The 262,225-nt window shown below is 45.8% G+C and overlaps 4 protein-coding genes, 4 non-coding genes and 2 pseudogenes across 15 annotated transcripts; 6 read left to right on the top strand and 4 right to left on the bottom strand.

Annotated features, from left to right (window-relative positions):
* Positions 1–27,683: 27,683 nt before the first annotated feature.
* DPP8 (dipeptidyl peptidase 8) lies at positions 27,684–90,972 on the top strand. 7 transcript variants are annotated; one of them, XM_036256934.1, is made up of 21 exons: positions 27,684–27,884; positions 30,324–30,460; positions 37,800–38,069; positions 41,711–41,823; positions 44,003–44,176; positions 47,688–47,856; positions 55,235–55,345; positions 56,503–56,631; positions 57,351–57,412; positions 61,597–61,697; positions 62,904–63,081; positions 63,909–64,068; positions 67,330–67,409; positions 72,433–72,585; positions 72,861–72,996; positions 74,700–74,845; positions 81,303–81,449; positions 82,642–82,794; positions 84,955–85,097; positions 85,848–85,959; positions 90,634–90,972. In XM_036256934.1, exons 2-21 carry the CDS (start codon positions 30,424–30,426, stop codon positions 90,754–90,756), a joined length of 2,697 nt encoding a protein of 898 aa, XP_036112827.1. In that variant the 5' UTR covers positions 27,684–27,884; positions 30,324–30,423; the 3' UTR covers positions 90,757–90,972. The 7 variants fall into 7 exon arrangements, 6 of the variants coding, with proteins under 6 accessions (XP_036112827.1, XP_036112840.1, XP_036112857.1 ...); XM_036256940.1 differs by lacking the exons at positions 27,684–27,884; positions 30,324–30,460 and adding an exon at positions 34,139–34,161; XR_004958964.1 differs by lacking the exons at positions 27,684–27,884; positions 84,955–85,097 and having other exon boundaries at positions 90,634–90,730.
* On the bottom strand, positions 52,772–53,126 carry LOC118626936 (annotated as a pseudogene).
* On the top strand, positions 58,106–59,802 carry LOC118640737 (annotated as a pseudogene).
* On the top strand, positions 80,827–80,959 carry LOC118622513. Its single transcript, XR_004958074.1, has one exon. It is a non-coding gene; the product is annotated as a small nucleolar RNA SNORA38 (small nucleolar RNA).
* An 18,711-nt stretch (positions 90,973–109,683) lies between the features above and the next one.
* Positions 109,684–147,617, top strand: IGDCC4 (immunoglobulin superfamily DCC subclass member 4). Its single transcript, XM_036276697.1, has 20 exons — positions 109,684–109,768; positions 119,216–119,566; positions 120,245–120,386; positions 127,372–127,508; positions 128,891–129,031; positions 132,193–132,348; positions 133,093–133,506; positions 134,034–134,198; positions 134,738–134,875; positions 135,748–135,918; positions 136,903–137,139; positions 137,289–137,390; positions 140,074–140,257; positions 140,950–141,077; positions 143,140–143,310; positions 143,557–143,694; positions 144,442–144,547; positions 145,011–145,239; positions 146,006–146,167; positions 146,954–147,617. Exons 1-20 carry the CDS (start codon positions 109,699–109,701, stop codon positions 147,356–147,358), a joined length of 3,747 nt encoding a protein of 1,248 aa, XP_036132590.1. The 5' UTR covers positions 109,684–109,698; the 3' UTR covers positions 147,359–147,617.
* A 4,968-nt stretch (positions 147,618–152,585) lies between these two features.
* Positions 152,586–193,386, top strand: IGDCC3 (immunoglobulin superfamily DCC subclass member 3). Its single transcript, XM_036250742.1, has 14 exons — positions 152,586–152,942; positions 155,167–155,472; positions 185,897–186,041; positions 186,393–186,523; positions 186,922–187,059; positions 188,393–188,551; positions 189,602–189,767; positions 190,249–190,496; positions 190,696–190,860; positions 191,423–191,614; positions 191,774–191,878; positions 192,372–192,510; positions 192,667–192,886; positions 193,162–193,386. Exons 1-14 carry the CDS (start codon positions 152,843–152,845, stop codon positions 193,384–193,386), a joined length of 2,439 nt encoding a protein of 812 aa, XP_036106635.1. The 5' UTR covers positions 152,586–152,842.
* A 6,062-nt stretch (positions 193,387–199,448) lies between these two features.
* On the bottom strand, positions 199,449–199,519 carry LOC118622318. The gene has a single exon (XR_004958046.1). It is a non-coding gene; the product is annotated as a small nucleolar RNA SNORD35 (small nucleolar RNA).
* Positions 199,520–217,302: 17,783 nt separating this feature from the next.
* On the bottom strand, positions 217,303–217,365 carry LOC118622013. Its single transcript, XR_004957862.1, has one exon. It is a non-coding gene; the product is annotated as a U7 small nuclear RNA (small nuclear RNA).
* Positions 217,366–221,019: 3,654 nt separating this feature from the next.
* Positions 221,020–221,134, bottom strand: LOC118621056. The gene has a single exon (XR_004957610.1). It is a non-coding gene; the product is annotated as a U5 spliceosomal RNA (small nuclear RNA).
* Positions 221,135–229,523: 8,389 nt separating this feature from the next.
* PARP16 (poly(ADP-ribose) polymerase family member 16) lies at positions 229,524–258,811 on the top strand. Of its 2 annotated transcripts, none has more exons than XM_036270400.1 (6): positions 229,524–229,697; positions 245,576–245,713; positions 250,193–250,399; positions 254,127–254,298; positions 256,169–256,310; positions 257,643–258,811. In XM_036270400.1, the coding sequence occupies exons 1-6, from the start codon at positions 229,524–229,526 to the stop codon at positions 257,779–257,781; spliced, it is 972 nt and encodes a 323-aa protein (XP_036126293.1). In that variant the 3' UTR covers positions 257,782–258,811. The 2 variants fall into 2 exon arrangements, with proteins under 2 accessions (XP_036126293.1, XP_036126305.1); XM_036270412.1 differs by having other exon boundaries at positions 257,646–258,810.
* The last annotated feature ends 3,414 nt before the right edge of the window (positions 258,812–262,225 follow it).

Here is a 262,225-nt window from a genome sequence, read left to right as displayed (position 1 = left end):
GAAAGGGAATCCTTGAGAGCTGGACAATGAAATGTGAGGAGGAATTTGATAGAGGAAGAAGCAGAAGTAGGGCAGTGAAAGTATAGAGCAGGAGTCCAAAGGTGAAGAGATGTGGCAGGTTTGACTGCTGGCAGTTAAGGATCTGGAAATGCAGGTAGGGAGTAGATTAGAAAAGTCTTTATTTGCTTCAGTGAGGTGTTTGTTCTGTATCCCACAGACACATGGGAACAAAAGAAGTTTGTTAAACTTAGATTAGCAAAATCAGAGATGTGCTCAGCAGGAACTGGTAGTAGGCATATCAGTTGGAGGTGATATAATCTGCCAGATATGAGATAATGAAAGCAGTAACCTTGATAGCCTTGAATTTTAGAAATTAAAACAAACTTTTAAATGATAAAAGTGCCTTGGCCCAGTGGCTTAGTTGGTTGGAGTGTTGTCCTGTACATCAAAAGATTGTGGGTTTGATTCCTGGTCAGGGCACAAACAGGAGGCAACCAATAGCTTCTTCTCTTTCACATCAATGTGTATGTCTCTCTCCCTTCCTCTCTCTTTAAAAACAAAAAACAAAAAAACAAATTAAAAAAACATATCTTAGGGTGAGGATTAGAAAGAAAAACATGATAAAAGTATTTTAACTGTGTTGTCTTTACTATAACGCAGATCAAATATAGGATTCTTTTTAAAATTTGAACTATAACTTGCATATAGGAAATGGGCGACTTTTAAACGTTCAGTTTAAGTTGAATTGTTACATACTTTTATATTTGTGTCATTAATTACCACCCAGATCAAGATCTGGAATATTTCCAACATCCTAGAGGTCCTCTAATGTCAGTATACTTTTGCCTCCCAGCTGTCCCCCAAATAATTGCTAAATAATCACTATCTTGACTCCTTATCACCAGAGTATTTTTGTCTGTTCTTGAGTTTTGTATAAATGGAATCTACATTATGTACATTTTTGTGTGTGGCTTCTTTTGTTGGGGGCAGCAAGAACGGCACCAGGTGTTAGACCAGTGGCGTTAGGACCTGGCTTCAACAACCTTGGTACTTGAGTCCAGCTAGGAAAGAATTCAGAGCCAAGACTCACACTATAAGAGAACACTTTTTTGGAAAATCACAAAGGTAGAAGAAGAAATTTATAGAAGAAATGGGCTTAGGAAACAAGTTATAGAGGTAAAGGAAGGGACCTTGGAGCTTAGGAATGAGGAAGGTAAAGATGAGGCACCTGGCCCTGGCCGGTTTGGCTCAGCGGTTAGAGCGTCGGCCTGCGGTCCTGAGAGACCCGGGTTCGGTTCCCGCGAAGGGCATGTACCTCGGTTGCAGTTTGTCCCCGGCTCTGGTCAGTCGTGCGGGTGGCAGCCACTCGATGTGTCCCTTTCACATCGATGTTTCTCTCTCTCTCTGTTCCTCTCTCTCCCACTCTACCTGAACAACAAAAAAAAAAAAATGGAAAAAAAAAAAAAGATGAGGCACCTGGGTCCAGGGGGTGAGGGAAAATGGCGGCAGAGTGAATGGAAGCTGCACAGACCATCTCCCAGGACCAAATTGGAATTACAACGAAAATAAAGACAAATCGTCAGGAAGGGGCAACCAAAAGGCATCTTGGAGGACCACATAACCAGGGACACTAACTCAATCCTGGTAGGCTTGCGAGGACGCGAGAGGGGGCTGGTAGCCCACGGTCTGCAGCAGCCTCGGCTGGGACCTGCGCCCTCAGCTGGGACCTGTGGCAGCCTCAGCTGGGTCCTGCGGCCTCTGCTGGGAGCTGTGCCCTCGGCTAGGTGCTACACCCTCGACTGGGAGCTGTGCCCTCGGCTAGGTGCTACACCCTCGGCTGGGAGCTGCCGCAGCCTCGGCCGCCCTTAGCTGGGAGCGGCGCCCTCTGGTTAAAGTCCCAGGCGGCTCCACGGCACAGAGCCCCCACAGAGGCTAAATTGGCAGCAGCCACCCACCTTGGGCTCTGGCAGAGGAAAGGCAGACTGGACTGGAACTGTGTGGGGACACTCGGGATTTGGAGGGCGCTCAGAGCTTTTGCTGAATGCAGCCACGCAGAACTGTGGTCATCTTACTCCTTCCCAGGGCCCTGGGGACAGGCGGCCGCCCCTTCCTCGGAGATTCAACCCCAAAAGGTGGCCATTGAAATGCAAATTGAGGTCCATTAACAACCAGCATCTGCCCCAGCCTCCAAAAATCCTCTTACACTGAGCACCTGAGGGACTTTTCAGTCAACTCAGAAACCAAGGTTCTTCAAGTGAACACTACTGATAGCCTCCAAGCAAAAAAGCTAGAGGATAACTACCATTCCCAGGGCGAGCAACTCTAACCAAGAAAGTAAAACTTGACAGTGGTGTTTAAAGTGGGTCTTCTCTGTCTCATCCAACCCTGGAGAGGGAGCCACAAACAGCAGAACACCAACACCCACAGGGAAAATTTGGCAGAATTTTAGCCAAAATGGTGATAGCCAAAATGGTGAAACACAGAAACAAAAGCCAAATGAAAGAACAAGAGACCTCTACTGAAGATGAGATAAATGAACTGCAATTAAGCAAGTTAACAGAACTAGAATTCAGAGCCATGATCTTGAGGAAGCTCAACAGCACGTGTAAGGACATGAGCACCATGAGTAAAGACATTGGAATATTGAAAATCAACCAGTTGGAAATTAAAAACCACCAAGAAGAAATGAAGAATGACATATCAGAAATAAAAAAACACATTGGAGCCATGGCCGGTTAGAACATCGGCCTGCGGTCCGGAGAGACCCTGGTTCAGTTCCCGCTAAGGGCACATACCTCGGTTGCAGTTTGTCCCCGGCCCTGGTTGGTTGTGCGGGTGGCGACCACTCGATGTGTCCCTTTCACATCGATGTTTCTCTCTCTCTCTTCCTCTCTCTCCCTCCCACGCTACCTGAACAAAAAATGGGAAAATGTCCTCGGGTGAGGATGATTAAAAAAAAAAAAACACACATTGGAAAGTCTAAATAGCAGAGTAGAGGAAGCTGAGGACCGGATCAGTGAATTAGAAGGTAGGGTATAAAAAAATCAACCAATCAGAAAACCAAATGGAAAAAATAATTTAAAAACAGGAAAACAGTTGTGTGGGACAACTGGAAAAGTAATAACATTCGCATCATAGGAGTCCCCGAAGAAGAAGAAAATGAGCAAGGGTTAGAGAATATATTTGAAGAAATAATGACAGAAAACTTCCCTAATTTGGTGAAAGAAGAAGGCATTCAATTTCAAGAAGCACAGAGAGTCCCAAGTAAGAAGAACCCAAACAGGCCCACACCAAAACACATAGTAATCAAAGTACCAAAAATTAAAGACAAAGAGACAATCCTTAAAGCAGCAAGAGAGAAACAACAGGTTACCTACAAAGGAAACCCCATAAGACTCTCAGCTGACATCTCAACAGAAACACTACAGGCCAGAAGGGAATGACATGAAGTAATCAAGGTCATGAAAAACAAGGATCTGAATCCAAGACTACTCTACCCAGGCAAGGCTATCATTCAAAATAGAAGGTCAAATAAAGAGCTTCCCAGACAAAAAAAGGCTAAGGCAATACATTAGTACCAATCCACCACTGCAAGAAATGTTAAAAGGATTGCTGTAATTAGCAGGAGAAATAGGAAGAAAAATATAACCACACTAAACAAAAATGGCAATAAATAAGTACATATCAATAATCACCTTAAATGTAAATGGACTGAATGCTCCCATAAAAAGACACAGAGTAGCTGATTGGATAAGAAAGCATGACTCATCTATATGTTGTTTACAAGAGACCCACCTCACAACAAAAGACTCACATAGGTTAAAAGTGAAGGGATGGGAAAAAATCTTCCAAGCAAACAGAAAGGAAAAAGAAGCTGGGGTAGCAATACTCATATCTGATAATATGGATTTCAAAATGAAGGCCATAACTAGAGCAAAGAAGGCCACTACATAATATTGAAAGGATCTATCCAACAGGAAAATATAACCTTGATAAACATATATGCACCCAATATAGGAGCAACAAAATATATTAAAAATCTTCTGGAGGACTACAAAGGAGAAATCGATAGCAATACAATCATAGCAGGGGACTTTAACACCTCACTGACATCACTGGATAGATCCTCTAGACAAAAAATTAGCAAGGAAACAGAGACTCTAAATGAAGCACTAGACCAAATGGATTTAATAGATATCTACATAGAATTACACCCCAAAACTACAGAATTCACATTATTCTCAAGTGCACATGGAACATTCTCAAAGATAGACCACATGTTAGGACACAAACTAAGTCTCTACAAGTTCAAGAAGACTGAAATCATATCAAGCATCTTCTCAGATCACAATGCCATGAAACTAGAAATCAATTGCAACAAGAACATGCAAAGACATTTGAATACAAGGAAGCTAAATAGCATGTTATTAAACAATGAATGGGTTACCATGGAGATCAAGGAAGAAATTAAAAAATTCCTGAAAACCAATGAAAATGAACACACAACAACACAAAATGAATGGGATGCAGCGAAAGCAGTTCTGAGAGGGAAGTTCTTAGCACTACAGGCCTACCTCAAAAAACAAGAAAAATCTCTAATAGACTATCTAACCTCACAACTTAAAGAACTAGAGAGCAAACAAAAGAAAACCCCAGAGCAAGTAGAAGGAAGGAAATAGTAAAGATCAGAGCAGAAATAAATGACATAGAGTTCAAAAAAAAATTCAAAGGATCAATGAAACAAGGAGCTGGTTTTTTTAAAAGATAAACGAGATTGATGGACCCTTAGCTAGACTCACCAAGAAACAAAGAGAGAGAACCCAAATACACAAAATCAGAAATGAAAAAGGAGAAGTAACAACTGACACCACAGAAATACAAAAGATCATTAACAACTACTATGAACAATTATATGGCAACAAATTCGACAATCTAAGCAACATGAACAAATTTCTAGAAACACATAGTCTCCCAAAACTGGACCAAGAAGAGATAGAAAACTCGAAGAAACCAATAACAACAGAAGAAATTGAAGATGTAATCAAGACTCTCCCAGCAAACAAAAGCCCAGGCCCGGATGGCTTCACAGGGGAGTTTTACCGAACATTCAAAAAGAACTAACACCCATTCTCCTCAAACTATTTCAAAAAATTCAAGAAGAAGGAAGACTTCCAAACTCGTTTTATGAAGCCAGCATAATTCTAATTTCAAAACCAGAAAAAGACACTAAAAAGAAAGAAAACTATGGGCCTGTATCCCTGATGAACATAGATGCCAAAATCCTGAACAAAACACTAGCAAATCGGATCCAGCAATACACCAAAAAAATTATTCACCATGACCAAGTGAGATTCATTCCAGGAATACAAGGCTGGTACAATATTCGCAAATCAATAAACGTGATACACCACATAAATAAAATGAAGAATAAAAAACACATGATCATATCAATAGATGCCGAAAAAACCTTCGACAAAATCCAGCATCCATTTCTGATAAAAATGCTCAGCAATGTGGGAATAGGGGGATCATATCTTGACATAATAAAGACCATATATGAAAGACCTACAGCCAACATCATACTCAGTGGGCAAAAACTAAAAGCATTGCCCTTAAGAACAGGAACAAGACAGGGATGCCCATTTTCGCCAGTCATATTTAACATAGTACTGGAAGTCTTAGCCACAGCAATGAGACAGGAAGAAAAAATAAAACAGAACCAAATTGGAAAGGAGGAAGTGAAACTGTCATTATTTGCAGATGACATGATACTATACATAGAAAACCCCAAAGACTCCATCAAAAATTTACTAGACTTAATAAATGAATTTGGAAAAGTAGCAGGATACAAAATTAATGTCAAGAAATCGATGGCATTCTTATACACCAATGATGAACTCACAGAAAGAGAAACTAAGAAAACAATTCCATTTACCATTATGGCAAAAAAATTAAGATACCTAAGAATAAACTTAACCAAAGAAATAAAGGACCTATTTGCAGAAAACTACAGGTCATTGAAAAAAGAAATAGAGGAAGATATAAAAAAGTGGAAGCACATACCCTGTTCATAGATTGGAAGAATTAACATCATTAAAATATCCATACTACCCAAAGCAATCTATAGATTCAATGCAATCCCCGTCAAAATACCAATGGCATACTTCACAGAATTAGAACAAGTACTTCAAAAGTTCATATGGAACCAAAAAAGACCTCGAATAGCCACAGCAATCTTGAAAAAGAAGAACAAAGTTGGAGGGATCACATTACCAGATTTCAGGTTATACTACAAAGCCACTGTAATCAAAACAGCCTGGTAGTGGCACAAGAACAGGCATATAGACCAGAGGAACAGAACAAAGAACCCAGAAATGGACCCAAGTCAATATGCTCAATTAATATTTGACAAAGGTGGCAAGAGCATACAGTGGAGTAAGGACAGCTTCTTTAATAAATGGTGTTGGGAAAATTGGACAGCTACATGCAGAAAAATGAAACTAGACCATCAACTTACACCCTACACAAGAATAAACTCAAAATGGATAAAAGACTTAAATGTGACTTGTGAATCCATAGAAATCCTAGAAGAAACTGTAGGCAACAAAATTTCAGACATCATACGCAGCAGAATTTTCACTGATACATCACCTAAGGCAACAGAAACAAAGGAGAAAATGAACACATGGGACTACATCAAACTAAAAAGCTTCTTCACAGCAAAAGATACAATCATCAAAACAGAAAGGCTACCCACTGTATGGGAGAGCATAACTGCCAATGATATATCAGATAAGGGGTTAATTTCCAATACATAGAGAGAGTGCTCATACAACTCAACAAAAGGAAGACAAAGAACCCAATTAAAAAATAGGCAGAGGAGCTAAATAGACACCTCTCCAAACAGGACATACAAATGGCTAAGAGACTTATGAAGAAATGCTCAACATCACTAATCATCAGAGAGATGCAAATTAAAACAACAATGAGGTATCACCTCACACCTGTCAGAATGGCCACCATCAACAAATCATCAAACAAGTGTTGGCGAGGGTGTGGAGAAAAGGGGACTCTAGTACACTGCTGGTGGGAATGCAGACTGGTGCAGCCACTATGTAAAATAATATAGTGCTACCTCAAAAAATTAAAAATTGAACTTCCATTTGACCCAGTGATCCCACTTCTAGGAATATACCCTAAGAAGCCTGAAACACCAATCAGAAAAAATATATGTACCCCCATGTTTGTAGCAGCACTATTTACAATAGCTAAGATCTGGAAACAGCCCAAGAGTCCATCAGTAGATGAATGGATAAAAAAGCTGTGGTACATATACACAATGGAGTACTACGCAGCTGTAAGAAAGAAAGATCTCTTATTCTTTGAGACTACATGGAGGGACCTGGAAAGTATTATCCTAAGTGAAACAAGCCAAACAGAGAAAGACAAGTATCATATGATCTCACTTATTTGTGGAATATAATGAACATAATAGTCTGAGGAATGGGGTAGTCCCAGAGACGTGGAAGTGGGGTACAGACTGACAATCCCCAGAAGAGAGGGTGGTGGGGGAGAGATAAACCACAGAACTTATATGCATGTATATATGAACAATGGACATGGACAACACAGCTGGGGACAGGGCAGGGAGGGAGGAGAAGGGGGGAATCAGTGTGTGTGGGGGGAGAAACATGTGTAACAAAAATAAATTAATAAAAAAAAAAAGATGAGGCACCTGGGTAGATGGGTGTTGGGAGATAGAAGGGAAAGGTTCAGGTATGCTCCTTAGAGAGAGAGCAAACTGGTTCTTTTGTCCTTAGGGTCTTAAGGGTGAAGATTTTAGGGGAGGTCCTAGGGGAAGATCTTAATAGAATATTCATCAACTTTCCAAGTGTGTCCTTTCCGTGTTGAGGTCTCCATTGATTGATTGGTCAGTGCCAGGGCAGAGGGTCATTATTCAATGCAGCTAGTCCTGAGGTCAGCCATGGAGTGGCATTGCTTTGTCTGGTTTTGCTGCTTTTCTGGGCCTAAAGCTCAATTACAACTGAGGCCCAAGACATTATCTCTAGGGAGGACAGTTCACCCTGGGGATGAGGTCCTACCCTACAATTGTCCTTTACTAGGGTTTCCAAACCACATGATCTGCAATATGCTAGGGGAGAAAAGGTCACCCTGGGGATGAAGTCCCACCCTACAATTGTCCTTTACTAGGCACCCAGGGCTTTCTGCCCTGGTGACCTTCTGTACCTAGCCCATTGTTCTTGCTCTGCTCATATCTGTCTAACTACCTACCACATTTTCATTCAACATAATGTATTTGAGATTTACCTATGTTGTTGTGTGAATCAGTAGTTCATTCTTTTTTTATTTCTGTTTGCTTTTGCAATGTAGTATCTCATGGTATGAATATACTACAAATTATTTACCTATTCTCCTGCTGATGGACATTTGTATAGTTTCCAGTTTTTTAGCTATTATAATAAAGCTACAGTGAACATTTGTGCACCTGTCTTTTGGAGGATATATGTGCTTAATTCTTTTGGGTAAATACCTAGGAGTGGAATTGCTAAGTCATATGGTAGGTGTATATTGAGCTTCAGGAGATATGGCTAAGCAGTTTTACAAAGTGTTTTTGATCAATTTATACTCCCACAAGCAATGTTTGAAAGTCCCATTTGTGCCCTGGCCAGTTTTGCTCAGTGGTTAGATCGTCAGCCCACAAAGCAGAGTCCCAGGTTTCGGTTCCCACTAAGGGCACATACCTCGGTTGCAGTTTGTCCCCAGCCCCAGTTGGGGTCTTATGGGTGGCAAACAGTTGATGTATCTCTCTCACGTCAATGTTTTTCTCTCTCTCTTCCTCCCTCTCTCTGATATTTCTCTCTCTTTTCTTCCCTCTCCCTCCCCCTCAGTCTAAAGATAAATGCAAAAATGTCCTTGGGTGAGGATAAACAAATTTTTTAAAGTCCCATTTGTTCTATAGCCTTGATATTTTCATTCTTTTTCATTTTAGCCATTCTGGTAGATGCATTATTAAATAAATGAAAGAATTTTAATCCAGAATATTGAATCTGAGACTTAACAACTGACCTCAATCCAGAGTGAAAGCTGTTGATAAGCAAGGAGATTGAATCTTGACATTTTTGCCTCAGATGCTCCATAAGAAAGGCGCAGTGGACAGGGGCCTATCCAGCCTGGTTCAACCACCATTACGCTGCTAAATGACTTCTCTAGGCCTGAGTTTCCATGTCTATCAAATGAGACTTAGATTCAGTCCCCTCCAAAGTTCTTACCAGCTATTTCTGAATTTTCCTGTGAAGAGACCAACTGTTGTAGACTCCTCTATTCAGTGGAAATGCGGTCAGAAAAAATAAATTGAAATGGAAAGGGGAAAGAGTAGCATCCAGGTAAACCATAAAATTAAAAGACGGCAGAGGGGATAAAAAAGCAGAACCAAGAGGAACTGCCAAGTTGAAGTAGGTAAGGTTTTATGATAATACTAGTCAAATGAAAATGCAAATTAGGCACTGTCTTTGTGTTCTACCTTGTGGTCCTACCTTGTGTCCTGCCTTCCCAGACCCGTTTGGCACAGGGCCATCCCTCTCTCCTGGGCCACAGGAAGCATTTGCTGAGTGCCTGCTTTGGAGGAAGCACAGGCTCAGCGCTTCAAGCTACTGTCCTGCCTTTGTTAAGTGATCATGCTTATTCTTGGTCACTTTTTTTTAAAGGAATTTTTGTTGTTGTTGTTTTTGTTTTGTATGCGCCCCTAGCGGAAACCAAACCCGGAACTCTCTGGTCCACAGGCCAACGCTCCAACGGCTGAACCAAACCGGCCAGGGTTTCTTGGTCACCTTTTTACATAATCTTCTATTCCTGGGAGAAGTTTTAGAATACGAGCTGGGTCCTGGCCAGGTAGCTCAATTGGTTAGAGCAATGTCCCTAACAACAAGTTAATGTTTCTCTCTCTCTCTCTAAAATCAATCAATAATTTAAAAACAAAAACATCTTTTTCATGGTGCCTCAGAGGTGGTTGGCTGAAGCTGAACACCTCTTTCCTAGCCACTGGCTGCCAGAAACTCATTGACGTGGATGATGAACGCAAACTTCATACCTTTTATGAGAAGCATATGGCCACAGAAGTTGCTGATGACACTAGGTGAAGAATGGAAGAGCCATGTGGTTCAAATAAGTGGTGGGAATGACAAACAAGGTTTCCCCAGGAAGCAGGGTGTCTTGACCCATGGCTGTGTCTGCCTGCTGCTGGGTAAGGGGCATTCCTGTTATAGATGAAGGGGGACTGGAGAGAGAAGCACAAATCTGTTCAGCGTTGCATTGTAGATGCCAATCTCAGTGTTCTCAACTTGGTCATTGTAAGAAAAGGGATAGAAAGATATTCCTGGTCTCACTGATACTGCTGTGCCTAATCGCCTGAGGCCCGAAAGAGCTAACAAAATCTGCAAACATTTCAACCTCTCTAAAGAAGATGATGTCAGCCAACCTGTGAGACAGCCCCTCAACAACGAAAGTAAGAAACCCAGGACTAAAGCACCCAAGATTCAGCGCCTTGTTACTCCACGTGTCCTGCAACACTGAGTCAGTGTATTGCTCTGAAGAAACAACATACTAAGAAAAATAAGGATGAGGCCACAGAATATGCTAAACTTTTGGCTAAGAGAATGAAGGAGGCCAAGGGAAAACACCAGGAAGAGATTACCAAGAGATGTGGGCTATTCTCTGAGAGCTTCTACCTTTAAGTCTGAGTCCAGTAAAAATGAGATTTTCTAAGAGTAACCAATATATAAGAACAAATATAAAATAACAACAAAACATTTAGAAAAGAGAGCTATAGAATTTGACTCTTTTGTGCCTCACCCAGGATCAGCCAGCCAGATACCCTTAACCAAAATCAGGTTTCTCTACCTAGACAGCCCAACACTGAGAGTAGAGAGGGAGACTGACTGGATCAGCCCAGGCATCTACTGCAGAATGGTGTGCACTCAGCTCAGAGCCCTGTCACCCCCTAACTGTGTCAGGAGGGTGGGCTTGAAGCCAGTCACCCACAGCCTGTCAAGCCACAGTTTAGAAGCATGCACAGAGATGTCCCCCACCCTCCCAAGTCCCAACTGTCTGTGGGGATAGAGAATGGTCTTTCACCCCATTCAGTTTGAACTATCTGATCATTCCTGGCTCTCTGGGCTGCCCACATGATTACCAAGTGAAGACAGTGGGTAAGTATGTTACTATTTGTGTAAAAATAGTGGAGTAGTAGGAGGAATAATATGTATCTGTGTGTGTGTGTGTGTGTGTGTGTGTGTGTGTGTGTGTGTGTAGATATGTGTGTGAGTGTTTATATCATAAAATATTACTGGAAAGCATATATATTGAAAGGGTTAGTAACATTTTATTTTATTTTTTTATTATTATTTTTTTTATCCTCACTCGAGGACATTTTTCCATTTTTTGTTCAAATAGAGTGGGGGATAGAGAGAGAAACATCAACGTGAAAGGGACACATCAAGTGGCTGCCTCCTGCACAACCCAACCAGGGCCGGGGACAGACTGCAACCGAGGTACGTGCTCTTAGCGGGAACCGAAGCTGGGTCTCTCTGGACCGCAGGCCAACACCCTAACCGCTGAGCAAAATTGCCCAGGGCAGGGTTAGTAACATTTTAAAGGGTAAAAGTAAAAGCTTGCAAAAGGCAGAAACTGAAAAATGTGTTACTTGCATGACCTTTGCTCAGCGTTCTGTTGGCTACAGATTTTTTGGATTATCCGAAAGACAGCAAATCACCCAGCAGATGCAGAATGAGATACCAGACCAGTCCAACGGCAAAGTGGATAGTGGGCCAGGCAGAGTACTTCAGCAGGAACTGCTGGAAGCTAGAACTAGAGTATATAATCTACACTGTTATTCGAGGCTGACCCCTTTTCGGCTCAGCCCATGTGCACCCAGGCGCATGCAATAAAGCCGTTTTGCTCTACATTGGCCTTGCGTTGTGGATGTGCTGGAGATCACATATAAGGTGAGAAACCAATGACATAAGTTTCTTGTGGAGAAGGAAACTGGGTGACTAGAGGACCAGGACGGGAGAACATTTTTTACTATACACCCTTTTATACTTCTAAATTTCTTTCTAAAGGCCACCAAAAATTTGGTTGCCTCCCCCAAAAAAAATGTGAGAGAGAGAATATATATACGTCTAAATTTTTAAAACATGTGATAGTATTACCTATTTAAAAACTGAGCCCTGGTCGGTTTGGCTCAGCGGTTAGAGTGTCAGCCTGTGGTCCAGAGAGACGGGGTTCAGTGTCCACTAAGGGCATGTACCTCGGTTGCAGTTTGTCCCTGACCCTGGTTGGGTTGTGTGGGAGGCAGCCACTCGATGTGTCCCTTTCAAGTCGATGTTTCTCTCTCTTTCTCTCCTTCCCACTCTATCTGAACAAAAAATGGAAAAATGTCCTCGGGTGAGAATTTTAAAAAATAAATAAATAAAATAAAAACGGAGAGACTTCCAGCCAAGATGGCAGCCTAAGTAAACGAGCTGCTCGCCTCCTCCTACAATCACATCAAAATGACAACTAAACTACAGGACAAATATCCTTCAGAACCACCTGAAATCAAGCTGAATGAAAGTCCTACAACTACGAAATTAAAGAAGAAGCCACATGGAGACTGGTAGGAGGGGCAGAAGCACAGACAGCCTGGTCCTACACCCACGTGTGACAGATAAAAATCAGGAGGACACCTCGGCTGGGAAGGTACTCCCTGAGGAGTAAGGGGTCCCTGTCCCACACCAGGCTCCCAGCTCAGGGTTCCAGTGCCAGGAAGAGAAGTCCCCATCACTGCTGGCTGTAAAAACCAACAGGAACTGAGGCTGAGGGAGGCTGAGGCTGCTGGAACCCCAGGCAGCTCCTCTTTTTTAATTTTTTTTTTATTTCTCACCTGAGGATATTTTTTCATTTATCATTAGATAGAGTGGGAGGGAGGGAGAGGGAGAGACAGAGAGATAGAGAGAAACATAGATGTGACACTACCACATCGATTGGTTGCCTCCTGAAAAACCTGACCAGGGCCAGAGACAAACGACAACCGAGGCACATGCCCTTGGACCAGAATCAAACCCACAACTCATTGGTTTGCGGGCCTACACCCTAACTGCTGAGCCGAACCAGCCAGGGCCAGGTAGCACCCCTTAAGAGGCCTGAGCACAGACTTACTCAGACCCGCTCCTTCTGAAATCCAGCAAGGAGGGGAGGCAGCTTGAAAGGCACCAGAGGCATATGGGGAAGAACTGAGTTGTTTTGCATTGGGGTGAGAGCTGGAGAGGCAACTTTCTCCCAGACAGATGTGATACTGGAGGCAGGTGTTCCTTTGGTGAGCCCTTCCCCCATAGGGCAGACAGCCACCGTATCTGGGACTCCAGCAACCTGGCTCACACTGTTTGCCCCGCCCTGGTGATTCCCTGAGGCCCAGCCCCAACCAACTTTCAGGCCCAACCCAAGCTGTTTCCAGTGGCTTTACAATAGGATTGGCCTGTTTTGGCTCCTGCTTCATGTTTTCCTAAATTCTCTCAAACTAGCAGCATCTGGCTACAGTGAGTCCCATACCTCTCACTAAGTGGCCCCAGATTCGGCACTAGAAGCAGCCAGCCTTGGTTCATAGCTTGGCTTCCCTTGGGCACCTCCAAGTCCAGTACAAGAAGAAGCCATAGGCACACTGCTTTGTAGCTTATGCCTGGTGGCCCCGGGTAGAACACAGGCAGTGGCTGACCTTACCCCAGAGCCAGCACACACAGTGGACAGCTTCAGACCACGTCAAAGCACCACCACCCAACCACCTCCACACGTGACATATTCAAGGAATGGACTCAAGGGGGTACCAGAGCACTGTTGAAGTAAGTTTCGCTCTGTGTGGTGGGCCCCTGTGTGGATAGTCAGCACAGCTAGTCCTTGCATCTCATCAGCCCGAATAAAACCCTCCCATTGAAGTGCCAACAGTAATCAAGACTCAATTACAACAGAAGGGTGTAAAGTCCACACAAGGGGTGTACCTCGAGGGCCTAGCTGGGTGATCAGGGAGGCTGTGCCACTGGACCCTATAGGACACCCACTACAACAGGCCACCCTAGAAAGCCTAGGAGACATAGCAACTCAACAGAATGCATAGAAACAAACACAGGGAAGCAGCCAAAATAAAGAGACAAAGAAATATGTCCCAAATGAAAGAACTGAACAAACTCCAGGAAAATAACTAAACAAAATGGAGATAAGCAATCAATCAGATGCAGAGTTCAAAACACTGCCTATAAGGACACTCAATGAACTTAGTGAAGGTCTCAAGAGCATAATGAAGGACCAGTCAAAAATGATGGAGGCACTAACTGAAATAAAGAATAACTTACAACCCTGGCGGGTTTGGCTCAGCGGTTAGAGCATCGGCCTATGGACCAGAGAGTCCCGGGTTTGGTTCCCACTAAGGGCACATACCTCAGTTGCAAGAGGAGGGTGTAACGACCCCAGCCCCGGTTGGGGTCATGGGGGTGGCAACCACTTTATGTGTCTCTCTCACATCAATGTTTCTCTCTCTTTCTCTCTCTCTCCCTCAAGTTCTATCTGAAGATAAATGAAAAAAAAAAAGAGAAGTCCTCGGGTGAGGATAAAAAATAAAATAAAATAATAACTTACAGGGAATCAATAGTAAAGTAGGTGAAGCCAAGAAACAAACCATTGGTTTGGAATGTAAGGAAGCAGAAAACACCCAATCAGAACAGCAAAAATAAAAAAGAATTTAAAAAATAAGGATAGTATAAGGAGCCTGTGGGACAACTTCAAGCATACCAATATTCACATCATGGGAGTGCCAGAAGGAGAAGAGAGAGGGCAAGAAATTGAAAACCTATCTGAAAAAATAATGACAGAAAACTTTTCTAACTTGGTGAAGGAAACACACACACAAGTCCAGGTAGCACAGAGAGTCCCAAACATGATGAACCCAAAGAGCTCCACACCAAGACATCATCATCAAACTACAGAAGGTTAAAGACAACGAGAGAATCTTAAAAGCACCAAGAGAAAAGCAGTTAGTTACCTACAACAGAGCTCCCATAAGGCTGTCAGCCGATTTCTCAAAAGAATCTTTGCAAGCCAGGAGGGTGTGGCAAGAAATATTTAAACAGATGAAAATCAAGGAACTACAACCAAGATTACCCTATCCTGCAAAGCTATCATTTAGAATCAATAGGCATATCAAGAGTTTCCCAGACAAGAAAAAGCTAAAGGAGTTCATCACCACCACACCAGTATTATATGAAATATTGTCGGGTCTTCTTAAAGTAGAAGATAAAAAAAAATATGAACAATAAAATGGCAATTAATACATATCTATCAACAATTGAATCTACAAACAAAATGAGCAAGCAGAACAGAAATATACTCTAGTTACAGAGAACTTTTTATTGACTGCCAGATGGAAGGGGAGTTGGATGAAAAGGATGAAGGAATTAAAAAGTACAAATTGTTTGTTAGACTGAAGAACGTCAAAGGGAAGTGGGGAGGTGGGGCGGGAAGAGAGAAACCAAAGAACTTCTTGCATATATGCATAACCAATAGACACAGAAAATAGTGTGGGGAAAGCAGGAGGGGGGCGGGATTGGGGAAGAGGGAGTCAAGGGGGTAAGAAAGAGGGACATTTGTAATATATTCAACAATAAAGATAAGTTTTTAAAAAACCAAAACTTGCCCTGGCAGGTTTGGTTCAGCAGTTAGAGCGTCAGCCTGCGGACCAGAGAGACCCGGGTTCGATTCCCGCTAAGGGCATGTACCTCGGTTGCAGTTTGTCCCCGGCCCTGGTTGGTCGTGTGGGTGGCAGCCACTCGAAGTGTCCCTTTCACGTCGATGTTTCTCTCTCTCTCTCTCTCTCTCCTACTCTATCTGAACAAAAAATGGAAAAATGTCCTCAGGTGAAGATTAAAAAAAAGAAAAGAAAAGAAAAACTTAAATATGTGGGAACCACGGGCTTCTTTGCAGATATGGCCAAGTCCAAGAACCACACCAGGCACAGCCAGTCCTGAAAATGGCACAGAAATGGCACCAGGAAACCCCGATCACAAAGATATGAACCTCTTAAGGGGGTAGACCCCAAGTTTCTAAGGAACATGTGCTTTGCCAAAAAGCAGAACAAAAAGGGCCTAAATAAGATGCAGGCCAACAATGCCAAGGCTGTGAGCGCACGTGCTGAGGCTATCAAGGTCCCCCAAAAAAGACCATTCATTAGATTTTTTGGCCCACTGTAATTTAATATGATCTCATCTTAACTAATTATATATGCAAAGACCCTATTTCCAAATAAGATCTCATTAGAGCCTGGCTGGTGTGGCTTTAGTGGTTGAATGTTGAACCATGCACCAAGAGGTCACCAGTTTGATTCCCTGTCAGGGAACATGCCCAGGTTGTGGGCCTGATCCCCAGTGAGGGGCATGCAGGAGGCAACCAATTGATGTTCTCTCTCATCGATGTCTCTATCTCTCTCCTTCTGTTTTCCTCTATCTCTAAAATTTATAAAGAAAAATTATTTTTTTAAAAATATCTCGGAATTGAAGGAAGATGGCAGCGGGCAGTACCGGAGAGAGAGTGAGTGTGTGAGAGAGTAAGCAAGTGTGAGAGAGAGTGTGGGTTGACATGAGTGTGGATGAGCAACCTCAAGCAGTGTAGAAACGTGGGGCAGAAGGTTCCAGTGCTGTGTACGGGGAGCAGCTGGCTACCACAGTGGCTCATCAGGGCGCTTCTCCCTGCACGGCCAGGAGGCCCCACCATTTTGGAAGATCCCTGGTCTTTTCCAGGAGGAGGCAGAGGAAGCAGCTCGGGCCCAGAGACCTGAGCCCACCAGTGCACGTGGCACCATCAGACCAGTGGACCCCGCTGTGTCAACACAGACCAGTGGGCAGTAGTGGAGTTGTCAAGGTGCCTGCTGTGGAAGCTGCAAGTGGCTGAGAGCCCAGCACCATTCCCCACAGCAGCAGCCTGATCAGAGCTGAGCCAGCAACAGAGGTTTGGGAGCAGACATCCATCCCCAGGCAGCAGCTACACAGATCAGCAGCTGAGACCCATCCCCAACAGCATCAGCAGAGGCTGAGCAGGAGCTGAACCCCACCAGGCAGCAGCACTCCCCAGCTGCCAGCTGTGGGACTCAGGGCTCCAGTGGGGGCCAACCAATCCAGTAGCAGTGTCTACCAGGACAAACCAATAGCAGCTGCCAGTAGTCAATCCTCCAGGACCCACAGCAGGCAAGAGACGCCACGCACCAGAACAGTCTACGAGGCACGGCAGACTTATTTGATACACACTGACCTACCTACACATCCCAACATCCTTCACTGGATCTAGAACTACCAGACTGCTAAAATGAGGAGACATAGAAACAACACCCAAGTGAAAGAAAAGAAGGAAACACCAGAAAAAGAACTACATGAAATGGAAGAAAGCAATTTGTCAGATAAAAAATTCAAAGCAATGATTTTAAGGGTGCTCAAACAATTCAGTGAGAACTACAAGCAACTTAATGAGAATTATAGAGAGCTCAGCAGAAACTACATCAGCTTAAAAAAAGAGATAAAGTCCAGCCAGTGTGGCTCAGTGGTTGAGCATTGACCCATGCACTAAGAGGTCACTGGTTTGATTCCTGGTCAAGGCACATGCCCAGGTTGTGGGCCAAATCCCCAGTGGGGGGTGTGCAAGAGGCGACCCATTGATGTTCTCTCTCATCAATGTTTCTATCTCTCTCTCCCTCTCTTTCTAAAATCAATAAAAAAAATATTTAAAAGAGGTAGAAACTATGGATAAAAATCAAGAGGAAATAAAGAACGACATAGCTGCCCTGGTCAGTTTGGCTCCGCAGTTAGAGTGTGGGCTTGTGGACCTGAGGGACCTGGGTTTGGTTCCCACTAAGGGCACATACTTCAGTTGCAGTTTGTCCCCAGCCCCAGTTGGGGTTGTGTGCATGGCAGCCAGTCAATGTGTCTCTCTCACATTGATGTTTCTGTCTTTCCTTCCCTCTCTATCTGAAGATAAATGCAAACATGTCCTCAGGTGAAGATTAAAAAAAGAATGACATAGCTGATATGAAAAATATTTTAGAAGGGTTAAATAGTAGATTAGAAGAAGTTGAAGGCAGAATCAGTGAGTTAGAAGACAACATAAAAAAATACCAAATAGAGCAGCAAATGGGGGAAAAATTAAAAAATAGGAGGAGAGTTTAAGGGAGCTTTGGGATAACACAGAGCATACCAACATTTGCATCACAGGGGTACCAGAAAGAGAAGATTCAGAGAAAGGAATAGAGAACCTGTTTGAAGAAGTCACACAAGTCCAGGAATCACAGAGAGTCCCAAACAAGATGAACCCAAAAAGACCCACAGCTAGACACATCATAATTAAAATGGCAAACATTAAAGACAAAGAAAGAATCTTAAAGGAAGCAAGAGAGAGACAGAAAGTTACCTACAAGGGAGCTCCCATTAGACTGTCAGTTGATTTTTCAATAGAAACACTGCAGGCCAGAAGGAAATGGCATGAAGTATAAAAAGTAATGAAATGCAAGGGTCTGAATCCAAGACTACTCTATCCAGCAAGGCTCTCATTCAAAATTAAAGGTGAAATAAAGAGCTTCGCAGACAAAAAAGAGATAAAGAAATTTACCACCACGAAATCAGCACTTCAAGAAATGCTAAGGGGACTGCTGTAAGAAAAAGAAGAGAGAGGGGGAGGGGGGGGGAACATAGGCATAAAATAAAAATGGCAACTAATAAGTATCTATCAATAATAACCTTAAATGTAAGTGGCTTAAATGCCCCAATCAAAAGACATAGGGTAGCTGCCCTGGCCGGTTTGGCTCAGCGGTTAGAGCGTCGGCCTGCGGTCTGGAGAGTCCCGGGTTCGGTTCCCGCTAAGGGCACGTACTTCGATTGCAGTTTGTCCCCGGCCCTGGTTGGTCGTGCGGGTGGCAGCCACTCGATGTGTCTCTTCATGTCGATGTTTCTCTCTCTCCCTCCCACTCTATCTGTACAAAAAATGGAAAAATATCCTCGGGTGAGGATAAAAAAAAAAAAGACATAGGGTAGCTGATTGGATAACAACACATGACCCATATACATGCTGTCTACAAGAGACCCACCTCACAACAAAAAAGACTCACACAGAATAAAAGTGAAGAAATGGAAAAAAATTTTCCAGGCAAATGAAAATGACAAAAAAAAGCTGGTGTAGCAATACTCATATTTGATAAGATAGACTTCAAATTGAGGGTCATAATAAGAGACAAAGAAGGTCACTACATAATATTAAAAGGTACAATCCAACAAGAGGGTATAACCTTGGTAAACATATATGCACCAAATACAGGAGCACCAAAATATATTTAAAAACTTCTGAAGGTCTGGCTGGTGTGGCTCAGTGGTTGAGCATTGACCCATGCACCAAGGGGTTGCTGGTTCAATTCCTGGTCACATGCCCAGATTATAGGCCCAATACTCGGGGGGGGGGGGCATGCAGGAGGCAGCCAATTGATGTTCTCTCTCATCGATGTTTATCTCTCTCTCTCCCTCTGCCTTCCTCTCTCTAAAAAAAAAAAAAAAAAATCAATAAAGAAAAAAAAAATTAAAAAAAAAACTTTTGGAGGACTTCAAAGGAGAGATCAATAACAATACAATCATAGTGGGTGACTTTAATGCCTCACTAACACTACTGGATACATCTTCTAGACAAAAAATCAACAGGGACACACAGTCCTTAAATGACCAACTAGATCAGCTAGACTTAATTGATATTTACAGAACATTTCACCCCAAAGCTGCAGAATATACATTCTTCTTGAGTGCATACAGGACATTCTCAATGATAGACCACAAGTTAGGACACAAAGTAAATCTCTACAAATTCAAGAAGATTGAAATCATATCAAGCACCTCTCAGAACACAGTGGCAGGAAACTAGAAATCAATTACAACTAAAGCACGCAAAAACATTCAAACACATGGACGCTAAATAGCATGTTATTAAGCAACAAATGGGTTACCAAGGAGATCAAGGAAGAAATGAAAAACTTCCTGGAAACCAATGGATATGAACACAAAACAACATAAAATCTATGGGACACAGCAAAAGCAATCTTGAGAGAGAAGTTCATAGCACTACAGGTCTACCTCAATAAAAAAGAAAAATTCCTAATTGGCTTTCTTTTTTTTTTTAACAATTACTTTAATTTTTTTTTATCCTCACCTGAGGCTATTCTTACATTTATCTTCAGATAGAGCAAGAGGGAGAGAGGGAGGAAATGAGAAAGAGAGAAAAACATCGCTGTGAGAGAGACACATCGATCGGTTGCCATGACGAACCGCAACTGAGGTTTGTGCCCTTGGCCGGAATCGAATCCAGGATTCTGTGGTCTGCAGGCTGACACTCTTAGGCACTGAGCCAAACCAGTCAGGGCTCTAATTGACTTTCTAGCCCTACAACTTAAATAACTAGGAAGTAAACAAAAAGAAAAACCCAGAGCAAGTAGAAGGAAAGAAACAGTAAAGGTCAGAGCAGAAATAAATGACATAGAGACTAAAACACAATTCAAAAGATCAATGAAACAAAGAGCTGGTTCTTTGAAAAGATAAACAAGATTGATAGACCCTTAGCCAGACTCACCAAGAAATAAAAAGAGAAGACCCAAATAAACAAAATCAGAAATGAAAGAGAAGTATCAACTGACACCACAGAAATACAAAGGATCGTTAAAACATACTACGAACAATTATACGCCAACAAATTGGACAATCTAGGCAAAATGGACAAATTTTTAGAAACACAGTCTCCCAAAACTGAACTGGGAAGAGAGAGAAAACTTGAACAGATTAAGAAAATTGAAGATGTAATCAAGAAACTCTCCACAAATAAAAGCCCAGTCCCGGACAGCTTCATGGGGAGTTTTACCGAACATTCAAAGATGTAAAACCCATTCTCCTCAAACTATTCCAAAAATCCAAGAAGACAGAAGACTTCCAAACTCATTTTATGAGGCTACTATAATTCTAATTCCAAAACCAGATAAAAACACTACAAAGAAAGAAAACTACAGGCCAATATCCCTGATGAACACAGATGCCAAAATCCTTAACAAAATATTAGCAAATCAGATCCAGCGATACATCAAAAAAATTACCCATCATGACCAAGTGGAATTCATCCTAGGGATTCAAGGCTGGTATAATATTTTCAAATCAATAAAAATGATAGACCATGTAAACAAAATGAAAGATTAAAAACCCTATGATCATATTAATAGATACTGAAAAAGCATTCAACAAAATCCAGCACCAATTTTTTATAAATATGCTCAGCAATTTGGGAATAGCGGGATCATATCTTGACATAATAAAGGCAACATATGAAAAACCTACAGCCAACATACTCAATGGGCAAAAACTACAAACATTTTTTTTAAGAACAAGAACCAGACAGAGATACCCACTCTATTCACTCATATTTAAGATAGTACTGGGAGTCTTAGCCACAGCTATTAGACATGAAGAAAACATAGAAGGAATCCAAATTGGAAATTAGGAAGTGAAACTGTCATTATTTGCAGATGACATGATACTCTACATAGAAAATCCTAAATACTCCATCAAAAATCTACTAGATTTAATAAATGAATTTGGCAAAGTAGCAGGACACAAAATTAACGTCAAGAAATCGGCAGCGTTTGGCTGGTGTGGCTCAGTGGTTGAGTATCCACCCATGCACCAAGAGATCACCGGTTCGATTCCCAGCCAGGACACATGCCCAGGTTGTGGGCCTGATCCCCAGTGGGGGGTAGGGGAGGGGAATGTGGGGGGTGGCCAATCAATGTTCTCTTTCATCGATGTTTCTATCTCTCTCTCCCTTTCACTTCCTTTCTCTCTAAAACCAATAAAGGGGGGGGGGTTAAACAAACAAACAAACAAAGAAATCGATGGCATTCTTGTACACCAACAACGAACTCAATGAAAGAGAAACTAAAAAAGCAACCCCATTTACCATTGTGGCAAAAAAATTTAAGATACCTAGAAATAAACTTAAAGAACTAAAGGACCCCTTTACAGAAAACTACAGGTCACTGAAAAAAGAACTAGAGGAAGATAGAATAAAGTTGAAGCATATACCTTGTTCATGGATTGGAAGAATTAACATCATTAAAATGTTCATACAACCTAAAGCCATCTGTAGAGTCAATGCAATCCCCATCAAAATATCAATGACATATTTCACAGAACAAGAACAAACACTCCAAAAGTTTATAGAGAACCAAAGAAGACCCCAAATAGCTACAGAAATCTTGAAAAAGAAGAACAAAGCAGGAGAGATCACAATACTGGATATCAGGTTATATTACAAAGCCACAGTAATTAAAACAGCCTGATACTGGCACAAGAACAGGCATATAGATCAATAAAACAAAACAGAGAACCCAGAAATTGACCCAAGTCATTATGGTCAATTAATATTTGACAAAGGTGGCAAGCGCCTACAGGAGAGAAAAGACAGCCTCTTCAATAAATGGTGTTGGAAAAACTGGACAGCTACATGCAAAAAAATGAAGCTAGACGACCAACTTACACCATATACAAGAATGAACTCAAAATGGATAAAAGACTTAAATGTGACCCATGAATCCATAAAAATCCTAGAAGAAAATGTAGGCAACAAAATTTCAGACATCACACGCAGCAGATTTTTCACTGATACAAGTAAGGCAAGAGAAACAAAGGAAAAAATGAACACATGGGACTACATCAAACTAAAAAGCTTCTGCACAGCAAAAGAAACAACCATCAAAATGGAAAGGGAACCCACTATATGGGAGAGCATAATTGCCAATGATATATCAGATAAGGGGTTAATTTCCAAAATATATAGAGTACTCATACAACTCAACAAAAGGAAGATAAAGAACCCAATTAAAAAATGGGCACAAGACCTAAATAAACACTTCTCCAAACAGGACATACAAATGGCCAAGAGACATATGAAAAAATGCTCAACATCACTAATCATCAGAGAGATGCAAATTAAAACAACAGTGAGATATCACCTCACACTTGTCATCAACAAATCATCAAACAACAAGTGCTGGGTGAGGGTGTGGAGTTAAAAGGGGACTCTAGCACACTGCTGGTGGGAATGCAGACTGGTGCAGCCACTATGGAAAATAATGTGGTGTTTCCTCAAAAAATTAAAAATTGAACTGCCATTTGATCCAGTGATGCCACTTCTAGGAATATACCCTAAGAAGCTTGACACACCATCAGAAAGAATATATGTACCTATGTTCATAGCAGCACTATTTACAATGGCTAAGATCTGGAAACAGCCCAAGTGCCCATCAACAGATGAATGGATAAAAAAAGCTGTAGTACATATACACAATGGAATACTATGCAGCTGTAAGAAAGTTAAGATCTCTTATCCTTTGAGACAACATGGAAGGACCTGGAGAGTATTATCCTAAGCAAAACAAGTCAATCAGAGAAAGACAAATATCACACGATCTCACTTATTTGTGGAATATAATAAACAAAATAAACTGAGGAACAAAATAGACTCAGAGATATGGAAGTGGGGTGCAGACTGACAAATCTCAGAAGAGGTGGATGTGGGGGGAGGGAAGAGATAAACCACAGAATTTATATGCATATATGCATAAACAAGGACTTAGACAACAATGCTGTGGGGGAGGGTGGGATTGGGAGGAGGGTGTCAATGGGGGGAAAAAAGGAGAAACATCTGTAACAAAAATAAATAAATAAATGGGAAAAATCTCATTAGAGGTTCTGGGTGGACAGGGATTTTGGGAGGACACTATTCAAACCACTACTGCAGGGAGAAAGGACATCTTAGCAGATCCTGGCGTAGACCAGGACTGGTCATCATCTTTTCCACCAGGGAAGATCCTGAATTGTATGACTGGCTTTGCCTGGAATTAATCAAGATCATACTTTTTACTATTACGTGATGCCAGGAACCAGCCTGGAGAGCAGAGTCCCTGAGTTTGAGCGGTGGGAATGAAGACGACACAGATATGGGATCAGGAGGAGTGTCCTCAGCAGGATCAGCCTCGATATCCTTTATTACATGCCTTTTATACCTCACAGCAAAAGTTTAGTGATATAAGAAAATAGGATCTTTTTTTTTTCCTTTATTGATTTTTAGAGAGAGGAAGGAAGAGGGAGAGAGAGATAGAAACATCAATGAGAGAGAACATCGATTGGCTGCCTCCTGCATGCCCCCCACTAGAGATCAGGCCCACAACCTGGGCATGTGCCCTAACCGGGAATTGAACCGTTGACCTCTTGGTGCATGGGTTGACGCTCAACCACTGAGCCACACCTGCCAGGCAGGATCTTCTTAATATAATGCCCAGGGCTATAACAATGCTATATAGAATTAGTTTGCCTTGCAGATAGCAGGAGCACCCAGGAACACCCAGTGTGTTATCTCAGGTATTTCAAGGTACATTGGGTCACACTTAACCCCGTACTGCACAAACACAATGCAAGCCTAATTCCTTGAGATTGTGGGGGAGGTTGAGTCTCTGACTCAAGACATCAAGACATTGGGTCACACTTAACCCCGTACTGCACAAACACAATGCAAGCCTAATTCCTTGAGATTGTGGGGGAGGTTGAGTCTCTGACTCAAGAACATACGTTCTGTCAGACACGTAGCCAGCTCTTAACAATGTGAAATAGATCATATAAATACAGGTTGGGTTGAACAATAGAAAAACTAAGCATATTAAATGTATGTGCACATCTGTATGTCATTTGAAAATGTGGCCCTGCTGCATATGTAAAACAGGTAAAATTTATGGTAGGATAGTGGGATTATTGGTGGGTATTTCTTTAACGATGTCAAAAACTTGTGTCCGCACTAAATTCAAATGGAAAGAATGATGCTTATTGTTGGGTGGACGTGGTGCAGGCAGTGCTATCCAGCAAGTTATGCCCTTCAGGGAAGCCAGAGTTTTCTCTTCCTTTGATCTGGGTCATGCTCTAAATCCAGGAAGATATTAGTATGTGTTGCTGATTGATTAAGGTCCTCAAAGCCTCCTATCTTCTCCTGTTCTGGAAAGATCACAAGACATTCTGCTAACACTCAGATATGCTTTGGTTCAAGCCTTTCCTTATGAGGCCTATATGGATACATGCAAGGTTGCCAGGGTGCATGGTGGAGATTTTCCCCTTCAGCTTTCTCAGGGTTTGAGGCTTTTTGAGCCTGCCACACAGAAAGATAATAAGACCAAAACCCATGAAATCTGAATTCAGATCTGGTTCAATCCAAAATTAGCCGTGTGACTTAAGCAAGTCCTTTACCTCCTTGGTGTTTGTTTTTTAAAATCCATAAAATTATATATATATATATAAAGATATATATATATATATTTTTTTTTTTTCAGAAGGTCTTTTTCTTCTTATTAGAATGTAAACTAGTCCGGCTGGTGTGGCTCAGTGGTTGAGCATCAACCCATGCACCAAGAGGCCACCGGTTCAATTCCCAGTCAGGACACATGCCCAGGTTGTGGGCCTGATCCCCAGTAGGGGGGCATGCCAATGTTCTCTCTCATCGATGTTTCTATTTCTCGCTCCCTCTCACTTCCTTACTCTCTAAAATCAATAAAGGAAAAGAAAAAAAAGTAAACTGTATAAGACAGGGGGTTTGCCTACTTTGGTCACTATTGTAGCCCCATTTCCTAGAACAATGATAGGCATGTGGCAGAGAGTTAATAAACACTTGTTGGATGAATGAAATAAAGTGTAGGATATTTCACTGTATTTTGTTAGAATGTGCATGGGCATTCAAAGCCTTAAAATCGACTTTTGGATTACATGCAGAAAATTCAAATTTCCAGTGAAAATGGCTGTACCTTTTTTTTTTCAAGAAGCAGCCTGTTTGTTTGTTTTTGTTACAGATGTTTCTTCATTTTCTCCCCAGACACCCTCCTCCCTATCCCCCCACCCAAGCTTTGTTGTCTATGTCCATTGGTTACGCATACATGCATATACGTTATTTGGTTTATCCCATTCCTTTCTCCCATTCTACCCCCCTCTGAAGTTTTTCAGTCTGAACCATACTCCTTTCTATGTCTCTGGGTCTATTTTGTTCATCAGCTTTTCCTGTTCATTATATTCCACAAATAAGTGAGATCATGTGGTATTTGTCTTTCTCTGATTGGCTTATTTTGCTTAGCATAATACTTTCCAGGTCCCTCCAAGTTGTCTCAAAGGATAAGAGATCTTTCTTTCTTACAGCTGAGTAGTGTTTCATTGTGTGTATGTGGCTGTACCTTTCTTTAAGGGGAGCTCAGCTACAAAAAACAAACCTGAGGTAAGACTCATTTAACCAGAGTGAATAATTACATACTGAGGAGTGGAAATGGCACCCAAATAGATCTTTTTACAAATTAATTAATAATTAATTAATTTTTATCCTCACTCGAGGACATTTTTGCATTCATCTTCAGATAGAGCAGAAGGGAAAGAGGGAGGAAGAGAGAGAGAAACATCCACATGAGAGAGAGACACAGCCAGTGGCTGCCACCCACACGACCCCAACAGGGGCCGGACACAAACTGAAACTCTGGTACGCGCTCTTAGCGGGAACTGAACCCAGGTCTCTCTGGTCCATGGGCCAACGCTCTAACCGCTGAGCCAATCCGGCCAGGGCCAAATTGATCTTTTATTAGTGCTATTATAATAAATCCTAATGACACACACCTCTGACACATGGTTTCTTGTCATAACAGAAATAGGCCCAGCTTTTCCACTTCCTCAGTCATCGCCCAGGCTCTTTTTCTTTTTCAGCCAATGTATTGTGTGGACTAGGAAAGAAATTGTGGGTCAAGGGACCTGCCTCTGGTTCTAATTATAATAAGTGTCACTCACTTCTCTACCCCGGGCCCCAGTTTCTCCATCTTTATGTTAGTGTGACACACACAGTTTTCCTTAATTGCAACGAAGTGACATATTATGTCTCTCTCACAGATAAAGAAATCATGGTTCAAAGAGATAGCAAGATCTGTTCTGGCCAGTTTGGCTCATTGGTTGAGCGTCAGCCTGCAGACCAGAGAGTCCTGGGTTCGGTTCCTGCTAGGGGCACATACCACCAAAAAAAAAAAAAAAAAAGAGAGATAGCAAGATCTGCTGTAGACCAGTAATTAGCACTCCAGCCAAGTTTTCTAACTCCAAGTTTCTTTTCACTATAACAATGAGACACTCAGATGATCCTCAGGGCCCTGACTCCTTTTTCTCTCTACATAATCTCCATGAAGGGGTAGGGATTCTGGGCTAGCTTGCTCCTACCTGTAATCTCAGTGCCTACAACTCTGCCAGGCACAGAGCAGGTACTCGATATATATTTGAATGCAAAAACTGGATGAGTAGAGACGAGCCACTATTCGTCCTGTGACGTCCTGCGATATCCTGCTAATCACTCGTCCATTTCTGGATTTCATCTGTCTCCCACCCCACACCAGTCTCCTTCCCACGCCCCATTCGCTCCTCCGGCCACGAGAAGGCACTGTCGTAACGGACCCCACCCAGCAGGGAGCGGCGCCCTTCTTCGCCCGCTACGCCTTCGCTGGTCGAAGGGAGGGTCGCGAGGAACCGGAAGTGCCAAAGCCGCGGGAGCCCTGGGATCCGTCCCCGCCGCCGCCTTTAGGTGCCGCGTTCCGCCTGGGTTCCCACCCGCGCCGTCGCCGAGGAAGCTGCTGCAGCCGGGTCGGGAGAGGAGGCGGCGCGGCATGAAGCGGCGCAGGCCCGCACCGTAACACGCGTCGGGACGGTCCGGGCGGGGCCGTGGGGGAGAAGGTGCTGTATCCGCCCCCTCTCCTTCCTCTTCGCCCGCGAGGCCTGGGCCCCAGCCCACCCGGGCCCTCTCCGCCTCGCCGAGGAGCCGCCCGGCGCGCTCCCCGGTCGGCCCGCTCTGCGCGGGCCAGAGACTGTGGCGGGGCCCCCTTGCCGGAAGAGGAAGCCGAGGCTCCGAAATTCCGAGTCCACCAACGTTCATTAGGCGCCCCCTGAGCGCTGGGTGCTGGCCTTTGCACGTCCACGTCCGTTATCTTAAGTGAACCTCGCCGGGGCTGGAAGCCGGTATTGTCCGGGCTTACAGATGAGAATCGGAAGCCCGCAGAGGCGAAGGGATTTGCCTAAAGCCCAGCAGTGGTAGATCGCATTTGGACTGAGATTTTCTCGTTTCCCAACTGGTGTTCTTTTCTCTCTACTGCCTCACGCTAGGTCGATTCCCCTCCCTTCCCTGCTTACTAGCCCCGTCATTCTATTTCACTTGCCTGGGGCAGGATACTTTCCTTTTTAAAATTCCTCTTATTACACATTTTCCTCCTAAGACTTCTAAGACTTGGACTCTCCCCAGTCCCCCGTCTCGACATTCCTCATTCATAGCTTTCAAAATCCTTGCCCACTGTCTGATAATGAACCTTTCGACTAGCTGTGGACCCTGAAGAGTGAAATAGCTAGATTTCAGTGAGGCTTGGGGTGTTTACGTGGATGACTATTTGGTCCTTGGATTAAAAATTAAGATATGATATTTCAGTGGGTCCAAGTTCAGGAGTCCTGAATGAAGCTATTTTCTAACCCACATGCTATTCTCTGAGGGGCTTATAGTGCATGGGGAGGTGTCTTGACATCTTCCTATATTGTTTCGGTGCTGTCATAATGTCACCGTTTTCCCTTCATTTGCTACTGAACTTTTCTTACCACCTCTCTCTCCAGCACCACCAGCTTGGGCTAGCAGAGCAGAATTAAAACTGATAAAGCAACAGATGTAATCACAAATCCTCCTTTATTTTCCTTTTACTAAGCCATAATTTAAACAACCATACGCTTCTTTTTCTAGAAAAGTTACCTAATTTAGCTCTTTCCATGTGGAAAGGAAAGAAGCATAAGTGGAACACATTTAAAATGGATAGTACATTCTTTATCTTGTGAAAACCTTAAATTATTAAATGCAAGTTAGTTCCCTTTCCACAAAAATGGCCTATTCTTAATTCTTATTGGTTATTCTACTGAGTCTGTTCTGTCTCCAACCAGCTCAAAATGTGCTGTGTAAAATAATACAAATGTATTATGTAAGACAGAGGAACAGTACCATAAAATTAATTTTTTAATCGTTTGTCATTTTTGAGGATTTGCAATAGCCAATGAATAACCTCACATCTGTATGCCTTTTATTGTTTTTAAAGCTTTTCTGTAACTTTTAATGTATGTCTAGGTGTCACATTAATACTATTGTTAGGATATTCTTTTGATTGTATTTCTGAAATAACTTCATAATTTTTTTTTATTTGGGGAGGGAAGGTGGGTGGGGTGGATGGATGGTGGGGTGGATGGATGGGCAGATGGACACACACACAGTTGTTTTTTTTTTTAATCCTCACCTGAGGATCTTTTTTCATTTATTTTTAGAGTGGGAGGGAAAGAGAGAGAGAGAGAAATATCAATGAGAGACACATCAATTAATTGCCTCCTGCACAACCCCGACCAGGGCCAGGGACCGAACTGTGACTGGAATCAAACCCGCAACTGGTCTGTGGGCTGACGTTCTAATCGCTGAGCCAAACCAGCCAGGGCCACCGAGATTTTTTTTTTAATATGTTTTCATTGATTTTTTAGACAGAGATAGAAACATCGATGTGAGAGAGACACATTGATCAGCTGCCTCCTGTATGCCCCCCACAGGGGATCAAGCCCACAACCTGGGCATGTGCCCTTGACCAGGAATCAAATTGGGACCTTGCTCAGTTTGTGGGATGAGGCTCAGTCCACTGAGCCACACCTGCAGGGCAATACTTTCATAATTTTAATAATCTAAAATGCAGATACAAAATAATTCAGCATTATATTTTAACCGAAAAGAATAATTCTGTATTAAAGTACTATTTTGAGACTTTTTTTTTTTTAATCCTCACCTGAGGATATTTTTCCATTTATCTTCAGATAGAGTGGGAGGAGGGAGGGAGGAATAGAGAGAGAAAGAGAAACATTGATGTGAGAGAGACACATATTGGCTGCCACCTGCACGGCCCCTGGGGCTGGAGACAACCGCAACCAAGGTACGGTGCCCTTGGCTGGAATGAAACCCTTGACTCTGGTCCACGGGGCCGATGCTCTGACCGCTGAGCCAAACGGGCCAGGGCAAGAGACTTTTAAAATTTAATCTTTTGGTCACATATGATTCATCTAAATAATTATCAGCAGCCTTATATCTTATTTCACTTTCTTGGTGAATAGGATTGGATGGTGAGAAAAGGAGAGACTCCTATGAGAAGAGAGCAGAATGAGTGGAAGGATCTATGCTTGAAGTTAAGTCACTTCAAAAAGATCTCTTTGAATGTGGAAGAGATCTGAGCAGATGAAAATACAATCAGGTAAGCACCAGGGAAGGGCCTTAAGTGAGGAAGTAGATGGGGATAGTGAAATGTATGCTCTGTGCTGAGAATGTATGCTGACCCTATTTTCTTTCTCTTTTTTTGGTTGTTAATTCTCACCTGAGGATATTTTTCTATTGATTTTTAGATAGAGTGGAGGGTAGAGAGGGTGAGAGAAACATTAATGTGAGAGAGAGACACATTGATGGTGATCTCCCACACGACCCTTACTTGGGCTGGGGATTGAATCTGCAACCAAGGTACATGCCCTTGACCAGGAATTGAACCTAAGACCATTCGGTCCTTGGGCAGACACTCTAACCGCTGAGCCAAACCGGCCAGGGCCTGACCATATTTTCTCATTCTTGAAATTGTAAAATTTGGGTCATGTATTTTGAGAATTTATCTGTATGTATAGGTGTTACAGAAATCTAGAAGTTAAATCACTTAGTTACACATTTGTGTGAATTACTAAAACTTATCTTAGGAAATGCAGGATATACATTTACCATAAACATGGAGTAGTAGTGTCATTTGAACTGTGAAATATGTTTGTGTGTACAAAGACAGAGAAATAGTTCAGGGACTTTACAGTTTAGGAATACTAATAATTTTATTTAAGTACAAGCTAACGCAACTTTTACATAGTAGAGATATCAGTCAAGTTAATGATAACTCAAGAAGCTGGGCAGTAAGACTTCAAACGTCTGTCTGCTTAGCTCCCTGTTCTATTCCCTAGTCCTATTCTTGGAGATGAAGTTCCAAATTTAATCCAAGGGGAGTTGAGAATAATGAGCCATTTTATGTATCTGCTTCTCTTGCTCCATTAAAAATAAAGCTAGATCTGCCCTGACTGGTATTACACAGTGGTTAGAGCATTGGCCTGAGCACTGGGGGGTTGTGGGTTCCATTCCTAGTTTGCAGGTTTGACCCCCAGCCTGGTCAGGGCTTGAGCAGGAGGCATCCAATAGATGTATCTCTCTCACATTGATGTTTCCCTAACCCCCTCCCTCCCTCTCTTCCACACTCTCTAAAAATCAGTGGATAAATATCCTCCGGTGAGGATTAACAAAACAAACAAAAGGCCATATTCATTGACACATTTGACAGTAGGCCTACACTAGCTTTTTTTATTATTATTTATTTATTTATTTTTTATCCTCACCCAAGGACATTTTTCCATTTTTTGTTCAGAGTGGGAGGGAGAGAAAGAAAGAGGGAGAGAGAGAGAGAGAAACATCGATGTGAAAGGGATACATCAAGTGGCTGCCACCCACACGACCAACCAGGGCTGGGGACAAACTGCAACCGGGGTACGCGCCCTTAGCGGACACCGAATCCAGGTCTTTCCGGACCGCAGGCCGACGCTCTAACCGCTGAGCCAAACTGGCCAAACTAGCTTTTAGGTGGACAAATAACCACCTTTGTCATGTACTGCCACTTAATATCAGTGTGCTGAATACCAGTTGAGTTAAATGATTTTTCTCTGCTAAGCTGTTTGGATTTTAATCATTGGTGATAAATGCCCAGTTGTAATAATATTACAAGTTGTATACTAATATAAAGTTATAATAATGTTACACATTGTATACATGATAAAGCTCTTGAATGACTTTTCTGGCCACTTTTGCTACTATTACATTGAAAATAGTAGTACAACTCACTGGAGTATGAAAAAAAGACACAATATTCTGGCCACACAGTTTAGTTTATTTTGCATGCCATGATGCATGCCTGATGAGCTAATTCACAACCTAAACCTAATTACTTTTTCTATGTGCTTGGTAGTTCTTACCATGAACTCTTGGTAACCTGCAAAATTGAACTTTAGGAAAGGCATATTAAATATATACCATGTATTGATTGTTGTTCATTTGCTTACATAAATGCAGTCTCCCAAGTCCACAAGTTTTTGACATTTAATAGTTCAGTAGCGGATTGTACCAGAATTTTTGTTTATGTTGCTTCTGTTTTGGTAATGAATAATGCATGTCAGAATATCACACAATGGCTTATAATAACACTGCTTGTTATTTTCTCTGATACTTTGCTCCTGTTGCATTTTAATATTGAAATAGATAAAGGAAAACTACATCCTCTTCTGGATTTGTAACATGAAAAGAAACATTATTAATAGATGAAATATTAACACTGCTTGGGAATTGAACTGGTAAATTGAACTCAGACTTTTATCAAAACATTGATAATATAGATGTCAATTGCTTTTTTTAAAGTTATTTAAAAAATTTTTTTTTAAATTTTTCTTTATTGATTTTAGAGAGAGAGGAAGGGAGAGGGAGAGAGAGATAGAAACATCTATGAGGAAGAACATCGATTGGCTGCCTCCTGCATGCCCCTCACTGGGGATTTGGCCCACAACCTGGGCATGTGCCCTGACTGGGAACTGAACCAGTGACCTCTTGGTGCATGGGTCGATGCTCAACCACTGAGTCACCCCAGCCAGGCTGTTTTTTTTTTTGTTGTTTTTTTTTTAATGTGTAATGCACTTTAATGTAACTACCTCCCAGCTTCAGCGATTATTTTCATCCTGCCATTCTTTTTTCCTCTAGTCCTACCACTTAAAATGTTATTTTTGTTGGATATATATATATATTTTTTAATCCTCACCCAAGGACATTTTTCCATTTTTTGTTCAGATAGAGTGGGAGGGAGAGAGAGGAAGAGAGAGAGAGAGAAACATCGATGTGAAGGGACACATCGAGTGGCTGCCACCCGCACGACCAACCAGGGCCGGGGACAAACTGCAACCGAGGTATGTGCCCTTAGCAGGAACCGAACCCAGGTCTCTCTGTACCGCAGGCCGACGCTCCAACTGCTGAGCCAAACCGGTCAGGGCTTTGTTGGATATTTTAAAGCACATCCCATGCATTGTATAATTTTATCCAATAGTTCTAATGGAGTGGTTTCCATTGTGTGGTTTGGGAGTCCCTGAGACCTTTTCATGGGGAGGTCATTGAAGTTGAGGATATTCTCATAATAATACTAAGATGTTATTTGCCTCTCTCATCTCACAAATAGTGTAAAGTGGAGTTTTTCAGGGTTTTTAATGTGTTTTTTATTTTTTAACTTACCTTTATTGTTGAATGTATTACAGATGTAACCCCTTTTTTTCCCCATTGACCCCCTCCTCCCCAATCCCGCTCTCCTGCCTTCACCACACTATTGTCTATGTCCATTGGTTATGCATACATGCATAGAAGTTCTTTGGTTTATCTTATCCCCCCCCTTCTCTTTGAGGTTCAGCAGTCTAACAATCAATTTGTACTACTTAATTCCTTCATCTTTTTCACCCATTCCCCCAGCCCCCACCTATCCTGCAAGCAACAAAAAGTTCTCCATATCTATGAGTCCGTTTCTGTTCTGCTTGTTCATTTTGTTTGTATATTCAATTGTTGATAGATATGTATTAATTGCCATTTTATTGTTCGTATTTGTTTTTCTTCTTCAAGACGACCTTTCAACACTTCATATGATACTGGTTTGGTGGTGATGAACTCCTTAATTTTTTCATGTCTGGGAAACTCTGACCATGGATTCTAAATGATAGCTTTGCAGGATAGAGTAATCTTAGTTGTAGGTCATTGCTTTTCATCACCTTGAATATCTCTTGCCACTCCCTTCCAGCCTGCAAAGTTCCTTTTGAGAAATCAGCTGACAGTCTTGTGGGAGCTCCTTTGTAGGTAATGAACTGCTTTTCTCTTGCTGTTTTTAAGATTCTCTTTGTCTTTAACCTTTTGCATTTTGATGATGATGTGTCTTGGTGTGGACCTCTTTGGGTTCATCTTGTTTGGGACTCTGTGCTTCCTGGACTTGTATGTCTGTTTCCTTCACCAAGTTAGGGAAGTTTTCTGTCATTTTTTCAAATAGGTTTTCAATTTCTTGCTCTCTCTCTTCTCCTTCTAGCACCCCCAAGATGCAAATGTTGGTATGCTTGAAGTTGTCCCACAGGCTCCTTATATTATTTTCATTTTTTTGGATTATTTTTTCTTTTTGCTGTTTCTTTTTGCTGGGTGTTTTTTGCTTCCTTATATTCCAAATTGATGGTTTGCTTCTTGGCTTTACCTACTATACTGTGGATTCTCTGTAACTTACTCTTTAGTTAGTGCATCCTTCATTTCTGACTGGTCCTTTTTTATGTTGTTGATGTTCTAAGTTTCTTGGAGTTCTCACTAAGTTCCTTGAGCATCCTTATAACCAGTGTTTTGAACTCTGCACCTGATTGATTGCTTATCTTCATTTCATTTAGTTCTTTTCTGGAGTTTTGGTCTTTTCTTTCATTTGGGACATGTTTCTTTGTCTCCTCATTTTTGGCTGCCTCCCTGTGTTTGTTTCCATGTATTAGGTAGAATTGCTACGTCTCCTAGGTTTCGTAGGGTGGTCTGTTGTTGTAGGCTGTTGCACAGCCTCCCTGATCACCCAAGCTGGGCCCTTGAGGTTCACCCCTCGTGTGGATTATATACCCTTCTGATGTAATTGAGTCTTCATTGCTGTTGGCACATCAGTGGGAGGGATTTACTCAGGCTGATCAGCTGCAAGGACTAACTGTGCCCTCTGACCACTGTCCTCTGACTACCTTGGAGGATCAGCTGTGTAGGGGCCCACACAGAGCAAGACTCACCAGTAGGGCCCTGTTACCCTCTTAGTCTACTCATTGAGTGTGTCACTTGTGGCAGTGGTTGAGTGGTGATGCTTCGATGTGGTCTGAAGCTGTCCACTGGGTGTGTTGGCTCTGGGGCAAGGTCAGCCATTGCCTGTGTTCTATCCAGGGCCACCCGGCATAAGCTACAAAGTGATCTACTGATGGCTGCTGCTTATGCTGTGCTTGGAGGTGCCCAGGAAACGCCAAGTTGTGAACCAAGACTGGCTGCTTCTAGTGCCAGGTCTGGTGCCACTTAACGAGAGGTATGGGGCTTGGTGAGACCAGATGCTGCTTGTTTGAGAGATTTTAGGAAAATCTGAAGCAGGATCCAAGACAGGGTAATCCTGTGGTAAAGCCATTGGAAACAGCTTGGGTGGGTCCAACGTTGGATGGCTCAGGGCCTCAGGGAATCACCAGGTTGGGGCAAACAGTGTAAGCCAGGTTGCTGGAGTCCCAGAAAAGGCTGCTATCTGCTGCCCTCGGGGAAAGGCTCACCAAAGCAACAAAGGCCTCTGCAGGGGCCAACTCCTCTGTGTGTCTGTCAGAGAGAAAGCTGCCTCTCTTGCCCTTGTCCTAAGGCCAAACAGCTTAATTCTACCCTGTGTGTCTCTGGTTCCTTTCAAGCTGTCTCTGCTCTGAGCTCAGAGGAAGCAAGTCTGAATAAGTACCTGCTCCAGTAGCCTCAGCCCCCCTCAGCCTCAGTTACCGCTTGTTTTTATAGCCAGAAGTTATGGGGACTTCTTTTCCTAGTACTGGAACCCTGAGCTGGGAGCCTGGTTTGGGACGGGGTCCCCTCACTCCTCAGGGAGGACCTTCTCAGCTGAGGTATCCTCCAGATTTTTATCTGCCATAGGTGAGTGTGGGACCAGCCTGTCCACACCTCTGCCCCTCCTACCAGTCTTGATGTGGCTTCTTCTTTAATTTCATAATTGTAGGACTTCCATTCAGCTTGATTTCAGGTAGTTCTGAATGATTGTTCTGTAGTTGTAATTTTTTTTTATCCTCACCCAAGAACAATTTTGCATTTCAAATAGAGGGAGAGGGAGGAAGAGAGAGAGAAAATCATCAATGTGAGAGAGACACATCGACTGGTTGCCACCCGCACAACCCCAGCTGGGGCCGGGGACAAACTGCAACGTACATGCCCTTAGTGCAGCGGTTCTCAACCTGTGAGTCGCAACTCTTTCACAGGGGTCGCCTAAGGCCATCGGAAAACACATATTCCCGATGGCGATTCATAACAGTAGCAAAATTACAGTTATGAAGTAGCAATGAAAATAATTTTATGGTTGGGGGTCACCACAACATGAGGAACTGTATTAAAATGTCGCGGCATTAGGAAGGTTGAGAACCACTGTCTTAGTGGGAACCGAACCTGGTCTCTCTGGTCTGCAGGCCTATGCTCTAATCGCTGAGCCATACCAGCCAGGGCTTTAGTTTAATTTCGATGTGGTTGTGGGAGGAGGCAGGTATACCGCCATCTTGACTGGAAGTCTTTAATATGCTTCTTATTGATTTTAGAGAGAGAGAGAAACATCGATCGGTTGCCTCCCATATGCACCCCAACTCAGGACTGAGCCTGAAACCTGGGCATATTCCCTGACTAGGAATGAACCTGCGATCCTTCAGTGCACTGGACAATGCTCAGCCAACTGAGCCACATCTGCCAGGGCGTCAGTTGCTTTTTGTATCAACTACTTCAACTGTTTTTTTTTTTTTTTCTTTATTGATTTTAGAGAGAGAGGAAAGGAGAGAGAGCGAGAGATAGAAACATTGATGGGAGAGAACATTGATTGGCTGCCCCTACTTGTTTCCCACTGGGATCGGGCCCACAACCTGGGCATGTGCCCTGACCAGGAATCAAACTGGTGACCTCTTGGTATGTGGGTGGACGCTCAACCACTGAGCCATACCAGCTGGACAGACTACTTCAACTATTAAAGTCACTTGAAGATAGTAACATTTTTTTTCTCTCATTTAATCAGGAGAGTAAAACATATAATCTGTAATAATAGTCATATAAATTCCTTGTAGTATAGAATCACCAGAGTGATCATAAGATTGTGATGTCTAGGGAGTAGCAGAAGACAGAGAAAAATGTACCAGCTAGTTAAGTCTTTTGTTGCTTAGAATTTCAATGACAAGGAAACAGTATTTATATTATCTGGGGTAAGTGCCCTGGAAAGATTATTGAAAGCACGTTGTTTATGATTATTTCTGTCATGATTATTTCTGTTAACTGAAGAAGTGCACATTAGTAAATGTGTCATTTTTAAAGTGCAGAAGCACTTAACTCCCTTGGCACATTTAGCTTCACTATTGACATGCTCTTGGATGGAGCATAACAGCCAATTGGCATATGGCCTGTTTCCTTCCAGTGTGGGAAAGAAAAAAGGAATTTTGGCAAGAGATACCTAAGGAGAGCCCTTTACAAAGGTTCCCAAAGGGATTTATAGTCACTGTGAAATAGATAAGACCTCAATTTCTACAAAATCTCATTTTAAAACCGAATACAGAGAAGGGGAGCTATTGCTTTTCTTACTAGATTGCATTGTAACTGCTGAAAAGCACTTTTTCTTGCAGTGGGCGGGGCTTGTGAGGGTCCCTATCAGACTGTCATTCTGATTAATATAAGAGAAGACAGGCCTGAGAACAACTTCATGTGCTTTGTTTTTCTAGGAAAATGCAACATGGCAGCAGCAATGGAAACAGAACAGCTGGGTGTTGAGATCTTTGAAACTGCAGAGTGTGAGGAGAATATTGAATCAGGGGATCGGCCTAAATTGGAGCCGTTTTATGTTGAGCGATATTCCTGGAGTCAGCTTAAAAAGCTGCTTGCTGATACCAGAAAATATCATGGCTACATGATGGCTAAGGCACCACATGATTTTATGTTTGTGAAGAGGAATGATCCAGATGGGCCTCATTCAGACAGGATCTATTACCTTGGTGAGTATGAAGTCAGTTTCTGAGAGGAAATGCTTTCTTAATTCAAATTTAAAGGTTAGATACAATTTGTGAATAAATAAATGCATTGGTGATGGTTCCATTAAAGGGGGAAAAAAATAAAAAATTACTTTGAAGTTTTGGTTTGTCCCATTAACTTTATTTTACTTTCAGGTAACAAGTAATGAAATGATCATTATCTTATTTTCAAAGTCAGAGTTAAAGATGCCAGAAATTTATTCTTTCTAAAGCTGGTTCAAAATGCCTTTCCTTAGTAATGGTCAGATTAGGAACACAAACAATAAAACCATTCGTTTGTTCCCACTCTCAATAGCTGCTGCTTTTATTTTTTTAAACCAAGGCTGGTTTGGGGTTTTTCTTCCTGAGTCTATTCACTCCAGATTTGAGGTCTGTCTAAATTAAATATACCACTGATTAACTTTTTATTTATTAAATTTTTAAGCATAGGTTTCCTCCCCTTTTGTGTGTGTATTTTTTTTTTCAGGCAGAGTATGAGGAAAAGAGAGAGAGAGAAACATTGACATGAGAGAGACACATCAATTGGTTGTCTCCTGCACGACCCTTACCAGGGCTGGGAACCAAACCAAACCAAGGTACGTGCCCTTGACAGGAATTGAATCCGCGACTCTGTGGCCCAAGGGTCAGCACTCCAACCGCTGAGCCAAACCGGCCAGGGCTGTGTGTGTGTATTTTAAGAGAGATTCTCTGTGGGAGTCCATATTGGTTATTATAGATTCATTCATTTTTTTTTTTTAAATGACTTTAGAGCATTCCATTAGATAACCATGCCATATTTTACTTAACCAGACCTCTAATAATGGACATTTAGGTTTTTCTGTTTTGCTATTACAAAAGATGAGATGGCAAATATCACTGCGTTAGATCATTTTGTACATGTGTGCATTTACTTATAGGACTAATTTCAAAGAGTGAAATTGCTAGGACAACAGGTACATATATTCTGAATTTTTATTGATAATTGCCCCTGCAATGAGGTTATAGAGTTTATATTCCTATCAGCATTATCTCTGAGTGTCTATTTCTCCATACCTGTACCAATAGTGAATAGTCAAACTTTTTTGTTTTTCCCAATCTGATTAATGAACAGCAATCTCCCTTTGTAGTTTTTGTAATTATTATTTTTTTAAATAGAGGTGTAATTGATGTATAACCTACTAGTTTCAGCCTTGGCCGGTTTGGTTCAATGGTTAGAGTGTCAGCCCATGGACTGAAGGGTCGTAGGTTTGATTCCCAGTCAGGTTTGATCGCTGGCCCTGGTCAGGATCATGCGGGAGGCAACCAGTCGATGTGTCTCTCTCACATTGATATTTCTCTTTCTCTTTCCTCTCTCCCTCCCTCCCACTCTATCTGAAAATCAATGGAAAAATATCCTCAGGTGAGGATTAAAAAAATAATAATTAAAAATGAAAAATTAGCCCTGGTGGGTTTGGCTCTGTGGTTAGAGCGTCAGCCTGCGGACCAATGAGTCACAGGTTCGATTCTGGTCAAGGGCATGTACCTCAGGTGCAATTCGTCCCCAGCCCTGGTCGGGTCATGCAGAAGGCAACCCGTTGATGTGTCTCTCTCACATCGATGTTTCTCTCTCTCTTCCTCTCTCTCTCTCTCACTCTATCAGAAGATAAATGGGGAAAATATCCTTGGGTAAGGATAAAAAATAAATTAATTAAATAAAATCTTGATATATTTTGGACATTGTTTTGTTCCACTGATCTGTCTATTAAGTGCCAGTACTATGCTGCTGCTATTATTATCATAGCTCTGTATGTTTTATTATTTGATAGCACTATCACCCATCATCATTCTCATACTTTTTTTGACTATTTTTGTTTGCTTACTTTTCTGTGAGACCTTAAAATTAGCTTGTATAGCGCCTTCCCCTCAATTCTGCTTAAATAGTTTAGGATTATATTATATTTATCGATAAAGTTAGAGAAAAGTGACAGTCTTTAGAATTTTGAGCTTTCCAAAAAGTTATATGTCTTTTCATTTGTTCAAATCTTATATCCATTTGAGTTTTAATTTTTTTCTCAATATAAATCCATTATTTTAAAATTTTTAATATACACTGTACTTCAAATGCCAGTAATGTCATGAGGAAAGAAACAATGGGGAAAGCTCATTTTATGCTTGCACAGAACTGATGTGTGTCCATAGAATGCCTTGGAAATTAAAATTTTTTTCAATTACAGTTGACATTCAATATTATATTAGTTTCAGGTGTTACATCGTAGTGGTTAGACATTTATATAACGTTTGACGTGATCCCCCTGCAGAAGTCTAGTATCCCCCTGGCACCATGCCTTAGAAATGTGTATGGATGAAGCCAAGGAAAACATTATAGAATAAGCAGTTTCAAGGGGTGCAACTGTAATGATTATGGGGAATGGCTCTTGTTTGAGGATAGCTGAGAACCACTTTTTTTCATATTTGAGGTCTGAAGGCCCTTAGAAGGAGGGTTTAAAGAAGATATGATCACATTTAGTAAAATTATGAATGGTATGGATAGGTGACTGCAATTTTAAGAATTCTATTATAAAGTAACTTTGGAATATAGAAAATAGATTTAAGACAAAAGCAAGTGCTGAAGTAAAGTCAGCTGATATTTAATTTTTTACTCCAAAGGCAACACAAACTAAGCAAGGTTTAAGAAAAGTTTAGGAAAATAAGGGATAAAAGATGATGTGGATATTTGAGGGCTCATCTCCTACCTTTGCAAGGGTCAGTGGGGAAGTTCCTATGCCCTTCCACAAACTATCTTCTCTGCCATTATCAGAAACACTAGGCTGAGACTCTGTTTCACCCAAGTTTCTTGTTCTACCTATGAGTTTTATTTTCTCTTTCCTTCATTCCTAGCTTTTTTGGAAGTGATACCTTTCTAACGCCATTTGGGGTAGAAGGGCTTTGTTTTCCTTTGATTCACAGGTTCAAAACTGAAGTGTATTTCCATTCTCTCTTGTATGTAGCTTATTCTACACAACTATGATCTTCCCATTCAGTTATTGCATTTCCCAGAATATACCTGTTTTCTACTAAATATAGATTTCTTTTCTTCACCCTTCCCCAATAGAGGACAAAGAGATTTTTAGCAAGTCAGATATCAGATGTAATGAGTACACTTTCCTTTGAAACTTATTAATGATTACAGTTATAGAATATTTATAATGAAGAAAAACTAGAATTTAGACCTATAAATAAGTACTTTAATGATTCAGAAAAAGAAGAAATTTAGTAATCTGAAGTTGCCACAAAGCACACTCATTTGGAATCTGATGAGTCTATTGCCAACTTGTAAGAGACTAACAATTTAAAAAAAAAAAAAAGTAAAAAGGACACTTGTCCTTACATTATCTTATACACTTTTGTGGTTGTTCTGAGAAGGACTATCAGAATGAAACCTGAACATTTTTCTGTGAAGCCAGAATTTTATTGAAGCAAATTTTCATGGCATATGGCATATGTATCTGCTATTTGTTAACATTCATTATAGATTCCACAGAGTACAAAAATTTACAGATATAGAAGGCATTATGTACTTACTACTATGATTGCAGTAGATCGTTATTTTAAAAAATGATTTTAAAAAAGATTTTTTTCTCTTATAGCTATGTCTGGTGAGAACAGAGAAAATACACTATTTTATTCTGAAATTCCCAAAACCATCAACAAAGCAGCAATCTTAATGCTCTCTTGGAAGCCTCTTTTGGATCTTTTTCAGGTAGGACTAGACATTGTTAATCCTGTGATTTGGTGTATGTTTTAAGCATTTATTTAGAGGCAGAAATTTAGTTGGGGTTTTATATTTGGAGTAGATGTGAGTCAGAGAACATACTTTGATTATGTGAATCTTTTCCAATTTATTGAGTCTTTTTTTTTATCCTCACCTGAGGACATTTTTCCATTTTTTATTAAGATAGAGTGGGAGGGAGAGAGAGAGAAACATCAACATGAAAGGGTCACATCGAGTGGCTGCCACCCGCACGACCCAACCAGGGCCGAGGACACACTGCAACCGAGGTACATACCCCTTAGCGGGAACCGAACCCGGGTCTCCCCAGACTGCAGGCCAATACTCTGACCGCTGAGCCAAACTGGCCAGGGCTTGAGTCTTGTTTTATGGCCCAGAATATGGTTCGTCTTGGTAAATGTTCTGTGTTCACTTAAAGAAAATATGTGTTCTCTTGTTGGGTCTATAAATGATCAATAGATTAAATTGGTTAATTGTATTAAGTCTTCCATGTTTTTACTGATTTTCTATTTGTTTTATCCATTATTGAAAGAGAATGTTGAACTCTCCAGCCGTAATTGTAGATTTGACGATTTCTCCCTGTAGTTCTATTCATTTTTACTTTTTTTGAAACTGTGTTATTAGGTGCATCAGTGGCTAGGATTGTTATGTCCTCCTGATCAATTAACTCCTTTATCGTTATGAAATGACCTTATTTCTAGCAATATTCTTATTTATTTATTTATTTATTTATTTATGTATTTATTTATGTATTTATTTTTTATCCTCACCAGAGGACATCTCTCCATTTTTTGTTCAGATAGAGTGGGGGAGAGAGAGAGAGAAACATCAATGTGAAAGGGACACATCCAGTAGTTGCCACCCGCATGACCCAACAAGGGCTGGGGACAAACTGCAACCGAGGTACATGCCCTTAGTGGGAACCGAACCCGGGTTTCTCTGGACCACAGGCCGACACTCTAACCGCTGAGCCAAACCGGCCAGGGCTCTAGCAATATTCTTTACTGTGACATTTACTTTACTGCAGCCACTCCAGCTTTCTTTTGATTAGTGTTAGCATGGAATATGTTTTTCCATTCTTTTATTTTATTAACCAGCTTTGTTGAGATATAATTCACATATCATACAATTCACTCAAAATATACAGTTCAGTGGTTTTTAGTATATTCACAGTTGTGCAACTATCATCACAATCTTTGTGATTTTTAATCTTTGACCTACTACCTTCTTCATTCGTTTGCCAGCATCTGGTAACCGTCAAGGCAGTTCAAGTGTAGGGCTTACCTCATTTGTTTTCCATTTCTCAGGGATCACTGTCCTTTGTTGTCTGATGTCCAGTGTCTTGGAAAGATTATTTCATATATTTTGTCCATTTTCTCAGTTGTTTCAGATGGGAGGATATATCTGGGCCCTGTTTCTCCATCTTGGGTAGAAGTGGAAAGTTGGTTTCATTTTAACAACTAAATCTCTAACCCATTTGGAATATGTGAAAAGTAGATCCAGTGTTATCTTTTTGCATATGATTATGCAGTAATTCCAACTGATTTAAAATATCAGTTGTCTGTTTTAGATTTTTATTTTTTATCCTCACTTGAGGACATTTTTCCATTTTTTGTTCAGATAGAATGGGAGGGAGAGAGAGGAAGAGAGAGAAACATCGACATGAAAGGGACACATCGAGTGGCTGCCGCCCACACGACCAACCAGGGTCGGGGACAAACCACAACCAACGTACGTGCCCTTGACCAGAATTGACTCTGAGACCGTTTGGTCCCTGGGCCGATGCTCTAACTGCTGAACCAAACCGGCCAGGACAAAACTAGGTGAGTTTTTATCAGGATTCCAAGGTTGTCTTGTTTTTAACCTCACCTAACATTATTTCAGGTTTGCAAGTATTCATCTGTATTTGTCATCTTTGAAAATAATGTTTACAATCAGTGTTCTCTAACATATATAACAATCATCTAGAGACCCTTTACCAAGAAATATTTCAACAGACTTCCACAAATTACTCTGCTTAAAGTTGCTGGCAAATTTGGGGGTCTCTCAAAATGTAGACCCAGTAATATTGGAGATGCTAGAATTTCAGTGCTAAAAGCAAAAAGCCAGCTTTCAGAAGACTGAAATAAGTAATTTTTCTTTGCATTAGGCAACACTGGACTATGGAATGTACTCTCGGGAAGAAGAACTGTTAAGAGAAAGAAAACGCATTGGAACAGTTGGAATTGCTTCTTATGATTATCACCAAGAAAGTGGAACATTTCTCTTTCAAGCTGGTAGTGGAATATATCATGTAAAAGATGGAGGGCCACAAGGATTTACTGTAAGTTGGTATTACTACTCATTAAATCTGTTTTGGGGTTCTAAGGGTTATTTGTACCCAAATCAGAATGGTAATTAAACCAAAATATTCTGTTTCCTCATCAACTAAGAAATTTAGTAGCAAAGAAAATAAGAAATTTGGGTATTAATTTCCAATTTTAAGAGTTAATAATTTTTCTAGTGACATTAATATACAATTTTTTAAAAGTTTTTATTTAATTTTTTACAGAGAGAGGTAGGCAGAGAGAGATAGAAACATCAATGTAGAGCCCTGGCCGGTTTGGCTCAGCGGTTAGAGCGTTGGCCTGCGGTACAGAGAAACATCAATGTAGAGAGATACATCGATCAGCTGTCTCCTGCATGCCCCCTGCTGAGGATCAAGCCCACAACTTGGGCATGTGCCCTGCCCAGGAATCAAACCGGGACCTCTCAGTCCATGCATGATGCTCAATCCACTGAGCCACACCGACCGGGCAATTTTTTAAATTCTAAAAACACTTGCTATGTAGGAAGATATTACAGTAAAGGGCATCAGTGCTTACTTTCAGAGTAAGTGCTAAGGGGGTTTGGGAGGATAATATTACCACAAGGCAATCTATTTTTGGTTCCCTTAAAAGCTTAATTCATCTTAATAAATCGTTTTAAATGTTTGATTTTATTTTAAGCATTTTTTAAAATTAATTATTTAATTTTTGTTATAGATGTCCCCCCCCCAAGACACCCTCCTCCTGATTCCGCTCCCACTCCCCCCCAGCATTGTTGTCTATGTCCATTGGTTACGAATATAAGTTCTTTGGTTTATCTCATCCTTCCCCCTGCCCCCCTCCTCTGAGGTTTATCAGTCAGAACCGTACTCCTTTCTATGTCTCTGGGTCTGTTTTGTTCATCAGCTTGTTTTATTCATTATATCCCACAAATAAGTGAGATCATGTGATATTTGTCTTTCTCTGATTGGCTTGTTTTGCTTAGGCTAATACTCTCCAGGTCCCTACATGTCGTCTCAAAGGATGAGAGCTTGCTTGCTTGCTTGCTTTCTTTCTTTCTTTCTTTCTTTCTTTATTTATTTATTTTTATCCTCACCCAAGGACATTTTTCTATTTTTTGTTCAGGTAGAGTGGGAGGGAGAGAGAGGAACAGAGAGAGAGAAACATCAATGTGAAAGGAACACATCGAGTGGCTGCCACCCGCACAACCGACCAGGGCCGGGGACAAACTGCAACCAAGGTATGCGCCCTTAGCGGGAACCGAACCCGGGTCTCTCAGGACCGCAGGCCGACGCTCTAACCGCTGAACCAAACCGGCCAGGGCGAGAGCTTGCTTTCTTAAGGCTGCATAGTACTCCATTGTGTACATGTACCACTTTTTTTATCCTCACCTGAGGACATTTCTCCATTTTGTTATTGTTGTTCAGATAGAGTGGGAGGGAGAGAGAGGAAGAGAAAGAGAGAGAGAAACATTGACGTGAAAGGGACACATCGAGTGGCTGCCACCCGCATAACCCAACCAGGTTTGGGGACAAACCGCAGCCGAGGTACGTGCCCTTCGTGGGAACCTAACTTGGGTCTCTCTGGACCACAGGCCAACGCTGTAATCACTGCACCAAACTGGCCAGGGCTACCACAGCTTTTTTTATCCACTCATCTTTTGATGGACACTTGGGCTGTTTCCAGATCTTAGAAGTTGTAAATAGTGCTGCTGTGAACCTAGAGGTACATAAATTCTTTCTGATTGGTGTTTCAGGCTTCTTAGGGTATATTCCTAGACATGGGATCACTGGGTCAAATGGCAGTTCAATTTTTAGAGTCCCACTTGGTCATGATGAATAATTTTTTTGATGTGTTATTGGATCCAATTTGCTAATATTTTGTTAAGGATTTTGGCATTTGTGTTCATCAGGGATATTGGCCTGTACTTTTCTTTCTTTGTAGTGTCTTTATCCAGTTTTGGAATTAGGATTACGCTAGCTACATAAAATTAGTTTGGAAGTCTTCCATCTTCTTGGATGTTTTGGAATAGTTTGAGGAGAATGGGTGTTACATCTTCTTTGAATGTTTGGTAAAACTCCCCGTGAAGCCGTCCAGGCCTGGGCTTTTATTTGTGGGGAGTTTCTTCATTACATCTTCAATTTCCTCAGTTGTTATTGGTCTGTTCAAGTTTTCTAACTCTTCCCGGTTAGTTTTGGGAGACCGTGTTTGTAGAAATTTGCCCATTTTGCCTAGATTGCCCAATTTGTTGGCGTATAATTGTATTAATGATCCTTTGTGTTTCTGTGGTGTCAGTTGTTACTTCTCTCCCCTTTTGTTTCTGATTTTGTTTATTTGGGTCCTTTCTCTTTGTTTCTTGGTAAGTCTAGCTAAGGGTCCATCAATCTTGTTTATCTTTTCAGAAAATCAGCTCTTTGTTTCATTGATCTTTTGAATTTTTTTTTTTTTTTTTGTCTTTATGTCGTTTATTTCTGCTCTGATCAATACTAGTTCTTTCCTTGTACTTGCTCTGGGTTTTTCTTTTTGTTTGCTTTCTAGTTCTTTAAGCTCTGAGGTTAGATCGTCAACTAGAAATTATTCTTGTTTCTTGAAGTAGGTCTTGGCAAATTTTTATGTGCTGTTAGAACTATTCTTTTGATAGAATTGTGATGATCCTGGCTTTCATTACATTTTTATGAGCAAACTTTTATATTATTAAGATTAATTTGAAATGTATAATAAATAAGAATAGGTTATTTAAACTCTGGGCGGTTCGGCTCAGCAGTTACAGTGTCAGCCCTCGGACTAGAGTCATGGGTTTGATTCAGGTCAATAGCACAAACCTCAGTTGCAGTTTGGTTCCTGGCTCTGGTTGGGGTCGTGTGGGAGGCAACCAGTCAATGTGTCTCTTTCACATTGATGTTTCTCTCTCTCTACCTCCCACGCTATCTGAAAAATAAATGGAAAATATCCTCAGGTGAGGGTTTAAAAAACAAAAAGGTTATTTAATAAATAATAACTATTCTATTAAACCTGTTTGGGCCCTGGTCTGTTTGACACAGTGATTAGGGCATTGGCCTGTTGACCAAAGGGTCTCGGGTTTGATTGTGGTCAAGGGCAAGTACCTGGGTTGCAGGTTTGATTCCCAGTCCTGGTTGGGGTCATTCAGGAGGCAACCAATCAATGTTTCTCTCTCTCCCTCCCTCCCTTCCACTCTTTCTTAAAATTCAACTGAAAAATCTCCTTGGGTGAGGATTAACAAACAACAACAACAAAATAACAGTTTTGGGCAATAAAATGTATGTATGAAGTGCTGTTATATTGTATTTATTTCCTCTTCTGTTACCCGTAGCTTTCTAATTCATAGTTTATTTTTAAAAAAAGTCTTTCCTAATAAGTTAAGGCATATGAAAGTATATTTTTCTTGGGAACCAATTGTCATAGTTGACATTACTTGAAATTATTGTTCATTTTATAGGAAAGGTGCTGGCAAATGAGTATGTATGTATCAACCTGATACTTTCCTTAAAATGTTGTTTAATTTTCTAGCAACAACCCTTACGGCCCAATTTGGTGGAGACTAGTTGTCCCAACATTAGAATGGATCCAAAATTATGCCCAGCTGATCCAGACTGGATTGCTTTTATACATAGCAATGATATTTGGATATCCAACATTGTAACCAGAGAAGAAAGGAGGCTCACCTATGTGCACAATGGTAATGATAGTTCTTCAAATTCACTTTTCTGAATATTTTTTTAATATAATTTGCTTTTCTTACGTTTTGAAAATGAAGCAAACTGGATGATCTTTATATTTTAAATTCAAATCTTTAAAATTAAAAAAGAAAACCTTGCAGAGGATAAGTGATATGTATCACCTGTGTGACACTGCCTTGTTTTAATGTTCGTTTCCAGACAGCACAACAGTAGCTCTGATGTGATTGTTCTTTTAGCCAAATGAGACTGTCGGAATTTCCCCAAACTGGTCTCTTTAAAATAAATTTTTATTTTTTTTAATATTTTTTTATTGATTTGAGAGAGAGGAAGGGAAAGGGAGATAGAAACATCGATGAGAAAGAACATTGATTGGCAACCTCCTACATGTCCCCCACTGGGGATTGGGCCCACAACCTGGGCAAGTTCCCTGACCGGGAGTCGAACTGGCGACCTGTTGGTGTATGGGTCAACATTCAACCACTGAGTCACACCTGCTGGGCTCATTAAAATAAATTTTAATTTAAAAAATTAATCTTGTTTTTTGAAAACAAATATTAATACTGTAAGAACTATCTGAAAATTTATCTCTCCATTTTAGAGAGCCTACTTAGTTATTTTGTCGTAATAGGGAAAACAGAACTTTGTGAAACTGTGTACTGTGGAAATACTTAATTTTTATTAACGTAACTATAGTAATACTAAGCACTACTCAAAGCACAGAAAAGATGTGGATGTTTTCTTCTAAAGCTTTCATACAAATGGAAGATGGGAAATACTGCTTTTTCTTTGAATATATGAAACAGAGCTTAAAAATCAGCTCCATAATGAAGAGTGGTCACTCTGCTTAATCTAGTTGTTTACGAAGTTGATTTATTAGGCATCTTCCCTAATAAGTTAACGTAGAATATAATAGTGTATTGACAGCAAACATTTTTTCTTCATTAGGATAATCACCATTGTAAAAGAAGCCTTTTCCTGAACAATTTACATTTATAGAAAGACCACTGAATTAGGAGTCCAAAAATCTGTTCTCTTAGTTAATCAACAAAAATACACTAAGTTCCTGTGTACCAATGTGGCAAGAACTAATGATGCAGAATTGAATAAGACATAGTTCTGGCCCTCCAGGAAACCACATAAACAAATGACAAAACAGCCCTGGCCGGTTTGGCTCAGCGGTTGGAGCGTCAGCCTGCGGTACAGAGAGACCCAGGTTCGGTTCCCTCTAAGGGCACGTACCTCGGTTACAGTTTGTCCCTGGCCCTGGTTGGTCGTGCGGATGGCAGCCACTCGATGTGTCCCTTCACATCAATGTTTCTCTCTCTCTCTCTCTCCCTCCCGCTCTATCTGAACAAAAAATGGAAAAATGTCCTCAGGTGAGGATTAAAAAAACAAAAAACAATTGACAAAACAGAATATAAGAGGCAAACATAGGGTGTTATGAGAGCACCATAGAAAGGTAGCATGGCCCTAGCTGGTTTGGCTCAGCGGTTAGAGAGTCGGCCTGTGGTCCAGAGAGACCCGGGTTCAGTTCCCGCTAGGGGCGCATACCTCAGTTGCAGTTTGTCCCTGGCCCTGGTTGGGTTGTGCGGGTGGCAACCACTCGATGTGTCCCTTTCCCGTCAATGTTTCTCTCTTTCTCTGTCTCTCTCCCTCCCATTCTACCAAAAGAAAAGAAAAGAAAGAAACGAAAGGTAGCATGATCAGGAAAGGCTTCCCAGAAGAGGTGACAGTTAAATTGATCTTAAATAATGACTATGTAGTAGCCAATACTCCAAATGAGGAGACTGTGAGAAAGGTCTTGATGTAGAAGGTACCGTGGTGTGTGCGAGGAGTGGAAGTAGTAGTGTGATGATCCTGAAGCATAGTAGGGTGAGTCAAGAAATGGAGATAGATAAAACTGGCAGATAAGAAAAGTCAGGACAAAGATAGGACAAATGTTCATATAAATGAACATGGTCTTTATTATGATGTGGGGGTCCATTGAAAAGTTCTAGCAGTTGCCCTGTCCAGTTTGGCTCAGTGGTTGGAGCATTGGCCTGAGGACTGAAGAGTCGCAGCTTCGATTCTGGTCAGGGGTGTGTACCTTGATTGCGGTTCAATCCTGGCCCTGGTTGGGGTCCTGTGGGAGGCAACCACTCGATGTGTCTCTCTCACATCGATGTCTGTCTGTCTGTCTCTCTCTCTCTCTCTCTCTTCCTCCCTTTCTCCTTCTCCCTCCTTCCTTGCTCTCTCTCTCTTTGACTGAAGATCAATGGAAGAGTATCTTCTGGTGAGGATTTAAAAAAAGAAAAAGGAAAGAAAAGTTCTAGCTGTCAAATGGTATGGTGAGAACCACATTGTAGGTACACTGTTCTGGGTACTTTGTGAAAATTATATTTGAGAAGCAGAAGACGAAACAGGGACACCAAAGCTTGGCTGTTGCAATTATTCAGGTTTTATGGCCTAAAACTGGAGCATAGGATAGAGAAATGAGGGTGGAGTAGGGAAAATTTAAGTAAAAAGTACATTTTTGGTGCTTAATGGGTCTCCATGTAGAGTCAGAGAATCAGAACAGCTACCAATGGCGGTAGAAAGAGTAGATTGGTAGTTACTAAATGTAGGTTGGAAATCCTGGCAATTTTATGTTTTAGCCTGTTAACCGGGGAATTCCCTTTTTAATTAGGCAGCATATAATGGGCGCGAACTTGTGTAAATACGTCCCACTCGGTTAACAGGTTAACAAACTTTGAACCCTCACTATGTACTAGTTTTTGCACTTGAGGCTGGGACTGCAAAGTTCTGACAATAACAGATTAATTAGAAGTTAAGAAATCTAACTATTCAGTCAATCAACAAAAATACATTAAGTACCTATGTGCCAGGTGATGTGGCAGGAACTAAGGATACAGAATTGAATAAGATATAGTTATGGCCCTCAGAGAAACTATAGAATTAAGGCATTCTTTAGTCTAATTTTTTCTTCTGTAGAATTGTTTTCCACACAGGATTATTGTGAAGATTGGCAGAATTTAAAGTAGAAAGCAATGAAACTGCAAAATTCTGTAGTAGTGTTGTTGTTTTTTCTCTTCTTTTGTGTACATGTAGGCAATGTAGTATATTTTTATTTTCAGAATTAGTTAAAAGTACAATCTAGAACCAGACTATCTGGGTTTGAATCCCAGATCTACCATTTTTTAACTCTGTGATTTTAAGTTATTTAATCTATCTCTTTGTTTCTGTATCTGTAAAAAGGTTATAGCATGTCATCATAGGGTTTTTATGAGGTTTTAATAATGAGTTAATATTTGTGAAGTTTTTAGGACGGTGTCTGAAACATAATAAGTGCTATGTGTTTGTTTAGATAGAAAAGTAAGTAGAGAAGTGAGCATCAGCACTCATTCCTCTTATTCACAACAGCTTTTCAAGGAAAGTTTGCTTTTAGATGGGTTTAGTCAGTCAGCATATGCATATATTTGTGTTTATTTCTGCCTGCTATGATAGAGGAATTTAAAAATAATATGAATACCAGCCTCTACTCTGAAATGCTATGTCTTACTGAGAGAACAGGATGATACCATTTATTCATTTAATAAATAACTCCTAATAATTAATGTCTGTACTAAGTAATAGGGAGATACAAATGAGTGGTACCTATTTTCATATCTAAAAGAGAACAAAATATAAAACAGTTTGGGGGCTATAACTTTGGGGTAGTTGAAAAATCTAAGAAAAATGAGCACTGGTTTGGGCTATATCATTAATTCCAGAATTCAAAATAACTTTGAAGACTCAGATTAGATTTTTTTTTTTTTAATCCTCACCCGAGGACATTTTTGTTCAGACAGAGTGGGAGGGAGGGAGAGGAAGAGAGAGAGAAACATTGACGCGAAGGGACACATCGAGTGGCTGCCTCCTGCACGATCCAGCCAGGACCAGGGACAAACTACAACTGAGGAACGTGCCCTTAGCGGGAACCGAACCCAGGTCTCTGGACCACAAGCCAACGTTCTAACCACAGAGCCAAACCGGCCAGGACCAGATTAGTTTTCATTAGCTTGGTGCTAAAACTCATTTGGTGGCGAAACCTGACCTGAACTGACCTGAGGATATTTATAATCTTAATCCTACTTTGTGTGCCTATTCCTGTGTTTGCTGCAGGAATATTGGTGTATTTAATTACAGGGTATTTGATTACTCTGTTGGAGATATGACATAATTATATGATAGATGTATAATATATGAAAAATCCCCCAAATTGTGAGTTCCAAACACTTCTGAACTCAAAAATTTTGGATAAGGGATTATTGGTTCATACTGCACATTCATTTCAGACAATATATAGAAAATACAGACAATGAAAAATAATACAGAAAGCACTGGCCTGTTTGGCTTAGCAGTTAGAGCATCGGCCCATGGCCTAGAGAGTCCTGGGTTCGGTTCCCGCTAAGGGTACATACCTCGGTTGCAGTTTGTCCCCAGCCCTGGTTGGGGTCATGTCGGTGGCAACCACTTGATGTGTCTCTCTCACATCTGTGTTTCACTCTCTTCCTCCCTCTCTCCCTCCCGCTCTATCTGAGGATAAATGCAAAAAAAGTCCTCAGGTAAGGTTTAAAAAAAGTAATAATAATAATACATAAAATTTAAATGACTATGAAATATTATTCTACATACCCATTAGACTAAAGTGAAAAAGATAAAGAACAGCAAAAGCTGGAGAGACTCAGCATACATTTCTGCTATGTCTATAACATAATACAAATACTTGGGAAAACTATGCGGCAGTTTTTTAAAAGTTAAACATATACTTACCATACTACCCAGCCATTCCATTCCTCGATCTTTATTTAAGAGAAATAAAAACATATATCCTCAGAGATTCTTTTTTATTCATAACACCTGATAGTCAGTTTATTAAAAAAAAAAAAAGTTGATTTAAGCTTTGGTAATGGTGACTTCAACTTCTGGCTCAATACTGATGGAAGTGGCCTGTTTAACTATCTCAGAAGGACTGTGCAAGTCATTGAGTCACTTGTGGATCCGCATCTGAAAACAATCCTAAGTCTAAAAACCTTCTCCACAGGGAGTTTTTCTAGTAATGATTCTCAGAGTCTTGGTAGACATCCAAACTGGTTCTTTCATTTTGTGATTATTTTCCTTTGCACCTCTCATCAAGTCATCACACCTGTTCTCCAGAGATTTTTACATTGTGGCTAGTTAGAGTAATTCTAATTCAGTGAACCACCACCTCTTGTTCCCCGGGTGTCTTTCTGGTATCTTCAAAAGCCATAACTGTGGTGTTGCTTGCTAACTGACTTATTTTCTGTGAGAATGAACAGCAGTGAAGCAGAAGCAGGAGCGGGCGAAATGGAGTTCTGCTATAGCTGCGATCACATCTTCCTCAAAGAGCCACAAAGAATCTTATACAAGAATGATCATAGTGCCCTGGCCACTTTGGCTCAGTAATTAGAGTGTTGGCCTGCGGACCAGAGAGACCTGGGTTCGGTTCCCACTAAGGGCATGTACCTCGGTTGCAGTTTGTCCCCCGCCCCAGTTGGGGTCATGTGGGTGGCAACCAGTCAATGTGTCTCTCTCACATTGATGTTTCTCTCTCTTTCTTCCCTCCTCTCTCTCCTGCTCTATCTGAAGATAAATGCAAAAATGTCCTCAGGTGAGGATAAAAATAAAAGAGAATGATCATAGCCTCTTTCTTCATAATAGCCAAAAATTGGAAGCAGCCAGATGTGTCCATTAACAGATAAATAGATAAAAGAACTATAGTATACAATGGAATACCATTCAGCAGTAAACAGGAAGGACTTACTGATACATTGATACAGCATGAGGTTGATGCAACGTTGATGAATCTTAAAAAGACAGACACAAATAGAACTGTATGATTTCATTTATATGGTATTCTAGAATATGGAAAACTAACCTATGGTGATAGAAATCAGATCAACAGTTACTTTGGGCAAGAATGGACATTGACTGGGAAGGGGCATGAAAAAACATTCTGAAATGTTGGAAGTATTCTATCTTGATAGGGTGTGGTTACATTTTCCAAAAATAAAATGTATACTTAAGATTTCATAAATTATGTTGTTTTTTTTTTAAAGCTTGTCTATAGTTTCACTATTTGGAGAAAACCACATTTGTTTTACATCCAAATACATTTTAAAATATATATTTGTGGCCCAGCCAGTGTGGCTCAGTGGTTGAGTGTTGACCCATGCACCAAGATGTTGCTGGTTCGATTCCCGGTCAGGGCATATGCCCAGGTTGTGGGACAAATCCCCATTGGGGGGTATGTAGGAGGCGACCAGTTGATGTTCTTTCTCATCGATGTTTCTATCTCTCCCTTTCCCTTTCTCTCTCTCTAAAATCAATAAAGGGAGAAAATTTTTTAAAAATAAAATATATATTTGTGTAGCATTATTATAAATGGAATCACAGTGTACATGCTATTTAGTAATATGCTTTTTTAAAATTCAAGGATATTATAAACATTTTCCCATGTCATGGAATCTTATATAATATGGCTTTGTGCTTTGATTTCTCTTGTTTTTGTTTGTTTTGTTTTGTTTTTTTATCCTCACCCGAGGACATTTTTCCATTTTTTGTTCAGGTAGAGTGGGAGGGAGAGAGAGGAATAGAGAGAGAGAGAGAAACATCGATGTGAAAGGAACACATCGAGTGGCTGCCACCCGCACAACCGACCAGGGCCGGGGACAAACTGCAGCCGAGGCACGCGCCCTTAGCGGGAACCGAACCCGGGTCTCTCAGGACCGCAGGCCGACTCTCTAACCGCTGAGCCAAACTGGCCAGGGCTGATTTCTCTTGTTTTTAAAGCACAAGTTCCCTTCTAACTATTTGCTGGAAACTTTTAAGTATAAAACAGTTCAAAGCTGAGCTGCTCTGTTTGAAAGGAAGGAAGGGGAGGAAGGAGGAATCATGAATGACACAATCTGTAAGACCCATTCTAGGTATAAAGATACACTTCTCTACATAGGAGAGTTATGAGTTAACGTGACTCTTTATGTGTGTTCTTTTTTCCATGATTCTAGCTAAATTGGAAAATAACATTTATGTAGCACATACGGTTCAGGCTTTGTTCTAAGTGCTTTATGTGAATTAATTAATTTAATTCTCATAACAACCGTAAAAGGTAGGTTCTTATTCCCATTTACAAATGGAACACTTCATTGGAATGAAATTGAGTGATTTGCCCAAAGTTAGTCAATATATGATGGAGCTCAAATTTGAATTCAGTTCGTTTGGCTTCAGAGTTTACCACTATATTTACTACAACTGCCTCTCAAACTGAATCATTCTGCTTTGTACCCATGAAAAGTTGGAGAACTTCCTGTGATAATTTTGCCTTTTATGTTTGTCTAGAGCTAGCCAACATGGAAGAGGATCCCAGATCAGCCGGAGTTGCTACCTTTGTTCTTCAAGAAGAATTTGATAGATATTCTGGCTATTGGTGGTGTCCAGAAGCTGAAACAAGTAAGGGGTTCAAAATAATATAGTTCAATTAAAGTATGATTTTCAACTACCAATTACTGAAGTGTACAGATTTTAAATCCTGATTAGTAGATTCTAGAGTGATGAAGATTAGATCCTACTACTAGTTATTTAGAATGTATAGTCTGAATTCTAATAAAAAACAATTGTATTGTGGTTCACTGGTTTAGGTCCTTCAGCCCCCCCTTGCCAATGTTTCATCTAGAAGCTGGTCTTGGTAATACTGGTCGCAAAATACAAAATACCATACCTTAATTAGTTATAGGATTGACTACGGAGTCTGTATGAACAGATTCCCCAATTAGTGTATGAATGGATCAGAAAAAAGGGCACAGATTCTCTTTTTTCTTGGTGAATTTACAACTGTTTTACTGCCTGAGAAACAGTTCTCTAAAGCAGTGGCTGACCATGACCCAGTGAGAAATGTACTTTACATTGTAGCCTAGTACATCGTATAATATACTATAGATATAAAACTAGAAAATACATTTTATGATTCAATACTCATTTGTAACATACTCATGTATATTTTTTCTGTTGGTTGTATTTTTTAAAATGCTGGTTATGACTTATTAATAGATTTTATGAGTCACTAATAGATTACAGCTAGCATTTGAACACTTCTCTAAAGGACCATGAAAAAATATTTATTTTTAAGCCATGACTTAGATTTGGACATTTTAAGATGTAAAATGATCTCATAATTGTATGTTAGAGCAAGATTTTGACATGAATTAGAGAAACCATTAAAAAAACTGGACTCTATTTAAATAGCATTTATTTCTTATAGGAAGTATTACAAATGTAATTAAATAATTCATTTTTCAATAAGGAATGCATGTTAATGTATGCAAGGACAAAGTCCTTCACATGTATTTTCCTGTTTAATTATATACATATACATAATTATCTTCAGTTTTTGCCCTCCAAAAGGAATTAATAGTTGTCAAGCAGTAAAAATGGCTTAACAGTACCTCACCTTGCTGCTACAAAGACTAGTGTAATTTTCATACACAAAAGGTAGTATATTTTATATAAAACTTAGTTTTCACTTGGGAAATACAATACTAGAGGGAACAGTCAGTTATGATTACTTTCTGGAATAATTCTAAATTTTCAATATTTAAATTCCTTTTAAGCTCCCAGTGGCAGCAAAATTCTTAGAATTTTGTATGAAGAAAATGATGAATCTGAGGTGGAAATTATTCATGTTACATCTCCTATGTTGGAAACAAGAAGGGCAGATTCATTTCGTTATCCTAAAACAGGTAACTAGATTCCATTGGCATTTATATTCACTCATTTCTACTTTCCAAACAAAAATCTCTGCAATCATCCAAAGTTATGGTCAACATTGGTTATTCACAACCTTAGTTAGTAAAGATGGGTCGTTAACTGTCACTGAAGTAGATTATTTAATTACAGGATGATCCTTTTTATTTATTTTCAAAAGTGAACTGCACAAAACTGGTTATTTCAAGGAATGAATAAAAAGGTGTCTTTGCTAGAAAATAAAATTTTAAGGGATTAAGTTCTTAATAAATTGGTAATTTTCCTCCCATTTTTCTCTCTACAGCATTTCGAAATGATACAAAATTTCCTGTTATTTTATACTAATTTTTATTTTTCAGCCTTTTAAATTTATTTATTTTTAATTGATTTTAGGGAGAGAAACATTAATTTGTTCTTCCACTTATTTATTCATTGGTTGATTCTTGTATGTGCCCTGAATGCAGATGGAACCCGAAACCTTGGTGTATCAGGATGACGCTCTAACCAACTGAGCCACCCGGCCAGGCAGCCTCTTTTTTAATACCTGTATTCAAAACTGTGAATTTGCGATGGAGTTCTGAGATTCTTGTGCACTAAAGCTCTGACTCTAATATTCTGACTGAACTAAAGTATAAAGAGGATTGATCTAGCAGAATTTCAGTAATTTTGGGTATACATTACTATATGTATGTCTTGTTTATGTCTCTTTCTAAAGGTACAGCAAACCCAAAAGTCACTTTTAAGATGTCAGAAATAATGATTGATGCTGAAGGAAGGGTAAGTATAAAAAGTTGACTTGATTTTTTGTGTGTAATTTGACTAGTCTAGTTAGTCCAGTGGAGATCTTAAGCACACTTTTTTTTTTAATCTTCACCTGAGGTTATTTTTCCTTTTTTTTTTTTAGATAGAGTGGAAGGGAGGGAGAGGGAGAGAGAGAAAGACATCACTGTGAGAGAGACACATCAATTGGTTGCCTCCTGCACGACCCCAACCTGGGCCAGGGATCAAACCACAGCTGAGGTACGTGCCCTTGACCAGAATCGAACCCGCAACTCTTTGGTCTGCAGACTGACACTATGTTTAACCTTTTGAGGAACTACCAAACTGTTTTCCAATGTAGCCATAGTACCTTATATCCCCCCAGCAGTGTGTAAGTTTTCCAATTTCTCCACATCCTTATCAACACTTGTTATTGTTCATCTTATTTATTATAGCCATCCTAGTGGGTTCGAAGTTGTATCTCATTGTGATTTTGATTTACATTTTCCTGATGGCTAATGATGTTGAGCTTATTTTCATCTGTTTATTGACCATTAATAAATCTTCTATAGAGAACTGTTTATTCAGATCCTTTACCCATTAAAAAATTTTTTTAATTGCATTGGCTAGACTTTTAAAGGAAAAAAGTTTACTTACCCAGGACTGTTTCACTAACATAAAAATAATATTTTAGGCTAAAATATAGGGAACTAGGGATGGGTTTCAGCTGCTGGGTGACCACATGGTGCTCCAGACCACTTCCAAACATGTCTACAAGTCAAAATGTTGCTCCCATCCCCCCAAGCTAAGTCCTCCAACCCCATTAGCCCCCAAGTTTTCTTTGACATGGACATCAGAGGTGAGTGAGTAGGTCGAGTTGTCTTAGAATTGTTTGCAGATATTGTACCTGAAACTGCAGAAAATTTTTGTGTGTTGTATACAGGAGAAAAAGGCATTGGACCCACTGCTGGGAAACCTCTCCATTTCAAAGGATGTCTATTCAGTCGAATTATTAAGAAATTTATGATTCAGCCCTGGCCGGTTTGGCTCAGCGGTTAGAGCGTTGACCTGCGGTCTGGAGAGATCCAGGTTTGGTTCCCACTAGGGACACGTACCTCGGTTGCAGTTTGTCCCCGGCCCTGGTTGGGTTGTGCGGGTGGCAACCACTCGATGTGTCCCTTTCACGTCGATGTTTTTCTCTCTCCCTCTCTCTCCCTCCCACTCTATCTGAACAAAATATCGAAAAATGTCCTCGGGTGAGGATAAATAAAAAAAATAAAATAAAATAAATTTTAAAAAATACTAAAAAAAAAAAAGAAAGAAATTTATGATTCAGGGTGGAGACTTTTTTTTAACCCAAGGACATTTTTCCATTTTTTGTTCAGATAGAGTGGGAAGGAGAAAGAGAGAGAGAACCATCGATGTGAAAGGGACACATTGAGTGGTTGCCACCTGCACGACCCAACCAGGGCCAGGGACAAACTGCAACCGAGGTACGTGCCCTTAATGGGAACCGAACCCAGGTCTCTCTGGACCGTAGTCCGATGCTCTAACCACTGAGCCAAACCGGCCAGGGCAGGGTGGAGATTTCTTAAATCAGAATGGGACAGGTGAAGAAAGTAATTACAGTGAAAAGTTTAAAGATGAACATTTCTGTTATAAGCACAACCAGAAGGGTTTATTGAGCATGGCAGATGCAGGCAGCAATACAAATGGTTCTCAGTTCTTCATCACAACAGTTCCAACTCATTTGGATGGGAAACATGGTATTTGGCCAAGTAATTAAAGGAATGGCTTGTGGCAAGAATTCTGGAAAATGTAGAAGTGAAAGGTGAAAAACCTGCCAAATTGTGTGTTACTACAGAATGCGGAGAATTGAAAGAAGGACGTGATTGGGGAGTATTCACAAAAGATAGTTTTGGCGACAGTCATCCAGATTTCCCCAAGGATGCAGATGGAGTTTTTAAAATGTAGATAAAATAATAATAACAGAAGACTTAAAGCATTGCAAATACTTTTTTCAAATCCCAGAACTGTGAGATGGTCCTTAAAAGTATATTCAGAGGTTTTAAGATATGTGGAAGGTTCAGAGGCTTTTAGTGAGAAAGCAGATAGATCATGGCTACAACCTGTAGCTTTAAGCTGCATGCTAACTATTGGTGCTTGTAAACTGAAGATGTCAAACTGGCAGGGAGCAATTGACAGTTGTTTGGAGGCTCTTGGAATAGACCCATCAAATACCAAAGCGCTGTACCATAGAGCTCAAGGATAGCAAGGATTAGAAGAATACAACTGATAAGAAAGCTCAGGTGATAGCACCAGAAGATAAAGCTATCCAGGTGGAATTTCTGAAATTCAAACAAAAGATAAAGGCACAGAAAGATAAAGAGAAGGCAGCTTTTGCATGATAAGGAATTCAATTATGCTTAAATATTACACACTGATGTATAAAGACAAAAAGAAAATTTAAGGGGTTTTTGTCTATTATGTATGATCCTAATATGTTTCCTTTGATATTTCAGTTCCCCGTTGTTTACAGTTTAGGAATACTGATATTAGTTAACTCTTTTTTTTTATTCTTTTAATCCTCACCTGAGGATATTTTTTCATTTATCTTCAGATAGAATGGGAAGGGGAGGGAAGGAGGGAGGGAGAGAAGGAGAGAGAAACATCCACACAAGAGAGACACATTGACTGCACAGTGCTGGCCAGGGCCAGGGCCGAACTGCAACCAAGGCTTGTGCCCTTGACCAGAATCAAACCCTCGACACTTTGCTCTGCAGGCCAACACTAACCGCTGAGCCAAACCAGCCAGGGCTATTGGTTCACTCTTTTTTTTTTCCTGTATTGATTTTAGAGAGAGAGGAAGTGAGAGGCAGAGAGAGAGAGAAACATTGATGAGAGAGAACATTGATTGGCCGTCTCCTGCATGCCCCCTGCCGGGGATTGGGCCCACAACCTGGGCATGTGTCCTGACCGGGAATCGAACCGGCGACCTCTTGGGGCATTGGTCAATGCTCAGCCACTGAGCCACACTAGCCAGGCTTGGATCACTCTTAATAAAAGTGTTACAAAGTGAAAAAATAAATAAATAAAAATAAAAATATAGGGAACTAGGAACTGCTATTTTTCATAGATACTAGAGTGACTAAAACATTTTTAGCAATAATTATCAATGGTCCTTTTAGTAAAAACTCATGGGAAAAGACTTAGTGCTAATTCCCTTTTTAAACTTTTATTTATTTACTTAAATTTTTTTTTTCTTTATTGATTTTATAGAGGAAGGGGGAGAGAGAGAGAGAAACGTCAATAAGAGAACATCGATTGGCTGCCTCCTGCATGCCCCCCACTGGGGATTGGACCCACAACCTGGGCATGTGCCCTGACTGGGAATTGAACCGGCGACCTCTTGGTACATGGGTCAATGCTCAATCACTGAGCCACACCAGCTAGGCTAATTTTATTTTTTAATTACAGTTTACATTTAATATTATTTTGTATTAGTTTCAGGTAAGACAGTCATATACTTTACAAAGTGGTTTCCCCAATATTTCAAGTACCCACCTGGCACTGTATACAGTTATTACAATATTATTTCATGTGCTGTACTGTACATCTCCATGACCACTTTGTGACTACCAATTCTTCTTCTTCTTTTTTTTTTTTTTATCCTCATCCGAGGACATTTTTCCATTTTTTGTACAGACAGAGTAGGAGGGAGAGAGAGGAAGAGAGAGAGAGAGAGAGGGAAACATCGATGTGAAAGGGACACATCGAGTGGCTGCCACCCGCACAACCAACCAGGGCCGGGGACAAACTGCAACCGAGGTACATGCCCTTAGCGGGAACCGAACCCGGGTCTCTCGGGACCGCAGGCAGACGCTCTAACCGCTGAGCCAAACCGTCCAGGGCCCAATTCTTCTTAATACCTTTACCTTTTTTACCCTGTCCCCAGCTTTATCTCCCGTCTCTGGCAACCATCATAGACTGTGCTAATTCTTGTAGTTAGAACTTTTTTAGGCATAAAGAGCCACCAGCATAAATTACCCACAACTGCTGGTTTTGCTATATCCTGTGTGCCTTTTTAAATGCCTGGGTCTGAAAAAGTATCATGTTACTAAAGAGAGTGATTTAAATAGACTAGTAAGCTAGTTATTTATGTAAGTCTTTTATAACTAGATTTCTTTTTTCTTTTTTAATAGATTATAGATGTCATAGATAAGGAACTAATTCAGCCTTTTGAGATTCTGTTTGAAGGAGTTGAATATATTGCCAGAGCTGGATGGACTCCAGAGGGAAAATAGTATGTATATTAAATTGTTACTTCTTTACAAACAATTTAGGATCCAGAACTTTAGAAATGTCTATGCTATTAGGTTGTCTTTCAGTTGGAGCTGCCTTCACATGTACATTTGCAGTGTTGTTATTTATTTGTTTATTTATTTTGTTAATCCTTACCTGAGGATATTTTTCCATTTCTAGATAGAGTTGAAGGGAGGGAGGGTGGGAAGAAGAGAGAGAGAGAGAGAGAGAAACATCAATTGATTGCCTCCTGCAGAACCTGACCAGGGCCGGGAATTGAACTTGTAACCCATGTACGTGTCCTTGACCAGGAATTGAATCCATGACTCTTCAGTCCGTGGGCCGATGCTCTAACCTCTGAGCCAGATCGGCCAGGGCTGCAGTGTTGTTCTTCATACACAAAGAATTTTTTTTTTAAGTGGACATTTGGATTTGTAATCCTATAAGCATAAGTACATAATGTTTTTTGTTTGTTTGTTTGTTTTTTGTTTTTTTTTATCCTCACCCGAGGATAAATTTTTCCATTTTTTGTTCAGATAGAGTGGGAAGGAGAGAGAGAGAGAAACATCAATGTGAAAGGGACACATTGAGTGGCTGCCACCCACACAACCCAACCAGGGCCGGGGACAAACTGCATCTGAGGTACGTGCCCTTAGCGGGAACTGAACCTGGGTCTCTCTGGACCACAGGCCGACGCTCTAACCACTGAACCAAACCGGCCAGGGCGGTAATGTTTTAATTGTCTCTTACTTAACCACTCACAGTTTCAGTTATTTGTGGTTAAAATAGTATGACTTTAAGGCTCACATGTAAGTGCATATTTTTTTATTGCATAATTTAAGCAAAAATATTTGTAGAGCCTTATGTGAAGAAAATTACATATGGTTCTGTCTAATGTAGACAACAGTTTTACAAGGCTGGCATTTGTTAACACTAGAGGGAGAAAACAATTTCAAAGGCCATCTGTGATTTTGGAAATATAAAGAAAAGCTCTTTAAAAAACTCTTTTCAAGTTTAACTTTAAAAAATAAAAGTAGAATAAGGTAATACTTTTAATTAGCATTTGTAAGGAACAATGTAATGTATACTAAAGCAATTTTTAAAATTATTAATACAGAAATATCGTGCTAGGGGAGAGAGTAGGGAAATATTCATTTTCTAAGAGCTTGCTTTATTTTTGGTGCTTTTCTCTTGTGTGTTTAAATAGTGCTTGGTCCATCCTGCTAGATCGCTCTCAGACTCGCCTACAGATAGTGTTGATCTCCCCTGAATTATTTATCCCAGTAGAAGATGATGCCATGGAAAGACAGAGACTCATTGAGTCAGTGCCTGACTCTGTGACGCCACTGATTATCTATGAGGAAACAACAGACATCTGGATAAATGTATGCCTGTTCTCCTGTACTTGGTTAAATATCTTAGCATGCTAAAGCATATAAAGTTTTATAGCAGACTATCAAAATGAATTTATAAACTCAAAGTAACCACAGATATTATTTGCTTAGTTTTAACATTTCAAATTGGAATGATGGTTCTAGAATAATGAAATGGTTGTAGATAGAAAGTAGATGCCATTGAAATGACATCTCCTTTGTTCCAGGACACATCAGATATGGAAAAACACAGCCTCATCAGTACCTCTAAGGGGGTCATAAGAGTCCTGTCTAGAAAAGGCTTTCTCTGTTGGTTGGCAGACTATACCAAAATATACCAATTTGGGTTGAATTTTGTCTTTTCCAATTTAGTGGGAAAAACTTAAGATACAAAATAAATAAGACCCATTCACTCCCTTGCTGAATATAAGCTTTATAAGACTCACTTAAAACAAACATCTGTTTTCTCTTCAACTGTTAGAATGTTTTCCTTTGGGAAAAAAAAGTTAAAATTTTTTCCTCATCATTTCTGTAATAAGATTTATATCCTTAAGCTTTGTGCCATGTATCAAAGGATTAGAGAAATGGTGAGTAAAAAAAGCATTTGGCATTTTATCTCCATTTGGAAACATTTATTTCTCAATGGATGGAGTCTTTGACTAAATTAAGATAAACCTGAAAGGCCCAGGCAGAATCATAATTGTAAATATACTATAGCCCGTAGCACCAACAGTTATTTATACTTCATAGTATGTTCATGAAATCTCTCTGTAGCTTAATTGAATTGTTTATGTATATTTTATTAATGTGTATAGTAAATTAAGCTGTTCATTTTACAGATCCATGACATCTTTCATGTTTTTCCCCAAAGTCATGAAGATGAAATTGAATTTATTTTTGCCTCTGAATGCAAAACAGGTTTTCGTCATTTATATAAAATTACATCCATTTTAAAGGAGAGCAGATATAAACGATCCAGTGGTGGGCTACCTGCCCCAAGTAAGAAATCCTTTTTTATTTGAAAAAGAAAAAATGTTGGGGGCAGAAGGTGGGAGGGACAGGATAATGTATTGTCTCTCTTATATACTTTATAAACATCAGTGCTGCTTTATTAAACTCAATACGTAAACTAAAATAAATATGTGCATGTATAAAGACATAGGACAAAGATGTTTTGCTTTGTTTCTGCGAGTATATTTATTTTAATACTTGCAATCCCTAATTGGAAAATTACATTCCAGGAGTTGAGTTGGCATCTACTCTACCATCTTGCCTGTACCCAGTAGGACAAAGTTCTTGATAGATGTATCATAAACTATTAATAGTGGGTAATCTCTGGGTAGTGGGTTACTTATTTTTACTTTCTACTTTTGCCTTGACTGTAATTTTTAATTGGTTCAAGTGAACCCATATCATTTTTAGATTTAAAAAGCTATTTTTTAAATATCATATAGTTATTAGATATTTTTACATACAAGGTTTTTTAATACTGTTGCCATCTACACTGAAGTTTATTTATAGTGAAATTAATTTTTGTGTCAGCTGAAGTTAATTTCTCTTGAAAAGGTGATGGCTTTTTTCTGGGAAATATAATACAGAATGGATAGAGAAGCCTAGAAAAAGTGAAAATGGTACATTAAATCCTGGGTTTTTTAAAAAACTGAGTTGAGTTTTCTACTTTAATAATACAGAATTCATTTTGAAATACTAAGCACTTAATGATGTTATGTTATGTACTTGTAATTTGTAATTTAACAGACTCAACATAGCCATTTTTAAAAATTATAAAATATACATAACAAAATTTACTATTTTAACTATTTTTAACTGTTTAATGGCATTAAATATATTAATATTGTTATGCAACCATCACCACCATCTGTCTATCTCTAGAACTTGTTTCATCTTCCAAAATTGAAACTATCCAATAAATATCCAATTTAGTGGAAAATAAATAACTCCTCATTCCTTCATTCTCCTCAGGCCCTGGCATCTACTTTTTGTATCTGTGAATTTGACAATTCTAGATAACCCCATTCAAGTGGAATCATACAATATTTATCCTTCTCTGATTGGCTTATTTCATTTAGCATAATGTTCTTAAGGTTTGTCTACATAGCATGTGTCAGAAAGTCTTTTTTTTAAGGCTGAGTAATATTCTGTTGTGTGTATATACCACATTTTATTTATCCATTCATCTGTCCATGGACTCTTGGATTGCTTCCTCATTTTGGCTATTATGAATAACGTTGCTATAAACATGAATGTGCAAATATCTGTTTGAGACTTTGCTTTCAACTCTTTTGGGTGTATACCCAGCAATGAAATTGCTGGATCTTATGGTGATTCTAATTTTAACTTTTGAAGAACTGTCATATTCTTTTCCATAGTGGCTGCACCATTTTCTATTCCCATTAGCAGTGCGTGAGTGTTCCAGTTTCTCCTTGCCAACACTTGATATTTTCTGCTTTTTTGGTGTTTGTTTTTTTAATAGCCATCCTAGTAGATATGAAGTGGTATGTCTTTATGGTTTTGATTTGTATTTCCCTAATGACTAGTGACATTGTGCATCTTTTTATGTGCTTATTGGCCATTTGAATATCTTTGGAGAAGTGTCTGTTTGAATCCTTTGCTGAGTGTTTAATTTGGTTGGTTGTTTTTTCAACATGGCCTTTTGAATATTCTTATTTGGGAAACAGCTACATCTTAGGACTAGCAAAATAAATACTACCTATGATTATTCCTTTCCTTAGACTAATTTAAAAAAAAACAGGCAAGATCTTATATATCTAAGATGAAGAATTTCTTCCCTGAGAGCCTTAGTTTAATGTGTCCCTTAGTGTGAAATTGTGCTACCAATTCCTCTATTATTTAGAAATTAAATCCAATTATAGAATTCCAGAAAGTTTAGAAGTGTAGTGAGGAAGACTGGTCAGAGAGCTGTGAATAGTAGTTAATTAACTAAAATACTTTGGGGACAATAATAAACAGACAGGAACTTAAAAGAGCTGTTGTTACTTCATTTAATATTTGTCTCAGAACACCTAGACCCTGTTCCCTCTCAGTGTCTATTTCTGGGCCCCTCAATTTGTGTACCTCTTCCTTTCCCTCCTTTTTTCTTAGTCTTTCTTGCTCTAAGTCTTCCTACTTTTCCTTAATGTCCACTTTATTTTTCTCCTTCTTTCTCTTTTCTTCCTTAAGTGGCTATAATGTAAAACAATTAGGACTTGTATATATATTTAAAGTACTAGGTTGAGTTTTTATATCTAAGAAAAAGAAAGTAAGTCCATTTTTAAAACTTGAGTGGGACTAGTTAAGATCCTCTACCATCTTACCATCTCCACCTGTCCTCGGCTGTCACTTCCACAGCCATAGTTAGCACAGCTAGGCAAAGAGAAATAGTTTACCTTTTTAACCTCCTCCTTAAACCCGTGAGAGAACCTCATCTACCAAGACAGAATCTCATCAAGACAAATAGGACATGTTGGCCTTTAATATGGTAATGCCAATTTATTTTTTGGCAAATGAAGAACAATTATATTAAAATTTCCCCCTTATGGTATTTTTTTTTTTACAAATTAAAAAAAAAAATTTTTTTTTCTTTATTGATTTTTAGAGAGAGAGGAAGGGAGAGGGAGAGAGATAGAAACATCGATGAGAAAACATTGACTGGCTACCTCCTGCATGCCCCCCAACTGGGGATTGGGCCCACAACCTGGGCATGTGCCTGACCAGGAATTGAACTGGTGACCTCTTGGTGCATGGGTCGATGCTCAACCACTGAGCCACTCCAGCAGGGCTATGGTTTTTTGTTTTGTTTTATTTTTAGTAGTATGTTGCATTTCTAGAAGAAATGTCTTGTTGACTATTAGACTTCTTTGTCTAACCTAAGGTCTGCGAACACCAGTGTTTTTAGTTCCTTTCTGGCTTTGCCATGAGAGTCTATTTTGCTTTTTCACTTTATTTACATAGATCATTCCATATTATTCCAGGATATTATGAAGACTCATAACTTGGATATTTTATAACAGTAGATCTTTTTTTTTAATTAAGGTATAATTTACATAACATTAAAATTAACCATTTTTAAATGAATGGTGGCATTTAGTATATTCACAGTGTTGTGCAACCAACCACCTCTAACTTGAAATTTTTAATGTACCTTTTTGGAAAAAAAAGATTTTAGAATGCTATTCTTTATTTTTTCATTTCCTTATAGTCTGGTGTAAATTACTGAATTATAACTATATTTATCTTTAGGTGATTTCAAGTGTCCTGTCAAAGAGGAAATAGCAATTACCAGTGGTGAATGGGAAGTTCTTGGCCGGCATGGATCTAATGTATGTTCTTTTATTCTGCTGATATGTTTGGTCAATGTCTGCTTTTTGTATACAGTACTAAAAATCAATAGTACAACTTCATATGACTCTAGCATTTTGAAAATACTGTGTTTGGGCCTAAAAGAATTCAAATTGTTGGAAAAGAAGTATCTTTAAAAATCTCACCCATTTGCCCTGGCCAGTTTGGCTCAGCAGAAGAGTGTCGGCCCACGGACCAGAGAGTCCCGGGTTTGGTTCCCGATAAGGGCACGTACCTCAGTTGCAGTTTGTCCCCGGCCCTGGTTGGGGTTGTGTGGGCGGCAGCCACTCGATGTCTCTCTCTCACATCGATGTTTCTCTCTCTTCCCCCCTCTCTCCCTCCTGCTCTATCTGAAGATAAATGCAAAAATGTCCTCAGGTGAGGATAAAAAAATTTTTAAAAATCTCACCCATTTTATAGTCCTGGTATTAGGTGTGTGCTGGTTACTACAGGTCACCGTTTTCAAATATTGTCTTGCTACTTAATAAGGAAAGGGCTACTCCATACTTCTCAAGTCTAGCAAAAATTGTAAATTAAGGTACAATTTGAAAACTACTTTTAAATCTCTTACAAACTATTTGTGTCATTTCTGCATTAGAAATTACACTTACTGTTTCTGAGGTAGTAATTCTTTTTCATTCACCTATTCATCTTATCTCACAAATTTAAAATTTCATCCACCATCTGCAACGAGTGATAGATACTTATACAGAGTGTGGACTGATAGGAAAAGGAGAGAAATCCACCCTGTTTCACTCTCAGCATGTAGCTTTCTGTGGTTATTCAGTGAATTCTAAATATTTTCTTTTGTCTTTCATAGTACCTTATTTTGTTTCAACTTTCAGTTAGGTGGTCAGTTTCATGAGATCTCTAAGCACTCCATCCTTTATACTTGTGATACATACAGTTAAGTTGATGTATACTACCAAGATTTAGTGAAGGCTTATGATTTCCTCAAATTGATTTGGAGATTTATTGAAGGATTGTGTATACTGGCTACTAAGAGAAGTCACTCATAGTCCAAATAAAGATCCAGGTCTCAGGTTTGTTTTTGTTGGTAAAAACTATAGAATATCATAGGCAACCTTTAAAGTCTAATTTTCACTGAGAGACTCACATGGCCTTCTGATTATATGTCCAAATAAAAGTTTTTTCTGTTTAGAGACCTTGGATATTATTGTCAACTGAGAACAATCTTATTGTGGAATTCTAAGTTTTGATAACAAAAATTACACTAATATAAACTTCATGCAGTGTAATGGTTGGATAATACCTAGGGAACCCCCAAAATTGTATTTATGTAGCGCTGAACTTTATTTGGGCAACCTAAATGTCTTTATTACTTGCCAATATGTGCATCAACTTTCTTCTTTGTTTATGTCATGCTTATTTAGGTCATGTGTTTATATCTCTCTTACTCTTTTATTTTTCCTCTATCCTTGCTTTTTTACTTTGTTAATCCTTACCCGAGGCTATTTTTGCTATTGATTTTGTTTTTTGGTTTTTTTTGGGTTTTTTTTAGAGTGTAAGGAGGGAGGGAGGAGGAGACAGAGAAAGAAACATTGATGTGACAGAGACACATCACTTGGTTGCCTCCCACACAAGCCCCAACCAGGCCGTGGATCAAACCTGCAACTCAGATGTGTGCCCTTCACCAGGAATTGTACCTGTGACCCTTAGGTGCAAGGGCTGATGCTCTTAACCATTGAGTCACACTGTCCAGGGTTTTTTATTTTTCGTATGTTTTTATTGATTTTTTTGAGAGGGAAAGGGGGAAAGAGAGATAGAAACAGTGATGTGAGAAACATCAATCAGCTGCCTCCTGCATGCTCCTCACCAGGAATCAAGCCCACAACCCTTGCATGTGCCCTGATTAGGAATCGAACCCAGACCTCTCAGTCTGGGACGACGCTCAATCCATTGAGCCACACTGGCCGGACAGAGCTATTTCTTTTTAAGTGACTTTTTTCCTACCTTTGCTCCCACCCAAAGATTCCTAGTGGCAATAATTGAGTAAGGATATAAGACTTTTAAGTCCATGTGCCCCTTACTTTTGAGGAGTGAGTCTCAAAGTATGGTCCTTGGACCAGCAGCATTGCATCAGCATCACCTGGGGACTTTTTAGAAATGCAAATTCTTGGGCCCACCCCAGACCTCCTAAACCAGATCTGTGGTGGTGGGACTCTGCATAATAGCCCCTCATGTGATTCTAATACTTTTGTTAAATAAAGTAGTTACTTGAAATAAAGAAAAGAACCATCAAAGTAGGGGGTGAGGAATTAACCAGTTGCTTTTTCAAATTTGAAAGGCCTGATTTTCAACTACTAGGTCAAGAGCAGAACCAGTCCCAACCTTTTGCACAGATTAACACATACCTGTGAAGTTTCATAAATGTTTGTTCTGCTATTGCCTATCACTCGTACCCTTTTCGTGTATGTCATATATAGAATCTAAAGTGGCTTTATTTTTGTATCCATGTGTGCTTAAAAATGTTTAATGATGAAGAAGAAGCTTCCTGAAGAAAACGTGGCATTTAGAAATACTTGCTTTTAACCTGGCTGGTGTGGCTTAGTGGTTGAGCGTAGACCCATGCACCAAGAGGTCACTGGTTTGATTCCTGGTCAGGGCATATGCCTGGGTTGTGGGCTCTATCCCCAGTTGGGGGCGGGAGGGAGCATGCAGGAGGCAACCGATCAGTGTTTCTCTCTCCCTCTCTCTCTCTCTAAAAATCAATAAATAACATATAATTTTTTTTTTATCCTCATCCGAGGACATTTTTCCATCTTTTCTTCAGATAGAATGGGAGGGAGAGAGAGAGAAGAGAGAAACATCGACGTGAAAAGGACACATCGAGTGGCTGCCACCCGCACGACCAACAAGGACCAGGGACAAACTGAACCGAGGTACGTGCCCTTAGAGGGAACTGAACCCGGGTCTCTCTGGACCTCAGGCTGATGCTCTAACCGCTGAGCCGAACCAGCCAGGGCCATACAATTTTTTATTTTAATTTGCTTTTAGAAATGTATCTGTTTTCTTTGGTCTATGAAAAATTATGAATTTTACTAAACTTGTTTGAGTAGGCTAGTAAAAGATTTTTTAAAGAAAAAAATAAAAGCCATTTATTTAAAATCTTGTGAGTTGAGGAGAATATTAAATAAATTAATCTGTGAATTTACTTGCAAATTTTTTGAGTTCTGAATGAAGACTTAAAAGATCTTATCCAGCCCTGGCTGATGTGACTCATTTGGTTATGTGTCATTCTTCTGTGTACCGAAAGGTCACCAGTTCAATTCCTGGTCAGGGCACATTGCCCAGGTCTTGGGCTCCATCCCTGGTAGCAGTTTGTGCAGGAGGCAGCCGATCTATATTTCTGCCTCACATTGATGTTTCTCTCTCTCTTCTTATCTCTAAAAAACAATAAAAACATATTTTTATCATTTTTGTTTTAATCCTCACCAGAGGGTATTTTTCCATTGATTTTCAGATAGAGTGGTGGGGGGAGAGAAACAACAATACAAGAGAGACTCATCGATTGGCTGCCTCCTGCATAAACCCAACCAGGGCCAGGGATCTAATAGAAACTGAGGCACTGCTCCTGACCAGAATTGAACCCACGACTCTTTGGTTCTCAGGCCATCACTAACTGCTGAGCCAAACCAGCCGGGATAAAAACATATTTTTTTTAAAAGATCTTATACATACTTATTTATAAATTATACCAGTATTGTAACTAGTATTGAGTTTAATTATTCCCAACCCAATAGATAAAACACTTTTATAGATTTCTACAAAAGATCAAAAAGTACTAAGATAATACTGCACTAAGAAATATATACGATGGTAAAATTAGACTCTGTTAATTGTACATGAATGGTTGACCTAAGCTGCAATATAGCTGTTATTTTTCTTGTAGAGAGTTGTCGTTTTCATGGACTAATTCTTGTGTTTTAAGAAAAGCACATATTCTGACCATATAGGAAACTCTCTACCAATACTGTGCAACTCTTACATCCTTTTTTCTTCTGTGCATAATCTATTCTTAGCTATAAGTCGTAAACAAAATGGACAGGTTTATTAACATTTGTGGAAATTTTTTTTTATTTATTTTATTTTTTTATTTTTATTTTTTATCCTCACCCGAGGACATTTTTTGTTCAGGTAGAGTGGGAGGGGGAGAGAGAGAGAGAGAGAGAGAGAAACATCGATGTGAAAGGGACACATTGAGTGGCTGCCACCCGCACGACCGGGGACAAACTGCAACCAAGGTACATGCCCTTAGCGGGAACCGAACCCGGGTCTCTGGGGACCGCAGGCTGATGCTCTAACAGCTGAGCCAAACCGGCCAGGGCGGAAATTTTTTTTTTTAAAAGAGGCATAAGCCCTGGCCGGTTTTGCTCAGCAGTTAGAGCGTTGGCCTGCTGTCCTGAGAGACCTGGGTTCTGTTCCCGCTAAGGGCACGTACCTCGGTTGCAATTTGTCCCTAGCCCTGGTTGGGTCGTGCAGGTGGCAGCCACTCGATGTGTCCCTTTCACGTCGATGTTTCTCTCTCTCTCTCCCTCCCACTCTACCTGAACAAAAAAATGGAAAAATATCCTCGGGTGAGGAAAATAAATAAATAAATAAATATTTTAAAAGAGGCATAAGTCGCCCTGGCTGGTTTGGCTCAGTAGTTAAAGCATTGGTTGCAGACCAAAGGGTTGCGAGTTTGATTCCTGGTCAGGGGCACATACCTGGATTTGATCCTCATCCCCATTTGGGGTTGTGTGGGAGGCAACTGATCGATGTGTCTTTCTTACATCAATATTTCTCTCTCTCCCCGCCCCCCTTCCTTCTAGTCTATCTAAAAATAAATGGAAAAAATAACAATTAAAAATAAATAAATAAAAAGGCACAAGTCAAAGGGTGACTCACGTGATTCTGAAGAAAACTGGGAATTGTTGGGTGAATTACTGACCTTGCCATGGTCATGCTAACACTGATTTTATGTTGTTGTTATTTTGTCAGATCCAAGTTGATGAAGTCAGAAAGCTGGTATATTTTGAAGGCACCAAAGATTCTCCTTTAGAACATCATCTGTACGTGGTCAGTTATGTAAATCCTGGAGAAGTGACAAGGCTGACCGACCGTGGCTTTTCCCACTCTTGCTGCATGAGCCGGGTATTAAGTCCCTGTTTGAAAAGGGTTTTCTGTCATGTAAAAAACCTCTACTCTTGTGATACTTCTTTGAGTAAGATGAAAATTAGTGAAATTGGCTTGCAGAAGCCTGATTCTCTTAGGAAAAACTTTCAAAAGTTTAGCCTTAACTTCAGCATTGTGTATGTACATTAAATGGTCAGACTCATACTTCTTCAGTGGCATCACTGCAGATGTAGGAGCAGATAACCTTTGTTACTGTTCCCTGGGAAAAAATTAACTGTTTCTTTTTTCTTTAGCATTGTGACTTCTTTATAAGTAAGTACAGTAACCAGAAGAATCCACACTCTGTGTCCCTTTACAAGCTATCAAGTCCTGAAGATGACCCAACTTGCAAAACAAAGGAATTTTGGGCCACCATTTTGGATTCAGCAGGTACTCATTTTCTTGAACCTGATCTTAAGTAATATAATACATTGGTATTCTAAAACTTATGTAATATGTCTACATTCCCATCTCTCACTACCACCTGTTCCTAAGCTGCTGGGTTTCTGATTGATCCCACCCCTCCTATTCTGTCAACTACTGAGTAATATGGGTTACCTTCCACTCTAGGCAGGAGCAAGTCTGGAAGGCCTTTTTGAAAACAGGACTAAAATAGCCACTATTCAGTTTATCAACCAGGAAGCTATTTACTATGGATGCATTCCCTGATAAACAAATGAACTTGAAGATAATGTGCCCTGAACTAGTAATAATCTTTGAGCATTGAAGCTGAAGCTTTAGGGAATTAACCAGCTTGTAGCTTTCTTAAACTTTTACTTATTTATTTATTTAATGTTTTTTTATTTATTGATTTTAGAGAGAGAGGAAGGCAGAGGGAGAGAGAGATAGAAACACTGATGAGAGAACATCTATTGGCCACCTCCTGCATGCCCCCACTGGGGATTTGGGCATGTGTCCTGTCCGGGAATCAAACTGGCAACCTCTTGGTGCATGGGTCAAGCCTCAACCACTGAACCACACCGGCCGGGCAACTTTCTTAAACCTTTAAAAATCACTTGCAATGGCCATCTTAATAAAATAATTCTTCTTCTGTATGGGAGTGAAGAGTGCTGTGAATGGTCTGTTTTTAAAATGTTTGATTTCCTAAACATAAAAAAAAAAAAAATGGACTCATTTTATCTACCTTTTAATCCACTATATCCCCTAATTTTTTTTTTTTTTTTTTTTTAAATCCTCACCCGAGGACATTTTTCCATTTTTTGTTCAGGTAGAGTGGGAGGGAGAGAGAGGAACAGAGAGAGAGAGAGAGAGAAACATCGATGTGAAAGGGACACATCGAGTGGCTGCCACCCGCACAACCGCCAGGGCCGGGGACAAACTGCAACCGAGATACGCGCCCTTAGCGGGAACCGAACCCGGGTCTCTCAGGACCGCAGGCCGACGCTCTAACCGCTGAGCCAAACCGGCCAGGGCCCTAATTTTTTTTTTTTTTTTTTTTTTTTTAAGTATTTCCATGCATAGTATGTGCTAAGGGATTAAGAATTAGTACAAAACCACAGGGTACAGATATATTCTAATGTGCACAAGCAGAATTTGTAATATGGTGATGGTTTCTATTTAAACCGTAATGTCGAGTACACACAGACTTAGGATAGATCTGTATAACTTTGGTAAACCAAAGACTGATCATGACTTTCTTTATTCTGGCTTCTAGTTAGGTTTATTCTCTAATAGTCAGAAATAAATGTTTATTGAGCACCTGCCTTGATCAAGTTAAATTGATGAGGTTAAATTTGTGCTTTCAGTTTCTAATCAGATACATGTATTAACCTTTAATAAGTTACACCTAACCAAGCACAAAGTATTTGTATAGTTCTGCACATAAATACCTCCTAGGCTGTAAGGATTATTCAGAATACTGTATGTTTATTTCTGAAATAGGTAATTTGATATGTTCATTATGTTTTCTTTTTTAAAGATAAATATTGTTACTTAAGTTTTTGCTTATCACCTGAAAGGGGAATGGTCAATTATTTGTGTGTGAGCCTGTGGGTTTATCTTTTCCTTGCTCTCAGGTTGTAGAGCTCCTACAACAACTTCTCGTACAGACTCTGTATGTTATTTCCTTGCAGGTCCTCTTCCTGACTATACCCCTCCAGAAATTTTTTCTTTTGAAAGTACTACTGGGTTTACATTGTATGGGATGCTTTACAAACCTCATAATTTACAACCTGGAAAGAAATACCCCACTGTGCTGTTCATATATGGTGGTCCTCAGGTGGGTGTATTTTATTACATATATATACTTTTTTATGTGATTTGTTTTTTAAATGTCTAGTCAATTGTTTTAAGTTAAAATTTGAGCATTATATTCTAATTATGCAGTTTAGGAGTTCAGAAAGCTGGGTTTTGTTAAGATGGCTAATTTGTAAATCTATCAATTTCTTAGTTTACAATAAGGACTATAACTGTCATGGAGAATGGAATATTCATGTCAGTAGGTAACTGTGTTGTTTTCTATCTAAAGAAATTTGGGGGGGATGAAATTAAATAATTTAATTTCTTGGTAAATAAAAAGACTTTCAACTGCTATTTTTAGAAAGCCATGGTAACCTGATGAATTCCCCCTCTTCATTCTAAGGCTGTATCTCCTAAGCAAACTAGAATACTTTTATTAGCTAGCTAAGGCAACTGCTGTACATACTATTCAGCACTGTAAAGGTTTAATCTTGATTTTTCTTTTTCTGTATTAAATATTAGAATGTGAGTATTAAGTAGATTCTATTGTCTATCAGAGTAAAGTATTTTGGTCTGGTGAATTACGTAATTGGAATATTTTTAAAATGTTTATTCTTTTTTTTTTATCTTTACCCAGGGACACTTTTCCATTTTTTGTTCAGATAGAGTGGGAGGGAGAGAGAGGAAGAGAGAGAGAGAAACATCGACGTGAAAGGAACACATCGAGTGGTTGTCACCCGCACAATCCAACCAGGGCCAGGGCCAAACTGCAACCGAGATACGTGCCCTTAGCGGGAATCGAATCCAGGTCTCTCTGGACCGCAGGCCAACGCTCTAACCACTGAGCCAAACCGGCCAGGGCAAAATATTTATTCTTGATTATATATCTTACATTCAGCTGATGAAGAAGTTAGAATATATATATCTAGATTCTGAAAATATATCTAGATTCCAAGTCATCCAAAAAAAATAAAAGTAAAGTAACTACATGAGCCATATAAACTCATTGATGCTCTATATCAGGTTAAATCACTTTGCCATTGTTAAGTATATTTTACAAACAAATATCATTCACATTTGTATTATGGTTATCTACACATAAATTATGAAAATGTTAAATTAGACTTTTGTTAAAAACTTGAAGCCAAATCTTTGTAAACTTTTAAAAAGGCTTGATATGGCCCTGGCAGGTTTGGCTCAGCGGTTAGAGCGTCGGCCTTCAGTCCAGAGAGACCTGGGTTCGGTTCCCGCTAAGGGCGCGTACCTTGGTTGCAGTTTGTCTCCAGGCTTGGTTGGTCATGCGGGTGGCAGCCACTCGATGTGTCCCTTTCACATTGATGTTTCTCTCTCTCTCTCTCTTCCTCTCTCCCTCTCCCTCTCTGAACAAAAAATGGAAAAATGTCCTCAGGTGAGGATTAAAAAAAAAAAAGGCTTGATACAAAGAAAGAAACCCAAAAGAGAAATTACTGTACACTCTCAGAAGCTTTGTATTTTTTGTTATATTATTTTCATATTAAGGTTAAGTAAGAAGGGTGTTTTTCCTTTCCAATGAAGAAATGATACATGAAATATGTGAAAAACACTATAAAAACTATCTGGTTATCTAAATTTTAAGACTAACAGACACCTTATATTAGTAATTAAGTTTTAAAAGTCTAAGCCAAATGAAAAGATACTCAATATCACTAGTCATTATGGAAATGCAAATCAAAACCATAGTGAGATACCACATTATAACCATTAGGAGAGCTATGGTCCAGTCGCTATGGAAAACAATATAGCAGTTCTTTAAAAAGTTAAAGAGGCCCTGGCCAGTTTGGCTCAGCAGTTAGCGCATTGGCCTGTGGACCAGAGAAACCCGGGTTCAGTTCCTGCTAAGGGCACGCACAGACTCTGCAGTTTGTCCCTGGCCCTAGTTGGGGTCATGGGTGGCAATTAGTCGATGTGTCTCTCTCACATCAATTTTCTTTCCCTCTCTCCCTCCCACTCTATCTGAAGATAAATGCAAAAATGTCCTTGGGTGAGGATTTAAAAAAAAAGTTAAATATAATTACAATCTGATCCAACAATTTTATTTCTGGGTGTATACCCAAAGCAGAGACTTGGACAGACACTTGCACTCCGGTGTCCATTGCAGTATTACTCATAGTAGCCAAAAAGTAGAAGCAACCTAAGTGTCATTGACAGATGAATGGATAAATAAATATGGTATATGGTAGAATATTATGTAGCCTTAAAAAATATAACATGGGTGAACCTTGAGGACATCGTGCTAAGTGAAAAAAGCCATACACGAAAGGACAAATATTGTATTATTTCACTTGTATGAGGTACCTAGAATAAGCAAATTCATAGAAACAGAAAGTAGAATAGAAGTTGCCAGGGACTGAGGGAGAAATAGGAAGTTACTATTTAATAGGTGTGGAGTTTCTGTTTGGGGTGATAAAAAGTTCTGGGAATGGATAGTGGTAATGATTGCACAACAGTGTGAATGTACTTAATGCCCCTGAACTATATACTTAAAATGGTTGAAATGATAAATTTTATGTTATAGATATTTTACCATAATAAAAAAATATCTTAGTGCAATTAAAACAACATTTTTTAATTTTTTGGAGTACTTTATAAACACAACTGTACTTTCTTGCACTTAAAGAAATAATTCCTGTCTCAAAGTGTTCTTTGAAAACATTCGAATTTGGTGAGCCATAGGAGAATCTGGCTTTGCAGGGAAATCTCCCTAGGACACTCTGCATGGTAGAATGCCTCTGACACTTCATCCCACCAGAGTCTCGGGTTCGATTTCATCAGGGGTGTGTACCTTGGTTACAGTTCAATCCCTGCCCTGGTCAGGGTCCTGCCTGTGGGAGACAACTAGTGGATGTGTCTCTCTCACCTGGTGTTTCTCCCTCTCTTTCTCTCCCTCCCACTTTATCTGAAAATCAATGGGAAAATATCTTTAGGTGAGAATAAAAAAATTTTAAAAAAGAATTGATTCTGAAGGAACTTTTGAATTCTCAGTGCCAAAGGGCATTATGTTTAAGTACTTCTTTCTAGAAGTAGTAGGCCTCCAGACTGCAAAGGCAGAAACACAGCTCTGGGAGAAATCTTTCATATCAGACATTTTAGGCCATCATCTGTATATAACAGCAGGCAAGGAAGTGAGGTCATTTTTTTAAATGCTCATATTTGTGTTCTTTTATATCTAGTACTTCTTTTCTCAACTCCCTTCCTTTAAAAAAACACACCTCTGCCATCAAACTCCTCTTATGGTAGGAAGAGAAAACATCATTCTATTTTTGTTTTTCATTCAGCAAATAGTTTATTAAGTTCCTGTTATGCACCAGGTACTATTCTAGGCATTGAGGATACCACAGTGCACAATAAGTAGACAAAAAATATATATAACTTTATAAATGGAAGTGCTGTGAATAATTTTTCGGAAAGAGGATGGCAAAATAACTAAAATGGAAGTTGTGATAGGAAGGTCATGGATGATCTCTACAGAGGATGAAAAGGAATGAGCCACATTAAAGATCTGAGGGAAGAGTATTCCAGACAGAGAAAACAGTATATGTCAAGGTCAAGGTCCTGGGGTTATAATCAATAGTTGATAACAGTGCATAAGAAAGGAGATGGTGCCCTGGCCGGTTTGGCTCAGCGGTTAGAGCATTGGCCTGCGGTCCTGAGAGACCTGGGTTCGGTTCCCGCTAAAGGGCATGTACCTCGGTTGCAGTTTGTTCCCAGCCCTGGTTGGTTGTGCGGATGGCGGCCACTCGACGTGTCCCTTTCATGTCCATGTTTCTCTCTCTCTCTCCCTTCCACTCTGTCTGAACAATAAAATGGAAAAAAAAGAGAGAAAGGAGATGGTATGCGATATCGATGTTGATGTCCTCAGAGAAATTGCCAAGGCCAGATAATGAAGGGTCTCAAAAGCAGTGGTAAGGAGTTCAAATTCCTTACGTTAAGCTACAAAATCATATCTGATATTTCCCTTTTTTTTAGTCCTCACCAGAGGATATTTTTCCATTGCTCTTTAATTTTTTTTTTTTTTTATATCCTCACCCGAGGACATTTTTTCATTTTTTGTTCAGGTAGAGTGGGAGGGAGAGTGAGGAACAGAGAGAGAGAGAGAGAGAAACATCGACGTGAAAGGAACACATCGAGTGGCTGCCACCCGCACGACCGACCAGGGCCGGGGACAAACTGCAACCGAGGCACATGCCCTTAGCGGGAACCGAACCCGGGTCTCTCTGGACCGCAGGCCGACGCTCTAACCGCTGAGCCAAACCGGCCAGGGCCCATTGCTCTTTAGATAGAGTGGAAAGGAGGGAGAGAAATATCCATGTGACAGACACATCAGTTGGTTGCCTCCCACATGACCCCCACCAGGGCCGGGGATCAAACCTGTAACCCAGTACATGCCCTTGACTGGGAATTGAACCTATGACCCTTCAGTACTTGGGCAGGGGCTCTGACTGCTGAGTCAAACCACCCAGGGCTCTAATTTACATTTTGAAAACATTCCTCTGCTACTGTGTGAACAGACTAGATAGGATAAGAATAGAAATAGAAAGACCAGTTTGACAGTTGTTAGTGATACTAACATCCAAATGTTCAAAAAGAAGAGATTCTCTACACCTCCACCTCAGTCTAGCCCATTAAATGCTCAGTAGCTATTTATTGAGTGAAGATAGTGTTGATTCTCACTTACTTATTTTTATTAATTCTCACTGGAGGGTATTTTTTCAATTAATTTTTAGAAAATAAATTGGTTTTTTTTTTTTGTTTTTTTTTTAATCCTCACCCGAGGACATTTTTTCATTTTTTTGTTCAGGTAGAGTGGGGGGAAGAGAGAGGAACAGAGAGAGAGAGAGAAACATCGACGTGAAAGGGACACATCGAGTGGCTGCCACCCGCACAACCGACCAGGGCCGGGGACAAACTGCAACCGAGGTACGTGCCCTTAGCGGGAACCGAACCCAGGTCTCTCAGGACCGCAGGCCAACGCTCTAACCACTGAGCCAAACCGGCCAGGGCGAAAATAAATTGATTTTTAAAAAGAGTGGAAGGGAGGGAAAGAGAGAGAAAGAGAAACATTGATTGGTTGCCTTTCGCATGGGGCCCCTGCTGGGGGTGGGGATCAAAAATGCAACTAAGGTACATGCCCTTGATCAGGAATCCAACCCAAGACTGATGCTCTAACCACTGAACCACAACAGCCAGAGCTTGATTGACTTGTGAGAGAGAGAGAGAGAAAGAGAGAGAAGAGGAGAGAAGAAAAAAGAAAAAGAAAGAAACATTGATTTATTTTTCCACTTATGTTTGCATTCATTGTTTGATTCTTGTATGTGCCCTGACATATCAAACCCACAGCCTTGGGATATTGGGATGATGCTCTAACCAGCTGAGCTACTTGGCCAGGGCCAATGTTGATTCTTGTTTAATTCCTGGCTGACTTAGTTTTCCCATTGGCTTCAGCCAGAGAAAATTTTTTTTCTCATTTACCAGTATGGTTTTTGTTGTTGTTGTTTAATATCTTATCTCAGTGTCACCAAACCTTGAACTTTGATAACTTTCTGCCCACTAATTAAAATCCTCTTTTGACTAGATAGTTTATTTCTCGTGAAACACTAAACTACATTTAATTTTCTAGTCATTTTGAAGTACAGTTTCTAGGGTGATAAAGGTATATAATAATTATTCCGCCTTTTGCACTAATTTGTATTAACAGGAAAAAGCAGTTGGACTGGTCACAGTGTTTTATTAAAATACTGAATTTTCCTGCTACTGGTCAGAGACAATTCCAGAAGAGATGGATAGGGACGAAAATGATCTATTTATCCTTGTCTTTACCATTTGAATGACACAGGGTAGAAGTAATAATCATTTTGCTAACTTTTTTCTGTAGAGTGTGTTAAATCTCTTGTCTTGAATGTAATTAATATCTAGGTTATAGTTTTAAAGTCATTAGTTGCTCAGTAATTGCCCTGAATTAAGTGTGAAGTTAAGAAAGAAGTACCCTCCTACCTAAAGATGTGTTGGTGGTTCCCTGTCTTTGGACATGAAAGAATTGGAGGCAAAGAATTGTGGACTTGGAGAAATCTGGGGCCAGATTGCTCCTTGCAGGTTCAAGAGCAACCATCCCACATAGGGAAAAGAAGCAACATAAACATCAAAAGATTTAAGTTAATTTAAAAATAGATCGGGTGGTTACTGATCAATGGGCATAAGTCCCAGTTATGCAAGATGAGTACATTCTAGAGATCTGTACGACATTGGCCTGTAATTAATGATGCCATATTGTACACTTACAATTTTGTTAAAAGGGTAGATCTCATGTTAAGTGTTCTTGCCCACAAGAAAATAAAATGTCATTTAAAAGGCAAAGTAATATTTAAAATTTAAGCTTTCTACTTTTCACAGTGTCCTGCCTGTCTTATGCTTTTGTATGCTACTGTATAATAAATTTTACTGAAGTTGTATTTCTTCCTCAGGTGCAGTTGGTGAATAATCGCTTTAAAGGAGTCAAGTATTTCCGTTTGAATACTCTAGCCTCTCTGGGTTATGTGGTTGTAGTGATAGACAACAGGGGATCCTGTCATCGAGGGCTTAAATTTGAAGGCGCCTTTAAATATAAAATGGTGTGTGAACATACAAACATTTTTCTTTTAAAGACACATTTTCTGGTGCATTGTTTGGTGTGAAATTTCAGAGAGAGAGTTGGGGACGGGGCTGTGGATGAATGAGAGTGTGTATGTTATAGTGTTAGAGTTTGGGAGTGGGAGGGAAGATGCAACTTGATACTCACTAGGCTAGCTCATGTCTACTTGTGTGTAATGATGGGGAGCTGAGATAGAACCACTTTTACATAGAAATAGCCTCTCTTTCTTTTTTGTATGTCCAGCTTAGCCAGAAGACAGCACCATTTAGCTTTCAGCATCCTGTATACTATTGAGAGGAATAATTGAGATTTGTTCTGTCCTCTGTGAAGAGAGAAACCACTGGTTAGTGCCTTCCTTGTGACAAGCCTCTTTCTCTCTACAGGAAGCTTTAAATGCTACCTTTTAGAGATGCCCCATGTCCTTTCTGCTGCTTTGGGAAATGATGAGAATCCGATGTTCCTTTTGCACAGTAAGGCAATTACTGTGTTTGCCAGTGTATTGGACATGCTGAGTAAGACATGGGGATTTTCTCCCACAGCCAGTTCTTTGACCTTATGTTGTATTCTCATGTAAGTTTTTTGTTTTTATTTTTGTTTTTCGCTCAGTGAAGTGAGATTGTGGTCACTGGCAGGCCTAGTAATACAGATAGGGTGGTGGTGGTAGGAATTAGGACTTAATAGGACTTTAAAGAAATAGTATGTTCAGTTCCTAGAGGTAGACTGGGGAGATAGGAGGATGAGGCCTCAAGAATGATTCCTTAAAAAAGAGAAGTGAAATTAGTCAACCACTTAAGGGGGCTAATTTCTTGTCTTTGGGTATGGGAAGGCTTGTTACAAGGAAGATGCTGACTCTTAGCAGACAACAGAACAAATGGAAGTGGGAAATACCCATAAGGCACGGGACCATTTGGGTTGCAGTAGGAAAGAACTTTATGACTAAGGGTTAACTAAATGCTAAGGCAGGCTAGCAACAGAAGTTATAGGCTCTTATCTCTAAATACAGTTTAAAAAAAAAGTTTCTCGGGCAATAGAATCTCAACTGATAATGAGCTCTAATAATAAAAAAAAAAACTACTCGTATTTTAGTGAAACCATTTATTAGCTTCAAAAACACTCTTATGGTGAGACTTTTATTCATTAGTATCAGTAAAATGTTCTCCCTTTTTTGACAGGGACAAATAGAAATTGATGACCAGGTGGAAGGACTCCAGTATCTCGCTTCTCAATATGATTTCATTGACTTAGATCGTGTGGGCATCCATGGTTGGTCCTATGGAGGTTATCTCTCCCTCATGGCATTAATCCAGAGATCAGATATCTTCAGGGTATGTGACTTTCTAATGTACTTATTTTGGTAATAAGGATAGAATTTTCTGTAAATTGAGGATATGAGAAAGTGCTGATTTTTCTGAAGGTTTACAGAATTGGTAGTATTAAGGAATGTTAGGGTTTCTGTGTTTAATAGCAAATGTGAGATAATAGAAACATCTGTCCACTTGTGATATCCATGTGAGCTATATATATACAAGTTATCTATTTTAAAAAACTTGTCGCCCTGGCCGGATTGGCTCAGCGGTTAGAGCGTCGGCTTGTGGTCCAGAGAGACCCGGGTTTGGTTCCCGCTAAGGGCATGTACCTCAGTTGCAGTTTGTCCCCGGCCTTGGTTGGTTGTGTGGGTGGCGACCACTCGATGTGTCCCTTTCACATCGATGTTTCTCTCTTTCTCTGTTCCTCTCTCTCTCCCTCCCACTCTACCTGAACAAAAAATGGGAAAATGTCCTCGGGTGAGGAAGATAAAAAACAAAACTTATCAACCTGCTGACCAGTTATTGGCAATTTGTAGACATATGCCAAAGATTATGAGAGTTAGTCATGATTAGTAAAACACACACATATATACTGAATTGTAGTTACTTTTTCAATTGTTGACTGTAGGCTCTGAGGGCAGGGACCTGTCTGCCCTGTATATCACTGTATCCTCAGCAGCTAAGCACGATGCTTGGCACATAATAGGGCTGAAGTAAATCTGTATTCAGTGAACAGATTATTAAATATATAAATGATAGTTAAAGTTCTATAAACTTCTTAGAAAAATGTTCTAGAAGAAAATATATAGTCACTAACAGTTGTTAAGGGAGTAAGAATTATAAGTAGTTGCTTTCTTTTTTATATGGGGTGGGGCAAAAGTAGGTTTACAGTTATCCGTATGGAAAATAATACAGTACTTAATAAATAATAATATAAGAATAAACTCTGTATTTTATGTACTCACAACTATAAACCTACTTTTGCTCCACCCTGTATTTCAATAACATGATTTCATTTTATAGTGAAAAATATTTTTTATTTTTAAGAATAATAATGTTTTTGTGCTTTCATATATATTCAGATAATCTTTATAATAACCACAAAATGAACTCCGAAAACTGTCATAATTTCTCCAGACTTACAGCTGTCAAGAATGTAATTATAATATTTAAATATAAAACTGTGTGGGAACCTTACCCTGGCCGGTTTGGCTCAGCAGTTAGAGCATCGGCCTGCGGTCCAGAGAGACCCGGGTTCGGTTCCCGCTAAGGGCACGTACCTCGATTGCTGTTTGTTTCTGGCCCTGATTGGGGTTGTGTGGGTGGCAACCACTCGATGTGTCCCTTTCATGCCGATGTTTGTCTCTCTCTCTCCCTCCCACTCTATCTGAACAAATATCAAAAAAGAAAACAAAAACAAAAACCTGTGTGGGAACCTTAAAATGAGGTAACTCTTATGTTTGTGGATTTTTTTGTTGTTTTTTTTATCCTTACCCAAGGACATTTTTCCATTTTTTGTTCAGATAGAGTGGGAGGGAGAGAGAGGAAGAGAGAGAGAGAGAAACATCAATGTGAGAGAGACACATCGAGTGGTTGCCACCCACACGACTCCAACCAGGGCCCGGGACAAACTGCAACCGAGGTACATGCCCTTAGTGGGAACTGAACCTGGGTCTTTCAGGACCGCAGGCCAACGCTCTAACCACTGAGCAAAATCGGCCAGGGCAAAATGAGGTAAATCTTTAGTGCCTAAATATATTTCATTTATTATTTTAAATTTTGTACTGCCAATAGAAGCTTTAGAAAAAGAGACTGCTTTTCCTATATATAACACTGACACTTCTCGCACATTTTTTCATAGCAAGAATGAGCTTACACTGAGGCATTCATATGTTCTAGTTCAGTCTGCCCTTTTAACAAACATGTTTATATTTCAGTTGACCCAGGTTAAGGGTTTGGTACAATGCCCGTGGAACAGAATGTTAACTGACTCACAAAGTATCAAGTTCTTGACCTTGGCACTCCACTTTGATTTTTTGAATGGCTTGAGACCATGTAGCTCCACTGGTGGGACTAAAGCCTAAGGATAATTTTAGCCTGTAAATTTGTAGTTACAAATTCTCTTTGCTAGCCATTCCTTTCTGGATCACACTTAACTATCACTGTTGTTGGATGCAGGTTGCTATCGCTGGGGCCCCAGTCACTCTGTGGATTTTCTATGATACAGGCTACACGGAACGTTATATGGGTCACCCTGACCAGAATGAACAGGGCTATTACTTAGGATCTGTGGCCATGCAAGCAGAAAAGTTCCCCTCTGAGTAAGTTCAAGCTTTTAAATTAAGATTATAAATTTAGCCGTGGCTGATGTGACTCGGTTGGAGCATCATCCTATGCACCAAAGGGTCACCGGTTGAATTCTGGTCAAGGCACATGCCTAGGTTGCAGGCTTGATCCCCTGTTGGGGGACATGCAGGAGGTAGCCGATGTTTGTCTCTCACATTGATGTTTCTATCTCTCTCTCTCCCTTCCTTTCTTTCTAAAATATCAACAAAAACATATTTTAAAAATAATAATGAAAACTACAAATAATATAACCAAGACTAATATTTTATAGAAGACTAGAATGGCATGGGTGTTTCTCAAAGCTGAATTATAGGCCAATTCATATCGTTTGTGGGTGTTGGGGTTTTTTTACAAGTTATATTTGAAGCAAATTGCTCGTGCTAAAAAAGTTTAAATGCACTTTTTAAGGTGGAAAAAATTTTACTTCATTATTTTACAAATAATGTTTATGATTTTTCTTTTTCTGGGGACATGCCATCATTATTGATGTGTGCTAATATCTTAATAGGAATTGTACACATGATCTTTTTATTTTTTAAAATCTTTCACACATGTAGAATCTGATTAATTTATTACAAATATATTAATATTGAACTGTTGAATCCTCATTCTAACATTACAGTATAAGGAAGTTAACATAGTTAAATGTGATTAGTTTAAAGGAGTTAAGTGGTTTTCCCAAATGCTCTATTTTGCCTAATCCTCTGGTATTTCCATTTCTCCAGACCAAATCGTTTACTGCTCTTACATGGATTCTTGGATGAGAATGTCCATTTTGCACACACCAGTATATTACTGAGTTTTTTAGTGAGGGCTGGAAAGCCATATGATTTACAGGTGAGTTTTTTACATTTTAAAAATAAATAGTGATTAGTGATTGATTACTTTAAAATACAATAAATTATGGAATAAGGCTGAATTTTCAGCTGTGGCCGTTCTTTGCTTATGGAGAACTAAACTAATAGGTATAGTAAGTAGTGCCGCTCGTTGGATAAAAATTAAGATTTTGTTGAAGTCAGGCTGAAAACTGGCCTATTAGATTCTGTGATGTGTGTATCTGTATCTGTTTTCAGTTTATAATCAGAGAAAAGATGACAGGAATCCATTTACTGTCCTCCTTTGCTTTTCTTCTTCCCCTTGGAAGGGTGAGGAATTGTTACTTGATTTTATTGTTGTGAAAAGGAGTTTCAGAACCTGATTACATGGTCCTTTTAATTTTGTTTTATATTGCTATCAGAGCAGAAACCAGAAAGTCACCCACCTTCATTGCTCTATTACTCAAATAAAAAGGTTCTAATAGAAATTCTTCCTCCTTTCTACTTCTTACATAGATTGTATGCTCTTAAGAAATGGAATATATTATTTTTCCTCTTTTATGTTTCAGTTGACATTTATGAACAGCTTTTGTTTATGTGGTTTATGTCCATCAGTATTTCTCATATACGATATTAAAACTATTGACTGCCTCTCTTCATCTTGGCTATCAACTCAAAGAGGCCACAGCCTCTGCTAGTAGGGGGCTTCAGACTTCAGATGGATTCATTGAGCCTCTTCAGGGCTCTGACCTCTGTTCTCCTAAATATTGGGCCACAATAGAGGCTAAACGTCTTGCCCATGAAGCCAGAAGGCAACAGAGATGGTTGGGTCTGGTTCCCAAGTCCAAAGTTCACAATCTTTCTACTGCAGGACACAGCCGCTCTCCCAGCAGAGGCCCCAGTTTCTGCGATTCACGAGGCCAGGGCTTGTATGCAAGTTGTATGGCTGAGGCAGCAGGAGCAGTGCTGCCGAGGGGCCGCACACAGGCTGTCTTCCGAGCAATGTCAGTTGCCGATCCTTGCATATAACCAAACAAATCTCATCAGCACACATGCTCACTCTCTGAGACCTTCAGAGGTCATGGAGAGGTCAGGAAGAGATGAGAACCAGGCAGCCAAAGCCTGCGTCTCTCCTGGACCCGTGGGGCTTGTTTGAACCCATGCCAGAGCCCCTCTTAGCCCGCTCATTTCTTGATTTAATAAAGGTGAGGAAAACCTACAATCTTATTATTCTTAAAGAGAATGAAAAAAATATATATATATTAAAAATTTTAAGCCCTGATTGTAGCGTCGTCCCCTCACTAATTTGATTCCCAGTAATGGTGTGTATGGGAGGCTGCCAGTTGATGTTGCCCTTTCACATCGATAATTCTCTCTCTCTCCCTTCCTCTTTCTCTCTAAAGTCAAATAAAAATTTATTTTATTTAAAATATTTACTTAAAGCTATTATATGTTTTAAAAAATCACATTTTTATGGGTGGGAGAGACTATTTTTCAAAATAAAACAAAAAGATTTATTCAGAAAAGTAGCATTGCTTTATATTTTTGTAAATCCTCTTAATGTCTGGTTTAATAAGGAAGACACCTGGATTTTCATAGCTGCTTACAAATGCATTGTGTGTTGTACAATGTTTTGGCAAAAGTATGTGAAGAAAGTACAGCCTTACAGAATATGTATTTAAGAAATGGGAGGTTTAGCCTTTTCAGATAATTGTGGATATTCTTTGATACTACAAAACTAGACAAATGGTATTTTCTTAAAGGTTAACTTTTGTGTGGAATCTGAGCCCTATCTATAAACTTTGCATATTCTGTTACATTATAATCTGTTGAATCTTATACTTCAAGTGGATCTTTTACCCATGCATTGGTCATCTGGAAAATATTGGTTCACTGTGTTATGCCAGTCTTCTAAATGTTGACTCTTTTCATTATATAGTATTTTAAAACTCACATGAAAATTTCACTGATCTCATCAGAAAAGTCTCTTAAGTTCATATGGGGAAGTTCATGAGCTAGTAGTGGTAGATGCAAATTTTCCAGAAAACTGATTTTTCTCTTAAAGGCTCAAAATTTATCATTGGCAACAAATACTGTCAGTGTCATTCTTTAGCCTGCTCACTTCATCCATTTTTAAGAAAGTTTTTGCCAAATACCCAAGTCTGAATCACCATAATTGTCAGCCATTCTTTCAAGTTAAAAATGAGCCCTGGCCGGTTTGGCTCAACAGTTAGAGCCAAATAAAGTTCCATTTAGAAAGTGGCAGTTCAGCTCACAACTCAGTTGTACAAGTTGTTTTTCTTCAGACATCCTATAGCAGAAGTACTTTATGCATTCTTTCCATTTCATCACCACAGAATATTAAAAAGACATCTACTCAAGAGTTGCAATTTAATAAAATTTAATTTTTATTTTTATTGAGACAAGTGAAATTGTCATTTTCCTTTTTTATTACAAGCATGTGGTGGTGAAGAATACTGTGACTTCTAGTACAATTTAATGTCATTGCCTTGATTCATGTTAAGGCACCAGCACTATTACTCACCATTGCTTTTGACTATCAATGCAAATGCCAACCCAGAGAATAAAGACAAATAATGTTTTAGTATTGTTCTGAAAGTAGCTTGACCTTGTGTATTCCCCACCCCCCTTTTTTTTTTGGTTAATCCTCACCTGAGGATATTTTTTCCATTAATTTTTAGAGAGAGTGGAAGGGAAGAGAAGAGAGAGGGGGGGGGGGCATCAATGGGAGAGAGACACATAGATTGGTTGTCCCTGCATGCATGCACCCTGACTGAGACTGGGGATCAAAACCTTGACCCTTTGTCTTTGGGCCAGCGCTCTAACCACTGAGTCAGACTGGCAAGGTTTGGATATTCTTCTTTGATTTTACAAAACTAGACCCCAGAAGCCTGCAGACCACACTTGAAGAACCATTGGTCTACACAAAAATCCTTCTGTAAGTTTAGTGGTGTGTAGGGAACTACAGAAAGAAGAGAGGGTCTTACATTTAAGTCTTTAATCCATTTTGAGTTTATTTGTATATGGTGTAAGAAGGTCGTCTAGTTTGTTTTTTTGCATGTACTTGTCCAATTTTACCAACATTATTTATTGTACAGACTTTTTTGTTTGTTGGTTTTTTGTTGTTGTTATATCCTCACCCGAGGACATTTTTCCATTTTTTGTTCAGATAGAGTGGGAGGGAGGGAGAGAGAAACATCGACGTGAAAGGGACACATCAAGTGGTTGCCTCCCGCATGACCCAACCAGGGCCGGGGACAAAGTGCAACCGAGGCATGTGCCCTTAGCGGGAACCGAACTCGAGTCTCTCTGGACTGCAGGCTGATGCTCTAACCGCTGAGCCAAACTGGCCAGGGCTAGACTGTCTTTTCCCCACTTACGGGTATATGTTCAAAGAAACCCAAACACTAATGCAAAAGAATATATGTACCCCAGTGTTCATTGCAGTGTTATTTACAATAGCTAAGCTATGGAAGCAACCCAGGCACCCATCAATAGACAAGTGGATAAAAAAGCTGTGGTACATATGTATATAATAAAATATTTCTTGGTCATAAAAAAGAGTGAAATCTTAACATTTGCAACAGCAGATGTGGACCTGGAGGGTATTATGATGAGTAAAATTTCAGACAGATAAATACAAAATACCATATGAGCCCAGCCGGTGTGGCTCAGTGGTTGAGCATTGACCCATGCACCAAGAGGTCACCAGTTTGATTCCTGGTCAGGGCACATGCCCAGGTTATGGCACAAATTCCCAGTAAGGGGCATGCAGGAGGCGGCCGATTGATGTTCTCTCATCGATGTTTCTCTCTCTCCCTTTCCCTTCCTCTCTCTCTAAAATCAATAAAGAAAAAAATTCTTTTTTAAAAATACCATATGATTTTACTTATATGTGAACTCTAAAGAGCAAAATAAACAAACACAAAATAGAAGCACACTCATAGGCACAAAGATCAGACTGGTGGTTGCCAGAGGGGCGGAGGGTTGAGGGGCTGGGTGAAAAAGGTGAAGAGCCTTGGCTGGTTTGGCTCAGCGGTTAGAGCATCGGCCTGCGGTCCAGAGAGACCCGGGTTTGGTTCCCGCTAAGGGCGTGTACCTCCGTTGCAGTTTGTCCCCAGCCCTGGTTGGGTCGTGCGGGTGGCAGCCATTTGATGTGTCCCTTTCACATGGATGTTTCTCTCTCTCTCTCTCTCTCTCTCTTCCTCTCTCTCCCTCCCACTCTGTCTGAACAAAACATGGAAAAAAATATCTTCAAGTGAGGATAAAAAAAAGAAAACTAAAAAGGTGAAGGGATAAAGAAGTACAAATTGGTAGTCACAAACTAGTCATGGGGATATAAAGTACTACATGGGGAATAGTCAATAACGTTGTGATGACTATGTAAGGTGCCAGGTGGGTTCTCAAAATACCAAGGTGGGGGACCTCTGTAAAGTATATGATTGTCTAACCACTGTGCTGTACATATGAAACTAATACAAAATAACATTGACTATAAACTGTAATTGAAAATTTAAAAAAAAGAAAGGGGCCGTTAGATAGAATGTATGTGTGTAATGTCTTGGAGAGGTATGCTCCATTTCACTAATCCTGTTGAAAATCTCTGGAAAGCTTTGGAAGAAGATGTATTAATATATTCTTATTTTTTGTTTTTTGATTTTTTGTTGTTGTTAAGATCTATCCTCAGGAGAGACACAGCATAAGAGTTCCTGAATCTGGAGAACATTATGAACTGCATCTTTTGCACTACCTTCAAGAAAACCTTGGGTCACATATTGCTGCTCTGAAAGTGATGTAATTCTGACTTGTGTAGAACTCTGGTATACACTGGCTGTTTACCAAATGAGGAGGGTTAATCAAGAGAGAGCATAGAACTGATCATCACATTTTGATACCTGCCGCATTGCCATGCAGGCATCTACAGCTTGTGGATAGTAATCTAATACTTTATCCACACACTCAGAAAATTGAAGAACACACTTCTAAGGGACCCAGCAATACCTTGAGAATTACTGAAAGAAATAAGACATTAGCACTATGTATCCATATTACCTTATTTTCACTTTTAATAGCATTATAAACCTCATGGACTTAATTAGTGTATTTTTACAGTATACGTCTGAGTTTGTTAAAATATGATGATATTAGTGATTGGTTGGTTCAATTCCAGAATCTCTGACTAGTTACAGATCTGATAGCACTTAAATGTAATTGAATAGCTTATGCTTCATTGCTTGGGGTGTATCCGGCATGTTATGAACTAATCACTATTAAACCTATGACTTAACCAGTCATTAATGATTTTTCAAGGAATACTTAGTGGCCTCCTAAAGACACATATTTTGTTTCATTCAAGCTCTGATCGGTTTTTAGCCAATTTTAACTGTACCTAATATAAATAGTTCTCTTTGACGATATGGCAGAGTGAGTTCCTTTTTCATAAAGGCTAGTAACTATATGTAGCATGGATTTAATTAGTCTTATAATAATTGATATTTACAGGCAAAAATGTTTAACCAAATGATTAGAGCTTAAATATTTACTGGCAATTTCTTTTCCTTTAGGAAAAGGAAGAAGTGCACATTCACTCGTATTCTTCAGAAAATGCAGTGGTGCCATTTTCCACTGGGCATTTCCTATTAAAATGCTCCAGGGTTTTAGAGATGGAAGGGAACCGAGGTGCAGTGGGGGAGACCGGGCTATGGAGAATGACAGGGAGCAGAAGGCAAGGGTCTGCTTAACAACTAAGCAGAAGTATAATTTGACCGAAAGTCCTTATGAAAATGTTTGGACAGTGAAATTTAAACCCCTAGAATGTTAAGGAAACCAGAATTCAAAAATTCCTCTCTTGCCAACAGTTGTAGACTAAATTATTCAGGAAAGGAAAAGTACCTTAAGAAAGTTACTTTTATAATTCTAAATTCTAATTTTTTGTTATTTTCTTTTAGTTTTGGAAACCTTACAAATTTAAACTGTCTTTATCCTTTTTAAAAATTATTTGAGCATAATTTAAATATTGTGAGCATAAAATAAAGAGGTTTCCACAACAACCTCTCTACCATAAACTGATCCCTGACAAGCCATGTCTCTTTTTCAGTATTCAAAGCCTATAAGCAGTCCCTTGAATGGCCATGACATTTCCTGGGCTAGCTCTAGCACATTACTGTTAAGGGAGCCCATAGGCTTCAGGTGCTGATTGGGATCTGTCCCCTTAGAGTCAGGGTGCTAGATGGGTCACAGAGCTAGCGGCAGAGAAGGTACCTATGAGTTTCATCCTGTTTATCACAAGCCTCAGTGTTTGGAAAGTTGTTAAACAACACTCCAAGAAAAATTGCCCTTTTTTTCCCCTCACCACTACACAGAGTAGACTCCTCCCTCAGAGGGCACAGCCTTTGTTAGTAAGAACGGTGACTGTGCGTCAGAGGGACCTTACCAAGGGCCAGTTGGGAAGTTGGAGGGAGTCCAGAAGCGGCAGGGTGACCTGGTGGTCCTGTCCATGGGAAGGGGAGGGCTTTGCTGTTTGTGTATTTACACTGTATAATAGGTGCCACACTTTTCCCTTTTGTCTGTATATGTATTTACTTTCGTTTATCATATTTTCCCATGCCAAGATTTGTTTATATTTTTTCAGTGTTAAATTAAATTGATTTGGGTAACTTTTCTTCCCCATGAAAGTATTTTCCCACTTGACTTAAGTATATATCTGACAGTTGAAGGTGGTGTTTGTGGACTGGTTGGCATCCAGATGATATAATGTGCAAAGCAGAGACGGCATGGGCAGTGGCTTTCACACAGCTACTCACTTGAAGCCTCTTATCCATTAAGGCTGTTTCTTCAAAATAGCGTCTTTTATTTCACCAAAACAAACCTTTGAAAACCTCATGAGCTTCTGAATTCGCAGGTTTACTTTTGTATCTTGCTTTCTTCTTTCCTCATATCACAAGAAATGCTTCTGTTGTAGTTCCCAGTCACTTAAATGCCAGTCTCCTTCTGTAGGGGAAAATACCTGACTGAATTCACTTGCAGAAAGAGAGCTTGACTGAATTTGATTTTTTTAAATTGATGTGAAAAGCATGATAGTCAGTTCAAGCAATCAGTCGAAATATCACTAAAACTGTTAGTCCCCTGTCTACAGGTAACAACTTAAAAGGCAAGAGTATATCAAAGTAGCAGCAGTTTTGATGAGAGCCAAAAAGCACTAGGTTAAACATCGAGCAGGGTTTTTGTAGGCTTGATAAATGGGAGCACTCGACCAACCATTGGCAGGTATGGTACCCTGTGCATTGCTGAGCCAGTGGGACTCGAAATCTAAAATTCATCTGGGATACGTACCTAAAGGAATGCAGTCTTGAACCCCAATTTTAGAAATTTGGATTCCATTTATTTGGGTAGAGATCAGGAATCTGTGTTTCTAAGAAGCTCTCCAGGTGGCTCTAAAGCAAGTCATCCGCGGGCTGCTTTAAGAGACTTCTGTAGATAAAAGGGTTGGATTAAGAGTATAATAGGCAATTTTTACACTGGACTTGTTTACAAGAACCTAAAACAATAGTCAGAACAGCTGCTCTGTGATAACTATTGGTCCCTTCTCACTCTAAAAGAGGCACAAGGTATCGTTAACTTGTGTCCCCTTTGTCTGGAGAGTCCTTTTGGAATGAAGGCTTTTCCCTCTGCCGTTCCTGGCTCGTTTCCAAAGCCTCGTACAAGAGGATGAAGTCACAATGCATGCGCTACTTTTTCAAAGACTGAGCTCTAGATAATGATGCTTTTTTTTACTGCTTGTTTTATTCCTTACAGACGGTGTATCCCGCCTTTCTGTAACATCGTTCTCTCTCTAGGTGGAATGATTCCTATAAGATCTCTCATTATAAAATCATACATTTTTCAAGCTATTATATCTTTGATATAATCTAATATTCTTTGCTAGATGAGGAACCTACATAAATAGAAGAATATATATACATTGGCCAGTTAGTGTTCAGTTGGTACTAGATTCCATCCAGATGTCCTGACTCATGGTAGTTAAGTATGTAGAAAAGGCAAATTTTAAAAGAAGTATTTATTAATATATTCCTATGAAGCATTTTAAAGATAACATAAAATGGTTAATTTTTCCATTCTAAAGTAAATGCTAAGCATGCTTATTAATGAAGCAGTACTTCTCATTAGTATATGACATTCTGAAGTTAATTAAAATTGTTATACTAAATGTATCTTCCTTGGTGTAGTGGGGGGGACTTGGGGGTTGGGATATAGAGCGCTTGCTTAAGCCTGGAAGCCCGATTTATAGCTATTTGAAGTAAGAAAAGAGACATGGCCCCATCTAAACTAAGATGTTCATTCCAGCAGACGTAGGGAGTAAGGAAGCTTCCCTAACTTCCACCTTCCCAGCTCCTCCCAATCTCACTGATCCATCATGAAGCCTAAAATATGGAGACATAATATAGTGCAAGGTGCTGGCTCCTGATTTTCTTACTTTGTCAAGAGACAGCTCTAGGTAATCATTTCAGAAGGCCCTTACTGACAGAGAAAAAGTAGTGTTCATATGTTTGTTTTTAAATAACCCCAGTACAAATTTATGTTGTATTTAGCACAATTGGAGTTCAGGTCTTTAATTTTAGAACATAAAGTGCCTGCTGTTTTAAGCATTGACTTGTATAAAAAGAATTGCATGTCTCACACCAGTGAGTTTATGGGTTTTCTCATTTTCAGCTACATAGCTTTTAATCATGTAAAGCAAAACATTAGTTTTGTTGCATTTTATTACAGGTTATTTGTTGCAATAAAGATGCTGCTAAAATTAATTAATGTAAATGTTCCTTTTTTCCCCTGTTCCCCATTTATACAATCTTGTCTTGATTAGTGACAAGTGTGGAGTGATGAATACACACGAACAAGGTCGTGTGCTTGCAAAGAGAAGGGCGACTGTAAGGTGATTACATGGGGCTTCCAGGACTATTAACACTAACCAGAAATGCATCCAAACCCAGGGGAGGTGTGCAGAGACTGCTTTGGACCTGCAAGTGCTTCCCAACACTCAGCAGTTGGTACTGCAAGGGGAGGTGGTGCTTGGAGCCAGTGGTTAGCATTACTCTCCCTCAGCAGCTGGGAGTTTCTGAGGAATGCCACTCGGAGTAGATAGTGATGTCTGCACATTCCCCGGGAAGTTTTAAGGGAGTTCAGTATAAGGCTTTTTTCAGATTTTTCTTTGACAATCCTCTGGTCTTCTGAAGCTGTAGTAGAGAAAGGGTGGGGAAAAGAAGCAGATGAACTCCTCTAAAATTAGTAAATTTGGGCTTGTCTGACAATCCTTCCAGAACAGATGCTTAATCTGGATTCTATAATCCTCTGAAGTTGTACACAAAATATTGCATGAAGGATTAGAGGTGCATTCTGGGAAGAAGAACTTTGGCTTTGTCAGATTCTCAAAACAAGAGTGATCTTAACCACTGCTGTATTATTCAGGTCTTAAATTTTTTTTTTTTTTGGTATGTGCCCTTAGTGGCAACCGAACCCTGGACTCTGGTCCACAGGCCGACGCTCCAACCACTGAGCCAAACTGGCCAGGGCTCAGGTCTTAAATTTTAAATTTGTATACAAAAATTATTAGGAATAAAGATGATCTTTATTTTTTTCTTTCAATTTTTTGTTCAGATAGAGTGTGGAGGGAGAAAGAGAGAGAGAAACATCGACGTGGAAGGGACACGTCGAATGGTTGCCACCCACACGACCCAACCAGGAGCGGGGACAAACTGCAACAGAGGTACGAGCGCTTAGTGGGAACCGAACCTGGGTCTCTCAGGACCGCCGGCCAATGCTTTAACCGCTGAGCCAAACTGGCCAGGGCTAAAGATGACCTTTAAACAGTAATGCTGTAGAACAATGCTTCCTAACCTTTTCACCTTAGGACTTAAAAAGAGAGAGACATTTGTGTGACACTGAGGGATAAACAGTTACACTGGATTAGACTGTTGAGACTGCTTGCAGCTGGAAGTGACCAGCCAGACACACCCAAGCTCTAAAGAGATTGCCCTGGCCGGTTTGGCTCAGCGGTTAGAGCGTCGGTTGGAGCGTCGGCCTGCGGTCCAGAGAGACCCCGGTTCAGTTCCCCCTAAGGGCATGTACCTTGGTTGCAGTTTGTCCCCGGCCCTGGTTGGTCGTGCGGGTGGCAGCCACTCGATGTGTCCCTTTCACATCAATGTTTCTCTCTCTCTCTCTCTCTCCCTCTCTCTCCCTCCCACTCTCTCTGAACAAAAAATGGAAAAATGTCCTCGGGTGAGGATAAAAAAAGAGATTAATAACTCAGCACCCTCATAATCCATTTATGGCATTCTGAGAAATGTAAAGATTACCTTGGTTTCTCATTCAGCCTGGATTTGATGCTAATAAAAAATCAGCTTGCAACCTGGCCATAAGCATTCTTCAGTCTTCCCAGTGGCTCTGGGGCTTCAATGCTTCAGTCAGATCAGAGCAAGAGCTGTGGCCTTCAAGCCTTTGGACTGCCCTTTGGCCTAACCTCCCCACTCAGTCATTATGAGGAAACAATGTTTGATCCTGTACTATTAGGGTGAGCAGAGCTGAAACAGCTGCCATGTGAGACTCATAACCATAATTTTATTTGGGGCTTTGAGTGGTTTGGGGAATTACCAGGATTTAAATGTTCATCAGCCTAGTTTTGTCCATAGATCTGTGCCCTGGTCCTGCCACCCTGGAAGAAGTTGAGCTCCCATTGAAATGGGTGGGATGGGATTCCACTTCGACACAAGCAATGAGATTGTGGAGTTTGCTTACTGACAGATGCTCTCTAAATTGGCTCCCAGTCTTGAGTTCTTGAAATAGAAGTTTGGGGAAACAATTATCGAAGATATTAGTCCTTAGCCTTAGCCAATTCCAGGAATTTCCCCACCCCCTCCAACTGTCACTGGAAAAGCACCCTACAGAATTGGCATAGTTTAATATTCTCACAGGTGACACTTCTGGCCAGGTAGTTTCTGGAAACCACACTGCCTTTCTATAAAATGAACTCTGCTGGCTTGGTTGCTGGCCATATATATGGTCATAGTTGCAGCCCTAAGCATGAATGTGAATGCTACTCTACTGTCTAGTCCAGTTGGTTACATAATGATGTGTTGCCATGCCAGTCAGTTGCTTGCATTGTCTCCACCATCCATCCCTCATTTCTCTTGCTGCTCTGCCTCCGTCCAGGGCTGCAGTGTCATGCAGTGTAATTGCAGCAGCTCTTACACTAGCCTGAGTTGGAGGTGAAGATTAAGAATTCCAGGTGAGCCCGTCCAGTGTGGCTCAGTGGTTGAGCGTCCACCTGTGCACCAAGAGGTCGCTGGTTCAATTCTCAGCCAGGGCACATGCCCAGGTTGTGTGCCCGATCCCCAGTGGGGGGCATGCAAGAGGCGGCCAACCAATTCTCTCATCGATGATTTTCTCTCTCCTCCTTTCCTCTCTCTCTAAAAATCAATAGAGAAAAAATATATAAAAAAAGATTTCCAAGTGACTTCAAAGAAGCAGTTCTCAACTTTTCACTCAACAAATATTTAGTAACAACCTTGTGCCAGGCCTGTGTTAGGCTCTGAGAAAAAGATGTAGAGGACCCAGCCCTTGTTCTCAGGACCAACTTCACCTCCTACCTCCCTAGCACACCCAGCAGGACACAACCACTTTCTCTAAGACATGATAAATTCTCTTTCCTGCCCTGGCCGGTTTTGCGCTCAGTGGTTAGAGCGTTGGCCTGCGGTCCTGAGAGACCCGAGTTTGGTTCCCACTAAGGGCGTGTACCTTGGTTGCAGTTTGTCCCCGGCCCTGGTTGGTCATGCGGGTGGCAGCCACTCGATGTGTCCCTTTCACGTCAATGTTTCTCTCTCTCTTCCTCTCTCTCCCTCCCACTCTGTCTGAACAAAAAATGGAAAAATGTCCTCGAGTGAGGATTAAAAAAAAATTCTCTTTCCTGCTGCAGTCTAAGTTGTGCCTAAGATTCAAGGCCCTGTGTCATGTGACCTACCCTCACTTTCCCTCACCTCCAAGCATCCTAAGGGTTTCCTCTTTTCATGAGTAGAGCACATGCTTTGAAGCCAGACCCAGGTTCCTCTAGGCATCCTATGCAGCTTATATGGGGATCTCCCCACCCGAGATTGGAGGCATGGCAAATGGTACCAGCTTTGGCTTTGGACAAGCCTGGCTTCAACCCTCGCCTCTGATTCTTGCTGGCTTTATGGGCTTAGGCATATTTACATAACATTCTGACCCTCAGTTTCCTTAGGTGTGAAATAGGAATAATAACCAAACTCCCCTTAACAGTTGTCGTGAGGATTAAGTTCATTTACTATACTATAAAGCCTTTGGTGCCTGGCATGCAATAAAAGTACCCAATAAATGTTATCTGAGGTTTAGCACTTCACTTTATACCGTACTGTTTGCCCCTGGTTTTGCTTCTCCAGTTAGATTCCAGACTCAGAGGAGGCCCCGTATTACACTTGGTTACTTCTCCCATCATACCTACGGCAGAGGCGGATGCTTAGGAATCACTTGCTAGATACTTGAGTACCAAAAACTTTTTAGAAAGAAAAATCTTTTGACCTCCCTCAGGGTTGTTTGATTGATAGATTATAGGTTCCTAAGCACCCATCTACCAATTTATTTGTAAAACTTAAAAAAAAAAAAAAAATTCTCCCTAATTTAAGCTTTTAAGCCTCCTTCTTTGAACTGTCATTGGAATTTTTTTCTTTGAAACTTCAGGTCTGGAGGAGGTGCTTCTCAGCCCTGGTTGCCAGCATAGTTGCCAGAGGAGCTTTAAAAAATGTTGATGTCTGTGTCCCTCCTGGGATCCATTAATCAACATGGTGCAGGGGTTGGGGTTGGGTTAGGGGGGAGTAGGTCTGCCATCTTTTAATTTTTTTATTTTATTAGCTCCCTAAGTGACCCTAATGTGCAACCAGAGGGAAGAGCCTGGGAGGTAGAGCGGGGGAGGCTTGTATTTACAGAATGTTAGCGCCAGAAGAGATTCGTAGAAATCATCTCATCTGCTGCTTCGCTTTACAGAGGAGAAGCTGAGGCCCGCCACCGGGAAGTGATCATACTGTAGACACCCCGGCGGTTGAAAGAGAGTCCATGCTTGAGCGCAGGTCTTCCAGCTCTGTCTTTGCCTCCCAGAGCAATGCTCTCCCAAACCGCAGCTCAGCAGAGGACTTGTGAGGGAGCCAAGGCTGCTGCCCGGAGACCAGAGTGCCGGACCCTCCGGCCCTGACTTCACCCAGAGCAGCTCAGCTTTTCACTTCTGTATGATTGGGGACACAAGTTCTGCAGCTTCAAAGAAGAGGTGACCCCTCAAAAAATCAGTGACCCTTCCTGTCATTTGGGGACACTGAGGCCCAGAGAAGACTGCAAAGCCACACAACTGTCAAGTGGCAGGGCCGGTCCCAACAGGCAGGCTGACGAAACTCCCCAAGGTACAGTCAGGTAAAGTGACTTCCCCAAAGACACAAAGCTAGTTGGTAGCTGAACAGAGACACTTAAATGCAGTCTCTAGGACGCCTACTAAATTTCCTAAAATCTAAGATGTTACTGTTTGTAAGATCCTGATAATCAGAAACATAAAAGTGAGAATAAGAATGAAACTTAGAATCAAGGAAATATGGTATTTGCCTGAAATCTGAGTTCCTCCGGACCGCAGGCCGACGCTCTAACCGCTGAGCCAAACTGGCCAGGGCTGAAATCTGAGTTCCTTTGGGGACTGAGCTCATGCTGAGAAAGCATGTCCTGGGTGGGTCTTGGATACGACTCTCCCTGAACTTGCCCGGAGAACGAAGGGGGAGCATGGGAAAGACTAGAGAATCTGGAATCTGATAGATGGGTTCAAGTCCAGCACTTGTGAAGCCCTTTGCTTTTCTAACCTTGGACCCTAAAGCGGGTTCTAATACTTCCTTCAGAGTTGCAGTGAGGCCCAAGCACAGGCCTAGCGTGGGATAGGGGCTTGAAAGTGACTTAGGAAGTTCAAGCTGCACTCCCACCGCTGATCTGACCCCACCCCCTCGAAGGAGTCAAGGCTGCCAGCGGAAGCAGTCTGCTCCCCAGGACCTGAACTGTCAGGCCCCAGCCCTGGGGAAGATAGATGCCGGGTGGGAAGAGGAACACGACTCAGCCTGGGGATCTTGGGAGAACAGCAGGTTCTGGGACATGAGCAAGAAGGGTGGGTATGGACCTGGCTGGTTTGGCCCAGCGGCTAGAAAACCCAAAGGTTGTGTGTTTGATTCCCAGTCAAGGACACATACCTGGGTTGCAGGTTCAACCCTTGGCTCTGGTCAGGGTCATGCAGAAGGCAATCAATCTATGTTTCTGTCCCACATCTATCTCTCTCTCTTCCTCTCTTCCACTCTATCTAACAGTCAATGAAAAAATATCCTCAGGTGAGGATTTACAACAATAGCAACAAAAGGAAGGGTGGGTACAGAAGCCCAAGGGCTGATCTTCTGGTATTGCATATTATTAGAATTAAGGTGTCATCAACTGGAAGTTTCTTGTTAAGGATAACATGTTTTACCTTTGAGCAGGTGACACATTTCCCTCTGAATACCAACTGCTAACATTTGAATGGTGAGTGTCCCACCACCTACAGAATATTTTCTTAGGACAGCATCATGTTCAGTTTGATCTTCACAATAAGCTAGGAGACATTAGTTAGGTAATATTATAATTGCTCCTAGGTCTCCCATACCAGGAAGAAACTAGAGCTCGAAGAGGTCACAGAGCAGAAGGGGAATGCCAATCCTGGTGCACCCATCCCTTAACAAGCAACATGAACTGAGCAGCTGCCATGGACTTGGCTCGTGCTGAGGGATCCGGGGGTCTGAGGATGCTCAGAGGAGTCAGACCATTCTCTACTCTCAAAGGATTCTCAATCCAGAAGCAGAGATGGACATGTAAATGCTCTCAGTGCAGAGATGTGTGTTGAGTGCTGTGTGAGCCCCCGGGGGCAGAGCAGGACAGCGGTTAGAAGGAGTGTGGCTTTGACCCAGAGAGCCTGCCATCCTGCCTCCCACTGAACCCCTTCCTACTCTGTGACCTTGGGCAAGTTATTTAACCTCTCTGTCCTTCAACTTTCTTTTCTATAACTTAGAGCTGATGATTATAATTCTTCACGGAGTTGCTGTGAGCTTTTTTTTTTTTTTTTTTTTTTTTGGTGGTACGTGCCCCTAGCGGGAACTGAACTCTCTGGTCCACAGGCCCACGCTCAACCCCTGAGCCAAACTGGCCAGGGCAGCTGTGAGCTTTGATATGAGAAAACACTTGCAAAGCTCCTAGCATCTGGCACACAACATTCAACAAACATGAGCTATTATTTTCTCTGGGCAGCGAAAAGAGGATGGTCAGGGAAGGTGGCACAAAGGAGGTGGCATTTGAATTAGGCGTTAAGGAGTGAGTTTTCCCAGGTGAGAGAATACTTTACACATAGACACCAAGGAATAAGGTGGGGGGGGGGGACTTGCCCTGGTTCAACAGTTAGAGCGTCGGCCTGTGATCCAGAGAGACCCCGGTTTGGTTCCAGCTAAGGGCACGTACCTTGGTTGCAGTTTGTCCCCGGCCCTGGTTGGGTCGTGCGGGTGGCAGCCACTCGATGTGTCCCTTTCATGTCCATGTTTCTCTCTCTCTCTCCCTCCCACTCTATCTGAACAAAAAATGGAAAAATGTCCTCGGGTGAGGGTAAAAAAAAAAAAGGAGGGGGGAACTGGCACAGGAACCCGAGTAGGGTTGGGGGATAATCGGGGAAGGTGGGAGTGCTGGGGATGAGTGTGGAGGGCCTTGAATAAGGAGCCCAGAGTTATGGTCTGTCCCCGGCTCTGCCACTTCACCCCAATTGGCTAGTTTGCCTGAGAGGCCAGAGGAGGGGGGCCATGGACTAGACACACTTTGATGGAGAAACAGGAGGAAGAAGGCTGTTGGGTAGGACAGGCCTAAGGGGAGGACGCTGGCCTCCAGCAGAGAGGTTGCAGCTTCCACAGGGGCAGGCCATGTGCACTGCACTGCCTGCCTTGGAGCTGTGCTGAAGGCGGTGCGCCCATCCTCGTCCGTGTGTGCAGCGGCAGGCGGAGCAGTCAGAAACCTCAGGAGAGGACGCTCAGCCCAGGGCCCATGTGTGTGCAGGGGCCTCATAAATGGGGACCAGGAAGGAGCCATCTGGATCCCAGGCTTGCTGGGCAGGCTGGCCTGGATCAGAGGTGGGTGCTAAGGAGCCATGGTTCCAGGCAGGAGCTAGCTGCTGGGAGCAGCAAGGCAGTGATGGGAATGGAGCAAATGGGACAGTGTCTGCCGGGAGAGCTGATGAGGAAGGATGCTCAGGGCAGGAGGGTGTCTGTGTGAACAATATAGAGACCTGCATCACTTTTTTTATTTTTATAATTTTTTCTTTCTTGATTTTAAAGAGAGGAAAGGAGAGGGAGAGAAATATCGATGAGAGAGAACATCGACTGGCCGCCTCCTGCTTGTCCCCCACCAGGGATTGTGCCCACAACCAGGGCATGTGCCCTGACCGAGAATCGAACCAGCGACCTCTTGGTGCATGGGTCAATGCTCAACCACTGAGCCACACCGGTCGGGCATTTTTTTTTTTTTTTTTTAGTTTTAATTATTTCATGGTTACACAGGCACACAGCTTGAGTCAAGTTCTAAAACAAATCTCTAAATAACATGTTTGCAATATTACTCTGTGATTTTTTTTGTTTTTATGCATTATCTAGCGGATCCCCACTTTGTTGTTATTTTTAAAATATATTTTTATTGATTTTTTTTAGAGAGAGAGGAAGGGAGAGAGGGATAGAAACATTAATGTGAGAGAGAAACATCGATGGGCTGCCTCCTGCACGGCCCCTATTGGGGATAAAGCCTGAAAATCAGGGCTTGTGCCTGACCAGGAATCTAACTGGGACCTCTCAGTCCATGGGACAACGCTCAATCCACTGAGCCACACCAGCCAGGCCGGATCCCCACTTTGAAAAATTCAAATTTGGCTGTTTTTCTCCCATTTCCTCCAAATACACACACATCTATCTCATCTCCCTCATCTTTTCAATATAGTTCTATTGTAATGTCACTTAGATCAATATTCAGTGTTGACATCATTGTGACTATGTAAATTTATTCAGAGATGAGTCATGTAATAAACTGAATCATTTTTATTTATGCAGAACTTTGTTTTACCTAGTTAATAATTATCTTTTTTCCAGTGTATTTATTGCTAATTCAATCCCAAATTTGTCAACCTTTCCATTGCTTTTTTTTTCTGTTTTAATTGCTACTATTTTCAATGTTTTTCTGCAATATATTTTCATTGCCAATATACAACATTTCAAATATTTGATGAGTGGAGTTGGTTTTGATTGGGTAGTCTGAGAACATAGCCACCATTGTAGTTGTCAATTCTTTAGGGAAATGTGTTTTCTTTCCAGGCAATTGCTTTTTTAAAAATCCTCACCTGAGGATATTTTTCTGTTTATCTTCAGATAAAGTGGGAGAGAGGGAGAGGAAGGGAGAGATAGAGAAACATCTACTGGTTGCCTCCCGTAGGACCCTGACCAGGGTCGGGGACAAACCGCAACCAAGATATGTGCCCTTAACTGGAATTGAACCCTCAGTTCATTGGTCCACTGGCTGGAGCTCTAACCACTGAACAAACTGGCCAGGGCCAGGCAATTTCTTTTTTTCTTTATTGAATTTTTTTTTTTTTAGAGAGAGGAAGGGAGAGGGAGAGAGAAATAGAAACATCGATAAGAGAGAACATGGATTGGCTGCCTCCTGCATGCCCCCTACTGGATATCCGGCCCATAACCTGGGCATGTGTCCTGACTAGGAATCGAACTGGTGACCTCTTGGTGCATGGGCTGATGCTCAACCACTAAGCCACAGCAACCGGACACCACATGATCCTTTAGAAACGCGTCACCAGCCTGTGTTCAAAGGGAGGGGAAATAGACTTTACTTGTTGAAGGGAGACATGTCAAAGAACTTGTACGCATATTTTTAAGCCACCATTGTGGTGGATTTGATTATCTATCCTAGAATGATGTGAGTGCTACAGGTGCCCACTGCTGGTCCTACAGAGCAAGTGGTCTATAAATTCCTGATTTAGAGTCACAGAGCCTACTGAGGACTTAGAGAGTACTCAGGCATGTGCTTCCCAACATTTCCCCCTCCCCCCTTTATTGATTTTAGAAAGAGAGGAAGTGAGAGGGAGAGAGAGATAGAAACACCAATAAGTGAGAACGATTGGCCGCCTCCTGCACGCCCCCCACTGGGGATCAAGCCCACAAACTGGGCACGTGCCCTGACCGGGAATCAAACTGGCAACCTCTTGGTGCCTGGGTTGATGCTCTACCACTGAGCCACACCAGCCAGACATCCCCAACATTTTTTGATGCCTAAACTCTTTTCATAGTAATAGGCTCTCTTGACAACTCCCTTAGTGATTTAAACCTTTCATCATTTTTGCATGGCATATGATAGAGTAACTTTTTTATTTTTATTTTTTATCCTCGCCCAAGGACATTTTTGCATTTATCTTCAGATAGAGTGGGAGGGAGAGAGGGGGGAAGAGAAAGAGAGAACCATCAACATGAGAGAGACACATCAACTGGTCGCCACCCACACGACCCTAATGGGTGGGGACAAACTGCAACTGAGGTGCTTGCTCTTAGCGGGAACCAAACCCGGGACTCTCTGGTCTGTGGGCCGAAGTTCTAACCACTCAGCCAAACTGGCCAGGGTGACTAACTTTTTTAAACAAGATTTTTAAAACTGATTTTTAGAGAGAGAGGAAAAGAAAGGAGAAAGAAAGAGAAACATCGATGTGAAAGAGAAACATTGTTCAGCTGCCTCCTGCACACCCCCCTACTGGGGCTCCAGCCCTCAACCTGAGCATGTGCCCTGACCAAGAATAGAACTGGCAACCTTTCGGTGCATGGGATGACACCCAACTGACTGAGCCACGATAGCCAGGCTAAAGGAGTAACTTTTTAAAAAAACATTAATTGGGATTGTACTATATACTGTGCACTGTGCTAGATGCCAGGAAAACAAGAGTTAGCAATGTCCACATGGTCCCTACCACAGGGAGCTTACTGTCTAGCAGTAGAACCAGAAAATTTAATAAATAATATTATAGTACAGTGTATTAGATGTTCTGATAGGAGAAGTACCAGATCACTAAGTAATTTCTCTGGTTCTGATCTCTCTGCTCAAATCAAAACAGCATTTCCAGTCTTTTTTTAAAAAAATTTTTATTAGCAAGAGGGAAAGAGGGAGGAAGAGAGAGAGAGAAACATCAATGTGAGAGACACATATCCACTGGCTGCCATCCACATGACCCCAACCGGGGCCGGGGACAAACTGCAACGGAGGTACGTGCCCTTAGAAGGAATCAAACCCGGTCTCTCTGGACTGCAGGCCGACGCTCTAGCTGCTGAGCCAAACCGGCCAGGGCTGTTTCCAGTCTTTTTAACATGTTCACTTGGATGCCATGAGGGTACCTCATACTCAACATGTTAAAAAAGCAAATTATCTTCCTCTCCCCTGTCTCACTCTCCCCCATGTTTAATAATATCTCATCCACCTGATCAAACCAATGAAAACTATAATCCTTTCCAGGTCTCTCAATCCCTACATTGAGCAGTCCCCAAGATGTTACTTCTGTCTTAGAATTGTCTCAAAGAAAAAAAATGTATAACAGTATATTATTAATTGAAAGAAATTTAAACATGTTTAATTAAATTGATGAGTTAAAAAACCCTTTGCGCCCAGCCTGTGTGGTTCGGTGGATTGAGCCACGCCCCATGGACTGAGAAGTCCGGTTAGATTAGATTCCAGGTCAGGGGGTCAGGGTGCATGCCAGGGTTGCAGGCTTGATTCCCAGTAGGGGGTGTGCAGGAGGCAGCCTATCGATATTTGTCTCTCACATCGATGTTTCTGTCTCTCTCCCCCTTCTTCTCTCTCTTTAAAAGATCAATAAAAACATAACAAAACAAAAACCAGTTGCCCATTTAAGAAGTGATGCATGCTGATTTTAAATTAATTGCCAAAAAAAAAAAAAAAAAAGCATGATTAATCAACAAACAAAACTGTAGATTCAATTTGGGGACCAAATATACATTGACATTTAACCACAGATCAAAAAATAGACAAAAATTCTTTTAGTTTTATTTCTGAAATGTGAAATCAAAGATTTTCTGTCTGTTGGGAAGTACTCCATAAATAACATGTAGCTACAATAGGTCTGCATTTCTGGTAGACAAAAAGCCAAAAATTAGATTGAAAATTAAATTTGCAAATTTGCAAAATTATCATTTTCTCCTCAGCATCAGAGTTTTGTAGTTTAGTCATCAGTGCTCCTTATACTTCCTGTCATATATTTTTCATGGTCCAACCAGGCTATAAATTAAACAATATATACATAACTAAGCAGTTTAATGGTAAAAAGCCATGACAGTGGCTAATAGTGTTCACTAAGCATGCTCACTGGCTCCCACTGCCCTCTATAGGTGAACACCCCATACACACTGGAAGGTGTTCCATGGTACCATTTGAAGGGGGAAAATAATAGAATATTTTACAGACTGATTTAAAAAGAAAGACATTAAGATGAGTGCCATACCCACTTTTAATGGTGTGAACTCTCTGGAACTTCTGGTTAGAAATGTGTGTCATACGCCAGCCCTCTTGTTTTTCTCAGTGACCAAGCTTCGGCCCAGGAAGAAGATTGAAGTTACCCAAAGTCACATAGCAAATCGGTAACAGGCAGGACAAAAACCATGGCTCGTATTCCTCATGCTAGATTTGTCTAGCCTGAACCTGTCACACCTCGTACCTACTCCACACCTGTGTGCTGAGATATGAAGGCAGAAATGAATTGGATTTTTATGTGGCTTGTGGAATTAGCAACACTCTTTATATGGCAACACTTTATCCGTTTTTATACATTTATTCACTCAATTGAGAGCCAACTCATCAACTGCTTTCTAGGTAACATACAAGGCCTTCCCCATCTGGTTCCAGCTTCCTCTCCCACCCCTTTCTTTCCTGCCCAGTTCTCACTTCTTACATTTTGCTTACGCTGGGTTCACGTATCTGTTTTCTCCAGAAGCTTTCCCTGCCTCCCTCCAAGTCTGGCCAGGACACCTCTCCTCCTTGTGCCCCAATCACAGCCTATATCGTACAGCATTATAGTTGCCTTTTTACTTGTCTGTTTCCCTCACTAGACCAAGTGCCATGCAGGCAAGAATCACGTTCACCACTGTGTTCCCAGTGCTCAGAGCAGGCCTGACCCACAGCAGGTGGCCCATGAATATCTGTGCAGTTAATTATTGGCTCTGCCATTTCCAGAATGCTTGCTGTGCTCCCATACCACAGGGCCTCTGCAGAGGTTTCTTCCCTTCACCCACTTCGGTTATACTCTTCTTAAATTGTCAAGACCCAGATCAAACATCCACAACAATCAACAGTTCTGTGAAGACTTCTTCCTCAACACCACCACTACACCCTCCTTCTCTTGCTCCCATCATCCCAGCTGCCCCATGCCACTTAGGACACTATTGTGCCTGTGGGTAAGGACTTGTATCTTTTATCCTGGCCATTGGCACCTACACAGTGCCAGATACTGGTCTAGCTGCTTAGAATTCAGCAGTGAACCTAACAGACAAAAATCCTAGTCCTCATGAACCCCACATTCTGGTTGGGGGGACAGACTATAAATAAAATAAGTAAAATGTAGAGCATGTTAGAAAGAAGCAGGATAGAGAGAGTGGGGAAAGTTGTGAGGACAGGAGGTGGGGGGACAGAGTTTCAGACTTGAACTAGCTGGGCAAAGGTCTAGAGGTAGGAGGGAGGAGGCTGGCCATGATCAAGTTACAGCCAGGAGGCTAGTGTGGCTGGAGAGGTGATGAGGAAAGGGGATGGTGTGGGAGGTGAGATCTGAGAGGTAAAACAGGCCTCCAGATCAGACTTTGACTTTTGCTCTGAGCTAGGAGGCCCTGGCAGGTTTTGAGCAGAGAAGTGACACAATCTCATTCACATTTTAATAGTATCACTTCTGATGTTGTATTGAGAAAAGACTGAAGGGGGACAAGGAGAACTGTGAGGAGGCTATTGCAACAATCCAGGTAAGAGGTGCTTGGATCAAGGTGGTAGTGGGAGACAGAGTGTGAAGGATGTGAAAGTGAAGGGTTAAGGATGACTCCCATGTTTTAGACCTGAGCAACAGGAAGGATAAGGCTGCTAGGAACTGAGATAGGGGAAACTGTGGGAGGGGCAGGTTTAATAAGGAAGATCAGAGCTCAATTTTGGACATGTTAAGTTTGAGATGCCTATTAGACAGCTAGTGAAAATGTTGAGCAGACAGCTGGATAAGTTTGGGGTCCGGCCTGGAGGAAATTTAGGCATCTACAGTATGAAGATGTCACGTAAAGACTTGATGACCAGATAACATCACTAAGAGAAGCAAGTGGGAGTGATTGGCTAAGTCAAATGCTGCTGATGGGCCTGGCAATGAATGAATAAATGTCAGATCCTGTTAGATCTGCAAAGTACAGGTCATTATTAAAGGTTAACTCGAAACAGATGGGTAAGGCACCTACTGGGTACAGAGACAAAATGGCTCTAAGTCATGGGACACTGTAAACACAGGGAATAAGGAACCACAGTATCTTGGTCTCAGAAGGGACCTTAAATAGGCCATTTAATCTGTACTCCTCTCCCCACCCTAGCCTGAAGATTGTGTCCCTGGCTTTAGAACAAGAAATATTTGTGAGATACTGAGGCAACCAGTCTGGCTAGGACAGAGAAGGCACAGTTGAAGAATGAGTGGGAAATGGCCTGAACTCAGAAAACCAGGGTTCTGGTCCTGCATCTGCTGTTCCCTGACCTTATGTCCTTAGGCAAGTCTTCACTTCCTCCAGCCTCAGTTTCCCTATGTGTTAAAATAAAGCAGTCAAACCTTTCTTGTTCCTTTCAGGCTTGCAGAGATGTCTGAATGTGACAGGGCTCCGGGTTGAATAAATGCCCTGCCTGGGTTGGTTGTTGCAAGAGCAAGAGAAGGCGGCCAAGAGAAGCGCTCAGCTTGGAATGGCAATGGAAATGTGGGTGAGGAGGGAACTGTCATGTCCTCAGCGTGTGGAGAGGCTAACCAGGATGCAGGACAGGACCTGGGCTGGAATGAACTGGGCTCTAAATGCAAGACGGGCCTCAGGACAGAGACAGAGGCCTTGAAATCTGCCTCCAATTTAGCCTGGAACCCAGATGGAGGAGACCCTGGACAACGACAGGGAAAAGAAACAGAGACACTAAGGCAGAGAGATCGTGGACCCAGAGACAGACTAAGAGACCCAGAAACAAGCGGCCCAACGGGGGCCCAAGGCGACCCAGGCACTGGGACGCAGACCCCAGCAGGGCAGAGCTCGGCGCGGGGCAGGGTCACAGTGCCCGGGCCCGGGTCCCCGGCGGGGCCTGAGCGGCCACGCTCGCTAGACCCCCACCCCTCGGCAGCTCGCCCAAGATGGCGATGGAGGGGCGGGCGAGGCGGCCGCAGCCCCGGCCCCCGCTCCGGCCCCCGCTCGGGCCCGGGCCCCCGAGGCCGCGCCCCCGCCCGCGGCGCCGCGCCTCCCCGGGCCACTGACGCCCGGCGCGCCCTCCCCCGGCGGCGGGCGGCGGCGGCCGAGGCGCGGGGCGGCGGCGGCGGCGGCCCGGGCCGGGCCCCATGGCGCTGGGGGACGCTGGCCGCGGCGGCGGGCTCATCGCGCTGACCTTCTGCCTGCTGGCCGCGCGCGGTAAGGGCGGGCGCCGCGGCGGAGCGGCTGCGGCGTGTCGGTGCACCCGGGACTAGGGCTGCGCGGGGCTGTGGGGCTGGCGGGTGTCCTGGGTCCCGAGCGAGTGCGGGTCGGTGGAGTGCAGCCTGCGCGCCCAGGTCCCCGTGATGCCTGCGCTCGGAGGTCTGCGAACAGCGACCCGGGGTGTTTGCGGCTCTTACTTGTCCGCAGGGGGTGTGTGTCCTTGGTGTTTGGAGTCCGAAGTAAGTGAGTGAGCGAGTGTGTGTGTGCGCGCGCGCGCGTGCTTGCAGGGGTGGGGAGGAGGCTCTGCGGGCATACGTGTCCGCAGTGCGTGCCACGGTCTCCGCGTGGCATCGCGGGCTGCGGGTGCGGTGCTGGTGACTTGAGCGGGGCGGGTTCTGCCTTGCCCGAGCGTGTCTCCGGGTTGAGCGTGTGCGTGTGAGAGAGGAGGGCTGTGGGGGTGTGTGTCTGCACCTCCATTTGTGTCGAGATCGTGTGTAATTGTGTTTATGGGGCTGAGCTAATATTTGGCCTTGGGTTTTGGGAGTGTCCTTGCCAGTGGTGGGGGACAGAGCAGGAGATTTCTGATTGACTAGGGTTAGTGGTGGTAAAACACTCAACTTTGCCCAGTGGGTGTGGTTCCTGGGGCTGGTGTATGTGTAGGGGGAGTGTTGCTCCCCTAAACCCGTGGCCTGGAGTGGGCTGAGGAAGAGGGCAGGAAACCAGTTGTTTTTGTGAACGTATCCAACACTCACTCTCTGGATGGGACGCGTGTCACTCCTGCCCCACCCCCAGGAGCAGATCTGGGAAGCGCGGACGAGGTCAGCAAGGCTTCCTCCAACCTCCCACCTCAGTTCCGGGTGGAGGTAGGAGTCGAGTTGTCCATGCTGAAGAAAGGGCTGGGGATAAGGTGCCGGAGTCCCGAGTCTATATGTCTAAGGCTCCTTCTTGCGACCCTGGCGATCACGGTTTCTGTCCTATATGCGTTTGGGGGAGGCCGACGGGGAAAGTAGGTAGTAGGGCTGGGGAGGGGGATGGGCTGCCCGCTTTGTTCGCCCAATTCTGGCCTTCCCTGTGGAGGGGAGAGCTGAGGATGTGTCCGGGGAGAGTCGGGGAGGGAGTTGGAGGTGGGGGTGGGGAGGGGGATTTCTCTCCACAGCTGCTGCGGCTTTCCAGAGAGACTCAGCCAGGCCACGTGGGAGGGAGCAGGGATGGCGGAGGGAGAAGGAACCTTAGCCTGACCGGCCCCAGGCCCATCACCAGGAAACCCAGACAGCGGTGGGAAAAGTGCCGGGAACCGCTGGGACCCTTTCTCTCCCTACAAAGACACGCCCCTTTCTAAGCCGACTGCACAGCGGGGGAGCAGGGTCCCGAGGCTGGACCAGGGGAGTGGGGGCTCGGGGTTGTCAAGTGCAGAGGGCAGCGCACATCCCCGGGAACCCAGGAGACTAAGGAATAGTTGTGCCCACTGTCTTTGGCTTTTCCTAGAGCTCCAAACACCACGGGCTCAGCGTCACCCAACAAAGCGGACCAGCGCTGGGAAGTGCACTAGAACATTATGAATACTGGTGGGGCCTCTGGCAAGGGACTCAGTTTGCCTCGGAGATCTGGCCTCTGTCTGCTCCAGCGTGCACGAGGCAGTGGCAAGGACAGATCTGGAGCTCCCTTGACAGGAGTGTGTGTGGCTGAAGCAACTACTCTACCAGCCTTCAGTCCCAAACCCTTTGTTGTGCGAAGCTCAGCAGGCCTGGGACACTCCTATAGAGTTCTGACTAGCCACAGTGATCTGGACCAAGGCCACTCATTCATTCATTCAACTAATATTTACTGAGCATTTATTATTATTGTTATTATTATCATCATCATCATTATTATTATTTTGGGCTAGGATGTTCCTGGTTCGTAGAATCTAGTAATAAGGAGGCAGACCTGGTCCCTGGTGCAAAGCTTCCAGCCTGGTGCGGGAAGACTGATAGGTACTCTGGAAAGGTTTCCTTCAGGAAGCAATGAATAATGGAGCTCTCTGCAGAGCCTGAGTTAGCCCCGTAGGAGAGTGATGATGGAGAAAGTTTTCCAGAGAAAACAGCATGTGCTAACGCTCAGAGGTGACTTAGATTAGACCACTGAATGAAGCTCAATCTGCCTGGAGCACAAGGGGTGAGAGTGGAGCATTTAGGGAAGGACGGGACAGGGTCCATGGAGCGTCAAGGGAGAAGGGGGTTGGGCCTGGATCCAGTTCATGAAGGGCCTTGTAAGTCCCACCAAGGTTTCTGAGGCCCTAGGAGCCCTTGGTGGGTTTTCAGATCAGCTTTGCATCAGCTCACTCCAGCCAGTGTGGAGAATCGATTGGGCAGGGCTGAGGCAGGAAGCTCCAGCTTCTTGGGAGGCTGTCACAGTAATCAGAAGAGGATGGTGGCAACTAGTGTAGTGGCATTTGGGGTGGCCAGAGTAGCTGGATCCTAGAGATATGTAGGAAGTAGAATCAGTAAGGACTTGAAAATAAATTGAGTTTGTAGGAGGTGAAGAAAAAGGAAGTAAAAAATAATCAACACTTCAGCAACCTCAAATGGCAGAACGAAGGGCTGGTGTTGGGGTTAGGAGAATGACTGCCCGTCTCCTCTAACACTTCCCTCGAGTCAGGGATTGGGAACTGGGGCGACGTTTTGTAGGGGTGGGGGTGGTGCCAGAATGCTTAGTGTGCTGTTTTCATGGTATGCAAGAATTGGGGCTCTCACTTTTATCCAGTCAGAATTTGAGGGGGTGGGGAAGCCAGAAGTCAGTAATAGAAGGCCTCTAAGAACATGAAAACTGCTTTCTTCCCACCCAGAAATTGCCCCCTCCCATCCCCTTCTCGGTCTGGAGGATTAAGGGCCAGCCTCAGTCAGTTGAAGTGTTGGGGTGGCCTTCTCTGACCCTATGTTGGAATTTAGGAACCAGGTGAAACATACTTTCTCTTAATAGTTAATCTTTTTTAATCCTTACCTTTACCTTCCATTGATTTTTGAGAGACAGAGAGAGAACTGGGCATCGAACCCGAAACCTAGGTATGTGCTCTGACCCGAAATCAAACCCAAAACCTTTTGGTATATGGGATGATGCTCCAACCAACTGTGCCACCCGACCAGGGCTTAATAGTGAATTTTATCCAGAAGTTTTCTAAACCTTCATTGATCCTGTATGTACTTTCATTGCCCAATTAATCAGACATAATGTATAAATTAGCATTTCCTTTCTTTTCTCCTCAAGATATCTCTTTTAAGATAAGTGATCTCACAATTAAAGCACCATCAAATGTCAGCACTAAAGGAAACTTAGAAATAATTTCAGCTAGAACCCATTTTACAGATGAGAAAACTGAGTGATTTTCCAAAGTTACATGAATAGGGACTGAGCTGGGGCTGGAACCAGTCTCCTGGCTCTTGGAGCAGCCAAACTTTCCTAGGATTTGGTATACACACACCCAAGTTTGATCTCTGTGCACCCCTCCCCTTCACATGAAAAGTTTCCAACTTTGGGCTTGGCCCCCCTCAGTTGGTGTGTCTAGGCTCTGGAATCCATCCTTCTCCCCCCATCTTCTCCCCCTACTGTCTCCTGTTCAGCCTCCACTGTTTCTGAGGTACCAGCAACCAGACTTGACACAGAATTCCAGATGCAGAACAGATGTCATTGCTAGGCCTGCCTGGGGGCTCCCAGCTCCCTGGCATGTGGGAGAGAGAGGAGTAAGAGCAGCTCTGATGGGGGCAGACCCCAGCCCCATTCTGGGCAGAGGAAGGTGATGGGAGCTGCAGGGGAAGGAAAACCAGAGACAGGATGTTTTAGGCCTGACATGCAGAGAAATGGAATCCTTGTCTTCTGAGCTAGCTGTGCTGCCAGCTAATACTGCCTCACTGCTGAGGCTGAAGCATCCTTTGAATTTGAGGGGCTGGGGGCTCACTGGGATCAGGGAAGCAGAGGCTCAGTAAGCTCTCTCTCAGGTGCAAGCTGGTGCAGAGACAAGACTTCTGGATGGTTCGATGAGGGGCTCATTACTTTGTCATGGAGTTTGAATGACAGAGTTCTGGCAAGTGAATGGAGCATGCAGAGAGGAAAAGGTGGGTACAGGAGGAAGATATTTTTAATCATACAAGCCATACAGCAGAACAAGTGAGGCAGTGAGCTCCCTGGTCCTTGTAATGTAAGTATAGAGTTTCTTTCATGGGAGTTTGCTTTTCAGTCTCTGTGCTTTTTAAGCATTTTGTTAGGGGTCTACTAGGTGCCACATAGTATACAAGGCAGTTTCCACGTATATCAGTCATGTCATCTCCAGTGCTGAGGAGAATTCCTATAATTTTTACAGATAAGGAAATCAAGGCTTGGAAAAGCATGATGGGCTCTGTGTCGTATCTTTATGAGCATGTTCCGTGTGTGCACTCATGTGTTCAAGGAATGTGTACTGGGGGTTTAGAAAGCTGATGAGGACATACCCTTGAGCTTGTGGCCTAGTTGGGGAGAAAGGCAGATCAAAAATTTAGAATGATAACTGTAATGATCAAGGTGCCCAGGGTCCTATAGGGCAGAAAAAGGAGAGGCATTTAAATCAGACTCCAGATGGCACAGCCATGGTGGGGAGAGGGAGCAGCAAGGACAACGGGTGGAACAGCAGTGTGCTTCCAGAGAGCTGGAAGTGGTCTGGTCTGGTGGGGATCAGGGAACAGGAGGTAGAAAGTTGAGTGGCTTTGCTGTCAAGTGGGCTGAAGGGAGTGCTCAGGCTTTCGCTGTGTCCCAGGCAACCATCCCAAGCTCTCCTTCCAGCTGTTAGTGGGCGGGGCTTCGTATGTGGTTAGGGAGGTGGCCAAGGTGGGGGCCAGGGAGGGAGATTTCTGGAAAAAACTGACTGGTGTCTCTTGGGAAAGGAGAATGAGGATGGTGTCATGGAGAATTGCCCTAGATCAAAAACAAGTTGTAAATCTGTTGGGCCCTGAAGTTCAGAAGTGACAAGGCATTGATGTTTGTGGCAACTTCTTGGCTTAATTAAGGAGGCATCTGGCTACGTTCCCTTCCCCCCACCCCTCTCTTTCCTGAGAGTTCACTGAAAAATGGAACCGTGGCTCATGCCAGGCCCCTACAAATCCTCCAAAACAGTACTGAGCTGAACCTGGGGCTCAACAGTGTATCTCCTTTTTGTCTGAGTTCTAATTGGCCTCATATAATCTAATTTATCCTGTAAATGTGTAAAATAATCTGTCAGAAAAAGGAGATTGAGAGAAGGCCTTGGGGCTCCCAAGCACAGAAGCTCTGTGTCTCTGGCAGGGTCTCACTGAGGAGCTGGAGGAGGACTGGGAGAGGGGGCCCCTCAAGGCAGAAAGCTGGTAGGCAGCAAGTGTCCACTGTGTCCACCCCAGTCCTGAGAGGGACAGCTGACAGTGCTTGGGGGAGGAGGGGCTCTGGGGGTCAGCCATGGCTTTGGGGGGGGCGTGGCAGGAAAGGGCTGGCCGCAAAGCCACTGGACAAACAAGGCCCCATCCCAGAGCGTCACTTGTACATAAAGATTTGGTGGAGTAGGAGCCATATATATGGTTAAAACAAACATTGCTTGTAATGGAGCAGAATGCAAAATGTGCCAGAGGTTTAAAGTAAAACCATTTCGGGCGCTGAGCAAGCCTCCTGAGTATGCTTCTCTCTGCTGCTGGAAGAATTTTGGTGAAAATGAGAAACGTGGAGATTCTTCATTTTTAAAACTGTGGAAATGGAGGCTGAAAGTAGTGGACCCAAGGTCGTACAACAGTGTTGGACCCACGACTCTGACTCTAGGGCAAGGCCTGTTCTGCTAAGTCCCGTTGTCCATCTAGGCAAGAGGAAGGACGGATTTCTAAGTGGTTGTGTGATGTGGAAGAACTTCACGGGGAAGACAGGGCAGCTTCATGCAGGGCTGGTGCCTGAGCTGAGCCCTTAAGGATTCATGTCCTGGCCACAGAAGTTGGGTTGGGCACTGAGGCAGAGAGAAACCGCTTATTCAGGAGCAACTGCCTCCAAGTGAGATGAGACCCTCCTCCTGGACCTCAGTTTCCCCATCTATAAGGTGAGAAATCTCAGGCTTCCCAAGATGGGCCAGTGTGAGTTCCCAGCACAGCCCTGTCCTACCCTCCATTCTCTCTGCGCGGACATCCCTGTTGGTTTCCCTGCTCTGCCTTGTTAGGTGCTGCTGGACTCCTCAGAGGTGGGGAAGCCAGACATCTGCTGACCTATGAATATTCAGGAAGGGAATCGGAGCCTCCTCTGGGCTCCCCAGCCAGCCGCCAGGCCCCTCTGGCCGCCGTCCTGCCCGCCAGAGCCCAGGCTGCTGACATACCCAGCAGCTGCTCGGGCCCCAACTGTTCACATTGTTTGTTCAGCGCGGCAGGGGATTTTCCAAGCCCCGGACGTGCTTTGGGGGGCGGGGAGGCAGTCGAAGGGTCCAGGGATTCATGTCATGTGGGGCTTTTCTCCCCTGAAACTCAAACCGACTGCTCAGCGGCTGGAACTGGGCAATTGGAAGCCGCTCGGCTGAGAGCCCAGACTTGCCTGCGTTTGAATCCTAGAATCTAGGGCTTGAGAGACAGAAGGGACTGGGTGTTAGGAACAGAGATTAGCATTCCTGCAGCCCCTTTCAGTTTCTTTAAAGAATGAGCTCTCGTTCCTTGATTGGTGCTTACTAGGCTCTGAGCTAGAGGCCTGATTTACATCATCTTGCTTAATCCTCCCAGGCCTGGTGATATCATCTTCATTTTACAGATGTGGAAACTAAGGCCCAGAAAGGTTGAGTGGCTTGGACAAGATTGGAACCTTGACCTTCTATGCCAAGGTCAAATGCTCTTTCCATCACAGCAAATGGCCTGCGTTGATGTGAATGCCAATTTGGTTTCCCCAGTTCGAATGGAAACTGGTTGAGGGCAAGGGCTTCCTTCTCCTCCCTGCACCCACTGGTAATGCTGAGCCTGGCTGTGTAGCTGGAGGTGCCAGCAGAGCCTTTCTGATAGATTAAGGCCGAGACCTGGTTCAGGCCCTGTCTGTTTGTCCTTCACACTGCAGCGCCAAGCCCTTGCCTCCTTATCTTAGCCAGTCAGGACTTCTCCCCTTAGTCTTGTTCTTCTTTGAGGGTAGTGGAAAGGAAGCCTGGAGACAGGGGTTCTAATTGCGGGTATGTGTGTTCAGGTTTTGATGAGTATGGCAGAGACTAGGGTGCATGTGTTCAGGTGTGGAAGGTTGTATCTACAGTTTGTGTCTATGTCTATATGATGCTTCGTGCTTCTTCAGAAATAGATATGTCTAGTTCCTTAATAATCCTGAAGTCACAGAATCTCAGGCATCACCTGTTACATTTGAGTGAACTAAGGCAAGAAGGAGAAGTGACTGGCTCAGAGCTACACGGCTAGGCTGTGACAGAGCTGGGTCTAGAGCTGAGGGTCCCTGTTTCCTTAGCCATTGTGCTTTCCGTATGCCCCACAAAGCGCCATCAGCCCAGACCTGCCTGTGATGAGTACGGGCCATTGTCCCTGGCTCACTCTCGGATACTCCATCCTGCCCTGAAGGTAGACGTTAGGTCAAAGGATGAGAAGCAGCCTTGGGCCCTGGCCAGTTTTGCTTAGTGGTTAGAGGACCAAAGAGTCACGGAGTCGTGGGTTCGATTCTGGTCAAGGGCATGTACCTCAGTTGCAGTTCTGTCCCCAGCCTGGTCGGGGTCGTGCAGGAGGCAACCAATCCATGTGTCGGTCTCACATAGATCTCTTTCCCTCTCTCTTTCTCTCTCTCTTTCTCTCTCCCCCACTCTATCTGAAGAGGAGGGGGGGAAAAAGTATCCTGGGGTGAGGATTAAAAAAAAAAAGAAGAAGAAGTGGCCTTGGGCCATTGAGCTTTTATGGGACAGGGAGGCAGCAGATCAACCTTCTGGGAGACACAACTGGGAGAACCAACCATTTCTCTGTGAATGATGGTTCCTGGGCGCTGCTGAAATGTTGGTTAAAATAATATATATTGGTCTTCGTGTGTTTTCGTATTGACCCTGGGATGGCGCTTCCTTCGCCATTGTTCCCTTACTCTTCCCTTTGTGGCAAGGGCAGTGCTGGAGTTGCAAGCTCTCTTGGGGCCTCTGGAGAGAAAAGACCCCTGGCTTGGTCAAGAGACGGGGTTCTGGCGCTGGCTTGTGGCATGGCCTTGGGGAAATGAGTGGCAGCCGCTGGGACGGAAGTGGGTAGGGTGTAGGGTCAAGATGATCTGTATGGTTTCAGAGCAGGGAGTGTCATCACACAGCCCTGGTTCTGTGCAGGCCGGGCTCTGTGCCGGCTCCTTCCACACATCAGCTCCTTCAGTACTCACAGCAGCCCTATCAGGAAGCCATCACTGTGTCTATTTTTTTTTTTATTGAGATACAATTTGCATATCACAAAATTCACCACTTCAAGTGTACAAATCAGTGGTGTTTAGTATATTCACAAGGTTGTGCAACCATCACCACTATCTAATTCTAGAAATTTCCATCACTCCAAAAAGAAACCTTATATCCCTTAACCACCACTCCTCATTCTCCTTTCTCCGCAGTCCCTGGCAACCATTAATCTGCTTTCTGGCTCTCTGATTTGCCTATTCTGGACATTTCATAGAAATGAGATCATACAATACGTGGCATTCTGTGACTGGCTTTTTTTACTTAACATAAAGTTTTTAAGGTTCGTCCACATTGTAGCACTTACCAATACTTCATTTCGTTTGGTGACTCAGTAATGTATTTATCCATTCATCAGGTGACGGGCACTTGGGTTGTTTCCACTTTTTGCCTATTATGAATAATGATGCCCAAAACTGTGTATTTTATTTATTTGTCATTAGGTTTTTTTAATCCTCGCCCAAGAATGTTTTTTCATTGATTTTTTTTCAGATAGAGTGGAAAGGAGGGAAAGAGAGAAAGAAATATCGATGCGAGAGAGACACATCGATTAGTTGCCTCCTGCATGACCCCAACCGGGGCTGGGGATCAAACCCAGGTATGTGCCCCTGACCGGGAATCGAACCCTGCAGTCCATGGGCAGATGCTCTATCCGATAAGCCAAACCAGCCAATGCTGACTCAGATCTTTCTTTTTTTTAAAAAAATTTTTTTTTCTTTATTGATATTTAGAGAGGAAAGAAGGAAGAGGGAGAGAGATAGAAGCATTGATGAGAGAGAACATCAATTGGCCGCCTCCTGCATGCCCCCCCCAGGGAATGGGCCCACAACTTGGGCATGTGCCCTGACCAGGAATCAAACCGGTGACCTCTTGGTGCATGGGTCAATGCTCAACCACTGAACCACACCAGCCAGACCTGACTCAGATCTTTCTATGAGACCTCTTTCTCCTTGATTTGCCCCAGGCCCTGGGTGGGTGACTCAGGAGCTGGGGGCAGTGGGAGGTGGGAGGACACACACTGATGGCCCTGGTGCCCCTCCTCTGTGCAGGAGAACTGCCGTTGCCCCAGGAGACAACCGTGGAGCTGAGCTGTGGAACGGGGCCAGTGCAAGTGATTCTGGGCCCAGAGCAGGTGGCGGTGCTGGACTGTAGTCTGGGGCCTGCTGCTGCTGGACCCCCCACCAGCATCACATGGAGCAAAGATGGAGGTGCCCTGCTGGAGCACAACCACCTGCGCCTGCTACCCAATGGCTCCCTGAGGCTGTCCCAGCCGCTAGCACCCAATGGCAATGATGAGGCGGCCCCTGGGACCTCAGATGTCATCGAGGGCAGCTATTCCTGCCTGGCCCATGGTCCCCTCGGAGTAGTGGCCAGCCAGGCTGCAGTGGTCAAGCTTGCCAGTAAGTACTTGTATCTAGGGTCTGAGCTAAGACCCAGGAGGCCTCGGGTGTGGGAAGTGGGATCCTGATTCATTACCTGCACAAAGACCTCTCTGCAGCCCAGGCCCCTTTCCCTGGCCCCTGTCCTGTTCAGTGGGTCCCTCCCTGGTATTGTCTGCCTCACTGTTCATTAGCCCCATTTCTCCACTCCTCTGTTCTTTCTCCTTTTCTTTTCTGTGGAGTTTGAGAGTCTAAAGTTGTGCTCTCCTCCAGGAAGCCTGCCAGAGAGGCTGGTAAGAGTGTGGGAGCTCCCCCCACCATAGTAGGTGGAGTGTGTGGAGTCAAGCCCCATTGTCTAGCCCACCGTTTGGGGGGGTCTCAGGAGGCACAGATCACCATGAAATAATTTTCAGGCCAGAAAAAATGTGCATCTTAACTGTAGTCTGACCATGATGCTGAGGTTAAGCCTGGGACTTTGGAATTCACAGCACTTCTTATCATCTGGTGGCCTCTCTCCAACTGTGTCTCTGTTGGTCAGAATTTGCTCTGTTTGTGTTTCTGTCACCGTGTTTCTCATGTGTGCGTGTGTGCGTGTGCCTGTGTGCATGTGTGTGCATGTCCATGTCACTCTGTGCTCACTGGGGCCTCCCTCCCCCTGTCTCTCTCCTGTCCCTGCCTGTGGGTCACTGTCCTCCTCAGCACTCGCAGGCTTCTCTCTGCACCCGGAGTCTCAGACGGTGGAGGAGAATGGGACAGCTCGCTTCGAGTGCCACATTGAAGGGCTGCCAGCACCCATCATTACTTGGCAGAAGGACCAGGTGACAGTGCCTAAGGAACCTCGGTGAGTGCCCTGCAGGGGAGTGGAGGGTGGGTTCCAATGGGCAGGCCAGGGAGGGCTCAGGGAAGGCCAGGGAGGGCTCAGGGATTTTTAGAGTCAGGGTGCCTCACATTGCTCCAACTGACAGGAACCAACCATTGCCTGACTCTCGGCTCATTTCTGGTCCCAAAGAGAAGTTAGGCAAGACATTTTTGCTCCCTGGGAGGAAAGTCACCTATGGAGCTTGGTACAGAGTAGTGATAGAGTCCTTCAGAGCATCTCTAGTCCAACCACTTGCTTTACTGAGGCGCCTGAGGGCCAGAGACAGCTGTGGTTTGTCCAAGGCTACACCATGAGTCATTGGCAGAATGTTTGTTGTTCGTTCGAGGCCCCAAGGCTACTGGAAAGGTGTTCTCTTTGCAAGGTTCTTCTGGAGTTTCTACCTCTCTTTCTCTCTCAGTTCCATCCAGTAGGGTACAGCATCTGATAAGGTTGGGGAGGTCCTTCCTGTTTCACCCTCTTCTCTCCCCATAAGGTCAATGGGCAGATGGAGCTGTGCCAGGGGAGAGATTCTAAGAGGACAAGAAGCGGAGGCTAGACCCTGCTGTGGCCTCCTGGGAAGGCCCAGAAGTACCTGCCACACGACCAGAAAGCACAAGGCCCATTCGCATCCGTGGCCTCTAAGTCGCTCCCATGACTCGGTTGTCACCCCATGGCTTCTTACATCTTTGGAAATGTGGCTCCGCGGGTCTTTCCCAGCCACCTTGCAGTCCTCTTGCGACAGCTCTCTAGCTGGGTTATCACCTCACTCTCTCCTGGTGGAGGTGGGATTCCTTAGGCTCAGAAACACTGGTTTTCAGATCTCCCTGCCCTGGGACTGACCTGTCTTGGGTGTGTCAGCTCTTCTGACTTTTGCCCACATCTAGGTGGGGGTGAAAGTGTAGGAGAAACTTCTAGGTAGAAAGCCACAGGACACATCTCTGTAATAGTTGTAGAGGAGGAAGAAGGGTGAGAGGTCAAGATATAAGCGACCCTATTGACTTTGGTGATGGGTTAGCCCCACTGGTCCTCAGCAAGTTACTTCTCACTCAGCTTCATTCTCCCCATCTATAAAATTCAATGAAAAAAAGAAAGGTTTGGATTAGATCATAGTTTCCCAAAGTGTGTTCTTTATAGAACAGTAGTACCTAAAGAGGCTTTTTGAAAAAAACCTATTCTGTAGTCAAGATCAGGAAACTGCCTATAAATCTCCCTCTTGGAGTTGACAAGGCACTGAGAAGTCCTGTACAGAAAACTTGTTCAACTTGTTTAACCAGACACTTCCTAGACTCATCTGCCCAGAGCCCCTCTTGCAGCATTCCAGGGAGTGGACCATGGGAATTCCAAACGTGGGGCTTCTCACTGCTGTTTGGTGGGTGCTTCCTGGGAGATGCTGGGCAAGAACCAAGTGAGAGCCTACTCCTGGCAGCCCCCCAAGAGAATGGGGGAGAGAGCAGAAAAATATCCCCGTATTGAAAGTCACAAAAGGCCTTACTTAGCCCTGGCCGGTTTTGCTCAGTGGTTAGAACGTCGGCCTGCGGTCCAGAGAGACCTGGGTTCAGTTCCCGCTAAGGGCACGTACCTTGGTTGCAGTTTGTCTCCGGCCCTGGTTGGTCATGCAGGTAGCAGCCACTCGATGTGTCCCTTTCGCATCGATGTTTCTCTCTCTCCCTCCTCCTCCCACTCTGTCTGAACAAAAATGGAAAAATGTCCTCTGGTGAGGATAAAAAAAAAAAAAAAAAAAAAAAAGGCCCCACTTAATGAGAACTGTTTTCTTACTCAGTCACTCCCATCATCCTTCAAGGTAGGTATTTCTTATTTTTCATGCTGTCCCTTTTAGTTTATGCTCCTAGAGAATGCATTTTCAAATTCATATAAATAAAAAAGAAGAAAAATTACTCATCATCCTTCCACCCATAGAAAGCCACTGTTAGTTTTGATGTCTGTCCTCTGGACTTTTCCCCTATACATTTATAAATGTTCTCTTTAAAAGTCTGAATTATATTGTACATACTGTTTTTTTGTTGTTGTTCATCTTATTTTAAACAAAAATGGGATATTTCAACTTTTACTTTTTTTCACTTAACAAGTGATAAACATCCTTCCAGGTCTGTATGTATATGGCTAAGGCAGATGTTATTATCCAGATTGTTAAATGAGGTAACCGAGGATCAGAGACAGAAATACCGTGGCCCAGGTCACACAGCCAGTGCCCAGAGTGTTGGACGCCAGAGCACTGGCATGAATGACATCCAAGTCTCTTGTGATTTGGTGGTTGGGTGGGGTAGCTGCTGTGTCTGAGGAAGTCGCTGCTGCAGGTGGGCTTAGAGATCAGGTGGTCCAACTGTGGCTCAGAGCAGAGAAGTTACTTCCCCAAAGTTTCTCAGCAAACAGTGGGATTCAGACCTTGCCTCCCAACATCTAATTCAGGCATCATTCCGTGAAGCCACAGGCCTCTCCCAGGAGCCTGGAGCTGCCAGTTCCTGAGCTCTGGGAGTGTTTGCCCCCAAGTCCTCTGAAAAGTGATCCTCATCTATAAATAAGCTGGGCTCACATGTCCCAGCACATTGTGTGGGGGGAATAAAGAAATGTCTAAAACAGCAACTTGATTATGCCCAAGGTATGTATTTTTACACATGCCCAGATATAGTGCATGTACAAGTATGCTATTCATAAACTCAGCCCAGTGGTTTGAAGGAGACCATATGCCTTGGTGTAGGGTGTGCACATGTGCAGTTAATAAACGCACTCTGTCAGGGTCTGTGTGCATATTTTTTAAACTGATGGTGAAGACTAGACCCTAAGGCAATTCCCTGGTACTTATACTAATTTCTAATGATAGGGGATAATTTTTCTTCCATGGGAACCAGTCATCAATGAGAGCAATGTTTCCCCAAATCCAGGCATTCATAACCCCCCTTTATAATTTTGGCCATCCCTAAACCATTTATACAATCATTTACTTAATACATTTCTTTAAGTCAACTCTCTTTTGTAACTTAACACATACTAAAAAGAAACATTATCTCACTGCAGTAAAATGGAAAACCAGCAACACTTACCATAAATAGAAGGTGGCCATAAAAATAAATACAACCACTGGAATAAAAATATGTGTCTGGATCCATTTGGAATCATTTTGTTATCGCCATTCACTTACACTTTAAAAACATGGCACTAATGGACTTAAATGCCATGGGCTCCCTAGTCCAGTGTTCGGCCCTACCCATCTCCCAGTGTCCATCAAGTCTGTCAACATGGTGTGACCCTCAGCTAGTGTCCTTTTCCCCAGGGGGATCTCTGAAGGGTTGAGACTGTTCGGCCTCAGGAAATTCAGAGCAGCTGTGTCATTTTTTCTGTGTCTTTTGTTGTTGTTGTTAATCTTCAGCTGAGAATATTTTTTTCATTGATTTTTAGAGAGAGTGGAAGGGAAGGAGAGAGGGAGAGGGAGAGGGAGAGGGAGAGAGACAGAGACATCAATTGGGCCAGGGATCGAACCTGCAACCCAGGTATGTGCCCTTGCCTGGGAATTGAACCTGTGACCCTTTGACGTGCAGGCTGATGCTCCAACCACGGAGCCACACTGGCCAGGGCTCTTTCGTGTTCTTGAATTCCTGGGTCCAAGTGGCTTTTGAGGGAGTGGAGCAGCGGCTCATTCTCGGGCTTGGAAAGAGAAGGATTCTGCCCCTTTGGATAGAGGTTGCTTTTCATTCTATAAGTAGCTATTTTGTTTAATTTGAAATTTGAATTAATTTTTAAATGATTAAATATACTAACTTAAAGGGGAAATAAATCACCTACCACCTGAACAGACAGCTATTATCATTTTCAGTATCCCTTCCAGCCTTTTTAAATATGTGTGCGGTTTATACCATTGTAAAGATGTGTTTAGAGTTTGTGATTCATAGATAGTGTTTCTGTCCATTATCTGATGTGAGCTCATAACACATTAAAAGGGTCAGGGTTGTGAAATAGGCAGGACAGAAATTATTTAACCCATTTTTCAGATGAGAAGCTGAGGTGCAGACATATATGTCACTTGCTAAAATCACACATATAAGAGCCAGGTCTCGCCACTATGCCTCAGAGCCCAGAGTGACAAAACACAGTGTACAAGAGCACATGCTCTTTCCATTTCAAATTTTCTAAAGTTTTATGTTGACAAACTAATAAATATTCACCACAAAATTGTTTAAAAAAACACACACACAACAAATAAGTCCCCATAATCCCACTTGCAGAGAAAACCTCCATGAGTGACGGGAGCTTTACCGCCCTTGACTGTTTTGGTGTATATTCTAACATATTATTTACTTATGTTCCAAAAATAGAGTTGCTTCATCAACTCTATTTGTTTTGTGACAGTTTTCCCCACTAAACAATATATCTTGGACATCTTCCCAAGGACAGAGCTTCTAAACAGAAACAAAACAGAAAATATTTTATTATTTTTTAAAATATGTTTTTATTGATATTTTAGAGAGAGAGAAAGGGAAACAGGCAGAAACATTGATGTGAGAGAGAAACATTGATCAGCTGCCTCCTGCACGCCCCCTACTGGAGATCAAGCCTGCAACCCGGGCATGTGCCCTGACTGGGAATCGAACCAGGCGCTCTCAGTCCATGGGATGATGCTCAATCCACTGAGCCACACTGGCCGGGCAGAAAACAGAAAAGATTTTAGATGAGCATAAGTGTGGTTCTATTTTTCTCTGTTGATTGTAGCAATAGCATTTCTGAGGAGAGGGGTGTCCATTCATTCATTCAACACAATAATTAAGGAAATGTTACTTGTGAAAGGAGGTAATAGCTCTTGGATACCTGAAGCACATTTTCCCTGGAAAGGCCAAGGAACGTAGGGGTTAAAAAGTGTGGGCAGCTCCTGGCAGGAACCTGCAGGCAGTCAGCTAGCTAGACTGAGGAGGCCCAAGGGTCTTGGAGGCAGAGAATAGTAAATGGAGGAGACCTGGATGGAGGTGGGGGCTTTGTTTCCCAGGTAAGTCCTGCTTGTCCTGCCCCACTTGGCCTTTTCCACTACATTTCCTGTGGCTGCAGGTTGGGTCCTGGCCCAGGATTTTACCTCCAACCACCCTTTGCCTCCTTGTCCCTTCTCTCCCACTGACTCAACAAGGATGTGGGCAGCTATCAGAGCTGAGGGAAGATGCTGGGGCAGAGGTGGGTTGCCTTTAGGGTGAGGCAGGGAGTGATACAGGTTGCTGTTTTTTTCTCTAAGTCTTTGGGCCACAGTATGTTTCTAGGCCCATGGCCAGAATTCTCTCCCATTACCCTCGAGCTAGTTTTCATCTCCTGTACTTATATTTTCTTATACCCCGTTTCCCCACAAGCTAAGGGGTCTTCTTCACCAAGTGCACAGCTGCCCTATTTCCTCTCTGACCTTGGCCTAACCTACATCCAGGGGCCAGCACTCTGCTCTCTTGAGAGATTAGAACTCTCAGCCTGGAGCCGACCCTGCAGGGATCACAGTTGGAGGATTCAGGAGGACCTACTCATTCCCTGCTTGGGCCAGAGCCTACCACCCTGGGCCCCACAGACACTTCCCTGCCCTGGATTGCTTTGTCTCTCAAGCAAGGTCTCTGGGCCTTCCTAGCCTGAGCCAATTCCAACCCTCTAACCCGGAGGGCAGAGGACACCGCCCTCACCCATCCTGCTCCTCCTTGGTAATGTCATGTTGCTTGGGCCTTGCTGGGGACCACGTCTCTTCCATTGGCATCCTCAGCCATCTAAGGGCTGCCAAGACAGGCAGGTAGGAAGAACATGGGATTTGGTATCAGAAGACCTGGATTCAAGTTTTAATTCTGCTCCAGCTGTGAGACCCTTGGAAAATACCCTATTCTCTCTAACCCTTAGTTTTATCACCTATAAAATGACAGGTGTGAGCCCCTCTATTTCTTGGGCTTGTTTTGAGGGTCAGATAAGATAGTGTGAATAACAGGGACTTTGCCAGGAGAGTAAGGAGGCATAGAAGGTTATATAATAAAAGTAAGTCCTTTCCCAGGATCCCAGGGCTCCTCCCCAAAGACAATCACCATTGCCAGGAACATTCAGTGCCGGCATATACGTGTACATGCCGTCCCCCCCCCCCCCCCACACACACACACAGTGTTCTGCACCATACACATTCTGGAGATTTTCCTGTATCAGCACACATAGAGCTGCCTCTTTTGTAGCAGGTGCTTAGCGCCCCATTGTATGAATGTACCCAAACCAATGTAGCTAGTTCCCACACTACAGATGGACACTGGATTGTTGCCAGCCTTACGCTATTAAAGACAATGCTGGAGTGAATATTGTTAAACCTACATTTTTGTGTACATGTATGAGACCATCTGTGGGACAGAGTGAGCCCTTGAAGTAGTGCTGCTGGGTCAAAGGCATGTGCAGGTTTGTCTAAGATATGACCAGCTTGCCCTTGAAAGAGTGTGTATTGATTTGCACGGCCACCGACAAAACAGAGTGTCTTTCCCCTATTTCTTCATCCTTGTAGGGTGTTGCTAAATCTTTTGACCTTTGCCCATTTGATAGGTAAAATGGTATCTTATAGTTCTTTTTTTCTTTCTTTCTACATATTATCAGATAGAGTTGGAGGGAGGAAGAGAGAGAGACAGAGAGAAATGTCGATGTGATAGAGCCACCTCAACTGGCTGCCTCCCGCATGACCCGACCAGGGGACGAGCTGCAACCGAGGTACGTGCCCTTGACCAGAATCGAACCTGAGACTCATTGGTCCAAGGGCTGACACTCTAACCACTGAGCCAAACTGGCCAGGGCTTTTTTTTTTTTTTTTTTTAGGATCTTATAGTTCTAATTTGCATTTTAAAAATTATGAGTGAGGCTTGAAAGTGAGACACTGTAAGTATTTTGGGTCGGAGTGGGGAGGCCCACTTTGGGCCTGCCACCCTCCCTGCAGAGCTTCTGCCCACCTCATGGGTGCCATCTTCCCCTTCCCAAGGCTCATCACTCTTCCCAACGGGGTTCTCCAGATCCTGGATGCTCAGGAGAGTGACACAGGCTCCTACCGCTGTGTGGCCACCAACTCAGCCCACCAGCGCTTCAGCCAGGAGGCCTTGCTCAGTGTGGCCCGAAGAGGTAAGGGGGCTGGCTGTTGGGGGAAATCAGGGTGTTTCTGGAATCAGCCACCTCAGAGCCTGGAGAGGCCTCACGAGGTCCAAGCCCTGCCTTCACAGAGGTGATGGGGTATCACTCCCATCAGACAGGTGAGGTGATGAAGCCCAGGGAAGGCAGTGCCACCCAGCAAGTCAGAGAGAGACCTGGGGCTGGATTCCCAATGGCGGGCTCCCTTCCTGTGGAGACCCTGTGTTCCTTGAGCTGGTTGGAGCATCTAGGGTTGGAGACAGGTGGGGAGGTAAGGCATCTGAGGGAGGGAGGGTGTCAGTGCCCTGCAGCCCTGGCCCCTGCCCCTCTGTGTGCCCTTGGGGCTCTGGGAACTAGGGGATTTGCCCCTCGCTGCCTGCTATGCCCTACAAATCTGGCTCCCTGCAGTCTGGTGTTTTTGTATTCCCCATTTCTCTGAAAAGCTCCTGTCCCAGGGTGATGCAGTAGGAAGGTCACAAGCTTTGGGGTCAGAAAGACCTGATTTAAATCCTGGCTTCTTTACTCACCATCTGTGTGACCATGGGCTGGTTATGGAACGTCCAGCTCTGGGAGGTTGTGAGAATAGCTAAGAGAAGAGTGCAAAGTGCCTGGCACCTGGCAGGTGCTCCTTGGATATTATTTCAGGCCTCCCCCAAGGGTCCAAGGGTCTCTCTCTTGCCTCCTTTTGCCATGGGCATCTCCCCCAATTCCCGCCCTCTGCACATCTCCTCCCATCCCTCTACTCAACCCCCGCACCCCTCCCCACCTCCAATTCCACCCGACTTCCTAGGGGCTTAGCTAGTGAGCTGCTCTGAGTCTGGTTTGCTCTCCCTCCAGTGCCTGGGGTCTCTGCCTCCACCTGCTGGACAAACCAGGTATTCACCATGCTGACCCAGGGGACAAAGTCACACTGAGAACTTGGCAGGAATCAGTGCTCAGGGAGCTGCGAATCCGGCAGAAACTCGAGCTCCACTACCCCCTTTTGCACATGGGAACTGGAGACCCTTTGGAGAAGGGACTTGTCTAAAGTCACACAGCAGGCTTATGATGATGATAATAAGTGTTGAAACTAGATACTGTGACGTTGACTCCAAGTCTACTCATGAACCTGACTGTCCCCTACCTGGAGGGTGGGTTCGATTTGGCAGGGAAGAATGGGGGTGGTGTGTTGGAGACCAGGTTATTCCTCTCCTGGCTCCAAGAGAAAGAGCTCTGAGTCCCAGCCCAGCTCTGCGGAGCTGTGTGGCTACTCTCCCCATCTGTCGGATGGAACCCTGACTGTTCTCTGCCCCACCTGCCTCACTGGGGCATCAGGGGAGGTGCACAAGTGAAGATGCCTAATGGTGAGACCGCCTGCTGGTCTGCCTTCTTTCCAGGGTCCCTGGCGTCTACCAGGGGGCAGGATGTGGTCATTGTGGCAGCTCCGGAGAACACCACAGTGGTGTCTGGACAGAGTGTGGTGATGGAATGTGTAGCCTCTGCTGACCCCACCCCTTTTGTGTCCTGGGTCCGACAGGGTAAGTGAAGGGAGGGAACTGGAAGGGCATGGGAAAGGGGGTGTGTGGCATTCCATGTGTCCACAAGTCACAGAGTTATAAGGGCGACCATTTCGTAGTCACCAATCTTTGGTGTGGCAGGAACTCTCCCAGGGCTGGGTGTGGGTGGGGGACCTGGGCAAATAATCATCCATCTGTGGAACATGATTTCTTCACAAAGCATTTTGAATTTGCTGCTCATAAAATCACCTTACTAATGTGGGCACTGGGCTAGCTCCTCCGCCTTACTTAGTTCACTCCTCACACAGTGTTGCGAGTGGGAGAGAGCGGGAAAGGCGCCACGCAGCCAGTGAGTCGGGCGAAACCAGGCCCCACCGCTGCTGTTTCATTACAAAGCTGCCTCTTGGTCCACCCAGTGTGCCTCTGCCTTTGTGTGCCTGGCTTCACGCTGGGCACAGTGAATAGAATACCCAGATGAGAGACACAGGGGCCCTGTGACCTCATAGTCTGGGTGAGGGAGATAAGACACACAGCCATGAAGAGAAGCTCGAGAGCATGACAGTATCAGGCAGCAAGTGATAAGTGCCAAGTGGGACTGCATTACAGGAGATGCTATCAGGGTAATGAGAGCTCTGGGCCAACCGGGACCTTGCAATCTACTGAACACTCACACCTGCTGTTCTGCCTGAGCTTCCAAGAAGCCCTGGAGGAGGGGAGGGGCCTGGACTGTTATTCCCAGCAGGCAGATGAGGAAGCTGAGGCTGAGAGGCAGGTGGAAAGCTAGTACCCAAACTGTAGAGCTAGTCCTCTTTTTGCTATACCACTCCCTACAGCCCTGTATGGGAGAAAGCCAGGATTATTTTTGTTTCCATTTGTCAATAAGAAGTGATTTGTCCCAAGTCGATGGCAGAAGTAGTCTTAAAACTAGCCCTCTTTATCCTTCTTCCCTGGCTCAGTCTGTTACCCTACACTACCTCCTTTTTGTAAGTTTGTATCTCACATCCAAGAGCACATAATGAATACACAGAGTTTAAAGGAAAATAATAATTCAACTAAGTATATACCTCCTCCCACTGATCTGAAGAGAGAGAACAGTTCTGGAATCTTTGTACCTCCCTTACCTGCATGGCCTCATTGGACTTATGACACTTGCCTAGTTAGGGGGATCCCAGGGCCAGCCGGGACCTTTATTATTATTCAGGTAAGTTGGTGATGTTGTCCAGAAATTCTAATATCAATGTTTCTCAAATACTGACCATGCACTAGAATAACTCAGGGAGCTTGTTGACACTGCAGACTCCCTCCCTGCACACCTGGAGAGTTCTAGCCCAGGATCAAGTGCCCTAGATCCTTGCTACTGTAAGTGTGGTCTTTGGATCTACCACCTGAGCCTACTTAGAAATGTAGAATCTGGGGCTGCCCTAAGCCTCTGCATCTTAGGGTTCCCTGCAATTCCACGATTTGTGTGCACAAAAAGGATTTGTTCCCAGAGGATCCTGAAGCCTAGAGTTTGGAGAACTCACTTGGAGAAACTCTGCTAATAACACTCCTGGACAGACACTGGGAAGAGAAAGGCCCCAGAAGGACTTCATTCTTGACCCTGGCACAGTTCCTTTTACAGGAATTTACTCCACTAAGTCAGGGAAGGGACTTTTGTTTTATTTTCTTCTGATTGCAAAATTTATATGTGTTCATTGTAGAAAACTGGGGAATAGCAGAAACAGAAAACATCTCACCATTCAGAGATAAGAATTGTTAACATATGTGTGTATTTTCTTCCAGATTTTTTCTATGCACATGTACATTTTCCCCCAGAAATTGAGAGCATGTTGAACTTACAGTTCCGAGTCCTATTTTCATTCAACAGTATCTCATAAACATTTCTCCATCTTTAAAACTTTTTCAAAAAATATTTTGACTATATGATGTTCCATTATTTGAATATAGGTGTAATGTAATTTTCCAGTTCCTACTGTTGAATTGTTAAGTCTTTTTCAGTTGTCTACTATTGCAGTTAACACTACAGTGATCAGCTCTGTTCCTATCTCCGCAGGGCAGGTGCCCATAAGTGGAATCCCTGGCTTTAAGGTTAAGGTGGAGCCCGTGTATAGCCCTATCAGCATTTACCCTTTTCTCCAGCATTGCAGCTTACTGTTTTTAAACATGGTCCCGATATGATAGGTGGGAATGAACATCTGTATTTTTTTTATTTAATCCTCACCTGAGGATATTTTCCCATAGATTTTCAGACAGAGTGGGAGAGAAGAAGGGAGGAGAGAGAGAGAGAGAGAGAGAGAGAGAGAGAGAGAGAGAGAGAGAGAGACATTGATGTGAGAAAAACACATCCATTGGTTGCCTCCTGCACGACCCCAACCAGGGCCAGGGATCCGATCGCAACAGAGGTACATGCCCTTGACTGAAATAGAACCCTTGACTCACTCGTCTGTCCAAGGGCCTACACTCTAACTGCTGAGCCAAATCCGCCAGGGCTGAAGATCTGTATTTTGATATGTATTTCTTTGATTATGTGACGTTGAACACTATTTTTGTGTTTCCTGAGTATTTGTGTTTTTCCTTCTGAATTTTCTGTTCATGTCCATAAGACAAGGACTTTTTTTTTTTTTGGTACGTGCCCCTAGAGGAACCGAACCCAGGACTCTCTGGTCCGCAGGCCAAGGCTCCAACTGCTGAGCCAAACCGGCCAGGGCAAGGCAAGGACTTTTAAGATGGTTTTCATTTCACATCAAGATGAAAGCCTCCGCACATATTCAACTCTTTGGTTTTGATCAGACCTTTCCAGCCATATTTCATCACAGGTACTGGGCTAAGGCCATACAAGAGTGTGTCCTTGGGAGAAATCAATTTTAACAACAATGGTAATAGTAATAACTGACTAGTGTACTGAGCACCTATTATGTGCCTGTATTGTGTCAGGGGTTCTCACAAACCTTATTCATTCCACCCCCACAGCAGTTCTTCCAGCTAGAGACTACCTCCTTATTTTACAGAGGGAGACACTAAGATTCAGAGACGGTCACTAGGCTAACAAGTGGGGGAACTGGGATTCAAACTGGGGACTGTTATGGTCTCATAACCCGGGTGTAGAGAGGCCCCGAGGTCCAGGGAGTGGATGAAGGGACAGTCCTCACCTCCCTCCTCCAACGCTCTCCCTTCTCCCCCAGACGGGAAGCCCATCTCCACTGATGTCATTGTCCTGGGCCGCACCAACCTACTGATCACCAGCGCGCAGCCCCGGCACTCGGGCGTCTACGTGTGCCGCGCGAACAAGCCCCGCACGCGCGACTTTGCCACCGCCGCCGCCGAGCTTCGTGTACTGGGTGAGGCAGGATGAAGGCTGGGGGAGCAGGTGTGCGGGGAAACCAGACTGGGGCAGGTTAGCTTGGATCCAGAGAAGAACAGGGAGGGGGGAAGTGGGTAATTGGGTGTGTTGGAGGGATTGAGAGACATCTTGGAGGATGCAAAAGTGGTAGACCTGGGAGGTGGGGATGTCGAGTTGGTGGGGAGGATTCTTCGCGGGCGGGAGCTCGGAGGAGACAGGCTAGATAATTGGAGGAGGGGAAGAAGTAGAGAGAGATTGGAGGATGGAGCGGGAAGAGTTGAGTCAGGGAAAGAAGGGGGGAGTGATTAGGGCTTGGGTGATTGGAGGATGGGGATGGGTTATCTGGGTGGGATTTAGGTAATGGGGGAAGAGTGAGACTGAGGTTACCAGCGGGGAGCTAGTGGAACTTAAAGTGGGACCAAGAAAACCGGGGGACGGGTTTGCTCAGAACAGGGCCAACTGGTCGGTATGGGAGATCCTGGTAGGGGAGAAGGAGATGATAAATACAGTAGTGGGTTAGACCCAGGCGGAGAAGAGGCTGCGGAGGCCCGGTCAGCGTGGGACTGGGGTAGATGGGAAGAAGAGGTAGAGCCGCGCTGCACTGGAATATTTAGGGGAAGGGGTGAATCAGAGAGGTTAGAGAGATTGAAGGAGACTTGGGAGCCGGTTGGGGTACTTGGGGAAGGGGGCAGAGCCCCTAGTGGCCAGAGCGCGCGGTCAGCGTCCTTCTTCTCGCCCCCAGCGGCCCCTGCCATCTCGCAGGCGCCCGAGGCACTGTCCAGGACGCGGGCCAGCACCGCGCGCTTCGTGTGTCGCGCGTCCGGAGAGCCAAGGCCCGCGCTGCGCTGGCTGCATGACGGGGTGCCGCTGCGGCCCAACGGGCGCGTCAAGGTGCAGGGCGGCGGCGGCAGCCTGGTCATCACGCAGATCGGCCTGCAGGACGCCGGCTACTACCAGTGCGTGGCCGAGAACGGCGCGGGCACAGCGTGCGCCGCCGCGCCGCTGGCAGTAGTTGTGCGCGAGGGGCTGCCTAGCGCCCCCACGCGGGTCACGGCCACACCGCTGAGCAGCTCGGCGGTGCTGGTGGCCTGGGAGCGGCCGGAGCTGCACAGCGAGCAGATCATTGGCTTCTCCCTCCACTACCAGAAGGCTCGGGGTACGTCTGCAGGGGCGGAGGGTAGGGATGGGGAGTGAAGGGAGACACCCCAATGAGGGCCCAAGCGGATGCGATGAGGGTGGGGACAAGTTGGGTGACTGAAGGGTTGCCTGTCCGCTACTTTTGGAGCTAGGATGGGATGGCGTGGGAGCGTAGAGGTGCGTGCGTGAGGCCTGGCGCTCCAGGGATCAATATGTGTGGCACATTGTTTTATGAGAGAGAAGGGAGATGATGCTTCTCCTCCCAGAGAAAATGCCTTGGCATCTCCTGGAGCCAAATATTAAATGCAACAGGAGTCACTTTAGTTGGATGATAGAAAGAGCTTCCTAACCAGTGGAGGAATTAATGCAGTAGGACTAGAAACTAGGGGAGTTTATAATCTCCAGTGCAGATTATCTGGGATGATTTGGCTATAAATAGACTATTCCAGAAATTGGGACAATACAAGGACCCTTAGATAGCCTCCAGCTGATGGGCCCCTGATGGTGTTCCTCTGACAGTCCCTTTATCCTGTGTCACCGCCCCAGGCATGGACAATGTGGAATACCAGTTTGCAGTGAACAATGACACAACAGAGCTGCAAGTTCGGGACCTGGAACCCAACACGGATTATGAATTCTACGTAGTGGCCTACTCTCAGCTGGGGGCCAGCCGCACCTCCACCCCAGCGCTGGTCCACACACTGGATGATGGTAGGGCCTCTGTACCTGCAACGGGCACCTTGGGGTCCAGAGAATTCCCTGGGAATGGTAGCTTGGCTTCTCTTTACTAGTGAATGCCAAGACACTTTTACCTGCCTTGTGTCATCTCTTGTACACCAAAAGGGGCAGGCAAGGGTTCTTTTTCCCCAATCTACAGTTGGGGAAACCGAGGCCCAGAAAATGAGAGTGACTTGCCCAGGGTCAGTAGGACAACTAGGACTTGAGATCTCAGCTTGTGATTCCCTGTATCATGTGGCCCTTGACTCCCACATACCATCCAGCCAGGCAGGGACCAGTGAATTTAACCCACTGGATGTGGAAGATTGTGTCCCAAACCTTTTTCAGGGTGGGAAGGATGTCCCCTCCTCTCCAGCTTGGGGCTCTCCTGAGAGGCTCCCTTTCCTCCCTCAGATCCTGGTCCTGGGCCTACTTCTGACTTGCTGTGTGACCTGGGCAAGTCTCTGACCGCTCCTGGGCCTCACCTTCCACGGCGGTGGAGCAGAGCTCATGCTGATGTTCTTCTGTCTCAGTCCCCAGTGCAGCGCCCCAGGTCTCCCTGTCCAGCCCCAACCCCTCGGACATCAGGGTGGCGTGGCTGCCCCTGCCTCCCAGCCTGAGCAATGGGCAGGTGGTGAAGTACAAGATAGAGTACAGTTTGGGAAAGGAAGGTGAGTGGAGGCAGGGTGCGGGCTCCACCTGGCTGGGAATTGTCTGTGAAGAGTGGGTCAGCGCCTCTGAGGACCTGAGCAGAGTCAGGTGTCTGAGGAAAGTAGGCAGTGCAGGGGAGTAGAGAATGGTGAACCTGGAAAAGAGCAGTGTGGGCTGGGATAGAGGGGAAAAGGGCTAGCTCAAGGCAGAGGGAGGCCTGGGTTCTTGCCTCACCTCCTCTACAGCTGCCGTGTGTCATCTGCTGAGTCCCCTTCTCCGTTTTCTTATCTGTGAAATGAGGCAGGTGGCCTAGGTGATCCCTGGGCTCCCTTCCAGCTCAAAGAGCAGATAAGGGATAGGGAGGTGGGGTGGGGGTGCTTGGGGGATGAGGGAATGGAGCATTGGGAGCGTTATTAGGGCAGGTGTCAGTAATTCACGGTGGGAGTTTGAAAGGGATAAAGAATTAGGAGAAGGCAAGTGGTTGGAGGGCCAGGGTGAGGGTGAAGAGGGAGGGAAGGGTGAGGCAGGGGGCTTGGGGTGGTTGTCAGGGTTCTGAAAGACAGATGGTGCCTGATGGCTCTCACAGTCAACCCCTGTGCTTGTGCCCCGGTGTGTGTGTTGGGGCAGGGGGTTATTGACTGCTTATGGGGAAGTGGGGACCACATATTATGATTCTCCCCACTCAGAGCTGAAGCTAATGACTATGTCAGCTAGGGTGGGGGACCCAGAAGTGGGCTCTGGAGCCATGCACCAAGGGGCCAGTGCTGAGAGCGCCTCAGGCTCTGAGGGGCACTGAGGCACCGGAATCTGAGGTGGAAGAATCTGGGTAGGGGACTTAAGGGTCATTGTCTTCAGGTGGCCTCCCAGCAGCTAGTCTTTTCTGTCCCAGCAGATCAGATTTTCTCCACCGAGGTGCCAGGGAATGAGACACAGCTTACACTGAACTCACTTCTGCCCAACAAGGTGTATCGAGTCCGGATTTCGGCCGGCACGGGGGCTGGCTATGGGGCACCCTCCCAGTGGGTGCAGCACAGGACGCCCAGTGTGCACAACCAGAGCCATGGTACGGGTTCAGCGGGGACAGGACCAGGAGGCGTGTGTGACTGTGTGGGTGCATGTGTGACCTTGGAACCCAGACCCAACCAACCCCTCCATCAGAGACCTTCCATGGCTCCCCCTGTTGGACGGGTCAGGGAGGATGGGTGTAGAGGTTAAGGGCTGGCCTTTGCAGACACATCTGGGCTCAAGTGCTCCTTTTTCTGCTGTGTGACCTCCCACAAACCCTTCACAGCTCTAAGGCTTCATTCGCTTGCAAGCCCAGGCATGAGGATTGATAATGAATGTATTGCAAACAGAGTGTTTAGTACACAATATCTGTTAAATAGGAGCTGCTTCTATGATTATGATTGTCCTTGGTTTTGTTGAAAGGCTCAATAGTAGAGTGATTAAATGCAGACAAAACCTGGTGCATATACTTTCTGTGTGACCTTGGGCAAGTTACTTAATTTCTCTGAGCCTCAGTTTCTTACTTGTAAAATGAGGATACTAATATTTTTATTATTTTACAGTGTTGTGAGAATGAAGTTAAAATGTATGCACAAAGTGCTTAGAACAGTGTCTAATACATAGTAAGTCCCCCACATTTAGGCTTCAAGTAGGGTCCCCCCTCCAGAGGCTCTACCCTTCCTTCCTGGCCTCAGCAACCCCCTTGCCTTGCCAGTATCCATGCATTACTTCCTTCAGAAAAGGTATAGATCCCACACTGTGCCAGGACTGTCAGCCCCGCCACAGAGGTGCTCCCTGGTAACCTCTGTGCAGATGCTCAGGAGACGTCCCTCCCATCCCAGCACTCTGGGCTTGCGGAATAGTGAGTTCACCTCTAGACCGGCGGGCTGGTGCTCAGAGTGGTGGCTGAGTGCTGCTCCCCGGAGAAGGCTGGCAAGCTCTCACTCAGTGCCCTCTTCCTGCTTTTTGCTTCCTCTTGCCTTTACCTTCTCTCCTCATTCCCCATTCACTTTCTCCTCCTCCTTCTCATCCTGCTCCCCAGTCCCTTTTGCCCCTGCAGAGTTGAAGGTACGGGCAAGGATGGAGTCCCTGGTTGTATCGTGGCAGCCGCCCCCTCACCCCGTCCAGATTTCTGGCTACAAACTGTACTGGCGGGAGGTGGAGGCTGAGGAGGAGGCTGATGGTGAGAGCCCCCCAGGGGGCCGTGGAGACCAGGTTTGGGATGTGGGGCCTGTCCGGCTCAAGAAGAAAGTGAAGCAGTATGAGCTGACCCAGCTAGGTGAGGAGGGCTTGGGGGAGGGAAGGAGACAGATGTCGCCTCAGTGGGGGACTGGATAAGCTGGGTGCAGGCATTGGAGATGGAAGCCTTTCTGGGGAGGAACCTGTGGGGTTCCTCTAGCTAGTGAGTGACCCCTTGACCTTCCCCAGTCCCCGGCCGGCTGTACGAGGTGAAGCTGGTGGCATTCAACAAACATGAGGACGGCTACGCAGCAGTGTGGAAGGGCAAGACAGAGAAGGCTCCCACTCCAGGTGAGGGGGCTCAGGTGAGGGGTCTGTACAAGGCTTCCTTTCCCGTCCCTCTGGGCCAGCCTCGGTGGTCAGGCTGTCTGGTAGGCTCAGGCACCCCCAAACATGCTCCTAGGCTCGGGAGTCTTCTTCTAGGTCCAGACAGCCTCTGTCATAGGAAGAAGCTCCGATTTGTGCCCCGTCTTCCAGGTCTGCTACCGTATTTCCATTGTCTGTGAGCAGTGCCAGTTTGGAAGGTTTAGACAAAGAAAACCATGGTTGATCAGTGACTCCTGACCCCAAGTTTGACCTTTAGACAGTTTTTAAAACCCACCTACATCACACTGTCAGATTCTCTCTCCACTCTAGGCAGAGGCACTATCCCTATGTGGCCCAACAGGAAACTGAGGCTCAGAGAGGTAAAGGGATTTGTTCAAGTTTGCACAGAGCCTAGACCCCTGGAACCAGGACCCCTGGCTCTCAGGCAGAAGTCTTTCCACTGCAGTGCCTGTGGCCCTGTGCTGGACACCTCTGTTGCCCATCGTGACATTCCCTCACCCCTAACTTCCCAGGCTGATTTTCAACCATGTGGTTTAGTGGAAGGATCGCTCAACCAGAGCCAAGAGACTTGGCTTCTAATTCCAAATCTTTTACTGAGTGTCTACTGTATGCCAGCTCTGTTCTGGGAATTTCGTGGTAAACAACACAAGTAAGGCACCTGCTGATGAAGTTCATTTTATTTTATATTTATGTAATGAACACATCATCCATATCCTCATAATATAGTGCTTGCTATGTATGTCTTAGTTTAGGCTGCTGTAACAAAAATTCTATAGACTTGAACAACCAACATTTATTTCTCACAGTTCTGGAGGCTGGGAAATCTAAGACCAAGGCACTGGCATGGTCAGTTTCTGGTCAGAGCCTACTTCCTGGCTCAGACCATAGGTGTCTTCTCACTGTGGCTGGAGGGCTCTCTGGGGTCTCTCTCTCTCTCCTTTTTTTAAAAATTGATCTTTAGAGAGAGAGAAAGGGAGAAGGAGAGAGAGATAGAAACATTGATGAGCGAGAACATTGATTTGTCGCCTTCAGCATGCCCCCCACTGGGGATTTGGCCCACAACCTAGGCATGTGCCCTGACTGGGAATCGAACCAGTGACCTTTTGGTACATAGGTCGATGCTCAACCACTGAGCCACACCGGCCGGCCTGGGGTCTCTTTGATAAGGGCCCTGCTAGGGACTGAAAGTTTGTGTCATCCCCCAGATTCACATGTTGCAACCCTACCTTCAGGTGTGCTGTGTTAGGAGGTAATGAGGACTTAGATTTGATCATGAGTGTGGAGCCCTCACGCATGGGATTGGTGCCCTTAGACGAGTCGCAGGAGAGCTCGAGTCCTCTCACTGCCCCTCACTTGTGACTACACATGGAGAAGGGGCCGGTCCGCAACCCCGAGAGAGTCTCACTAGAGCGTTACCACGCCCGCGCCCTGACCTCGGACTCCAGCCTCCAGCACTGTGAGAAGTAAATGTCTGTTGTTTATAAGGCCCCCAGTCTGTGGCACTCAGTTATGGCACTTAGCCGGAATGGATAAGACCAGCACTGATGCCCTTAATGAGGGCTCTGCCGTATGTTCAGATCTTAACATATGCATTTGGGGGGGACACAGGCACTCAGTCCATGACAATATGCCAGATACCACAGAAGGAGTGGAATGCTGATACATCATACAACAGCGAGGAACCTTAGAAACATTATGCTAAGTGAAAGAAGCCAGACACCAAGAAAACCCACATACTGTGGGATTTTGTTGACATGAAATGTCCAGAGTAGGCAGATCCATAGAGATAGAAAGTAGATTTGTGGTTGCCAGGGGCTGGAGGACAGAGGATTCATGTAGCAGGAACAGGGTTTCTTTTCAGGGTGATAAAAATTTTATGGAATTAGATAGTGTGGATGGCTGTACAACCTTGTGAATGTACCAAAAACCAGTGCATTGTGAGAAGGGGAGAAGAGAGAGAGAAACATCGATGTGAGAGAGACACATTGACTGGTTGCCACCCACACGACCCCAACCGGGGCCAGGGGCAAACTGCAACTAAGATATGTGCCCCTAGCGGGAACCGAACCCAGGACTCTCTGGTCCATGGGCCGACGCTCTAACCACTGAGCAGAACTGACCAGGGTGCATTGCACATTTTTAAAACTGAATTTGAGGTATGTGAATTATACCACAAAAACAATATGCTAGGTACTTTTCTAGATACTTTGCAAATATTAACTTAATTAATCTTCATAAAAATATCATGAGGTATGTACTATTATAAGCCCCACTGACAGAATAGGGAATGGAGACATAGAGAGGTTAAGTAACTTCTCCAAGGTCACACAGCAAATAAGTGGCAAAGCTGGAATTTGAACCAGGGCAACCTGGCTCTAGAATCTGTTCTCTTAATTGCCATGATTTGCTGCCTCTCTCTTTACAGTTTGCTACACATATGACCTCGGCCAAAAAAAAAAAATATTACTTAAATTCTTGAGCGCCTCAGTTTCCTCATCTGTGAAGTGGGAATGATGCTACCCAACTCACAGGATCAAAGGAGAAAGGGTAGAAAAAAATGACTGTAAACTGGGGACTGTAAAGCACCACACATTTTTAGGGTTAGTGTCCTTCCGCCCTTCTCCACACCCTAATTTTCACCTTCCAGACTTGCCCATCCAGAGGGGTCCACCCTTACCCCCCGCTCATGTCCATGCGGAATCAAACAGCTCCACATCCATTTGGCTTCGATGGAAAAAGCCAGACTTCACCACAGTCAAGATTGTCAATTACACTGTGCGCTTCAGCCCCTGGGGGCTCAGGAACGCCTCCTTGGTCACCTATTATACCAGGTGGGAAAGAGGGTCTGATGCTGTAAAGGAGAGGAGGGGGGAGGCAGCAGGTGGTGATGAGGAGAGGGACCCTGGAGGGTTCAGAAACCTTTCAGGCTCATGTGTTACCCTGGGGAAGCCCCAGGTTCTGACAACCTGATGGTGGAAAAGGAGAGTCCCTGCTACCCCATCCCTTTGCAACAGAGCCTTGTACTGAACCCTTGAGAACATGATGCAGACAGACCTATTTCTTCAACCTCAAAGGGCTCCCAACAGGATGGCGAAGAGACAGCCCAGCCACTGTCTTGAGAGGGCCCCCAATCAGACGGGGCGACAGCCCCTACCCTCAGGAGCTGCTGGTGTGGCAAAGGAAACATTGCATAAAAAGCAATAGGTGCATACAGTTGCAGCTAAAGAAAAGTTATATCAAGGAAAAGGGGCATCACAGATGGTTCCTTGGGTGAAGTACGACTTGGATTAATCCAGGAAGGTTTCCTGGAGGAGGAGACCTGGCTTGGAGATTGGGCATGGAGCATGATACCCTGGGAGCAGTGTACGTTCTCATCTAGCTGTAGGTTCTCTGGCTAGTGTTAGTGGCCCACTTCCCAGGGTAGGGCCTGGGCTGGGGCTGGGGGCAGGGGAGTAGATTTGGAGGAGCTTCTCTGCTATGAGGGCGAGCCTGAGGTCTCTAGTCACATTTCTTGCCTTGGCAGCTCTGGAGAAGACATCCTCATCGGTGGGCTGAAGCCCTTCACCAAATACGAGTTTGCGGTACAGTCCCATGGCGTGGACATGGACGGGCCTTTCGGCTCCGTGGTGGAGCGCTCCACCCTGCCTGACCGTGAGTGGCCCCTCAGCCCTCTTGCCACCAATTCATCTCTTACCCAACTCCTTGCCCAGAAGCCCTCTTTTCCAAAATATCCCTCAGGCCCTGGCCGGTTTGGCTCAGCGGTTAGAGCGTCGGCCTGTGGTCCGGAGAGACCCGGGTTCAGTTCCCGCTAAGGGCACGAACTTCGGTTGCAGTTTGTCCCCGGCCCTGGTTGGTCGTGCGGGTGGCAGCCACTCGATGTGTCCCTTCACGTCGATGTTTCTCTCTCTCTCCCTTCCTCTCTCTCTCTCCCACTCTATCTGTACAAAAAATGGAAAAATATCCTCGGGTGAGGATAAAAACAAAACAAAACAAAACATCCCTCAGAACCCCTTAAGGGTGTATTATTTGTTTGCATTTACATAGGCCAGTCCTGTGCTGTTCTTAACCATTTATCCATAAAAATGATAACACAGGATTGAGAGGAAGGGCTTCTTTTAAGAGGCTGTGCCCAGACCTGGGCTGGGGAAGAGGGCGCAGGGCAGGGGGCAGGCAGGTGTCCTGGATTCTGCATCTGGGTCCCCATCCTGCGTCTGACACACAGGGAGACTTGGGTGGGTTCCTTCCCCCCGAGGGCCTCTGTAAAGTAAAAAGAGAGGCTGGGACCATTCACTTTACAAGTCTGTGACTCTGGAACCCTCTGGAAATGGATTTCAAGACAAAGGACTTTTGTTCTCACAGCAGAGGCTCTTCCGTCCTGCTGGCCCTGAGATTCTTCACCTGCCCATCCACAGAAGACCTTTGTCCCAGGACCTGAAATAGGAAGATGTGTGGGATGGGTGTGGAGGCCCTCCATTCTCATGAATTTGCTTTTTAAAAAATTGCTTTCAGCCCTGGCTGGTTTGGCTCAGTGGTTGGAACGTTGGCTCACAGACCAAAGGGTTTTGGGCTTGATTCCTGGTCTAGGGCACATGCCTGGGTTGTGGGTTTGATACTCGGCTTCAATTGGGGCCGCGTGGGAGGCAATCAATCAATCAATGTGTCTCTCTCACTTTGATGTTTCTCTGTCTCTCTCTCTTTCTCTCCCTCTCCCCTTCTCCCTCTTTTCCTCCCTTCCACTCTGTCTGAAAATCAATGGAAATATATCCTCGGGTGAGGATTAACAACAACAACAAAACTGCTTTCCAATAGTTTCTCACTCCCCGAGGGCCTCAGTTCCTATGGTCTTAAATTGCATACAGAATTTAGGGAGACCCTTGAAGTTGACTTTATGACATTGGATCCCCAGCACAAGTGTCCGAGCTACAGAGGAGGATGGTTTCCCCTTCTTCAGATGGGGAAACTGAGCCTGAGAATCGAAGAGTTCTGTTACACCTTAGTGCCCTTGGCCCCCATACCACCCTCTGTCAAGCCTTGAAGACCTGAACTCCCAAATCTCTGTCCTTCCCAACTCACCAGTCACTCTGTGTCCCTCCCCTCCCCCTTCCTCATTCACCCCCACGTCCCAGGATCAGCTTCTTCTCTAACCACAGAACACAAAGTCTGCCAAGGTGGAACTTCTCACACTGGGGTGCCCATGACCCTGGAGGACCTGCTGGCATAGGCGCAGGCTACACAGAGCATCAACCCATTTTACTTAAAGGTTTGGTGTTAGGAAGGGGAGTTAGAAACTTTAAATGATGATAGTAAACACATTTTAAATTAAACTTTACCATGGAATAGATTGTAAACTTAGTTTGAGAGTTTAAAATAAAATATAAACCTTTCAAAAAATTTTGAGCTCTGCCTCCTGGTCCCTAGAATACCAGACAGTCTCCTCAACCCTTGGAAATATCTGGGTGTGGAAGGTTAGGGAGCTTGGCTCCAAGGAGTGGAGAAGAGTTTCAGGGAGTGGAGGGGAGGCAGTGAAGCCCCCTCTCCAACTGTTTTCCAGAAATCCCCCAGTTAGAGACCAGACTTCATTTTGCTTTGTGGTTTGTGGTTTGTTCCAGCTCAGGGAAGAAGAGAGTCCATGTCCTCACGCCGTCTCATGACTGCCCCCAGAGCTGGGGCTCCCAGTCATCCTGCCTCTCCCCTTCTCCTCCCCTGCACCCAGGGCCCTCGACGCCCCCCTCGGACCTGCGCCTGAGCTCCCTGACACCGTCCACTGTTCTGCTGCACTGGTGCCCCCCCACAGAGCCCAATGGGGAGATCGTGGAGTATCTGATCCTGTACAGCAACAACCACACCCAGCCCGAGCACCAGTGGACCCTGCTCACCACGGAGGGTGAGGGCTCCTGTCCAAGGATATTGGAGCAAGAGCTTCCCCACCCGCTTCACCCTTTCCAACCTCTCCAGTGGCCGGATTGGTGGCGAGAGTGCCACTGAGGTTCTAGGGGTTCTAGGAGGGACAGGCGGAAGCTACCCCCTGAGTGGGAGGAGCAGACTTTCTCAGTCCTGCCTCCCAGCCTGTCCCGCATCCCACCCCCACTCAACCGACCAGCCCTGCTCTCCCTGCTCCCCCGCCTCCCAGGAAACATCTTCAGTGCTGAGGTACGTGGCCTTGAGAGCGACACCAGGTACTTCTTCAAGATGGGGGCACGCACAGAGGTGGGGCCTGGGCCCTTCTCCGGCCTGCAGGATGTGATCACTCTCCAGGAGAAGCTCTCAGGTAAGAGGGCGGGAAGGGAGGAGGGGTCCATCCTGAGGCAGCCCGAGGCCCCAGAGGCCCCTGGAGTTACCTTCTAACCTTCAAGTCATCTCTTCCAAGGCCTGCCGCCAGGCACCAGTACACTTGTATTGTTTGGACAGCTGCCCTCCTACTTCGGTGCAGAGAGGACAGGGGAAATAGGGGAAATAGGTGTGGTTTGGTTCAGTGGTAATTCAGCTGAGAGGTTAGATTTTTGGGAGACTGGCATGGTTTTTTGGGGAGGTTGCTTTGATGGGAGGGTTGGCTTGCAGAGGTGATGAGCTTTATGGGGTGGTGGTGGGCAGCAGGACTGGCCGAGTAATTTGCAGGGTCCGATGTGAAATGAAAATGAAGGGTTCCTTATTTTATAATTGGGAATAATTTCAAGATGGTGACAGCAGAGCATTAAACCAAGCGCAGAGCCCTCTGAGTGGGGGCCGGTGCGCCGCGCTTCCTGCCCACCCAGGAGACCTCCCGGTGGACAGACAGGCAGGGTGGTGGGAGGGACCACAGCTTGCAGATGTCCAGTGGGGAGGACAGTCGCAGAGAGAGGAAGCTGTAGTCTCTGTGAGTCTGTGGGGCCTTCCCATCCTTGCATCAGGAGGTTCTGAGTGTCCAGTGTGAGATTCAAGCCAGTGGTCCCCTGAGGAAACCACAAGAAGTCCTGATCTATGCATCTGAGCCTTCTGTCCTTGACCTGTCCTGTCCCCTCTCTTTTTCTCCAACCAGACTCCTTGGATGTGCACTCAGTCACGGGCATCATCGTGGGTGTCTGCCTGGGCCTCCTCTGCCTCCTGGCCTGCATGTGTGCTGGCCTGCGCCGTGGCCCCCACAGGTGGGCGGAGTCAGTCTGACCACGGAGATTTCCAGAGGGGCTGCAGAGATGAGGGAGCCGGGACAGTGCCCATGACTTTTTCCAGGCATCCCCAGAAGCCCCACTGAAGTTGGGATTCTGGGATGAAGGAAGCGGGGGTGATGTTTTCATGAGAGTGGGGGTGGCTTTGGGGGCCCCCCCGCGTACCCCTCCACAAGGGCGTCCGTAGGCAGAGCTGCCCTTCTCCCACTTCCTCTGTAGCTGCCAGCATCTTGGGAAGAACCCAAATCTCCAGATGCCTGGATCCAAGGGAAGAAGGGTCCCATTTGCAGCGTCACAACTGTTTTTGAACAGAGTTTCTGACTCATTGCACAGACTAGAAACCAGGTCCTAGAGAGGGACAGGAACCTGCCCAGCGGTATAAGCGGGAATAGATCCCAGTCCTGCCTCCACCCCTCATTGTCTGACCACTGTGCCCTTCCAGGGAAGCCCTCCCAGGCCTGTCCTCCACAGCCACCGCTGGGAACCCCGCACTGTACTCCCGAGCCTGCCTGGGACCCCCCAGTCTCCCAGCTACCCATGAACTGGAGTCCCTTGTGCACCCTCGTCCCCAGGACTGGTCCCCACCACCCTCAGACATCGAGGACAGGGCTGAAGTGCACAGCCTTATGGGTGGCGGAGTTTCCAACTGCCGGGGTCATTCCAAGAGAAAGGTGAGCCTGGAGCCGAGGTAGGTTAGTCCCACACTGTGGCGCACTCCCAAATAGGTCACCAGGGGGCGCGAGTGCTCAACGGGGGACCCTGTGGGAGAACCTCCCTCCCCCAACCCCCTTCCTCTTGGCCAGCTGCAGAAGAAAAGGCACTGTCTCTCCCTCCGCGAAAAGGTTGGCAGGCTGGGAAGCGGATTGACATCCATCCCCGGCAGAATAGGTCAGCCTGGCTCCCAGGGAAGAAGGGGAGGGCCCCTGATGGGCTGTTTGCAGGTGACTCAGGGTAGCCAGAACATCCAGACCCCTCCTCATCCTGGGAGCTGGGGACACCGCTAAGATCCAGCCCTCTACAATATGGGGAAAGAGTCATCAGCTTGGCTGTAGCCAAGTGGGACTGGGACCTGGTTGAGGTGGGCTATGTAGGGCAGGTGTGTCGTCACACACACACACACACACACACACTCATGCTGGCAGATCCCACCTGCTTGAGCCCCTGAGTCCTGCCCCATCTTTTCCCTGCGTCTCCGCTGAAGGAGGCCGTGCCTATCTGGGAAACCTCTGGGCTTTACCAAAACAATGGTATTAGGCTTTTCTGCAGGAGGACTTCTTCACCCTCAGTGCCTCCCCCTCCCCCCTCCCCCAGACTCTCTGCCTATTTTGGGCTCCTCCCCACAGCTTTGGGGAGAGAGAAGACAGAGGTGCCAAAGACCATGGAGGGGCTCCATCCACTTCCCCTCCTAGCCAGCTCCCTCTTCTCTCTCCCTTGCAGATCTCCTGGGCTCAGCAAGGTGGACCACACTGGGCAGGTTCCTGGGCAGGCTGTGAGTTGCCTCAGGCAGGCCCTGTGCCTTCTCTGACCCGGGCCCTGCTGCCCCCTGCTGGAACTGGGCAGACGCTGCTGCTGCAGGCTCTGGTGTATGATGCCATAAAGGTCAGTTTCCAGGAAGGAAGGGAGAGGAAAGGAGAGAGGGTCCCTATGCTTGTGAAGAGCAAGTAGTGAGTTCCCTGGAGATCCCTGATGGTAACTTCCCAGGGGATAGAAGTCTAGCCAGGAGACCACTGGAGTCTCTAAAGGTGAGTAGGTAGAGGGCTGCTACTTTGCAAGAATCTGTGTTTCACCCCTACATAGACCTAAGGGGACCAGAGCAGTTACCATGGGCCTGAGTGCCTTCTGCCCCTCCTTCCATTCACTGAGGCTGTGACTGAATCCTGTACTTGTGGCTCTCCTGGGCAAGGGCAAATGGTAGTACTCTGTTTTTCCCTGCCTTCTCATGGGTCCGAGCACCATCTCTCTCTCTTTAATTTTTCCTCACCTGAGGGCATTTTTCCATTTTTTGTTCAGATAGAGTGAGAGGGAGAGAGAGGAAGAGAGAGAGAAACGACGTGAAAGGGACACATTGAGTGGTTGCCACCCACACGACCCAACCAGGGCAGAGGACAAACTGCAACCGAGGTACGTGCCCTTAGCGGGAACCGAACCCAGGTCTCTCTGGACCACTGGCCGACGCTCTAACCGCTGAGCCAAACTGGCCAGGGCCAAGCACCATCTCTCACAAGACAGTCAGCATGTTCCTTTACCAACTCCCATGTGATATATGCTCTGGGGCGCTGGGGACAGGTGCCTGTCAGTCTCTCTCCACCCCAACTATGTTGGTCATTCTTCTCATGATCTCTCTCAGTGATGGTCACCTGTCTTTGTGTTCTCTGCTCTGACCAGGGCAACGGGAGGAAGAAGCCACCCCCGGTCTGCAGGAACCAGGTGGAGGCTGACGTTATTGTTCACTCTGACTTTAGTGCCTCCAAAGGGAACCCTGACCTTCACCTCCAAGACCTGGAACCTGAGGATCTCCTGCCTTCGGAGGCTCCCGACCTCACTTCGGGTGTTGTGGCTCTAGAGCAAGGGGTAGACTGGCTGGAGAGGGAGCTGGGCGGGTGTGAGCAGGCAGCTACTGGGCCAGACAGACTTACCTGCCTGCCAGAGGCACCTTCCTGCCCCTACCTGGACCTCCAGCCCAGTGAGGCTCTAGAGGAGGCCCCTGGGAACAGCTGCCAGTCGAAGGCCCCCTGCCCACTAGGAGCCAGCCCGGGCTTGCCCAGAGCCCCAGTCTCCTCCTCTGCTTAGCTCCCCTAGAGGGTGCAGTTTGGGACAGGCTGTTATGGATCATGGGATATGACACCTGTGTAACTGCAGATACTGAACATCATCAAGCCATTTGGAGCCTCCATTTGGCCAGAGAGAGAGGAAAAAATGGGTTATTCACTCCCCCCATACTCTGTGACACCTGTGATATGTGAGAGACATGTGAGGCATGGCTATATGTGATGTACATATATGTGAAGCACATGTGTGTGTGCTGGTTGGTGAACTGGGAAACCGTGGTCTAGGCAGTGGTCACTACAGCCTAATGATCCTCCAGGTCAGGACAGTGCCCCAGAGTGGTCAGTCCCCAGCCCTGTTGGTCACACACCTCTGTCACCCAGCCTTTTATTACACACTCTGAGAGTGTCTCCAATGCCCTGTCTGACAAAGACAGCCCCAGCCCATTTTCTGTCTGGCTGGGCTGAGTGCAAGTAGGCTCCGAATGCCTAACACTTTAGTTTTGCTGCCCATCTCCCACCTCCCTTTGCCCAAATAGAGAGGACGACTTTGGTCCCCTCAGAGCAACTCTGCATTTAATTTTGTAATTTGGGAAGTGCCTGGTTTTGAACATCTGCTTTCTCTTGCTCTCCCCTCCTTCCTTCCTCTTCACTACTCCAGTGGCCTATCCCCCACCAACTTGTTCTCCCAATTCTAGTGCCCTTCGCTTCCTCCCCGATACTCTTGCCTTTCCTCTCTGCTGTTCCAGTGTCTCCTCTTTCTGCCGGCCTCTCTTGTCTCTCACGCCTCTCCCAGACTGTCATGTGCGTCTCCCACCTTCCTTCCCTAACAACATGACTACCTCATGTCTGCTTTGAGGCCATAGCGTGACTCCTGTGTCTGCCCTTCACTTTACCGGGTACCTCCTGCCCCCTCTTCTCTCTGCCTCTGTATACTTCTCCCCCGGGTGGACTGCCCACCCCCAGTGCAGGTTTGCAGGAGACCTTCCAGCTTTTCTTGTATCTTTCTCCCTGGGATCGAGATGGGAGGTTCTCCTTGGAGGTGATGAATCCAACTTATACAAGGGGACTTTGGAGATGGAGAACACAAGCCAGAGGCTCAGGATAAAATTCTTCCCTCCCTTCTATGCAGGGAGGCAGGTTTGCTGGATGGAGGGGGTTTGGAACCTTCCCTCCCACTAAAGCTAAAAGGGGGTGGGGAGTGGGAATTAGGGACTTTGCAGCCCAGCAACTTCCCACTCTGAGGACCTTGAACATGGGCTGGTGAGATAGGAGTGAGAGGAATCTCATTCCCCTGGGGTGCTGGAGAAAGGTGTTTGCACAGGACAAGGGCAATTGGCTCATTTTGTTTTGTTTTGTTTTGAATTCAATCCTGAAGTCATTTTCTGTTGACCTGCCAGACAAGGACAAGCTTGACTTCTATTTCCTGTGTGGAGAAAACAATGCAATTTATTTGATTTTGCACCTCAGCCTCTCATAGGAGCATGGAACATAAAGTCTTTTCTCCCTAAATGCATCTTTTTAACGGATTGGCATATCAAGGGTTAACTGGCTTGTGGGCTAAATTAGAAATAACCAGTTTATCTCCACCCCCTCACCCCACCCCCTTTTAATGGTGAAATGTCTCTCAGCAGAGTTGCAGCTTCCTCAGACCCTTTCAGCATCTGTGTTTATTACACTCGGGTGTCACTCACGTTTGACATCGCACCTACATTTCCTCCCCCTCCCCCTCCTTCAACCAGCCTATGATAACACTAAAGATTATTAATGTTGGTTTTGTATCTTGTTAAGGAGAGAGTTGTCACTTGTACTATTCATCGTTGCATTGTAGCATTCATCGTTGCTGTGGCTAACACCACTCTATATGTTTTATCATTGCTGTGAAGGTCAAAAGCCTCGTTTTATTTTGCTGGTTTGATTTTTTTTCCAAAGGAAAAAAACAAAACTGCCCTGAATTAAATGGCTGTTTTAACAGTAGGCTCTTAGCATTACACCACATAGTCATTTTTCATGTTCTTGTTTAACAGGCACTGAGGTTCTGGTTTAAATTAAATAGCTGCAAATGAGACAATTTATAACCCATTAGGTTGGGTGGAAAATTGTTTCTCAAAAGCAAATAAGTAATAAATCTGGTATCTGCCTATAACTCACAGTTGATAAGAAAGTGGCCATTACTCACTAGTATTATATATGATTTGGGCTCTGGGTAATTTGGAAGTGTTAGGTTTGTGTCTTTGTATTTTTATTAGAAAAGAGTCTATTGGCCTTTTACAGGGTATTAATCCCTTTGTCACCTACCATTGATGCCTTACATTTTTGAGTCTCATTTTAAAACCTTCCTTTTTTTGATGCATGACAAGTGTAATCATACCTGCTCGTTTATTTGTCTGTACTTAGTTTATGCTATTTTATTTAATTATTTTTCCAGCATTTTTTTCTCTTTACAAATATGACATTTTTTTAGTGTTAAGCCAAGGCATTGATCATGAATCTGTCCTTATAATGAATTAATAAACTATTTTCCAAAAATGTGGAATTCTCTTTTGGAACTAATAGCTAGAATTTCCTTGGCCTTTCTGGAGAGGGACTCTATTTCCTACCAGATGGGAAATGTTGGGGTTTTTTTATCCTCACCCAAGGACACTTTTCCATTTTTTGTTCAGACATAGTGGGAGGGAGAGAGAGGAGAGAGAGAGAGAGAGAGAGAGAGAGAGAGAGAGAGAGAGAGAGAAACATCAACGTGAAAGGGACACATCAAGTGGCTGCCACCCGCATGACCCATCAAGGGCCGGGCACAAACCACAACCGAGTTACGCGCCCCTAGCGGGAACCGAACCGGGTCTCTCTGGACCGCAGGCCGACACTCTAACCGCTGAGCCAAACCGGCCAGGGCTAAATGTGTTTTTTTTTAGGGTAGAGAGCAGGTGGTCATGGGAAAGAACTGAATCATCTTCCTCCCTCAACAGGCACTTAGAAAAAAGACTTAAACTTAGGAAAGATGTGTTATTGGTGGCACTCTTTTAGGCTCTCTGGGGATCCCTTTCCATCTAGATATGCATTTCTTTGAACTTTCTTGAGTGTACGAGAGGAGTAAACAAACAACTTCAGAGATTTGGGGCTCCACTCTTCTGTATAACTCTGGTCTCCAGAATTGCTCATAGCTACACATTCACACATATAGACAAGCACAGAGAACCACATGTGCACACTCACTTTCACACACCTCTCTGTCCATTAACTCAGATGTGGGCACACAGTCACACACAAAACTCCACACTCATCTCAGGATCATAGTTGACAGCTGCTCTGCTAAGATCTTTACAGAGCCTGGAATGTAAATGCTTTTCTTTCTAAAATTTTTATTTATTGATTTGAGAGAGAAACATCTATTTTTTCACTTATTTATGCATTCATTGGTTGATTCTTATATGTATCCTGACCAGAAATTGAACCCAAAACCTTGGTGTATCAGGACAACGCTCTAACCAACTGAGCTATCCACCCACGGCCACGGGCATGCTTTTCTGTTGGAGGGAACCAAAAGCCAGAGGCTACCTTGCCCAGGACCACCCCCAAAGTGGCTGGTGGGCCAGACCCCGGTTAATTGACAGATCATACAGAGAGATACTGCTCATTTTGCATGTGGCAGAATAGCCATTATTTGCATATCACTCTCAGACCAAGTGTTGTGATAAAGAAGAATTAAACACTTGTCAAAATGAATTTAAAATGACAGCAGCTCAGGACACCAATTTGACCTCTGGAGTCCAGGACAAGCCAAGAAGGGGTGGTTGAGAATTCAAGCCCTGTGGGAGGGAGTTCCAGGACTTTGGGCCCAGGGTGCCCCCCTCTTCCCTCCCTTTCCTATGGCCAGTAGAAGTCCATCAATCCTGCTCTTCCTTACAATAAAATCAATTTGGGGCTTTGGTGTGCTGCTGTCCCCTGACCCTGAGTTTCTCCGCTGCCTCCCACTGCTCACATGCCTCAAGTGCTCGCCTCTCAAACTGATCTTCCAATTGCTACTACAGAGTTGTGAGTCACATCATTAATAAACTTGTCTGGTTTCTCGAGGACCACACTTCTTCACTTATCTGACCGAGGTTAGTTCAAATATGGGTAACATTCCTGATCTCAAGATTCCAGAGTTGGTATCCAAAGGGAGACTTGGTCATTCCTCTGCCATCCCAGTCCAATGCTAGGAGCAAATAGCTGAGTGAGGCAGAGACTACTCCCTTTAAATCTCCTGCTCCTAGAACTAAGTAGGTGCTCAATAATTTTGTTGGACTAGCCCATCAGGCTGGATTCACCAGAAGATCATGTAATAGTGTCAAAGATTCAAGATCTCTGAGGGTTAGAGCATGCCCATGTACCTCCTAGGAGGCATGCCTACCTTCTATACCATTCTCACGCAGGACCTATGTTGTCTCCTTATTTGTTCTCTGATGTGAAACACTGAACCTTCTTTGGGCGTAGAAACGTTGCTGGGAATTTTAACCTACAATTTGCTTTTCCAGTTCCTAGGTCATTTGCCAGGACCTCTGTGGTTTAAAGGTCTGTAGGGGTGAGTAGGAGAGATATTATCATCTTTATTTTCCAGGTGAGCTCAGAGAGTGACTGCGTGGGTTGGCTGGACTACACAGCAGGCAGAACGGGGGTGGGAAGCCCGGTTACTTTTGCGTTCTCATTGTCCTATTGGGTCGGCTCTTCCACTGCACCTACTTGGGGTCCACCCAAGCGCCCGAACGCTTCAGTCTAGAGAGGCCAGTCTTGCAGCTCAACGTCCTACTCTTTGGGTGGAAGTACCAGAAACCCATGGAAAACTGGATCTTTGACAACTTTATGCAGTTTTGAGGGAATTATCTCGAAAATATAGACTTGGACACGATGGAGGAGGGCGCAGATCAAAGAGGTGGTCAGAGCAAATCCCGCAGCTTTGCGTGTTTCTCCGCATCCCGGACCCACTCCACAATCGGTTGGGTCTCCATTTTCCAGCCCCCAAATCCGGGGCTGGCCCAAGGGGAGGGAAGGTACCGGGCTGCAGCCTGGGACGGCGCCGGCCGCTCCAGCCACAGTTCAAAGCGCAGGGGGCGCGTCCGCCGAGCAGCCGGGAATGTCCGGCCGCTTAAAGCGCTAGCCGGCTCTTTTGTTCCCCAGACCGGGCCTCCGGGGAGAGGGGCTGGGGGAGGGGACCGGAGGGTAGGGAAGGGGGGCAGCAGTCGGCGGGCGGAGGGAGGAGGGCGGGGCAGGCGCGGGCGGTGCGAGTGCGGAGCGCGCACCCCGGGCGAGGCTGACAGATCGCCGGGGTAGGTGCAAGATGGCGCAAGCGGCGCTCCCCCGGCGCCCCCGGCGCTCCTAGGCAGGCATGTGGCCCCAACCCCCCGCCGCCCGGGCTCGGCCCCGGCCGGTGTCCCGGCCCCGGCCCCGGCCTCGGCGCCGACCCCGCGGGACATTGTGAGCCGCAAGAGGCCCCGGAGCCGCGCGTCGCCGAGTCGAGCGGACTGAGAGCCCCATGGCTGCTCCGCGCACCGCGCCCCCGCGCCGCCCGACCTCGCCGCGCTGGCCCTGGCTCCTGCTGTCGCTGCTGCTGCTGCTGCCCGCGCCCAGCGATGGTGAGCGAGGGCGCCGGCCGCTGTGCGGCTGCGGACCGAGCCCCGGGAAGAGCGAGAAGGGAATAAGCGGGCGCGAGGGGCGGACCTGCGGGCGGACTCCAGGCAGGAGCGACTGGCCCGAGAAGGGGAGCCGAGCCGGACGGGGCGGAGTCCGGGGAGGGGACACCGCAGCCGGGCTGCTGGGGACAGCAGGGGGTTGCTGAGGACACGGCCCCCGGAGAGAAAGCGGGCTTAGTCCGAAGCGGCTCCAGGACTCAGGGCAGAACCCGAGCCTGGACCGAGGGGCAAGGAGCACGGCAAAGCGGGAGCTGGACGGGCGGACTGGAGTTGGGGAGCAGAGGAAACCAGCCAGGGAGAACCGCAGGGCTGAGTCTCGTCCAGAGGGCGAGCTGGGGTGCGCGGAGCCCGGCGGCGGGCACTGAGTAGCCCGAGGTGGCCCAGGCAGGAGACAGCAGACTGGGGGGTGGGGTGCGGAGGCCGGGACCCAGCGGCCGCCGGGGGCAGAAAGGACGCGTCCAAGATTTCGAGGTAGGACCGGGACGCAGAGTGCGCGGGAGGAGCCGAGGGAGAGAGGGAGGAAGATTCCCGGCGGGGGAGACCGGAGAGACACCCTGCGAGCTGAGCAAGGGGAAGAGAAACCGACTCAGAGCGAGCGAGCGAGCGAGGGGATGCCCACGTGCCCGCCCTTCCCCGGAGTGTGCGCACGCACAGCGGTCCTGTCCCCAGGCTCCGGAGTCCGCCGACTTTGCTGCCCAGAGCGCCGTCTCACCACCCAGTTCTCTCAGTGGCTGTAATGGTGCAAATCTAAGCCTTTCCCCTCCCACCCCAAGTTCTCAGCAGGCACTCATCTGGGCATCTAGGCGGTGTTCTCTCTCCGCTCGGAGAAGCTGGCTATCGCGTGCGCATCTAGGAGAAACTTTATCCCCCCGTTACTATACCCGGGTTGGGTTGGGGGCTGAGGCAACTGAAACGCAGGTCATGGGAAAGATGGGGAGGGGCTTAATCCTCAAATGTCTTAAAATATTACATATACCCTGAGGGTGGGAGTCCTGCCAATAACTCCAGCCCTCCTCCTCCTTTCTTCTCCACCTACTTCCCCATCTACCCCCCCCCCCCCAGCCCGGCCGCACGCTGGTCTGTTGGGGAGAGGCAGCTCCGGGATCGCTAGTTTTCTGGAAATGTGAGGAGGGGTCTGTGGCCGCTTCAGCCTAGGTGGGTTCCTATCTCCTGGAGTGAAGTTATAACTGGTCTGGTGAGTCGCTTGTTGGAGAACTTGGTGACTTGGCATCATGCCTGGGACTGGAGCGCTGTCTTTCCCTTAAGGCTCTCCCTGATTTCCCCATCATTCTCTTCCCCTTCACTTCTTCCCCCTCTTCCAGTTCTCTCTGCCGCAGTGGATCTGTTGCTGGGAGTAAAGTTCTAGGAACCTCCTCTTCCCGGATTTTGGGAAATTTAAGTTGATATTTGGCATCCTTCATCTCTCATGACAAAAGCATAACAACCAAGAAAACAAAAACAAAAACAAAAAACCCCAGCACATCCTAGAGGAGGGGCAATGGAGTTGGGCCATAGCCTAGCTTGTACCTGGTACTGGGCTCACACACCCTGCTCCCTGCCAGGCATCCACCAGGCCTCAGATGGTTTTGCTAGCAAAAAGAAGCAATGATTTATTTCTGTCTCACTTTATGTTTGTCTAGAAGTTTTAACTTTTCATAGTGCCTAATCATATTCAGCAACTCTATGACTCAAGCTGTATTGTTGTCCCCAATTTAACCAGATGAGTAATGAATGGGAAGCCAGGACTGGTTGAATACTTTACCTAAGGTCACACTCTGAGAGTCTGTCAGTGCTTAACCACAGTGACCACAGAAGTGGCAGCAGCTGTGTTGGAATCAGTCTGGCTTTGGGATCTCAGATTTGCAACTATTAACTGTGAGACCCTGGACAAGTTGCTTAATATCTCTGGGCTTCAGTTTCCTTCTAAAAGAGGAAATAGAATAAATATTATCTGAGATGGTGTGTTGATCAAGTAAATACTGATGAGATAACACTTCACAATGCATAAAGTTCTACATATTAGTAGAGATTCTTGTTAACATTACAGAAAGATGGAGATGGGATGTACAGATCCAGAGAACGTAAAACTCCAGTGTATGGAGTTCTTTCTGCCAGCTCATTCCACACTAACCTTTCCTTTTCCTCTCATCTCCCCTGCCCGATGCAGGTCTTGGCCACTCTGCCGAACTGGCATTTGCTGTGGAGCCAAGTGACGATGTTGCAGTCCCTGGGCAGCCTGTAGTGCTGGGCTGCAGGGTGGATGGGACCCCTCCAGTGCGAATCACCTGGAGGAAGAATGGGGTGGAGGTGTCAGACAGTCCTCACTCCACCTTGCTGGCCAATGGGTCCTTGATGATCCATCACTTCCAGCTGGATCAAGGAGGCAGCCTTTCAGACGAAGGTGACTATGAGTGTGTGGCTCAGAACCGCTTTGGGCTGGTGGTTAGCCGGAAGGCTCGAATCCAGGCTGCAAGTAAGTGGGCACCCTTTACTTTTTTTTCCAGACTGGGGGTTGAGGGCATGGGGAGCAGGAGGAGCAGTTCCATCTTACACAGCCTTCTGGAGGACTAATTTCTCAGCATGGGTCATTCGAGAGGAGCATGGCAGTAATTTACGGTGGTGGAATTATATCATGTACTCATTTAACTGATTAGACTGTGATTTGACAAGAATATAGCCAAACACTGGAGTGGGGAAAGGGAGAGATAGTGAGCACTTTATCCAACTTTGTGTGTCTTAGTTTCCATATACTTTGTGTGTTGTGAGCTTCCTGGTCCATTGAATATGAGCCTTATGTTTCAAGATAAACAATTGTCATGTCTTTGGGTGATTAAAGAAATTTTTGAAAGGGAATTTTGGCTACATGGAATTTTTAATTATGTCTGACTTTCTTTTTTTTTTTTTTTTTATCCTCACCCGATGACATTGTTTGTTCAGATAGAGTGGGAGTGAGAGAGAGGAAGAGAGAGAGAGAGAAACATCGACATGAAAGGGACAAATCGAGTGGCTGCCTCCTGCAGGACCCAACCAGGGCTGGGGACAAACTGCAACCACAGTACATGCCCTTAGCGGGAACCGAACCCGGGTCTCTCTGGACCTCAGGCTGATGCTCTAACCGCCGAGCCAAACCAGCCAGGACTATGTCTGACTTTCAACCTTTTGGTGAGGATAAAATCTCGCTATACCAGTAATGACATTCTGAAGCTTGTCAACAATTTGCTTTACAAAAAATATGGTAGAGTGATTTTGGAGTTATCACAGTCATGACATTAATATAACTCCCACTCACCTTCATGCTGATGTGCTTGTTAAAAAATTCACTTTTATCGAGGCATAATTGACAATAAAATCATAAGATACTTAAAGTGTACATTGTGGTGAATTGATATCTGCGGTGCCTTTTTGAACGGGAGAGAAAATGCCAGGCAAGGTGTTTCAGCTCTAGAATTGTGCTTTGCTCGGGCTGGTGGTGTGGTGATGGAAGGATGGCTGTTCTACAGCCCTGTCCTGCAAAATGCTATTGTTGTTGAATGTAATCTGTGAACACTTGTTGGGGGGTGTTGCATAAAACAAAATTATCTATGTATCTTGGGGAGATGGCAGGCTGTCGGTTGGGGGGGGGCATGGTTGAGAACCACTGCTCTTGGGAAACAACAAAAGTTTTGGCAGGTGTATATATTTTCCATCCCATAGCTTCCTACTTCTTGGGGAGAGGGTTCCATCAAAGAGGCTGCTTTAACTTTGGCTGACAATAATTCTAGCTGATTCTTATTAAGCACTTGCAGTATATCTCATTTAGTCATCACAAGGACCCAGGAAGATAGGCAGTTATCATCCCCTTTTAGAGTTAAGACAACTGACAACTAGGGGGATTCGGGGACATTCTGGTAAGCAGAGGAGCTGGGACTGCAGTCTAGGCAGTCTGAACCCTACACCCTCCCGCTTAACTCCTATGGCACGCTGCCTCTTTCCTGTCTGATCACTGACAAGTTTCTTCCTGGCTCTGAGGGCATTTGCACAGTTGCTCTGAATGGCTGGTGAGTGATGAATCGTTCTGAGGCAGGAGCCCTCTTGTTGAGTTTAAGATGCCCCTTTGTTCTAAGGAAGGCTGATCCAGGCCCCCATATGGAGCTCTCTGGGAGGCAGCTCTGGACCTTGAGACTGAATCACTTCTGGCTCAGCGACCCTCATGCCCTGGCCCTCCTGGCAGGGTAGGGGAAGGCTGGTGCAGCCTCTGAGCAGATGGCTGGGTGTGAGGAAGAGAAGCATGGACAGAGGGCAGGGATTTGAGGAAGCTTTTGGATGGGAGAAATGAGACTTCTCAGGCCACACTCCCTGCATAGATGACCTCTGCATCGCCAGCCTAGAATTCTGGGAGATAAATCCCCAGGTGTTTCTATATAGTTAATTGTAAATGTGTTTTTCTATAAATGGTAATAGTTTCAAGATGTTTGGTTTCCTTAAACTCCTCACAGTATAAAAAACTGCACTGTGGGCTCTGGCTGAGGGAAGTGGCAGTGGGTGAGGTCAGCTTGGTTAAGCCTTTGGGGTCCCGGGTACAGCTGGGGCTGTTGCCCCAAACATTGGCAGTCTGATATGGCCTCTTTCTCCCCACAAGGCTGGTGGCCCCAGCGGGGGGACGCTTGGATATCAAGCGAGTGGCTGGATCCCCATTTTTCACTTCACAGGCTGATGTCCCTAGAAACCTCCAAAGCTGCTTAGCTGCCTAGGTTTCCTCCTTTGGTAGTAACTCCCTGCCCGTGTACCTGCAGGCACTACAGATGTTGTGTGACGTGGGCGTGTGCTTTGCTCAAAAGGTGTGAGGAGCCCTCTGAGCCCTGTGCTTCTCCTGCCTACTCCACAGGGGCTGATGGGGATGGGGCACACTAAGCACCCCTCACAGTCACACAGTCCGCCCAGAGGATTAACCCAGTGAGGCAGATGGGGTCCAGGTCTGTGTAGGTCTGCTGGGACATCGAGGCTGACCCCTGGGAATACCCCCCTTCCATCACTATGGGCTCAGATGCTGCCTTTGAAAATTGGCGTGACCAGGGTGGGCTAAATTATGGGCTGATTTCTTGGGGGCTTCAGTTCCAAGTATCTGCCTTTTAGGATAGAAAGGGTCAGGGTCCTAAGAGTACTCAGGCTTCTGCATGTCTGGTTTCTCCACCTTGCTCTTCCATGTGCTTATTGTTTGGGGGCTAACAATTGAGACACTTGTTAAGGGGGAGACCCTGGACAAGTTAAGCTTTTCATGGCCCAGTTTTCTCACCTGTGAAATGTACATCCTGCTTTGTGAGATGGTTATGGGCACTAGCATACCCCACACTTTGCCTGGCACATGGGAGGCGCTCAGTAGTGAGAGCCAGTACTTTATTCTTCATTTAAAGGCAGCTTCACCAACATGGCTGACAAAAGCAAACTGCCCAAGTCTGCCCCCAGCCTCCAGCTTTCTCCCTCACTGGGATTCAGTTAGGGAGCACCCCAGGGAAATCTGTCAGGGAGTGGAATTGTTGGAGCCCGAGTGCGACTTCTTCTGTCTTAACCCTTTCCTGAGAGGGCCTGGGGATTCGCCCAAGCCTTTGGGTACTGGCTGAGTTGGGCTGTGAGACCCTCTGCCATCCCTCTGGAGGGGCTCTAGGGAGGCCACCTGACCCAGGGGAACATGTGCATTGACTCATACCTGTTGAGGTCTGTGTGCCTGGATGATTCCAGGGAAGGATGGGCCAGCTACAGGAGGGGTAATAATTGGGGGACCCACCCCTAGCTCCCCTCAGGCAGAAGTCCTCAGTTCCTGGCCTTCACTAGAACTGTTCTCAGTTCTTGGTGTCAGGTCCCTTGGGGAGTGAAGAGCCATGTGATCTAGAGAGGGATTTCCTCATACTTAACTGTGCCTGTGAATTACCTGGGGATCTTGGTAAAATCCAGATTTTGAATCAGTAGGTCTAAACCAAGGCGGGTTCTGCATGTCTAACAGGAACCCAGGTGATGCTGATACTGCTGGTCCACAGGTGCTAGAGGAGAGCCCACTCCCATGTCACAATCACCGGGATGGGGTCTCTAGGCAGCATAGTGAAGTCTGAAGTACACGGGCTTTGGGGCCAGACCTCGGTGGGTTTGAACCCCATCTCTGCCACTCCTTGATCATGTGTCCTTAGCACAAGTTACTTAACCCTCTTGACCTCTGTGCCTTCATCTTTATTTTTTATTTATTTATTTATTTTTATCCTCACCCGAGGACATTTCTCCATTTTTTTGTACAGATAGAGTGGGAGGGAGAGAGAGGAAGAGAGAGAGAGGGAAACATCGATGTGAAAGGGACACATCGAGTGGCTGCCACCCACACGACCCAACCAGGGCTGGGGACAAACCGCAACTGAGGTACGTGCCCTTAGCAGGAGCTGAACCCGGGTCTCTCCGGACCACAGGCCGACACTCCAACCGCTGAGCCACACCGGCCAGGGCTGCCTTCATCTTTAAAAATGGGCATAATCCCATCAGCCTGTCAGGGCTTTTGGAGGATTAAATGTGATGGATATAAAGCACCTGGCACAGGCTTGGCATCTAGGAGATGCTCATTAAGTATTATTGTTAGTGCTAGGAATTAACCACTAGTTTAGGATGAGGTCCAGCCTGTTCAATGCTGGCTGAGTTCTCAAAAAGCCAGGATTACCTCCCTCCCGGCCTGGAGCCATAGTGACTGGCAGGCCCAACGGTGGTTATGAGGGTATGGCGAGAGGGGAGAGTCCAGTACTAGTCCCCTGCTGTCTCTACCTCAATAAGTCACTACTTCTCAGGCGCTCAGTTACCCACTTCTAAAGCCCAAATCATTCTTAACCTGTGAGCAGGGCCAGTTTAAGCAACTTACTCTGAAACCCTCTTTCAGCAGCAAGATCCGTGGTCATGTGGATCTGCGGGCAGAGTCTGGGCATAGGTGTTTGGGACCAGGTCTGGGTGGAGGGTCAGGAAAACTACGGGCTGGAGCTGCTGGGGCATATGGCTTGGGGGGGTGCCCATTGGAGTTAGGGGGCTTCTGACCAGGGCAGTGAGTTGTAGAGGGCAGTGGTTCCTGGAGCAGGGGCCGGTAACCCTGGACGTCTTTGTCACCTGGAGGTTGTATGCTCAGACATGGCATGTAGAACCCAGGCTTTTCTCTCCTGCTGGAAGAGCAGCTCAGCTGAGGTGGCCCTGAGGAGGTCTCCCCTCAAACACACGTCTGCCTACCCACCAGGACAGTAGTCAGGTGCTGCAGCTCCAATGTCACTGGTGTGATGAGTGAGTGGCTGCGCCTAGGCCTGCTCTCATGCCAGGCAGCTCACCCGTACGTACGCCGTGGCACAGAGGTAGGTGCAAAGGGGTGAGGTTCAGGCCCTTTTACCTGCTAGTTAGCTCGCCACAGACCAACCCCTTCTGACACTCTTGAAAGCTCTGTGATGTAAAGACCCTTGCCTGGACACCAAGCGTCCTGTGTGGCTCTGAGCAAATCAGCCACCCGCTCTGGGCTTTACTTTTCTTACTGCAAAGTTGGTTGGACTGAGGTTCATCTCTGCCCTAAGGTATTAAGGCTTCCTTGTCATCCAGCCAGTCCTCAGGATACATCTACTTTCTTTGGGCCTTTCCCCGGTCTGCTTTCCCCCTGCTTCTCCTTCCCCAGTTCTTCCCTGAAGACCATGTAGCTCACAGTCATTTCTTCTGCCCCCGCTAAGGCAGGCTGTATTTGTGGCCTGTGGCTCACCCTTCCTCTTAGTGAAGTCTGCTTGCATTGTTAAGTAACTGTTTTGTGGCTAGATATTCCATCTGTCTCCTTAACTAAATTTTTAAGCTCCTAAAGGGCTTCTCTTTCTTTCGTATTTCTCACTTCTCTTTCTTTTTTATTTCTCACATCCCCTGCCTGTGGAGCCTGGTAAAAACTGAATGAACATGTGGCTTTCCGGGTGCAAAGCTCTGTCTCTCTTGTTTCTCTCTGCTTCGCTTTTGCTTTCTCTCTCTCCCTGTCTCGTAATTGATAGCATAGCTCAAAGGAACAGAAGCTTGTGAACGGGAGGATCGGCAGGGGAATATAGCACACTCGGGGCACACACACGATCGCAGGGTGGCTACTGCTGTGTGTTTATCTCTAGAGGAACTGAGACTCTCTTTTTCGCCAGATGGGGTGTGAATCAGAACCAAATTGCTTGGTATCCCTCATGGCTGGGTCTTGGGGTCTCCTGCCTTGGACTTTATTCCCTGGCTGGATGAGTCCTGTATCCCCAGGCCCATTGGCTCCAACTGCTGGGGGAGGGCCCCTCTCACTTCCACCCGCAGGACTTGAGTGTGGAAGTCGAATGCTTCTGGTTCCCACACCTTGGCTGCACTGTTGCAGGCAGCCAGCTGGCCCCTTGAACACAATGTGCAAATCTTCTCTGTTCCTGTTCCCGGCATTGTCCCTGGCCAGGCGCCTTGGCTGGGAATGTGGGCCGGTGAATAGGAGAGGCATTTGCAGCTTGCAAATGAAACAGGCTCCCAACCCCCCTTAACCCCTGTCCCCTCCCCACCCCCAGAGAGAAAGGACTTTTTCACTCCTGGCCTTCTTGTATTGCCTTTCTCTCTCCTCTGCAGAGTCCCTGCAGGCCTGTGTGTGTGTGTGTGTGTGTGTGTGTGTGTGTGTGTGTGTGAGAGAGAGAGAGAGAGAGAGACTTTTCACAGCAGCTTGTAGGCTGTTGTACACAGCCTTCAATAAAAGTAGGATGGAACAGAAGGGCACCCAGGATGGAAAACCAAACAGCTCACTGCTGTCTTTGTTTAAACTGGACTGAGTGATTCCAAAAATGTCTGCCTTGTGTAATTAACCTATGGCCCCCTAAGATTCTCTGGCCATAGTCTTGATGCAGCAAGGAACGCAGTGGCCTTGTTGTGTACGTGTGTGTGTACCTGTGTATATTGCCATGTGTACCTGTGTGGGTACCTGAGCATATAGGTACATGCCTGAAGCCTGTGCATGGGGCCCAAGATTAGGGTCCAGCTCTCCTTGAAGGATCTTCTTGTGGGAATCCCATTCCCTTGAGCTCTGTGGCCAGGCTAGAGAGCTAGAGTGGACAGAACTGGTGCCAGGCAAGAGGCAGTGGTAGATCATTTTATTCAGTCCAGCAGGGGACTGATACTTACCCAGCCAGCTGAAGTGAGAGAGCAGGAGGGAGGCAAGTCCTAGGTCATTGGTGGAGGATGGAGGGTGGGGGCTTATATGATGGGCATGTGGGCATGGCCACGGTACCTCCAGGAGTATAGCCATAATTTACATATTCATTAGGTGGGTGCCAACAATCTGGCTATAGTCCGAGCCTGCTGCCCTGTGCTGCTGCGTCCTCCCTAAAGGAGCACTCTGATTTCTGAGCTTGCCTCTCCCTACCCCCAACTTTGTTCACCCTGTTCCAAGAAGTGCTAACCCTTTGTGACTGCCCTCAAATGGAAGGGAAGGGCAGGGAGCGAGTCATCCCCATGGACGGGAGCAGTCCAGTGGCTTCCTGAGGGGAGTGCCTGGACCAGTGACATTGAAACCCAGTGACGGTGGGAAGGGCAGGAGTGGAACAAAGTTGGGAAGAGGGGCAAGCAGGAGAGGCTCCTGGCCAGACCACAGGGAAATGACGGGAGTGGGGAGTGTGGGCTTAATACAGGCCAGCCAGCCACCTTTTTCAGGCAGAGGGAGAAAATGTTGATGCAAAGGGCTCACACCGCAGCTTCTCCCATTTACCCTTCTCCATCTCTTCTGTGGATCTGGTCTCTATGCTCTTTGATACTCCCACATACACTGCCCCTCACCTCTGCCTCCTGTGAGAACACGATTAGGGTCTTTGTCGTTATCATTATCATTCCTCATCCCTAGTTTCTCCTGCCTTGTCCTACCTACTGTCTTCCTTTCTCCAGCTCCCCTCTCTCTATTGCCCTGTCCTTTCTCCTGCCTCTTTCTCCATTTGTGATGATTTCTGTGTCCACCATCCTCTGCTGTGCTTGGAGGGAGATCCTTCTGTTTCAGGAGCAAAGTAGGTGAGCTCAGGCCTCAGCACAGAGCAAAGAAATAGAAAGAAGCCAGAATATGAGGGTCGGATTCAAAGAGGACCCCAAAGGAAAGGGTCCCTGGCTTCCCCAGCAAGTCGAAGCCTCCCCAGGGGCAGACCTTCACTGAAAGGAATCTGAGAACACTGGCCCCTGCTTGGGGCCTGTCTCTGAGCCTGGACACTGACCACAGTGGGTGGTGGGGGCAGCTCTCTGGAATGCTGGTGTTGGGTTGCAGTGCAGATGTGAGCAGTGATAATGGGCAGGAACTGGACTTTCTGGTCTGGCTGCTGCCCCCAAGGCCATTGGAATGTGAGGGGGGACAAGCAAGAGGCCCTAGGGACTTGGGGTGGGCAGATGGAGACCAGACCACCTAAATGGAGAGGAGGGGGCAGGCCACCGGGAAAGAGAAAGAGAACGAAGTTCTAGTCCTGTCACTGAGTTGCAGGCTGCAGCCAAAAGCATCCTAAAACTCCCAGACCTTGTAGGACCTTGGAGGTCCTCTCAGCCTCCAGGTCGGATCCCAGGCATCCAGAGCTTCGGGAGAAACTTTGGAGCTCTTCTGGTCCAATCTTCTAATTTTACAGACTCAGAAACTAAAGACCTGCCCAAGCATGGCTGGTCCTTCAGCCTGGGCAAGTAAGCCAGCTGCTTGGGTCCCTTGTGCCTCTGCCTTCCCCAGTGCCTCACTTCTCTCTGATTGAGAAAGGGGGGATCTTCTTCTATCTTCCCGTGGCAAACTGGCAGGCATATTGCTGTTTTTCTTGGGTCCTGCCCCAGGCTTTGCTGGTGGTTATAGTTCTGGATGTGAATGTTAACCAGCAAATCTTGGGTGGGGGCTCCTGAGTTTCCCAAGCACACTGGATGCTGAGCTGAGTGGTCTGAGAACTACCTGTGTGCTGGTGGTTAACTGACTAGTAGTCTGAGAAGCAGTCCTAGTATTATGGAGCTGCACTGTCTTAAGCCCTTTATGTATTAATTTACTTAATTCCCACAACAACTCCACTAATAGGTATTACTAGTCCTATTTTAGGGATGAGTAAACAGAAGCCCAGAATGGTTCATTAACTTGCACAAGGGCACACAGTATGTAGGTAAGCTGAGACTTTTTTTTTTTTATCCTTACTGGAGAACATTTTTCCAGTTTTTGTTCAGATAGAGTGGGAGGGAGAGAGAGGAAGAGAGAAACATCGACATAAAAGGGACACATCAAGTGGCTGCCACCCGCACCACCAACCAGGGCTGGGGACAAACTGCAATCTAGGTACATGTCCTTAGAGGGAACTGAACCTGGGTCTCTCTGGACTGCAGGCCGACGTTCTAACCGCTGAGCCAAACCGGCCAGGGCAGGTAAAGCTGAGATTTAAACCCAGATCTGCCTCACCCAAAACTCAATGGCCTGGGTGTCCTTAGAGGGGGTTAGCGTCTCTTGAGAACATAATCAGTATTGATGCCTCAGAAGTAGAGGCAGGTACATGGGCATGAGCAGGGTTGGAGTGGGGAATGTTGGGAGTAGAGGACAGCTTAGAAGGCTTGCCAGAGTGGGAGCCACTTCTGGGTGGGCCAGGAAGAACTACACCCCCGCCCCCCACCATCCCTAGGCACTGCTGGAGGCCCTTGGAGAGTCTGGAGGGCCAGATAGGGTGGGATGTTCTGTTCTGCATAGAGTCTCACCCTACCTGTGAGGTTGGGCAGGGCCGGCTGGGTCAGAGCTGGCTGGCTGGAAAGGAAATTGGGAGAGTGCTGGGGCTGCTGGAGGTGGAGGTGGGAGTTGCTTCTTCCCCTGGAGGGTAGACAAGTTACCCTCCCCCTTGGGCCTCCTCAGCTCCCTTTCTCTTTCTTGTTTTCCTGAATAATGATGCTGATTGCTCCACATCTGTCATAATTACTCTTTGTTTGAAAATTCAGAACAAATCACAGGAGAGGAACTGGTGTGGCTTGAGAGATCCTTCTCCCCAGGGGTCCTGTTGGGGGGTGGGGGTGGAGTGGAGTTGTAGGGAAAAGCCATAATCAGGCTGCTGATTGTCCTTGTGCTATCCCTTTGCCTAGGCAAGATGGCCTAAGGCCTCCTGGAGTTACATGCCCCCACCCCCAACCCCAGGCCACAGTCCCCACCTGCTGTGGTGGCTGGGAGATTCTGTCCCCACCCCAACCTAAGGGTTTTCTTCTCTCTTGGTCCCACTGAACAGTGACTAGGGCAAAGGCTGCAGTCACCTGAGCAGCACAGCTGGGAGGGGCGGCCCCAAGCATGGCACTGGGGTCCTTATTGGCAAGAGAGGGGCAGTTGTGGGCAGGCACTGGGTTTCTGAGGTTTGAACCAGGAAAGGGGCTATTACTTCTAGGGAGCACCAAACCAGACCCTCCTGGGAGCCTGCAGCAGCCCTGGGTACTCAGTGCGTTCACACTCACTTCTCCGCAACGTAACTTCTGGTGAGAGTCCTCCCATCCCCGACCTGAAGGGCCTTGGTTTAGGGGCTAATAATTCCTGGAGCATGAGCCCCAGCCTGCGGCCCTGCCTGCCAAGGGCACCCCTCCATGTCCCCCTCCCAAACTAGCTCCTTCCCACCTGAGATTGTGTCTGCAAAGACTCTATATACTTTTGTGGGGAGAAATCAAGGACAACTTAGAATTCATCCCCAAGCTACCTGTAATGAAACCGCAGTGCTCTTGCTGGGGCCATGGGGGACTACAGACACCCTCAGGCTGGAGCCCGTGCCGGATGCACGAGATGCACACACTTGCACTGAGGACTGGTTCTGGGTTTAAGCTTCCTCCCTCCCTTAAAGTTTGTCTTTGTGGGAAGTGGGTGGGAGTACTATCCTGCCTGCCTTCTGACGGGGAGAGGACGGTAGGGTCCTGCTGCCCACCTACCAGTGGAAGCACCCTTAGTTTATGTTTCAGCATAAACAGAGAAACAGAGAAGCTGGGGAAAGGGCCCAGTCCTAGAGACAGGACCTCTCAGGAGGTGCCAGGCTTGGAGGTGACACCTCCTCTAGTCCCACCATTATTGATTGTGGGTCATAAGAGGAGCTTGGACTTGACTCTGACACCATGGTGCTTATTTCTGTGCCCTCCCCGGCTCCTACATCAGCCAGAGGCTGCTTTTTAAATGTAAATATTCAACTCATCCCCTTGTGACTCTGGACCCATCAGTTCACCTTCCTGAGCCTCAGTCTCCTCATTGGTGGCAGGGGGTGTGGAGAGGGAAGAATTAAAAGATTCCTAAAGTCCCTTCGCACTTCTAAAATTCTGAGTTTATTTTGTGCGCCGTTATTCCTCTCGTCTCTTCCCCTCTCTGCCTCCCTCCAGGCTCGCTCCGGCTCTCTCCTCCATCTCCCTCTATCCCTCTCATCTCGAGCTCTCCTGGGGAGCTGAGCAGGGCCTCCTCCTTTTTAAATGTTAAGATCAAAGTTTCGTAGAAAAAGCTCTCTTGTCATTCTCACCCTCTGTCGCTGCCCCCACTTGGTGGCCGCTCTCCTCGGTCCCGCCAGCGCACGTGTCCGAAGCGGCTGGCGGGCCCCTGGGCCGCGTCCCCTCTCGCCGGTACCGCGTGCGTCCCGGAGAAGCGTTGCCTGCGAAGCCCGATCGGGGACCCCCCCCCCCCGCCCGGGGACCGAGCGCGGCGGAAAGAGAGTGGCCCGTGAGGAGCCGGGCTCTGAAAACGACCCCTGTCCCTCGCCGCGGGCTGGAGGGTCGCCCTTCTCCCTGCAGCACAAAGCGGCTGGGACTCTCCCCGAGCTGGGCGGACGGACGCGCAGCCGAATCAATGTGGGTTCAATTAACCCCGCGCCGCGCTGTCGCAGGGCTGACGAGTAACCGCGCTCCTGTGTGTCTGTGGGTGTGAGGACGTGTGGAAGTGTGTGTGAGGATGCGCCGTGTTCTTGCTTCCTGGAGCCCTCGGCTCGGTATCCCCGGGTCACTGCTTACCTGGCTGCCCTGGTCAGGGTGGGAAGAGACTTTTTCACTTGGTAGCCCGGGAACTCGCCCCCACCAACTGGGGGCCTGAAAGTGGTCCTAGTGGGTAAAAGAAGCAGGAGAGTCCAGGTCTCAGGTTCCCAGCCCCCTTTCTCCTAATTGGCTTGGGGTGTGGGCCAGGGATTTCTGACAAGGGGCTAAAGCTAGACTAAAGTTTGTGGGGAGACCTTTCAGCGGACCGCTCAAGGAGGGGAAAGAAGCAGGGAGGTCCCAGAGCCTTTATAGAATAGCAGACTTGAGCACAGGGATGGGTGCTTATTGCTTTAACAGTACTTGGAAGGGCTCTCACTCCCTGGGGCAGACAGTACTGTGGAGGGGAAAAGCTTTCCAGGTTTTGGTGACCATACTCTCCCCTTCCCCCCAGCCTCCTGCCCATGTTTTTCATATCACTGCTGTGGAAACAGGCCCAGAGAGAGGGCGCTGCCCAAGTCCCGATGTACAGAGCTGGGACAGAAAGGTCCAGATGCCCTTTCCAACATGCTGATTGGCCAAATGAGATCTGGGCTCTAACTTCAGAGCCAGAATCTTAGAGAATTGAAACCCAGTATTTGGCTTGTGATAAATAATTCTTGGATCTTTTTCTGCCATCTTCATCTCCTTTGGGGTTATTTTTGTTTTGCCTCTTATATCCTGGCTTATATGGAATGTCACCCTCTTTCTGCAATAATTCCCTTCACCCTAATTTTTGGACGTCTCTTAAAATTGTAGTTCAAACATTTAGTACCTTAGAGAAGCCCTGTCTAATTTTGTCTCACTTGCAGATTGGATTAGAATATTCTTCCTTCTATTATGTCAGATTACCAATAATGATAATACACAGAACAAGTCTCAAGATTGAGCCTGTTTGATATTCCTGCCCTCCTGTGTTTCTGATTTTGCTTCTCAAATCAGTCATTTTCTCATCAAACCGCGACAAAATCAAGATAATTACAAGCAAGCTGCTAATGGTGATATTGATAGGATCAAGGCTTTCCTGAAATAAAATGATATAGCTTTTACTATATCAATTCAAGAAAGATGTGTTGGGCTGTGTGCCCAGCTTTGCTTTTTGGGGGTGGAGGGAGTCAGGAGAATTTGTCTGTTCTGAGACAGTGAGCATATAACTTGTCCCTCCTACCGGTCTGCAAACTTCTTGAAGGGAGGGGCTAACTCCTCTGCATCCTCAGTGCTGACAGTGGGGCTTGGCCTGGGGTAGGTACCTGGAGAGGGTGAGAGAATGAGCTGTGAGTGTGTGAAATGGGAGGGTAGGAACACTTTCCGCCTGCTGTGAGTCCCTCAGCCTCTGGACCTCAACACCCTGGGGTTGGGGGGTGAGTATAAAGCTAAGTAGGATATTACTCCCCAAGGGCCTACAGGGATGGTTTCACCTAAGCCATTTTCCTAGGCTTTTGAGTCCCTATATCAGGAGCTGAGAGTGGCCATGTCAGCTTCTAACTGTGTCTTAAGTCTCCTATCCCACCCTATTCTGGTCTTAAAAGGCATCCCTATCTCCCTATTCTGTTCCCTTGAAATGCCCTTCTTCCAAGGTCCCACCACTGACCACCTGTGGGAGGAAAGAGATTAGACTGAGCCTAATGTGCCATGACTTAGTGCTGAGTGGGATGGACTTGGCCTGGTGAGTTCAGACCTCGGTCTTGCCACCCCAGGAGAAGTAGCTACTGGTACTAGTCACCTCAGGGTGGGATACCTTCCCAGGCAAGCTGGAGAAAGTCTCAGGATGCCAGAGCACTGGCTTCATCCCCAAAAGATCTACCAGGCCAGGTTCCATGCTATGAAGCATCCCTCTGCCCTCCAGCTTCTCCTGCATCTTCTTTGGAAGGACTAGCCCTGCATGTACATGCCTACCTTCCTGTTATCTTGAAAAGTCATAACTGTGATAATGAAGCATTCTGTGAATGCAGGTTGCTGTGGAAATGGATAAGGGGAGGGAAAAAAAACACTTTCATTGTTATATTCATTATCTTCCTATCAGAATACTCACCCGTGGAGCATTATTTTTAAAGTTACTTTTGGTCTTGGCTTTGGAGAAAGAAGAGATGTGAGGGGAAATAGGCTTCCTTTGAAGGCATTTTTTCAGTTAAAAATATTGAGTCTCTAATTTGGGCCTGAAGGCAACTCTTGCTTTTTGAATAGTGGATCATTTTCCAAAGTATAATTTATCTGGGGATTAGACATTCAGGTACTTTTGCTGAAATCTGGGCAAACCATAAAGACACACATATAGTAATATATAGTAACAGTTATATTTGTAGTTCCTGTTTGAATGGTCATTTTAGTCTTGTGAAATGAAACTACTGGTAAGTGTAGCATTAGAATGACCTTTGATCTGCTAACTAGATATATCTTTGAATAAATCTTTTCTCTCTCTCTCCATTCTTTACTTTTATTCTCAATACATAGTTGGATGGCTGGGTAGATGGGTGGTCCTGTTTATGAGTATGGCTATGGGCAGCCCAGAAACAGTTTATAATCTAGCTGTAGTGATATGGGCATTAGAAGAGATTGTAGCTTCATAAAGAGCTCTGTCATTTTCATCAAATGTGTTGTGAAACTAAGGGTTACTGGTTCAGCCCAATGGCCTACTGTTGATCTGAGCAACATACCAGAACTTAGCCCAATAGAACATTGGACCCTAGGTTTTATATTCTTCCTTGAGGCAGAAATAGTCTGAGGGCCCATCAGAAGGGATTAGAAAGTACATGCTTCCAGGAAAAGGATTTACGGAATTGAGGGATACTGAAGCAGGTCAGTTCTCAGATCCACAGATCTCCAAGAGCATCCATCTTGAACCTACCTTCCTCTGAGCTATGTACTCTTAGGAATAGACAAACAAGACACTTTCTGATCTTGAAGGATGTAATCTCCTTCTCCTCCCCCGCCCCCAAAGAAAAACCAACCTTGTTTGGTGGTGATAGTGAAGAGAAGGCAGCCTGAGAGAGCACCAAAAAATCAGCTTGTCCATCTGCACTGTGGTTTCCTTTAGGTCTGATTTCTAAGCTGAAAGATGAAATGCCTCAGACTGGTTCCCTTTCTGATAATGAGTCAGTTTCTGTGAACATGTGGTTGGATCTCCAGTCTTACCTATCAGCCCACCACTCTTTTCAGGCCCTTCCTTGGGCATGACATCCAAATTCCAACCTGGCTTTGCAGTCCCTCTATAACCTGAATCCTCTTTCCAGCCAGTGCCCACTTCCTTTCTGAGTACTCCAGTCCCTTCCTCAGTCCAGGCTTCCCACGGTCCCCCATCTTCCTTCCCCTTCTTTTCCAGAGTCTTTCTCTCCTGCCTTCTCCACTCAGATCTCTCCCAGCCATTCTTTGAACTTGTCCAGCCTTTCAGTTGGTGGCCCACAGTTGGGCACTGAGGTATATAAATGTCCAACGCCACCGATTGTTTCATGTGTTCCGAATGAAATCTAATTAGTCTGTTGAATGCAGGGCCATGCCTGTTTTTCTGAGTCAAGAACACAACTGGGCAACCACAGTAGTTGCCACTAAGAATCTGCTGGTGGAGCAAGCTTGGTGAGGAGCCCCGTGGTGGGGACGGAGAGGGGCTCCGGGCACTTGTGCGTCTGCCTGCCCGTCTTCCACGGACAGAGACGGGAACTGCTTCCTCGGTTTCCCGGGGCCGCCGAGTCGGACGGTCCGGCCCAGCTGGGGAATTTGCACCGCTGGGGGAGGGGGTGGCGGGAAATGGTGCCTCGCTCGCCCCAGCGACATCAAACCCTCGTTTGGCGTGCGAGGACAATGGCTGTCTTATTTTCTCCATTCGCCGCGCACAATGCCGGATTCTCTCATTCACCCGCGGCGGTGCGAGCGAGGTAATTAGCCAGCGCCATTCAGCGCGGACACTATTGCTATGCGGGGGGGCGGACGCCCGCGTCGGCCGGGATTAGCCGGCGGCCGGGTGTGCAGCTGCGGCCACTTCAAAGGGGCCCGGCCGGCTGTGGGAACCGGCGCTGCCCCCTCCGGGAGCCGCCCCGCCGCTCGGTCCTGGGCCGCTGCGGACGGCCCCGCCGCGCTCTCCGCTCTCCCCGGGCCGCTCGGCCCGAGCTCCCGCGGCCGCCGTCGCCCCCCATCACACTGCCACTTTCATCAGGACCTCGAGTGCTTTTTCCTTTGAGTCCCGGGAGTCAAAGGGCAAGGAGGGGAAGGAGGGGGAGGAGCCAGGGGGATGGGAGCTTGACACAAAGCGCTGACCTCGGAGGAGTGGAGCAGATGGTCCCACTTACTCCTGCCGCCGAGCGAGCGGCTCTCAGGGCCTCGGGCTCGGGGCCCTGACCCTGCCCGCCATCCGAATGCCTGCACTGGGGCCCCGCGGGGAATGGGCTCCCACACGCTCCTCCACCCGCCCGCTGCCCACTCTGCGCCTCCTGCACCGGAGTCAGACTGCCTGGCCCAGCTTCCTCCAGCAAGGCTTGAGGGGGGCCAAGAGCGTGCCCGGTCTGATGCTGGAGCCTTGGGGAAGTTAAGGAATCTCAAGAACCTGCCAGACCAGGAGTTCCCAGTCCGGGCTGTGCATATGACACACCCCCTGAGCTTTCATGGAGATAGGATTCCTGAGCACCACACCGACCAAGGGATCTGCCTGCCTCTCTGGCAGTGGAGTCCAGAAGTCTGAACTACTACCCAGCCCCCTAGGTTGTTCTGATGCACAGCCAAGTTTGCTGATGGGGGAGCTTAGTGCAACTCCTTTATTGAAGAAGTTGAGACCCAGGTAGAGGAAGTAACTTATCCAAGGGTAGACATTGAATTGTGGCAGGGTAGGGTGGAAGAGAAGATGATGGGGAGTGAGCCCCACCCATCCCCTACCCCCTCATACCAGACCATGTGACTCTTAAGGTCAGCATTCAGGAAATCGTTTATGAGGGCTTATTATTTACCTTATTGTTTATTTGTTCTAGGTGCTGGAGGGTAGAAAGGTAAATTGGACTCTTCTCTGCCCCTAGGGGACTCATAGACTAGTAGGAGGATTACGTAATGGATGAACAACTGACTCTAATACAGTCTGATAAGGGTTAGGAGAGAAGCACAAGACAACACATTGGAGGCAGGATTTAATTCTGCCGCCTTTGGGGGATGTGGAGGATGAAGGTGCGTGTAGAGAAGGAAGCAAAAAGAGTTCCAGGCAGCAGGAACAGCAGAAGAAATATAAGTGTGAACATCTATGATATGTCCAGGGAAGGCAAACTTATTTCACATGGTCAGAATACAGATCACACGAAGACAGAATTAGCTGGCCCTGGCTGGTATGGCTCAGTTGGTTGAGTGTCGTCCATGCATCAAGGAGATTCTGGTCAGGGCACATGACCAAATTTTGGGTTTGTCTCCAGTCAGGGTGTATGCAGGAGGTGGCCCATCAATGTTTCTCTCTCATATCAATGCTTCTCTTTCCTTCTCCCTTCCTCTCTCTCTAAAAGTCAATAAAAAATATATATATATTAAAAGACAGAATTAGTCCTGCCAGTATGACTCAATGGATTGAGCAAAGTCCCATGGATTGAAAGGTCCTGGTTCATTCCTGGTTGGGGCACATGCCAGGGTTGTGGGCTCGTTCTCCAGTAGGGTGCATGCAGGAGGCGGCTCATTGATGTTCTCTCTCCCTTCCTCTTTCTCTAAAAAAAATAATAAATTAAAAAAAAACACACATTAAAATAAAAAGAATTAGCTGACATTTGAGGCTGGGAAGATGAAACAGACCTTGAATGCCATCCCAAGGAGAGTACCTTGATTCAAGGCAATGGAGAACCACCAAAGGTGTTTAATGATCATATTGGATATTCAGGAAGATAATTGTGTATTCAGATGGAGGAAAAAGGACGGGAAGAGGACTTGAAGTGGGGAGGCTGGAAGGTGGAAGCTATTACAGAAACTGTTAAGAATTATAAGAGCCTAAGCCAAGGCAATGGGATGGAAAAGGGAGGATAGACTAGGGTTTAGTTACCAGTTAGCTGCTGTGGAACAGAGGGAAAGGATGGGGCAGTGACCCCTTGAGACTCTATGATCCTCCCATGGAATGTAGGCTTCCCCAAAACAGACAAGGCTTATTCTGGAGTGTTGTTGGGGTAGAGGACCTGCAGGCCTTCATGTATCATGGTTTGGTGTTGAGCCACCAGAGATTCTGTAGAGCCGCGAGACAAAAGTACAGCATCAGATCAACATTCAAGAATAGGAGAGGGTCCTTTTTTTTTTATCCTCACCTGAGGACTTTTTTTTTCTTTTTTGATATTTTGTTCAGATAGAGTGGGAGGGAGAGAGAGAGAGAGAAACATCGACGTGAAAGGGACACATCGAGTGGCTGCCACCCACACGACCCAACCAGGGCTGGGGACAAACCGCAACTGAGGTACGTGCCCTTAGCAGGAACTGAACCCGGGTCTCTCCGGACCACAGGCCGACGCTCCAACCGCTGAGCCAAACCGGCCAGGGTTAGAGGGTCCTTTCATGGATGGAGAGGAACCATTTTACCCAGTATTATCTTATACTATTTTTTGACTTAGTGATTTTAGAGATAGAGGAAGGGAGAGAGAGAGAAACATCAGTTTGTTGCTCCACTTATTTATGCATTCATTGATTGATTCTTGTATGTGCCCTGACCGGGGATCGAACCTGCAAACTTGGCATATCAAGAGGATGCTGTAACCAACTGAGCTACCCGACCAGGGCCAGAATCTTAATATTGGTACAGACCTTAAAGATTATTTTGTCTATTCTGCCCCACTCCCATTTTACAGATGAGAAAACCAAGATTGGAATTGAAAGGTCACATTGGAGTCTGTGACAGAACCAGGCATGATCTCAGATTGCCTCTCCACTAGTATATTAGTCCCTACAAATCCTAATATATGGCTCTGGAAATTTGGGGGAAGTATCTGTTTTTGTTGAGTAGACCTCATGGTCATGTGAAAGCAATTTACTTAATAGCTCCAGCCTGGGCCCCCTAACCAGATGCCCTTCCGGGAGGTGAGGGAGATCCGGTGTCTTGACCAGAATGACGGAAGTTAAGGATGTTGTGGGCCTGGGCAGGTTTACATAAGGAAGATTGGTGACCCTGACACGGGCGGAGAAATGCAGTCTGTGGAGAGGGGCTCTGCTGGGCCTGGACATTTTCAAGTCTAAGGCAAAGAGTGCTTCCCAAGTCAACTCCCAGCCCCCGACTCTGTACCCTTAGCTGGCGCTTGGAAGCAAATGTGCCTCAAACGCTGCAACTGGATGAGACTTTATAACTTGTCCAACTCAACTCCCCCATTTCACAGAGGAGGAAACGAAGGCCCAGAAAGGGGCTTTGGCTATATCAAAATCACACATCCAGATTTGCAACAACATGAATGACCTTGAGAGTATTATGCTAGAGAAATAAGTTAGAGAAAGACAAATTCTGTTCACTTATATGAGGAATCTAAAAACAAAAACCAGCTCATAGAGTCCTGAGGATGTAATACACAGCATGGCAACTATACTATAATGCTTTTTATATTTTAATCCAAGGATATGTTTTTATTGATTTTGTTTTGGGGTTTTTATTTTATTTATTTATTTTTATCCTCACCTGAGGACATTTTCCATTTTTTGTTCAGATAGAGTGGGAGGGAGAGAGAGGAAGAGAGAGAGAGAGAAACATCGACGTGAAAGGGACACATCAAGTGGCTGCCACCTGCACGACCAACCAGGGTCAGGGACAAACTGCAACTGAGGTACTTGCCCTTAGCGGGAACCGAACCCGGGTCTCTCTGGTCCACAGGCCAACGCTCTAACCATTGAGCCAAACCGGCCAGGGCATGTTTTTGGGTTTTTGTTTGTTTGTTTGTTTGTTTTAGAGAGAGAGGAAGGGAGAGAGAGAGCGAGAAACTTTGATCGGTTGCTTCACATACTTGCCCCGATTGGGGATCAAACCCAAAACCAAGGTATGTGCCCTGACCGGGAATCAAACATGAAACCTTTCATTGTGTGCAACAATACTGCAACCAGCTGAGCCACCTGGCCAGAGCTGTAATACATTTTTGAAAGTTGCTAAGAGAATAGGTCTTAAAAGTTCTCATTACAAGAAAAACAATTCAGTGTCTGTGTATATGGTAATGGGCATTGTGGTGATTATTGCACAATATATACAAGTATCGAATCATTATGTTGTACACCTGAAACTAACATAATGTATGACAATTATACCTCAATTTAAAAAATAAAAATAAGTCACACATCCACTTATTAAAAGGACTAAATCAGTCTCACTGTTTACCCCTCCCTTTAGCATTTTGACTGCCTCCTCCCTCTATTCACCCCACAGAACCACTAGCATTTCACAAATCTTTAACCCCACTGCCAAAACCAGGAAAATAAATTGTTCCTTTATTCTATGAGGCCCCAACAGGCGACAGGAGTAGCCCTGCAGCTCGGACTTCCTGGATTGCCAAATTGGAAGTGCTCAGGGAAGAGCTACCCTGGGATAATTATCTTAGTTATTTATTCACCTGTGTTAATAGAACTCAGGAAACATGTGTGGCTCAGTTAGTGGGGTGATAACACCACCTTATCATGGTGTTTATCTGCATTAGTTACACTCTATGAAACCTACCCCAAACCCTGGGGGAGTTCAATTAAAGTGAAACCTTCTGTGTCATGGGTGCTGGAATGTGAGTAGGTATGGTGCTTATAAGAGTCCAAGATGTTCTGTGCCTCTGTGTTTTTCAGTATGAATGTCCTTAGGTATCATCAGTGATGTTTGAGCAGTATTTGAATGTGTGTCTTCCCCACTCCCCAGGGCAGCTGTGATGCAGGAAAAAAACACTGGATTTGGAGTTAGACCACTCTAAATTCAAATGCCTGCCTTAATACCATTAACTAGCTGTGTGACCTTGGGCAAGTTACTTAACCTCTCTGAGCCTCAGAAGGGCTAGTGATCCTGACTTTTCAGAATTATACTGAGTAAGTAATATCTGATCTTTGACCATCAATGGCTTCTGCAGGTCTCTGGTTTTTAGGGCCATATTACTGTGATAGGACCTAAGATCCTGACCTTGATGCTTTCACTCTTCTGCCATTTCTTAGGAACTTGGGTGGGAACATCTAAGGACAGGCTTGTGGGATGGAGAGAATTTGTTCCTGGGGTGCGAGAACATCCTTTCTGACACATTAGCAGTCAGTGAGTATCTGTCAAATGAATGCTTACAGTCAGCTCAGTGAGTGTGCTGTGTAAATGGGACAGGTGACTATATTTCCCAAATCCCAAACCAGGACATACTTCTGACTCATTGTCTGGTACGTGGGATGAAAACGAATATTTGCAATTGGGACTGCTTTTGCAAACCTGTCAGTGGGATAGGGGGGAGTAGTCACATGGGGTAGGTGTGCCTCTCTCCCTTTCCCCTTCCCAGAATGTGTAAGAGGCCACCACTGGAAGCAGTGGGGCACACCCACCCACTGGCACACCCATCTAATCTGTCGCTTAGGGCAGGCTCCCAAGCCTGTGTCCCACGGCACACACTCCCCCAGACACACTTCACACACTCCACTGAAGGCTGGAGGGCACAGGAGGAGGAGCTGAAGGAAGAACTGGAGCCTCCAAATTATGGGCTGAGTAATTAAAAGTAGGGCTTTGAGAGGTTTTATTTTACTTGGGCTGTAAAAGCCCAACACAGGCTGTGGCTGCAGAGAGCCCCAGATTGCCTTCCCTGCAGCCGTGCATTGGGCCTTACAGTCCACTGGAATCAGAGATCAGGCCATAAAGGTTCGAGGCTCATCAGTTCTACAGTGGGCCAACAGCTGGATACAGGGACTTTCCCAAGCTGAGGCCAGCCCCCCACTGCCTCCCACCTCTCCCCCATCCAGGCCCCCATTTGTCAGAGGTGGCTGCTGGGAGGGAGGGTAGAGATGTGGATTTATGGCTGCTGACTTGAAAGACAAAGTTGCCTTTTGTGTTAGAATTGGGGCCGGGGGGACTGGTGAGCTGGTGGTGGAGTGGGAGAGTGGCAGGGAGGGGCTGGGGTTCAGGGGCCCAAGGCAGGGGGTGAGGGGCTTGAGAAGGCTGCGGAGGCAGACAAAGGGATCCAGAGGCTTCTCAGAGCAGGGTCACCAGGCAAAGGCCCAGATGAATCAATCACCCCCCAATGAAGCTGAGCAGGGCCCCTGAGCCATCCAAGTCCTCTGGGGATGTTTGTAAGTGCTAGACACTGTCCACCCATCCATACAACAACCAAACCCTGCACACACCCCTCCCCTCCTCCTCAAAACATACTCTGGATTCAGAACCTTAATTCAGCTCTCAGACTTCCCTTTGGAAGCCTAGGTACAGGTCTTCTAAGTTCATACTTTCCCTCTCCCGAATGAGTATAGCCAATCAGTGTGGAGGTTCTTTCCTTACAGATCCAAACTCAGGGCAAGGTGATGGGGAGACAGGGACAGAGTTTTGGGGAGGGCGATCCTGGGCTAGAGAACCCTAAGAACAAGATCAATACCCCACTAGGGACTGTGGGCAAGTTGCCAGCCTCCTCAGGACTTGGGTTCTCTGCCCTTGTCCCCCTCCTTTCCATACACATTTGGAGATAGGACATTTACAAGTGCTTTGGGGAGTTTAAAGAACATGTGAGGTGTGCCTTGGCTGGCCTCCTTGCCCTCTAAGGGCCACTTTGCCTCAGCTTTACCCCACCAGTGGCTCTGCCTGGTGGGTCTGGGTCGAGGCCAGAGTAGTCGTCGGGTGCCTGAGTTCAGCAGGTGCTTTAACTACACCTCAGAGAGCCACATCCATCCCCCGGAATGAGCCTGGCCAATAAAGGCATGAGTTTATGGGCTTCATAAACATTTTACTAGAGAAATCAAGGCCTCAATTACCCAATGGCCTCTTCCAACTGACAGCTCGGTCTATTGGGGCCCCTATGAAGCCCCAGGCAGACGTGAGATAGAAGAAGCCAAGCTCTGGTTTATACCCAGCTGCCCCCCTCTGCCTCCCACTGACCCCCTCACCATTCAAATCTCGCAAATTTTGACTTGACCCACGTCTCCAGAGGGCTGGAGGCTCTACCATTCACTCTCTCTGAGGGAACACAGCTAGCTGCCCCCTTGGAGAAGATAGTTGCTACCCCTTCATCCCCCTACCCCCAGTCATACCCTCTCATAACCTCTCAGCTCCCTTTTAACTCAGGTCCTACTATTTTCCCTCAATAATAGTTAGCAAGTATTTACTATTTGCCAAGGACTGTGCTAAGCACTTTACAAATATATCTCATTAAATCTCCCTAGTGCTGCAGCTCTGGCAACATGAGCTGTTAACATCCCTACTTTATAAGGAAGAAAACAGTTTCTGAGAGGTTAACTTGCCCAAGGTCACACAGCTGAAGAGTGGCAGTGTTTTGAACGCAGCTCCGTATGATTCCACAGCCTGTACCGTTAACCTCTTCCTGTAATACTGCTTCAAAAGCTCTTAGCAGGTGTTTCTCTACTAGGAGCAGAAATCTTGCCCTGTGAGTCCTTCTCTGCCACACAGGGTGACAGATCAGATGGGGGCCTTGTCAGCAGTCTCTGAGTCCATGTGGAGGGAGCTGCCAGGGCAAGGCTCGGCTAGTGATGAAATGGAGGTAAAGGAGGGCTCTCTGGTGGCAGCAAGAGAGAAGGCAGCGGGGGTCTGAGGCCTTGCCTGGGGTCTGGACCAGCACTGTCCGTTCACGTTTTCTGTGCTGGTGCCAGTAGCCCCTTGTGGCTATTGAGCCCTTGAAATGTGGCTAGTGAGCCAGATGAAATGAATTTTTAATTTTTATTTAATTTTCATTTAAATCGCCACATGCGGCCTGGCCGGTGTGGCTCAGTGGTTGAGCATCATCCCATGCACCAAGAGTTCACTGGTTTGATTCCTGGTCAGGGCACATGCCTGGGTTTCCGGCTCAATCCCCACTAGGGGGCATGCAGGAGGTGGCCGATCCAAGTTCTCTCATCAATGTTTCTGTGTCTCCCTCTCCCCATCTGTCTCTTAAAAAACGTATTTTAAAAAATAAATAGCCCTGGCCGCCGGTTTGGCTCAGCAGTTAGAGCATCGGCCTGTGGACCAGTGAGTCACGGGTTTGATTCCGGCCAAGGGCACATACCTCGGTTGCGATTCATCCCTGGCCCTGGATGGGCCGTGCGGGAGGCACCCACTTGATGTGTCCCCTTCCGTTGATATCTCTCTCTCTCTCTCTCTTCCCCACCCCCTCCCTTTTTCTCTGAACAAAAATGGAAAAATGCCCTCAGGTGAGGATAAAAAATAAAATAAAATAAATAAATAAATGGCCACATGTGGCTAGTGGCTACCATATTGGACAGCACACAGATGCTCACCACAGCTGATGGCTGAAATCTACTCCAAGTCCTCTGGTGCCATAGGTCCTGTGCACACATCCCCAAAGGGCTCTGGCCACTTCCAGATGCCACAGTCCTTGTAAGGGGGCCTCGCCCACACAGAGCTTGGCTAGAGGCCCTAGAGCTTACCTGGCTGAAGGCATCTAAACATCATTTCACGGCACAAGGATTTAGGATTTAAGGCTGTTTTACCTCAGAAAATGTTTCTCAGGGAACAAAATGTTTTAATACTGTTCTAAAAGACAGTATTGTTTAGTGGAAATATAATATGAACCGCCATACTTAAGTTAAAATTTTCTAGTAAAAAAATGTTAAAAAAAAACAGATGATGTTAATTTTAATAGTAAATTTTATTTTTCTTAATATATACAAAATATTATCATTCCAGCTGTAATCATTTTTAATTATTAATAATATTTTTATACTTTGGGACGGTCTTTAAAATTTTAAATATTTCAATTTGTAATCAGTATTTTATTATTGTTATTTTTTTATCCTCACCCGAGGACATTTTTCCATTTTTTGTTCAGGTAGAGTGGGAGGGAGAGAGAGGAACAGAGAGAGAGAGAGAAACATCAACATGAAAGGAACACATCGAGTGGCTGCCACCCGCACGACCAACCAGGGCCGGGGACAAACTGCAACCGAAGTACATGCCCTTAGCGGGAACTGAACCCAGGTCTCTCGGGACTGCAGGCTGATGCTCTAACCGCTGAGCCAAACCGGCCAGGGCTGTAATCAGTATTTTAAATTGTTAATTACTATCAATTAAAGTTGTTATTTTCCCCCAAGTTTTTTATTCTGATAAAATACACATACTATAAAATTTACTATCTTAACCATTTTTAAGTATACAGTTCAGTGGCCTTAGTACATTCATATTATTGTGAAAACCATGATCACTGTCCATCTCCAGAACAATTAAACAAGAACTCCCTTTTTTCTTCTCCCCAGCCCCTGGCAATCATCATTCTACTTTCTGTCTCTTTGAATTTGACTACTCTAGGTACCTCACATAAATGGAATCATACAATATTTATCTTTGGGGGACTGGCTTATTTCACTTAGAAAAATGTCCCCAAAGTTCATTCATGTTGTAAGCATTTGTCAGAATTTCCTTCCTTCTTAAGACCGAACAATATTCCATTGTATGTATATACCACATTGTTTATTCATCCATTCGTTCATTGAACAACATTTGGGTTGCTTCCACTCATGCATTAGCTATTGTGAATAATTCTGCTATGAACATGGGTGTAAAAATATCTATTTGAGACCCTGCTTTCAATTTGGGGGGGATATATGTCCAGAAGTGAAATTGCAGGGCTGTGTGGTAATTCTATGGTTGTTTTGTTTGTTTTTTGAGGAACCACCCTACTGTTGCCCATAATGGCTACACCATTTTGCATTTCCACCAACAGTACACAAGGGTTCTAGTTTTTCTACATACTTGCCAACACTTATCTTCTGTTGTGTTTTGTTTTTTGATAGTATCCATCCTAATAAGTGTGAGGTGGCATCTCATTATGGTTTGACTTGCTTTTCCCTAATCTTTAGTGTTTTTTATTTTATACTAAGTCTTTGAAATCCACTGTGTATTTTACACTTACAACTGTCTCAGTTTGGACTGGCCACATTTCAAATAGCTGGCTACTATATTAGAAAATGGGATTCTAGAGGGGAAAGTTGAGGGTAGTGGGTAGAAACGTGGGATTCAGGCACGTTCCTAGTATAAAGAGAGACGTTACAATCTCCCAAGCTGCCTGAGAAGGGGCTGCGCATCCTTGGTTCTTGGCAGGGATAGATACAAGCAGGGGACTGGCCTCAATGGCCTTTGGACGAGGCTGTAGTTTGTGGTTGTTCCTCTCCGATGGCTGTGTTAGTGGAGACAGTCTGTGCTTCAGACCCCCAGTGGCATTGGCTTTTGCAAAGCCTGTTTTGAACTTTCCATCCCAACATGCCCATTGATCTTTTTGTCATCACACACCGGATACGAGTCTGGCTCTAGCCAAAGGGTGGGAAGCTGGGCTTGGGGGAGCTACCAGCTTCCTTTCCAGCACTCTGCCTCGACCCTTCGCTGCCCTCCAGCATCCCCCTGGAGCCTGTCTAATCAGATCCAGGCCTGACCTCTCCAGAGGTCCTGGACCAGGAAGAAAGCCTCCCTTCCCCTCCCCCTCCCTGCTCTAGATCTGACTCTCAGGAGACCCCTCCCCTTGGGGTGATTTATAGGGGTGTCCTAGAGTCGTTTCCTGCCTATTTCTGCTCTCTTCCAGCTCGGTGGGTTGCTAGACTCACTCTCTGCCCTTGCCTTTCCCGATGGCCTAGCTGTACCCAAGGTCAGGGGAGAGGCTAGGAGATTCCTTCCCAGATTGCTTGGGGACAGAGATGTTTCTTCTTCCTTTCTCCACAGCTGCGCGCAGGCAGGCCTTTGTTGACCCTGGCCCTCACCCTCGGAGGGCCTCCCAACCACTGCCTATTACTTCCTCCCATCACCCAGCTTGAGTGAGGGACCCAAGACCGTCCCTGCCTGACTGAGATGTCAGCAGGAGTATAAAGAAAGCATCAACAGCCACAAGCCACAGCACCTCCTTCACGTCCACCAGCCACAAATAGTGCCTGTAACCTGTGTGTACCATTACCAACCGCACAGTGGCCTCCAGGATGACCTGTTCAGGGCTCAGGGTGTTCAGAGGCCTGGCCCTCAACCTCACATACCCATGCTTGCCCAGGGACCCTCTCCCCTGAGATACGATGAGGCATGGCTTCCCTCCGGCTCTGTGTCCTGCTAGCACAAGGCAGGGCAAAAAACATATGTATAGACCAAACATGTCCCACTCTGAGAGACTGCAGAAGGCCTAAATGGCCCCAAGAAACTTTCTCTCCTGACTTCCTAAAGAAAAAAAATGCTGTTATCTCTGAATTAGAATTCCAAGAGACCCCAGCTAGGCTGAGCATGGACCAAGGCTTGCTTATGAAGGCGGCAGGAATCAGAGCTGAAAAGTCCCTAAAAAGAACCTGGTCACCGCTTCATTTGCAGACAAGAGGACTGGCACTCTGACATGGCCTGCCCGGGCTCTCACGGAATGCCCTGGACATCCGAGGGATGTGCAGGGCTGATCAAAGGTGTGGGTACGAATGTGAGGAAGGAGAGGGAAGAAGGAGCTTCTAATATGGAGAATCATGCCTTCCTATTGCACCCACCTCCCCTGGACCACCTCTCTGTAGCCAGCTGGGCTACAAGGGATGGGACTGAGGGACCATCTCTGGGGCTCTGAATCCTCCGGCAACCTGCAACATGGTGCCAACTCGCAACCAGTGAGAAGAAGCTGGTCTGACCTGCAGTCCACTCTGGAGTTATTTGCCCTTGGAGAGTGAAAAACTTGCTGGAGACCCTGGCTGATTGATCAGTGGTTAGAGCGTCAGCCTACGGACCAATGGGTCTCAGGTTTGATTCCAGCCAAGGGCACATACCTGGGTTGCAGGTTTGATCCCCAGCCCCAGTCGGGGTAGCCAACCGATGTGTCTCTCCCACATCGACGTTTCTCTCTGTCTTTCGCTCTCCCCTTTCCTCCCTCCTTTCCACTCTCTAAAAAAAATCAATGGAGCCCAGCTAGTGTGGCTTAGTGGATTGAACGTTGTCCTATGGACTGAGAGGTCCTGGTTTGATTCCCTGTCAGGGCACATGCCCAGGTTGCCGGCCTGATCCCCAGTAGGGGGTGTGCAGGAGGCAGCTGATTGAGTTTCTCACATTGATGTTTCTTTCTCTCTTTCCCTTCATTTCTCTCTAAAAAATCAATTTAAAAACTGTTTTTAAAAATCAATGGAAAAATATTCTCAGGTGAGGATTAACAACAATAAAAACTTGCTGGAGAATTAAGGGACACCCCAGTAAAGGGCCTGGGCATGAAACTTCTGATTCCGGTCTGGTGGAACGACCAATGGGGTCTGGGCCTCAGTTTTTGCTTTGTAAATGAAGGGGTTGGCTTTAGATGAGTGATTTTCAAGCACTTTTTGTTGTTGTTGTTCAGATAGAGTGAGAGAGAAATGTCGACGTGAAAGGGACACATCGAGTGGTTGCCACCCACACGACCCAACCTGGGCTGGAGACAAACTGCAACCGAGGTACATGCCCTTAGCGGGAACCGAACCCGGGTCTCTCTGGACCGCAGACCGACGCTCTAACCACTGAGCCGAACCAGCCAGGGCTGATTTTCAAGCACTTTTAAAGGCAAAGCTACCCTTCAATGAAATGTCTGGCAGAACTGCAGTTGAGTCAGGTTGATAGAGAGGCAGCGCAAGGTGCTGCTGTCTGATGTGGGGCCCGGAGCTGGGAGGGGCTCAGCTGCAGCCAAGGGCCCAGGGGACCCCAGGAGTCCTGTGGCACCTGCGTGAGGAGGAGCGGACTGGCCGCGCACCTCCCACCATCCAGCTCCAGCATCCCTCTCCAGCATCCTGTTCAATCCATGCCACTGTCATTGTTTAGTTTGGGGGACCAGGAGGGGCTATACAGTAGAGGCTAGACTTTCTCCATCCCCAGCGCCCTGATAAAGCAGCAGCTCTATCCCTTGTTTCTCTCCTCAGGCCAGTTCCTAGCACTAGGCGCCTCCAGGGAGGCCGGAATAGGGGCTAGAAACACAAAAGGATTCAATTCCTTAATGAGGAGGCATCTGTAGTCAGCAGAGCCATTAGTCCCCACCCCTGGACCCTGGGGGTCTGTGAGCTCCTCTCCAGCTGGAGCGAGGAGCGAGGTGGGGGGGCAGGCAGCTCCCCAGCTCCTGAATGGGCAGGGCCTTGGGGGCAGAGACCCCTGACACAGGAGCCAGGGTGCCCCCTCCGCCCCCCCACCCCCACCCAGGCCCGCTTCCAGCCCTGCCCTCCTGGATGGAGGTTGAGAGGCAGAGAGACCTGGAGGCAGCAGAGGGGCCCCAGCAGTGCCTTGGCCCCCACCCCCAAACCCCTGGGCTGACCTGCAGGCCCCTGGCCGAACACAGCCTTTGGCCTGAGACAGGACTGGCTGACCTCCCGGTGCTCCTTGGGGAATCCTCTCAAAAGCCTGATGGGGACACCAGCTGGGGCACTTGCCCCCCCTCCTGCTCTGCGGACCCCAAGGTGCTGTTTGTACAGACTATACCTACAAGGGGATGTGTATGATTGATTACCAGAATCACACACCGGCCACAGGAGCCAAGGGCTACAAACCCTGTTCACATCCAGCCCGAGACACTCAGACCACTACACAGGGATAGCCACATCCTCCTGGCAAACACATGTGCGAGGAGGCGCTCACACCCATCAGCCGTGTTCCCTGGAGGCCCTGAAAGAGGAGGAGGCAGGGCAGGGGATTTTTATGCATGTTTATATTTAATGAACCACATGCAAATGAGATGGAGAACACGCCACAAAAGAATCAGCCCCCAGAGGCTCCGGGAGAAGGGCACAAAGGATACGCCTTTCTGGGCTGCCTCGGAGTCCAGAACAGGCCTGTGGATGGAGGGGCCTGAGACAGGGCGTGCCCACCCACACCAGGGAGCCAGGAGCAGGAGCCGGCACCAGCTCCGACACCCCTGCTGCTGTGGGGGGAGGGGTCCTTCTGGGAGGGGACAACTGTCCCAGTTGATGGAGTGCTGGAGGGGAGGTGCTGCCTGCCTGGACAGATGGTGAGCTGCCTTCCCGCACTTGAAGCAAAGTGGATTTTAATGAAATCACAGCCCTGGTGCTGAAGCTGGGAACCGGAGAGGGGGGCGCCTTTTCCCTGGGCTTTATACGGTGAAGTTCGGGGATGGGTGGGAATGAGGGTGTGTAGGAACAGTTAACCAGCCTAAAATGGGGTGGGGGGCATGCCACAGCCCATCTGTACCAGCCTCTGCAGACCAGAGTTCAAGCAGTTAGCTCAGATTCTCAAAAGGTAGGGAAAGGGTCCCTGAATATTTATGATGCATTGAAATGTGGATTGGTAGATCTGACAGTCTTCTGAGAGGCTTGTCACCTTGGATGAATATACCACCCCCTTGGGGTACATCTAGAAGCTGCAGAAGAACCAGTGATGGAGGGTGATGAAGAAGGGCAAAGAATACCCCTGGGAGCTGGTAACCAGGGTTTAACGACAGGTGTCCCTGCTGGGCAGCACTGGACTACCTGCTTCCCCTCTCTGGGCCTCAGTTTCCTCTTCTGTGACACATGTAGCATAACACTTAGACCTTGCTAACGGGGAGTTTATAAATAGGCAGCAGGACTCGGGAGCAGGGTTTTCTCTGACTGGTCTGTGTGTGTCAATAGCCCATGATGTCCTGGTTAGAGGCTTGTCACCCAAGAACTTGTCCAGACCTTTCTCTCAATGTGCCAGCCCAGCCTGTAAGACCCCGTAGGGGAAGATGTTCCCCACAGTGGGCGGCAGGGCGAGTGCTGATGTGTCCCCAAGCTGATGCCCTGAGTCTGCCAGTTCCAGGAGAACCCCTGCCCCTGGGTGGGATGAGCTCCAGGGTTCCAGGACGCCAGCCTGTGACCACCCACCCCCACCCCTCTGCTCCTCAGCAGTGTGCCTCTCCCACACACATCTCCCTTTCTTTCACCAGCCATGTCAGACTTCCACGTGCATCCCCAGGCCATCGTGGGCGAGGAGGGTGGCGTGGCCCGTTTCCAGTGCCAAATCCACGGGCTTCCCAAACCCCTGATCATGTGGGAGAAGAACAGAGTCCCCGTTGATACAGACAACGAGAGGTGAGCCACGTGCAAGAACACTGGAGGGAAGACAGAGAGCCGGGCCGGGGTCTGGGCCTTGAAGGACCGCCCACTCGCTCCAGGGTGGGGTTTTGGCAACTGTGTTGAGACTGAGTATCCCTGTGGCTTTCGGAACCAGATGTGATGCTCATGGATGTATCCACGAGAAGGACTGTGTGTGACTGTTGTCAAGGCTGGAATTGCAGGTGCACTGACCTGTGTGTGTCTGTGATGATGACTGACCTTGGGACAGTATTTGGGTGCTGGGCTGTGTCTGTGATGCTTAGTGTCCCTGTGGCCGATGGTGCCAGTGGCTGTGCTGGTGGTCAGCTGTATCTCCCTCCCCAACAGGTACACATTGCTGCCCAAGGGCGTCCTGCAGATTACAGGACTTCGGGCTGAGGACAGTGGCGTCTTCCACTGCGTGGCCTCGAACATTGCCAGTGTCCGTGTCAGCCACGGCGCCAGGCTCACTGTGTCAGGTGAGGGTTCTTTGCCCTGCCTAGTTCTTCTCTCAACCAGCCTCCTGACTTCTCCCCGCTCTCAAATCAGCCCCCCTTCAGCTGGCCCCCAGAGACTTGTCAGCCTTCTAAGCCCAAAGCTCTGTGCTCCACGCAGTGAGGGTTCCGAGGGAATCCGAGGCCTGCTCCCCGGCTCAGTCCCACCTGGGGAAGCTCAGCCTCTGCTCTCCCATTGCCAGAGGCCTGCAGGGCCAGGAGCAGAGAGATGGGTGTGAGCAATGCCCTGGAGCCTTTCCGCCTCCAGGACCTGACTTTGGGCTGGAGCTTGCTTTCCAGCCCCCAAGTCCGGGATTGTGGGTGGGATGAGGAGGTAGGAAGGATCCCAGATGAAGTGAAGAAACGTGGCATCTTCTCCCCAGGCTCGGGCTCCGGGGCCTACAAGGAGCCTATGATCCTCGTGGGGCCTGAGAACCTCACCCTGACAGTGCACCAGACTGCGGTGCTGGAGTGTGTCGCCACGGGCAACCCGCGCCCCATTGTGTCCTGGAGCCGCCTGGGTGAGCCTCATCCCCAAACCCCTGCCTCTCCCACCCTGGTCCCACCCCCTGGGAGGGTCAATCTCATCACCCAGCTCTGGGGGGACTTTGAATCCTGTTTGTTCTCCATGGGGGTCTGGCCCCTGCAAGGCCTGGGAGGGGGTTAGTTCCCTCTCCTTGGCTGTACCAGGGAGGTCTGCCTGCCCACTGCATTCTCCCTCCCCCTGCGCAGATGGCTTAGTTCCCTGGGTTACCCCGTCCCGTCCTGTGCCAGTCCCTCCTCCCTGCTCCCCTCACCCTTAGCACTAGGCCCTCCAGAACCGCTCTGCAGCTCTCAGCACACTGGTCTGTCTCCCATCCTGCTCACCTCTGCCCTCTGCCCCTTGGCCATAAGCCCCAGCTATGCAATCCCAGACCCCTCAAAATCTGTTGGCTGTCCCACCCTCACTCTGGGCCCCCCAGGCTCCAGCCTGGCCCCCTAAATCCCTGGCCTAAATCCCTAGGCAGCTGAAGGAGAGCAATGAAAGGGTGCAGATGGGTCCATATTGTCTGAGCAGAAAGGTCACTGGGGGAAGGAGAGTCTGGAGGGACAGGCTGGGGTGGGCATTCACAAGGAGACTGCGCCACATTGTAGCAGCTGAGTGATCAGGGAAGGAGGGGCAGCAGGCTGGATAATGGAGTAGATTTCACCACTTCAGGGACTGAATGGGGAGCTGTCTCCTTGCATTCTGACTGTGCTAATCTGATCCTGGGGTGGGGGGAGGGCCTGGTCCCTGGGAGAGACTAGAAAGAGTGGCCTCACCATTAGGAGGAGCCCATAGGCACTGCAAGGACCATCTGGTCCAACATTTCCCAAAGCATGATCTGCAGAGGGAAAAAATGGCTTGGTGGTCTGACAAGTTTAGGAAACAGAGTTAACCAGGTCCTTCTGCTGCAGGACTTCTCAGAGCCTTTATATTAATGAGCACTGTGACAGTCCAGGAATAGAATGGATATTTGACCATGGAACTTTTTTCAAGAGAGAGAAACCAGGCTGGGAAAGGTCCAGTTAATTCAAATGCCTTAATTTCCTGGTTGAGAAATTGAGAGGAAGGGACTTGAAGGTCACCTTTGAGGGAGTGAGAGTGCTCGAATTAGGACCCAGGTCTCTACTGCTAAAGGAGAGTTTTCTTTGCTTCTCCTGCTGCCTCCATTGTGCCCTGGTGTGCCGCTCAGGAGGGAAGGTGCTGAGTCAAAGATTGGGGCCCCTTGAGGACTGGTAGATCTGTGTACAGTCTGGAATGTTCCTATACTTTCCCTTTTTCCACACCCATCTCCCTGACCCTCCCACGTCTCCAATCCCCTTCCTCCCTAGACGGCCGCCCCATTGGGGTAGAGGGCATCCAGGTGCTGGGCACAGGGAACCTGATCATCTCAGATGTGACCGTCCAGCACTCGGGCGTCTATGTCTGTGCGGCCAACAGGCCTGGTACCCGGGTGAGAAGAACAGCACAGGGCCGGTTGGTGGTGCAAGGTACCTACCTCCCCACCCCTGGGAGAGGGGGAAACCGGCTTCCACATGGCCCCTCCTCCTGCCCTATTCCTTCCCTCATCGACATCCCTGTCCCTGCCCCTCCCCAGGTCCCCAGGCCAGGCCAATGGGGCAGGTCTCCTCTCTCCTCCAGGAATGTTCGTGTTGGGAATGGGAGGACTTTCTTGTCATGGGCCCCTGCGTGCCCCTCTCGGCACCCCCCAGTCATTTCCACTTTATAATCTCAGCTGGTTTCCCCGTGTCGCTTACACGTGTTCCTCGCACCACATGCTGTTTTCATTCACACGTGCGGCCCTTCCACACTCACACCTGCCTGTGCGCTCTCGTGCTTGTCATTTTCACACTCACCCCAGCTCCCGCCTCGCACGCAGACTGGCCTGCGCTCCCCGTCAGGGCCTCTGCACCTGACTGGGCCACTCTGTCCATCCTCTGCCCGGGGCCCAGCTGTCCCCATGGACTGGGCTTGGACTTCCCTCCTGGGGAGCTGGGGAAGGGTGGCAGAGCGGGGTATTAGGGACTTAAATGCCCATTTGTTTAGTATTCCATGTGCTGTTAATCTGTCCAAATGAAAGTGATGGAGCATTTCATTTCTCGGGTGTTAATGGAGGCTTGAGGCCCGGGATTGGAGGAGAGCAGGATTGAGTGTAGGGGCGAGGGGGGGCTGGCACTGAGGGCTCATCCATCTCCCCGTCATTACCGCCTTCCTTCGAGGTGCAGCCAAACCTATTAGCACATTTATTTATTTAACAATTTCCTGAACAGGGAGCTCAGTTTGATTGCTTTCGGATACAAATGTCAGTCTTTTAAATAGTCATTAAAATGGAGCCCTCTCTTGGGTCTGCCTCTGAGGTGGATGGAGGTGGGGCCTGCCACCATCTCCTGGAGCCTGGGCCCCACCTGGAGGATTCTCCACGGGGTTGTGCGGGAGCCCACCCTTTCCCTCCTCCCCTTCCTCATCCCTTCCCTCACAGTGGTTCCGTTCCTCTCCACCTGGCCCTCACTGCCCCGCATGCTTCTCTGCCCCCCATCCAGCCCCGGCAGAGTTTGTCCAGCACCCCCAGTCCATTTCCAGACCGGCTGGGACCACAGCCATGTTCACCTGCCAAGCCCAGGGTGAGCCGCCCCCTCATGTCACATGGCTGAAGAATGGACAGGTGCTGGGGCCAGGAGGCCACGTCAGGCTCAAGAATAACAACAGGCACGTGCGGTGTGTGCTGGGTTGGGCCCACAGTCGGTGGCCCCAGGCGGACTGTGCACCTCCCGCCAGGGAAGAAGGCTAAACTGGGAGTTGGGGATGGGTTTGCATCTCAGGTCTGCCACTAACCTGCTGGGAGACCTCAGATGAGTCTTTTGTTTTCTGGAGGAGCTCAGTTTCTTCATCTCTTAAATGGGGAGGTTTGGCCCTGGCCGGTTTGGCTCAGCAGTTGGACTGTCAGCCTGTGGACCGGAGAGGCCCGGGTTCAGTTCCTGCTAAGGGCATGTTCCTCGGTTGCAGTTTGTCCCCAGCCCCAGTTGGGGTTGTATGGTGGCAACCAGTCGATGTGTCTCACATCTCTTTAAAAAATGTGTGTGTGTGTCTCTCTCTCTTAAAAAAATAAAAAAATAAATGGGGAGATGTGGCCACCTGCTGGGGTACTCTGGGAGGAGGACGGGACCTGAGGCTCTCCATCCGCCTGCAGCACCCTGACCATTTCTGGAATTGGCCCTGAGGATGAGGCCATCTACCAATGTGTGGCCGAGAACAGTGCTGGCTCCTCACAGGCCAGTGCCAGACTGACCGTGCTGTGGGCCGAGGGGCTACCTGGGCCCCCCATCAATGTGCAAGCGGTCTCCATATCGTCCACTGAGGTCCGCGTGTCCTGGAGTGAGCCCCTGGTCAACACCAAGGAGATCATTGGCTATGTCCTGCACATCAAGAAGGCCGTTGGTGCGTGGGGACCGTGTGGGCAAGGCTGGCTCTGAGCCCCTTCCTCTTACTCGCTGTTTGTAATCCCTTTTAATCTGCATGTCCTGACCACACCTTCCATTCTTTCTACCCCCTGCACCCTGGCTGCCCTCGTTTCATCAGTGCTGGGAGGACTCCCTCTGCCCCTTTCACTCCCCTGCCTTACCCTCTGCCTCCCCAGACCCACCAGAGCTAGAGTACCAGGAAGCAGTCAGCAAGAGCACCTTTCAGCACCTGGTGAGCGACCTGGAGCCCTCCACTGCCTACAGTTTCTACATCAAGGCCTACACACCACGGGGGGCCAGCTCGGCCTCTGCCCCGGCGCTGGCCAGCACCCTGGGTGAAGGTGAGGCCGGTGTGGAGCACAAAACTGCAGATACTTGGGTGTCAGAGCAGAACCACCGCGCACACTTGCTCAGGTTGTGTGCTGCACAGGGCGCTCGGCTCTGAGGCCCTTTGAGGGCTGGTTCTATCTGAAGAAAGGGGTATCCTAGTCTTTTCTGTTGTTGTTAATCCTCACCCAAGGATATTTTTTCATTCTTTTTTAGATGGAGTGGAAGGGAGGGAGGGAGGTGGGAGAGAGAGAGCGCGAAACATTGATATGAGAGAGACACATTGACTGGTTGCCTCCTGCATGACCTTGACCAGGACCAGGGATCAAACCTGCAACCCAGGTACATGCCTTTGGCCAGGAATTGAACCTGAGACCCTTCAGTCCACCGGCCAATGCTCTAACCACTGAGAAAAACTGCCCAGGGCAGGGGTGTCTTTTTCTAAATAATGTAAAGGTACTGTTTGAGCAAGCTTCTCTAGCAAGAAGCCAGAGAGCTGTCAAGTACTTGGGGGTCTGGGTCACGGGAGGAAGGTAGAAAAAGGTCTCCCATCTTGGCCTCCTTCTCTGCCCACAGCCCCGGCCCCACCCCCACTGTCAGTTCGAGTCCTGGGCAGCTCCACCCTGCAGCTGCTGTGGGAGCCCTGGCCCAGGCTAGCCCAGCATGAGGGTGGCTTCAAGCTGTTTTACCGCCCAGCAAGCAAGGCCTCCTTCATTGGCCCCATCCTGCTGCCTGGAACTGTCTCTTCCTACAACCTCAGCCAGCTCGGTGAGGCGGACACAGCCTGGGCTTTTGGGGAGACTAGCAGGGATGCAGCGCCTGGGGCCAGGAGTGGGGGAGCAGGAGTCATCTCTATTACCCTGCTGGGATAGAGCCACCACTGGTAGCTGACCAGTCACTCAGCAGCCCTCTCTGCCTTTCCCCCAGACCCCATTGCAGTGTACGAGGTGAAGCTGCTCGCCTACAACCAGCATGGGGATGGCAATGCCACAGTGCGCTTTGTGTCTTTGCGGGGAGCATCTGAGAGGACAGGTGAGGGTTGGCTTTGGGATGTGGGGCTAAAGACTGGCACTCAGGAAGGGAGGCCAGGGGCTGAGGGAAGAGGGGAGCAAGGACCCAGGGAAGGTAAGAGGGTAGAAGAATGCATGCAACCCTTGAGGACATATGCTTAGATTTGAGTTTGAAGTTTGGCTGTGCAACATTCTCGCTGTGTGACCTTGGGCAAGTTACTTAACCTCTCCAAGCCCCAGTTTTCTTCTCTATAAAAGAGGGATAATAATACCCACTTTGTAGAGTTATGTTGAGGATGTAGAGTGTTATTCCCAGTATCTGGCACATAGTGCTCAATAACTGGTAAAAAAAAAGAACTGAAAAATTTGGTTGGGGGTCCCCTAGGCAAGGGCAAAGGATCTGTGGACTTGGGGGTCGGAGTAGCTCAGGGATAAGGAACCTCCAGAGATTGGGTGTCTGGGGGTACTTCAGACCAGGAGAGCAGCAGCCCTCAACCTGACCTGACCCCCCCCAGCCCTGAGCCCTCCATGTGACTGCCGGAAGGAAGAAGCCACCAACCAGATGTCAACCACAGGCATTGTCATTGGCATCCACATTGGAGTCACCTGCATCATCTTCTGTGTCCTCTTCCTCCTGTTTGGCCAAAGGGGCAGGTGGGTGCTGGGCCAGGGGGAGGGGCTGGGCTGACCTGGGGTGGGAAGGCCGGAGGGAGGGGCTGCCGGGCAGAAGAGAGCTGGGCGGGCGCGTCTCCAGCCTCTGTTCTCCCTCCCTCCCACCCCCCTCGCCCTAACTCTTGGCTCACCCCTCAGGGTCCTCTTGTGTAAGGATGTAGAAAACCAGCTGTCCCCTCCTCAGGGCCCCCGGAGCCAGAGGGACCCTGGTGTCCTGGCGCTGACTGGGGCCAGACTGGGAGATCGGGACCAAGCGGCCCGAGAGGAGAAACGTGTGGACATGAAGGAACTGGAGCAGCTGTTCCCCACCGCTGGGGCAGTGGGCCAGCCAGACCCCAGACCCAACCCCAGACCCACGGTGAGTGCCCCACTTTGAGCAAACCTGCTCCTTCAGGCTCTGACGCCCCTGGCCCTGCCCGCCCTGTGCCTTGGCCGTCGGCCTTCACCAAGCTCCGGGCCTTCTCCAGACACAAACATGGCCGGGGCGTCTCTCTGCGCCCGAGTCAGGCAGGGAGGCCTGGAGACCCTAAGCCCCGAGTGGGACTGGATCCAGACCTGATCCACTGGCCAGAGGGCTTGTGGGCCGCTGGCCCTCATGTTGACTGACACCTGTGTGACCTGCCCATTCCTCAGCAGGATCCTGCGGCCCCCTCCCCGTGTGAGGAGACCCAGCTCTCCATGCTGCCACTTCAGGGGTTCAGCCTTCGGGAGGAGAGGATGATGTCGGAGGCCAGGGCTCCCTGCGCAGGCCCTGCAGCTGCCCCACCGCCTCAGGACTCAGGCTCCGGCCTCCTCAGTGAAGGACAAGCTACCCAGCCTTCTGCACCGGCTGCCCAGCCGGCTGTCTCGGGACAGTAGCCAGTGTCTGGCCAGCTCCAGAGGGGGCAACCCCCATTCTCAGGTCAAAGGCAAGATTTCTCCTGTCATGTGGGATTCGGATGGGGGCTTCCCAGCACTTCTGACTGCCCTCAGGGTGTCAACCTAAAGAAGCCTCGTGGCAGGGAACCCCCCAAGGACCTGGAGGGGGGGTCCCTGCAGGAGCCCCTCCCTTGGGCTAATACCCTCTCACCTCTGCCTGGTACCCATATGACTCGGAACTGAACTAATGTTTTCCTTTAAAAAAAAAACAAAAACTTAAAATGAAAAAAAAACACAGAGAAGAGAGAGGAAGGTGAATCAGATTCCAAAAATATGCCCCTGCTGTGGCTGGGCCCCTGACACTGAACCCTCACCGACCTTGTTTGCTCAGGATGGATTTTTGCTGTTTTGGTTCTCAGCACCTACCTCAGCCGGAATGAATGTCCTTGGGGGAGGGGCTGCAGCCTCAGCGCCCTCCCCCACAGAGCCCCAGTGCACTCCTACCTCAAGCCCCTTTATGGGCAACCCCCCCCTCCCCACATTGTTGTCCAGAGTTTAAAAAAAAAAAAAGGCAAAAAAAAAAAAAAAAAAAAGCACTTCCCTATTTCCAGGTGTGAAAGAAACTGTCTACCTCAAGGCTCACTGGCTCTTGGGCCTGTGTTGTTATCACTGGACCCTCTCCTGGCTCCTCCGGCCCACAGCCCCGTCTCTCCCCAGAGAGGAGGCCAGAGGCTGAGTCACCAAGGGCAGGCCTCTCGGGCCTGCAGAAGTAAAGATGGAATTGGTCAAAGAAAATGTGAAAAAAAAAAAGCCAAAAATGAGAGGAATATTTGTTCCTTGAAATATAAATTGTTGTTCCAAACTAAGCCACCTCCCAGAACACACCAGTGCTCTGTTTCGTCTCGTCTTGTCTGTCCACTCCCCCTCTGACCCTCTCAGCCAACTCGTCCTTGACTGGGATCCCCACAACCCTCTCTCCTCCTGGGCCTTGGGAGGGGGGGATGTCACTCTGAAGCCTGCCTCCTGTCTCGCCCAGACACAGAGCCCCGGAGCAGGCTGGCCCCTGGAATGTACTGTGTGTGTGATGGGTGTGTGTGCATGTGTGTGGGGAGGGGTCCCCAGCAGAGGCGCTCCAGACCTCTGTCCTGTGGGACACAGCCAGCTTGACCCACCCCTGGACAGTGGAAAGACCGCTGTCAGCAAATATGGCCGGAAGCTATTTTTATACAAGGTGTGTTTAAGGGTTTTATGTTTTTGTGACTTCTCGTTTCTCTTTTCTGTTGTGTTGTTCTTTGAAATACTTAAAGAAGAAAAAAGAAAACCAAGGAAACAAATACCTATTTTGGTTACACTCAGAAACAATTTTTTAAATAGCAGAAAGAAAACTTTTTTTTAAAGGAAAAAAAGATGTGTATTCCTTAAGTGTGAGATTAGACTATAAATTCCCTGACCCCTAGCCCTCTAGTAACCCCCCTCACCCTGAACTTGAATTAGCTGAAGAAGGTAGACTTTGTGATGTTTTCCTAGAAGACTGGGTCGTGTCCGTGTGGACTCAGAAGGGCAGTCTGTCCCTTCTCCCAAATGCTGGGCCCATGCTGAGGGCTCCTCAAAGCTCCCAGACAGTGACCCCTTGGTCCCTACAGTGGCTTCTCCACCCCCCCCCATCCTGTGATCCCCTCTCCTGTGGGAAGGGTGGGTCTGGGGGAGGAAGAGGATGAGGGCCACCTGGCCTGACAGGGCCTGATTTGTCACACTCTACTCGTTTTGACTGAATAAAAGTCCTGTTGCCAAAGTAAAGCTGGAGTTTCTTGGTGGCTATGTCCAGTCCTGGAGGAGTGGGTGGGAGCGGGCCAGGCAGGGACAGCAGCCGACTGCTATGTACCACTTCCAGGCTCCATGCGCACTGTCTTGTCCGTGGGTGCGAGGTAGATATTCTAGTTGTCATCTCAGTAAACACAAAGGATAAGCCAATTATGGCAGGATCAGTGTTGAGTCCAGGCCAGGCCGCCCGGTTTCAGGGTCTGCATTCTAACCACTGCTCCGTGGCTCCTTAGCTGGCAGTGAAGAGCCCTAGACCAGTCCCTCAGCCCTGCGGTGACAGCCCCCCAGCCTTGAGCCAGATGCTGGGCGGGGCGAGCTATATGCTTTCCGTGCACTGTCTGCAAGGAAGGACTGTTTTTCTTCCCCATAGTCAAGGAAGCTGGGGCTCTGACTGAGTGACTCTTTCCAGGGCACACAATCAGAACCCCTGGCTAGGCCTCTCCCTTCTTCCCTGTCCCCTCCTCAGTCCAGGCTCCTGAAGCCAAGTGTCTGGGGCTGCTGAGGCTTAGGATAGCCCAAGAGAGACTTGGCTTTTATAAAGGTGGTTGTGCTGACAAAGATCTGGAGGTCTCAGTGGGCCTCAAGCTTACTGAGAGGCAATGGTGTAATGCAATGGCTTCGACTGTCAGTGTCCCCTCTGCGCTGAATGGAAAGCCAGGGCTCTGCTGAAGGTGCTGCAGGGCTGCGGGGCTGGGTCCCACACCCAGAGGACTTTTTGAAAGGAACAAACCAGGACAGTGGTTTGCAAGCTGGGTTCCCTGGCTGTGGCCAGGCGGAGCTTCTCCAGGGCTCCACGTGCCCTGCCCACCCTCATCCAGAGCAGCTCCACTTTATCTGCCTTACATGTTGGACTCTTCATGAGATTTCATTTGAAAACAGGGTTCTGCTCCTGAAAGAATGTTTGAAAGCCACTGGTGTGGCCCTTCTGGAAGGGGCCCGCTGGGGAGGTTGGAGCCGAGGTCAGGCCAGAAACAGTGACAGTGCCATGGGTGCCTAAGGCCACAATAGTACTTGTCCTGCATTTGGGGGTGAAGTAGCTGACTTGCCCTGATTTTCCCAGAGGAAAGAACTAAGCCTAAATGTAGACAGACTACCTCACCTTCCTCTACACAGAACTTGGCAAACACAGGACCTCTTCACCAACTCCAGAGCTGCCTGGGGAGGTGGGCTTGTCAACCATTCAAGCAGACCCTGTAAGCATGGGAGAACAGACCAGGTCATGTCCAGTGCCCCTGTCCCCTCCAAGACTCCAAGGTGCTAATACCTCCCCAGTGGAGGCATCAGGTAAACATTTAGAAACCATCTAATATGACTCATGTCAATTATGCAAATTACACTCAAATTACACCAAATACAGCCAGGACCTGTTCTAACAAGGCCCTGAACTGGGCCGAGGTAGAGGGAGAAGCAGGTTCCACTGAGGAGTCTAACAGAAATAGATGTCAGAGCTGAGTGGCCCAGCTGGAGTCTGGGTCCTGAGATCTCAAATAGTCTAGAGGCCTCAGGCCAAAGACACCCACCCTCCAGCACATATGCATACATGCACACGCACACGCTCGCACACACACACACACACACACACACACACACACACACACACACTACCTTTGGGCAGAAAGCAGCAGCAGCCAGGGCTTGCAACCTGCTGCAATTAGCTACTGCTCTGTAACGAACCACCCACAAGTTCATTATTCATCCTAACATTTATTTTGCTCCCAACTCCGCAGTTTGGGCAGGGCTCAGCAAGGCAGCTGTCTGCTCTGCTCGGCATCACGGGGGCAGCTTGAATCCTGGGGCAGCTTGAATCCATCTGAAGGCTCCTGGCTCGCTGATCTGGGGGCTGATGCTGGCTTCCGGCCCCAGCACCCCCATGTGGCCTGGGCTTCCTCACAGCATGGTGGCTGGGATCCAAGGACAAGCATCCTGAGAGAGCCAGGCAGAGACGGTGTCATAATTTCGAACCTAGATGTCACACACGGTCACCTGTGCCATGTTCTATTCATTAGAAGCAAGCCACCAAAGAGGCCATATTCCAGGGGAGGGATTTAGATTACCCTTCTTAATGGAAGTAAAGTAAGAGAAGAGTGGACATGTTTGACCACAGGACCATTTCAGAGGGACAGGTGGAGAACGGTGTCAGCGGGGAGGCTGGGCTGGGCTCCCCGCAGAGGCCGGGCAGGGGCAGGAGAGGCAGAGGACACAGCCCGGAGGGCCCAGTGCTGGCGCCGCAGGAGGACAGAGTGCTCCCTACTCCCACACTAAACCCTCTGTGGGTCTCATCCTGATTATTAGCGAAGATCTGTCTAGGGATCCAGTCCTGAGGCCACAGGGAGGGGGACCGGACTCCTGTGAACACCTGGAAAGGGGCTTCTCTGTTCCCTGCTTGCTCTTCTCCAGCAGTGAGGGGCGAGGGGGGCAAAGGGAGCAGGTGCAAGCCTGAGATCCCCACCCTTCTGAAGATGGTAGATGCCAGAGAGACAGTGCTAGAAGGGACCACTGACCCCTCATGAGACAGATGAGGCAACTGAGGGTCCCTGAGGGACAGGGGCTGCTCCAGGTCACAAGGAAATTAGGGGTAGAGCCAGGCAGGGCTGGGACCAGGACAACCACACCCCACCTGGGCCCTTTCCACTCAACCCAGCCCGGCCACAGCCAGAGCCCAGGAGAAAAACATGGAGGGCAGATGGGTTACTACCTGGAGACTAGGGGTGAGCAGTGAGGGGAGTCACTCTGCTCAGGGTGAGGGGAAACCTGGTTAGAAACAGGAATGCAGGAGTGGGAGCAACCAAGGAGAGGAAGGGTTGTCCTGAACTCTGGATTCAGGCCAGAGTCAGGGAGAGAGACATCTAGACCCATACCCCTCCCACAAGAGGTATTATAAGGCTGATCTGGGAGTTCCCTTGCTCCCCTGGGCCCTCATGGAGCCACCTGGGGCCGGGGGTGGGGGAGCACAGGCTGAGGGGAGGGCTAAGGAGGAGCCAGGCTGGGAAGGGCCTTGTTTCTCCAGCTCAGGAGGGATGTTCCCTGGACTTGATGCTCACAAGCACACGAACGGCCTGCTGGTCACCCTGTGCTGTGTGTCCACTGCCACAGTGCAGGGTCTGGCCCTGGTCATCGCTCCTGGCCTCACTCTGGATTAGGCAATAGTTCATTATGATGCCAAAAGCACAATTTAAAAAAAAAAGGATAAAATTAGACCCATTGAAGACATTTGCGCTTCAAATGACACCATCAAGAAAATGCAATGACAACCCCAGAATGGGAGAAAATAATTGCCAGTATGTCTCTGATAAGGAATTTTTATCTAGAAAATATCAAGAACCCTTATAATTTGATAATAGCAACTCAATAATAAAAATACAAGTAATCTAATTTAAAAATGGGCAAAGGGTCTGAAAAGACATGTCTCTAAAGAATATACACAAAATGGCCAATAAGCACATGAAAAAAAGAAAATGTGAAACCACAATGAGATAACAGCTCACTCCCACTAGGATGGCTAGAATGAAAAAGTCAGATAATATCAAGTGTTGACAAAGATGTGGAGAAATCAGACCCTCATACGCTGCTGGTGGGAATGAAAAAGGGTACAGCTGCTGTGGAAAATAACCTGTCAGTTCCTCAAAAGGCTGAACATATAGTCTCTATATGACCCCGCAGTTTCATTCCTGGATGTATATTCAAGAAAAATGAAAACATGTTTGTTTGGTTTTTGAAGAATTAACAATCAATTTTATTGAGCTTAGACCAGTATTCCAGGAGTCTTGAGGACCTCTGTGTATCTGTCAGTTTTCTTATTTATATTCTTTTTGTTGTTGTTGTTAATCCTCCCCTGAGGATATCTTTTTCCATTGATTTTTAGAGAGTGGAAGTGAGAGAGGGGGAGAGAGAGAGAAAAACATCGATGTGAGAGAGACACATTAATTGGTTGCCTCCCACATGACCTGGACCAGGTCAGGGATCAAACCTGCAACCCAGGTACGTGCCTTTAACCAGAATCGAACCTGAGACCCTTTGGTCCACGGGCCAACACTGTCATCTCTGAGTCAAATTGACCAGGACTCTTGTTCACATTCTTTGCGGCCTGTTTCTATAGCCTCCTGAGCTGCTTTTGTTTTGGGTAATGAGTTTGGGTCTTCCCCTTCCTCTTCTTTTCTAGAGGGGCTATGACTCCCTGGTGCTTCCAAACAACCTCCCGAGCCAGGCGTAGACAGGCAAACCCCTGTCAGGGCTCCAGGCTCCTCCCAGCATCAGCTAAGCCGTTGGCATTATCGGTGCTGCTCACAGTGCCATCCACAGACCATCATTTGCCAGTCTTGGGGACCTCAAGTTCACCCCACTAGTGGGCTCGGGATCCTCAAGTTAGCCCAGTCAGTGTAACCTGGAACTCAGAACATCTCATACACCACTATTTACAGAAAAACTCTTACACCACTATTCTTAACTGCATTATTCATAGTAATGGATAAAAAGTGTAAACAACTTAAATGTCCACCTGCTGATGAATGAAGAAATGAAATGTAGTATATCCATACAACAGGATGAGGGTTTTTGTGTGTTTGTGTGTGTTTTTAATTAATTAATTAATTTTTGTTACAGATGTTTCTCCTTTTTTTCCCCAGACATCCTGTTCCCTATCCCGCCCCCGACTCCCACCCCACAAGCATTGTTGTCTATGTCCATTGGTTTCGAATACATGCATATAAGTTCTTTGGTTTATCTCAGCCCTCCCTCCCGCTTCCCTCCCCTGAGGTTTGTCAGTTTGAACCATACTTCTTTCTATGTATCTGGGTCTATTTTCTTCATTTATAGGAAATGTCCAGAATAGGCAACTATTTAGACCGTAGGAGGTTAGTGGTTGCCTAGAACTGGGGATTGGGGTTTGGGGAGAAATGAGGGGTGCCTGTTAATGGGCACAGGGTTTCTTCTGGGGGTGATTAAATTGTTCTAAAATTGTGGTGATGGTTACACAACTATATGAATAGACTAAAAACCATTGACTTGCACACTTTAATGGGTGAATTGTATGGTTTGTGAATTATATCTTGATAAAGCTATAAAAAAACTTGAAGAGGACTCATTGAGTTCATAATAAGTAAAGTGTTCAGTTCAAGTGTTCAAACAATCCACTGTTACAAGTAAAGAAACTAGGGTGGGCAGGGCAAAGTCGCCCAAGTGGAGAGCGGGGGCCAGATAAAGGAGAAAGTAAGCCTGAAGGGACCTCTGCACCTGGCCCGGCCTCTCTAGAGCAGAGGGAGCCTGGAGGCTCTGTGCTCCTGGAGGGCTGTGACTAGAGGGTTTTGCTGCCACCATGTGGAATTGTCAAAGATTACATCCATGCGGACTAAGGTCTGATCTGTCTTCCCCATCTGATTGAAGTTAGCAGTTAACATGTGCTCTGCCCCATACAAGGGAAAGACAGACTCAGCTAGCTGACAGTATAGGCTTGAAAAAAGTAAGTGCAATCTATCTCTATGTTGACTTGCCTGGGTACCAGCAACAAGCTATAGAAACAGAAAAAAACATGATTCTTTGAAGTCCAGAATTAAGGAAGACCCCGAAAAGGAGCGGAGCAAGGGGAAAGGGCATCCTAGGCTAAAGACACGGCGCGAGCAAAAGCTTGGAGGGGTGAAGTGCGTGGTAAGGTCCCTGAGCAGCCAGGAGGCCATCCGTGGCTACATGGGGCCTGGCACTCAGTAGATGCTCATAAAATGTATAAATGAATGATTCCTAGATTTCCAGAGCATATGCTTTTTGCACAATTGATGTAACTGAGGAAGGTCTTATGTGGCTTACCAGGTGGAAGGGGAACCCAGCAAGAGGGTCAAATAGCCTAGAGTTTCCTCAGGGAAGAGAAAGAGCTTTGTGGTGTTTGACAGAACAACTCCACATTACCTCATCTGAGTCTTCTCACAGCCCTGTACTGGGCGGGCTGGATTTATTCATCCTCCCATTTAACAGATGAGAAAACTGAGGCTAAGAGGAGTGAGGTGGTAGAGCTGAGGCTTGAACCTGGGCCTCCTTGTTCTAAGCCCATTCTCTCTGATGCCTTGTTATCTGTGTACCGAGGAGAAGGGTGCAGGGGAACTTGGGGGCAAGGGGAAAAGGAATGATCTATATTGGCTGAGATAGAGATTTCCTTTTTGAATATTGAGGAGAAACCCAGGAATGTCAGACCCTGAAGAAGAAGGGTTGGGCATGTCCTAAAATGCAGGTTGGGTTAGGAACCTACCATAGCTCCCCATTGCTCTCAGAGCAGTCTAACACCTTTGGCCTGGTATTTAAAGTCCCTTCATGCCTGGCTGCTGTGGCTCAGTGGTTGAGCATTGACCCATGCACCAAGAGGTCGCGGGTTTAATTCCCAGTCAGGGCACACGCCCAGGTCGAGGCCCAATCCCCAGTGGGGGGCATGCAGGAGGCGGTCTGCCCTCTCATCGATGTTTCTGTCTCTCTCCATCTCCCTCCTCTCTCTCTAAAATCAATAAACAAAAAAACTATTTTAAAGTCCCTTCATGAGCAGCAGTGTAGCTCATTGGTTAAGAGCACCGGCTAGGCCCCTGGCTGGGCAGCTCAGCTGGTTGGAGCACTGTCCTGATACACCAAGGTTTCGGGTTCCATCCTCCGTCAGAACACATGCAAGAATCAACCAATGATTGCATAAATAAGTGGAATAACAAATTAATCTCTCTCAAATCAATAAATTAAAATTTTATTTTTAATTTAAAAGTCCACCCGCTTGGGTTTGTCATCTCCATGCAGCCACTGTCTGGCTGTGTGACCAGTGGACATTGCTTAACCTCTGACGCCATTTTCTTCTCTATAAATTACGGACAAAGATAGCACCCACCTCATAGGTTGTTGTGAGCAATAAACAAGTCAGTTATGTAAGACCATGCTTGTTATAATAATAATTATTATTATTATTAACAGCAGACCCTAATTTATGGCTCCTATCATTGACTCCAATTCTCCAAGTTGGGATCCTGACTTCTCTGGAATATGCTGTCATAGTGTTGCCTTCAGGCCTTTCTGCAAGATGTTCCTTCAGCCTGGAATGACACCGCTCCACTGTCCCTTCTTTCCAGATCCTTCCAAACATCGCCTCCTCCCAATCCTTCCTGGTCCTCCCCAGCTAAAACCACTTCTCCTCCCTTTGCCCTTCCTCTGCACCTGGCTTAACCTGCACTCTCCTTCTGCAGCATAATACTCTCAAGATGTACGTCTGGCCCTGGCCGGTTTGGCTCAGCGGTTAGAGCGTCAGCCTGTGGTCCAGAGAGGCCCGGGTTCGGTTCCCGCTAAGGGCATGTACCTCGGTTGCAGTTTGTCCCCGGCCCTGGTTGGTCATGTGGGTGGCAGCCACTCGATGTGTCCCTTTCACGCTGATGTTTCTTTCTCTCTCCGAACAAAAAATAGAAAAATGTCCTTGGGTTAGGATTTTAAAAAATTAAAATAGCTTACATTAAAAATAAAAAAAAAAGATGTACGTTTGTCATTCCTGCTCTGAGAACTTTGGGTGTGAGTTTCCTAAGGACAGGTACAGTGTCTTATCTCTTTATGACCCAACCAATGCTGACATGGAGCACACTCATCACCCAAGCAATGCTTGTGATAAGAAAACAAGAAAAGGGGAAAGCAAATAGGGAGGGAGGGAAGGAGTGAGGAAGAAAGATGAAGAAAAAAGAGAGAGAGAGAGAGATGAAAGGTGAATTAAGAGATGATGATAAGAGAGACTCTAAGAGAAACCAGCCCTGACTTCGTTGCCCTTCTAACAACTCCAGGGGAAAGAACGCAGAGACTGAAGACTCGGGGTAATTGCAACTCTTCAGTGCGTCTTATTTCCATCCCTTGAGCCACTGCATTGAAACCGACTATGAAAACCTCACAGTGGCTCTGGACTTGCTCTGTGGCCTCTCTCAAGCTCAATTTCCTCATCTGTAATAGAGATAATAAAGGTACTTATCTAATTGAGTTGTTATGAGGATCAAATGAGAAAATAACTGGAAAATCCTTGGCACCTGGTCCAAAGTAAGAACTCGGTAAACGCTGTGGTGATGGTTTGTTGATTCTCGGAATCCCAGACATCTTCGAAGAAAGGACTGAGCGCTGCTGGGGAGGGGAGGTGCTCCCTAACCTCGGAGAGGGGCCTATTGTCCAAGTGCCTGGCCCACTGGTCACACAGAGGTCACACAGTGTTTTCTCCTGGGCCTCCTCCACCCCAACAAGATGCACAATAAAGACTTCTGATTGCTTAATTAAAGGAAGCGGATACACAATTAATTTCAATTTGAGGCTCACCCCCCCACCCACCTTTCAAAAAGAATTGAACACCCTATTCCAATGTACACACTGAACCAACATGGAATTTTCCAGCAGGTTCTGAAGCCTTTGAAGTGACCAGACCAGACTATTGATTTATTTCCAACTAACCTCTCTCTTTGAACCCAGAAGGGTCAAGGTTAATTATATAATAAAACACACTGTGCCCAGCTGCCCCCTCTGAGGGCGCAGGGAGCCCCCAGACCTTGGCCAGCAGACTAGCTGTAGATCGTATTTCTGATCCCTTCTCTGCATTCATTTCCTTCATCAGGGCCCATTAAGAAGAAGAAGGAAAAAAACAACGACCCCTCATTTCCTCCCTGAGAGATAAATTTTAATTTGCTGGAAACCAACAAAGGGGATCTAAGCCTCGTTTCCAGGCTGCATCCTGCAGTTGAGAAATCTTGGTGGGAGCACCCATGGGGCCGGCTGGGAAATGGAGGGGGGGAGGAAGGGATGCAACCCCCAGGTCTGCCTGGGGAGCAAACCCCCAACGGGACTGGCTCTGTGGGCGGGCGGGAGCTCCCCGCACGGCCAGTCTGTTAAGCCTTCCTTGCTGCCTAAAGTGAGATAACCCGCTCCTGGGGTCGCTCAGTCAGCTCTCAACAGTACACGAGGTGGACACCATCTCCCTCTTTCTCGGATGATGAAGCAGACTCTGCGTGGTAACAGAATGGTCCCGTTACCCCAGGTAGGAAGTGTTGGGCCAGGAGTGGAACCTACACTTCTGTTTTCCTTGTTAGACAATGGATTTTCCTCCCTGCCTCCTCTCACCCCAGGGGAAACATCGTAAATATTCTTTTTATCTCCATCATCAAAAGCCAAAAGAAGGTTCAAAATTATTATCTAATATGTAGTTCATAATCTAATGTCCCCAGTTGTCCCAACAATGTTCACCTCAGCTTTTTTTTTTTTTTTATCCTCACCTGAGGATATTTCTTTGCATTCATCTTCAGACAGAGCGGGAGGGAGAAAGGGAGGAAGAGAGAGAAACATTGATGTGAGAGAGACACATCGACTGGTCGCCACCCACACGACTCCAACCGGGCTGGGGACAGACTGCAACCCAGATATGTGCCCTTAGCGGCAATCGAACCCCAGACTCTCTGGCCCGCGGGCCAACGCTCTAACTGCTTAGCCCAACTGGCCAGGGCTACCTCAGCTTTGTTTTCCCAATCCAGGATCCAAGACTTACCCACTCCATTGTCCTGTCCCTGAAGCTGTTCAGCCTTCCCTGCTTTTCCTGATTTTGACATTTCTAAAGGGACAAGGTCAGTTGTCCTGCAGTGACCCGCAGTGTGGATTTGTCTCATGTTTCCTCCTGACTAGAGGGTCAGATAATATTTTTGCCATAAACAATTTTCATGTTAGGGCATCACATCTGGCGGCCCATGATGGGGGCCAAGGATTTTCAGCTCAGAGGCCAGGGCTTGTCCTCCTGCCCCAGGAGGCTTCTCAGTGTGGAGGGCGGGCGTGCAAAGGGTCTGCTGGGTGCATTAGCCACAGGGGGCGCTGCTCTCTGGGCTCTTCCAACCCTGCAGATCAACCTAAGACCCTGGGAGGAAATCCACCCAACACAGCCTGAGATGCGTTTTCCCTTTCTTCCCACTATGTTTGTGTCAAGGGCAATACCCACCTCTGCCTCCATGAGTCACCTGTGTGACTCTCAGGCAGAATCAATTTCCTTTATTCCCTCCTCTCTGCTTCCTTCCACAACCCTTAGTCTCTGTCTCATCGCGGGTTTGTCTCAGTGGACTGGAGGTCCTTGTGAAGCTCTTACTGCCCCCTTGCGGCCAGGGCCCAGCCCAGTGCCCTCCAGAGAAGGTGCTCCATAAATATTTGCCAGAAAAGTTGTCACCCAAAGAAAACCAGCCTGGCCCTGGCCGGTTTGGCTCAGCGGTTAGAGCGTCAGCCTGCGGTCCAGAGAGTCCCGGGTTCGGTTCTCGCTAAGGGCATGTATCTCGGTTGCAGTTTGTCCCCGGCCCAGGGCCGTGTGGGTGGCAGCCACTCGATGTGTCCCTTTCATGTCGATGTTTCTCTCTCTCTCTTCGTCTCTCTCCCTCCCACTCTTATCTGAACAAAAAATAGAAAAATGTCCTCGGGTGAGGATAAAAAGAAAACCAACCTGCCTTGCGATCAACCTGAGTTTTACGTTTGAAAGAAAATCCAATATCCAAAAACTATTGAAAAGCTGTTTAAGTCTTTGCTGACTAGCCTGGAAGTGCAGGACGATGAATTACATACACCAGAGTCCTGAGTAGTCTCTTTGCCCATCTTTCTCCTGTTGGCTCATGGCTCCGTCAGCTCCAAACCTCTCTTCTTTCCCTCCCCAGCTCCAGTCTATTCTAGATGTTCTCTCATTCTTGCTCAATCCCTCTTCCCTCTGGATGAATTTGGTACTTTTTCAAGTAGCTCTATGTCTTAAAAAAATTTTTTTTAATTAATTTAAGTTAAACAAGCAATTACACAAAAACATTCTCCTTGTTAAAAAATAAATAAAGTGTTATACTATTTCCCCTCGCAATCACTCCAAGCCCACTCCCTGCTCGGGGTAATTGTTGTTATCAGCTTATAGTGTCTTTCTGGGCCTTTTTCTATGTAATTATAGACTTCCATACACACCGTCAATACATGATATACTAAATAATGCCATTTATATTTCCAAAATGTTTCTAATTCCCATTGCGACAATGGACATCCTTGCCTGGCTCCTCGTGCTCATCAGGGTGTGTCTCTGTGGAGTAGAAACAAGAGGATTTGCTGGCCCCGGGCATGTGCTTTGTGGATCTCACCAGCCCCCGAATGATCCCGGTAAGTGACACGCACGCTTGCTCTCCGCCAGCGTGAGAGACCAGGCCTGGCTCACACAGGCAGCTTCTGTTTCTCCCAAGGCTGCTCTGAGGACCAAGGAGAGAATCCAGGAGCTTTGCCCATCAGTAAACAGCTAGTTCATTCCCAACCAACTTAGCTGATTTAGAAATGATTTAATAGCTTCCCTTATACAGCACAGACTAGGTGCCAAGCACCCGTGTTAACATACTTAACATTAAACCCATGAGGCAGATACTGTTATCATTATGTCTGCTTCACAGATTAAGTAATTGAAATACCACTAGAGAATTGAAGTCCAAATAAGAGCCGTTTATTAGCCGGCTGGCGTCTGATTTCCAAACACCCCTGTGACAGAGTCTTGGGAGATCAGCCTCAATATGCTTTATTACATGCCTTTTATACCTTACAGCAAACGTTTAATGATATAAGAAAATAGGATCTTCTTGATATAATGCCCAGGGCTACAACAATGATGCATAGAATTAGTTTGCCTGCCCTGGCCGGTTTGGCTCTGTGGTTAGAGCGTCGGCCTGTGGTCCAGAGAGATCCGGGGTCGGTTTCCACTAAGGGCACGTACCTCGGTTGCAGTTTGTCCCTGGCCCTGGTTGGGTCATGCAGGTGGAAACCACTCGATGTGTCCCTTTCACATCGATGTTTCTCTCTCTCTCTCTCCCTCCCACTCTATCTGAACAAAAAACAAAAAAAATGTCCTCGGGTGAGGATAAAAAAAAAAAGAATTAGTTTGCCTTTTGGATAACAGGAACACCCAGGTCCACCCAGGCACACCCAGGCACACCCTGGTATTTCAAGGTACATTGGGTCACACTGAGCCCCGAGCTGCACAAACACAATGTAAGCCCAATTCCTTGAGATTGTGGGGGAGGTTGAGTCTCTGACTCAAGACCTCCAGGCTCTGTGGATTCTGTCAGACATGTAGCCGGCTCCCAACAATTTCTTGGTTCAGGGAGTATTCCAATTTACTGAGGTTATTTTGATCTCTATCCCGTTGATTAAATTCTTTACAAAACAGTTTCAGCTAGAAGGCACACAGTGACTTTCCCAATCATCAATTATGGAGCTATAAACAAGTCAGCACATTGAGGCACAGAGAAGTTAAGTAACTTGCTCAAGGTCATACAGCTAGGAAGTGGGAAAATGAGGATCAAAAGAACCCAGGTCGCCCTGACCGGATTTGCTCAGTGGTTAGAGCGTCGGCCTGCGGCCCAGAGAGACCCGGGTTCGGTTCCCGCTAAGGGCATGTACCTCAGTTGCAGTTTGTCCCCGGCCCTGGTTGGGTTGTGCAGGAGGCAGCCACTTGATATGTCCCTTTCACGTCAATGTTTCTCTCTCTCTCTCCCTCCTACTCTATCTGAACAAAAAATGGAAAAATGTCCTTAGGTGAGGATTAAAAAAAAAAGAATTTCTTTTTTTAATTTTTTTGGTACGTGCCCCTAGCGGAAACCGAACCTGGGACTCTCTGGTCCTCAGGCCGGCGCTCCAACCGCTGAGCCAAACCAGCCAGGGCTCAAGAAACATTTCTTGAACCCAGGAGGTGCCAGGCTTTGTGGTCAATGCCAGGGATACAGATGTGAATATCGGAATTCTCCGCTGGGAGGGATAGTACCTGAGTCAGCTCCTGTCATCTGCCTGCTATCTGTCCATCCACCTTCTCACTCTCACTCTCCCTTCCCCCACCCCAATCATCCAGAAGAGCCCCTTTTTTGCCTGCCTCCGTCACCCTGTGGCAGACACTGGAGAAGGGTTAAGACTCATGAAACATGAGCGAAGTGGTACCAGCAGCGGAGACCCAGAGCGGCACATTTGCAGAGGAAGCCTGCATCCCGTGCCTGCTGTCTGCTCTGGGAAACCAGGCTGCAGTCCTGTGGGTTCAGCCCACCCGGAGAAGCTGATTCATCTGGACTAACAGGGTGCCCCGTACCCAGCCTCAGAGATCCCGAGGAATGGTAGCTGTGACTTAGGAAAGACAAGTGGGCAGGTCCTCCAACTCGGTGATGGTGCGGCGAAGCATGCAGTGTCTGGGATAAATTTTGTGCATGTGTGAGTGCGCATGTGAGCGTGCATGCATACATGTTTGTGTGTGTGATCAGGCACCTGTGTATGCATGTGCACAGTGTGTATGTGTGTGTGTGAGTACATGTGTGATGTACGTGTGGGCTTGTGTATGTGTGGGAGTGTGCGTGGGTGTGTACCAATGTGTCCAGCCTGGCCATCGTGTGTGACTTCGCAGCCCTACTTTGCCCTGCTGAGGCCTTCATCCCCACAGGGAGCAGTGTCTCAGGCCTGACGGACCAGCTGTGTAACTGAGGGCGGGACATTCTGATCACAGGCAGTGCTATTTGTCTTCTTCCCTCTCTTATCTTCACTCCCCTGGAGCCCAGAGTTTAGCATCATAAAATGTCAGAGCCTCAAGGGAAATTGAACATTATCTAACTCAGGCTCTCCCCTGATGCGGGAAATCAAGCACCAGAGAGGGTACTGACTCCTGGAAGAGGTCACCCCGCCAGTTAGAGACAGAGCTGGGATGAGAATCCACATTCCCCCACCCAGTTTCACACTCTTGCCACAACCCCACTGTCCGGACTTGTGTCTACCCCACAGGCTGCAAATGACAGACCAGTGATTCCAGGCTGGGGATGAGGACACCCAGCTCTAGAGAGGTGTCTGGGAGTCGGGAGCTGCTTCCATATGTCCACACTGGGCCCGTCCCCACCACTCCCTCCTCCTTGGGCCAACCTGATACCCACTCTGGGAGAGTATTCTGGTCTCTTTATTCTCATCAGAACTTTAGTTGGTGATCAGATGTGCTTTTTTTTTTTTAATCCTCACCTGAAGATATTTTTTCATTTATCTTCAGATAAAATGAGAGGGAGGGAAAGAGACAGAATTATCAATGTGAGAGAGATACTTCGACTGGTTGCCTCCTGCACCACCCTGACCAGGGCCGGGATGAACTGCAACCAAGGTACGTGCCCTTGACTGGAATCGAACCTGCAACTCATTGGTCGGAGGGCCGACGCTCTAACCGCTGACCCAAACCAGCCAGGGCCAGATGCGCTTTTGATTAATTACAAATAGGATATGAATACATTCTTACTTGAGAAATGCAGTGGACAAAACTCTTTCAATAGGTGGGGTTCTTGAAAAAAAATAATATGGTGTCTTTGATGAAAGGCTGGGAATGTCTTTGGAACGAGTGAATGAAGGCTGACATTCTAACAGAAGCCTGGGAGAAACTGATTGGACTTGAGTGGTTTTGGTCTCTTCAGCAAAACAAAAAGGGTCAGAGAGTCCTCTCTGTTACCTCAGGGGGTAAATTATCTTTGAGGAAATGAAGAGGCTTTTTATTTTATCTTTTGTATTTTTAATCCTCACCCCAGTATATTTTTTCCTTTTATCTTTAGATGAAGTGGGAAGGAGAGAGAGAGAGAGAAACACCCACGTGAAAGGGACACATCAACTGGTTGCCTCCTGCACGATCCCGACCACCTGACCAGGGCCGGGAACCAACAGCAACCCAGGTACACGCCCTTGATGGAATAGAACCCGCGACTCGTTGGTCCCCTGGCAGACGCTCTGCCGCTGAGCCAAACCGGCCAGGGCGGGAAAGGCCCCTTTGAGGGGTAGCTCTGAAAGGAGAGGCAGCTGGCACTTGCAGGGGTGGGATCCCAGAGAGGGCTGGGGGCAGTGGCCCTGGGCTGTGAGGTGACCTCCCACCCCTAACAGTGCTGATTTGGGGCCCTGAGGAAACAAAATCATTGCCTGGGGCTCCCTTCTTCGCTCTGCAGCAGGCTGAGAATGAGGGAGAGATCTCTTCACCCCCTGAAGACACCCAAAGTGAGGTGCCATCACTAAGTGAGGTCCCCGGCCTTAGTAGCATCCTTTGAGTGGTGTTGAAAGGCGGCATGGTGTGGCCAGAGCAACCTCCAGTGCTGACTGCAGGAAGTAGCTGGACAGTGGAGCTTAAGTGTGAAAGGCACACGTCACCTCAAGCTTCCAGAGTTTAAAACAAATGCAGCATGCGTGTGTGTGTCTGAGCTGGGTTCTTGTCTTATTTGCCTCCGCCTTTCTGGAGCAGGTCACACCTGTAATTAAAGATTAAGGAAGGGGCCTGGCCAGTGTGTCTCAGTGGTTGAGCATGGACCCATGCACCAAGAGGTCACGGGTTCAATTCCCAGTCAGGGCACATGCCCAGGTTGTGGGCCCAATATCCAGTGTGGGGCATGCAGGAGGCGGCCAATCGATGTTCTTTCTCTCTCTCATCGATGTCTCTCTCTCTCTCTCCCTCTCCCTTCCTCTCTCACTAAAAATCAATAAAGAAAAAAAGAATTAAAAAAAAAAAAAAAAAAGAGCCCTGGCCAGTTTGGCTCAGCGGTTAGAGCGTCGGCCTGCGGTCTGGAGAGACCCGGGTTCGGTTCCCGCTAAGGGCACGTACTTCGGTTGCAGTTTGTCCCCAGCCCTGGTTGGTCGTGCGGGTGGCAGCCACTCGATGTGTCCCTTCACGTCGATGTTTCTCTCTCTCTCTCCCTTCCTCTCTCTACCTCCCACTCTATCTGTACAAAAAATGGAAAAATATCCTCAGGTGAGGATAAAAAAAAAAAAAAAAAAAAAAAGATATAGGAAGGGGCTCTGCAGGAAGCCTCTGTGTTACTACCTAGTTTGGGAAGATTAGAACAATGTGTTATGTTACATATCACTTTTAAACACTTTTAAACAACTATCCATCCTCTTCTCTTGTCACCACACCCTGTGATGCATGCAGGGAGAAACTTACCTCCAGTGCCACACAGAGAGGATTGGTTCCTCTTGAGATCACTTAATGAGAGGTTGTCTTTCTCCTGCTGCTCCCTTCTACATTTCCTGGGACCTGCTACTACTATATTCATGGCCCAGAAAAGATGAGACTGAGGCTGTTGGGAGGAGCTTCTATAGTCTGGCAGGAAAGCCTCTAATATTTAAAGCTGTAGAATATATATATATATATATTCATATATACACACACACACACTCTCTCCAGCTTATTTTATGATTTTCATATCCTTGATAATAAAACAAGGACAGTACAGTAAAGTAATATTTTTATAGGCCAATCCCACTAGAGAATTTAAATATAAAAGTTTAATCACAATATTAACCAGCTGAGTCCAAAAATGTTTAAAAATATAACATGATCGCACTGGCTAGTGTGACTCAGTTGATTACAGTCTCATCCCATGCATTGAAGAGTTGTGGGTTCAATTACCCCATCAGGGCACATACCCAGGTTACGGCTTTTTTATTTATTTATTTATTTATTTATATCCTCACCCGAGGACATTTTTCCATTTTTTATTCAGTCAGAGCTGGAGAGAGAGAGAGGAAGAGAGAGAGAGAAACATCGACGTGAAAGGGACACATCGAGTGGCTGCCACCTGCACGACCCAACCAGGGCCAGAGAGAAACTGCAACCGAAGTACGTGCCCTTAGCGGGAACAGAACACAGGTCTCTCTGGACCGCAGGCCGACATTCTAACCGCTGAGCCAAACAGGCCTGGGCGGTTTCGGCTTTTGATCCCCAGTCAGGGAGCGTACACATTGATGTTTCTCTCTCTCCCTCTTCCTTCCTCTTTCTCTAGAATCAATGAAAAACATATCCTCAGGTGAGGATTAAAATATATATATGTAGCCCTGGCCGGTTTGGCTCAGCGGTTAGAGTGGTCCAGAGAGACCTGGGTTTGGTTACTACTAAGGGCGCGTACCTCAGTTGTAGTTTGTCCCCGGCCCTGGTTGGGTTGTACAGGTGGCAGCCACTCAATGTGTCCCTTTCACGTCGACCTTTCTCTCTTTCTCTCTTCCTCCCACTCTATCTGAACAAAAAATGGAAAAATGTCCACGGGTGAGGATTAAAAAATATATATATATGTAAAATATGATCAAGTTGAGTTTTGCAATGGAACAAATGTTTGTATCCCCCCAGACTGGGAGAAGGGACATATAACCAACAAAGAATTATCATTTCATTTAAAGTCTGGAGTCTAGAGCGTCGGCCTGCAGACCAAAGAGTCCCGGGTTCAATTCTGGCCAAGGGCATGGACCTCAGTTGTGGTTCGTGCCCAGCCAGGTTGGAGTTGTGTGGGAGGCAATCAATCGATGTGTCTCTCTAACATTGATGTTTTTCTCTTTCTCTCCCTCCCACTCTGTCTGAAGATAAATGTAAAAAAAAAAAAAAAAGCCTCAGGTGAGGATTTAAAAAAAAAAGTAAATAGAGTCTGGAGTCTAGAGGCTGTGAAAATAACTCATAATCACTAAAAAAAGGATTCACAATCTAAGAAAAATTGGCAAGGCACGTACAGACATTTCACAAAAGAGAAACCAGGAATGGCCAAAAAACTTTGAAAAGATGAATCTCAGTAATAATTAGAAAAATGTACATTAAAACCACTGTAGTCCTGGCTTGTGTGTCTCAATTGGTTGGGTGTCATTCAGTGCACCCAGGTGTTGCTGGTTCTGTTCTGGTCAGGGCACCTGCTGCGATTGAGGGCTAGAGCCCCCTTCCCTGTGTGTGTGTGTGTGTGTGTGTGTGTGTGTGTGTGAAGGAGGTAACCAATCGATGTTCTGCTCTCATACTGATGTTTCTTTCTCTCTCTCTCTCCCTCCCTTTCTCTCTCTCTCAAAATCAATTTAAAATATTTTTACAAAGAAAAACACTGTAAAATACCATTTCGTGCCTCCCAGGTGGACAAACATTAAAGTCAGCATACCAAGGACCAGAAAGGATGAGAAACAGTGAGAGTACACAGAGGCCTTTGGTGAACGTGTAAATGAGTACACTCACTTTCTGGAAAAATCATTATACCTACCGGTCCTAGATAACAGTCATTCCATTCCACACTTTAGAAAAAGAGTATCTTGCATTTGCTCACCATGAGTAATAACATATATATATATATTTTTTATCCTCACCTGAGGACATTTTTCCATTTTTTGTTCAGGTAGAGTGGGAGGAAGAGAGAGAGAGAGAAACATCGATGTGAAAGGAACACATCGAGTGGCTGCCACCCACACAACCGACCAGGGCCGGGGACAAACTGCAACCGAGGTACATGCCCTTAGCGGGAACCGAACCCGGGTCTCTCAGGACCGCAGGCTGACGCTCTAACCGCTGAGCCAAACCGGCCAGGGCTAATAACATATTTTTTAAACTTATCTTTATTGTTGAATGTATTACAGATGTCCCTATTTCCCTCCTTGACCCTCTCCTCCCCAATCCTGCCCTCCTACTGCTTTCATAACTTTTTTTTTTTCCAGATTTTTTTTTTTTTTTTTTTTTTTTTTTTAAAAGAGAGAGGAAGGGAGAGAGAAACAGGGAGAAACATCTTTGGGAGAGCACAACATGGATGGGCTGACTCCTGCAGGTCCCCTACAGGAATCGAGTTTGCAACCCCGGCATGTGCCCTGACTGGAATCGAACCAGCAACCCCTTGGTCACCCACTGGTCGACACCCAACCCCCTGGCTACACTGGCCAGGGAACATCATTCCAATAACCATAAACAAGGTGGGGCCCTGGCAGGTTTGGCTCAGCGGGCACGTACAAAAAAAACCAAAAACCAAAAAAAAACAAACAAACAAAAAAACGAGGTGGGTTGGGGTGACTCCTCCATGAAGAGAGAATAGATCTATAAACTGTAGTCTGTCCATACATTGTAATAATACTACATTGTGCTAATGCTGTCATTAGGCACAATGACAGCACCTGTCGAGCGCTTGAAATGTGCTAAGTGTGAAATAAACACTGGATTTGGAAGATTTTAGTACGAAAAATTATATCGATTCCATGTTGAAATAATACTTTGGATCTACTAGATTAAATAAAATATGCTAAAATTAACTTCACTTGCTTTTTCCTTAATTGGCTTTCTAAGTTTAAAATTCCATGTTTCGCCCCGCCAGTGTGGGTCAGTGGTTGAGCATCAACCCATGCACCAAGAGGTGGCAGGTTAGATTCCAGGTGAGGGCAAGGTTGTAGGCCCAACCTCTCTCCCCTTTATCAACGTTCTTCCTCTTATCCATAGATGTTTCTTTCTATCTCCCACTCTAATAAAAAAAAAAAGAAATTTCACGTCTTTGACAGTTAAGCATAAAAATAAAAAATTTTTCTATATGAACATAGACGAAGTATGGAACCTTAAAAACACGTAAGGAAAAACACCCTGAAGAAAACCCAGAAACACTTGAAAACCAGATGACTATATCTACCACGCATAAACCTATAAAATGTCTCCAGAAAAATAATTACCCTCAATACCCATTAAATAATAACGTTAATATACAAAAGCTCTCCACAAACAGCAAAAAAAAAAAAACTACTAAAATTAGTGCATAAAACGCAAATGCATAAGCTTGTCTTTTATTCTACCATTTCCAAACAATACGAACCAGCCTTGCCGAAACAAGGCCTGCAAAAATTAGGTTGCCTCCCAAAAAAAAATGGGAGAGAGAGAGTATGTTTTACTCTGTTGTAATTCGTGCCTCGAGTAAAAGCAACTTTTATTACACTGACGGTGACTAGTTAACGACAAGATTAAGTACCTGAATAAAAATTTACAGATTACTCTAAAAATTAAAATATAATATTTGAGAAATATGATAGAATAAAAGTTTAAGCATTTTTAATTTTAAACTTAAATTTGGTGCAATGCACTGTGGGTATGTAAATAAGGCGGGGTAAACGTTACTCCGATTCAGAAAATATCTTAGCATTTACAACGGTGCCTCGCGTCACCGTTAGGGGGCGAAGCGGAGAATTGGCTGGCTGGGATCTAAACGCTGTTTTGATCAGACTGGAGTTTTATGTATTTATAGATCTGAGTTAAATAAAGGCTTTGCTGTTAAATTGAAAATGAAAAAAAATTAGCAAGTAAGTTACTGACACAAAATTCAGGCCGCGCCCGGCTGGTGTGGCTCAATGGTTGAGCGTGGACCCCTGCACCAAGAGGTCGCGGGTTTGACTCCCGGTCAGGGCACATGCCCAGGTTGTGGGCCCCATCCCGAGTGGGGGGCGTGCAGGAAGCGGCCAATCGATGTTCTCTCTCATCGATATCTCTATCTCTCTGCCTCTCACATCCTCTCTTTAAAATCAATAAAGAAAATTTTTAAAAAATTCAGGACAGTGGTTCCTCCCTTCAGTGGGGAGTTAGGGGTGTGTGACTGGGAAAGGACACACAGAGGTTTTAAAATTTGACAATTTCCTTTTTCTTCAGCTGTAGGGTGGGCACACGGGTGTTTAGTTTGCTTTTTTTTTAACCGTGCACTTCCACGGTATATACTCTTGAATATTTTGCATCGTTGTGTTCCGTTTGAGAAAAATTCCTGGCAGTGTCGTGTTTAAAATTGGAGCTTGCGCCCTGGCCAGTTTGGCTCAGCGGTTAGAGCATCGGCCCGCGGTCCCGAGAGACCCGGGTTCGGTTCCCGCTAAGGGCACGTACTTCGATTGCACTTTGTCCCCGGCCCTGGTTGGTCGTGCGGGTGGCAGCCACTCGATGTGTCCCTTCACGTCGATGTTTCTCTCTCTCTCTCCCTTCCTCTCTCCCCCTCACTCTATCTGTACAAAAAGTGGAAAAATATCCTCGGGTGAGGATAAAATAAATAAATAAATAAATAAAATTGGAGCTTGCAGGCTCGGTTTCAGGTTTCCTGACCCTCCTGACGCTACTGTCGCGGATGAAATCTTGTATTCCAGTTTCAGACCTCCCATCTTCTTATCCTGTGCTTTTAAAATGTGCTGTTCTCGCCTCTGTGCGCTCAGCTGCCAAACCCCACCAGCCTCCTCGGACTCCTCCCTCACTGTCCATGGACTCAGATCCATCGCGGTAACGGAACAACCTTGGGAAAGGAAACCGCAGCTCTTTTTGTGTTTTGTTGTTGTTTTTTCTAGCTGCTTCTACAAACATTCCGCTTCCCAACTTTGAAACCTTCCCCAAGCTGGCACATTTGTTTTTCATTTTGCTGGTTCTTTTGCTAACAAATCGATCATATTGGACATATAATTGATTTGAAATTTTCTAATACTATACATTTAGAAAACATCTTTATGGGATACGATCCACTTGCCATACAATTCACCCATTTAAAGTGCATAGTTTAGTGGTTTTTAACATATCTACAGAGTTGTGCAATCATTACCACAATGCAATTTTAGAACCTTTTCTTTTTTTTCCTTTTATTGATTTTAGGAGAGATAGAAACATCAATGACAGAGAACATCAATTGACTGCCTCCTTCATGCCCCCACTGGGCCCACAACCTGGGCATGTGTCCTGACCAGGAAGCGAACCAGCGACCTCTTGTTGCATGGGTCAACGCTCAACCACGGAGCCACACCGGCTAGGCTGTCCCCTCAAAAAGAAACTCTGAACCCATTCATAGATATTCCCCACACCCCACACCCCACACCCCACACTGGCAACTACTTATTCTAGTTTTTGTCTCTGAAGTGTCTGTTCTGGACGTATCACATTGCTTGTTTCTCAGTATGTGCAGAAAATTGGTTCCAGGTCCCCCACTGAAACCAAAGTCCAAGGATGCTCAAGTCCCTTATATAAAACAACAGTTTTTGCATATAAACTATGAACATCTTCCTGTATACCTTAAATAATATCTAGATTACTTATAGCACCTAATACAATGTAAATATATGTAAATAATTGTTATACTGATTGTTTAGGGAATAATGACAAGGAAAAATTCTGTGCAGTACATGTTCAGTATAGATGCAACCTTGTAAGCCTAACTACATTGTACACATCTGCAACAATGTTTTCCAAATATTTTCCGTCAGTGGTTGATTGGCCAACTTAAATGGGAGCAGACTTTTTGTCACTGGCCTCTTGCTTAGCATAGTGTTTGTGAGGTTCATCCATGCAAACATTTGTGGGTTTTTTGTGTGGGGGGGGGGCTTCCGGTGAAAAACGGAAGGCCTACTAGACAAATTCAAAAAGAGCTGTAAGCACTCAAACATTTGTTTTAATATTCTTTGCATACTTGCTACATTTCACAAGTAATGAGAAGTTAGAGACCCATGGAGAAACAAAGTTCCTGCCCTATGATAATAGCTACATCTCACAGGGCTTGGCCAGGGGCTAAGCACTGACACCATACATTGTGCATTGTAAAGATTGATACTCTAAGCTATTACATCACTTTTAAATGTAAACAATCAAGGTAAATACCCAAGAGAGTTGATACTTACCATCATAATTTTTTTATTTTAATTTTTTGTTTTGTTTTATTTTTTCAAGCTACATGTTTTATTTTTTATTTATTTTTTTATTATTTTATTTATTTATTTTTGTTCAGAGTGGGCGAGAGAGAGGAGCATGGACATGAAAGGGATACATCAAGTGGCTGCCACCCACACAACCCAACCAGGGCCAGGGACCAACTGCAACCGAGGTACATGCCCTTAGAGGGAACTGAACCTGGGTCTCTCTGAACCGCAGACTGACGCTCTAACTGCTGAGCAAAACCGGCCAGGGCTATTTTAATTTTTTATATGATTGTTTTTTGTTCTTGAAGTTGTTTGCCACTTCCATTTATCCAAGAATTGAATATAAATATATCTGCATACCTGAAAGTGTTTTATTGATTACTCAATCATATTTTTTATTATAAAGTATCTACATTAATTGGATTTTTAACTTTTTCTACATTTCTTGAACTGAAAATTCTATGCATTAATGTTTTTCTTCTAGACTGGCTTATCATAATTATTTGTAGTACAACCTTTATCAATCCACTATATTACAAATTTTGATCATTATGAACCATAAATGTGTCATTTTATTGGAACTGCATTTAAAATTAGATGGATACATATTATATATTGCTAGAGGAGACTGGGTTTAGTCCCAATGCTATTTTTTAAAATATATTTTTATTAATTTTTAGAGAAGAAGGGAGAGGGAGAAATAGAAAGAAATATCAATGTGAGGGAACCATCTATGGGCTGCCTCTTGCATGCCCCCTACTGGGGATGGAGCTCACAACCTGGGCAAGTGCCCTGATGGGGAATCCAACTGGTGACTTCTTGGTGCATGGGATGATGCTCAACCAACTGGGCCACACTGGCTGGGCCCCAAAGCTTTTTTTTTTTTTAATGTTCATAGTTGACCTAAGAAAAACACCGTTCCCATAAATCAATAGCTAGAGTTTCAGCAAGGTCATTCACTACCATATAATGAATGGCCAGGTGACAACTAACTGGATTAAGTCCTCTTTAAATTCTGTTGAAAGAAAAAATTTGGATTTTTTTTTTATCCTCACTCGAGGACATTTTTCCATTCTTTTGTTCAGATAGAGTGGGAGAGAGAGAGAGGAAGAGAGAGAGAGAGAGAGAGAAACATCGACGTGAAAGGGACACATCGAGTGGCTGCCACCCGCACGACCAACCAGGGCCGGGGACAAACTGCAAAAAGGCATATGCCCTTAGCGGGAACCGAACCCGGGTCTCTCTGGACCGCAGGCCGACTCTCTAACCGCCGAGCCAAACCGGCCAGGGCAAGATTTGAAAATATTTTAAATTACAAAAGAATTTGTTGTCCAGACTTATTCACTTCCTCAAAATGGCTGCAAATATTTTTAATTGACATTTATTGGGAACCCTGAACATTTTTAGATCCTTCAGCATTGTGCCTGGGAAAGGTTTAGGGTGGATGATAAAAGAACCTTTATTTTGTGAAGTGGAAGAAGGGCAATCAGTGAAAGGGAGGCAGAAAAGGAGTCCTTCCCTGGCTGGTTTGGCTCAGCGGTTGGAGCATCAGCCTGTGGACCAGAGAGTCCGGGGTTCGGTTCCTGCTAGGGGCATGTACAGGAAGGAAGGAAGGAAGGAAGGAAGGAAGGAAGGAAGGAAGGAAGGAAGGAAGGAAGGAAGGAAGGAAGGAAGGAAGGAAGTCCTCCATTGACCTCCCAATGTCGAACACTCACCCAGCCACCTTTCCTTTATGACCAGGCCAAGCCCAGCGTCCCATGAAAGTGAGGTTGTTCAGTGGTTCCCGCCTTGGGTGTGGATGCTGGGAGCTTCTTGGCCTAGGGTAGTAATGATGGAAATGACTGTGTTCTGTGCTGTCCAAAATGGCAGCCACCACTCTCATGTGACTATTGAGCACTTGAAATGTGACTAGTGCATCTGAGGAACTAAATTTTTAATTTTTAAAAATTGTAACCAATGAAATGTAAATAGCCAACATGGCTAGTGGCTACCATATTGGACAGTGTAGAGCCACAGAATCCCCGCAATGTCCTGGGCTGGGTTTTCCCCGTGATCAAAGGACTGGACTATTGCATTTTCTCTCAAGGGAAAGAGGACATAAGTCTCTAGTCCTTTCTCTTCTGAAGTTAGGTCAAAGTATCTCTCATCCCTAGCCCCCATTCTCATCCTATTACAAAGGACCCCAAAGAAAAATCTTGAGATATCCAAGAGCAAAATCTTAAAGCAATGGGAAGAATTCCTGGAGCTGGGTGTCAATGGGGGGAAAAGGAGAAACATCTGTAACAAAAATAAATTAATAAAAAAAGAAAATATTCTTTATTTTTTTATCCTCACCCAAGGACATTTTTCCATTTTTTGTTCAGATAGAGTGGGAGGGAGAGAGAGAGAAACATCAACGTGAAAGGGACACATCAAGTGGCTGCCTTCTGTTCTCTCTCATCGATGTTTCCTTCTCTCTCTCTTCCTTCCTCTTTCTCTAAAATCAATATAAAAAAAATAAAAATAAACAAAAAGAAGGGTGAGCTAGAGAGCTTAAGCAGGGCTGGTGAACAAGGAAAGTAAAAGAACTTGAGTGGATACTTCTATTAAGAGAATGGTTGCCCTGGCTGGTTTGGCTCAGCGGTTGGAGTGTCGGCCTGTGGACCAGAGAGTCCCAAGTTCGGTTCCCGCTAGGGGCATGTACCAAAAAAATAAAAAAATAAAGTTAACAATATTTTTTAAAAAAGGGAGAGAGAATGGTAAACCCAGCCGGTGTGACTCAGTGGTTGAGTATCAACCCATGCACCAAGAAGTCACGGATTCGATTTCCGGTTAGGGCACATGCCCAGGTTGTGAGCCTGATCCCCAGTGGGGGGCATGCAGAAGACAGCCAATTGATGTTCTCTCTCATCAATGTTTCTATCTCTCTCCCTCTCTCTCTGAAATCAATAAAGAGAAAAAAAATTTTTTTTAAAAAGAATGGTAAAAAGGGTCCTACAAGTAGCTAAGATAAGTGTCATCCTGCCCTGTCCAGTTTGGCTCAGCGGTTGAGCATCAGCCTGCAAACCAAGAAGTCCCAGATTCGGTTCCCGTTAGGGGTACGTGCGAGCGCGCGGGCACACACGCACACACACACACAAGATGCTTGATCTCCCCCACAAACTTCCCCATACTTGATCTTTTAGTCAGGATACATGCAAGAATCAACCAATGGATACACAAATAAGTGAAAAAATAAATGATACTTTTTTATTTCTCTTTGTCAATCAGTAAAAAGTTAGGATACTTCTACCTCAAATAAAAAAACCACAAAGCTATACTTTTATTGCATTGATATAGACAAATGCAGAAACTTAAACACAAGTAGTATTGTACTAACATACTTTTAGAACCTGTCTTTTTTTCCCACACAGTATAATTGCCTTGTTAAAACAAGGACTCAAAAAATTGAGAAATGATTCAGATTGGTTTCTCTCCACGGAAATCTTTAGTAAAAGGCGAAAGATTTGTACGTTTTGAAGAAAAACCCTGAAATATGAAGCTTAGTTTGTTACTCACTTTTCATGAAACTGTAACTCCTAGTGAAGTGATGGTGGCTATTTATCTCAAGAGTTGCTGCCTCCAGAAGTTTATTCTAAAATAACATTTTCATACTTGGAAAAGTAGAGTAAGAAAAAAATGTATAACTTGAAAATTGTTAATATTGTTTGTAGTGTGCTATAAATATGCAAATAAGATCTGAATAATCACCCGTTAGACTCCAGGAAATGTTTTAGTATTCAAAATTTGCTCTGGGGTGGGGGAGGAGGTTGGGTAGAGGGAGGCAAAGCGGGGAGGGGTCGGCAGCGGGGAGAACATCTGTAATAGTGTCAACAACAAAAAAGTTATCACTCACACACAAAATATTTGCTCTGGGACCACTTTTTTTTTTTTTTTTTTTTTTAATGTTTTTTCATTATTGATTTGAGAGAGAGAGGAAGTGAGAGGGAGAAACAGAAACATTGATGCAAGAGAACATGAATTGGCAGCTTCCTGCACAACCCCCACTGAGGATCAGACCCACAACCTGGGCATGTGCCCTGGTCAGTAATCAAACTGGCAACCTTTGGAGCATGGGTTGATGCTCAACCAGTGAGCCACACCAGCTGGGCTGGGGCCACTTTTAAGGGGCAAAATGGAGGCTTGGTTTCCTGGGATCTAAACTCTGACCTGGTCAACTAGAGACAGTCTGCTTTTTTCTATTCATACATTGGGACTTTGAGGATGACTTGTTTTATTTTATTTTATTATTTTTATTTATTTTATTTATTTTTTCTTTATTGATTTTAGAGAAAGAGGAAGAGAGAGGGATAGAAACACTGTTGAGAGAGAACATCGATTGGCCGCCTCCTGCATGCCCTGCACTGGGGATTGGGCCCACAACCTGGGCATGTACCCTGACCGGGAATTGAACTGGTGACCTCTTGGTGCATGGGTCGATGCTCAATCACTGAGCCACACTGGCCAGGCCAGCTGAATTTTATTTATTGCTCTTGCGTTCAACAATCTTACACTCTACACCACCACTACCACCACCACCTCCCAAAAATGAAGAAACAAACACAATCTTACACAGTAGTTCTAATAGATTGTAGATTCTATTGTATGTTATATGTATACAGCAAATCATCTGAAAGTGACATCGTTTTTTTCTTATAAGTCCTATACTTTTCATTATTGTTCTTGTTTTACTCAACACATTGAACTGAAGTGATGATAGTATCTTTTTCTTATTCTAGTCATAGCTTTCATTGGACCACCATTAAATGCCAAGTTTGCTGTAGACCGGTGGGCTTCACCTGCAAGTAGTTTGTGCAGTTGCATATTCAGACCTCTTTAGGTGCGTGAAAGTTACAAACCTAGTTGCATAAGATCCTGTGCCAATAGTGCCCAGTTCTGCCATTGCCTTCATGACATTCTTTTTTTAGAGAGAGGAGAAGAGAGAGATAGAAACATGGATGAGAGAGAAACATCCATCCACTGCCTCCCGCATGTCCCCTACTGGAGATCAAGCCTGAAACCCAAGCCTGTACCCTGACTGGTAATTGTTCAGTCCATTGAGCAACATGTTCTGGGCTGGGCTTTCAGGAAAATTTGTTGTTGTTGCCTCCTGCATGCCCCCTACTGAGGATCCAGCCTGCAACCCTGGCATGTGCCCTGACTGGGGATGAAACCCAGACCTCTCAGTCCACTGAGACCGATTCTCAATCCACTGAGGCACACTGGCCGGGCCAGCTGAGTTGTTGTTTTTTTTATCATCACCCAAGGACATTTTTTCCATTTTTTGTTCAGATAGAGTGGGAGGGAGAGAGAGAGAGAGAGAGAGAGAGAGAGAGAGAGAGAGAGAGAGAGATCGACGCGAAAGGGACACATTGAGTGGTTGCCACCCGCAGGGCCCAACCAGGCCGGGGACAAACTGCAACCGAGGTACATGCCCTTAGCGGGAACCGAACCCGGGTCTCTCCAGACCCCAGGCCGAAGCTCTAACCGCTGAGCCAAACCGGCCAGGGCTTTTTTAAAAATATTTTTTCCACACTTGCCAGGGACAAAATTTTTAATAATTCTTGAACAAAGATCCTATGTATTCATTTTGTCCTGAGTCTCAGGAGGTTTCTGGTAGAAACTGTTTCGATTAATCTAGTTCCATTCTATTACTAGTTTGAGCTTTTTAAAAATTGAATTTATTGGGGTGACATTGGTTAATAAAATTATACAGATTTCTGGTGTAGAATTCAGTAATATATCATCTGTATATTGTAGTGTGTGTTCACCACCCCAAGTCGACTTCTAGTTTGCTTTGAGATATATATATATATATATATATATATATATATATATATTTCATAGTATAGGAGGGATAGTATTGAAAGAATCATGTTTTCCCTTTTAATCTATTAATGTTATTAAAAGACAAAATTCAGCTGAGTAAGTTTGAAGGTCTAATTGGGTTTATTAAGCGATTCATGAATTTGAAGAATCCCGTCTAGCAACAAACTAGATTGGTGCTCTCAAGGGGTTGTACAAAATAGGTTTTTATAGGCAGAAAGAGGGTATAACTAAGAAGAGTGGATTATTCCAGGCAGGGATACCTTCCTTCCAGGAAGGCAGGAGTCTTAGCAGGCAGATTACCTCATTAATGTGGATCAGGAAATTCCCAACTGATTGGTTTAAAATTCCACTTTTGGGAGAAGCTGAAGCTGCATTCAGTTTAGAAGTCAAATCTGGGCTTGGTATCATAGGGTTTTAGCAGAAGTGATGCCATATTAGGTCTGTGGTTTTCTCTTTGACAATGTGGAAAATTACATTAATAGATTTTTTGTGATAAATCATTCCTGCATTTTTAGCCTAAACTCATTTGGCAATAATGTATTTAAAATATATTTTATGCCCTGGCCAGTTTGGCTCAGCAGTTAGAGCGTTGGCCCTTGGACCAATGAATTGCGGGTTTGATTCTGGTCAAGGGCACGTACCTCAGTTGCAGTTCGTCCCCCACTCTGGTCAGGTTGTGTGACATGGAGGCAACCAGCTGATGTGGCTCTATCCTCAGGTGAGGAATAAAAAAAAAAAAAAAAAAAAAAATATATATATATATATATATTTTTTTTTATCCTCACCCGAGGACATTTTTCCATTTTTTGTTCAGATAGAGTGGGAGGGAGAGAGAGGAAGAGAGAGAGAGAGAGAGATACATCGATGTGAAGGGACACATCGAGTGGCTGCCACCCGCACGACCAGCCAGGGCCGGGGATAAACTGTAACCGAGGTACGTGCCCTTAGCGGGAACCGAACCCGGGTCTCTCAGGACCGCAGGCCAACCACTGAGCCAAACCGGCCAGGGCAATAAATAAAATATATTTTATTTTATTTTTTTAATCCTCACCCGAGGACATTTTTCCATTTTTTGTAGAGTGGGAGGGAGAGAGAGGAAGAGAGAGAGAGAGAAACATCGACGTGAAAGGGACACATCGAGTGGCTGCCACCTGCACGACCCAACCAGGGCCAGGGACAAACTGCAACCGAAGTATGTGCCCTTAGCGGGAACCAAACCTGGGTCTCTCTGGACCACAGACCGATGCTCTAACCACTGAGCAAAACTGGCCAGGGCAAAATATATTTTATTTTTTAGAAAAGTTTTAAATTTACAGAAAAATTGTGAAGCTAGTACAGAGTTCCTGTATATCACGTACCCAGTTGCTCCTATCATTCACATGTTACTATTAGTATGCTTCAGAGAAGCAACTTTCATGCATTCATCCACTAATCAATCCTTGAGACCAAGAGTAAGGCTTTGTCTAAGGGCCCACAGTTGTTACTGAACAGCGACTGGGTTGGAGCAGGTCTTCAGGCCAGCCTGAAGGAAAGATTTCACATGAGTCCAGGTGATTTTGAGAGTATATTTATTAAAGCTGGGGGCCAGTGAAACAAGGAAGGCCTAGGATAGAAGCAACAGGAGACAGACTAGGCAGGGATGATTTGGCTCTCTAGAAACATTACGGGAAAGACATTAGCCAAGGGGGGCACCGCTGTCAGCTCATTGAGATGTAAGAGAAAATGGGGCCTTGGGGAGAGGTTCAGGGATTCAGCCCAGGACCAGCTGCCACTGCCTATTGCTCTTCTGGTTGTAAGTTTTGTGGGACACTTAGAGTTTAGGAGATTTATGCCTATGGGGAAAGAAGGGGAAGAAAAAGGCATGGGCATAGTCCTGGGTGGGAGAGCACATGTTGGGTCCTTCGTCTTGAGGGTTTTATTTATTATTATTATTATTATTATTATTTATTGATTTTAGAGAGAGAAGGGAAAGAGAGAGAAACATGGATTTGTTGTTCCACTTATTTATGCATTTATGGTTGCTTCTTGTATGTGCCCTGACCAGGGAATGAACCTGCCTGCAACCTTGGCATATTGGGACAACACTATCAGGGCTGTCTTGAGGGTTTTAAAGGCTGAGAGTTTAAAGGAGATCTCAACAGAATATTCATCAGCTTTTGCAAGTGTATCCTTTCAGGGTCGTAGTCTTGTCGGTGGAAGTGGGGTTCTTGAAATGTCTCAAGGAAAAGCAATTCCAGGGACCCACAAGAGAAGATGAGGTCTGATGGCAAAATCTATCCAGCAAGCAAAATTAAAGAAGTTCCCCAATATCCCATCTCTGTCTCATAATGGAAAATCAGGGCCAGAAATAGAGTCAATGTCCAGAGATCCCATGCCATATTAAAGCTTAGTCCAGTCCAACATTTGGCAAGCTTAGCTTATGTTCCTGGCTGCAATCCGTGGCTTTGCTGCTGTACCCAGGCTCTGGCCTGGTGTGTGGAGTCCATGCAGCCATCAGCCATGTGGCTACTAAGGCCACAGGGCTGTGGAGAAAGAATGAGAGAACGCAGGGGTAAAGTTCCCAAGAGCAAGAGTTTCTTTGTTCACCTGGAAGGGTGTATTCTCTGGCTTGGGAGGAACCAGAAACATTCAAAAGAACTAATCAGCTTCCCAAACTTTCCCGGGCTTGCATTGGCTCCACTCCTCTAGCCAATGATTTTATCTTCAGGTTAGATGGACAGGTCTCTATGGTCCAGCACCTCCCCCTGCACCATTTTGACTTTATTGCACATGTTTGTATCGTCCCCTGCTCTCCTCCCACCCTCTTCTGGATAATCCAGTACTGTACTGAAGGGGGAAGGGAGGGGTGTTAATCCCCTTGGAGGGGTGTGAACTGTAGCTTCCTGGTGAAACAGACCTCTGCTTCCCAGCTGAATATGCTCAACAGTCTCCCCCTTTGCTTCCTTTCCCATCAATTAGCTAACTATGGTAACAGTCTCCACTGATTGGTCAAGGGCTCCTTAGTGGTGGCAGCCCATTCTGTCGCTGCCCATCTGGTTTTGCTGCTTTTCTGGGCCTGGAACTGAAATACAAATGAGGCCTAGATGTTATCTCTAGTGAGGTGACCTTCTATATCTGGCTGTAAATTGCTCGGCCAGCTGTCTCAGTTTCCCCATTCCACTTACCGTGGAATTTTCCTAGCTTCTTTCTATCCTGTCTCACAGTGAATAAGAGGTGGAATGAGGGATGGTTTCCAGACCTCCTGCCCCACTGCTGTAGGCTCTGCCTTTCTGGGCCTGACCTTCAGCAGCCATGTTCGAGTTCCTGGGTCCCATGAGGCCCCCCAGAACTTTGTGTATACTAGGACCTTTTTAGTGCTTCTGGACCAGTCCAGGCTTCAGAGCAACCAGAGGTCTGACTAGAACTCCTGGAGCAGCCAGCATTCAACTGCCTGGCCTACGAAGCCTTGTGGTGTCTGTGGGTCCAGTCTTGTTCTTCCTCCCAAAGTCATATGATCCAATGGCATAGACCACCTTTCCTCTGAGCTGGGGCCCGGCTCAGCCAGGATGCAGAAGGAGGGGAAGTTCCTCCCTCAGAAGATGCTGGGGGGTGTGGGTGTCGGCGAGGTATTGAGGGGTGTCAACGTAAGAAAGGTTCAAACCTGTGAAGAATTTTGTGAACTTATTTGAGCCAAACTGTCGACAAATGCTTGGAAGCAAAACCACAACTAACTGAGCTAATGCTCCAGAAAATGGCAGTTTCACACCTTAATTTATACATTACAATCAAAAGAGAAGATGTGCCCTGGCCGGTTTGGCTCAGCTGTTGGAGCATTGGTCTGCGGTCCAGAGAGACCCAGGTTCGGTTCCGCTAAGGGCACGTGCCTCGGTTGCAGTTTGTCCCCTGCCCTGGTTGGGTCGTGTGGGTGGCAACCACTAGATGTGTCCCTTTCATGTTGATGTTTCTCTCTTTCTCTCTCCCTCCCACTCTATCTGAATAAAATATCAGGAAAAAAAAAAGTCCTTGGGTGAGGATTAAAAAAAAAAAGAGAGAAGATGTAAGTGGGTTACATGAAATCCACTGATGACAGATTAGGGAGGTGGGAGAAAGCAAAGTGGGGAGGGGGTGGGTTCTCTGGGGCTGGATAAAAAGTAAAATGATAGCTACATCTTTCTTTTACATAGATGGGTACAGGATAGTTAACAGTCAACAATTAACACGACAATAATAACAATGAGGGGATTTGTGGTTTCTGCCCTGGTGCATAGGTTGTGCCCTAAGGAGCCTGGAAAAGGAAGTTACCCCACATTCTAAAGGTACATTATCTTAGATGCGAAGAAAAACAAAGAAAGAAAGAAAGAAAGAAAGAAAGAAAGAAGGCAATAGATCTTTGTCAGGGAATACATCAGCCTAGGACATGACTACTTGGCCATAAACTGCTTTTAGTTAAAAAGTTTAAATTTCTGAGGGGCTGATGTGGCTCAGTGGTTGAGTATACACCCATGCACCGAGAGGTTGCTGGTTTGATTGCTGGCCAGGGTACATGCCAGGGTTTTTGGGCTCGATCCCCAGTGGGGGGTGTTCAGGAGGCAACCAATTGATGTTTGTCTCTCCCTCTCCCTTCCTCTCTCCTAAAAATCAATAAAAAAATACATAAAATCATTTTTAAAGTTTATTTCAGACCATCCTTTGTGGTTACTTTAGGTCTTTTAGTTTGCAAGGCTGTCACACAAGCCTTTCCTGAGCTTGTCAGTTTAGCGTAGGATCCCTTTCCCTACACAGGGGCTTCTTAGTCTAGGGATTAGCAACGGCTTTGTGCTTAGATTTCCATGTGACCACCAGGCCAAACTTTGTTTTTTCTCTCTCTCTAATATCCTTATGAGTTGGGTGAGGGGATGGGAGTCTAGTTCCTTCCCTCCTGCAGTTAGGTCAAGCTCCCCAGGCTCCCTTCGGAGAGCGCTCCAAAGGAGGATCTTGGCATGCCTTGTCTGAGAGTCCAGAAACTTAAGCAATGCAGAGAATTCTGGAGGCTGAAAGGCAGAAGGAAGGTCTTTTGGTTTTCAGATCTGGGTATGAATCCGAGTCACCCGGTCTGGCTGTGGGACCTTGGGCAGGCACTCTGAGACTCATTTTCCCTGAGTGATAAACGACTCCTGCGCAGCCAGTTCTGGAGGGAAATGAAGAAGGCAGTAGGTGTAGTAATTCCCAGGGAGAGACTAGTCACAGCCCGTGAAGCTGGGACAAGTGGGTCCAAAAGGCGCCTGGGTCGGTGTCTACTCCGGGCTTCTGTGAGAATGGCACCCGGAGGCGTGGGCGACTCCGCCCGCCCGGGCCGCACAGCTAGCAACCTGGGACCATTCTGGTCTCGATGGGCGGGCACACCCAGCACCTGGGCAGGCGCGGGAGGGTAGTGCGGGCCCTCCGCGGGGCTGGGAGCAGCGCCGGGCAGCCTGGGGACACGCGCCCGGAGTGGGGGGAGGTAGGCCGGGCGCGCGGGCCCGGAGCCCCCCAGCGGACAGGACTGGGCGAGGGGACCTGACCGGCCGGCGGAATGCAGGCGGCGCCGAGGGCAGCCGGGCGAGCGCTGGGGCTTCGGCGGCGCCCGGATGCAGGCCAGGAAGGCAGGGGTGGCGCCGCAGCCTCGCGCCGCGTGGGAAGACGTCTCTGCCCGCGGTACCCCCTGGGTGTGCCCCCAGCCCCAGGCCCCCGCCGAGGTCACGTGTCAGCACGTTCCCGCCGTTGTCGTCTCATCCCGTGTCATAGCCCCTCCCCCAGGCCCGGGACCCCCCCCATCCCAGGCCCTATCCCCCCCACCGCGCTGACCGCGCCGGTCCCTTCCAGTCCCTCCTCCACCGGCCCGTCTGCCCGCGGGGAGCGCCCAGGCCAAGACCCCGGTGGAAGACACTCGTCGGCACGTTCTCACCCCAGTCATCTCATCCTTCAGCCTAGCTCCACCCCAGGCCTGGCAACCCGGTCCCCTCTGAGTCTGTCCACGGGCCCAGCCCCGCGCTAACCCGGGCTCAGGCCTCATTCCTGAACCTCGGTGTCTCCTCCCAGACGACGCGCCACCGCCCAGGATGCAGCCCGCAGGCTGGGCGGCCGTCAGGGAGGCGGCGGCCCGCGACCTGCTGGCCGCGGATCTCCTCTGCAGTCTGTTCACCTCCGCCCTGCAGAGCTACAGGCGCGACTCGGCGCTGCGGCCTTTTCCCGCGTCCTATGCCCGCCACGACTGCAAGGACTTTGAGGCCCTGGTGAGTGTGGTTTTTACCCCCCGGCGCTGCCCACTGCTTCCCAGGCTACGTGTCCTGTGGCACCTGTGTTAGTATACACGCCAGCCGCCCGACTCTTCATTCCCAGCGTGGCCTTGGGGAAGGTTTCCATGAGCTAAAACACTCCCCAAGCCCTAATGTCTATATTCCCAAGGCACTTTGTGTCTGCTTCCTCTTGTTAATGACGAGTGACTTCCAGGAGTGAACTGAGGAACTCAGTAGTTAGATAGGCCTCCGTTTGATTTCCTAGTGTGGCTAGCAATAGGGTGTTGATCCGGTCAGCTGGCTCAGCCAAATAGGACGTTATTCATCCCTTTGCAAATACACAGCAACCAAAGCCACCCTCATACCTTGATCTTCAGATGAGGTAATATATGGGCAGTGCTCTTATAAATTGTGACATACAGTACACATGTGAGCTCTTAATTCTTTGATGATTCACAAGGCACTTAATTTCTTGCAGAGTTCACTTTAGGGTCGGCATTCCAGATATCAGTTATTTTGTAATTCTAATGTTTGGAATTACCTAGAAAAATATGATTTTCCAAAATTGATTCTATAAGAAATAGAAAATTGAAATACCTATAATCATTAAAGACACTGAATTGACCCGGCCCGCAGGTCGATCAACGAGTACTCTAGAGGGGGAGTGAGGATGAGGAGGGAAAAGAGACACTAGAAATGGAGACAAGACAGGATTCTGATCAAGTCTCGTTTATTCAGGGGGAGTTCACGCAATATATAGGGGGAAAACAGATGAAACAGTTAATGAGTATCCCACCTGAAGCAAATTCCAGTAAATACCCCAGGTGGAACAAATGATAAGCAAAGAATGGAGTAAACAATTATCTAGAGGAATGCAGACACTGCATGCAGAGAGACCCCGCCCTGGGGCCGGAGACAGCAGAGCAGACTTTAATAAGATGGATACCATGCAAATGGTCTCCCACACTGAATTAGTAAATTCACTCAAAGAAAGCTCTAGGCTTAGCTGGTTTCCTTGGTGAGTTCTACCAGTCAGGGAATAAGTAATTCCACTTGTACACAAATTCTTCCAGAATATTGAAAAAGACTCTAGTATATCAGATACTACATCTGATAAGGATGACACAAGAAAATAAAATTATATACCCAGCCAGTGTGGCTCAGTGGTTTGAGCATTGTCCCATGGACTGAGATGTCCCGGTTCAATTCCTGGTCAGGGCAGCTGATCGATGTTTCTATCTTCTCCCTTTCTTTCTCTCTAAAAAAATTAATAAAAACATTAAAAATAAATAAATAAATAAAATAAAATTACAGGCCAATGTCACTCATGAGTATGCATGTAGAAATCCTCTATAAAATATTAGGATCTTGCCCTGCTGGTGTGGCTCTGTGGTTGAGCCTTGTCCCATGGACTGAGAGATCCTGGTTCAATTCCTGGCCAGGTCACATGCCCAGGTTGCAGGCTCCATCCTTAGGAGGGGGCATGCAGGAGGCAGCTGATTGATGGTTCGCTCTCATATCAATGTTTCTATCTCTCCCTTTCTCTCTCTCTAAAAAAATCAATGAAAACATTTTTTTTTTTTTATCCTCACCCGAGGATATTTTTCCATTTTTTTTTGTACAGATAGAGTGGGAGGGAGAGAGAGGAAGGGAGAGAGAGAGAAACATCGACGTGAAGGGACACATCGAGTGGCTGCCACCCGCACGACCAACCAGGGCCGGGGACAAACTGCAATCGAAGTACGTGCCCTTAGCGGGAACCGAACCCGGGTCTCTCCGGACCGCAGGCCGACGCTCTAACCGCTGAGCCAAACTGGCCAGGGCTGAAAACATATTTTAAAAAATTTAAAATCAGCCCTGGCCGGTTTGGCTCTGCGGTTGGAGCATGGGCCTGCGGACCAGAGAGTCCCGGGTTCGGGACTAAGGGGCACTAAGGGGCACGTACCAAAAAAAAAAGAAAATCAGTTAATGTTATGAACCATATTAACAGATTTAAAGAGATGTTTAGAACTATCTCTGATGAGGTGGTCAGTATTCCGTTTCCTCTTTGCTTTCACTTCCAGGGGGTCAAAGGACAAAGCCCAGTCTCCTGGCCCCACATGTATTGAGGGCATCTCAGGCCTACGCCATCATACACAGGTGTTTCAGGGTACAGGAAGTGGGAAGTCAGAGAAAGATAAGCCAACTGACTTTTTCCACAGTTTGTTCTGCAAATTTAGATGTTCAGTTTTGTGAGTTTGTGATATCAGAGTCTTGGGATGACCACACCTTTATTTTGTCAATAGGTATTAATGGAGTGCTTGCTGTGGGCCAGGTGCTAAGGAAACAGAAAGACCCAAGGGGAGGTTAACAGTGTGCTCAGCTGTACTATGGGATGAGCCATGTAGAAGTATACTTCGGAGATATTGCAGGTTTGGTTCCAGAGCACTGTAATAAAGTGAGCTGTAATCTTTTTAAAAAATTATTTTTTCTTTATTGATTTTTAGAGAGAGAAGAAGGGAGAGAGAGAGATAGAAACATCAGTGAGAGAGAACATCCATTGGCCGCCTCCTACATGCCCCCCACTGGAAACCAGGCCCATAACCTGGGCATGTGCCCTGACCAGGAATTAAACCAGTGACTTCCTGGTGCATGGGTCGATGTTCAACCACTGAGCCACACTGGCTGGGTGAGTTGTAATCTTTTTATGGTGGAGGGTCTTGCCTACAATTTGTAAAAAAACACCATCTGTGAAGTTCAATAAAATGAGGTGTGCCTGTATATATGACGAAGCACAGAGCAGGGACCTCAGCATTTGGCACTGAGCTGGGGTTAGGGAATACTAACCAAGAGTAGTGGCTGATTCTATGCTGAGTCCCTAGGGACATGGAGGATTTTTTTTTGAGAAGCAGAGAGGAGGAAAGTGCTATTCTAGGAGGAGGAATAGGATGGGCAGAGAGCCCTCTCACCAAGAACAAGTCTGTATTTTAGTGTGGCTGTTGGGAGCAGGAAAAGGTGAGGCCAACCAGAGCATGCAGGGCTTGGTATGTCCTGCCAAGATGTGTAGATTTTATCCTTGGTCAGGGGAGAGCATTGGTGAGATATAGGATGCGTTTCTGAAAGACCCTTGTGGTGGTAGGATAAGAGGGAGATTGGAGTCAGAGGGACCACACTCATAAGAGATGGTGCCCCATAATGCATTTTATTAATTTTTCCAAGAAACCTTCAAGTGGACTAGAATGCTCTTTGCTGGAAGGGCTTATTGGCAAACAGAATCAGGTTTGTTTGATGAATATGGGATAAATGCAAAGGGATCTTTGGAACTGTTTTTATTTGTTTATGCTTTTATTTATTTATTTTTTTATCCTCACCCAAGGACATTTTTGCATTTATCTTCAGATGGAGTGGGAGGGAGGAAGAAAGAGAGAGAGAAACATCAATGTGAGAGAGGTACATTGAGTAGTTGCCACCCACACAACCCCAAGTGGGGCCAGGGACAAACTGCAACCAACGTTCGTGCCCTTAGCGGGAACCACACCCTGGTCTCTCTGGACTGCAGGCTGATGCTCTAACCGCTGAGCCAAACTGGCCAGGGCTGTTTATGCTTTTAAAAAAATTTAACTATGCAAGTAATTATTCTTGTTATAAAAAAATTCAGCCCTGGCCGGTTTGGCTTAGCGGTTAGAGCGTCGGCCTGCAGTCCAGAGAGACCCGGGTTCGGTTCCCGTACCTCGGTTGCAGTTTGTCCCCGGCCCTGGTTGGGTCGTGCGGGTGGCAACCACTCAATGTGTCCCTTTCATGTCGATGTTTCTCTCTCTCTCTCCCTCCCACTCTATCTGAACAAAACATGGAAAAAGTGTCCTCGGGTGAGGATGGAAAAAAAAATTCAAATGATATCAATCAAGTAAAAGTGCCCTTGATAGAACTCACACTAGTCCACATCCCTTCCTGTAGGCATCAGTGCTCTCAGTTTGGAGCACACCCTTTCTCCCATTTCTGTAATTCCTTAGGAGAGCATCAGGTAGCCCCAAAATAGTCGTCTCCTCTAGAGGGACAAACTGTCCCTCTCTTGGGGCTCATTGTGCTGGTTCCATAGGGCATCCTTTCTTTCAAGGGCCACTGGAGAAACACAGACAGACTCTTAACCAGCCCGTTCTGTTGCCATATTCCTTATCGTGCACCATTTGGGAAACTAGCCCAGGCCATACAGATTCTTGGCTGTCTGTAGGCATGGTTTTAATAAGTCTGGCCAGTCAGGACACATGCCCGGGTTGTGGGCCAGATCTCTAGTGGGGAGCATGCAGGAGGCAGCCAATTGATGTTCTCTCTCATCGATGTTTCTATCTCTCTCTCATTTCCTCTCTCTCTAAAATCAATAAAGGAAAATAATAAGAATAAGCAATTACCTAAGGGAAGGCTGCTCACCAAGCAGGACCTGGTATGACCTCTGGGAGCATGCACATGTCTTTAGATAAACACACTTCAGGTTTCGTTTTGTCACATGTTACATGAGTTACAGAAAAAAATGTGGAGAATTTGGCACTTGGACCTGTATCAGATTCAGTGATTAACTTGGAAAGAACAGGGAATGAGGTCTGGGTTTGTTCTTCTGGATCATTTTGTGGTTACCTGAAGAAGGAAGGTGTGGGCTGTTAAAAAGGCTCTCATTTTCATTTGTTTAGCTAAAAACAGGTGGAAGTAACATGAAACAGTTTATCATTTTTAACCATTTTAAATTGATTTTCTCCATACTATAAGCTGTCATTACACACCTATGTTGCAGTTTCCAAAAATTAGAGCTCTGGCTTGAATTACTTTATTGATTATTGCTTTCCTGAGAACGCCTCCTGCTAAACCAAACTCTTGGCTTTAGGCACGGCTCTGGCCCTATTCTCACATGCCCCAAAGTCCCAAATCATCTCTCAGGGGCCCTTGTTTTGAGGATATTTTTATTTTGAGGCAGCACTTCAATTTTACACTGGAAGGTCTTTGTATTCCAAGTGCCTGGCCTGGGAGGTGCTTATCAGATGTTTGAGGAATCAAATTGGATATTACGATTGCCCAGGCTGAGGGTTTCTGATCTTGTTCCTTTAGACAAGGGTTGGCTAAGCCCTTATTAGATCAGAGAATCTGTAGCATTCTTGCAATGTCCTGTAGTCCTGACCATTGGCCTTCAAACTTCAGGTTTGTTTTGTTTTTCCCCTAGGAAACCCCATGCCCTGGTTCTCCATTAGTCTACAGACCCTTTCTGGGGGTGGGAAGTGGGTGGTAATGACTCCTTTGTATTAGTTCCAGGCCCTTGTCACTCAAAGTGGGGTTGAGGACCAGTAGCAGCAGCATCACCTGGGAGCTTGTTAGAAATGCAGAATGTCAGGTTATCCCCTTCCCCAGACCTACCCAATCTGCATTTTTTAGGTATTTGGCATTTTTTTTGTTTATTTATCCTCACCTGAGGACACGTTTTGCATTTATCTTCAGATAGAGTGGGAGGGAGAGAGGGAGGAAGAGAGAGAGAGAAACATCGATGTGACAGAGACACATCGACTGGTTGCCACCCACACAATCCCAAACAGGGCCGGGGACAAACTGCAACCAAGGTACGTGCCCTTAGCGGGAACCAAACCCGGGATTCTCTAGTCCGTGGGTTGACACTCTAATTGCTGAGCCAAACCAGCCAGGGCAGTAATTGGCATTTTAAAAAATCAAATTTTCTAATTGGTTTTAAAAAGAGAGAGGGATAGAGAGAGGCATCAATTTGGTGTTCTTGTATATGCCATGATAAGGGATCATATCTGCAACCTTGTTGTATGAGGATGACACTAACCAACTACTTGGCCAGGGCAGGATCTGCATTTTTTTTTTATCCTCACCCGAGGACATTTTTTCATTTTTTGTTCAGATAGAGTGGGAGGGAGAGAGAGAGAGAGAAACATTGACGTGAAAGGGACACATAGAGAGGCTGCCACCTGCACAACCCATCCAGGGCTAGGGACAAACTGTAACTGAGGTATGTGCCCTTAGCAGGAACTGAACCCAGGTCTCAGTGAACCGCAGGCTGACGCTCTAACCGCTGAGCCAAACCGGCCAGGGCAGGATCTGCATTTTTTTTTTTTTTTAGTCCTCACCTGAGGATATTTTTTCTATTTATCTTCCATTAGAATGGGAGGGAGAGAGAGAGAGAGGGAGAGAGAAACCTCAATGTGAGAGGGACACATTGACTGATTGCCTCCTGTACGACCCTGACCAGGGCCAGTGATGAACCGCAACCGAGGTACATGCCCTTGGCTGGAATTGAACCTGTGACTCCTTGGTCTGTGGGTCGATGCTCTACCATTGAGCCAGACTGGCCAGGGCCTGCATTTAAAAAAAAACAAATGTTTTAATTGACTTTTTTAGAGAGAGAGGAAGGGAGAGAGAGAGATAGAAACATCCATGTGAGAGAGAAACATCAATCAGCTGCCTCCCGTAAGCCCCTCTCTGGGGATCGAGCCCTTAACCCTGGCATGTGCCCTGATGGGGAATCAAACTGGGACCTCTAAGTCCATGGGACAACGCTCAATCCACTGAGCCACTCCGAGTGGGTGGTAACAGAACTTTCTAAGGAAGGTTTTGATGCTTACTTCCAGATTAGAAATTGAATTGAGCCCTGGCCGGTTTGAGTGGTTAGAGTGTTGTCTGGCGGTCCAAAGAGTCGCAGGTTTGATGCCGGTCAAGGGCACTACCTCAGTTGTGGTTCAGTCCCCAGCCCTGGTCGAGGTTGTGAGGGGGGCAACCATTGATGTATCTCTCTCACATTGATGTGTCTCTCTCCCCACCCCCCCTCTCTCTCACCCTCCCTCCCACTGTATCTGAGGCTTAATGGAAAAATATCCTTCGGTGATGATTTAAAAAAAAGGAAATTGAATTGACGTTTACTGGGGAGATCATTCTTTACAAGGCTCTGAACCTTGTTTCACATTGAAATCACCTGGAAAGCTTTAAAAACTGCTGTCTGGGCTCCACACTTAAAGATTCTGATTTAACTGGTCTGAGGTGGAGCCTGGACATTGGGACTTTTTTGTTTGTTTATTTGCAGAAAATATGTAGTTTAACATTTTCCCTATTAATTGATTTGATCATTTTCATGAGCACCTACCTACTGATAGTGAGGAAATGATAACAATTAGATTCAGTCCAGTAAATAAATGTCCATTTAGGTGCATACTTGGTATCTCAAGTTAAAATTCTCAGTCTCTCCGATTACCTTTTTTTTTAATCCTCACCTGAGGACATTTTTCCATTTTTTGTTCAGATAGAGTAGGAGGGAGAGAGAGGAAGAGAGAGAGAGAGAAACATCAACATGAAAGGGACACATCGAGTGGCTGCCATCCGCACGACCAACCAGGGCCAGGGACAAACTGCAAGTGAGGGACATGCTCTTAGCGGACACCGAACCCGAGTCTCACGGGACTGCAGGCTGACGCTCTAACCGCTGAGTCAAACTGGCCAGGGCTCTGATTACCTTTTTTTTTTTGTATTGATTTTAGAGAGAGAGGAAAGGAGAGGAAGAGATAGAAACATCGATGAGAGAGAGCATCGATTGGCTGCCTCCTGCATGCTCCCCACTGGGGATCTGGTCCACAACATGGGCATGTGCCCTGACTGGGAATCAAACCGGTGACCTCATGGTGCATGGGTCCACACTCAACCACCAAGCCACACAGGCCGAGCCGAGTACTTTTTATTTCCCTGCTCTCAAAGATGGTATCTGAAGAGGGAGGTGGAATATACAGATTGAAAAAGATATGGAGCCTTGGCTGATTTGGCTCAGTGGGTAGAACGATGGCTCTCGACCCAAAGAGTCTCAGATTCTATTCTAGTTAAGGGCATGTGCCTCTGTTGCGGTTGGATCCCCAACTCTGGTTGGGGTTGTGCAGGAGGTAGCCAATCGATATGTCTTTCTCACATCGATGTTTCTCTATTTCTCTCTCTCTCCCTCCCTTCCTCCCACTCTATCTGAAAATCCCCAGGTGAGGATTAAAACAAACAAAAAATATGGATACAGACATAGATATAATGTAATGTGACTGGCGGTAGGTATGTGGCTAGAAGGACTCCTTAGCCTATGATGATGCGGAGGATCCAGTGGTGGAATTTATCTTTCCATGAGAAACCACCTCCTCCCTTCCCAGCCATTCCAGAAATGCAGGCCTTTTCTTAGCAAATTGGTGGGCAGTAGAAAGGGACATTTGATTAATAATAATAGTACAGTACCTGACAGTTACACAGTACTGATAGCCCTGACTACTAGCTGGGCACTGTTCTGAGCTGTTTCTACGTGGGACTCAATCTTCCTAACAACTCAGTGATGTAGGTCCTATTATCTCTGTCCCCATCAGCTAATCAGTATATGTGCTGGTGGCAGACCACCCTCCAGCTCCCAGGTGTTGCTGATGTTGTAGCCAAGGTGAAGAACCACTCTTTTAAAGGGTCTCCATGAAGACTTCTTTTGTGAAGAGTTCTGTAAAGTAGACTTGCATCCCCAGTCTGTTTTACTAACTCTGAATTTTTATACCTTAAGTTTGTGCAAAGCCGGGCACACCTGTGTGCAACTGTAGTGTCTACCTTTTCCAGACTCATCTTGGTAGCCTATCAGCTCCACCCATCCCTCCCCCCCACTGTTATGGGTGTCACTTTGGTCCTGAGGCTGGTAACCTTGGCTGGACCTTTGGTTCATTTCCTTCCAGCACCTCCACCCACATCTAATAATTATGACCTCTGGCATCTTCCTAGACAAGGACATTAAAAGAAAAATGTTTTTATTGAATTTTTTTTAGAGGGAGGGAGAGAGAGATAGAAACATCAATGTGAGAGAGAAATATCAAGCAACTGCCTCCTGCATGCCCCCTACTGGGGATCAAGCCTGCAACCTGGGCATGTGCTCTGACCAGGAATCGAACTGGGACCTCTCAGTCCATGGGACCACGCTCAGTCCACTGAGCCACACTGGCTGGGCTTTTTTAAAATCCTCACCCAAGGGCATGTTTAGAGAGAGGAAAGGAGAGAGAGAGACATCAATTGATTGCCTTCCATATGGGGATTGAACCTGCAACCTTTCAGTGCACAGGATGATGCTCAACCAAATGGTCCACTACAGGATTTTTGTTGTTGTTAATCCTCACCAGAGGTTATTTTTTTCATTGATTTTTAGAGAGAGTGGAAGGGAGGGAGGGGTAGAGAGAGAGAAAACATTGGTGTAAAAGAGACACATTGGCCCTGGCCAGTTTGGCTCAGCGGTTAGAGCGTCGGCCTGCGGTCCGGAGAGACCCGGGTTCGGTTCCCGCTAAGGGCACGTACCTCAGTTGTAGTTTGTCCCCGGCCCTGGTTGGTCGTGCGGGTGGCAGCCACTCGATGTGTCCCTTCACGTCGATGTTTCTCTCTCTCTCTCCCTTCCTCTCTCTCCCTCCCGCTCTGTCTGTACAAAAAAAAAAAAAGGAAAAATATCCTCGGATGAGGATTAAAAAAAAAAAAAGAGAGAGACATTGATTGGCTGCCTCTTGCATGACTCTGACCAGGGCTTGGGATCGAACCTGCAACCCAGGTACATGCCCTTGACTGGAAATCGAACCCACGACCCTTTGGTCCGAGGGCCGATGCTCTAACTGCTGAGCCAAACTGGCCAGGGTGAGATAAGGATTTTTTTCAGATGTTCTTTCTTTCCTGCTGCCAGCCCTTCCAGAACAACATTGTGTAACATCTAACCTGGTGATAAGAAGCACCTGTGGCAACTTCTGTAAACAGATTCCTGGGCCTCCTCCCCAGGAGAATGTGATCTGGGTTGTGGCCGTGTCCCCTGGGCTGTGCTGTCACCTCCTGAATCAAAGCGAGGAGGTTGAGTTATCCCCTTCCATGATCATCATTCCTCTCTGCTCCTCGCCTGCTGGTTCCTGCCCTTGGCCTCTCAGCCACCCAAACCTCCTCTTTCTTGAGAGATATCCTTCCTTTCTTTCTTTTTTAAAGTTAAACTGTTTCTTTACTGTAAGACTTCTCAGTCTTTATTATTATTATTATTATTATTATTATTATTATTTGGTACGTGCCCCCAGCAGAAACCGAACCCGGGACTCTCTGGTCCACAGGCCGAAGCTCCAACCGCTGAGCCAAACTGCCCAGGGCTTAGTCTTTATTTTTTATTTTTTAGAGAGAGGAAGGGAGAAAGAGAGAGAAACATTGACATGATAGAGAACATCCATCAGCTGTCTCCTGCACGCCCCCTACTGGGGATCAAGCCTGCAACCCGGACATGTGCCCTGACCAGGAATTGAACTGGGACCTCTCAGTCCATGGGAAGATGCTCAGTATACCAAGCCACACCTGCTGGGGGAGAGACTTCTTTCTCAAACGCTGCGACTGCCCGGCACTGCCACCATACAGGCCTTGCCCAGGCTCCCTGAGTCATTTCTTCTACTGAATCCCTCCTTGTTCCCCAGAGTAGAAACTGCAGAAGTGTTTTCTGTGGGATGAAAGGTTATTCTCTACCTAGCCTTTTAGAAATAGAGAAAATTTTAAAAATGCAGTTTGCTGATTTTTTTTTTCCTTTTTGGTTGATTTTTTCTTTTAATGAAAAAAAAAACAAAAAACAAATCTGAGGCTTCACCACCTGGGTGGAGGTCACTCTTGGGCAGAAACCAGCTGAAACTGGGGGGTTGGGGGCTGGGCCATATGCTAGGCAAGGGGTCTCTGTTCAACATAGCCCTTATCACTCTTTCCCCTTTTACTCATTTCATCACCCCTCTGGCTCTGGGGCATTTGAGCCTGGGACCACATTTTTGTTTTTTGTTTTTGTTTTTTATCCTCACTCAAGGATATATATATATATATTTTATTGATTTTAAAGAGAGAGAAAGGGAGAGGGAGAGAGACATAGAAACATCAATGAGAGTGAACCTTGATTGGCCGCCTCCTGCATGCCCCTCACTGGGGATTTGGCCCATAACCTGGGCATGTACCCTGACCAGGAATCGAACCGGAGACCTCTTGGTGCATGGGTCAATGCTCAGCCACTGAGCCACACCATCTGGGCACCTGAGGATATTTTTACATTTATCTTCAGATGGAGCGGGAGGGAGAGAGGGAGGAAGAGAGAGAGAGAGAAACATCGATATAAGAAGAGACACATCAATTGGTTGCCACCTGCATGACCCCAACCAGGGCTGGGGACGAACCACAACCGAGGTACATGCCCTTGGCCGGAATTGAACCCGGGACTCTTTGGTCTGTGGGCCAACGCTCTAAACACTGAGCCAACAGGCCAGGGTTGGGACCACATTTTTGGACAGGCACTGTTCACTTCACTGCCTCTGCGAAGCTCCTTCCCACGGGGAGTGCTCTGTCTCTGCCCCCCAAAATGCTCCCCGTCACTCCAGGTCCCATTCCTATTCTACCTGATCTATAAACCCTTCCCTCTGCCGTCTCCCCTAAACCCCAGAAATGCTTGCCTTCTTCTTGAACAGTTATTCTCCTCAGTCCAGTTATTGGTAAATGCCTTCCACTGCCAGGGATGGTGGTCTGTAACGGTTTTTTGTCTCCTGACCCGGCTTCATACTACATACAACATACATCTTTCTCCTTACCAAAGACCTACGTACAGCTGGTAGCTGCCTTGGTTGTATTATTTGGGGGTGGGAGACTTCAGAAACATACCTGATTGGCTTCCCAAGCCACCTCTTAAAGTTCTGTGGGAATTGGTCCTTTGGCTAAGATATTTAGTCCATTTTCTCCATTGATAGGAGAGAATCACAGAGAACAGACCTCAGAGTCAGACTGCTTGGCTTCATGACCCTGTACTAAAGAGCTGCAAGACCCTAGGCAAGGTTCCTAACCTCTCCAAACCTCAGTTTTCTCCCCTTTTAAATAGATTGTTGTGAGGATAAAAGGCGATGACGTGTGCACAGCATTTAGCCCAGTGCCTGGCATGTGATAAGGCCTCAATAAATATTAGCTTTTACTATCTTGTTCTGACCTCTGTGCCAGGTTCTAAGCTGGCTGCTGGGACTCTAGAATATATAAGATGGCCCTTAGGAATTATTTGTCCCAGCCAGATTTGATGTGGCCCTAGAGAGTCAAGTACCAATGTAGGATTTTGCATAGAGCACAGGGGAACACAGAGGTTGTGAGTGGTCAGGGTTAGGGGAGGTGATTTTAGGCTGGCCTTGAAGCTTGTGTGGACTCTCGTGCTGGCAACTGCAGGAGCACAGAGAAGGAAACGCATAGGGCACTTAGGAATGGCATGGGGGGAGCAGGTGAGAAGCATGTTGCGGAAGGTACTGTTAGGCAGAGAGGCCAGAATAGATTCGAGGGACTTGTGAAGGACAGGATTGCTAGATTTAGCAAATAAAAATATAGGCCACCTATTTAAATTTGAATTTCAGAGAAGAAACAAATAATTTTTAGAATGCAAGTATGCCAAATTATTGCATGGGTTATACTAAAAAATTTTTTATTTTGTTATTTATCTGAAACTCAAATTTAACTGGGTAGGCTATAGTTTATGATACAGCCCTACTTGTGTGCCTGGTCCCCAAAAGGTCCTGCTAAAATGCAAACAGGTTTTGATCACAAGAGGAAGAATTCTGTTAACTTGTTGCAGCAGATTTATATTTCAGAGTAGCCTGAAAAGTAAAATAGGTCATAAAGAAAGCCAGTTGAGGGGTTAAAGAGTGGGGGGCAAAGAGAGCAGCCAGGAGGACACACAGGGCAGGTAGCAGTTGAGGGGCCTGAGCCCTGGAAGAGGGCTCTCCCTGAGGGAGCTCAGGTGAGACCTGGGTCGATCTCGGAGCTGGGAATGGTTTCTTCCACTTCTCCAAACTGAGCCTCTAAAGGGACCTGGCTTAGCTGACTGTCGTTTTGTAGAGCTCCCTGTGCCCAGGTCTGGACCGTTGGCAAGGGCTGTGCTCACAGGTGGGATTTGAAAACAGGAGTGATGGGGACAGTAATTATGGGAGAGAAGACTCAGCTCTGGCTTTGGGATAATAAGTGTGACCAGGAGTAGAAAAGCAGGACGGGAGAGGTCACAAGATGCTGGGAGGTGTCCTTTGGACTGGGCAGGCAGCAGGCCATGTGGGTGACCACCTGAGGGTGTACCATTTGGAACACATCTTCAGGTACCCTCAGTGGCTCTGTATTGCCTACAAAACAAAGCCCAGAGACCCCAAGGTGGGTGTCCGAGGCCTTCGCAGGCTGATCTCATCACCTTCTCATTCCTGTTCTTCCTGGTGACCTGCACTCTAGGCTCCAGCCACACCAAACCACCTGCATTTAATGATGACAACAACCCTGGCAATCCCACTAACATTGGAGTATGTAATACCTTCCTGTTGCTCTGTGCGCTGTACTTGTTTAAGTTGATCAAACTGCACAAAGATCCCATGAAATGGCTACTAATACGAAGATACAAGAAGTCAAACAACTCACCAAAGTCACAGTAGAGGGTATAAGAGCCCAGATTTGGACCCAGCCTGCCTGGGAAGAGAGCATTCACGAGTAACCACGTCTCCATCCACTGCCCTGACCACACGCTGCACTTTTGTGCTTCTGTGTCTTTGCATAGCAAACCCAGGTCACACAGCACCTCCTCTGCCAAAGCCTTTCCTGACCACCCACTTGTCCCTCAGCCTCTCCGCAACGCAGGTACCACTAAATCTCCTTAGTAGCTTGTATCCATCTTTGTTATGATAATGAAGGTTTAAGTCATGATTATTTACCTTTCTGCCTCCCCATTGTGTAGCACCGGGCACTCATGGAGCATTTACACACCACACATCCATGGTTTTTTCTTTTTAAACTAAAAGTGTCTATGAGGCATGTACAGATAGTTTTATTAGAAGTCTGAAGCTATTGATTGAATCTTTGGAAGAGACAGGGATAAAGCAGCCCTGAAATGTTTCTGATTTTCAACTACAGAGTTAAAAAATACCCCCTCGCTCCCACCCCGGCCGGAGTGGCTCGGTTGGATGTCGTCTGGTACACCGAAAGGTTGCCGGTTCATATCCCAGTCAGGACACATACCTGGGTTGCAGGTTCGATCCCCAGCTGGGGAGCATATGAAATGCAGTTTATCAATGTTTCTCTCTCACATCGGTGTTTTTCTCTCTCTAAGTATGTCCTCAGGTGAGGATTAAAAAAGAAAAGAAAAAGAAAAAAAACCAAAAACCCCAAGGTCAGCATCAGTCATTATAAAAAATGGAAAAGAGCACATTGATATTCATGAAATACCAACTACATTCCCAGTAAAACTGTGTGTGGGGGTGTTGTCAGGGAGAAATATAAATAAGAACAAAGAAATGGACATGTATAAACCAGGCCCTGACATTCTGTTGTTTTCTGTAATCTTCCTGACAACCTGGCACGGAGATAGTGGGCTTCCCATATCAGAGAGGAGATTGAGGCTCAGCCAGGTCCAGTGCTTTGCTTAAGGAGCAGGGATTCACCCCAATAGGGGGCGTGCAGGAGGCAGCAATCGATGTTATGCTCTCACAGGGATGTTTCTTCTCTCTTCCTCTCTCTCTAAGAATCAATAAACTATTCTTTTTTTTAAAAAAAAAAAAAAAAGGAAAAAAGGAGCAGGGATTCAAACCAAGATCTGTCTGCTTTTTCCCCTGAGTCCAGGAAAGTGGAGAATTAGAAAAATATAGGACTGTCTTTGGCCTCTGGAAATCCTGGCCGTACTGGGGAGAGAATATAGGGGCTGAGAGTTTTAGGAGTTTAGGGAGAGGGGTGATAGAAGTGAGGGCATTCCAGGAGATTGAGTGAACAGAGTTTGGAAGGGTACAGCCCAAGGCATGCTCACAGATGTCACCAGTCTATGGTGTTTTTCTAAGTGCCATGCTAGAGAGATTTGACTTCTAGTAATAATTTCCGAGCAAAAGCTACAGTTACCTTGTAGCTATCTGTTAGTCCAGATCCCAAGTCCCTTAACAGAAAACCTGGCACCAGATGTGTTTTGGAATTCAGATTCTGCCTGATTTTACAAAGGTGATAATGTGGTGTAATAACACAACTAAACTGGCCAACTCAGACATCTATAGCAGGCCACAAGGGCACCAGCCTAACTCAGAAGGCCCCAAGAACGGTCACAACGTACAGCGGGGTGTTCCGTTTCCGTGGAATTCCTTGCAGCAGTCCACACAGAAGTCCAGCATCTAGTCTTGGCTTCCGAGGCTGACAGCTCATGTGTAAGAAGGGGAGAGTCATGTGGGATGGGTGTAGGAACTGCTTTCACCTAACGAAACCCCATGATTTAGAGGCTAGCCTCTCTTGTAAGAACGCCATAGACATAGCTGCCATGGCCCTTGCAGAAAGTCAGCACACTCAGAGAAACCTCAAACCATGGATTCCCCACTTGCAGTTTCTCCCAGTGCAGGTGCAGCTTACCACTCTGGGTCATTTTTACCATAAGCAGCATTGTCTGGTTATGTATGTGGTGGCCATACTACCTTGTTCTGGTCTCCAGGGGAACAGGCTGATAAGTTAACTGCAGGTCATTTTCTCATGCTTTGCTAACCCTTTACCCACCCGTGTATATATCATGTATTTGGTAACACCTCCAGTGAGGTGGCATCCCATCATCAGAATTAAATTCCCGCAACAAAATGTAACATGAAGTGGGATAAGTAAAGATTAAATTAACCTCACATCAGTTCAGGTCAGGTTTTGTACCAAATGAGTTACACAACAGCCTTTCAGTGTTTGGAGCATTTGCAGTTGGGTATTATTTGGAAAGGGGATAGTAAACCTGTGCATTGCCCTCGCAGAAAATTCGACATGAAAGAAGTGCAGGTTGCCTTCCTTACCGCTAGAGGGCCCCTGCTTTTCGTTTTGTCTAGGATCCGTGCTAATGGAGGTTTTTCTCACTTCAGCTTGCAGATGCCAGTAAATTACCCAATCTGAAAGAATTTCTCCAGTACTCTGAAGACAAAGACAAATGGGCCTGGGACCTGCTGAGCTGGATTTTATCCTCAAAAGTCCTGACAGTCCACAGTGCAGGGAAGTCAGAGGTGAGACTGGTCTGTAGGATCACAGGTTCCGAGGGACCTCCTTGTGCACCAGATGACGTGGGTAGCTTGTTGCAAATGCAGGTTCCTGCACCTTGCTCCCAGAGATTCTGATTCTGTGTCTGAAGTGGGGCCCAGGAATTTGCACACTGGCAGTACAAAGCTGTGTTCTCCCTCCTACTAGCTGTGCAACCTGGAGCAGGTTTCTTGGTACATTTCAGTACCTCTGTTTCCTCATCTATAAAATGGGGATACAGCCCTGGCCGGTTTGGCTCCGCAGTTAGAGAGTAGGCTTGCAGTCCAGAGAAACCTGGGTTTGGTTCCTGCTAAGGGCATGTACCCTGGTTGCAGTTTGTCCCTGGTTGGGTCGTGTGGGTGGCAGCTACTCAATGTGTCCCTTTCATGTTGATGTTTCTCTCTCTCTCTTCCTCTCTCTCCTTCCCACTCTATCTAAATAAAAAATGGAAAAATGTCCTCGGGTGAGGATAAAAAATATAAATAAATAAATAAATAAAATGGGGATACAAATAGTGTACTTCCATCAGGGACATGGCTAGCAAAGAGTGAGAACTGAATGAATTTTTGCACTTAGAACAATGTCTAAGGGCACATGCTAAGAGCTCTGTAAATGTTGGGTATCACAAGCACTCCAGGTAATTCTGATAAGGGTGGACCCTTAACCACACCTTAAGAAACATTAGCCTCATCCTGTTTTTTGAAAGAGAGAGAGAAAGAGAAATATGAATCAGCAGCCTCCCGCACGTCCCCCACTGGGAATCAAGCCTGCAACCTGGGCACGTGCCTCGACTGGGAATCGAACTGGGACTGCTCAGTCCATGGGATGATACTCAATACACTGAGCCACACTGGCTGGGCTGGTCTAACCCAGTTTTTTTTTTTCTTTTTTTTTTTTTTTTTAATCCTCACCCGAGGATATTTTTCCATTTTTTTGTACAGATAGAGTGGGAGGGAGAGAGAGGAAGGGAGAGAGAGAGAGAAACATCGATGTGAAAGGGACACATCGAGTGGCTGCCACCCACACGACCAACCAGGGCCGGGGACAAACTGCAACCGAAGTACGTGCCCTTAGCGGGAACCGAACCCGGGTCTCTCCAGACCGCAGGCCGACGCTCTAACCGCTGAGCCAAACTGGCCAGGGCTCTAACCCAGTTTTTAAAAAACAGAGGTAGAGCCTGAAGTAATGGGAAACTTCAGGCTGTGGATTTAAATTCCACTTTCATCTATAATTGGGTCTCCTTTTCCCCATTTGTAAATTGAGACTATTAATGGTTACCTCAGAGGCCCAGCCAGTATGGCTCAGTGGACTGAGCATCGTACCATGGCCTGAGAAGTCCTGGTTCAATTCCTGGTCAGGGCACATGCCCAGGTCCCCAGTGGGGGGCATACAGGAGGCAGCCAATCCATGTCTCTCATCGATGTTTTTCTCTCTCCCTCTCCCTTCCTCTCTATCTAAAAAATCAATAGAAACATATTTTAAAAAAATGTTACCTCAGAGGGGAGCTATAATAGAATGTGTATCACTCTCAGTATAGTTTTTGACATAGACCAGACATTCCATAATTTTCTGTCTCTTGCCTGGCCGGATCTCCGAGGGACAGGCTGGGATGACAAGGACCAGAGAGTGTGGGAAGGCAGACCCCCAGTCTGGTGCTCTTCCCTCTGAGAGGCAGCAGGGGTTTATTTGTACTGTTCTTCACTTAATTAATCATTTTTAATTTAAGAGCATTCAATTTTATAAGCTCCTGCTAGAGACAGAAATTCTTCTTAAATGGTATAGAATTTAATATCTTGGATTGTGGTGTCTAGGGACATCCACCTGTATTGGATGGTAAAATAACATAAAGAGCCCTGGAGTGGGAGTCAGGAGATCCACATTCAGTCCAGGCTGGACTGTTAACTCTTAGATGATTCTCTGGGTTTCACATTTGTCATCTGTTAAATTGAGATTTATTCATTCCTCATGTGGGCATCAGGCACCTACTAGATATTGCTGCAGGTAAAGTAGATAAGGCCATAGCTCCTTGACTTCTGATTATGGACCAGTTAACTTCCATTAAAATATGGAGTGTTGGCACCTAGGATTTTCAGCTTTTTATTGTGCCCAAGCAAGGACATTAGCCTACCAAGGATCATCAGTTTATAAAAGGAAGTTTTAACACCAAAAATGAGGATGGTCCTGACATCAGAATAAAGAACAGTTCTTCCAAAGAAAGGATCATGTCAACCTTACTGCAATATCTATATCTAATCCGTTACATTGCCCTAATTTTTCTTTTTGTTTGTTTATTTATTTCCTTACCCAAGGATATTTTTTCATTGATTTTTAGAGAGAGTGGAAGGGAGGGAGGGGGAGAGAGAGAGAGAGAAAGAGAGAAACATCGATATGAGAGAGACACATTGATTGGTTGCCTCCCACATGTGCCCCAACCGGGGCCAGGGATCGAACCTGCAACCCAGATTTGTGCCCTTGACTGGGAATCGAACCTGTGACCCTTTAGTCTGTGGCTGATGGTCTAACCACTGAGAACACCGACCAGAGTTTGAAATTTTTTTTTTTATCTATCCTCACCCGAGGACATTTTTCCATTTTTTGTTCAGGTAGAGTGGGAGGGAGAGAGAGGAACAGAGAGAGAGAGAAAAACATCGATGTGAAAGGAACACATTGAGTGGCTGCCACCCGCACAACCGACCAGGGCCGGGGACAAACTGCAACCGAGGTACGCGCCCTTAGCGGGAACCGAACCCGGGTCTCTCAGGACCGCAGGCCGACGCTCTAACCGCTGAGCCAAACCGGCCAGGGCTGAAATTTTTATTTATTGATTTTGGAAAGAAGATGGGGGGAGAGAGAGAGGAGAGAGAGTAAAAGATAGAAACATTGATTTGTTGTTCCACTTACTTATGCATTTATTCGTAGATTTTTTTTTGTTTATTGATTTTACTTTTTATTTTATTTTATTTTTTATATATATATACTTTTTTATCCTCACCTGAGGACACTTTTTGCATTTATCTTCAGATAGAGCGGGAGGGAGAGAAGGAGGAAGAGAGAGAGAGAAACATCGATGTGAGAGAGACTCATCGAGTGGTTGCCACCCACATGACCCCAACCTGGGCTGGGTACAAACTGCAACTGAGGTACGTGCCCTTAGCAGAAATCAAACCCAGGACTCTCTGGTCTGTGGGCTGACGCTCTAACCGCTGAGCAAAATTGGCCAGGGCTCTTTATTGATTTTAGAGAGAAAGGAAGGGAGAGGGAGAGAGATAGAGACATTGATTGGCCACCTTCTGCATGCTCTCCACAGGGGATTGGGCCCACAACCTGGGCATGTGCTCTGATGGGGAATCGAAATGGTGACCTCTTGGTGCATGGGTTGACACTCAACCACTGAGCCACACCAACCAGGCTATTGGTTGATTCTTGTATGTGCCCTGACTGGGATCAAACCTGCAACCTTGGTGTATCAGGATGATGCTCTAACCAGCTGAACAACCCAGCCAGGGCCTCCCTAATTTTTTTCTTCACACCCCAGAGAAAATTTTGCCATAGAATGTGACTTACTGTTTGGAAATCACTGAAATGATGTGTTCTTTGCCCTAAAGAGGATTATTGCCCCTTAGGAAGGAGCTCACTCTTTTGTATCAATTAGTTTTTTTTTGCTGCATAACAAACCGTTCCCCCAAAATCTAGTAGTTTAAAACGATATTTATTGTTACTCATGATTCTGTGGGTTGGTTGCGTGGTTCTTCTAGTTGGGGCTGGCTCACCTGGGCCTGGGTGATCTAGGGTCGATCACTTATATGTCTGGGGCTTCAGCTGGGATGGCTGCTATGGTTGAGGCCTTCCTCGATGAAGCTGTCATCCTCTTAAAGGCTAACAGGGCTTGTTCATGTGGTAGTGAAGGGTGAAGGGTGAAGGGTTCCCAGCAGCAGACAAGGAAGGGCAAGTCCTTTTCAAGTCTGTGTTTGCTGTATGTTTACCAGGGTCCCATTGGCTAAGGCAAGTCACATGGCCAAGTTCAGCTTCAAGGGGCAGAGAAATAGTTTCCATCTCGTGATGGAATCTTGGGGGCATTCCACCTGCAAAGTCACATTGCAGAGGGGTGGGAGGAAAAATATTTGGCCATTTTTGCCATTTATCACATCTTTCTACCTCCTGAGATTATTGTAAAGATGTAATACAGGAATTAGAGGTGAAAGTGTTATGAAAATTAGCTGCGATCTTTAGTTAGAAGGAGCCTAAGCATGCTTCTCAGCCTATTATAGGGAAAACGTTATTAGAGGAAGGCAGTCTTGAGCTATAAGCTCTGAGTTTATTTATACATAGATGTCTTTATTCTCATGAAACCAGTTGTTCTCATGAGCAGAGTCCACTGGACTTAAGCCCAAGGCTTTAGGAAGCCATTTTGGCAGCACATTTATTGGCTTCCCAAATAAAATTGTGACTCCCTTCATATTTTCAAGTTTGAAAAGATCCAAAAGCTGACTGGTGCCCCTCACACTGCTGTCCCCGTGCCGGACTTCCTATTTGAAATCGAGTACTCCGACCCAGCGAATGCCAAATTTTATGAGACCAAAGGAGAACGTGACCTAATCTACGCCTTCCATGGGAGCCGCCTAGAGAACTTCCATTCCATCATCCACAATGGCCTGCACTGCCACCTGAACAAGGTGGGGTCTAAGCCTGATGACATCTGCGGGGGGCGGGGGCGGGTCAGACCTGGTGAGGGTTGGGGAGGGGCAGGTTCCCTAAGTTCTTGCCACTCAAAGTGTGGTCCACAGACCAGCAGCAGCTGGGAGCCTGTGAAAAAGCAGAATCCTGGGCTCACCCTGGACCTTCTGAATCAGAAACTACACTTTAACAAGATCTCCAGGTGATTCTAATACCAATGACGGTTTGAGAAGCATCTCTGGGAGTCCGGTCCAGACAGCAACATGCTTTAAATGCTCACCAGGTGATCCCAGTGTGTGGCCAACCCTTATCACTCAGCATGGTCCTGGACCAGTGGCATCAGCGTCACCTGGGAGCTTGTTGGACAAGTAGAATCTCAGGGCCCACCCAAGCCACCTGATGAGAAGTCACGCTTTAATGAGCTCCCCAGGTGATTCCTTTGCACTTTGAAGTTTGAGAAGCACTGCTTTAGGGGTCACTCCAGCAGAGTCTGCCCTTGGAGAAATTGGGGGATGCGATAAGGAGAGGTTCCTTCCCTCCCTCCTTGAGTTGGTTTTCTCCCATTAGTGTTTTCCCTTTTTTTAAAAATCCTCACTCAAGGACATTTTTTGATATTTTGTTCAGATAGAGTGGAAGGAAGAGAGAGAGAGAGAAACATCGACGTGAAAGGGACACATCGAGTGGCTGCCATCCTCACGACTCAACCAGGGCTGGGAACAAACTGCAACCAAAGTACATGCCCTTAGCAGGAACCTAACCCGGGTCTCTCTGGACCGCAGGCCGACGCTCTAACCGTTGAGCAAAACCAGCAAGGGCATGCTGGCACTTTTTAAAAAAAAGATTATTAAATTGATTTTTACAGAGAGGGTAAGGGAGGGGGAAAGAGAGAAACACTGATGTGAGAGTGATACATTTATCTGCTGCACGCCCTCTATCGGGGATTGAGCTGCAACCCGGGCATGTACTCTGACTGGGAATCAAACCAGCTCAATCAACTGAGTCACACCAGCCAGGGCTCTGCTGGCACTTTTTGCCTCTCAGTGAAGTGTAGGAGGAAGGGTACAGACAGGAGCCAAAAAGACCTTCTTACCAGCTCTGTGGCCCTGTGCAGATTGACTTAAACTCTCTGGTCCTTCATGTCCTCATCTGTAAAATAGGGCACCATTACCCATCTTCTGGTGTACTGAGAGGACTGACTCAGTTCATGCATGCAAAGGGCTCTCTCTGTCCTTAGCACCACGAAAACTGCTTTCCTAGGCGGATGCAGAGGGACTCGGGGGGGGGGGGGGGTGGCCGCAGCTGCAACCTTTCCTCCAGTTGTGCAGCACCTGCCACGTCTGGGGGCTGACTCCCTGAGCCACAGCTGGGTTGTGGCTGATGCCGCCCAGAGGCGGAGAGACTTCCCAGCAGTGCTGCGGCAGATCAGTGCACTTAGGTTCTGTCGAGGATGATGGGCTTGTTTACACTGGCTCTCAGCTGATTGTTATGGCCAGGCTACTGGAATCCGGGGCCTCCCTCCACAGCACAGCCAGCCTGAAGAAGTTGCCTGCTGGTTATAGTTTTGTACACCAGACCTTCACTTCAGTACCCCAGGGAGTTTGTTGCTTAGCAGCATCTCATCAGAGTCCTTTGCTAAAGTGGCTTCTCTTGCCCCTTCTGTCTGGGTTTTCAGTGAGGGGCCTGCCAGTTGAAGTTATGAGATTGTTCTCATGGGAGAGATACCCTAAGTTTCTCTCACTGCAGCCATGCTCAAGGGGTTTGAGTCTAGGGAAGGCCATATATATAGCAGGCATAAGAGGAGAATGGATGTGGGGTCAGATTCAGAGAACATCCAGTGTCCTTGGAGAAGGTCTGTGTCAGCTTTTTTTTTTTTATCCTCACTTGAGGACATTTTTTTTTTTTTCATTTATCTTTAGACAGAGGGAGGGAGAGAGGGAGAAAGAGAGAGAGAGAAACATCAACATGAGAGAGAGACATCGACTGGATGCCACCCACACAACCCCAACTGGGGCGGGAGACAAACTGCCACCAAAGTATGTGCCCCTAGTAGGAACCGAACCCGGGCCTCTCTGGTTCGCGGGCCGACGCTCTAAACGCTGAGCCAAACCGACCAGGGCTGTGTCAGCTTTTAAGACATGAGAACTCTGCCTGACCCAGCAAGGGGCTTCCCAAAGGCCAAGCAAAGGCTTGTTTCATGTTCCCTAATCTTCACTTAACTGGCTTAGATTTTTGAAAGTCTGGTACCACCAAACGAGACATTTCTCAATTCCTAAGCATAGGATGTTCAGTGTGCTGTTAGAGTCCCCTTGTCGTCTTGAGGGACTGATGCTGTGGCTCCAGAATAGCACTGTTCTGGGTAGCAGCTACCTGGGGTGTTGTGTTGAGAAAGATTCTCAGTCAGTGTGAATGAGGGCCATGATTGATATATTTTTGTTGGCCATCATGGTTGATTACTGATGTCTGCCATGAGCAAAGGATGTGTTTGCTGTGATTTCTGTAGGCTCAACTTGAGGTATTTAACCTGAGATCTTCTTTCTCACCTGGCGTGCTTCTTTATGGAGGGCACCAAATAAGCACCTGCCACCAAGGAGCTGCCTTCTAGATTTTTGGACATTTTCTAGGTCAACACCAATGCAAAGAATAACACTTACCCTGCCCCTCCTATAGGCCTTCTTTATTCAGTTATAGTTTCTGTTCTGAGAGAGTCATTCCTCCTTTTCTCTCTCTCTCTCTCTCTCTCTTTTTTTTTTTTTTGTTAATCCTTACTCAAGGATATTATTTCCATTGATAATTTTAGAGAGAGTAGAAGGAAGGGAGGGAGGGAGGGAGGGATGGATAGATAGATAGATAGATAGATAGATAGAGAGAAACATTGATGTGAAAGAGACACATGACAAAAATAAAATTAAAAAAAAAAAAAAAAAGACACATGGATTGCTTGTCTCCTGCACACATCCTTACCGGGGTGGGTATCGAACCTGCAACACAGATATATGCCCTTGCCCGGGAATTGTACCTTTGACCCTTCAATGTGGGGGTTGATGTTCTAACCACTAAAGCATTGGTCAGGGCCATTTCTTTTCTAAGTAATGACACAGATTACTTCGCCCTTCAGGTGTGATCCCCCTCCCAGTACATAGAGTGTGACTTTGCTTCTGCTAGCCCATCAGTGTTACGCTAATGCATTCATGTAACAGGAATTACTATATATATTACCACATGAGATCATGGATGGAGTGCCCACCCCCCTCATGTGCCAGGTGTCCTGATTGATGCTTAATATACATTTTTCTCATTGAATCCTCATCCATGACCTTATGAAGGAGAAGAGAAACTATTATCGCCATTTTGTAAATGTAGAAACTGAGACCCAGAGAGTTTATATAACTTGCCAGCTTGTTGGAGATATAGGCAAGATTCAAACTCGGGTCTGTTTGGACTCTTATACTTTTGTTTTTCTCATTCAGCCTTGACCATAGGAACTACTAGTTTGCCAGGATAGTCAGGTATATCCACAACCTGTTAAACTGTCGTCAAATAGAAATGTGTTTAGTAATAACCCCATAATGATGTCATAGGATTATTTGATCTTCTGCCTTCTGCTGGGAAAAAAAGAGGCTTGAAAATTTTGTGTCTACAACTGTGTTGAAAGACCTGTGTTGTCTTGCTGTGGCATTCTATACTTACCCAGTTCTGTTTCTTTTCTCATGACCTCTGCCATTCTAGACATCCTTGTTCGGGGAAGGGACCTACCTCACCAGTGACTTGAGCCTGGCCCTTATTTATAGCCCCCATGGCCATGGGTGGCAGCACAGCCTCCTTGGCCCCATCCTCAGCTGTGTGGCTGTGTGTGAGGTCATTGACCATCCAGATGTCAAGTGCCAAACCAAGAAGAAAGGTGAGTGAGCACTTGGCCCACACTTAGGCTGCAGGCCTCTGGATGTGCAGACTTTTGCTGTTGGCCCAGCTGTTGGGTGGAGTACCCATTGCATGCCAAGGGATGGATGGGCTGAGTCCAGAGCATGTGGGACGTGGGCCTGCCTTCAAGCAGTGAGCAGTCTCCTTATGGATTGAACACACAACAGAGAAGATATCACTTACTACGAGGTGGTAGGTAGATAGAGCTGATGGTAGGTGGTAGGTGAAGGAGCTGATGAGATCCATGGGGCAGCTCAGCGGAAGGAGCAAGCATGGTAGTCCAGGTGCTCAGAGAAGGCTGTGGGGAGGAAGTGAGATGTGACAGCTGAAAGTGAGTGTGTGAGGACAGAGCACGGACTCCTGAGGGCAGGAAGTGGGTTTCATTCAGTCTTAGGCACCTGGTATCAGTAGGGAGCCTGGTATTAATATTCAATAAATAGTTGCCAAACTGAAGCTAAAGATGAGTGTTTATTTATTTATTTATTTTATCCTCACCTGAGGACATTTTTGCATTTATCTTTAGACAGAGCGGGAGGAAGAGAGAGAGAGAAACATGGATGTGAGAGAGATATCAGGTGGTGCCACCCACACAACCCCAACCGGGGCCAGGGACAAACTGCAACGGAGGTACGTGCCCTTAGCGGGAACCGAACCCAGAACTCTGGTCCACCGGCCGACGCTCTAACTGCTGAGCCAAACCGGCCACGGCAAGATGAGTGTTTATACTGTCCCTCAGGCTGCTCTGGCGTGTGCTCTGGAGGGTGTGAGAGACAACTGGGGCAGTAAATCCCAGGCCTCCAGGGAGCAGACGACTAGCTGGCCGCCTCAGTCCACTTTCCCGATACGTTCCTTGGATTATTTGCCCAGTACCCCCTGCTGCTTTGCCTGCAAAGGCAGGAGAGTCACGAAACTGTCATTCTGGTCTCCATAATTGGCCTGTTGGTTCCATTGAGAAAAGGAAAATTGAGAAAACTGTTCCTGGCCTCTAATGTAAAACACCTGGAACTCTGAGAAACGGGCCCAGGTCTGACGCCACCCTCCTAAACCAGACAGCATGTATATTTGCATTTATAATTCTTAGGAAGTTTGCAAACTGTGACATTAAACATCAGAACAAAACCTTGCAATGTCTGCTGTCACACTGCTTTGGCTTTTTTAAAATTACCAGAGCTTTTCATGGTATTAAAAGTTTTGTTTCTGTTTGTTTGTTTGTTTGAACAAGCCTTGGTACAAAGAGTAGAAGTGTTGTTAGAAGCTTGAATCCAGAATGGTTAATTTCAAGTGCCTGCTAAGAGACATGTCCTTGTTCTTCATCCCAGATTATTTTTTTGTTTTGAACATGAATCTGCTGCTTTCCTCTTCTTTTCCCATTCAGCCAAGTTTTTTTTTCCCCTTCTTGTATCTTTTATTTTCCTATTCCTTTTTTCTTTTCTCTCTGTTGACTCTCCTGTTTTTTACTGTTTCACTACACATATAGGCTCACTTCTCGGCCTGCTGGGGCTTCACCCCCAGGACCAGGGCTTGACCCATTTATTTTCATGATTTGCTGCTCTTATTATTATTTTTAAATTTTTAAATTTAATTTAATTTTTTAGAGAGAGAGGAAAGGAGAGGGAGATAGAAATAGAAACATTGATGAGAGAGAACATCAACTGGTTGCCTCTTGCATGCCCCCGACTGGGGATTGGGCCCACAACCTGGGCGTGTTCCCTGACTGGGAATCGAACCTGTGACCTCTTGGTGCATGGGTCGATGCTCAACCGCTGAGCCACACCAGCCAGGCTGCTGCTTTTATTATTGTATCCCTCCCCCCTCCCCCAGTAAAGTTGTGCTTTACTTTCCTTATTCAGATTCCAAGGAGATAGATCGTAGCAGAGCGAGAATCAGACACAGTGAAGGGGGCGACATCCCTCCAAAGTACTTTGTGGTTACCAACAACCAGCTCCTGCGAGTGAAGTACCTTCTGGTGTACTCACAGAAGCAGGCCAAGAGGTAAGAAGGACGGTCCCTGCCTGAGGTCCAGGAGGACAATTGCATTGAAAGTGTTGGATTTTTTATTACCAGCACCCTCTTTTCTCCAGCCTTAGGCCTCAGCTGTGTATAAAGTATATAACACACTGTGTTAGACATGGTGAGGGGTGAGGGTAAGGTTGCATAAGATGTGGTCCTGGCCCTCAGAGGACTGTGTATTCTAGTGAAGAAGACAAAGAGATTCATAAACACAAATAACACAAGGGACTGAATGAAGCCAAATTGGCTGCCCCAGACCATGAGGCCCCTCAGCCAACTTAGGCTTCTGGTTTCAGTCTGAAACCCACTGATTAGATTAAACTGAGAGACAGGGTGGTGACTGGACACTGGCTGGGATTGGGTACCACCCAGCTGGGTCACTTTCCATGGTGGCTTTTGAACCACCATTTCCTCTCTTGACCTGAGAAGCTTCATCTTCATCTTTAAAGTGAAGGTGTTGAGTCCAATGGCAGATGAGGCCTTGTGGCTTCCAAGAGCCATAGTGGATGCCTCATTTTACTTTAGCAGTGTGTTGGGGGGGTGGGTGTATGTGTGTAGGATTCTCCAGGTTGGAGTCACTTTGAGATATTGCTGTATTGTTGGGGTCTAGCTTTTCATGGGGATGAGCAGCAGGTGAGCAGGTAAGACAGGAAAGGGGGTCACCTTTAATACTCCCCACTCCTGCTTATATACACCACTGGTTTCCATGCTTCAGGATTTCATAAACCAGTAAAAATCCCTCCTCCCCTCAAATTTGACAAATTTGTCTAGGATTCCTGAGTCTGGGGGACATTATCCTTTGGCTTTTTGTATTTGGAAATTCCATTCCTTCCCACTTCTCCCTGGAGTGTCTCTCTAGTGCACACTTGAACAGTTTAGATCATCTCCCAACGGGCCACAGAGGATTGATATCGGTATGTGTCTAAAAGTGAAAAGACTTTTGCTAAATAACCTGCCACCTGCTGCCATCTGGGCAGACACCTTGAGCGAGGTCATTCTTCTAGATACTGATGTCCTGCTTAAGAAAAGACAGGATATAGAAGGTCCAAGAGGAGCAGCTATAAAAGAGAAGATCAGGATGAGCTCATTGCATAGCTGTCTTTGTACATTTAGAACATGTTCTGGTGAAGGCGTGTCAGTGCCAGGGCAAACAGCCTCAGATTTTTCGAGCAAAGGAGAACGCACGAAGCTTCATTTCATGGCTCACTCAGAGGATGAAATTCATTATTTCATCTTTGAGCCAGAAGTTGTTGCATACACTTTTAAAAAATGTTTTTCTCATTTTGCCAATATCACCCTTTTTTCCCTTTTAAGCAGGGCTTCGAGCCATCTGTCCTGGTTTTCCAGCCATTGGTTTACGGTCATGCTATCCCTGTATCTGCTGCTGCTGCTCATAGTGAGTGTCATCAACTCCTCTGCTTTCCAACACTTTTGGAATCGTGCGAAGAGATAATCTTTCTGGGCCTGGAGTGGGGACCAGCTCAACCATGTGCCTTATGACAACTTGTTTTGTACCTCCCATGTCCCATTTCCAGCCAGGTTAAGACTGGAGGCCAGTTGGGGACCACAGGACAATTTTCACATGCCATAAATGTATCAGTTGCCTTTGATGATGCTCCAGCCACACTCCTAGCCAATGGGGACCACTGGTCCCTCACTCATAGGTTTCAGGGAGCCCTCCTGTCTGCTCCTGCCTAAACAGTCCCAGGGAGTCGGCTTTTCCATCAGGGCCAAAGGAAAAAGTCCTGCTGCATTTAAAAACAAAGTGTCCAAGCTGTCAGTGGTATGTTTACAATCGCTCCTGGCGGACGTTGGCCCTTTCTCTAATGCCTTCTGGAAGGCGGAAAATGCGTAGTGGGGACGATAAATCACTAGGCGGTTGCCTTGTTTTGACTTGAGACACTCAAGAGAAACAGTCATGTTCCTCATAAAAATCGGTGGGATCGGTTTTTGAATTCCATCCGCCTTTGTAAGTACAAAACATTTTCAGTTTTCTCAAATCAACAAACAGCATTCTGCTACAGCTGTAACCCCGTGCCCGGCCATGGATGAGAAGGGAAGGAGTCAGAGATCTGATTAAAAACTAACAGTGAGCAACTCAAGTGTCTTTTTCTAAAAATTACCAACTGCTAATTATAGCTGCAGGCCTGCCTCCGGATCTTGTTCCCATGGAGCTGCCTTGACTGTGGCCTGCCAGCCACCAGTGCCATGCTGCAGGCCCTCGGTCACTGCTAGCTTCGAGGCAGAGGCCTGCCAAGGTGCGTCACCCCTGTGTGTGGACTGAGCCTCCCTCAGAGGGGTTACAGGTCTTTGGGTTCAGCCTGGGCTGTACATGTGCAGAAAAACCTCTGGCTGCCAGAGAGCCTCACTTCTACTCGTTGTATTCTCTGCCCCTCCTTCCTGCCCTGTTTCAGCCATAATGGAGATCTGTCTTATTTGGGGTGGGGGGCATTTCTGTAAAGAAAGGAGAAAGTCATTTTTCTATAATTTGTCAAGTTTTAAAAAAGCCACTATCAGGTTTTTTTACATTGAATATTGGAACATTTCAAAAATAATAAAGGTATTTTCCTAATTACCAGGTCGCCTTTGTGACTGTTTGCAGCCTGAGTCTGCTGTGTATACCCTTTTGCTAAAAATCTTACCCCCTTTTTCCTTCCTTGTTCGAGGTGGCTGTTTGCCGGAAAGCTTATATCATCAGATATCTGGTAAGTGTTGGATTTGAAGTCGTTGGTATACCAAATCTGAACACCTGCTGTGAGCTAGGCGCTAGAAATAGGGCAGGACCAAGGTCAGAAGTCCTTGTCCTCATCGAGCTGACAGTCTGGCAGGGTGGGCAGATGGACATTTTTAGTAGTGAGGCTGACATTAGACAGTATTATTATAAAGGAGTTTTTTGGGTTTTCTTATCCTCACCCGAAGACATTTTTCCATTTTTTGTTCAGATAGAGTGGGAGGGAGAGAGAGGAACAGAGAGAGAGAGAGAAACATCGACGTGAAAGGGACACATCGAGTGGTCGCCACCCGCACAACCAACCAGGGCCGGGGACAAATTGCAACCGAGGTACGCGCCCTTAGTGGGAACCGAACCTGGGTCTCTCTGGACCGCAGGAGGACGCTCTAACCGCTGAGCCAAACCGGCCAGGGCATAAAGGAGTTTTGGAAAATACTTGGTAAAATGTCTCAACTGGGCCTGGAAGGAAGCGACACCTGTAGCACTGCATGTGCCTTATGCACTGACTTCTTTAATCCTCACGACAGGAATAACTGAAGTCCCAGAGAGTTTAAATTGCTTTTCCAAGGTTACTTGGTTAGGCAGTGGCAGAGTGGGAAATTGAACCTGGCAGGTTGGTTTCAGTGTTGGTCTCATAACCACCATGCTGTATAGTCCCCCACCTCCCTACTCCCTGGCTTCCAGAATAGGTGATGTTCAACTGAACCGTGAATGAGCCATAAGTATTAGGAAGAGTGTTTCAGGCAGTGGGAACAGTACATACAAAGAACTCGAGTTCTTGATGCAGAAGCAAAAAGCAGAAGGGTTATAGGAAGCGTTGTGGTAAGAAAGGGGGCTGGAGAAGTGGGCAGGACCAGGATCATGAAAGACCTTACAAGCTGTGGGCTGGGGAAGCCATTAGAAGGTTTTAAGCAGAGCTTTTAAGTGGGAGATTAGATTTGGTTTTGAGAAAAGTCACTCTGGCTGGTGGCTGGGGAATGGATTTAGGATTATTGTGAGGATTAAAAGAACTGATACTTACAGTAGTGCCCAGCACAGAGTAAATACTGGTATGTTTCAGCTACTATCATCATCTTCATCATCATCATCATCATCATCATTACTCTTTGTTTTTAATGGCCCAGCAGAAGGGATGAGCGTGCAAAGGAGACAGTAGGAATATCCAGGGAAATAGGAGGAAACCAAGACAACAATGCCATAGAAGCCAAAAAGGAGGGCTTGCTGAGTAGTGTCACATGCTGCTGCATAGTCAGGATTACTCCTGAGAAGGATCTGTTGGATCTACTGAGTGAACTTGGCAGGAGGAGTTCAGTGTAGGGGATATGGACAAAGTCCGCCTTCACAAATGTGAATGTTTTACATGGTTTCCAGGGGTTCTCAGGCAATGTTAATTTAGAATCTAGCCCTTTTTCCCTAAGGTTTTCCCCCAACCCCAAAAGAGGCAATGCAGTATCTGATGTGACTGTGGAACAGGCACTGAGTTTGTGGGGACATGAGGATGAGTGAAGAAGGGTCCTGCCCTCTAGGAGCTCCCCGACTATTGGGGGGGGCATAGGGCAGATACACTGTGATGTGGGGAGAGAAATCCCTGGGATCTAGAGGATCGGAGTGGGCAGGAGGGAAGATTAGGGCAGGGCCACATGATAACCTTCATGGGCTCTGGGAACTTTTGCCCTCTTGGGGCCCTTTCTTAATTAAAAAAACAAACAAAAACCCTTAAAATTGTATTTTAAGACTGCATTGGTATAAAGATGAATATATTACTATTATATACTAAACTGTTTCTTCCACTTAAAAGCACCCCCCCCCTTCTGATTGTAAAATAAATTAAGATATTTTCATAACGTGGGCCTTAGGCATTGTGACTACAATGCCTAATGGATGAGTCGGCCCTGGACTGAAGGTGATGGGGGATAGTATGAGATCTCTGGGTACCTGGGGATGGAGAGGTAGGAAGGAGACAGACCCTGAAGACTCAGTTCTGTTGAGCACTGACCTTATATCTCAGGCAGATCCCGTAGGCCAGCCGGCTCCAGGAGCAGGCACACTTGGATATTGGGAGTTGGGAGCTGAGGCTCATGCTGTAGGCACTTGTTCATGGAGGGGGAAGAAGCAGTGTCCTTGCTGACAGACCTGCGCTGGGCCAAGATCTTCTCACCAGACAGCTGACGGCAGAGAAGACCAGATGGTGGTTCAGCTGGAACCACCTCACATTGGAGCTCCAGCTGCCTTGGTCTTGTGAAAGCAGCCCATCGGCCCTCTGTCACTAAGTTGCCATCAAGGAGCACGGCTTTGGGAGGGGTAGCAAGTGAATCTTCCATGGGTGAGGTACCTGCTTCTGGGAAGTGCTAAGAATCCTATGAGCTGTCAGTTTCCACCACAAAGGGAAGGGGTTCCATTCTGTGGGCTTTTGGATAATGTCCGTGTATGTGAGAGACATGGAAAAGGGATGTGGTTCACTGTTGTTTCTTATTCATTTCATTAAACACTGATTGCCTACCAAACCAGGAGTGGATGGGGAGTTTGTGATTTAAAGAGCCCAATTCAGATATTTTTCTTTAGAACATGGCCCCAGGCATCTGAGCCCATTCCTGCTGCTAAACCCAAGAGGTTTGTGTTGGCTTGGAATCAGCAGCACTTATCCTCCCTGTTGCCATGGTGATTCTTGGGTGGGGGGTGTAGGACTGGATTCAGTTCCTCACTTACACAAAATCCCAGGACCATGCCCCTCCCTAAATCCCTTCCACAGCCCCCACCCATCTCCCCACTCTGCTCATCTCCACCCTGCCCCACCTCCTGAATTTTCCATCTCTTGGCCTTTGTTTGTTTTTGCTTTTGTCAGTCTCTTTCCTCTGGATGGGTTTCTGTTTGTTTCCGAACTGTCTGAGGCTCTGCACCATGGAGACAGTGTCCCGGGCTGCCCCTAGCCCTGATCTGGTTAGAATAAGCCCCTCTCCTTTGCATGCCTCTCCAACCTGATGTTAGGAACATCCCAAATAAATCATGACATTCTGAATCAAGATAGAAACCACTCAGTCCTGCTGGCACTCTTGTCCACCTGGAAAGGGTTTTTAGAAAATTTCTGGTGTCAGCCTGGCCGATGTGGCTCGGTGGTTGAGCATCAACCCATGCACCAAGAGGTTGCTGGTTCGATTCCTGGTCAGGG

The sequence above is a fragment of the Molossus molossus genome, unplaced genomic scaffold (assembly GCF_014108415.1).
Source record: "Molossus molossus isolate mMolMol1 unplaced genomic scaffold, mMolMol1.p scaffold_m16_p_1, whole genome shotgun sequence".
In the NCBI taxonomy this organism is placed as follows: domain Eukaryota; kingdom Metazoa; phylum Chordata; class Mammalia; order Chiroptera; family Molossidae; genus Molossus; species Molossus molossus.
Note: the sequence above shows the minus strand (reverse complement) of the source record. Positions and strands in the feature narration are given on the sequence as shown.

Coding starts and splice junctions, on each gene's coding strand:
- PARP16 (XM_036270400.1), top strand. CDS start 229,524: ATGCAGCCCGCAGGCTGGGCGGCCGTCAGGGAGGCGGCGGCCCGCGAC. Junction 245,714..250,192: donor ACAGTGCAGGGAAGTCAGAG/GTGAGACTGGTC, acceptor CATATTTTCAAG/TTTGAAAAGATCCAAAAGCT. Junction 250,400..254,126: donor TGCACTGCCACCTGAACAAG/GTGGGGTCTAAG, acceptor CTGCCATTCTAG/ACATCCTTGTTCGGGGAAGG.
- DPP8 (XM_036256934.1), top strand. CDS start 30,424: ATGTGGAAGAGATCTGAGCAGATGAAAATACAATCAG. Junction 55,346..56,502: donor GTGTCCAGAAGCTGAAACAA/GTAAGGGGTTCA, acceptor ATTCCTTTTAAG/CTCCCAGTGGCAGCAAAATT. Junction 67,410..72,432: donor TTGGCCGGCATGGATCTAAT/GTATGTTCTTTT, acceptor TTATTTTGTCAG/ATCCAAGTTGATGAAGTCAG.
- IGDCC3 (XM_036250742.1), top strand. CDS start 152,843: ATGGCTGCTCCGCGCACCGCGCCCCCGCGCCGCCCGACCTCGCCGCGC. Junction 152,943..155,166: donor GCTGCCCGCGCCCAGCGATG/GTGAGCGAGGGC, acceptor TGCCCGATGCAG/GTCTTGGCCACTCTGCCGAA. Junction 155,473..185,896: donor GGCTCGAATCCAGGCTGCAA/GTAAGTGGGCAC, acceptor TTCTTTCACCAG/CCATGTCAGACTTCCACGTG.
- IGDCC4 (XM_036276697.1), top strand. CDS start 109,699: ATGGCGCTGGGGGACGCTGGCCGCGGCGGCGGGCTCATCGCGCTGACC. Junction 127,509..128,890: donor GCTCAGTGTGGCCCGAAGAG/GTAAGGGGGCTG, acceptor CCTTCTTTCCAG/GGTCCCTGGCGTCTACCAGG. Junction 143,695..144,441: donor TCTCCAGGAGAAGCTCTCAG/GTAAGAGGGCGG, acceptor TTCTCCAACCAG/ACTCCTTGGATGTGCACTCA.